The 288358-nt window shown below is 39.1% G+C and overlaps 3 protein-coding genes and 2 long non-coding RNA genes across 9 annotated transcripts; 3 read left to right on the forward strand and 2 right to left on the reverse strand.

Annotated features, from left to right (window-relative positions):
* Positions 1-520: 520 nt before the first annotated feature.
* PPP1R3G (protein phosphatase 1 regulatory subunit 3G) lies at positions 521-3502 on the reverse strand. Its single transcript, XM_085051977.1, has one exon. It carries the CDS (start codon positions 2749-2751, stop codon positions 1900-1902), a length of 852 nt encoding a protein of 283 aa, XP_084908103.1. The 5' UTR covers positions 2752-3502; the 3' UTR covers positions 521-1899.
* A 14192-nt stretch (positions 3503-17694) lies between these two features.
* On the forward strand, positions 17695-30225 carry RPP40 (ribonuclease P/MRP subunit p40). 2 transcript variants are annotated; one of them, XM_085051976.1, is made up of 8 exons: positions 17748-17911; positions 19963-20107; positions 21341-21409; positions 23405-23500; positions 24645-24770; positions 27994-28192; positions 29105-29239; positions 29952-30225. In XM_085051976.1, exons 1-8 carry the CDS (start codon positions 17792-17794, stop codon positions 30148-30150), a joined length of 1089 nt encoding a protein of 362 aa, XP_084908102.1. In that variant the 5' UTR covers positions 17748-17791; the 3' UTR covers positions 30151-30225. The 2 variants fall into 2 exon arrangements, with proteins under 2 accessions (XP_084908101.1, XP_084908102.1); XM_085051975.1 differs by lacking the exon at positions 24645-24770 and having other exon boundaries at positions 17695-17911.
* A 14254-nt stretch (positions 30226-44479) lies between these two features.
* On the forward strand, positions 44480-56689 carry LOC146441560 (uncharacterized). Of its 3 annotated transcripts, none has more exons than XR_014849961.1 (3): positions 44480-46863; positions 47213-47301; positions 53137-56689. It is a non-coding gene; the product is annotated as an uncharacterized LOC146441560 (long non-coding RNA). The 3 variants fall into 3 exon arrangements; XR_014849962.1 differs by having other exon boundaries at positions 53140-56689; XR_014849960.1 differs by having other exon boundaries at positions 47213-56689.
* Positions 50227-155883, reverse strand: CDYL (chromodomain Y like). Of its 2 annotated transcripts, XM_085051979.1 has the most exons (8): positions 155316-155883; positions 108994-109660; positions 73234-73278; positions 61441-61697; positions 60674-60846; positions 57457-57667; positions 53223-53366; positions 50227-52160 (listed from the first exon to the last, which is right to left on the reverse strand). In XM_085051979.1, exons 1-8 carry the CDS (start codon positions 155337-155339, stop codon positions 52002-52004), a joined length of 1680 nt encoding a protein of 559 aa, XP_084908105.1. In that variant the 5' UTR covers positions 155340-155883; the 3' UTR covers positions 50227-52001. The 2 variants fall into 2 exon arrangements, with proteins under 2 accessions (XP_084908105.1, XP_084908106.1); XM_085051980.1 differs by lacking the exon at positions 73234-73278 and having other exon boundaries at positions 155316-155881.
* Positions 155884-165850: 9967 nt separating this feature from the next.
* On the forward strand, positions 165851-172387 carry LOC146441562 (uncharacterized). Its single transcript, XR_014850456.1, has 3 exons — positions 165851-166018; positions 171487-171527; positions 172235-172387. It is a non-coding gene; the product is annotated as an uncharacterized LOC146441562 (long non-coding RNA).
* Positions 172388-288358: the final 115971 nt, after the last annotated feature.

The following is a 288358-nucleotide window of genomic DNA, read 5'->3' on the forward strand; positions in this document are numbered from 1 at the left end:
TCAGAGGAAATGAAGACCTGAGAAATCCCACAGTATGCTCTATTTTAAAAAAGGAAAATTGCATTCCAAGGTCTTACTGAAGAACAGACATTCATGTCAGGGAGTTTTCTGCATTCTGGCAATGTCTTATCCTTTCATTAACAAAAACTAACCCACATTTTGAGATAGTGTATCAACAGAAAACAAGCAGAGTCAAAGAGAAGAACAGAACAAAACTCTTCTCTCTTGCAGAAGAGCCTGAACAAAACTTGACCAAAACCCACCTATTTTCCACCCATTCTAAGTAAAGCTTCCTCACACCACAGCTCAGCTCAAGATGCCTGTCATAAGGGGCTGTCATGGACTTAGAAGGTGGTTTGCCTCATGGCTCTGGCAGGATGACAGCCCTAAATGCTGTGGGATCATCCCTCATCTGGACAAGCACACAACAGGGTCGGGACACAACCAGGTTGCAAAACCACGTCAGGTTTCCTGTTATGTTTTACTAAATAGAAAAAAAAATGTGTAATATTGAGCTTCATGGCTTTTTTTAAAACTTTTTTTTATTCTTACAAACCCATTTGCATTGGTAGTTTTTGCTTAATTTCAAGGCTTGGGACACCAGTAGTAGTCAACCTCTAGGCTTGTGGTGCAAGAGTGAAGACTGTAAAATCAATTCAAGTGTCCAGCGCCATAAAGTCCAGCTGTGTGCACAACAAAGTCCTTTCCCAGCAACATAGAAATACAGAAAAATATGTAGCAAAAAAGCTGAATAAATTATAAATACTTGAGAAATGTGGTGCAAAATGTAATGTAAGGAGAGCTGAACTAAGGCACTTGTTTCCATTTGTTTCTGAGGACACCCTCTCTGTATCACATCGTCACTCCTCAGTGAGAAGGGTCATCCAAACCAGCAACTGCTCCCCAAATCTGAAAATATGGAACCGTGTACGAGATGGACACCATCTTTTACTTCACAGTGCATGACTCAAAGGTGTTACCAAAGTCCTCCTGATAAACACAGATTCAGCAAGTATTTTAACTCCTCCTTCGTCCCGGTTTTAGACTTGTCAGTTGTGTGAAAAGAAGTCACCAGTTTATTTTAAGCAAAAACATTTCTGCAGAAGTCCCTGTTGGCTGCTATTAGCCAGACGGGCTCTGCACACGATCCTGGGGAGTGGGGAGCGGTATCAAAATGTGTTGAATGACAAAAAGCAGAGCAGCCCAGTCCAGCCCCAGATGCAGCCCCAAAACAGAGCGCCTGCTGTTCAGAGCCGCCGCAGCCATGGCAAAGGTGGGACGGGCACGCCACCCTGTCACGAGTTTGACAGGTGCTCACAACAGTGAATCGTATTGTTACAGAGTCCATTGAGACTAAAAGAAAATAATAAAAAAAGGACAAAGCACACCGTTGCTGTCGCAGTGCTATGTGTTTCAAATGGATCTGAGTACGAGAAAACTGGGATCCTAGGTTCAATCTGCAGCGAACACACCACCAAGTTCTCACACGAGTGCTCTTGACTAATTGGGTAAGTGGAGTCAAGCCCAAATCAAGACCTCAAAAATTCACTTCAAGAGGGGAAAAGCAAAGCCCACGCTACTCAGTGTCCTCACTCTCTCCCAAAAAATAAAGGGGGAAAAAAAAAAAAGACAAAAAGCCGAAAAGGAGAACAATTCCACAAGTCACAGCAATGCGAGCCTACGCACATCCACGTTTCGCTGGCAGGAACCGAAGCGCCTGCTTAAAAACCACCAGACTTGGGGCACTCAGTCTCCGGGACGGGGCTCTCGGCGCGCCGGCCTTCTCCCTCCCGAGCCGGGCCTCCCTCCGGGCGCGGCGTGCGGCCGCCTGTCCCTGTCCCTGTCCCTGCCTCTGCCCTGCCCGGCCGGGTCCGCTGGGCTCCCCTCGCCCGGCCGGCGTCAGTACCGGGGGGCGGCGGGGGCCGGCGGGGCGGCGGCGGGCGGCGCGGGGCCGCTCCCGGGGCAGCCGCAGCACCGCAGCGTGTAGTTGCGGCCGCCGTTGTTGTCCCAGAACTCGCCCTGCGGGCTGCGGTAGCGGATGGCGAAGTGCAGGGCCGAGCCCTCCCGCAGGCTCGGCGGGACGCACAGGGTGAAGCCGTAGCGCTCGGCCGGCGGGTCGGGGGGCAGGGGCGCGGCCGGCACGTCCACGAAGGAGAGCCACTCGTTGAAGGTGTAGCGCACCGTCACCTCCTTGGGGCCGGGGCCGCCCAGCACTCGCACCGTGCCCCGCACGTCGGTGGGCGCCGCGGGCCGCCCCAGGCGCTCCAGGCAGACGCGCTGCCGCCGCAGCCGCTCGGCGCCGAGCTCCCCGCCGTCGGGGAAGTCGGGCACCAGGAGCAGCGCGGGCGGCGGCGGCTCGGCGCCGGGCGGCGGCGGGTCGCGCTCCTCGCCGGGCGGGCTCTGCAGGTGGGACAGCGCGGCGGGCGGCACCTGCGGCTCCTCGGCGTCGCTGAAGTGCTTGACGCTGGCGAGGCTCAGCCCCAGCGAGTCGGCGAACTGCACCCGCTTCTTGCACTTGCCGCAACAATCTTCGCCCGCCGCCGCCTCCCCCTCCTCTTCCTCCTCCTCCCCCTCCTCCTGCCGCTCGCCGGGGCCGGGGGACGGCGGCCGCCCGCAGCGGCGCAGCTCCAGCAGCACCAGCCGCTCCCCCGCCGCCTCCCGCTTGGCGTCGCGGGACACCGTCGGGGCCGCGCCGCGGAGCCGCCGCTCCTCCGCCGCCAGCTCCTGCCGCGGCCGTGCGGGGCTCGCCATGGCGGGGCGCCCCGCTGGGCCCGTCCCGGCCGCCCCTGTGCCGGCAGGCGGACGGGCCGGCACCGCTTTATCCGGCGCCCCCGCCGCAGGCCCCGGGCGGGGGGCGCGCCCCCCCGCCGGCCCCGGAGCCTCCCCGCGGGGCTGGGGCTGGGGCTGGGGCTGGGGCGGGACCTCCCTGGACGGGCAACGCGGAAACAGCCGCGACGGGCGGCCCCGCACGTCCTCCGCCCCCGGGGGCCGCCGTTACCAGGGCGCGGAGCTGCGAGCAGCGAGCAACGCCGCGCTGTTTTACGGGCTTGGAGGAGACGGGGCGGCGGGGGGACACACCGGCCTCTGCCCGCCTCGCACACTCGGGCCGGGGGAAAACGAGCGGCCGTGGGCTGCTGGAGAAGGCTGCCTTATTGCCGTGATTAATTATTGTTATTATTACTATCACCGCCGTCGTTATTTAGGCTTCCACCCGTCGGAGATTCCCCGAAGAAAGAGCCCGGAGGGTCAGGATTAAGCGGGAGCACCCCCAGCCCCAGGCTGGCATCACCGAGGAGTTCCATCCGCTCGGGCAGCGGGAGCTGAGCAGCCCCTCGGTACCGGGCTGAGCCGCCGCCCTCCCGCCGGCCCGGCCGTGAGCAGCGCTGGGTGCTGCCGGGAGTCGCTGAGACCCCCGGCATCTGTGTCTAAATCAGTTTCCACCCATCCTAACTGAAGAGAAAATCTTTGAGACCAGAGCTCGAGGACAAAACCCCAAAGGTAAAACAAACTCCAAAGGCATTAACTTTTTTAAGTACTCTGTGTTTTGTAAGCAAGTCTCTATTTTTTACCCACAGCCGGTACTAACTCTACTTGTGTAAAATCAGGTCCAAAGGCTCAGGAGGCACACACGTGTGCACAAATGCCCTTTTAGAAGGTCAGGCTATCTCCAAAGTTTCAAATTAAAAACAAAAATCAAGAAGGGAAAACAAAATACAGGCACTGTGCCTTAAATAAATAATGAGAAGTAGAATCCCTCTCAGTTTTGTTTTGTAGGCACGACACATAGTAAACTGCATCCTTAAAACAACATGTTTTTATAAGTAGGATGAGGTCCATATCTGAGAAGTTTCCAAACTTGGTTCTATGCTTTGTGCGTACCACAGCTATTGTCTGGGGTGATTTGCACGGATGACTGCAAAAATACTACATTATTAAACTTCCCTCCATTCTTTTTCTCATGGAAAAGACACTAAGAGGCATGTGCAGACAACCCAGTGCTTTTTGAAGCAACATACTCCCACTGTGCATTTAGCAGGGAGGATTTTTATTTGTTTTGCATAGGTTGTTTTATTTTTAGCATCAGTCTGGTTGCCAAAAAGCAGCCTCCCAGTGTGAATGAATACACTGCAGTTCAACTGAGTGTGCAGTCTGGGTCTCACAGAGGAATGAATGTCAAAGCAGCAGAAACATCACCAAACATAGTTTTCTTAGCAGACACTGCTGTGAGGATGTTCTTGCTACACCTTGATGGAAGATGGAAGATGAAGAGCAGTTCCTTAGAAGTGCTGGACAATCTGAACTACTCGACATTTGTTTGTCGTTTGGTTTAGGGCATTGCAAGAAGAGGAACGAAGGGCAAACATCCTGACTGGCACCCGCTGTGCTAATGGAAAACATAATGGAAAACAGTTTGCCATCAGCTGCTCACCACCAGCTCTGCTGGGAGCTGCCACGTTCAGCAGGCTGCTGGCTAAACCCTTCATGGGAGCATTCCTTTGCCTTGTTCACCCCAAGGGAGCTGGTGTGCCAGCATTTCAGCTCTGGGAACCAACCAGCCTCAGCTTAAAGGTGCTAAAGCACAGACCGTGGTCCTGAGTTATTCAGCTGAGGCTGGTTGTGCAGCACAGCACGGAGGAACACAATTGTCTTCTTCCTGGCCATGGCAGCGAAGGTGCTGGTGTCACCTGCTTTCACTGTCACTCACAACCTGCTGGTGGCTCTAACAGAGCAGTGTACGGAAATTTTGGGTCTCTCCCAAACTCTCCTGTTAAGTAACATTCACTGTGATGAAAGCAGGTTGCAAACACTTTCTTATTTGTGCCTGAGGTGAGACCTCCTCACTCACCTATCTGAGGCTTGTGGCACCTCAAATCACCAAGCTGGAAAGAAGAAATATGAATAGATGACATGTAGGATAAAGGTGCTTAGTACTTAAAATATGTTCAAGAACCCTTACCTAAAAGACAACATTGCTACTTTACTTTCTTGAAGTGTTATCTATTTTATGGTGAGGAAAGCAGAAATGAAGAAACCAGCCCTTACTTCCTCATGTGGAAGCTATCCCAGCTTGCCAAATCATTAACAAATGTTTTAAGGGAAAAAAACTATGCCATTTGCTCATAAGGCAAAACCATTTGGACTACTAGAAATTTCAGAGTAATGTGAAAGGTTTAAGCAAAATAAGGGACAGCAAAAAAGAGAAAACAACTGTAAATATTGATAAAAGTTAAGTAATATGGTAGCAATTAATACACATTTCTTATATGTTCCATAACTCTGGGAGACAGGCCTGCAAAAAGAAATACCATTCATAGAAAATAAGCAAAAGCAGTTAAGGCAACATGAATCCATATTGCAGGAAAATAATTAAAATCAGGCAATTAACAGCATACAAAGCCATATTTTTAGTGGGAATCAATTGCTACCATTTTGAAAGGATTAATTTAAAATCAGATAAACCTTTAGAACAGATGTTCAACTACACAACAAACCCTGCCAGAGACCATTAGTTAAGGAGGCATTTAGTGTTCTCTTACGTGTTTTAAAATGGCTTCTTGTAAAAGAATGGTGCAACCTGGGTCTCAGGCTTCTGAGTACTATTTACCACATTTGCTATTAAAGAAAATGTTGAGATAAAAGCAGAGGGATATCCTAGTAAAAGAGAGATAGTATTATTTGCAGCCATGAGGTTTTTTGCATTCCCTGAGCTTGGACCAGGTATGTTTAATGTTATAAACTACACACAGGATCAACACAGCACCTTTCATTTCCCTCCTTGTTTCACAAGGGCCCACCTTGACCCCATCCTGCAATCAGCACACACATTTTGCAGAAGCATTTGCATCCTAAGATGATTGCTGAAAATTACATTCAAATATAGAATGTGACAAACACTGCTAAGCAATGCACTGTATTGCTTTTCAATTCTCACTATGATTGCATGGGACTGTATTTCTCAGGACTCATTAAATCAGGGATTTTGGCTTGGGGCTCTCTTTGATACCGAGCTTGATAAATTGGTCAAGCTGCTGATAGTTGTCATCACTTGAACAGAAAACAAACATGAACATATTTATTTGCAGACACCCAGAGTAAAGTAACTGGAGGATTCTGTGGATTCAACTCAACCACACAATGCAAAACAGAAACCCATTCAAATACTGTTCATCATTTCCTCTAATGCATTTTCAGTATTACCTTCAACTTTCAAATCCAAACCTAGCAGATTTTCCAGTTAGTCCAAGGGGAAAGTATTCAATTTTCGGATGTACCTAGTTCAAATATGCCAGATCTCTCCAATTTCCTACTTATGTGTTTTCTAAGAAAATCTCCCATGACAATAGCTTGTCAGAAAATGTGAATGAGTCATAACTCCTAAACCCTATGAAACAATTCACAGGGATTTAGAAATAGGCAGGGATTATCACAGTGCACACACAAAATTAATACCACCTTTTTCAAATGCTATCAGTATTCATTCAAACAATATTCTTGCTTTGCTTTTCAAATTATGTAGTTCTTCATCCCAGTTTTTACAGTCATGTTTCTTGTACAAAAATGCAATCAAGGATATTAATAGCCTCCTCAATTATTAAAAAAATAATAAGATGCTCCCTATCCCATATGAAATTCTGGCATCTCTGTGTTTCTAATAAAGAGGGGTTATCAGTTTACTATGTTTATGAGGATGGTCAAATACTGATTGAAAAACTCAGTGGGTCTGTACAATTTGAATAGAAATTATTCAGAAGTAAGATTTTTAGACCTAATTTTCTTCTTTATGCAGGAAACCCAAGCAGCTGTACTTCAAAAAGACATGCATTAGATCCACAATGGGAAAAGTACTGAAATGGAAAGAAATAGATGGAAGTGATTACTTTAATTTCCAAATCTTATATACAAAGATTTAAATGTCATTTCTGCAGGATGTCCAGCAAGAAAAACCCTTTAGAGAATGAGCAGAGCACTGATTGATGTTCCTAATGAGATTAAAACATGAAAATACACTTATTCAGTTTTCCTGAACTACAGCAATGACTGTATTTCCTATAATTATATTGAACAATACCAAGAATTTGGAGGTGGAGTTCTGTCATCGATCTCAGTGGGTCCAAGATTTCCCTACATCTGGTATAAAATCAAGGTCATTTTTCATGACAAGTAAATGTATAGTAATGGCACAAAGGATTCCAAATTCAGAATGGAATTTGCGTTAACTGTGACAAAACCATGTTGCACAAAAGCTTTCCATTCACTAAGATTCCTGAAGTATTGCTTCAATCTCATGGTTCATAAAGGTGTCAAGATTGGTTTAATACCTTTGGTATTTAAAAGGTATTTATCTAAACTTTTTATATTCATGTCGTACACTGAAAATCTTAAGCCATTTGTCAGTCTTTTAATCAGTAGATTTTAGGATGATAAAAACCCCCTCCCATGTACAAGTTGTCATCCTGCCTTCCTTATAGACTGTTGCTGTATTTCAACAGTTTAACTCAAATAAACAGTCTCTGAAAAGGCAAAGTTCAGATTACCAGTGAGAAAAAATGGTTTCAGCTTCCAAAGTGTATTCACAGCATAGGAGTTGAAAAGGGTTTTGTTTTATGGGTTTTGTTTGTTTTAATGTGGATCTCCAGAAAGTTGCAGAACCGCATCTCTTTCAAAAGTTTCTGATGAACACTAGGATCTGGGTTCTCACATGTAAAACCTCTATGTTTATGTGGGGTTTTGTTTGTTTGGAGGTTTGGGGTTTTTTTGCAATCTACGATAATTAGGACCAAATTCTTGCCCTGTGTTATGCTAGCGTATTGCTTTGGACTTCAGTGAGAAAGAAGCTCCATCTTATCCAGAGTAGGTTGATATAAAGGGCATTCCACCACAAAACTATTGCTAAGGTATTAAAATAATTAATTGTTTTTCTTGCCTTCTCTCTAAAATAGCTGGATTTTGCTCCTGCCCTGCCACCTAGCAGCCTGCCTCTCGACAACAAAGCCCAGTGTCTTCTTAAAATTCTGTAAGGAAACTTATTCCAACAGAGGATGTTTACCTCTTGTCTAAGGACACTCAGAAACTCCAAATGCTTGACATACCCTCCAAAATTAACTACTGGAAAGGATATAAAAAATTACAAAACAACACATCTCTAGACCACCTTTTTGAGTGGTTAGCACATGAACATTAGATGTTCAAGTCACTAGACATTAGATTCCCCTCAACTTTTTCCCCCTCTAATACATAATATTTTTTTGCTCATTGGAAATGCAACATGAAAATGGAAAACAACATGAACTTGTACCCACATTAATTCTGTTTTGTCTTTTTGTGTTTGCCTTTGTTACAAGCAGCAAGGCGGGTAGCTCACTCAAAATCAATAGTGGCATGAACTTGTCTGGTCTCTCCCAGGACAACAGAATTTGCCAGCTGGTCAGAAGGACCTTCGTGACGTCGGCTGGCAAAACCTTGCTGGTCTTTAGAGTTGTGTTTGACGTGGCACAATGGAACACTAACCTGACCTCATCAGCTCAGATACCTCCCTGTCCTTTGGGAAAACAGAGTTGTGCAATATAGCCTGTTCTACTCACTCCTGGCAAATGCAGGCCAGCCTTTTCCATCCAGCAGTGACAGCTGGGTAAGTTGTACATCAGTCCCATTTCTTGGGTCAAAACGGGAATAGGCTTCCAAGTGATTGTGCAGTATAAACCCTACATTAAAATTTGTTGGCTTGAACGTGTGTTTTTTTCATACGGTCAAAAATGGAATAAATTCAACCCTGTCTGTCTGCATTTTCCAAGACTGCCTCATTTACAGTCTGTTCTCAATTGCTCAGCTGTGATACCAGATAGCAAAACAGGTATCTCATAGAGTATATCCTGTAAAAGAGACAGAATGTTTATCACAGTCATTTATATCGATTCTCATGACTTATGAACATCATAACTTCACTTGATGTTTATATAAACCAGCAACTAGGAATCTATAACACAATACGGTACTGCAAAAAGCACAAAAGGAGACTTCAGAGTTGAATTTCAGAGAATAAAATAGATTGTGTTGTGGGCTGAATAAAGAAAGATTTGCTTTTCTAAAGAATGGTAATAATTTTTACAGTAGGAAAGCAAAAAGAGCAGAAATACATGCTGCTTTAATATTAGTGTGCCATTCTAATAAGTGAGCCTGTACTTGAAAACTCTCAAGTGCGTGAACAAGAAACAGAACTGCATGATAGAGCCTAAGCCTGTAAAAGCAAAGGACTGGCACAATAGCCGTCGTTTACATATACAAATAAAAATTGCTGAAATAGCCATCTATGAATGGAAGCTTAGTCCTGCATCACCAGAAATAAAAATGAAAAGAGAGTTTTCTCTTTTATTGATTGTAAAAACTGTTAAAGTCCCACAGACCCAGTGAGTTCAGTTCCACAGCTTCAGCACCTTTAGCAGGAAAGGCAGAAAAGAAGCTCCATCTGGTGGTGTGGTTGATTGTCATTGCTTTTCAATTTCATCTAATTGCAAATACATTCCTCTTTAGCAACAAGATGAAAAATTGAAATAACATGTAAAAGATCACCTGTCCTGCAAATGGAACCAATGTTATTTAACACTTTAAAATCAGAAAACATTCAAAAACCAGGACCTTCTATTTGAAGAAAATAAAAAATCGAAGCCTTTGAATACAAAGCACGCATGATCCTGTCAGGATAGTATCTAACAAACATGAAAGGGTGCTTTAGCACATTTCAGGAAGTGAACTGCTGCAACCTGGGGTGGGGAGAAGAGAAGAGAGAAATCACTGGTTAAAGGATGAAGGAGGAGGAGGTGTGTGAACGTGACGTCAGGGTTGCTTCTGCATCTGTCATACAAAAGATATTATGATTATTATTTTATTATTGTTACTACTACTACTACTATTTGCAAAGAATTGCTGAACAAACTGCGGCAATGCTGGTGGTCAGGTAAAATAATTTGACCTAAGCTTACAAATAATTTTAGCAAGTATTTAGTTCTAAATATTTGTGTACATGATTTCATCAGAGTCACTACTTGGAAGCATTGGGAGATATGTTCCCCCAAGCCGATGTTTTAAAATGTTATAAGCATTGTAAGATATGAACCTAATTGGGTAGATGATCCTAGGTGGAGCCACTGAAGTTCTGTGCTTATTTTCATGCACAAATTCATGTGTGCTACTGCTCCTTCAAGAAGCCATGGCAGTTTTTCTCAAGACATGATCCTTGTTCAAGTTTATGCTAAACAACAACAATATTAAACACAGATACAGATAAACCTCATCCTGCAAACTCAGGTAAATAAAATACACTTTGTCTACTCTTTTTGAGTGCCCACATTTCAATGGGTAATATGCTGCGTTTCATCAAATTGATGCATCATTACTTTTTTCTAAAGAGTAGAGCAGAGCCTAGTATTAATTACCCACCAAAAAAATCCATGTTAAAAGAATGATGGGAATACAGATTCAAGCATCAATACACTAAAAATTGCCTGAAGCCATATTGCCTTTATAACCTTAATGCAGCCCTTTTTTATTTTTTTGAGACCATCATTTAGGTTACAGCCTTTAATTATGCATTTTTAGGCCATTTTTCTTTCAGGACTGTCTCGTTAAGCACACAAGATAGACAGTTACTCAATGGTGGTGTCACTGCTTTTCTCTACATTGCTCAAAGTACAGCTGTAGGCCTGACTTATTGAACAGTATTCCAGTCCTGCTCTGGAAATGTGGTCAGATTTCCTCACGGGATCCTCCATTGTGTGCAGCACCACAGGATCTTCAAGTGCTTCAGAAACAGTAGACTACTGTGAGATGAAATATTCCTGAGTTTTAGCATTAGAGGGCTGAGCTGTGGACAGGTCAGGGTAAAAAGTGTCCTTTTATTCTAACTGCTCATTTTGCTAGTGTGCAGTTGGACTTTTGGAATTGCTTATGAGAATAGAAGTTTTTCCATGGACTCAGTGCATCACTCCTTTTGGTTTCAGCTAGAGCTCAGTAGCTCTGAAGTCTGACTGCTTGGGTTATTGGGGTAGAAAGTTATCAATATGCATTGGGTAGCCAAGTTACTTAGAGCAATTTGCATTGCACTGCCAGGTGCTCAATGTCAGGACCAGCAACAGAATTTAGTCCCTTTAGGCTAGAAAATCACTTGCTTCCATGGCAGGACCATCCTTCCTCTTCATGCATTCATTGTAATTTGAAGAAAATGAAGTCCAAGTCCTCCAGCCATTAAGTAGTATGGCATCATGGCATTAAAACCTTATCAAAGAATGTTATCATGATTCATATCATCATGAATTGGAATTGCAACCTTAATAAAGTTCTTTTAGAATCTTTGCTCCTACTGGCTTGGCACAATTCAGGGCAGTTCGTTTTACAAGCCATCTGCAGATAATACATAGTTCAATACATTTTCATACAGTATTTAAGAGTAAGTTTAGCAAAATATGTTTTCCTTTGCTTGTATCTGGACTAGTAATCTGCTGTAACTCTGCTTCTGTCTCCATTTTCCTATCCAACTAAAACAAAACGACAAATCCCACATGTCTCCTATATCTTTTCACTCCCAAACTGAGGAGACATTTAAAGGCTGCTACTTCTGTGATTCAGTACATCTTTTCTAATGTCTCTGTAATATGATAGACTGTGAATGCAACCTAATGGTGCCAAAACTTGAGTTGTTTGTCTTTTTACTCAGTGAAGCAGAAGGACTCAACTCACTTCAGTTTGAAAATACTTCAAGGAGAAGTCACACTGTAAGGAGTTGAAAAACAATTCAGTTGAAAGAAGACATTTTGTTTTCAAAATAGAGATGTTCTTGAAGAAGAAGTGGTGCCATGCACACTCTGCTCTGCCTCCCATCCAAGAAACAGAAGTGCATGAGCACAGTTAAAGTGAACAGAATATTTTCAGTGCTCTACATTACCCTCTTCCCAACAGCAGTAAGTAGATCACTGTCCACTCATCCCATTGTTGCTTTGATTTCTGGTAGTTAATGTCCCTCTCCCCTTCATGCCACTATATCCTACCTCCATGCCACTATATCCTAATCAGATAAGCAGAGCTCCCCAGACCCTTTCCATCCAAGCATCTAACTTGCAAATCTAAGGGCAACTCAACAAGATCAAGATTAGCCACGCCAGTCTTAGGGAAACAATATTTTGAGCCCTTAGTTATCTTGTGAATCGTTAATCAGGAGACACGAGGAGGAGCAACTTAACAGCCAAGGGGGATTAATGAACTGATGAACTGAGCAAGAGTTTTAAGAGCAATGGATTAATTTTCATTGTGAATATTGAATGGATTCAGTGATTAAAAAAAGCTAAATTACCTCAAAGACCTATTTCAAGAGTAATTTTATCTCCTTTACACATTTCCTTTTTTACCCATTATCCTTGAAGATTGCATTTAATTCCACGTAATTTTATACGCTGTTTTCTAGTTATCCTGCCAAATGAAGAAAAAAATGCATTTCTTATTTCTCCCACAAGAAGGATGCATTGATTCCCCAACAGAAGTCACCTCCTTCTCACTACAAGAACATAAAGTTTATCTGGGTCAAATGCAGAGTGTTTTTATTTAAATGTGAAGGCTGTCTTACTTTCAAATTTGAAGATTAATGACTCCGTGTAAAATTCTATGTCTCTTTCCTGCCATATGTTCAGGGGGTTGTCTTATCACCATGGTTTAAAACCAAATCCATGTAGTCATCATTTCTTGATTCATATTACAGAACAGGAAGACCATTATAGTTTTGGCACTCAGCTGCAACAAGATGCAAATCGCCTTCTTTATTTTTCACATTTAAGTGCAGTGGATAAAAGCAGTGAGGTGGTCATGTTTCAGTATGTTCTACAGAGAACTCTAAACCTCCAGGCAACTAGTGAGGTCTAAAAGTTTATTTGAGATGCCATGTCTTCACACTGATCCAATTTTTGCTGTTTGCTCGATTTAATGGATAATTGCAGTTTCTTTACTGAATTTTTTGCCTGAAACAAAAATCCAGGCATGTACAAAGGTTTGCCTGTTCCCTAACAAAGCAGCAACTTTAGGAAGAAGTTAATCTGAGGCAATATGCTAGCAGGCAGAATACAAAGACACAAGTTCTAAAGATGATAATTTTCCTTCCCATCATTGCAATCAGCAGCTGATTTTGTGTGAATGAGTTGTACAGGTAAAGAGCCAACTTCCAGTGGCAGAGCTTTTATTCAAAATCTCTTTTCAAATGCTTAGGCGTGAAAAAATAATGGAGGAAATTTCACATTTTCCCCAGCTGTTGGATAAAATTGCATTTATAGAAAATAGAGTTGTTTTAAATTCACCAAAATTAGATTTAAACCAAAATTCACAGATTGCTGGTTTTTCAAAGTAGCATTTTTGATATTTCATTTGAAAATGCTACTCTTACCGGGGAATGTGGGTTGCATTTGTTTGTGGGTTTGGGTCACTTTTTTAAAATCTTGGGTTATGTTAAATTACCCAGTTTCTGTTGCTTGATTTCATAGATAATATTGAGGGAGAAATCATGAATCCAGGCACTCCAGTAACTGCTTTTTGAGAAGCTGTGTGCAGGCAGGGTGGCTGAGGCCAGCTCACCACCCAGCCATAGAGAAACAGGCTTCCAGCTGGCTGAGAGAACAGGCTCCTCTCCCTGGGGCTTTCTTCCTCTCCTGGCACCATCTCTGCCTTCTCTGTGCTTGAAACCAGCAACCACATAGCTCTGGTGCTGAACTACAAAAGGATGATTGAAATTTTACTGTGATAAACTCGCAAGGCCAAGCTTTGGTAGCTACCTACAGCCAGCCCCACACAAGATGAGTGTGAAGTGCAGCACAGGACCTTTTATGATTTGGGGGATCAGAGAAACAGTTTAGTGGGGGGAAAATGCCAGTGGCCTTGCAATCCCAATACTTACTAACAATATGCAGTAACATGCAAAGGAATGCACAATAACAGGTATAGGAAATATTACTGATTTATTGGTGGGAATGGCAAATCCTCTCCTTGAAGCAGTCTGAACAGTGTGAGCTGCCGCAATCCCAGGAGCAGCCTAATGTTACTAGAAATAAAATGTTCTAAGGATATTATCAAGACAATTTCTGCAGGGACAATTAATATCCTTTAGCACACCAACCCACATAACTGGAAAAATTATGTACAGATTGAGAACAAAACTGCTACAACAAGTTTAATATGATCATGTTAATTGGTTAGTCAGTTTGAGGGGAAATGGTGCCTCTGTCATGCCAGGAGAGGAGACCTTAGCAATGGAAAATGCAGCATTTTCCCCATTTATTATGGGACAAGGAGAAGGATACATTTACTGCCCATGGAAGATCGAGGTGGGTGTGGATGTGTTCCCTAGGATGTTTCCCAGAAAATGAAGTGGCAGCCAGGGAATCATGGCCACAGTTTGTTACCTACTGCAAGGAAGTGTGAATAGAAAACAGAGTACATGTGCCTCAAATTAGCCATAATGTGAAGGACAATTGAGTTGTTCAGGAGGAGAGAGAAAGTGCATGAAAATTCCCCAGTACCATGCAGGGCCCTGACTGGGGGCCTGGGATCTGATCCCTGGGAGGCAAGTGGAGGTGATGACCCTGCTTGAATATAGATGAAACACACTCCTGCTCCCCAGAACCTTGTTGGAGGAATTATCCCTCTCATTTCTTCTACCACTTGAATACCACAAAACTGAGTGAGCATGAGGTTTCCCAGATTACAGGGGTGTTTAACTCTAAGAAAAACTGATCAGATGGTTGGTTGTGTGGGGTTTTTTTAATGGTGTTTTAAACTAAATCAAACAACGTGGTCCATGGTTAGCATTCACTAATCTTCCTGGCTTGAATGGCTGCTTTGGGGAGTAGCTTGGCAGAGCTTTGTCTGAAATCCCCTGGAACAACAAGTCTGAGTGGGACCTTTTACACAGTCCATCACTGCTCTGAATATATGGACTCAGGTGTGTAAAAAACAGGGTATAAAGCTAATACACACCTTCACCATTTTTCCACTTTCCTCAATGAAAAAACAGCTGACACTGATCATGTAAATTGCTGGGTTTCAGTCTTATGCATTTTATTCATTTAGAAGAACACAGCACCAGAAGTACTTATTTATTTCTGTTTTGCCAAATATTAATGACAATACCCAAAGTTAAAAGATTTAGAGAACTTCTTCCTTCTCTTTTGCAGTCAACACTATTTAAGAAAGAAAAAACAGTGAAAATAAAAATACTTTGATTCATCCTAAAGATACAAACCAATTTCAAAAGACTGTGACAAATACTTTAGATTTGATTATATGAAACTCTAACTATTTTAATAATTTGGTTTTTAAGTCAGAATATCCAGCAGTTAATATTATTCTTCCAGAGCGGAAAAAAAGTACATGCAGGAAGCAGCTGGGCTTCACAAAAAAGGGGTCTGTACATAAATGTGATGATCAGACTTTTCTTTCCAAACAAAGTAATTTTATACAAAATCAGAATCAAATTTCACCAGTCCCACAAACTATTTGAGAGATCCTTCCATATCCCAAGCTATTACCACAGGTTGCCTCGAGGCAATCCTTTCCTCCTTACTATATCCTGTAACTGTCTTTAGTCATGCAGAAACTGAATTGTTGTAAAACTACATTAACCTGTCACAGATTTGAAATCCTTGGGAAAATCGTGATAGCTTTACACCTTAAATTATTTAAAGTTTAAAAGGTTGGGTATTTGGTTTTGGGGTTTTTTTACAACATAAAGAAATCCCATACCAAATTACTCATAAAACTTAACAACCACTATAAAAATGTCAGCATTAACTGACAATTACCATACACACACACGCAAACACACACACTTATATATCTCATTTAAAGATAGGGAAATTCTGTATGTTACAGCACAGACTACTGGACTTCTAAGTGGTTTCTTTAATGTAGTTCGGTATCTTCAGGGAGTTCTCTAAAACACACATACTCTATAATAGGACAGCCAATATCTGTGACTAAGGGTTTGTTAAAATTAATTGCCTGACATATGAACCAAACTGATTCACACAGTGGTGTGAATCCTTCAGTGCCCCACTGTGATGCAGTGAACTACACTCCTGCCAGAATCCATAAAATACTGACTGAACACTGAATATGCAACCATGAATCTTGACTCTCTTGACCCTTCCCCAACATATTTTTCCTCATTTCTCTTCCCAACCATTCATATCCCCAGCAGAAAGCATAAATTGTATTAGCATGGAGAAGCTCATAAAAAAGCCCCAACACAACCCACAAAAGCAGCCCTCCCCCTGCCCAAAAATCAAATCAAACAAACAATAAAAAACCCTCCACATGCTGCTTTGAGTATAGCTGAATTTCCTGCCTGACTCTCTGGACTTATTGATCAGAGGCTTGAACTTTTCACCCCTTTAGTAGCACAGGCTTTCTGATCGTCACAGTGCGAGGCTCATCTGCCCACAGAGGCTTCTGCTTGCGGGTGAGATAATAACTGACACTAATCATGCAGCTCCTTCCCCATTAACGTTCACATGCCTTAAATTAGAAGGCTACTGTGATTACATAGCCTTTTTTGATTCATAATAATCCAATCAATGTGATTTATACAGGCGATGGGAGTGCAGAATTCAGCCCTTCTCCTCAGCGTTAACGAGGCAGTGACCTGCTGAGGTGCAGCTTCATCTCGGCCTCACGCCATGCAGGACACAAAGCACCGAGCTCAGAGCAGCAGCAGCAGTGTCCCAGTGTCACTCCAGCACAGGGATACTGGGAAAGCACATGCCCTGAAACAAGGGGGGCCGAGTCAGCCTAACGAGCCAGAACCGCTGGACCAGTAACTGCTGGGTGCAGAAAAAACAACTAGCCAGAAAGTTGCTTGGTGCCATTTTAAATTAAATTGGAAGCCACGAAGCCGGGGGACCAGGAAAAGAAACACTGCAGGATGGCGGAAAAGACACAATTTTCGTGCACATTTTGTATGAAATATACAATGTACCAAACTAGTAGTGAGACAACCCAACACATCAGAGCCAGGGTCCTTCTCCATGGCTCTTGTGCAGGGCCTGCTTAACTGAGCAGACATGTGCTGGGGCCCTGCAGTGCATCCCCTCAGTACCTGCGGGGCCTGTCTCAGCTTGCAGAGCGACTCGGCAATCACAACGTGGTTTGCGCTGGAAGGGGCAGTAAAGATCATCCAGTTCCATGCCCTCTGCCGTGGGCACGGACACCTTCCATTAGACCAGGCTGCTCAGAGATCCATCCAACCTGGCCTTGAACACTTCCAGGGATGGGGCAGCCCCAGCTTCTCTGGGCAACCCGTGCCAGTGCCTCACCACGCTCACAGCAAACCATTTCTTTTTAATAGCTTATCTAATCCTGCTCTCTTTCAGCCTGAAGCCATTCCCCCTCGCCCTGTCACTCCAGGCTCTTGTAACAAGGTCCCTCTCCATGCTGTGTGTTCCCTCCGGGCACCGAAGCCCCCCGTGCTTTAACCGCCGCACACTCGGCAGCTGCACGCCCAGCCCCGCGGGCTCGGTGCCACATTCGTGCTGGGGCTGCTCGGAGCCCGCGGCGACCGAGAGCCCCGAGGGGCCACCAGCGCCGGGCAGGGCTCGCTGAACAGCGGCCACCGCGGCCCCGCCGCCGCCACAGCGGAAGCAGCTGCGCCGCCGGAACGGGCGGACGTGACCTCACGGCACGGCCCCTTCCCGGCCCTCCTCGCCGCGTCTGGGCGCTCCGGGTCGGCGGGAGAGGAGGAGGAGGAGGAAGGCCGGCGGGATCCGGGATGCTCCCGGCGCAGCTCGGGCGCGCGCCGCGGCACCTGCTGGTGTGCGAGCGCGGCCACGCGCGCCACCCGCGCTCGCGGCACGCGGCGCACGTGCGGGACCACGCCTACAGCTGCCGCGTGAGTGCCGCGAGAGCGGGGCGGGGGGGCGGCGGGATCGCCTGAGGGAGGGGAGGGGAGGGAAGGGAAGGGAAGGGGTTGCCTGAGGCTCCCACGCCGCTGTCCGCCGCCCCAGGGGCGCGTTGCCCCACTCGCGCTGGGCTCGGTGTTCTGGGGAGCTTCTCCGTCCTTGTCAGAGGTGTCCCGCGCGCCTCGTTTTTGCGGAGGGAAGAAAAAGGCAAATCAGCCCCTCTCGTGTTTGTGGTCTCGCTCAGCGTGGGAAACGTCCAAACTCTTTCCTTCCTGCAGGAGTGCAAGGCCGGGCGGGCAGGAGCAGCAGAGGGCTGAGCCCGGGGGGAAGGTGATGTGCTGGTTTGAGGAGCTCTCCAAACACGGGCACAGGGCCTTGTTTGGAAAGGAAATATTGTTTATTTCGCGCAGGGCGCGAGGCGCAGATTTCCGCAAATCTGGCACACCAATTTAGCAAAACTTTTCACTATTTACACATTTTAGCAAATAAAGGAATTAGTGTTTATTGGCTACAAGTTACATAGTTCTCTTATTAATTAGTATTCTTTCTTCTGTTGGTTAATTAGTCTGTCATGCTATTGAACCGTCATGCTCAGTCTTTCTCTGCTCTGGAGTCAGGGGGTTTCTGTGGTTGGTGGCAATCATCTTCACCTGCCGGAATTACCTTTTAGCCAGTCAGAGCTGATTCAGCACAGTTGCTAGATTGGCTTTGTTAGTTTCTTTCTGCCAAATGTCTTTGTGGCCCATAAATTTTGCATTCTTTCTGCCCACTCTCAGTGGTACATCATCCTCCCCAAGGTTTGTTAACTTCGCCCTGGGTCTGAGATCACTGAAGCGTGTCCAGCCCTGAACTTACATCTGGACTTCACTTAAAGCTTGTTAGCTGTGCTCTGTTTCATGGATTAAATCTCCAGTTGATTAGGCTGGAAAGTGTGCGAAGATCAAACATGAGAGAACATCCTTCCTTAAGAAAATTTTTAGGTATTCTACATTTTGCAGCAATCAGGCAGGACCCTGTTTCATAACCCCCTTCTCATGCCATGTAATTCTCTGGGCTAATTGCTAACTATTTCTGACTTCTGAGACATTTTTAGCAGCTACTCAGGAAACTTTGTGCTGGTGTGGCAGGCAGCTCGTTTGTCAGTCCTTACTTCTCTTGAACACGTGTGTCAAGGGAGATGCAAGCCTGTTCTCCAAGATCTTTGGGAAAGTTTTTTGAGGGATGGAGGGAGGAGCAAGGGGCAGAAGTTTATGCTGCCTGGGAAGCTTCGTACTTGCCCATGCATTAGTTGCCATATATTACCTTGTTTTTTCTGGTCTGCTGGACTTAAGGATTCTCTTGATCTATGGAACACGTACAGGAAAGATTTTAAGCAAAAGGTGAATTAAAGATAGGCAGTTGGACCAAAGGACTGAATGCTGAGTTTAGTAAGAAAAGCTGACTGCTGATCCCTGTCGAAATTTAGTTTCCTATGTTAAATTGTAAGCCTGTCTTCAAGTATTGTTCTGATGGTCTCTTCACCCTTCTGACCTCTAGAGGATTCTACAGAGGAGAATGTGTTTATTCAAAAACTAGTTCTGCTTTGGTCTATGCTTTTCCACTAAGATTACATAAATGCTTAGCTTACGTTTTTAGTTACAACTTTTTCAACAAATATTCCAGCAAGGGCTGAAGGACGTGTTCCTGTGCAATATCAAGCTAAATGTAGAATGATATGAAACCATATTTTCTGTTAACTCATGCTCTCTAAGATCATGCCTTTACGTAACACATCAAATGCTATTGCGTAGCAAAAAAAAACCAACCAACCAAACAACCAAACCACCAAATAATGTATTTGTTATACCTGGAGACTATGAAAATTGATACATTTTGAGCACATTAGCCTGATACTACTTTTTTCGTCTCATTTTTATATAATATACCAATGTCATTGAAAAGTAGAGGTTTTCTTTTGTATTTCTTGTTGGTTTTTTTGGCTGGGTTTTTTTTCAGAACAGATTTTAGGATAGGATTTACATTACAAATATGTTCCTAATAGGTATCCTTTTTGATCCCGGAATGTGGCATACTGCCTGAAGTGCTGAAAAGCACAATTGCAGATATTGGCGAATACTACCTGGTGAGGAATTTATCCGTTCATGAATTGATCACTCAGGAATTCATTGATGCTTTCGTAAAGAAAGGTAAGGAGGAAATCAGAACAGAACAAATGCAGTAGTAATGTACTTTTTTATAGCACAGTAATATTTGTAATTGTCATTATTTGTTCTGAAAAGTATTTTGAAAGAAGGGAAGGAAAAGTACTAAGGAAATTCTGCATTAATTTGTTTATATGCTTTTTTCTGCTTTGTCATGTGTGACAGTGTTTGTTTACACTCACTGTTTCAAAAACTCCTGTGTTGGTTCCTTTTAAATTTCTCCCTATTCCATCTCAATTCTGAAAGCCAGTTATCAAGAGGGCTTCCATGTATCCTCAGACCTATTTCTTCTACACCTCACATTTATGCAGGTTTCTCTAGAAATCTTCTTTCTCTCTTTCTCATTCCTTCATACTTCAATACAGAGCTGTGTTGAGCTGTGTTCCACAGCAGGCAAGAGAAAAAATGCTTCCTTATTTTTTATTTTTCACTAACAGAACTGTGACAGCTCGTCCTTACCCAGTAAGAACGAAGTGGATGTGAAGAAAGATACAACCTCTGCCCAGCCACCTTGCTGGTGTATAATCACACCATCCTGTTTTCATCTAGCAGGGCCCACTCCTTTGACTTATGATAGTTATTATACCCTTCAGCTGATAGCCAGAGAGACAAAAAGAAATTTACAGGGAGAAAAGGAAAGAACAGAGAACATGTAGATGAAACAGGAGAGAATAAGAGATCCATTACTTGCTAAATGTGGAATTCTTTTCTTATTTCCCTTAATCTCATGAATTTTTTTATGCCAGTAGTGTTATGGAAGCAATACATTTTTACACAGAGTTCACAGGATCTGACACCTGTATTTTAAAAAACAAAATTGGTTAGTGGCAGATAATGCAACAAAATATATTTAGTAATGTGAGTGTCTTCCACCTTGTCTTTGTGTGGTAATAGAAATATGTCTGGGAAAAAAATGGGTTTTCCATTTGCTGACTGGAGAGAGTCGCAGGTAGAAGGAAAGAAAATGTTGTCATATTGGGGCATATTGTTGATTTTATCCCTATTATAGGTACTTTAAAATATTGCCAGAACAGGGTTTATAAAAATAACAACAATGCTGTTTTGTTTGAGAAGGTGGAAGAAAGTTAGTTGATGAAAACATGGGAGTGATTTAGATGGTATTTGCCATGCTTGGTTATCTTGAAGTGAATTGTTTATATTGTAATGTCTGTCTTTACAGACTCTGTAATCTCATGTTTTTCTGCTTTACTGTTAAAGGTTCATGCTACGCACTTACCCATAAGACAAAAATTGATCAAGATAATACTGCAGCTCTGCTACCAAATGGTATGGGGGATTTTTTCTCCATTTTAGTAATACGTGTCATTTGTGGTCTGGTTATTTCTGGTTTTTTATTTTTTTAATTTGGAATTATGTAAACAGGAAATAATACTTGCCAACTTTGCCAACTGTACTTGCCAACTTTGTTAGAAATATGTGTGAATTGGAAAAAATATTAACTTTTTTCATTCATGCTGTTAAATTATTTATTTTATCTAAAGGAAATTTAAAAACAATAAAAATCAGCTTTACTTATGTAAAATCAGATTGTCAGTTCTTCAACCATAATTGCAATTGCTTCAGGGGGTTATTTTTGTAAAAACATTGCATTCCAACTTCTTGTTTCCAGCTGGTTTTTAGGACAAAATTTGAACCAAGAAAAACATTATCAGCACTGCTTAGGAGCAGTTTTAAAATACTAAGTGTTTCTTCTCATGAGACTCTACCTTGGGTACTTCATCCAGCTCTGGGTCCCCAGCACAGGAAGGACATGGACCTGCTGGAACAAGTCCAGAGGAGGCTGGAAAGATGCTCACAGGGCTGGATCACCTCTCCTGTGCAGACAGGCTGAGAGCTGAGGTTGCTTGGCCTGGAGAAGAGAAGGCTCTGGGGAGAATTAGAGCACCTTCCAGTACCTAAAGGGGGCCTGAAATAGAACCATAAAGGAAATTTTTTAAAAGGCATGTAGTAACAGGACATGGGGGAATGGATTCAAACTGAAGAGGGTAGGTTTAGATTGGATATTAGGAAAAAAGTCTTTACTGTTAGGGGGGTGAGGTCCAGGAGGAAGTTGCCCAGAGAAGTTATGGATGCCCTGTCCCCAGAAATGTTCACGGCCAGGTTGGATGGGGCTTTGAACAACCTGGTCTAGTGGAAGGTGTCCCTGCCCATGGTAGGGTGGTTAGAACTGGATGATCTTTTAAGTCCTTTCCAACCCAAACCATTTGATGATTCTAAGAGGATTCTGTGATTCCCTGAGGACTACATAACATGTTAAAGGTCTGTTTCAATTGCATCACAGTTTTATGACAAAACATCATAAAACGTCCCACGTCTCAGGTGAGAAAATGAACCTATTTTGAGCTTCGATTACATTGTCTTATTTCTGTTTAATAGTATGTAAGATACAATAGAAATACAAACTGGTCTCTCTGCCCTCTAGCCTAAGAGGCTGTAGTATGACAGGTACCCATGAGGGCACGGGTAAATTCAGATTCTTCAGCATTCTTTTACGTGTCTGTTATTACAGTCCTGGCAAAATGGATAGTTGATAGCGACTGAATTTGTGTGATACAGGTGTTACAAGCTGTGCAAAATTATTGTGGAGACAGTTGTTACAGTTCGTGGTGATGTCACTGTCTGAACTCCTCAGCAGCAGCGTTGTTTGTGTTCTGTGCTGTGCTGTTACTTGTGCAGTAGAACCCAAAGACTGTGGTAGAGCTGCTGTATGAAGTTCTGTACCATGCAGCAGCAGCCAGATCTGGTTTATGAGCACAGAAGCAGAGTTTTTCCAGTACATATCAGCTCATCACTAACAAACATAGCTTACTCGATGTGAGTGGTCCCACTGGACTTGGAGGAACTGCTTTTGTTTATTTAGTTGAGCAGTGCATGTTGAGCATCAATGTTTACTAAATCAGGCCCTTGTGTAATGTAGTGCTCAGCTAATGACACAGTAAGTGCTGGGGGATGAGTGGGGGAAAGATAGAGACAATAAACTGAGCAGTGCAGTAAAAAAGCTATGATCATCTCAGGAATAATATTATACTTTTCTTACTCTAGTTTACAAGACCTCTTTGATAAAAAAAAAGGTTATAACTCAATTATTCTTTTTTTTTAAGGATTAATCTGGTAATCCATTTAACTGGAACTAAGGAGTCTGCATTACATTAGTAATGCCATTGATCCAAAGCTAATGTTGTGAAAGGTATATGGTTCTCAAAAGACTTCAAAGGGAAACAAGTAGAAGATTATTTCTATTAAAATTTGTTCTGTTTATAGGAAAACTAATTCTGTCAGTGGATAAGGATACTTATGAGGAACTTGGACTGCAAGGTCGCCCTTCTCGGTATTCAGGCAAAAAAGTAATGAGATATAGTAAGTATGATTTATGTTAACAGGGCTGATTTAAGAAGCACCTTGTTAGGATGTTGAGACTTTCCTTTCACTAAAATTAGTTATTGTCTAGGTTATATTTTTTCAGATGCAAATACGAGGAATACCTGAAGAGAAAAAATACTTTTTTTCCAAGTAGTAAAGGAGCTTTAAGGACACAAATACATGATCTTTTCAGTAGAGTACAAAATTTTTAATTTCAGGTGTTCTCATTGTGTTGTTTATACTGTAGTAATGTAGGACACAAGAATTTTTGCATACTCTACATGCACAGTGTCTATACCTTCTGATTTAAGTCAGAAAATAATAAACTGATTAAGGAGGTGTTTAAAATGTGTGCATTATGCAATATCAGTGAAGAGACTCACCCAAGACTGCTTGCTTGAAAGAGAGAATTGTGCTGTTTCACACATTTAAATTGGTAATCTCCATACACCAAGTACTTGGAAAACAATTTTTTAACATCTGCGGAGGAGACATCTTGAGTGTGATTTTTTGTTAATTTGTCTTTTTAGTAAATAAAAACACCCAAATGTGAACTATGCCGTCTCAAATGCTTTGGAACTTGCAGCAGTTGATAGGTATAGTTACCTAAAACCTTTAGATGGGGAAACTTGTTATGTCTAATAAGTATTTTGGCAAAATGGGACATTATTTTACCATTCTGATTGTCAAAATGTATAACGAAATTTCCATTTGAAAAATAAATATAACTTATCAGTGAAACAATTCACCTAAAAAAACCCCAGCCTGCTGAAAAAGTGTCACTTCTGTATACATGACTTTAGTTTTTAGAAATTCTAGGGTGTTTTTTTACTGCTAATAGCTTGCCTGATTACCAAGACATTTTTAAGGCACTTTAAGGGACTTCTGTCAGTACCATTTCAAGAGGAATCTGTCCCTCCAGTCACTAGGAGGCAGTTCCAGATTATATCAAAATAAGGACAGCAGGAGGTGAATATTTATTTACATAATGGGGAGTCATGTTTGCATTATCAAATACTTTGTAAAGATGCTGTATATGTAAAAATGAAGCTTAATGTTCTTTGGTTTCTTTGTGCTCTTCTAATTTAATAACAAAATTTATTTCAATTGAGTACCAATAGCTATTGTGCATTTTCTGCAGTTATCACTATTGACTTGACTGATGCTGGCTTTCACCCTGAGAGCAAGAAACATAACAGAGTGCTTTGGGCCTTGAAAGAAAAGAAACCTTTAGAATTTGACTTCCTGCTGGCTTGGTATAATACAGGTAATAAGAACTAAATGTAAAACTAAAATGCAGCTGACATGAAGTCGAAATATTTTTATTTACTGTTCTTTTCTAGTGGTTATCCAAATGCATTTTCAGTGGAGGGAAAAGTTAGATTAAAATGTGTATGTGTGGGATTTTCTGTTTGTTTTGTTAATTTGTTTGGGGTGGGGAGGGTGTTACTTCCTATGCACGGAACATCTCAGTTAAGGAACACAACAGTTATTCATAGGAGAATACATTAGTTGCTTCATTTCCTTTCTCTATGTTGCCCAGGCTTTCTGGCAAAACTTTGCCTATTTGATGGTGCTGCCCCTTCTTTATAAGTTTGTGACATACATAACCATCACCAATACACTTTTTTTTTAGATTTAGTACACATAAGTTATGTATCTGGTTACATGCTTAAAATGGAGAGCTCTGGTTTCCTTAATAGTTGCAGGACAGGTACAGGGTCTGTTTCCATGGTGTGCCATGTGCACTGACACACAGTGTGCTGTTAGATTCCTTTATTCTCAAGCACTTGTTTGAGGTTGGAGCCAAGTAAGAGGTATAAGAAATTGTATTGTTTCAAATAATCTAGTAGTTGTTTATCTACTATTTTCTAATTACACTATTTTTTCTTCTGGGACTCAACTATTGTTCTGCTTCTGAGGGTCATTTTTCAAAGTCCCCAGTAGTTTGTATTACTTCAGAACAGGCTGTATGTAGGGATATGTAGTGTTTGCATAGAGCTCATGAAAACTGCAAGTGTCTGTACTGAAAAACATGGTTTTCTTCATCACAGATGTGTAGTTTTTGGTGTTGTTCTGCTTTGAGTCTCCACACTAGGGAGAAGGGATATTAGAAAGGTCTGAGAATGCTTTCCCATCCCTTTCTTTGATTGTTCTTTTTTTTTGGCTCTTCAAGACCAAGTCTGAGAAGGAGTTAACCCATCTGAGAAATGGAAGCTGCTTACAAGCTTCTTTAGGAGTGTCCCATGTTTCACTTCAGTCCTTCATGTTTCCCCTCCCCCTTTCTAAGTACTAATCATATGACAAGGATGCTTCCTTGTTTGTCATACAGAAATTGTTTAAAGGCTTGCAATTCCCATCCTTGTAATCTTCAGGAAAGAGTCACAGTGAAGGCTGTTGCTACCATAAATGGTGACATAAATCCAACTGAGGTAGCAGATCTTCACGCTCAGCTTGCTTGGATTTATTGACTCTGGGCAGACAGCAAAATGCCTCTAGGGCCACTATTTTTCTTATGTTTGCTGCTGCCCATTTTAACAGCATTCAGGAAGAATAGCATTTTTTTTCTCACTCTCTAATATCCCAAAAACAGGTCAGGTCAATAATTTCCTGAATGTGGAGTTAAATCTGAATGCCTTTCTGTGGAAGAATCTTGTGCTCATAACACACAAAAGACTATTAGTTCCTTAGTACTGACAAAAATAAAACTTTTATAGGTTTTTATTAATAGATATGAGACATTGTGTAGATTCTGCTGGAAGGGAAAAAGTGGGCTGTGTTTTGTCAAGAGAATCTGTGTCCTCTGTGAACATTCGGCTTTCAGCCTTTCTGCTGATACCTGGTGTTTCTTGCTATGGCCAACACTGCAGGATTTTTGGTTTTCATACCAAATTTTTCCACATTGTGGTTTTGGCACCAAGAAGAACAGGAGAAGGGAATATGGAGTGTCTCATGTCTTTAGTGACAGAGGCAATACAATATTTTTTCTGTTGCTGTAATTTCTGTCTCAATTTTACATGCTTTTTGGATGAAATTCAGTGGCCTCGGAAAAGCTTTGACAATGTGCCTGGTTGCTGTTAACATGGAAAACTATGCTGTAGCTAGAGGAATTGTTCTGTCAGAGTCTTGACTGTAGTATTTGAGATTTCCTGCATTTAGGGCTATAGCTGAGGCTCCCATATGCAGAAGACATGTAAAATGTATGATTTTCTATATTTTTCTAGGAATTCTAGGGCAATGTATTATATTGAACCTTTTAGTCTAACAAATGAATATGGAAAGTAAGGAAGTTCATCTCTTCTGGCACTCTTCTGACTTAAATATATCTATTTAAAAATACTAAATTAAGAAGAATTCAGTGACTGCCTCTCTTTGTCACTATGCCCTTTGGAATTTGGACTGCCTTTTTTTGAAGAATGACTAAAAAAGATCAGCTTAATCCTCCTCTTTCTACTCCTCCAAATGATTGTCCTTGATGACACAAATATGGCTGATTGAGCTTAGGCAGTCCATATTTTCTAATAGCAAGTTTTAGATATAGTATTGCACAGTGAACTCTAACCTATTCTTGAATTTCTGCTGTTTATACATGCCTTTTCTGTGGTATTTAAATGTTGCTCTGCACTTCAGACTTTTCATGAGTAAGGTATTATTTCTTGGTCTCCTACACACCCATTGTTACTTTATGAAAATAGCACACATTATCTGGAATTTGAAATATAGGAGAATTGATTCCATGTCAATTATTTTCCTGCTTCAAAAGCAAGGTGTTTAATATCTCTGAATTTAAAATATGCCTGCTTAGGTTAGTTTCTTTGTCTTGGTTGAGATTGTAGAATTTTACCTGATGTTTTGGATCTCTGACTAGTACTTTCCCACAGGTCCATCAAGTTACATTTAACTCTTACAGTCATACTGCGTTTGAAGAGATATCAGTGTGTGTATGGGGGGGGTGCTTATTCTTCTGGTAAAGTGACATTTGTATGTTTTTTGATTTCTTTATGCTCTCCCCTTTCTTTTCAGTCCTTGTGCTCCAGATTATCCTAGAATTCCTCTTGATATCATTGATGAATCTGTTCTTAAACCTGTAGTCACGTGCACAGTTTTCCATTATTCAGGGAAAACGCTGTTCTGGGATGACATTGTGGCTCCATTTCATCTGTTCCTTTTCAGGAATACTCTGAGTTCCTCTTTTTAATGAGCTTATTTTATAACTTACCCAGTTAATTCTGCTTAAATTTTCCATTGGCAAATCTACACTTTGTAGTTAGCATATTTACTGAGCTGTACTAAGTTGTTGAATCTTGCACAAACTTTTATTTCCAACAAGATAAGGAAGCTGAAGATTCTAAAGCTTTTGCCATAGATTAACAGCACATAAGCAGTTTCATGCTACATTTTTTTGCATTTGTATACAAATGTTTCATGTATTCACTGATTCTTTTGTTTAGTAGTTTTGTAACAGCTGTTTGTGGTACTGTGTTGTCAAGGTGCAGAGGGATCAACATTGATGTCATACTTTTCAAAAAACCAAATACAGGCCCTGAAGCCAAAAATAACATTCAGCACCTTAAGGGACTTGCCGTGTCCAGTGTTACAAAGTAATGATCTACAAGGAAAGCCAGAGGAGTCCTGCAGTACAGAGGAACTGTTTGAATGGCTGGGTGCTGTCTTGAATCAAGTCAGCTTGTAAGGATTTGAATTTCTTTGATCTCTAAAAATGTTTTAAGTAAGGAAAGCCACAGTTTATTTTAAGAAATAGTTGAATAGTAATTAAGACAGACACTGTTGTGTAAGTGGGAAGTCTGTTATGCATGTTTGTTAGAAGTCTTGAATGACTTTATCTATGTTTTTAGGGGTACCCATGTGTACTGGTGTGGGCTGGGATAGAGTTAATTTTCATCACAGTAACTGGTGTGGTGCTGTGTTTTGGATTTGTGACCAAGAGTGTTGATAACAGAGCATGTTTCAGCTATTGATGAGCAGGGCTTGCCCAGTGTCAGAGCCTTATTCTGTCTCTTGTGCAGCCCTGCCAGTGAGGAGTCTGGGCAGGAGGCTGGCAGGGAACCCAGCCAGGACAGCAGACCCCAGCTGAGCAGAGGGATGTCCCACACCGTGGGATATGGTGACATGCTCAGCAGTAAAGGCTGGGGGAAGAGTGGATGGGAAGTGTTCACAGTCCCAGCATTTGTCTTCCCAAGTCACTTAGAAGCCCTGCCTTCCTGGAGATGGCTGCACATCTGCCTGCCCATGGGAAGTAGTAAATTAATTCCTTTGCGTGCTTTGCTTTCGCATGCAACTTTTCCTCTGGTTATTAAATTGTCTTTAGCTCAACCCATGCATTTTCTTCCATTACCCTTTCAGTTCTAGGTGGGAGTGAGTGAGGGGAGCAGCTGTGTGGTGTTTGGGTGCTTACTAGGGTTAACCTAGGGCACCATGAGGTCTTTTGTATTGACTGTTTGGTCATTAGTTATTTGGCATTAATTTAGATGATATACATAGATCCTCCTTGTTTGGTACAAGTTTTGATTATTAAGACATCTTGTAGAATATTTAAAGTATATTTATTTTAGTTGCTTTATTGTTTATTTCTTCTTCCAGAGACAACAAATCATCTAGCTTCTTATCAACCTATTGCTGCCCTGAGCCAAACACAGTGGTGGAAAAAGCTTTTTTGTGCACAATCACAGGCTTTATAATTCCTGAGAAGATTATTCAGTTGTTGGAGCAGCTGTGGTAAGGGCTGACAAGAGCACATTACTAAAACACTTGTGCTCAAATACTCCTTAATATTTGAAATCACTTTTAAATTGTTTTCAGTTGGAGGTAAATAGCAAAATACATAAATGAAGACTTTTTTTTTAATTAGGAAATGAGCTGGAAGCTTGACATCAGTATAAAAAAAGTAATAAAGAATTTTGGATGCCTCCAATTTGAAAAAGCCTGCCCTGTATTCTAGTCATTGCTTTGGTTTATATCTGAATTTTAAGAATTTTTTTAAAAGTGGAGTGGGTAATATCTGGTTTTGATTATTTATAATCTGTTTCCTCTCTGGTGATAGAAGTATTTGTGTCAAGCATAGCCCAACTACATTACTTCCTCCAATGTCTTTTTTCTTCCCTGATAACAATTGTTCTCATTAAGTGTTCAGTTTTCTGAAAGACAATGCATGCTGTAGGAAATTCAGAACTGCTACTTTACAACTTAGAACTTTTTCTAGTTGCTAAACTTTCAGGTTTGCCATGTCTAAAAGTATGCTAGGAATAATGGTCAATCTTACCTTTTTCCCTAATGTATTCTGATAGAATATTTTATTTTGTTTATTATGTACTAAAGAGAGTTTTTAAATTGTTAATATATTTTCACTGAAGTTTTACTTTATACTGTAGACTTGAATGTGCTGCCAATTCCATTATAATCACTAATTATGTTGTCTTCTTGCTTGCAGTTGCTATTTTGGTGAACCAAAACTGGCGTATTGGCTGACCTTAACTGTGCATGGCTTTGCAGACAGCCCTGTTTCCTGGAGAGAAAGTGAGCATGGTTTCCACAAAGGAGGAGAGAACTTGTACAATTTTGTCATTTTTAGAAATCTGGACTACTGGCTTCAGATGGCTGTAGGAGCTCATGATGATTGTCCTCCATAAAGCTACATCCACAGAAGAAGTTCTCTAATAATCACTTGTTACTGACAGAAAAGTAATAAAATAGTTTTTATAGAAGTAGTTATGTAACAGATTAAGTACTAAGAATTTGTACATGTTTTTGTTATTTGCAGTCAATGGAAGGAATGGATTTTTGTTTCTTCACTGTCATGCAGTACCTTCTGAAAAACGTCACAGTTCTGGCTTTTAGGTAAAGTTAAGTTTTTGAGAGTTTTTCTCAGAAATTGGCTGTAGGTAGTCCTCTTTTCCAGGAGCAAATTTGGAATGTGAAAGTTAGCTTTACAGATTGCTAGCTAAAATATTTGACAGGAAAGCTCATTTTGGGATTACGTGTTTTATTTCTTTACATTAAAGATCTGTTAAACCTTCATATTCCTGTTTAAGATGTTTCAGCCTACATGCTAGCAAAAGAAATAAAGGCAGAGATGTGTTCTCCCTGATTTGGTAGGGGTTAGGAGAATTAAAGTGAGGGGAAGGTGTGTGGCAGTGAAAGGAGCAACCATTATGCATGGAAAAAGTGAAAGCATAGTGACCTGAGCCCCTGATTTTGCAGATCACAGTTGGTTATCAGAAGTGTATTTCTCACACTGATGAAAGGTCTGCTGCTTGCTTTCTTAATTGACCTTTCTTAATTGACCACACACACTCTCTACTTTCACAAGTAGTGTGCAGTTCTTGCTTACAGGTAAACTCGTGGAGCTGAGATCTCACTGTGAGTTATTGCAGACATATTTCTGGGAAGAAAGCTGTAGATATGACCTCACACAGTGCACTTGATGTGAAACAGGTTTCATTAACAATGAGCAGCAATACTGAGAGCATAGGCAGCTATAAAAAATCCAGCTTACTCCTGTTGAAATCCATGGAAAGGTGGATGATGGTTTGGGGAAGGCAGGATTTGGGTTTTGTTTTGAGGAGTGGGTACATATCATTAAAGTACCAATGCAGAGCTAAAATTGAAGTTGTTCACTTGATGGAGTGAGAGATTGGTACTGGAAATTGGGCAAAAGCTGTAATGGAAATGTAAGGGTGAGTGGCACAGAAAAGCAGAAAGACCATGGGAAGCGACTGAGCTCTACTTTTATCTCTTTATTGTCTCCCTTCAGTGAGGAGAATCAACCTGGGTGGTTTGCGGGGTGGTATTTGTCTATCACACACCTCCACTAGCTATAACCCCCTTTTGCACATGTTTTGCTTCATGTCTTACAAACAACTCTGCTTAATCAGCCAACATTTTTCTAAATAATTGTGTGGTTTCTCAAAATTGTGCTACCATGAGATGTTTCTAGTAGGCTCCCAGGAGCAGAAGTTGCATGTACTGACATAGACTCACACAATCACAAACTCTGGGAAGGTTTCTTGCCTTGGCACATAACTAGTCAATACTTAACAGGGTTGATTGAAACATTGTTTCATCACTCCATTGGTGTGAATGACTTGAGCTGTTGGCTAAAGTCTGCTTATGAATGTGACTGTTGAGGCATTATGGACATTCAGAAAGGAAACTAGTAACAAGGAGTATCTTCCTTTTTCCTCTTGATCAGAAGGCTGAGTTTTTACTTGAGCTTTCCTGGAAGCTACACCTGTGGGAAAAGTTCTAATGAAGTTAAAAATCCTAAATTTTCATGAAAAATTGAAGTTTGTAGCTTCAGAGCTGCTAAGTGTAGGTCCAGTGAATATTACCATCTTTCTACCTGATTCTAGTAAAACCTTTTCCTCAGCAATGTGTAGGCAGGTATACTAACAAATGTAATATGTACTGCTTGGGGCAAAATTAGCCACCCAGAAGTAAGACTCCTATATGGGTGGGTTTGCTTTCCATAGTGGTTCCAGAAGCAGCTGTGGGACTTGACTCTGAAGTGGCAGCAGTAGGACCAGGTGAAGTGATTTTCCTAATGAGTACTTGGTTGCAAGAGCAGGTTGGGCTCCTTGGTGGAGTAGGGGCTGCAGGAGTGCTGGTGGGTACAGAGTGATTGCCTCAGTGAGACTGTTCTGGAAGGCAAGCTGAGAAGAAGGATTTTAGCTATCAGTTCTCCCTAGCATGTGAGCATTAAGGTTAATTTTCTGGGGTTTTTTTTCATGGATGTCCAGGGAAATCTCTAGCAAATGTCTAGGGAAATGTCTAGCAAACTGGTCAGTAAGTCAGTAGTTATCTTTGCCTCCTGACTACATAGGCAATGGAGTGCAAGCATTTCTCGAAGCTCAGTGTTGTGGGCAGACCTGTTGGGATGTGCTGCTTCCTACAGTCCATAGTTGTCTGCTGCTGGTGGCTTCAAATGGCTTTTCCAGCTAAGGAAGGGATTAAAATACTGTCTGAATGCTGTAACTTGAGATGCTAGGTTGGTTCCTAGCTTTTCCTTGTTTTCTTCAAACATGTATAAAGTACAGTTGAAAAACCTTGTGTTGTTAATAGGCACTGCAGTTGGGTCTGCCCTTAGGCTCTGTGAGGTGATACTGTGAGGCAGATCCATGCCTTCTAGCAAGGTCCAGTGGTGCACTTACCTTTAAGGAGAGACTTTCCTGTGCTTGCTGGATTTTGTAGTTGCAGAGAAGAAAAACTGGGGTGGAATTTACTCCTATCTTAGCTCCTGCAAAAAAACCAAGCCCGAGGGAATGCTTTTTGTCCTGGGATGAGGTACAGCAGCCTGTTCTTTACCATCTGTCAGGTCAGATGGAGTATTGTGTCTCCCCAGGAGACTCCCAAGCATGGGGGAGACCCTTGCTGAGAAGAGGAATAGGAAGGCATTTCTCACATGTTTGGGGATCCCGTTAGGAGGGAAGATCTGAGACTGAGCCAATGGGCTCAAGGAAGAATTGGGCAGGGCACGTGAGATGGACATAAAAGTTTTTGCCTGTGTATGAAAGATGATTGCTGGTGGATGTTCCTGCCCTTTGTGCCTGCCTGTGAGGGAGGACAGGAAAAGCAAAAGGTTCCTGAGAGCTGCAAAAGTAATGGGGAGCAGCTGTGCACCAGCTGCTTCGGAGATCAAAGGCAACTAAGTGCTTACTAAAAAATTTTGCCTCCGGGGAGTGTTTTATCTAGCATGGGGAAGGAGAGCCAAATATCTGAATGCAGAGACAAGCCTGAGGCAAGCTGGTTGTGTGAGAAGTAGAGGTTTTGTTGTCCTGGAATGTGGACAGACAGCGATAAGCCACTCCTTGAGAGCTAGGGAATTTCTCTGCTTTAACCTCAGTCCTCCTACTGAGCTGTGCAGTCCTGCCTCTCTGCTGGTGGATGGAGAGGTTACTGGGGGTAGCAGAACCATCGGGAAATTGGCCACAAAGACCATGTGCTTTTCCAGGCACACGTTTGACTAAGTGTTTATGTGCATTTAGAGATTGGTGGGTGTGGAACAAATAGAGAACAAACTTTCATGCTGACAAAGGGAGATGAAAGCTGAGGTAGTTGGGTAGCATGTGGTACACAAAATCACTCCAAATAGAACATATCTGCCTTTTTGGTTTGTGAATGCTGACTGAATCAGAAACCTGTGTGGAGAAATAAAGGTATGAATTCCATAAATGTGTGCATCCCATTAGCAAGAGTAGGAGACTAATGGTGGTGGTATGGTGTGTGAGGAAGGGAATATTAGCATGAGGGGACTGAGAAAGCTAAGAATGTGAAAGAAATTTTATATTATTGGATTATCAGAATATTATCGCATTCCAGAGATGCTGTCATTACAGAGGGAAAACAGCAAGATTTGGCACAGGTGGGGTTTGGGGAATGCAGGAGAGACAAGAATGTGTGCTCATCTAAGGCAGCTTGAACAGGAAGTGACAGAGCTTAATGAAAGAGAAGCATAAGCTCTGTTGTGGCTGCATCGTGCTGTCATTCACTGGGAAATATCCCTTTTGCAGAGGCTAGTCAATATTTAAGTTGGATTACTGGAAAAAAGGCCAAGTTTGTATGTCACCAGCCAAGAGTTTACATAGCAATTATGGGAGTAAGGAAAGTTTCACAAAGATGGCCCATAATGTTCTTGTTGCAAGTAATTTGTGTGCTTTTATTATTCCTTGCTACAGGCTGCCTCTCTTTACTTTATAGAGAAGTTATTGGGTGTTACAGAAATCCCAAAAATTTAGAACTGTCTTGAGATAGGTTGGATTCTGTTGATGTCACTGTTAATTGCAATTAGCAGCTGGGCTGCTCACCCAATGCTGCAGAGCCACAGTGGAGTTTTGCCCATGCAGAGAGAGCCCCTGCTACAGCTACTGCAAAAAGAAATGGTAAGGCAGAGAAAAGGTAAAAAGAAAAAGGAGAGCTTAGAGGGGTGTTTCTCTTCCCCCTCTCATGGGAGATGCATAGCAAATGAGTGGCTGATCTGGGATTAGAATGAAGACTTTTTGTAGCTAGTCCAGTACTAGTAATCTAGCTACTAGATTATAGTTCCTCTGATGCTGCTAATTAAAGATTAATGCATGCAATCGACTGTCTTAATGTGACAGCTATACTGGAACATGCTTGAGCTGTTTATCATTTTTATTCACAGAGTGCAGCTTAAAGACCAAAATTGGAAACTAATTCAATTAGTGGGCTATTAAATAACCACTACTTTCTGAATAATAACAAGAACTTCTGAAATATCTGCTACAAACTAAGGCAACTTTTTATAAAGCAGTGGCCTCTGTTTCACCCTTGGAAGTAGCTTTGAGTACTACTGAACAATACTCATCTTAATGCAGCTGAGCAAAGAGCAAAAACAGGGAGCTAAAGTGACTTGAGCAGTTTTCAGATTCCCAGAAAGCAAGGTGCAGGGTGCCTTGACTAAGTTTCTTTTAGTTGGCTTTCTTAGAACAATTAGTTATTAGAATATGGACGTGTTTTACTTGGGTAATTGAAGAATTTCCTAAGCAGTGGTATATGCTCTTCTGCACCCTCCACACCCCACTGTAAAATGTAGATAAATGTTATTAATATTATTGCTGTTAATGCCTAAGGCAGATGTCCAGGTTCAACAGATACCAAAAAACTTTCTGCATCATATGTCAGTAGGGTTACAGAGAGTGCAAAGGGACTAAGTTTTATCACATGGTTACTATTGAACAACAGAACATTTATTGATTTATCATGAAGAGAAGTATTTCTGATTTTGTCACCGTTGAAGGTTTTAACCTTATTCAGTGCTGCCAGAAGGAGTATGCATTTTTAAAAGGTTTTATCTTGAGACTCTACAGGAAGCTAGTGCTATTACATGGCAATTTTCAAAAGTTTTTTTAGTTTGGCATGGGATAAAAGCCTTAATGAGCTGGGTACTACACTGCCATTTGGACGACACCAATTATTATTTATGAAGAGAGTTTTCTTCGTTGGTATAGAAGAAAATGAAGAATTTAAATGGTCAGCTTTTGCAGGGCAAAACACAAAACCAAGTGGTACATTGGTACTTGTGTTGGTTTTTTTGTCAGCTTTAGCTCTCCTGGTATCAAAACAAAATGATGTAGCCTGATAAAATTATTTAAATGTGCTCACATTTTTATAAGCTTTGTGGTAGTTGGGTATAATTTGTTTTCCCATAATTGGCTTAAATGCAATATTGTGTACCTGTGACTGATTTGGCAGGAAGGTGGTGGTGTGTTCCTGGTGTCACTGATGTCTGTACTGCTGTACAGGATGGCATGTTAAATACTCCAGAATCAGTCTGAGACACATGGAACCTCTGTGCCTGCACTGATCTTAAAGGTCAGTAGGAATAGCTGGCATTTAGCAATTCAGAGTATGGATTTGCAAGTTCCGTGAATTCAGTTTTTAAAATGATGTAAGCACCCTTGGATTATACTTGTAAAAAGCAGCAGTTCCTACAGAGTTTTGAAGACTTTAAAAAAGCAGACCACTGATTTGTTGTGCTTATTTGTAGGCAATTAATTCCCCAATGGCATTGACAGCCTTCATGCTGGATACCCAGCCCAGCAAAGTGCATTTGGTCTGTTGCTCAGAAGGGAGGTGTGGAAAAGTGAGCTGGCTGAGTAGTGAGCTACCTGCACTACCTGGGAGACAGTGAAGCACTACAGTGCTCTTCTGGATTCTAGTGCAGCCTGCTCTGCTGGAAGTGGAAAATTGGTCGAGGTTTTTGGGTGGTGTTTTTGGGGTTTGTTTTGGGAGGCGTGGTGGGACAGGACATGAGGACAGACAGTTTGAGATAGAAGGGTGCCTGAAGAGCTGTGGTAGAGACCTCTGGGTTTTCTTTGTAGCCCTGGCAACAAATTTCTGGGTGACCTTATGCAAATAGCTCGGCAGTTCTGTACTGCCCTGACACTTTCCCATTCAATGCAACAGCCTCAGAGATGCTTCTTGCTTTGCAAAACACTCTGAGAGAGGCATAGATTACCATTTAGTGTTCACAGAATTTACCTTAGGACCTGGAATCAGCACTTGCCACATCCATTTTCTTCTGAAGGCTGCTAATCAGAGCAGGGTGGTTTTGGCCAGGGCTTCAGGGCAAAACAAGTCCTGTCTTTACTCTACCTGCCTGGAGGGTGATGCAAGAGAAAGAAGTGGGATGGGGTTTGCTCTGCTTAAGGCAAGACTGTAATGTGCTGGAAAAACGTGGCTCCATTTAGTCAGCAGCACTGCAGAGAGCAGAGGGATGAAGGGTAACTAAGGGTAACATGAAGCATTTGGGATATTTATAAAAATGTGAAATGCCTTTTCTTATTAAAAGAATGGCTGTGCATCATTAAAGGCATCAAAACCGAAGTGGGAACATGCTTTGTGAATCAGGAGGAAGAGCAGTCCTTAGCAGTTGCTAATCTATTTATGTTCCAGTCATGCTCAGAGTGTGGCTTTGAGGTCTGAAGCTCTTGTAATTGCCTGGAATATGTCACTCTGCAGCAAGATTCATTGTTCTGTTCTCCCTGAGAGGAAGGCTGGGATTTTTAGCTGTAGGACTTTTCTTTCAGTTGAGCAGAGAGACATTGCTAAATTCCCATGCATTGTTTTGCTGAAACACTATTAATTATGGCTCCCATTATAAGCATGTCAGTTCTATGTGATCTAGGCAAAAATTTATGCATTTGGTGGGAAGCAGCCAGACCTTTATTTTGGGGATTATACATGAGGTTTAGGAGCCAAGTGTTGATCCCTGTTGATAGAAGTCCCTTAAACTTTGCAGAATCAGTAGGATGCTTTTTTGGTTCCCTGATTTCTCAAAGGGTCAGAGACCTAATTTTTTTCTTTCCTTTTTCTCTACTTCTTGCTGCCAGGCTTTCTTTGCTATTCCCCAAGCAACGCTCAAAACATTTAGACACTAAGCCTCTCATTAAATCAGAGTGAAATCAGAGCTCCGTGCCTCGCAACGAAGATTTAGAGGGGCAAGACTCAGCAAGGATTGAACACGTTTTCAGGAAGCTATATAAGATGTGGCTTCAAAAGGGCTTCCAGCCCAACCTCACCCCTGTTACTTTGCATGGGAACCTTCCTCATTTCTGCCTTTCCTTGAAGAGAAGTGAGTGCATTTTTAAATAATGAAGAATTCTTGTAGATTTCTTTCAAGTCCCCAAGGTATTGTTGACCGTGGGAACCTCTCATATAGCTCCTGTGGAAGTGGGAGCTTGGAGCATAGCCATGACACTTCCATGTAAGAAAGCACACCAGCTCTAAGCAAAACTCTTCACTGGTGTTGGTAGGCTGGGTGGAAAAGCCAATTTTTGTTCTATAGATTTGTTTCTTTTGTGAATGGCACTCTATGCTGACTTTTTCTCCCTGGGGGCTAAGAGTGGAGTTGCTGCTAAGTTTCAACAAACATGAGACTTTTTTAGATCCAGGTGCTGTTGTCTCTGCTTCTTCTCTAATTCATGGCTTGATCAAATGAATTATATGCTGAAGGACCTCTAGGGTGGGGAGCTGTAAAGAAAATGTCTTTAACATGACTGTCAGAGAGTAGGCCTGCCCCATCCAGGGCAGCTTTTGTGCTTCATAATCTGGATCAGCTCTTTCTTGTTTTACTCCAGTATGCATCACTGAGTTGGTTCAGGAACTTCTAGTGCTCCTGGATTCACTGGCATCTGTTTCTAAACCATTCATTGTGCTGAAGCTGAGAAATCAGCCAGGGAAATGGGCTTTGCTGTAGGCAGGGACCCACTCGGTGTCCTGCTAGCCCAACCAGGCCCTTGGCCAGCAGTTGCCACAGCCAGCGTAGATGAGCAAGCAGGATTTCTTTCCAGGGAGTATAAACTGTGGAGTTCCTGCCCTCTCTTCTGGAGGGGTAGTCTGACAACCATCCTCTGGACAGAAAACCCTCAGCACTGAGACCTCACTCTCCTGTCTAGCTCATGGATTCTATGGCATCCAAGATGGTGCTTGTTAGGTTTTTTAATTTTCAGTCAGAGATCAGTCATTTCCCTCAGAGACCTGCCATTTTCTCAAAGACACAAAATAGGGGGTTGGAAACAAAGTTAAGGGGTTGAAAACTGCAGTGGTAACATTTGATGGATGTTTGGCTGAAGCTTTTTCAATAGCGTAGAAATGGCTTCATGAATCAGATTTGTCCAAAATGTCATAGATGCTTGTCCCTGTCGCTTGTGAGGACACAGCAGAAGTACCTCAGGTTCTTAAGGTGTGTCAGATGATACAGCTACTACTCTAAAAGTGTTCTGGTGGCCCCCTTCTTACACGTGAATTCAATTCCAGCAAAAAACATCTAAATGGATAAAGAAAATTAATTGAGAAATTGGTCTTGGACATCAACTAAACATGAAAAATTTTGCCTTGAATCTTTTAGGTAATCTAGAAATATAGGCAGTATTTTCCAGACATAAGATAAGGCTCTGATGTCTTTCTCTCCAAACTTGTCTCCAAACAATCTGAGAATCTCATGGTCACAGGAGAACAGTGTGTTAAAATGGTTGACTGCTGAGCATAAAGAACTCCAAGGTTCTTCCACAGTGTCCTGAAGTTGGTAAGAACATTGTGGTTTTTTCTTCCTAATGAGCAAATAAGTTACAATGGCAAGTATCTCTGAGCATGTTTGAGTTTATTCCATTCACAATCAAGTGAGATGAGATACTGCCCTGTTCTACGAAAAATTCTACAAATACAAGAATCTGAGTAAAAAAAATCAAGAAGCTGATCAGTGTTGTATAAACCCTCTTGGTTCCTTGCCCCTGCACAACTATGTCAATAAAAAAAGCCTCTTGATAATTGCCCATGAAAGGTATTTAAATGTTTTTGTTAATCCACCTGCAAGCATGCAGGCTTGTAAGTAAGTACTGCTGTGGATGGCATCACCTGGTGACAGTGACCCCTAGAGCTGTGTTAACTCTCCTCAGCTCTGAGTTCTTCTGTGTGACCCTGAGTTAGGGCATATTTTTCTGGAATCAGATTCTTCAGAGAATCTTGTTTCCATTTAGAAGTGGAAATAAGTAGCAGCTTCTTGTGGACTTCACTTTCTCTTGACATCACTAATCTTCAGTTTGCCTCTTTTTTTGGCTTTTTGACCTCCACAGATGTTTCCCTGTGTCTGTAATTCAAAATTACTACGGTCAGTTTTATTGCAGAAGATATAAACTTTGTTGCTGCTGTCTAAACCCTTCCTGAATGAGCTTTCTGGATGGTCTCAGTGAAGGATTCACTATGGGCAGTAGCACATTAAGAGCAAACTGGTGCAACTTCTGAGCACTTTGCTTCTTTTCTAACCAGTTCTCATCCTGAACTTGAAATGCTGTAGCCTGCCAGCAGCATCATGTCAAGTGCTGTACTAATCTGTAAAAACAGACAATCTTTGCCTTCCAACACTTCCTTTAAAATAACAAAAAGTCCTGGAGAAGAGTAGCAAAGCTGCACAAAAGATTTTGCTGTTGCTAGAAAAGGGAGGCTGGAGAAGAGGGAAATGCACTGCAAAGTGTTTCACCCAAACCAATGCTTTTAAACTCGATTGGCCTTTTTAAAGAAGGATGTTGTCCTTGCCCCATGGTACTGCAGTGGAGCAAGCAGCTTGTTGGGTTGTGTCCCTGTAGATGTCCTGAGGGTGTTGCTGCCAGCAGGATAATGCCCTCTTTACCAGGTTCTGGAGGTATTGGGAATTACCAAGGGGATCCATCACTCCTTGTTTTTCTTCTTCTTTCCCAAGAGTATCTGGCTTGCCTTGGTGATGGAAAAGCTTGGTACATGGGAAAATCCTGAAACAGACTGTCAAGAACAGTAACAGTGTGAGATAGTGAAAACCATATTCAAGATATTGCCAAGAGCCAGGGAAAGCTTTCTGGGAAGGGAATTGAAGCTGACCCAAGAGAAGTCTGGACTATTAAGTTAATTATCCTGTCATGAGGTTTTTGAAAGCAAAGATGGAGCTCTATTAGCATGTTGGCTTCATGGCAAGTGAGAGCTGGCTGGAGCCTGTTCATCTGCATGTATTTTTGGGATGAATTAGAGTCTAAAAGCCTGTGGGTTTTGTTGAAAAATGACATTTTGAAAGAGGCGAGTTGGCTGCTAGGATTCAGAATCACAACAGAGCCAAAATAAGCTTCATATTTCTTAACCCCCATGTCACTCTGAGGTCCAGATTATCCCAGGTGATATGCAAATCCACAAGGATGGAGCATTGTGAGCTGCCAGGTTGTCATGGGAAGGGGGCAAAGGAAAATAAACCACAGTTGTCCATTATGTAAATATATGGCAGGTATGAAAAAGACTGAGCTATTCAAACCTGATAATGTTTGTGAGGAAAGGCAATAAGAATAGGAAAAAGAGCTTGGGATATGAGTTAACTGAAAACTCAGACTGTGACTTCAGCATTTGGCACAAGTCAGCAGAATAAATAAAGCACGGAGCTGCTGGGGGGGCAGGGAAAGAGACGTGTCCAGAGCAGCGTAAACAGCGAGTCCTGAGCCAGGGCACTGTGCTTTGTGTGAGCAGGCATCAAGTTGGGTTTGTGGGAAAGATGGATAACAGCAAAACAGACTAAAGGATTTCAATAAAGGCAACCAAAGGATTGTGCTCCAGTCATTTTTATACTCTGCTATGAACCAGATGCAGCTCCAGGGGACTTCAAAGATGAATACTGACATAATGCTAGGAGAGAAATGGGCTTTCTTTTTATTAGAAAAGATGCAGATTAGATAAAATTGTGATTTATGTCATTCTGAGCATTTGGGGAGCTGGCAACAAGGACTGAGGAACCAGCATATTACAAAGGCCCAAGGAAAAGGGAACAGGATCCTGAGGGACTGCTTATTCTCTCCTGATACAAAATTATCAGTAGGAAAGACAAACTTATTAAAATTAGGCAGTAAATATGATTTGGGGCAGATTGTAGCCAACAGTGCTCAAGGCCTACTTTATGTCAGTGTGAGTGGGAAATTAGGTGCCTAAATGTCTTAGTTTCTCTGATGTTGTATAGTAGCAGCTCTGGGTAGGTCAAACAGGAAGAGTGCCAGGCTTCCTCCAGCACCCATATTGATTTTCCAGATTTTGCTGGCCTCTTCAGCTGGGAAAGGTTTTACATGTCCTTGTCAAAAGCTGCTCTGAGTGTTGGTGAAGTTCTGCTTCAAGGCTGGTTGGACAAAGGCAACACAGCAGAGAGGGATGAAGGGTGTGGAATATGTGGGCAGACACTGCACTGATCTGAAAGATGGGGAAGAATAGAGTGCCCAGCCTCACAGGGTTCCTGATTCATGTGACTCCTGCCTCTTCCCTCAGTAAACCTGAGGGACACCATTTCTTATAATTCTGTATTTTGTATGATTCAGTCAGGGGATGGGTAGTCACTGCTAAAGAAAGAAAAGTTCTGTTTGGATTAACCCTTTCAAGGCAGGAAAAGCCTGTGCAGATCAAATAACTGTCCAAAATAATTTCACTGTTCTGCCTTCTGTTTAAAAAAAAAAAAAGCTTTTGGTTTACCACAGAGGATATCAAGGTTGTTTCCTGATGTCTACCTCTAGAGTTCCTGAAATTTCTCCTGAAAGTTTCCCCATCATATATAATATTGCACCAAGAATCTTTAAAGTGAAGCTTCTGAAGCTGTTCCAGGAGGCCTTGGTCTGCAGTTTGTGAACATTTCTTATTTTCACAAGTGTTGAATTCAGCAATGGTACTGAGACAGTGGCAGGTCATTGTGGCACAGGGATGACACTGAGTAAAGTTGTCATGGTGCAAAGGTAGTTGGGTGACTTGTTAGTGAAACCATTAAAAAAAGAACATTAGAGACAAAAATGTGGCTACAGTTCTTACGATGGGCAAAACCCTGTAAACTCATTGGGTAAGTTATCCATGCAGAATATATGTTTGACTACTGAATGTTATGCATTGTGTGTGTGTGTAGTTGGATTGTGTACCATAAACATATTTTAAATAAGGGATTTTAAAAATTTAAGCAAGATTTATTTCCTGTTTGCTTTTACTGACAGTTATGTGTCTAAATCTCATGGTTACTGTCAGAAATATCAAACTTCACTACTGTCTTAAACTCTAGGTCCATTAATTCACTCAAATGAAAAAAGTAGGTGTGAGGGAAAATCTATAGCAAAGATTTTTGAAAAGTTGGAGGTCATTTTGTTTTGCTGCAGGGCTGTGCAAATGGCTATATGCTTGTCAGTTAAGCTGGTTTGGGGATTTTTTACCCACTCTGGGCACCCAGCCAGCCTAACTTACAAAACTGCAATTATCGTGATTGTTAGGAATAGTTCCACTTCTTCCCTCGGATTTCTTCTGCTTTGCTTCTTTTCTTCTCTGAGGAAGTCTTAAATTTTCCTGTCAGTTCTGAGGAGACCCTGATTTGCCCCTTAGGTGTTCCCACAGAGACACAGAGTCTCAGAGGCTCTCCAGCTCCCTGATAAATGTAATCCTATCAGAGGCAGCAACAAGCCAGAGTGTCACTCCACAGGATCAAATCCCCCAACCTACAAAGCCAGGTCTTGCTGCCAGGAGACCCACAGTGCTCTGGGCTTTTAATTTTATAATTTAGCACAGGATTTCTAGATATATTTTGAATTTGAAGACTGAGAGGCTTTGGCATTTGCATTATTGCTAATTTATGACCTCACTGTTCCTGTGGCAATTGGTCAGTGAGCACTTTCAAAGTATTTTGATGCCCCTCCACAAAACATAAATCAAAAAATAAAGAGCTGGCACCAGATGCTGGCCTCCCAGCAGCCTTTGGGCTGCTAGTGCTGTGGTCTGAGGGTGCCTTGGGTAGGACACTGTTTACTGTGCTCTTGCCTCTGGCTCCACAGTGTCCAGAAGGAATAAGCCACTTCTTCAGTCAGGCTCCTGGATAACGCCTTTCCAAGTCTGGGGTGTAAGTGTGGATGGCTTTAGCTATCAGGGAGAGCACACTGCAAGGTGCAGTTTTGTGTTGCTGGGATCAAGCCTGTGAGGTGTTGATAGTGCCTTGATCTGGTGGGGAAAGCAGGCAAGGCTGTGACTCGAGCAGTGCTGCACTCTGCTCTTTTATCATCAGTGATTCACAGGGTCAAGTGTGGCAGCAGCCTTTGCAGCTCCTCAAACAGAGCTCCTGCTGTACACGACAGGAAAAACAGCTGTAGAAGATCCTTAATCTCAGCTGTCATCCCTGTGGAGGAGCCATGCCTCTGTCCTGCTTTAGGTGTGGATTCAGGGTGGGATGCTCTGATTCCCCTTTGTCCATGCAAGTGGTTTCAGTTTGAGGTGGGGCTCTGAGAGGGGAAATCCAGCGCTTATCTCCCTGGTGCTTTGTGCTGCTGGGCTGCTGTGCCTCGGTGATAACACACCTCTGGCTCCTCGCTGTTGGTGCTGCAGCTCTTGGGTTACAGCTGCTCTTCTGCATCGGGATGAACCTATGGGAGCTCTAGGAAAGTCGGAGATGGGGAAATAATGGTGGTGCATCAGGTTATTGTGTATTGCTGGCCAGCTATTGTCCATCAGGGAACTTCCTGTGTTCAAACCAACTTCTTAGGATACAAAACTCTGCTGAGGATTTCTGAAGTCTCACTTATTTTCAGCTGATCAATCCCTCTCTGGAACTTCTGGACAATTTTTATATGACTCATTAGTTTAATTATTTTATATACATTAGCACTACACACTGCTGTATTGCTTAGAGTCATAGAATCACAGACTATGCTGAGTTGGAAGGGACCCAAAGGATCACAAAGTTCAACTCCTAGCCCTGCACAGCACCATTCAAGAATGACCCTTTTGCCTGAGAGCATTGTCCAAACACTCCCTGAGCTCTGTCAGGCTGGTGCTGTGACCACTGCCCTGGGAACCCTGTTCCAGTGCGAAACCACCCCCCAGGTGAAGGACTTTTTTCTACTAAATTCTTGTGAATTTACAACTTTTTCTCATTGAAAACTATGTTTTTAACCAATTATGTTTAAACTGTTCAATGTCTGAAAATCTGTTTGCTGAGCTATGATGTCTAAACCTGTAGCAGAATGTAAAAGAATTGAGTAAATGTAAAAACGTACATTTGCCTTCATCTGAATGGTTGGTGTGACCATGGGGGTATCCATTGTAGGGGAACCTGAACTGTAGACCCTGTAGCTGTACTTTTTTGTAAGTATTAAATGCAGTAACCTATCTTCTTGTGCCAGGACCTTTCAGAATGATCAGGGATCTGAATTATTTTTTAAGAGTTTATTCTGAGAGAGGGCTGTTAAGAGATCTCCCAATTTCCTGCTTTACATCATTAAGATTACCAATTTGCAAAGCTCTTCTGTTGAAGGCATTGGAACCAATTCTGCTGCCTCGTGGACTAATAACAATTACTTCAGATGTATATGATTCTAGGGGAAAATAAACCAGTTCTTATGAGTGGAAAGAGATTATCCAAAACATCCAAGATTATGGAATTGAATTGTTGCCCCTGGTTCCTCCATCAGACTGGCTGTTATGGTTTATTTTTCCTCAAGAAAATTGATGTCAAGACCTGACCTTTTCCTTTCTCTTCCCTTGGATGCAGGGACTTGTTTCATCTCCATCCAGAATGCAATTTTCTGCCAACACATAATTCCTTCAGAAACATTAACAAATGAAAGTGTGACTTCAATTATTCTTAGACACAGCATAATACTGTGTTCAGAAATACTTCTGTGGGTATTACAGCCCAGCTCTTGAGATAACAAAGTTAAATCTGCAGACTAACTTACACACGATTGGTTCTGAGAAGCCTAACAAGAGCCAAGCAGAAACCTTCTAGTGGCCACGGTGGCTTCCCTTTGTTTTCTTATCCCTTTGATTCAGGGGGTTATTCAGTTTAGGAACTCCCAGCTTTGCACTGTTTTAATTTTGTTAACCGTTATTTAGCATCCAAAGTAATGCTTCCAGCATGTAAGTTCTGGGTTCACCAAGTTTCCAGCTTAAATCCCCACCAATCTTTCTGAGCATAAAGCCAGAGAGGTGGGTATGTGTGCACATAAGAGAGAAGGAAACAAATATGGGCATATTACATCTTTTAACATTTGAACACGGAAAGAAAACTATTTTTTGTCTTTTTTACTTTACATCGCATAGTGCAAGCATGATTCCTGTAGAAGTGTTTGCTTTGGTTATTCCTGGCACAGCAGGTGGTTTTAGGCTTGTTTGGGTTTTTTAAGTAATAGTTTGGTTAAAGACCTCAGCCCAACATGGCAAGCTCAGTGAATTCCAGAAACTTTGTATTTGTAGGGAGCAGCATCTGCATTTCACAAAAGTTGCTATTGTCAGCAGCTGGTTTACTCAGCACATGGCTTTGGGGGTGGCTTCAGTGAGTGCCTTTCCCTACTGAGACAAGTGGTACAGTTTTGTCTGGCAGTCAGAATATGTAGCTGGAGAGGGTTATGACTCTTGGAAAGCAGCATCTAGGAAATACTGGTTGATTAGAGCATTATGAGTTGACTTCTCACCCTGCAGAATTACACAGTTGCTCTGTCATGTGTGTTTAGTAAGTTATACCCAGACAACATGGTACAGATGTGTTGCAGTGGCCCTAAATGCTCACACTGCCTGCTGTCCTCTTGGGTAGTCTGTGTGGATCTCCTTCAGCATGACTGCCATGGCTGGGTAACTGTTCAGCTTCATTGACTGAGGCAGAACTTGGAAGAAAAAGCAAAATTTTAAGGAGCTGCTGAGGCCAAAGCAATGTTTCAGGTGTAAGGAATGGATTTGTTTTTGTTAAGTATTGCAATCCTGTTTATCCTAGAAGAAGTTAGTTTTTTTTTCTTTGAATTAATAAGTTTTCTTTATGCTTTTTCAAGGCAGGGTAAAAGATGACCCATTTTATCTGAAATGTGTTGAGCTCACTCCCATGAGCTGAGCTGTACTTATGCCTGTTCAGGGTAGTTTGGTTTCATCCAGCAGATGTTGGGTTCTCAAAGACTAAAGCCTGCAGTGTTGCAGAGCTTGAGGACCTTGATGACCCTGCAGTCCAAGCCAGAGAGGGAGTTTGTGATGATGCCTGGAGAGTTGGAAAATTAATGCAAGTTGATGTTTGGTTCTTTCACAAAATGGCAGAAGTTGGAAAGTACCTCTGGCAATCATCTGGTGCCACCCATCCCTGCTCAAGCAGGACCACCCTGAGCTGTCTGCCCAGGACCACATTCAGAAGTCTGAGTACCTCCAGAAGCTTGAGTTACCAGGATGGAGACTCCACAGCCCCTCTAGGCAACCTGTGCCAGTGGCTCAATCAGCTTGACATTCAGAAAGTGCTTCCTGCTGTTCAGAGGGAGCCTCCTGTGTTTCAGTGTGCCTGCTGTCACAGGGCACCACTGGAAAGAGTCTGGCTCCATCCTTTGCACTGCCTGGTGGGTGGTTATTGACATTGATGAGATCCTGCCTGAGCCTTTCCTTGTCTCTGCTGTCCTTCCAGATGGAATCAGGGTAGTTGAAGTCTCCTATGAGGACCAGGGCCTGGGACTCAAAATCTGAATTTAGACGTAGGTCCTGGTAATGTCCTCCAGACTGTGTGGAATGTCCACCTGGTGCTCTTGCCAATTGTAGCTCTTCCAGAATTGAGCACAATAAGAATGAGAACCTAAGGGGGAATAGCTGCCACTCCTTTGCTTCTTCCTGTAGCTCCTTTTACTTCCTATGTTTTTGGGTTTTTTTTGTGGTTTTTAATTCCGCTTACCTGTTGTATTTTTCCCTGTGCAGGAAGGATGAGGAGGACTGGAATTTCATCACCATCTTCTCGTTTTGCATTACACTTCAATATCTTCGCCCATCAAACCACTTTTCATCCTGTGAGCACCTAGAAAGATAATTTTATTTGGGGTTTGTTTGTTAGGAAGCTTGGTGCAGGACTTTGTCAGTCATATCCCTCCCAAGTAGGGAAAGAAAACAGAGACCTGTGAGCAAAGTATTTTCTGGAGAAATCTGAGGGGCACTACAAGGCAGGACCATGGTGATCTTGTGCTATACAGGTACTCTCCTTCTAGAAACTTCTTTCCTTGGAAAGGCAAATTTAGCATGTGCCATCTCCAGTAGAGCTGAGCTCCTGTGCTGCATGGCTGAAGGCTGCGAACTCCAACTCTGCTGCGAGCTCTCTAACAGTCTGTTGACAGCTACCGGCAGTTCCTTAGGATGGAAAATCATGTGGCAAACTGTAATTGGGTTGAGGCATTTCCTCCCTCCCACTCTCTCCTCATACTCTCAGAAGCACATTTGTCATGCCCCAGATGAATGTGAAAGTGCCTTAACTTCCATCACCAAACCTAGGTGGAGTACTGTCTCCATTTATTGAAGGCAGGTTTTCCTGTCCATTTGGCCAGAAATGTTTTGCTTGCTGCCTCATTCCCTAGCTGGTTGAAGTCTTACTTTATCCACTGTTTGGGTAAAGGATGAACTGTATCAGTGTAAAGTTAAACAATTTATAGCTCAGTATTATGTGTTTTTTCTATTTCTTTCAAGCATCCCTGATTTTAAGAAATTAATCTCACCTAAACAGATAATTTAATTCCCCTGAACCTTTATTCCAGAACGATAATGGTGCAGCTTCTGACGTACAGAGAAGTGCCTTTTAGCAATATTGTCAATCCAGCAGAGGACTTGCTCAGGCAAACTGCTTCAAATCCTGGATTCATGCAAATTAGGAAGCTGGAACAAATTAAAAATCTACAGGCAGGTCTAAATCTTCAGAATACCCCAAAATACTTTTTGTTGTAGATTAGCTTACCCAGAGTTACGACCCTGCTCTGCTTTCTATTTTTGCTCAAAGTAATGCACCAGCAGAAGGTGGGACTGAGTGCACACAGGTGGCTTTCAAATGGCTGAGTACATTCAGATCATGGGTCTCTGCTGCTATTTCCTCATCAGGAGGAAAGTTCTGTTATTTACTTCCAAAAATAAACTTGAATGTAATAGAACTTCCATGGGGAAAGCTTTAGAGTTTAGTGCAGTCCAGTGGCCAATGCTTGTCAGTTTGGGTAGTGCCTGGGCTGTTCCTATTTCAGAAAGAAAACATGAGTGTCATGGAGAGAGACTCCTACCCTGCATTTTCAAGGCTCCTGTGCTACTTTTAAATTTCAGCACCAACATAGCCAGTTGCCCCACAGATTCTCTCTGTGCTCCATAAGGAATTAAGCAAATTGTGTAGCAGTGGTGCAGTCAGGGTAACACATAGTCTTGACAGGAAATGCAGGGATCAGGAATGAGCAAGGCGAAAACTACTTGCATTTTATATTCCAATACATTAGTCCTAATTCTACTAGCCCTTGACTAGACACACAGCACCCAACCAGATTTGCCTTCATGCCTGAAGAAGGAAAAACCAGGAAACTTTTGGTTTAAAAAAACCTAAAACCCTATAGAAGTTCTCTCAGGTGTCATTTAGAAAGCTACTGTTTCTCTATTCTTGCATTGCACCTGGGTTTAACAATTTGTGCTGCTCCAAAATCCTCCAGATTCACACTAAAATTAACATAGAAGAGCCATTTTGAGGTACCACTACTTCTGGGAGAGAACCTTTGTGACTATGGTTGCATTCAGTCATCAGAGACTAAATCTGATGCTTCCGGTTAGTTAAGCTATGCAACACTGCAAATTTATGTAGAACAGTGCAAGCATCAGCAATGAACCAGGCTTGACAAAGACCTGTCTCTTTGGTGAAGAAAAGCCTTGAAAACATTCATTTAAAAATGTCTTAAGTCAGCTTTTATGATCTCTCAGGTTTTCTTCCTTATTATTAGAGGTTTATAATGTTTCTGTTGTTGTTCTATTATGGCTTTGCAGAGACTGAACTAGACTTGCCTGTGATCTTCACACACATCAGAAGAGATTTACTGACCCATACTGAAAAGAATGGGACAATATTTTCCTCAAAAAAACAGTATTCCTGTAGTCCTGTGTATGGACAAAAGATGTCCATTATTCATACATGAGAACATCATTTGTTAATAGTGTCAAATTAGTTACTGACTGTGCATAGGAAGAGGCCTGAATTAAGGACTTTTTCCAGGACTTCTTCCAGTCAGAAAGGAATTTGAACAGTCACCAAATTATTCACATGCAAACTGTAGGCAGCACAACAGCCTGACTGATAGCTACACAAAAAAAATTAATGAAGTAGAATTATTTTTTCAATTGAATTGCCTGTACCTTCAACTGCTTTAATTCTAAATATCTTCACTGTAACAGTTCTTTCATGTTTAAGGAAAGCATAAATAATCCCCCAGCTGATATATACACATGTGTATATATGAACATTGTGCCCTTAGAGGTGCCAGAAAAGGGATTTTTATAGAAATTGGAGTTGAACTCCACAAGTTAACATTACAGAACTTGTATATTTTCTTCTCCTTTTCATTAAAATCAAATTCAACCTCAGAATTCCAACTTAACCCCCACCACTGTAGGGAGAATAACCTATTTTTGAGAGATTGCAAAGAAACATTTACTGAACATTTGTTTAAACTCTAACAAAATAATTAAAAGTAGAATGACTCCCTCTGTCTTCTTTCTTCATCCTACCTCCTGTAAGAGAAAACTTCTATAAAATTTGCATCACTAAATTAATACTCAGATTTTAATTTGAAGGAAATTAAGAGCTTTTTAAACAAATAAAACATAAATATTAAAGCCCCTAATTTACAAGATCTGTTTCAGCAACTTTTACTTTAAAATTAGAATGGATATGTCTTTGAAAAAGACAACTCTACAAGAGAACCACATTTAAAATGTGTTAAGAAATATTAGTTTTATTTAACCAGTTTTCACAGCTGAATATTTATTCTATAAAAACTTTACAGATTGTACAGTTTATATATAGTTCAAACTACTAGAACAAAGAAGTAGGTCCCACAGATGCAAAAATACTGTACCAATCCAAGGTAAAGGCAGATTTACACACTGTACAGCTCTCCACTGGGAAGGGGAGGTGGGTCAGTTCCAAGTAAAAAGTTCAAAACTGTACAAAAATAAGGTTTGATTTCTTTTTCATTCTTCATAATACATTCAATAAGATTGCAAGCACAGATACCCAAGTAATAATAGATATCTGCAGTCAGGAATCAATAACCACTCCTGAAAGGAATGCAAAATAGGTCTATTTACACAGGGCACTCTTTTACACCATACTGCATATAGTGTATATTTCAAATAATAAAAAAGCATAGACAAAGAACATTAAACATCTAATATAAGGTAGTTTTTTTTTAAGAGGTTTTTTTTTTTTACTTAATAGTGTGCCAAAAGAATTTTAACTTATTAAATAATATATTCTAAGTGAACCTAAAATTTATGAACATAAAATGCATTTTTGGTGTAATACATCAATTAAACCAGCAAATAGGAAAAAAGAACCAAAAACAAAACCCAAACTGTATATAAAGTAGTATTTTCACCCAGCAACAGAAGCACTTATGTAGTTATTTAAAAAAAAAAAAACAAAAAACCGAAACAAAACAAAAAAAAAGAACAAAAAAATCCCACCAAAAAAAAAAAAAAAAAAAAAAGAGAACCAAACAAACAAGAACAACCAACCGAGAGAGGCTTTTTAAAAACCCACTAAAACTAACTTATAACTTAGGATATTCATACATAAGATATTCAGTGATTCACTAATACTGCAAAACAAGCTTTTTTGTGTTGGTTTTTTTTTTTATTCCTTCCCCCTTCCATTTCCCTCTGGCTCTCCCTCATTCCCTTTCCCTAAGAGACAGTGGTTTCTTCATGCTATCTGGGTAAGAATCAGACATCTTCCTGCCCCTTCCTCCCACCCCTCTATACCTCCCCCCCAAAAAATAACAGAGTGTTTTCCTTAGCATTAATCCTGAGCACACTCTCTTTTTGGGGATATGTGTGATTTAAGCATAGTAGGGTTTAGTTGCCCCAAAATTTTAGAATGTTCCGTTATGTGAGGTATTTCAACCTTCTTCTGAGACAATGCCTTTTCTCTAAGCTGACTCGTTGGGCAGAGAAAGCAAGGGCTGGCTAATACCCGTTTCAATTCTGTATTCCCATGAAAAAGAAAAGCATTATTCCAGACTTCCCTGCCACACAGAAAATAATGCAACACCATTCACTTTTTAATTCGTTCTCTATTTGATACAGTACTAGCCGAAGATAACAAAAACTAGAGCTTTTAAAGAGATGTTTGGTAGTGCACTCTATCATTTTTTAGCTTGTGTGTGTGTGTCTACATACACACTTGCACACATATTACATTTATATATATATATAAAAGACATATATAGATATATGCACACACATACACTTGTGTATGTATATATCTGCATGTAACAATCAGGGAGAAAGGAGTTTTGTTCAAATTTAAGTGATACAGTACTTTTAAACCCCTTGACAATAAAAGGGGAGGGGGTGTGTGTGTCCACTCCTGTTCCCAAGCTGAGCAAGGGGTTAGTTTATATAAGGTTTTTTTTAAATGGGCATCTTTTGCTTGCCCTGATGTCCAAGAAATACAATTCCAGTGTCAATGGGCATCTCATCAGAATTCATCAATTCTGTTCTGCAGGTATTTTAACATTGAGTCCATCCCTTGTGCTGAGCCCCAGATTTTCTTCAGAACTTCACACTCCTTTTCATTTGCTTGTTCCAAGTCCACCTTCATGATGTTACGTACTAAAGCTTTGGATTCTTCAAGTACCTAGGCCAAAAATAAAAAAGGGGGAGCTGAGTTAGCATTGCCAGAGAACTGAGCACAACATGCACTTATATTGGTATACAACTGGTTTATATGGACAAATCCTGGAGCTGATTATGAACTCAAGCTTATCAAGTCATGGACATACTATGACTGTAAGAAATGTTTTTCAAAATCATATTTCTTGTAGCATCACACCAAGTTTCCTTTACCTTATACCAGCACAATTTAGAAGTGCACGAAAGTGTGAAAATAATGAAAATCATAAAATAAGTGTGACTATATATATGTGTGTGTGTGTGTGTGTGTGTGCATATATGCTATTATAATTACAGAAAAGCGCGAGTCCATATTGGTGAAGGCTAATAATAACTCTATTATCCAGAACTCATCTAATAACTGGGCAGATTTTGACTTCTTGAGCACTTAAAATACACTGAAAAATCTCATTTGCTTTTTCTGTTTAGAAAAAAGAGTAATTTGCTTTTAAAATCCAAAATTTCTAATGCACAGAGCATTTAATTTGCACTGCACTTTTTCTTGTTAAGAAAGCTGAAATTACCACTACTTAATGCTATCTTGTGCAACTGAAAGGAGTGCACACAACCACTAGGTGTTACTCAGAAAACTAGGTCCAGCATAATGTCAAAGACTGTATTTGTTTCCCTGGTAATTCAAATTACAACTCAAGCTAACTCAAGATTCCTGTGTTTCTGTGCAGATGGTAGGGCAACTGTTTATATTGTTGATTAGAATAAGTTGGACTTCAGCAACTATGTTAATAACAAATTATATTACAAAAATCCAATGCTTGTTTGTCCCTTATCATATGCAACAGTACATGGTAGTTGAGTCAGATAGAAACTTTAAAAAGAATACTAAAATACCCCAAACCAGAAAGACACATAAAAATCTGTCAAAAAACATTGCTGTACTATAATGCAGTTCTTGTTCATGAAAAAGCCCTTTCTTTTCCTAGAAGGACAAAAAGATGCAGTCTAATACTACTTAGATTAATTCTTATTCATCTAATCATAAAAATACAAGAAGATAAAAGAAACTTACAACTGAATTACATGTGACAAGTTCTTTAATTCGAACCATTACTTCCTGTGTGAATGTTCCTGGCCAGAACACCTGGGAGACGAGTCCTTTGGCACAAGCTTCCTGCGCCGTCAACTTCCTTCCACTGAACAACATTTCATTGGCCTGAAGGGATAAAAAGTTACTTCTGGTATGAAATGTAATGAGACAAAACTCATCAAAGGAAAAATGTTCAAAACAAATAAGAAAAATGCCTGCACTGATTGAAATAGTTTTATTATAGCTCTTCCAAGTTTCAATTGAAAAAAGAAAAATACTGGCCTACAGCTGGTTGATCCATGTTGTTTACCAGTACTAGCTCAGTGGTTATTGAACTATGGAGGTCTATGGTTAAGGGTTAAATGTGAAAAGGTCTTTCGTCATTTCCTAGCCATGAATGTTTGTTAGCTCTGTCTTTCTTGCAGTACTTCTGACTTGGTTATCTGTATACGTGGGAATAAGTTACAATGCCTCCAAATCTGTAAAACAATGAATACATCGGCTTGTCCTTTATAATAATGTATTCCAATTTCTGACCAAATTCATAGAAAATAAACATTTACATTTTCTTCAAGAGTCCAATATTGAACTGATAAATCCATTCAGAATTTGATATAGCAGTCTTATTACAAAATAACAGCATTTAAAAGATTTTGCACATAGTTTAAAGGTACAGAATCAAGTACGACACTCTATGTAACAAAATGCTCTCTCTAGTTCTCTGTTTTTGATTTGTAATTACCATGCACTTCACTATTTACCAATTTCCCCATTAAAGCTTTGTCCTACAACCACTTTAATTCTATCTTTAGTGAAGTTTCTTATGTAGTTAAACTTTGTTTGCAGTGACAACTGCATAGAAACAGCCAGTGGAAATAGAAGAGTAACAGTCAACTTAAAAAAAAAAAAATCTTAAAAAAATCAGTTTTATTGTTTCTTAATAACTTATTTCCACTGAAAAATATGACAAGCCCATTACTGGACTCTTGAAATATAGGAAATAAAGCTGTTCTAAAACACAGGTGTAACATTTCTGAGGGCACAATTCTGAGTTTTTAAATGTTTTCCAATAATGGAAATTTTGGTAATTATTTCAGCAACTTTCAGTTAAGGATCTCAAATAATTAATTATTAACGTAATAAATAATTAATTATTTACTGTGGATACTTTGTTCCTGGTATTGCCATTTTACACACGAAGCCATTTGAAAACTCTGCAGTCTCTTATTTGTTCTTTGTAATGAAATACAAAGTTTGAGTTCCACTGGCAGTTTGCTTCCTCACTGCCAGTCCATTGGGAATATGAGAAAAAAAGCCCAAACAGTTTCCTACCATACCTTACTTTGATTTTACCATCAGCACATCTCTCAGTTACTATGGAAAGCTGTGATTCACATATACTAATTTATAAAAACCCAAATCTCTTGCACTATGATCAAATTCTATACCCTACAATTCTACCTTCTGTGAATGCAAAATCAATACTAGGTTCATTAACCATTCATTCTTGTTTTCCAGAATGTATGTGAATAAAAATAACCTGAAATACTAGCTAAAAATGAGTGATGTACACACAGTTGTCTGAAACAGGAATCCTTTTTCCTGTGCAGAAGGGGAAAAACATTCTTCCAAAATAATTTAAAAAACACTTAACATTTCTATGAAAGATCAAAATGTGAAGTCCATCTAACTAGCAGTTAGAAAAGGTAAACATTTAAGCCAGGTGGTCAGGTCTACATATTATTCACATGTTTTTTTGCAAAGAGAAAAATAAATTCTAGAAATGCCTTTTTTTTTCCTAAAACTTAATGGCAACTGCTGAGTTCTCCCAAACACGAAACACCAGAAGTGAGAATGGTGCAGTTATCTTACTTCTGCCAGCTGTAACACAGTATTAGCAGAAAATCTCACATGAAATGAGCATTCCCAATAAAGTTCTCACTTGACAGGTTTTTGAAGGGAAATGTCTTTCTCTGCCATCTTTGCTTTTGATCTATACACAACATGTGCTGGAGACCAACTGCTAAACAAGCTTTAATCATAATCATGCCTTGTACCTGCTGCAAAAATTAACACACCTGGAGGTTACTTTTCAAGAAATATACTACAGCAATAGAAATAAGGATGATAAAAATATTTCAGTAATATTTCAGTAAGAATCTCATTAGCAACCTTCATTTTCTACTCTGTCTCCTTCCACAGAGGAACTTCACTGGGACCTCAGGACTCTCTTAGAGGCTCACCAGGTTCCTTTTGTGCAAGTCCACAGGCACCAGGGGCCATGGAGCATCTCAGCTTGCTTGCACTGTGATCAGGAGGCAGCTGGCCTGTGAACCACCCCAGACCCTGGCTGTGATGGGGGCTACAGGCACTATGGAAACGTGGATCCCTCATGACTGACAGAAAAGCCTAGGAAATACTGCCAAGCATGCTGGGGACTGGCAGGGAAACCCAGTGTGTGATGTTTGATCACACAGCCTCCTGCGCTTTATATCTAGGACCAGAGAACCAGAGCAAGAACTCCACAGCAAACACACAGTACCATCTCCCCATACAGACATCACCTTAATGTCTGTTACAGGTTATTTTCAAAATTCAAAAGCCAAGTTTAAGAACAGTTCTAAACAACTTGGTATTTCCAAGATGGTATAAGTTTTGAATCCTAAGGTTTGGGCTTTAAATTTCCTGTAATAAGCCCACAGTTGAAAATGTTTGTGGGGAAAAAAAACTGTCCAGTGACAGACCTGCTCACCCACAGAAGGTGACTGATCCCACATGGAAGATGTTGCCAGCAACCTTGCAATGGAAGATTTTTACTCAGCTGCAGCTAACAACATTGCATTTTAAGTCTGACTTATGAGGGTGGGACTACTACTGCTGAATTGATACATTTGTAGAAAATGTTATGATGCACACAGGGGCTTAAATTCTTTGTTCTGTACATTTTTCCCCCCTGGATGTTTAGCATTTCATTAATAACATCTTCCTGCTGACTTCTCTCTCTCTTTTTACAGGCAAAACCATGCTTTTTTATCAAAGCCTTCAGTATGGATTCTGAACATATTTAATGAAATCTGCTGAGTGAAGTTCAGCTTCATCCCACAGAGACACTGCTATGCTGCAGAGAGTCAAGGATAGTACGAAAACAGTGGATTTTTTCCCCCTTTTGCACTGATCATTATGGAATTGTTACCACTGGAAGTTTTCAATTTAAATATATTAAAGAATGAGAGCATTCACAAACACACATGAAAGAGTACACTAGGGAAGAGCTTCTTGTGTTTTTTGTACAACTTCTAAAGAAATGAAAAGTAACAACCACAAGTCTTTAAAGGACAAGGATGGATGGAATGGATGGATGAATGGATGGATGGCCAAATAAAAAGGGAAAGGAACAATCAGTAGTTTGAAACATGCTAAGATATTAAAGATACTCTTATAACCGTTAATCTATTTCAGTTACTTTTTCTGTTCTCTTCTAATAACTAAATCCAGCTACGACACAATTAGCTATTAGACCTTTTAAAACTGGTGTTAGAATATACTGAAATGTATACTTTTAAATCAGTAAGTACCCACAGGGGAAAAAAATGGCTTTTGTAATAAACAGCAATTTTAGAAAAACAGGTGTAGCTAGAAGCACTTGTTTCATACTCTCCAAATCAGAATGGTACATAGGTTTAAGTTTTCAAGGAACACAGCATGAAAAAACACTAAGCAACATGAAAATAAGATAGGTAAGGGATTCTTAAACAGCTTTTTCTTAGGAGTGCATGGAAGCCAAAAATATTTATTTTGCATCCTGGCATAAGACTGCTACTGGCTGCTGCCACAGCGCTCTGCTGTGTGGTGACACTGAGCATCACACTCTGGTGCTGTGCTGAATGCAAGACACCTGTGGCTGATCCTCACAAGGCAGCAGCAGGGCAGAAGTGTCTTGGTACACAGGACATCACCCTTCTGACACCATCAGGGTCAAAGGTGGGTTTAAATCCCGTGCCTGCTTTCTGTTCCGTGCATGCAGGTGAAAAATAAGTTTTAAGAGCATGGAGCAGAAAAGCTATAAAGGGTGGTTTCTCATGAAAGGCTTTCATGAGAGGAAAAAAAAAATTAAGAAAAAGACAACACAGCAAAGCAAAAAGTCTTGAAATCACATTGGGTAAATTATCACAACTGAATTGTGAAGCTGTCAGCCCCTACCCTGCAAGCTACTTACAGAAGCCAGGCCCATTATCCGAGGGAATGTAAGGGATGAACATCCATCTGGACTTTGTCCAAAAGTAGTGTATGGTGTCTGAAACCAAGCCTTCTCGTTAGCCCAAACCACGTCACACAGAGGCAATATAGATGCTCCAAGTCCAATGGCTGGGCCATTTACTGCTACAATGATAGGCTTCTTAAACTGAATAAAAGTATTCACAAAATTCCTGAAGAGAAACAGAAACACGCACTCACTACATATATCAAGAGTGTAAAATAGACCAGCCCTTGAAAACTCCAAAATAATTCATCTCCACAGTAACATCACTTTCGAACCCAACCTGATAAACTTCCACAATGAGGTGGTTATTTGGTGGATGAGGGGAGAGAGTTGGATATTGTCTACACGGAGTTCAGTGAGGCACTGTCTCTCATGTGAGTTGCATACTCAAGTTGTTGATGTATGAGCTGGATGAGCAGACAGTGAGGTGGACTGAAAAATGTCTGAATGGCTGGCCCAGAGGGTGGTCACTCATGGCAAAGGCCAGTAATTTAAGTGCTGCACCCCACAGGGTCAGTGATGGGTCCAGCACTGCTCATCAGCTTTACTGATGATCTGGATGATGGGGCAGAGCATATCCTCAGCAAGTTTGCTCATGATACAAAACCAGTCTGATACACCAGAGGATTGTGCTGCCATCCAGAGGGACCTCGACAGGCTGGAGAAATGAGCTGACAGGAACCTCCTAAAGCTCAACAACGGGAAGTGCAAAGCACTGTGCCTGCAGAGGAACAATGCCAGGCACCAATATATGCTGGAAGCCAAACAGCTGGAAAGCACCTTGGCAGAAAATGAGCCAAGTTGAACTTGAGCCAGCAGTGTGCCTTTGCGGCAAAGCAGGCCAGTGGCATCCTGCATTGCTTTAGGAGGAATGTTGCCTGGAGGTTGCAGGAGTTGATCCTACCCCTCTGCTCAGCCCTGGTGTCCAGTTATGGGCTCTGCAGGGGAAGAGAGACCCCAGATGGTCTAGCAAAGGGCCATCAAGGTGACCCAAGAACTGAGTGAGATGGGCCTGTTCAGCCTGGAGAAGAGAAGGCTCAGGGGATGTTGTCAATATGTGTAAGTACCTGAAGGGGATGCAAAGAGCACAGAGCCAGGCTCTTTTCAGTGGTGCCCATTGAGGCAGTGGGCACAAACTAATACATGGGAGGTTCCCTCTGAACAGTAGGAAACACTTTCTTACTGTGAGGGTGACCAAACAGGCAGCCAACAAGGTCGTGGACTCTCAGTCTTGGGAGATACTAAAAAAACCCCAGGAAATGGTCCTAGCCAGCCTGCCCTATGTGACCTTGCTTGAGCAGGTTGAACAAGATGACCTGCACATGCCCCTTCCAACCTCAACCCTTTTCTGATTCTGTAAAAGCCTAGCACTGCTCCCAGCCCAACACATCACAGTAGTTGAGCAGGTACAGATTTAACAGCCCCCTGCAAATATCACTGATATGGCACTTTTGGTACATTCATGTGCCTCACAGCTCTCTCAGAGAAGGCTGCAGCCTTTCCTCAGCTCTGGGCACCACAACTGTGGTACAGTCCTGCTTGGTCTTCACTGTATTTACATGCAGCATTGGTGTAAGGTATTTGCCCGTGTTTTTAAGTGAAAGTAGTAAGGTATAAATGAAGATGGGCAAAGCATCAATGATTTTCCTTGAGGAACATTTCTGGACTGCTGGGAGACAGCTTTTCTTAACAAATAAATCTGATTTTTAAAATTATGAACAAACCTATATAGCAGAGCTCTATTATCACATATCACACACCTGTAAACTTCCCCTCCTCATCTCCCTTCTCTTGGTAATAATGCTCTGGGTACTATGCTATTAAGTGACATATGCATATTCTCATCCTCATTGTCAACAAAAAATGACAATTCATTCCAGTGCCCACCAAATATGAATGCTTCACTGTTCTCAAAAAGTAGTGCTTTCAAGAGCTTCTTAGGAAAAAGAATAGTCTTATGTGTATGAATACATACACAGGTAATTTTAAAGTTTGCTCCTTATCTGTGTTACATATTTTTGTATTTCTGCAAAACAGGACAATATTACTATATTGCATTCAGCACTAAGGTTATCACACTGCTTCTTAACTCATTCTAGTGAACTGAAATAGCTACATGCAAAAAAACCAAATCCAAACCTGGAACCATGTCATGCAAGTCATCAAACATCTTGTCCGGAGATCTAAGATAATTTTATTCACGATTTTAATAATGTCTGAATATCCCATAGAGGACCATCTCTAGCACATATATGAAAATACCTTATTTGAAAGAGAGGATGTGTGTTCATAAGTCTTTTAAGTTACCTTTACCCATTTTATTAACAATGAATATTGGGTGAAAAATCAGGTTTGTGGAAGGGCACAAATTAAAATAGTGATGGAAGCTCAGTGCCAAAAGCCTCTGGCCACATCTGAAGTCACTGCATGACCAACTGTTACATGGAATGACTGAAAAATTTCCTTCGATAAAAATAACTATAATAATCTTTATGAACTAACTGTGCCTCCAATGAAACAGGCTTTACATGTCTATGGCCTTTTTTTAGAAACATGACCACTGATAACAACAACAGAAGACAGGGCTCTGAAAGAATATGGATACTCTGGAAGCATGCAAGAGACCATGATCTCAAAACCAGTGCTCAAATGAAAGGTACTTGCTTGTACTGTTAAAACATATCTCCAAGATCCATACTTTTTTCCCATATATGGTGAACTACTTATTAGTAGTTCAGCTTATTTTCTTTAAATGTTAGATTTGGTACCTAGCATTGGGATGATGATCAACAGCATTAATCTCCTGTAAAATATCCATCATTCCACTGCTCTGAACATACTATATCAATTTACTCAATATATATCTTGAATTTTGGTGTATTAAATTTGATTTCCTGAAACCCTATGGCTATTAAAGTATTTTAGTATTGGTTTTAACTGGAGGAGTAGTACAATACTCCCAGTTTCCACAGCTAAATTTTAAAAGTAAAAATGCATGAAATGACAACCCAAATAGAAATGAACAGGGAGCATAAAGAAGTGCTGCACACCATAATGTAAGAGGTGAATGTCTGAGGTATTTTTGAAGAAGAGGCTTTTGAAATAAAGATAAAACAAGCCAGGACACATGATGAAGAATATCCATAAGATGACTGAAGATAATCATACATACCTAATAGCTTCTGCCATTTTAGTGCTTTCTTTTTTTCTATCATCCGTTAAACGTCGTATAAAATAAATAAAGTCAAGACCACAGCAGAAAATGCTACCAACTGCACTGAACAGCACAAGTTTACTGTCATCTGCAGCTGCTGTGTTCAGTGCACTTTGGACTTCCTTCATTACCTGAAAAATAAAAAAAATTTAAGCATAATTTTAATCCATTATTAAAAAGTAGCAGATTGTTCTCTTCCCTTCCTCCCCATGAGACCCTTCAAAATCTTTAATTTTTCCTTAGGATCCACTCAACCATCATATTAGAAAAGTTAACTTTCTTCATTATCCAGAAAAAAGAAAGCTAAAGTATTAGTAGCTTTGCATTTCAAAAATGTAATTAGACTAAGATAATTAAATCATTAAGGAAAGATCTATTAGATGTTATCTGTAACTAAAACACTCATTCAGCATTTCTGTAATTTGGACAGCAGATGGCATATGCAACCAGTACTGAAAAAAAAGAACCTTAATTGAGGCCAAAGCTTTTTTCAAGTTGCACTTTCTAAATCACTGCACGTCCTGTATAAGAAAGTACACATCCACATGTTCAGATAACAGAGTTTTTAAATGCAAGTGAATTACACATAAAGTCAATTGTACTTATAACATCTTGCAGGTAAGAACCTGTATCGTGTTTTTTGCACATTTGCGCCTGAATAACAGGCAGAAATGAGGCAAGGACTTCAAATTCCCTTCCCCTCCCAAAATCAGAATTGTTCTGACCTCTGGATTTAATGAATTATTTTCAGATGATTTTGTTGATAGCAAAATGTGTGTGAATCCATCTTGTTTCCTGACAACAATGTCTCTGTACCGGTACGCGCTCTCCGTTTGTCTCACGCTGAAACGTAGCCTTTTATCAAAGGGTTGATCTCTCCTGTCATCAATAAACCTTCGTTTGCTGCCTGTCACTCCTGTTACAGATGTCTGGATGTTGGTTGTACCATTGGCTGCTAATGCTTCCATAAAGGTGGGTGTACCTGGAAATAGTTTAAACAAGAACAATTACATTTGATTAGCTCGCACGTCTCAAAATCCCTATTAGCATGAAAACATGCAACTCATATTAAGAACACACAGTGAATATGAAACTCAGTCCCCTGGAAGTTACTGAAATAGACACTGTGCACAGAGCAAAATTAAAGTGACAAAGGGATTCAAGTAATTAACATTACCATTTTGAGAATATACATGTAGAATAAGCCAAACAGACCAAATGTCATATACTTATTTTTAGGAGAGAAAGGTGTATTTAACGTTCCTAATACCAATGCACTTCAGTAGGTTAACGGTCTGCTTTCTCCTTTTCCAGCATTTTAAAGTCATTTAACAGCATCAACATCACTAAGAGAAAGCAAAAGCCTTTTGTTTCAAACATCAGAAGTTATTATAAAGAAAAATACACTTAGAATAAATCAAATAAAGAACTTGATTGACAAGATCATAAAAAGCCTAATACTCTTTAAAGAAAAATGGAAATTAAGAAATACAGACTACACTTCTTTGAGAGGAGCACAAGACCCATGCAGTGATGGATATTTTAATAGATTCATATACAATGAGATCTTTATCATGTTAAAACATTTTTTGCTATTGGAATTGGCAAATAGACAATTATCTTGTGCTGGTCTTGTTCCCAGTTCCTTAGACAGAGCAAGTTTGAAGGCATGCAAGTAAAGAGGCCATTCCTCATGTCACAGAAGGGACAGGTTTTTCTGTAAGTCCACATTAGAAACATAATACCAAAAAATTACCATTCATTAGAAAAAATAAGAGAACATATTGGATCTATAATGCATCTGTATGTTTAGGTCTCCATGCAAAATCTCCACAGAATTTGTCATACTAGAGTAATGGAGTGTGCATAGGATAGGAGGGTTTAAAATATTGGGAAAGTCTGTCAGAGTTCAAGACAGCAAAGTTTTGAAAGACTTTTCCTCAAAATTGAGCTCAGAGACTAAAATTTACTGGAAAGCCACAGCCTTATCTCGCTAACAGGTACTTCAGAACATCATGCATACAATGTCCTAAGTAGAGTAAAACCATGTATAAGTAAGTTTATCAATTAAATGTCATTGATGGATCCTGCTTAATGTGTCATTAATTTAATTTAAAAATATAACTTCTTCAGAAAGATATTTAATTTTTTTGTCTTAATTACAATATACTTCAAATACTTGTGGGTCCAATGAAGACAATAAAGAGGCTCGCTTAAGTAACTGGAATATCCCATATCTCAATATTTTCACTGTATTGAAGTGCTGCTTACTTTGACTCATATAAAGTATTTGAGAGACAGTAAAAAAGAGACTAAATTTAATTAAAATTTAGAACATTATGCATGTTCCTATTTATACTGTAGAAAGTCTCTGGATATAAATGAAATTTTCATATCAAATATTTTGAAATAAATATTTTATTATACATACTTTACGATTAATTAGGCAAGTTGTCTGTTTAAGGATCTATACAATAGTAAGATTTTATTCTACTTTTCTTGGATTTCTTGTTGTATTAGTGATTTAAACCTCTTACCATCTTACTTTTTGTTAAGAAGTTAAAGACAACTCAGTTAAAAACAACTCTTGTTTAAAGTGAAGAGTAAGAAACTGGATTCAGTTTGGGATCAGTTTTAGAGACAGATGAACAAAATGAAAGAGAAAATTGATATTCCATATTGTCACAAAAAATTCACATTTATTTCCAAATTTCCTATGGCTTATGATTTTTTTTTTCATTTCAGCAGAATGAATAAAAACTTGATGTATACAAAATATGAAGATAATGACGAATGCTTTCAATTTTTTTCCCTTGTAAACCACATTATGGCAATTACATTCCTTTAAAAGAATTCTCTTGAAAGGGAGTTTGCAGGAACATTCATGTTGCCACCATATTTCATTAAGAGCACAAGATGAAACAGTATCACTGGCTTAGTTTTCCACAGGAAATATAAATTAAAACTAAAATCACCTCTGATTTTTAAACCCCAATTAAAGATTTTTATGCCTTTTGTCATAGCCATAGTGAAAAATGTGGAAAGTTGGGAGAGTATGATAGACTAGACTAAGCCAAAACAAGGAGTCAGTAAACTTGTGCAAGACCTTTGAGTCTGTATTTTCCCACGACTCATACTTCCAAAGACATACTCAAATACCAGAAAATTACTTTTGAGATGCAAGATACAATGATTATATACTTTGAGAGACAAAGCTTCTGGCAAGAGAGATCAAGATGTAAACACCACAGGCCAATTTTCATGCTTTTGAACTGGCAAGAGACATTCTGAATTTTTATATAAACCCTGTCTACACTTATCAATAGTTGGAGTTTCAAACTGTAAGCAAGGGAGAGCTGAAGCTCAGAGGAAGAAGTCTCCTCTTGCCAATCATGTAAACACACTTCTAGGATGCTTAGGCTGGAATAAAAAAATCTGTCAGTTTTAGAAATCATAACTCTGTGCAAGGAGACTTGGCCAGGCAGTACAGATCAGAAAACGGCACCAAAGGAGTTAAAGCATGTTTATGTTTGTCATTATCAATGTAATTTTGGGACCCTGTATGTTTGGGACAGCACAGGGGGTGTCTTTCTCTTGGCATTTGGTCCTTGGAAGCAAAGGGACAGCTCAGAGACATATGCAGTATGCAGACATATACAGTACAATGCAGTACTTCATTTTATATACACACAGGCAAAAGTGGTTTTGCCACTCAGTCTTGAGCATGTTGCAGCAAATAGGGACAAAAAAATAAAGTGCAATTGAGAGTTACCTGTATTTCCATAGATTTCCTCATATGAAAACTTTGCATTAAGGCTACTTACCTGCAGGATAATTAGAACTATATTTTAATAGTTTGAAATAGAGTTTTGTAACAAACCAGAAGCAGTTCTACATTTCAATACATCAATGAAGATAGCATATCACAGATAAAACACCACAGCCCTCTTCTTTCAAACTGTGCTTCCAGAAATAAGTAAGAATTTCGGAAAAAGGCATTTTACCCTGGATATTGTCAGCTAATGCAGAACTGTTTGTTGAAGAGGTAAACAAAGAGCTTATAGTTATTAAAAAACCCTTCCATCTGCAAATTATTAGCAATGTGATCTCAGAGGTGAAGACAGTACTACTACTGGACAAAGCCAAAGCTTCACTATATAGATGCAAAGGGAAGTTAAGAGAAGTACTTTGTTTTGCAGCTGCTGACCAAAACTTGGTAACAGTCAGCAATTTCATGCACCTACCCTTGGAGGGTAAAAACCTAAAGCTATGAGCAACACATAAGAAAGAAACTGGTCTTACTCAAAGACAGAAAATACCAGTTTTGAAAAAGGGGGAGAACAAAGGTGTTTTTGTTAAAAACAAAACAAGTTACACTCAACTTCACAACAATCCAAAATTAAAATCCCAAGCACCTCCCAAAGATATTCAGGTCTCGCTGTTACTTAGAAATTCAGTTTAGCTTACATAGAAAACCTTGTATACAAATACTCCCCTCCCTGCAATAATACTGGGGACACATCCAAAGAGATGCTCTAAAACCAGCCAAGCTTCTTTTGCATGCTTCTTTTTGGGTACATATGTGCTGGTGTTCTTAATTCAAAGGTCTGACTGACAGAGTATGCTGTTCCTGAGAGGCTTAGCAGAGATGCCTAAGGAACAAGCACAAGAACATGGGAGGTGTGAACAATACTGAGTATTTTCTTTAACTCCAGCCATCAGAAACTTAGCAATTACTAAAGTTGGCATGCCCAGAATCATAGGCTGCACCAAACCCCATGTAATTAAATTCTTCTTCCCCGTGGGATTGTCCAATTTATTTTTGAAACCACTATGGGTTTGTCTTCCAAAGTATCTCTTGGCAGAAAGTTCTGGAACATACATGTTGACTTCCTTCATCCCTTTCATCACAGCCCTTCTCCAGATTGACTAGCCCCAGTCTTATTTCCCCTTTCTTCTTCCAAAAGCCAGTCCAAGTCTGCCATTCTCCTCCATGCTTCTTCCCCTTCTACTAAATCTTGGAATAGGGCCCAAAATGGGACACAATATTCAATATGGGTTTTGTTTTTTTAAAAAACTTCCACCAAACAGATGCTTGCAGAAAACTACCCAAAACAAACCCAAAGGCCTTTTCCTGAGCAGCAACACATAGCCAGGAACCAGTCACTGTTTTATGTTTTGCTATAGGCACAGTTTGGCATGTAATTCTGTTTTGTCCCCTCTTCAATGCCTGGCATTCATCTGCACTGAAAGTCAGCTCTCATTTTAATCATGAAATCACTCAGTATTTTCAGAGAAGCCTTCAGTGTTCACACAGAGCTTCAGGAACTCTCATGTCTTTCCTGTATCAGCCTGCACCACTTATGTCCTCTCCTACACTAAGTGATGAAGGGGTTAAAAACAAGCATCCCACTTGAATAAGAAAATGAACAAACACCACCAGCAGCAATGTCTTGAAGTGTTAACTGCAAAAATAAAACTGCAGCTGTAACTGATTACAACTCAAGTACCAGACAGGGAACAGTATTATCTGGAAAACTGATTGGAAAAACAACCTGAATTTTCAATGAAAAACAAAATTACTAAAATCCGGTGCTAGAAGCTAATTTTTTTTTTCCGCAAGTCCTTCCTATACTTTCACTTTTCATTGTATCCTGTATATTCAATCCACAAGAGTTCAGCATCAGTTGTCCAGTGCAGAGTGCCTCACATTTAATTTTTTGCCTACAGAGGTGATTTGCTACATGTTCATATGTACTAGCAATCTCTAACTGTAAACACTGTTAAGCTTTTCCAGTCTTAGCTCTGCACTACATCAACTATTTCACATGAGACAGGAATTCCAGACAGTGATACCACAATGCAAACATAATACAGAAGAGTTTTCAGTATTTTTTCCACTTCTTCTTCAGTGATTACACAGAAAATATCTTAGAATTGTAATTTATTGGCACAGACTAGAGAAACTAAAAATGAGGGTTCTAAACCTCCTATATATGTGCCCATTTTTTGTCTGAGTATGCATATCAATAACACATTTTCGAATCAAACAGAAGTTCCACTTCCTTTGAAACATTACTATAAATATTTGCAAGAAAAAAAGACCTCAACTTATTGTACATTTTATCTAAAATGCTGATTTGCTCCACGTTTCCAAAAGAGCATTCAGAATGTGCTGGTCAGTTATGTAAGAAAGATGCACTTCAGTTAATTCCTTCCAGAATAAGATGTTCCATTGACACAGAGCACAAACCAACAGTGTAACCAGCAATACGTTGTGCACACGTTAGAACCAGCATTAGAATGAACATCTCCAAAGATGCCTTGGAGGACAGAAGGTGGGCAAAAACTGGTATTTCTTCAAATTACATGATCACTACAATGATACCTGCTGCTGATACCCCTCTCAAACCTACTACAGTTGGGAGGGTGGGAGTGCTGTAACATTATCCTTTCTAAACAAAGTTAACCACTTTTGATTCTGTATCAAGGAAATAGTTACACAGGGAACCAACAATTAGATGTTCTTCAGCCACCTTCCGTTGTTTTTGCAAATATGTCACATTTCAATAAAACAAGGACTGTAGGTTTTAAGCACAGATTAACTGACAAACTATTATGTTAGAACTTGGTGGAACATCAGCAATGGGAAACTTCAACTCAGCAACAAGCAGTCATGCAGCGGCTGGCAGGCTTTATTGTCAATGTCTACCTATCTTCAACTTGTAAAAAGTCCTTTTCTCATGCTGCTTAACTCCTACTTTTTTCCATATATTTTGTATAGATGTTAATTGTAAACGTCACTTTGAAACATTGCTCCTATTAAACTTACATTGAAATCAGGACGCTGTTGTTGTGAACAAAATTAACATGAGAAGAGAAACACGTACCCCAGCAATACTTCTCTACTAAATTGTTTTCAAGTTTTTCCATCTTACACTAGCTTTTAATCTTGACTGCCATGTCACATTTAGAGTAATATAGTCTACAACAGTCTTTTTCTCCCCTTGTGTAGATAGTTTTCTCTGTTTCTTTGATTACCTACAGCATCAAATATCTTTATATGCTATTTTAATATTGTTAGGAATAGGGCAGCATTATTGGTCATATTGAACTTTAGTAGGTTACAACCTATGTAATTATTTTTGCTTTTAAATGTCTTTTCTTCTCAGAGCATTAGCATCCATGTGAAGATAAACTCATAATGCCAACCAAAAATGCAACTAATCAGAACATAAAATTCTATTACTGGAAGTGGGCAACCAATACAAGAGAAAATGGTGTTTCTTCACCCTGAAGTTAAATAGGCTTACCTTAGCCTAGCTGTTTTATATAGTATAAGTGGAATTAAAAAATTAAAATAAAAAAAAAAGGGAATAACAAAACACTAGACCTAAGGTTTGTTAACACCATGGTCATAAAACCAACAAGGATAACATTAATAATACATAAATTGGTAACATATCTTTTAAGGAGTATGATTAAGTTTTACTGTCTTTGAAGAGGAATTGTGCATTTTTATGCATAACATATTAACTTTCCACAGTCTCACAGTGGAAAGAAAATGTCCCCCTCCAAACAACTCCAAAAGATTTTCCAAATACACCTCCACTCTTATTATTTCACCAAAAATAGAGAAAAACACTCCTCAGGTAAGCAAACTCTTTTTCTCCTTTATAATGGCATCAAGATAAATTAGAACTGTTTTCCCTTCCCCTTCCACTGCAGTTTTAGCCTCATTTTGGAGTGGTTTGTCTTCCACTGAATCTATAGTCAAGATGCTACTGACAAATAGAAAACAGTGCACATGACTGTTCTCACCATTTTAGATGGCTGTAAGGAAAAAAAATATATATAAAAATTCCCAAGTGCCTCCAATATTAATCCAGTCAAGAAATCCCAGCCATATTTCACAGTAGCGTGCACTAAAGTATTTGATGTGGGAAGCAGGAGTTAGTTTCATTTCTTTTTTTCACTAGTGAGTACAAATAAGAAAAACCTTTCCCAGGTTACAGACTCCTTTTTAAGGTCCTTTAATGCTGGGAATACTTCATAAGGGAAAACTCTCTATCTTGATATTTTTAGAGCTGCAGGTTATGATACCACAGCATTCATTCAAAATGCTATAAAATTTGAGAGTTAAGCAAGGACATCTCTCGAGGCTCATCTACAGAGGAAAGCTATTGCAAAATAGGCTAAGGTTTAAACTTGAAGTATGCCCAGCTATTTCACGCTAACTCCTAAGGTGAACACATTCTATATTAAGAGCACTTCACTGCAATTTAATCCAATCCCCAGAGTGATGTGGAAAATGGCTCTCTTTCTATGGGATATCAGTGTCCTAATGCAAGGCTCATCTAGAACACATACTGACAAAAAACATCCTTAAAGTTTCACCTATAGCTACAAACATATACGTGCCATGGTACACATTATATAATGCTTGTAAGGATATTAAAACATTCTAAAACATCTTAGCTAGATTGTGAATGAAATTTAAATAGATGGTATGACACTATACTGACAGAACACTTTCATTTACCTTCTTTTTGAAAACAAATGTGAATACTAATTGGCAGGTCATTCTTATCACATAGGCAAGGCTTTCAACACCAGAGTTTGCAAGAGTTCCATTTACAACTGCCCCCACAAACACTTGGCATTTCAATGTAGAAAAGTAGTAGACAGAGAAGGCTCACAACTTGCAGAGGTTCAAGACACTGATGTGCATGTGTTAAACTTTTCAGGAATGCTGGGATCAGAGTGCTAGAATGAGCATCCCTGCTGGAAAAAAGCACCTCTGTTTTGATGTATCCACCTCAAGAAGGTACACGTGTCTTTCCAGCCACTATCTGATATCTACTATTCATAGAAGCTGACTCAGCCTCCTATGGGATATGCAACAAGAGGTTCATTAAGAGATGGCAAATGAACCTGAAGCCATCTGCCAGTCCACAAGGGCACAGAGCTGTGTGCCATAACACTGGGCACTGTACCTGTGTGCCACCAACTACACTTTGTATTTGAGAAACTTGAAATACATAATGTTGCTGGCTGTTACTGACACAGGCAAACTGTTCTGCAGCAACACCCTCTTATCAGAAATTACTGACCTTGGAAAAAATAACTGGCTGGGGAGGGAAGGCAAAGAGCAAAAGAGGAGTCTGATTTTTCTAAGAGGTTCCCAAAAACCTCAAGTGAAACTAAACATTGCAGTGCTGGGTATTTAGTCCTGAGCCTTGCACTGACCACTTCTACTGCCTGAAGGGGTGTGGAGCAAAAATCAAGATCTGGGCATTGGCACCAGTGGGAGAAAATAGGGTGAAAAGAAGATTAGAGGTCTTGGGAAAATGTAAACACAGCTTTAGGGTCCTCTGAAAAATGGGACATTCAGAAATGCACATGCCAAGTAGGTTCTTACTTTTGATTCAGAGGTACTCAATGGAAAGTAGTCTCCACTAAAGAGTCAAGGATTTGAGCTAAAAAGATTTCCAAAAGACCCTACTTTTTGGCAAAACACACAACTGGTACTTACACCACATCTAAAGAGGCATTCAAAAATTGCTCTAGAAGCAATCTCTCCAACAGTTTCCCCAACATTTTGGAAAAACAAGCCCACATTAAAAGTGAGAGGATGAAAAGTATCTTTGGGTACCCCATGCAACAGGTACAGGATAGTCAGATGCTCTGAACTGAAAAAGTAATTCAGAACAGTCTATCACCTTGCCAAATTTGCCCTTTTATACAGTTGCAGAGGAATAAATTCTAAATATGATCTACTGGCAACAGCTGAAAGGAGGCAGTGACAACCTGTGCTTTCAAACTGAATCTGGTCTCTCCTGTGTGTGTTTTTGCTATACTAGCTATGATCAGCACATATATGAGGACATGCCTCAACTGGAGAACTTGTGGAGCACATCCAAAATTAATCATCATAATCATCATCATCAAGCAAAAAAATGCTCCGCCAAACAAAACAAACAAACAAACCAAACAAACAAACAAACAAACAAAAACCCTCAGAGAAAGTCCTAAAGTCAACACTAGGAGACTACCAAGAGTGAAAGAGTCAGATCAGATATTTTGCATGAGGTAAAAATACGACATCCTTCCCCAATTAGACTTTGTCCTGTATCACTGCCAGCAATTACTAGAAAACACAGGAAGCATTTGTCTTCACATCATTTTGTCCCACATCTTGACCACAGAACAAATGGTATAGTTCTCAATGTGTGGGATTTGCAGAGACAGCAAAGATCTTGAACACAGCCCTCATAATGAGGACAGAGATTTGCTGGAACAAGTCTAGACGCCCTGGAATAGATTGCCCAGAGAAGTTGTGGATGCCCCATCCCTGGAAGTGGTCAAGACCAGGCTAGATGGGGCTTTGAACAACCTGGTCTAATGGAAGGTGTCCCTCCCTGCCAGTGGCAGAGGGGATGGAATTGGGTGATCTTTAAGGTCCTTTCCACCCCTAACCATTCCACGATGATGGCCACAAGTCTTGGGAGAATGTCCATAAGAACAAGTTTTCATCAAATTTTGCAATAAAGTGGTAAATAAACAAATAAATAACACACCACCACACCATCCCCCGCAAATGCCCGTGATAAATCACAAGGAAATAATCACAGCTGAAAGCAGTGAACAGAGAAGGCATCTCAGCCAGCCAGCAGCTGGAAGGACTGGAGGCAGTGAGCTGCCCTTACACAGCAGGATGGATCACATGCATGGGTCCTATTTGGGTGTGTGCTCTTAATATTGCTGAGGAAAGCAACAAGCATCTACGTAAAACCTTAGACTTTCTATTCATTGACTGTTGTCATATTTATGAACAAATTATCAAAGGAAAAATCTCACAGACAAAAAGCCTGAACTGGTAAGTCCATAAACCACTAATTAAGTAGTTAACACATGCTGCCATACATAGAAAATGGTTCAGAGCTGCCAAAGTGGCTTCCCTCAGGCTACAAAGCAAAGAATATAGAAGCCGGGATTATTAGTTACAGGTGGTCCCAATCCCCAAAAGCTATTTTTCCTGTAAAAATCTGCTTTTATGAAGTACTGGATTTTTTTCTTTACAGAAGCTGTAAGTTAAAATACAAGTACCAATAATGATACTATTGAGAGACAGAAGAGACAGCAAAAGAAGCAACAGAATTAGCATTATGATATTTGAGACATATTGTTTCAGCAGCACCAATGCATAAATATGAAACCACAGCCTCCAAACTATTACAAAGACCGATACTAGGAGGCTGAAATTTTGAAGTGGGGGGGGAATCAAGAAATTAGGAAGTTACATCTGTGGTAGAGAAAACAACCAACCAACAGAAAAGCATGTGGTTTAAGGCAAATTTCCAAACAAGTTTCATAAAAGACAAACCAGTTCAGGTCTGCCTCAGAGAGCAGGACTTAGCAACTTCTATCAACCCTACCAAAAGCAAGGGAGGTTTAGTTAGGTACCATAATGCCTGTTGCTACACAAATACCAAGAACAAAGTGTATAATGTCAGACACTTTAAATCAAGGTGGGCAGCGGCTTTGGAGAGAATTTTATAGTTTGTGTAGCTGACAATAGGAAAGTAAGGTTTATTTGACTATTTGGTGATGCAGGCAGGAGAACATCTTTTCACGGGAGTCATACATACATACATACATGTGATGTGCTCACAGTTCAAGCGCAAATTCACAGATTTTTAAATACATTATCACTGCAAATTCATGGAAGGACTTAGAGCCACAACCTCTTATTTTGAAAAAGCAAGGAAAAGGAAAAGAAAGAAATCCACATTTGAATTATGGGCTTGCAGGTTGTTACAACTCCCATTGCTGCAATTCTTAAGTCCAGCACTAAAGCCTCACATGTACAGTGGGAAGCTCATAAAGCTGTGCTTAGACTTGTATTTACTAAGAGGTGGTTCATGTGTGACAGGCTCCGAACATTTTTAAGTACAGTAGATGCCTACAATGCTGACTCTTGCCTTAGGAAACAATCCATTAAAAACTTACAGGGACACAAAAAATATCAAGGGGAGTCACTACACAAAAGACAGAAGAATTACTATAGAGTAATGCAAAGATTGTGTACACAAAAATAATGGGAATAGTACACAACCAGCCACAACTGTGAGCTCAATTTTAACTTGGAAACCACTTAAACATGTCATAGATAAGACAGAATGATAGATGAATTACATGACTGGTTGTTTCCTGAAACCTGCCAGGGACCCACCTGCTCATGTCAGATTCCAAACACTAAACAAACAGAATGGAATTCAAATTTAATTTCTACCAAGACGAATGCTGTGCAATTTTGGATAGTTGTGTTATGTAAAAAGATATTCCATTAAATACTTTTCAGACAAATAGCAAGATACCCCAGGCACGAGGGTCTTAAAATGAAACTGAACTTATACAGTAATTTTCTTCAGGAGTGAGATGTAGCTTCAATTAACTCCACATGGTTAAACAGGTCAATAGAAACTGAGGGGAAAAAGAGAATATGCTATACTTACAAGAAAATAGGAAGTAAAGAACACTGGGAAGAATACAGGGAGATGCTAAAACAGATAAAGAACGGGTATTAGAAACGCAAAGTAAAACTCTGAAGTTCTCATAGTTACAGATGCTAAACACAAATTATTTTTCCAGTGATAAAGAAAAAAAGAGAGAGGATAATTAGACCAAAACCAAAAGTGAAATGTAGTGTAAGCTACAAAGTTAATTAAAATACTAGTGGTGAAACCAGCATGCTATAAGAAACCAGAAAAATATTTATAATGGGTATGAATATATTGAACGTAAAACAAATGACAGACTAAAAGGATTGACCATGGCAAGACTGCTGACTGATAGTAAAAAATGAGAAACAGACAAATGTGATAGTCTATATGGGAAATGTATCATACCACGTGAAATACCTCCAAGACTTGCTTGCTTAAGGACTAGAAAATTTGGAAGGTACCTAGGGTAACAAAATTTGTAGTGATGTAGTTTCAGATATAGGTGGAAGTAACACCTTTTAAACAAGGCAGCCTTAAACCTCTTCAGTTTATTTTTGTTTATAAACAAGACTCCTTTCACAGTCATGTTTCAAAAGTGTCCTTCCAGTTAAAAGCTACTGGAGATCCAAAGCAATACTCAGGAGAGCCATACTGGGTACCACAGAGAAATTTAATCTTTTTACAAGAGGTCACTCATTACTTGGAATATATTTTACCAATACTTTGCAGTTTCATACCATTACAAATGATGAATCAGAAGCTTCCCTATCATATATACTTACATGTAAATTTCAAGATTTAAAAATAATAACCTCATCACAGCAGCAACCGTATTTTGCTCAGCATCAAAACTGTATACATGGATTATTTATCCTTAGTTCAGTCAAGTAGAAAATACGTTTAAAACTAAAAATATTCTATCCAAAATTAATTTTACTTTCTAAAAATCTTAAAACATACTGACACTCTGAAGTGGAAATTTGTAGCAACAAAGATTTCAGGGTTATTGTATAAGGATGGTCTGTGGACATTCTCTGTCATTGGCAGTTTGAGATACAGAGTTAGTAGAAACTGCATCTCCATTTGATCTCAGAATATGTTGCCATATCATTAATGTGTTATCCTAAGATCAACAGTTAACTGGAACAAAAGTTATTGCTTATGGTTTTCCATTCTGTTCTTATCTATACATCAACATATTGGTGTTTTGCAATCATAAACACCTTGTCTTTTTTTAGTTACAATAGTTCATGACTTTTCCACTCCAGCCACATCACAAAAGACACCACACCATCAGATATTTCCCCCTACAGCTCAGTTAAAATGCTATCAATCTCAAGTTTATTTTCAAGCTGTTCTTTTATATCATCACAATTAAGAAAAATGTTGCAGTGGAATCATACTTTTCAATAATTTTTAAACAAAATTATACACTTACTGAAATTTCTAAAAGAATTAATGTGGGTTTTGTTTTTCAAAGGGGGATTACTCCTTTCCTGACCTCACCTCTCACCCCACAAAACCAGGTAAGAGACTACAACCAAGAAGCAGCACAATCCTATCCTGGCTCATATCAGACCAACACTGCAAATAAAGTAACCAAGTTCATTCTTGCTACAAGGAGGAAGTCTGCTGCATGTCTGTCCTTGGCTTAATTGCTCTTGCCAGCAGACTGGCACTCTGTTTAGTTGGTAAATTCAGGAAGACCACTTCTTCCATAAGCCTCAGCATACTCCTGTGACCTGGGCAATCAGCGCACACCGAATTCCTTTGAGGTACTTTAGTATCAATCTAGTTTACATAATATCAAAATTAAGATTTGTTTCCTTTCACTGCTCTGTTCCTTCCTTGTATAACCTGCCACGAGAAACAAGGCACTCATAGCAGGTATTTCTGCCTAACCCAGACACAAGGCAGCTGGGTTCCCTTTAGTACCCTCCCTCCATCCACTGGTGCATCTGCTGAACCATTCCAGAGGTCAACCAAATTCCAGTTTAAAACCATCACCCGTGGTTTTACCTCCTTTGTTTTTCCTTTCCCAGTCTCAAGTAAGACAAATGGAATTCTAAACCAAATTTACAAAAACCATTAAATACCGTTCAACCACTGCTGAGTACCTGAGCAGATGTATTAGTGCTTTCCTACTCTAACCTCATTATTTGGACAGAAATATCAACTTCTGACTAAGTGTCAAGAAATGAGTAATAAACTGACATAAACAAATGAAGACATGCCAAACCCCCCAAAAAACTGACAAAAATAATGTAACAGCAGGAACAAGTCAAACATTTTTGTGGGGTGCATTGGGTTAACTTTCAGCCTGATCATCTCCCATATGCTGCGGCTGACCAGGAGCTCATGGGGAAAAGGTAAGGGAAAGAGGACAGGATAACATGAAAAGCACCATGTCTAAAGATAACAGCAACATATTTTTGTCCATTTTACTGACTAGCAAATAACAATTAGCATTTTATAACCTGCTTCCTTCTGCAAATCTATCTTCTAATATTTCAGTTCCATGGCTACAAAATACAGAGATTGGGAACTACTTTTGCAAACATAATGTGACTTGTACTTTAGAACACATCTATGGACTAGCTTATTTTTACTGTAGAAAACAGCCTGTGATGTAAACTCCTTAAACACTCCCAAAAAAATCACGAGAAAAACTGTTGCAGGTGTCTGCAAGAGAAATACAGCGCCATTTCATTGCTGCCATCAATTTGTAGTCTATGAATGCTTAGCTAGAGAAAAAATGGAATGAAAAAAGTTGTCACAGGAAAGCAAATGTGAACAGGATGTCCCGCTGAGACATGAGCTACAGTGGGAGGTGGGAGGTAAAGCCACGCATCCGCTGAGGCTGCCACAGCCTGCAGTGGGATGAAGCACGAACAGGGACAGTCACAGAAGTGTGACTATTCATCACCTCCTCTTCACAAGCAGGGTCTTCCCTGCCTGCTAGGTCCAGGCAGCAGCAGTTTTGAGTACAATAAATGCTAGAGTAGACTACAAGGGATAGGAAAAGGGTCTAAAGTTCAAGCTGAGGCTTCACAAATCAGTCTAACAAATGCTCCAGCAAGCCCCCAGAAATGTTGTTAGAGAGTGCCCTGACGTCTCTGAGAATTATATTGGTGCAACATGTACTCAAAAAGCCGATTTAGGATTATTTAGTTGCCAACTTTGTCTGTCTTCTGAAGGACACAGAAAACAGTGCAAAGAACAAAGACTCTAAAGCTGTTAGGAAAGGTTTTATTCCTAACCTCTGATAAATAGTAGATTTCACTGCAAAACACATTCCTTCCACTTGTCATGACACGTTGCCCGTATAGATGCAGTACTAGGGACACAGCCTAATGGCAGTGCTGGGTTAAGATGAATTTAAAGGTCCTTTCCAACCTAAATGACTCCATGATTAGCAGCCCATGAAACAGTTTTGTTTCCAGAGACTCACACTGTTGCACCTTGGATGGTTCTCTCACAACCCCAAGACAAGTCTTTTCACTGTGCATACCAGCCAGAAACCAGAAGCCTTTCCCTTCCTTTCAGGATGGTTGAGGTTTAAAGTTCAAAATTTCCCCTTCTTTTTCATCTAGCTTGTATATGTTCCCTTAACATATGAAAACCCAGTGTGATGACCATGAAGTAGGAGTTAATCAAATGCAGAAGTGGGCAGGCAAATAATGGATTTTGCCACAGAGGGTAAATGGGAAATACAACATCAAACTTGCAGAGGTGGTTCTTTTGAGATTTACTTCTTTTGTTTTGAGATTTACTCCTTCTATGTAAGTTTTCAAACTGCTCTGAAGTAAAAATACTGCTTCAGAACAAGGTCAGATATATATTTAATAAATTGTAGTAATTTGTAAGTAGAATTCTATTCTTCCCTGTTCAAAGCTTAATTTTGTTGCCATTTCTATTGTTAAAAGGAATGTTGCCTGTATTCATTCAGGAATAATAAAATTTTAGCATTTACTACTAGAGTAATGTAGTAGTTTTAATTCTTTTGGTGTATGAACATGAAGCCATAGTCTTCATGTTACTTGTTCCGAAGATAAGTAAGAAACATAATAAAATTTGCAAACACTAATACAGCAGTTAAATCACTGGATTCTCCTTGAGGAAGGTTAAAATTGAAGCAGAACAAATCCAGCACTATATGCTACAGGTCGATTTAAAATTGATCATAACTTTAGTCCCACATGTGTTTAGCTGAAAGAGAGAAATTATTTAATTGATGGTATGGTTTCTTTATGTGGTAAAGGGAAATCAGTGGCTTGAATTCAGGCCTGTCCTGTTTCAAGATCACCCTTTGAAAGGGTCTGTAAGTGATTTCACTGTGCTTTGGTAACTTAAATTAAATGTCAGTGGTCATAAAGCAACTGGAAACAACAACTTATTACAATTATTCTCCTTCCAAAAATACCTCCTCTCCCAGTCAGGATTCCACTACAAAAGCCAAAGCATCTGTCCCACACAGGCTCTGTAGTAAGCTAGCACTGATGTCTCTGTACAGTCACACTACACAATGAAGCAAATAACCAGGACTCACAAGCAAAAAAAGTGAAATACAGTCCATTTAAAATAATGTAAATCCACTGCTGTGTGTGGCAAGTTGACCTTATTATATTCCCAAGAGGTGCCTCATAATGTTCTGATACAACCAAACACTTCAACAAGTAAACTCAAGCCAGATTGAAAGCAAAAATTCCTCCCATTTTGTAGTTCTCACAGACAAAAAAAGGTTCTACAGCAAACTAAGCATCTCCAGACATGCACATTATTTTCAATGAAAAATATCCTCATAAAACTCTGTCCCCCTACATCCCTGACCAGCTAGAGTTATCAACACTTCTGATGTCCCGAGGGCATTTACAAAAGCAGATGGCATTCTGACTCTATCACATTGCCTAAAACACCTTCTGTTCCACCAGATGACCCTCAGAGAAAAATGTACCTCCATTTTGCAGTTCCTTGCTTTTATTCCTGCACACTGACACAACGGTTACTAGCTGGCACATTCTTTAACCCCAAAGCTACAGGTGTTTCTCAGTGACCCTGATGGATTCTTCTGCATGTGAAAAGTTAGAATCAACAACAGCATCTACAGAGCAGTCTGAGGGGAAGGAGGCTGGATTAGATGACAAAGGTCTTTTCCAGCCCTATTTCCTAGTATTCTGTGATGCATATATGATCACACTATGTAGCACTTTTGCCTTTTTTTCCATTTGACCTACAGACAGTTGCTTTTCAACAAGCTGGAATACAAAAACTAGGTACCTGGAATCATGGTATTCAGGTGCAGATTAGCAAACTGTAGACCATGACAACAGGATTCTCAGCTAACTGCTGCTTTCAGTCCTAATGGGGAGAGCTCTGCCTGTGTCCTTGAATCAACCCTGGAGGGAAAGTATCCTCCTCTGTGGAGAAGCCTGAATATTTGTCTGGGAAGCCACAACCACAGCTCCAACATATGTATCTGCACCTCTGCCATAAAGCTTAGGATCTCATTCTATGTAAGGTCTTTATAAGAACATTCCTATGGATTGCAGTCTCCACTCTGAAATGATCATTTCTGCAATGATCTCAGTGATGTAAAAATTACTCTTGTTTTACACATTATTTGTAACATACTTCCAAATCAGAAGACTGGACTCTATGACTGGGTACAAGAAATGATAGCCTTCTAACAGTTTCAAAATAATGATGAGAAAGCTAGCCTGGGGTAAGAGGAAACTTCCAGATGATCAGATTAAAAATGACAATTCCATTATTCTTCAAGGGTAAGGAACAAGAACAGCCATTCATCAGGGGGAACTACTAATCTCCTTAGTTTCAGCACAACCAAAATACTATCTAAATTAAATATGGGTGCTGTTATTGGATAAACTTTGTGCAATACCTTTTGGACTGCCCAAGGGAGTTTATGGCTAACTCTTGGAATCATTCTCTGTGATGATCTTCTGCAATGCTTGGTGTCAAACTAAAATTTGACAGGGTTACAGCTAGAGAAGTAAAGCCAATCTGATTCCCCAAATATATTGGCATTCAAGTGAGGACCATAATAAAATCACTTTTCCCCTGACATGGGGGACTCTGGACTATCTGATATCAATATCAAGAGTGGACATAAACAGTTCAAGAATGCCATGCTTCTCTGGCTTACTGCATTTATCAAGGTGTGATGATGACAGTTGATTTTTGAGGGTATTTCTTCCCTTTCTTGGACTTTCAGGGGTTCTGCAACTGCCTGTTTTGTCCAGCATTGCCTGATGTTACTAGCTACTCATGAATGCTGAAAATTAACTGATACACAAAGCATATGGGGGAGAGAAGGGGAAATTAGGTTTTCCATGAGTCTCAGCCAGAGCAGAGCCAGTTCTCTCTTGAGATGCCTTCTTCAGGTTCCTCCTTTCCACTCCCACCCCCAAATCAAGGAATACTTTGTCGGGGAAACATCATCATGAGGCACAAGAGTGTTCAGTAGCTGAAGAAGAGTTGCAGGAGGGTGCTCCCCCTGCCCATTTGCAGCTGCTCTCCCAGGCTGGCAGGCAGGAGGTGCTGGGCTCCCAGCAGGACAGGCATGGAAAGAACACAGCAAGGGCACAGAGACACCCCTGTACAGCAAAGCACAGGGTTACATTAGAGATAGAAAAGGCTGATGAAACTCATCAAGGACGAAGGAGGTGGAGGGGAAAGGAGTTGAAGCAGACAGAGCACGTAGCTGTCTGCCAGCAGAGGCAGCCACAGCTGGCTGCAATTTGGTTAGCAGCCCCTTCCCCGACTGGTCTGCCCAGAGGGAGCCTCAGCTGCCCCAGGTCCAGCCATCCCATAGCAAAGGGAGCTGGTTACAGAACTCAGTCACTTCAAAACCAAACAAAACACACCCACAAAACAAACAAACAAAAGCATCTTTTTAAGCACATCTATTTCTATGCTGAGGAGATCTGTTCACTAAAAAGGAGACTGCTTCCTCTGCTGTTAGCATCATGTTAGTAGGAAACATCTGCAGGCATCGTTACATTCATTTCCAAGCCAGACTGTGTTCAGTGTAGGCGATCTGCAGGCAACGTAATGGATAAAAAACGAAGAGGGTTTTGCTGAGTGTGCACACAGCCAAACATTTTTAGAAAGACTTAAAGGGTGGCCAAGTCTGAACAGATTATAACATGATAGCAAAAGCACATCTCTGACACACAGGCCAAAGCTCTGTTAAATTGCAAATCATTGCACAAAGGCTTGTGTGAGGAGCAGATTATCAGCCCCACCGTCTTTGACAGCAAAGATATTCAGACAGCAAACTGCAGAGCAACATATGACATTCTCAGGATATGGGAATTCCTGACATCCCATACATTTCTACCATATAATTCCCTCTGATGCAAACCCAATACTAACTGCAGAACTTTCTGCTATTGACATTTACCTCTCCTTTTTCTTTCCTTTATTCTCTAGGAATTTAAGTTTGGATAACAGGCAAAGAGCCTGAGGTTTTTGCCCCGCCTCTTCTCAAAATGCTGAAATCTCAAGCCAATAAAGTTTCACCACTTTCACAAAGTTTAAATACTGCAAGTAAGATGGCTAAAAACAGATTCAGCCCCAACAAATGTGATGCATAACAATGACTCCCTATTACACTTTAAATGAAAAACTAGTCATTAGACATTGCATTGAAAGTTAGCCTGTGTGAACATACACTCAACAAAAAGTTGTTGTAAATAGTTTTTTGTTTTAAAAAATTTCTTTCTGGAAAAGATATTCCTTCATCTACCATACTAAGAGATGTTAATTTGCACTGAAAAGTGTTCCTTCTCATCTGCTTAGCAAAGTGGCATTTATGATCCAAAAGAATCAATTATTGTTAAATTCAGTTTCTGTACAGTTTTTTTTGCCAGTGTAATTGATTCTTTTACTATGTGGATTTTAGTATTAAGCTTCATTAAAGTAATCTAACATTGTCTCATCTAATTTACATCTATAACCTATATTTCAAAAATAGTTCTTGTTATCTCTTAGTAAAGACTCATTTCTTGGTTGATTTAACAATGTGACCATTTAAAGATGTATTTTCTTTCACAAAATATGACAAAGTACATATTTGTAAGTATTACTATAAAACAGCAAAAGTGGCATATAATCAAATGTAAACAATCAGAAGCACAGATATTTTTCAGTACATACATACATTCACCCCAAACATGATATTTTGAAAATTAGTCACTCAAATCTAGTATTCACATCCCTATTGAAAGTTCCAAGTGCTGAAGTTTCATAAATAAATAAAACAAAAAAACCTCAAACAAATAAAACATTTAAGAGTAGTCCACGAACACATAAATGAGATTTAGAGCAAAAAAGGCCAGTGCAACTTGAAACACACTTGCCAGACCACAATCTCATGAGAGGGTAAGAACAGCAACATTATGGCAGCACTAAAGTTAGCAAAGTCCTAACCACTACAGCAGTGGAGAGTAGATAGAATATTATTTCTGTTGTGCTGGTAACAACTGCAATAAAATGAATGTAACAGAATCCGGGGTATTTCAGGCAAACCCATCTGGTAAAACAGAGTGTTTGTCTATGCAATTCCTTTGGTTTGTAACAATGTACAATGTTTTGAGAGAAAGATACACAGACAAAGAAAATAAATACACTCTAAACGTTAAAATATTTGTGTTTTAGCTGTTCATCTGTTTCACAATTTAAAATGTCTAACAATGGTTGAAAGAGGAAAAAAACAAATATAAACCAACCACAAATACTGACATCCTACAGAAATCTAAATATTTTAAAGATGGAACCAGGACAAAACAAAGAACATGCTTCTGTAGGCCTTCACGATTAAACTGAAGGGCAGAAAAGGGGGGCTGTGGAAGAGCAATCATCAGATGAAGCACAATGTCTTCTGCTCCGGAAACGTAGGCAAGTTTGAGGGAATAAGCTTTCAAAGTAGGAAATGTTTTACAGAAATTTACACTCAGTGAAGCCTGTGCACTCTTATATACTGTTCCTTGCTGTCTTACAGATTGTTACTGCTTAAATCCTATCAAATAATCTGGAAATCAAAGATTAACATTGTCTGCGAGTTTCGTTTCTATCCCACTATGGTTCCCTACGACTTTTCAGCTCAGAGCAAGTGAAAAACTGTTATACAGTGAGGGCCAAAAACATGGACCAAACAAAAAAAACTAAGAAACCTGTTAGTATCAAAACCCATACCCATGCTACAGGGATTATACTGAAAATCTAAAACAGGAGGGCAGAAAAAGGGAAGATAACATAGAGAGAAATAAAAAGCATAAATCTGAACTTGGTTCTGAGATATCAGATGAATTTTTTGTTTGGGTAGCGACAAGCATAGAACAGCATCATAGTGTTTGCCTCTACTGTAAGAGAATAAGCTCCTTTAAAGAAAAAAAGAGACAGAGGTGGTCCAAAAGCCCCCTAAAACACAGCCACATCTTCACAAGTAAAATTCAACTTTTTGTTAAAAACATAAAATAGAGCTTTGAATAAATATTGGCTCTTTTATGGAAAGATCAGAGTATGGTAAACTATCTGCATTATAAAGCAATTAGCTATAAGGAGTATACAACTGTAATTATGAGAAAAATCACACGTCAGTGACCTTAACGAAAGATCATACTGGCAATGAGCAAAAAATTTCTGTAAGAAAGAACATACTCATATGCTCCATAACATAAGACAGGCTATGTGATACTGACAGAGTGCTATTTCCTTGGCATTTGCTTATTTCTAGCCAAAAACTGAAATCTCAGGAACACTACAAATAATTATCCATTACGGCAGGTTACAGGAAGAAGTTTATAAAATTGTTAACTTTCTACTCTGTAAGGTAAACAAGACAGCTCTACCTCCCTGCTGGAGCCATCTATTTTTATTCATATTATATACTTAAAAAAAGCCCAGAAAAGTAATTTCAGAAGTGTAATGGGAAAGCACTGACGAGATGGTCTCTAAAAACAGTGGACAAAATCTCTTTTTTTTCCTAACACTCTTAGTTTTTTAGGCCACAAATCATTCAATGATTTGCTACTGAGCCTTTCTCCCACTGGACTGAATTTTTCAATAATCACCTGAGAAAAATCATGAGAAGACTAAAAGAAACAGAAGAGGCAGCAAATGCCCTTAATGTCCATGAATGAAATTACTCTTCACAGCATATAACTGTCTTCATAAAACTTAGGGATTTAGATCCGCCTGATACTTTTGTAGCAATTACAACCAATCTAAAGAGCTTTCTTAATGACTTCATGCTGATCTTAGATCCCTGGCATGACCAGACAACAGAACAGCTGAGAAGTAGGGATTTTCTATATATTTGACAGATACAGTCTTAGGATAGCTTATTACTCCAGCCTTTAGCAACGTGCCAAAAAAAAACCCCAAACAAAAAAAAGTCCCAACCAAATAATAAAATACCTCACCAAATTGGTCCAATTATGTAGGGTATTAAATTTACAGTAGAGAGATGGAGATTACTACCTCTTAGATTTACTCATGTTATTAATTCAGAGCAGCAGACTCAGGCAATGAAACTTGAATTCTTCCTAAGTTAGGAAAAAAACCCCAAACACTTGATTCTATAGTCTGTCCAGTAAATTTTGTAGACAAAAGCCTATTACACTGACAATTAAAAACCAAGCAATGTTGCTTAAAGCGTATTTCATTTAACTGAGATACAACAGCACACATCCCGTTATTATTTATTCACAGAATCATTAGGGTTGGAAGTAACCTCCGGAGATCATCAAGTCCAATACCCCTGCCAAGGCAGGCTCACCTTGAGTGAGTTACAAAGGAACACACCAGGTGGGTTTGGAATGTTTCCAGAGAGGGAGACTCCATGACCTTCCTGGGCAGTCTTTTCCAGTGCTCTGCCACTCTTAATGTAAAGAAGTTTTTCCTCATGTTGAGGTGGAACTTCTTGTGTTTTAGTTTATGGCTATTACAAAAACAGTCTGGCATCATCCCACTGACAACCACCCACATTTAAGATATTTATTTGCATTACTGAGATCTCTCAGTCTTCCCTTCTTCAGACTAACAGGCCCAGCTTCCTCAGTCTCTCCTTGTAAGAGAAATGCTCCAGACTCCAAATCACCTTTGTGATCCTCCGCTGGACCCCCTCCAGTAGTTCCTTGTCTGTCCTGTGCTGAGGAGCCCCAGAACTGGACACAGCACTCCAGATGTGGCCTCACCATGGCCAAACAGAGGGGCAGGTTCACCTCCCTCACCCTGCTGGACACACTCTTCCCAATGCACCCCAGGATACAATTGACCCTCTTGGCTGCAAGGGTGCCGCTGGCTTATGATCAACTTGTCACCCACCAGGACTCCCAGGTCCTTCTCCACAGAGCTGCCCTCTAGCTGCTCAGCCCCCAGCCTGTGCTGGTACTCGATGTTACTCCTCTCCAGGTGGACCACTCTGCACTTACACTTGTTGAACCTCATTAGGTTTCTCTCCTCCCAACTCTCCACCCTATCAAGATCCTGCTGAACAGCAGAACAGCCTTCAGGTGTGTCAGCCACTCCTCCCCAGTTTAGTCAGGAAAGTTACTGAGGATACATTCCATCCCTTCATCCAGGTCATTCACAAACAAGTTAAGTAAGACTGCACCCAGTACTGCTCCCTGGGGAACACCACTGACTACAGGCCTCCAGCTGGATTCTACCTACATTATTATTACCTCTACACCACAAAAGCTCTCAATTAGCTTGGATATGTATTACATCAGTAGCCATCCTGTTCTGTGAATTTGCAAGGCAGGAGTCTCTGAAGCTGTCATTCCAGAACTGGGCATCAGTTTTTGGAATTTTATGGGGCAGGTAGCATTAGACACACTGAATGTTACACAAAATTAAAAGCTCATTCTCCATGTAATTTCAAATATATTTCTACTGGTATGTGTACACATCACCACAAATTGCACTATCAAATAAATATACAAATATTTCACCTTAGAAAATCCACATTTAAGAATTCTATTATGCCACTTCCCACTTAGGTGCACTAGAAGGAAGTTATCCCACTGCAATTGGCACATAGCAGTAGTTAAGATTTGCCACTGACAAAAGCAAAAACACACTTGCAATTGCATGAACCATGAGAGGCCCTAAATTAAGTATTTGCGGTTGGCCTGGAAACAAAGACAATTTTCTCATTCCCACAGTGAGCCACAATATCTTTTCTGTCACTGTCCAGTGTCAAAAGTATCACTCCCCACTCCAAATTTTCCAGACTACTACCACTTAGAAAAGTATATTGCTCTTGAAGGTATTTTGCCTCTTTCTTCTAGCAAACTGTTGTCTCTTACAGAACTATAAAGATCCTTGTAGACATCCTGTGATAGCCCATGAACTGCAGATTGTATTTAAATTTTGAGACGTGCGTTTTTATTTGTCAAACTGTTGCACAAACATTTGAAATCAGGTAGTCTTTACTGCTATCTTAAGCACAGAGAATTTTCCTCTAAATTTACCAATGAAGAATTCTAATCCATCTCAGTGGTGACCTGTGAAGTTGGTTCTTAAAAAGCCTGAGGTCGTATTTACCTTGCAAACAAGAAAAACCCAACACAGGCTAGATTTGTCAAATGTCTAGAATATGTTCAAAACCAGAGATAGTCAAAGGCTTTCAGGAAAGTCTCAGGGAATGCTTCACTGGTTATTGCATTAAGTAGGTCTAAAAAAAAAAAAAAATTAAACAGTCTTAAAGTGAAAAGCATGCATGGCACAAGGACAAGTGGGCTGTTAGAATACATATGCTGTTTCTTTAAGCCTGAGACAGGAAGCCAGAGCCTGGACAGGAAAAGCTCTTAGCAGAATTCACTTAACTGAAGCTCTGCCAGTTTATAATTAGTGACCTCACTCATAATGTTTTGTTTTTTCTTTTTAGATCTTAAGCAGGCATTTGTTTGAGCAAAAAAAAAAAAAAATCCGTAATTCTGTGCAGCTAGCAAGCAAAATGGAACTAGAAGATGACTTTCTTGTATTATGTCATGCTAGGAGTGATAAAATTAATGTGAAAAGTCATTATGTCAGTACATATTATAGTATTATATAAATTTGTGAGATATTCTGAGGATACCCTTTGAATAACAGCCTTAATTTAAAGGAGCTGAAGCCCAGTAACAAGGCTACGAGTTCACATACTTAGAGTCCAAGTAATCTAGAAATCATTTACCTTCACAGGGAAAAAGAGATTAAAATAACTATGGCACCATTTTAAAAGAAAGGATGAGGAAATATGTGGGGAAAGAAAGGATTGTGACTGTGGTATGAGGAGGAGCAAGCATAAAACTTAGATTATTCAAACATGTAGCACATAATTTTTTGGAATTCTGGAGATAAAAACAAAACAGAAAGTGTAACTGATTCAGCAGTGTCAACTACTGAAACTGCAGGTCACTGTGCAATAGACGAGTCAGTGCACTAAAAACACTGGGAATTGTATGTGTGGTGAAAAAAAACTGTAAAAGTAAGAAAGAAGTGAATTTGCTGTGTGCTGTAAATATCTGCAAACAACATCACCTGACCAGACTGAGCAAGCAATGCATAGCAAAGACAACATCTACAGATCTTGGGCTGCTAATCTTTAAAACTGGAGTGATCTTTAAAATCAGACAGGCAAATCATTTAGGATTTTTAACTGATTCAGGAATAGCACGCACTTTGATTTAAACTTGATCAAAATTTGGGCACTCATAAATTAAAGCAGCCCAAGTTTGTGCTTGACAGTGGGATGGACAAACCTCTCGTGGGGCAGTTCAGGGGGCTGCCACCACCCAGAGGCCATGCAGAGGGAGGGGGAGAGTGAGTCACAACTTCAAAGTACATCACAAGGCTACTCCTTTCTACAGAGGAGGAAGGTAGCCCAGTCTTGCATGGAGACAGCAAAATTCTGGGCCTTTTTAGTGCCAGTCAAGGAAATATAACCATAACCTAGGAAACTCACTGAGGGAAAAGAATAAAGGGGGAAAACAAAAAGAAAAAAGAAATAAATTTTCTTACCATAGTGGAATATATATGGGTGCAGTGGAAGTGAATAAGGTATTAAGTTGAGCTGCAAACCGTGTGAGTTGTCTTTAGCACCTTTTTGGCTTTACAAGGATAAAATTAGGAAGTCTTCAGACTCCAGAAAATCTCACAGATGCTAATGTCACCGCTAAGCTTGAGAATCAGCAATACAAGGTTAGGAAATCTCAGAAGGTCCTAGCTGCTGGATTAGACAAGCCTCACCAAAAAGCTGTGCTGTGACAGATCAGTAGGGTCACTGGGGCACCGGTTATAGGAATTGGTGGGGGAGTGTCACTGATGTAACCCCTCCACAATGGAAGTATTGTTTCCCCCATAAATGTACTTGGACCACTGCTGGTTTTTTTTCAATAAAATTTTGGCTCCTACTCTTCACCACCCAATTTTGAATAGATACAACCTCCACCCCCCAAATAAACCACAACACAAAACCACCACCAGCACTACCACCCCACACACCTGCAACCAACCTCTACAGGTTGGTAGAGGTTGCAATGACATAAAAAACCTAATGATAAGGGGTAAAGAGGAAAGGAAAGAGAATACATGTTCTTGAGACTGGTGTCAAAACAAGGAATTATTCTTCAAGGGTAAAAACCACTGGAAGATGAGAGAAGAAAGGTATACAAATAATTGAAAAATATATGGAGAAAAACTATTCACACACTATCAAACTAAAATTATAATTCTAGTCAAAGGTCTGCCTCGGGCCTAATTCTAGTCAGTACTTTTGAATCAAGACTTGGATAATGGAAGAGAAACTATACTCATGAAACAAACAGATTAATTACATCAAATTGGAAGGACTGCAAATGTTTAGAAGGGGAATATCACATTTCTAAATTATAATGCTGAATTTGGAAGACAGCTTGAAAAGAGAATTTTTACTTTTGTGGAAGAAAAATAAAACATACATTAAAAATATGGGGTAACAGACTACAGGGCAGAACATAGGAAAGCTTATTGGGTTATGTAATCATGAAGTCTACATGAAGTCTACACTCATGAAGTCTACACTCATTAACAATGTTAATGTATAAAAAAAGGCAACAACCAATTCACAGGTGCATTAGTAAGGAAACTTTAGATGTGCAAATGATAATACATTCTACCAAATATCTGCTGAAACAATCCAGTTTTGAGAAATGTACGTAAAAAGATACTTTGGGCTGTTTATGGTTGATCAACAAAGTCAAGAGATTTAAAAACAATACTTAAGAGGAAAGATTAACAGAATAGGATCTTTTTAGTCCATAAAAAGTAAGTATGGAGATCTGACAGCTGTTCTACCACATGTGCTAGTCAGATATTAATTATTTGTTGGAAGAATCACTACAGAATATCATTGGCTGGATCTGTACCTATTGAATATACTGGGGAAAGAAAAGAAGTGGACTTTTCTAACAAAAGCAGTATGAAAGGAGAGTTAGAGACTGTTTAATTCCCACTGTGCATGTATTTTAAGAACACATCATGCAACCTCTGTCAAGGAAAACAAACACTCAATTCTGCCTTAGCACAAGAATGGACTAAGGTGATCAGCATCTCCTTTAGTCCAAGCTATAGCCCTAAAAACATCCCTGAGGTTTAAAAATAAATTCTGCTTTCCACATGCATAGTTCCAGTTTCAATGCTATCATATTTTGAACGAAGGCCAATATTTATTGCTTCAGTGACATGTTGTTCTACACAGCTCTTAAACGTAAGATGTTTGGTATTTCTAACTGGAGAAAACGTGTTAGAGTAACAGCCTTACTATAAACAGATACCATCTTGCTAGTTTGAAGCTATTGGTAGAAATCAGCACCACTAAAGACAGAGACAATATGGGCATTAACTCACTAAGAGATTTAAACCTACTCTAGAACATACATCACAGAACTCCCACCTGGCAACAACATGTACTTGAAAAGTCCTAACTGATCTCTCAAATTCTCCAAATCTGTAACAAAGACTGGAAGGCTACATGTCCAAATAATCAAATGATTCAAGCATGACTAATACTTAACAATACAGTTTACAAGCTCAGTTTGACTATTTGCTGAGGTAGACGGGAGATTCTCAGAACTAAGTCCCTCTTTTCCCTCCAAAATCAGACTTCCCATGCTGAAAGTTAACAAGTAAAAACTATTCCAGTTTTGGTTCCTGCAGTTTCTGTAGGATGGCATGACACATTAGAAAAAAAGCACTTAATAAGAGCTGATGATCATGTTGTATTTAGCTACCTAACACACGGGACTGCAGAAGCACAACCAGATTATTCTTGGAGATTATTCATTTGGGTATGTGGGGCAATGAAAAGTTGTAACCAGTGAAATTCTGACATTAGGTTTAAAAAAGAGCTCACAAAGAGGTAATTCAAGCACTGGAACAAATGTTCACAAATGGTCATGGGATTTCCATCCTTGCAAATATTTTAAACAAGCCCTGAGCAAACTTCACAAGGATATCAACATGTATGATGAAAAGCAAAATAAAAAACCCCAGAACTTTGGGTACAAGACTGAATTACATAATGTTTTTCAATAACTAAATACAACCTAATATATCTTGTTCATTGGATTGACTGCTAGATCTTGGTAATGATTCTGATTATAGAGCTGAGTAAAGAATAGAGACATATTTACCTGCTAAATATTGCCTTTTAAAATTTGTTTAGCCTCTATCTCCCTATGACCTCCTATCACGTTATTCTAAATGAAATCAAAAGGCAACTAACTTCATCAGTTCCAAAAAGTCATGCAGACTAATAGCCCAGGCTACATTTTGCTGGGTCTGAATTACAAACTTCTCATCTGAGGCAAAGGTTTGAGTCAGGTACCTTCATTCTTATAATCCACAGACACACAGCTGCCAACGCAAAGAAAGGAAACGGCTTAAGGAAATCGTCATTAAAAAGGCTCTGTATTAGCTTAGTTGAGATATAAAGCAATCATTCCACTGCTGTAAGAGTTCAGAGATTTTTATGTTCATATATTACATATTGCCTGTATTTGAAGAAGCTGCTTAGTGACACTGATTCCATCAATGAAGGGGTAGCAAAATGGTCTGTTGCATCAGGGTTATGGGAAACTCAAGAGATTATTAATTAGGGGCCTCTGAGTTATCTCTCTATCTCTACTCATTGTAATAAGGCCTTCTGCTGAGAGAAGAAATTGTTGCTGTTGAGCAGCTAGCAGAGTAATGAATGCATCAGTTCTGAGTGGCAAGAAGGAATGACCTTTATTGTTTTGATTTCATCACATATATAGAGTTCTCAAAGGTCACCTAGATTGGTCAGTCAGAAGCCTTCCCCCAGGCCTGATTGGCCAGGCCTGCACTGTCCAAGTTCTGGGACACTGTTCCAACAACATCCAAACTTTATCTTTATTTATAAAACACAAGAAAATTTCTCATGGGAAAAACCTGTGCTAGCCACAAGAAATCAGCTTTGGTAACTCTCCCCACCACTTGACCTGCTATTTTTAGGAGGAAAAAAAGAAAAAAAGTAAACCTTTTCAAAATATACCTAGGGTATGCTTCAGTCAGCCGCAGTGCCAGTTTCAGGATCCTGCTTTGCCCAGTTGCCTGCTTGTTTCAGCCCGTGCTCAGGCTTTAAGTAGACTGTCACAAATTAAAGGATATGGACAAGAATGAGCAGCCAAAACCATGGAGTGATAAGCAGGACAGACAGAAGGAAAAAAGAAATTGTGCAAGCAGGTGTAGGCAAGCAGTTCTACTTAATGTTTAACCACAGTATGTAATAGGCAGGAAAGTATAGCTGGCTTGGGCTAGGTTGCCTAATAGAAATCTGTGGCTGTATTTCTCCTTCCCTTCAAGAAAGCAGTACAGAATGATGATTTCAAAGAGGCTGCATACAACAGACTAAATGAAACTGAAGAAGACACTTAAAATTTTCTTTACTTTTGCAGGACCTCACAGCCTAGACAATGCAAGAAAAAAAAATGCAGTGTTTGTGAGACCTTCTATCTTGAAATCTGTTCGCGCTGGATCTCCCTGCAGGTATCTTTCCAGACTACAGCTCAGCCTGACACATTTAAAATTAAAAAGTCTCTCTGGTGATATACTAGTCCATAGACAATTGCAACAAAAACCAAACCCCACAAAATGATCACAACAAAACAAAACAAAACAAGCCCAACGCTTTTTTATTAAAGGGGGAAACAGCAATTTAAAAAATCCTCATACTTCTCCTGCATTCAGCAAGTCCCTTATGCCAACTGAGCTTTCACATGCAAGAGAAAGTCCAGAGTTTATGCTGCAGAGATCTACTTAGGAATCTACATGTAAAGTCCACCTCTATTCTCTTCCTCAGCTGAGATGGAGGCTAAAGGAAGAAATTGCAAATGGCAAAAGCAAACCCCTTATTAGGATGACCTCAGCTGAAGTTTTAATAACCAGCCTACACAGTTTTCATCGTCAGCACACTCAGGCATTCAGGGAGGCGTAACAATCTGCGCGGGTCTTGGTGGGAAGAGCAGAGGTTGCCAGAAGGAAGTGTTTGGAGGGCACATTACCAGAGCTAGGCTATGTGTACATGACTGAAACATAAGCTGCTTTTCTGCAAGCAAGCTCTTTTAATAGGAATCCAGTTTATTTATTTATTCAGAAGCAGATGGCATCCTCTCAAGATGTTATGCAGAACATGACACACAAAACAAGTATTTTCATCGGAGCATATTTTTTCTAATCAACTCCCTGCTATTCATCATTAAATGACAAACAAAAATTTAGTCTCCAGAGTCTGATAATACGCTAGGCTAACTGAAGCTAACTCAGGATATAGCAGTAAGTGATGAAATGTAATGACTTGTAATGCACTGGAGTGCAGACTAGATGACCTCAGTGTCTTTTGACTTAAATGTTATATAAAAGACGCATTCCAACTGCGGAAAAAAAAAATTACAAATTGCAGCCTCTGAGCTGATGAGCACATTTGATAGACAAGCCGCATGACCTACAGTTACTCAGAAGTGCCTAACACGATTTTTTTTATTTATACAAAGGAAAACAAAAGGCAAGAAATCTTGTCAGAAAGTGTTAGTAATACTGCCATGCAATCACTGTATTGTAGAAGTCTGTGTGACATTGCTGATAGCTTTCATACTATGTTTTTATGTAATTCCTGCTGAATCATGACCTTTAATCTCCATTCATTCATTGCAAAGCCTAAGCAACCAATACAAAGACTTGTAGAAAGATATGTTAAAGAAAATGTTATCACTTCATGCAGACAAAATGCAATTCAGAAGGAAGTCAAGTACTATCAAATACTCCCCCCTCTCCTGACCCGTCCTACTCCACACCTCAACTCCAAGACCACAGTGTGCCGTCTTTAATAGATACTATATGGTTTCCTTTTAACAGGGAAGTCGTATATATCCAAATGTATTGATGTATTGAGGTTCATTTGCCACACAATAGTACAACGCAGCACACCAAAAGTGAGTCATCCTCTCATTATGGCCTCAATACAACACATAATTAAAATATAAGGGACTCCCACAAATTAATTTTAGAATTTTCTGCATGAAGAATGCGCACAGTCCTAATATTTTCTAATAATTTAACAATTTACTGGTTTTATTTTTAAATAAGAGCACACTGAAAGAATACTAATAGCAACTCAAGGAATTTGTATGTTATGCACTTTACCAAGGTGGTTCAAATTCAGCAGTCACTGAAATCACATTAAACTTTTAAGGTCCCTTTCCCTTCCTGCCTGTGTTTCCAGCTTCTTTTCAACACCTCCCCTGCACCCCTACCCGAGATCATCAGCTTCCACTCTCTGTGAAAGGAGGTCCTTCCCACTCCTCTCCCCTATGCCTTTCATTTCTTCCACTGGCAAGGCAGGGGAAGGGAAGCACTTGAGGATTTGGACTGCACTTAGTCCCATCTCTTTGGGAAAGGGCAGAAGACTCCAACACAGCCTGTGAGCTGATGGCTGGGAGGAACTACTATATGGAGTTAGAGATGATAAGAAAACAAAGGAAGTTGTATCTTTTCTCAAATTTATGGCATCACAAGGTAACTTGTACCCAAAATTCTCATGACTGAGAATGATAAAATCTGCAAAACTGTAGTTGTATTAAGAAGAAATTTTTACACCCTCTTTCTCTTCTTATATTTATAAGGGTAAATTGAGTAGGTAAATATAAACTATTTTCAGTGTGAACATTCCATTTCTTACCAATACTTACTCTCACTTTACTTTGTCGTGCCTGAACACAAGTAAAAAAATAAAAGCTAGGTTTTATTTAAACGTGTGTAAATCTTATTTCTAAGAGTTTGGGCCATTATTATTTGGACGATTTTGTGCAACTCAAGTGCCCTTGAGAAGATTAGGCTGCATCATTACCTCTGCTATATCCAGAATGGTGAAGACTTAGCAGGTACCTAAATATCATTGGAGGATGCTAAGGAACACTGAAACTTCAACTTTTTCATATTTGTACAGCTTTTCTTCTACAGTTGTTCATACTGAAGGCAATTTCCAAGCATTGCCAGCCAGTCTGATTTTGTGTTCTCTGTCCCCTTTTGGTGAAGAGACAACAGCTGAGATGATGACTGAGAACCCTAAGCTCCAACAGCTCCATAAGAAGAGGCTTCCAAGCTTCAATCTCCCTCCCTAGCCTGGCTCTCCCACAACTAATCCCATGGAAATCCAGCCAACTAGCAGCTCAACACTAGTGAAAACCTAGCAAATCAGCTGGTAAGGCCTATTCAACCTCTCTGCACTTCTTAACTTTTTCCTAAGAAAAAAAAAATTACAACCAAAACAAATTCTGAATGTGCATCTCATGAGATACTAAGATTAAAAAAAAAAAAAAAAAGAAAAAGAAAAAAAAAAAGAAGAGTTTGGGGTCTGGGCATCCAGCCTTTAAGTTAGTAATAAAACCTCCTTGCTTGGCCAGAGATTTCCTATGTTTTCAGAGATTAACCTGCTACTGTTTGTGAGTGTAAAAAATGATACAGTTGGATAAATGAATGGTTACAGCAAATTATGTAACATATTAAAAAATGTAATGAATAAGAAAATAACTCCTTCAGGGAAACGAAATTATGCTTCTGTCCTTTCCAGTACTGTAATTGAAAAAGACAAACCCAACAATAACAAAAAGCATTTCCCCCCTCATCTACTAAAACTGAAATACTGAAATCAAGGTAGTTACTTTTTGGCTTTAGTCTTTTATTTGACCCCTGATGAAAATAAAAACTAGTTGAGATCCCTGTGCTAATTAGGGGTATCACAATTTACTGTGGTTATGAAACTTCAGAAGTGAAAGAGGGCATTACATTCTCCATGAAGGGAAGACTAGAGTACGATCCCATTTTCATCCTTTACTCTAAGGGGCTTTACCCTAACTTTAGGGATTTTTTCCATTAATGTAGATACTCTGTCAACAAAATTTCAATTGCATATTTTTCTTCATAAATCTTCAGCTTCCTACACCACATTTTAAAATATATAAATTATCTTTAAACAATTTAACTAAACGCTTAAGTATTAGAAACTTCATCACTGAAACAGTACCAGAGATTCACAGAATACCAGGTTGGAAGGGACCTTGACGATGTTCTGGTCCAACCTTTCTTGCAAAAGCATAGTCTAGACAAGATGATTCAGCACCCTGTCCAGCTGAATCTTGAAAACATGCAGTGCTGCGGAATCTACCGATTCCTTGGGGAGATTATTCCAGTGGCTGATTGCTCACATTGTGAAAAATTTTCCTCTTGTGACCCCTCTCCCAGGAGCAATTTGTATCCACCCATTATGCCTTATCTTTTTCATATGAGTCCTTGTTAAATGGGAGTCTCCATCTTCTTTGTAGCCACCCTGTAAATACTGGGGCATGGTGGCAGGGTCTTCTCTGAGCCTCCTTTTCCCAAGGCTGAACAAACCCATTTCTCTCTCAGTCTTTCCTCACATGTCAGGCTGCCCAGGCCTTTGATCATCTTTGCTGCCCTTCTCTGTTGCCCTTCCCAGCCTGTCCACAGCTTTCTTTGCATCATGGGGACCAAAACTGAACTCAGTATTCAAGGTGCAGCCTGGCAAGGTGCTGATTAGAGTGGGACAATGACTTCTCCATCTCTGCTGGTGATGTCCTTGTTGATGCAGCCCAGCATCCTGTCGGCTTTCTTTGCTGCAGCAGCAGCACACTGCTCACTCAGATTAAGCTGCTTGTCACCAGGATTCCCAGATCCCTTTCCACAGAGCTGCCCCTCAGCTGGGTAGATCCCAGCCTATGACACACTCCTGGATTATATTTTCCTTGCACGGGACACCAGGCCAGACTGTCATGCATCAGTTTCTCTAGCAGGAGGATGTAGGAAACCATTTTGGAAGCCCTGGAGAGATCCAGGTACACAAGGTCACTGCTCTTCCCCCACATCCACCAAGGAGGTTACTTTGTCTTAGAAGGTGGTCAGGTTTGTCAAGCACGATTTGTCCTTGGTGAATCTGTGCTGGCTCTTCCAAATGACATGATTCCTCTGAGCTGTGATGGCTCCCAGCAGGACTCATTCCATCCCTTCCCAAGGACTGAAGTAAGACTGGTGGGCCTATAATTTCCTGGATTCTCCTCTAAACCCTTCTTGTAGATGGGGGTGACATCAGCCTCCTTCCAGTTTTCTGCAACATCCCTGATCTCCATGACTTCCCTAAAATTATGGAGAGTGGCCTTGCAGTGATGTCAGTAGCCTCCTAACACCTCTAGTGGGCAGTGACAGGGCCCATCAGTGTGTATGGGTAAAATTCCTGCGATAGGTTGCACACTAACTGCTCCTTCACTGATGGAGGGTCTATGTATCCACCTGGATCTTTGCTCCCAAGGCCAGGGGCCCAGCAGTGTTGGTAAACACAGAGGTGAAGAAAGTATTGAGAACCTCTCTGCCTTTCCAGCACTGTTGGTGATTGCTCACTTCTCCTGTTTAACACTGGGCCAGTATTTTCCTTCTGTTTCTACTTGTTGTTTTTGTACCTAAAGAACTCTTTCTTGTAGTTTTTGACATCTCTGGCCAATTTCAATTTGAGCTGAGCTTTTACTTGTCAAACTGCATCTCTGCACAGCCTGGCACTGTTCTTGTAGCTCTCACTGGGTGTTCATCTGCTTTTCCATCTATGGTGCACTTCTCTTCTGGCTTTGAGCAGACTCAAAAGCTTACAGTTAAACCAAGGGGGTCTCTCCCTACTTCCCTCACCTTTAAAGGGCATGAATGGTTTTTGTGCTTCCAGGAGAGTGTTCTTGAAAAACCTCCTAGCACTTGCTGTCTCCTTTATCCTCCATGGAAGCTTCCCACAGAATTCCTCCCAACCGAGCTCTGAGCAAGCTGAAGTTTCCTGTTCTAAAATTTTAAACATTCCCCTTAATACTAACCTTCAGTATGTTCAGCAGGATCCTGAACTCCACAACATTGTGACCAGTGCAGCCAAGGCTATCAGCAGCAGAGATATTACAAAGCAGTACTGCATTAATTTGTTGATTTGTTCAAAATAGTCATTTCACACTATCTAACAGATGTAAACAAGACCGATCTGAGGCACAACTAACACTGGGCAGAGCAGTTCTAGGATTTCACAGCAATTTCTGCAAAATCTAAATTAAAATATACTTGAATAATACCAAACTGATTTACTATCTATCTTTACCCTCTACAAAAACATTTTACTCCTAAATGAAGTCACAGTACAATTAGAGCAGGATAACAAGAGTATCTGTGAAAACTGGACACATACCAAGGAAATTACTGACCTTTAAACAAGGTCTGTAAAAGCACATAACGATCACATAACAGTTCATATCACCCTGCAACAACAGAAATCCTCCTGAACTGCTGAGGATTGCCAGGGATGCTGGAGTATCTCCCTTTTCATCCAAAGGTTTCAACAGCCTCCCCAAGGGCCTTCCCTAAACCTGACACAGTGCTGCCCACCCAACTCACTTCTGTGCAGAAGGAGAATCTAAAATTGCCTCAGTATAATGGATTTTTTTTCTCTTCAAGGTGTAGGAGGCCTATCCTAAGAGTATATGTAGTTACAAGAGGAAGACAGGACAATATTTAAGTATATTAAAAAAACCCCAACACATAAAAGAATGAAACATTTGAAAATGTGATCACTGAATTTGACTAAGTTGTTAGAAGATCATAATATAGCTAATGCTGGCACTGGCTAAGTAATAAAACATTAGACAAAATTACAAAAAGAAAAGTATAGGGATGGTAATATCAGGTCAGCTATAGACCCATTGACTTTTATACAGGTTTATCCTGAAATAAATGCTATTTATTATCATTCCCACCCTTTTTAACCTGAATATATATGAGTATTTGTCCTACTTGTACTACAGTAGCCTATTAGGTTTGTAATTTATAATACGTAATAGTGTGGTGAAAATTTCTTTAAAGTGTAAAATTACACTTTAACTGAAAAGACTCTAGTTTATCACTGTTTTTTAAAATTGTGTATTATTACTGTAATTACTGACATGACTAAAATATCTAATAGAGAACAGACAATTCTTTAACATGTCATGCACCAATCACTACTCTACTAATATACCTTATTAAACTATAAAATGACATTTCAAACTGGACTATGCCAACAAAACATTAGCAGGGACCCCTTAACTATTACAAGATATAAAAGAGGAACAATATCTTGCAGATGATCACTGTGCCAGAATGAAATTTAATACTAGAAAAAAGAAAGGAATTAAGAGCAAAATATCTTAACATATTGTAAAAAGTCCATTTTCTTCCTCAAAGTTTCATAGCCAGCTGAAAAACCAGGATCAGTGGGCAATACTGATTGTTTTGGCTTGTATTACTTTATCAGAAGATTTAGTGCTCAATCTTTAATGTTAGCTAGCAATATCTCTATTTGGAAATGCTAAAAGAAATCTGAATGCAAACCATCAGCACTTTTCCATGAGGGTCAATAAACCTAACAGGTACCTGAACCCACCAATTTGAGGAAGGAAAAAAAGCATTGCATTGATTTGTTATGTGTCTTAGAGTAGTTATACTTGAATAATTTTACCCATTGCTTTCAAAGCTGATTAAAAATAACACACTTATTACTTTAGAGCATCTAAAGGGTTGTTGAATCTAGCATTCCAGAAAGAGAAAGAAATTCCTTGAAATAAACATTTCCTCTGATTCTCATGAGGAGAAACTAAATCAAGTTCAGAAACCCCAAATTTCAGAGTATTTCTTCCAGAACAGGTCCTGGCTCCTGACCCAAGGTTTGGGCAAGCCCCCCACTATCATTACTGTCTTGCACTATATGATCCTTTGAGAAGACACATTCTCTTACTGTACAGTTATTACATAATACATATTTCTTATTAATGGTAAGATTTCTAATTTGTTGACTTTTCACTATTTTTCTAATTGAAAACTTTCCACTTCCTACAAGATCATGGAATAAGAAAAGTTTAAATTTCCTTTTTTCTTCCTCTCAACTATTTAAAAAAGTTTTTTCACTGCTCCATTGTCTGTGCTCAGAAAGATCATTTGTAAAAACACCTCCTGAACCTGACAATACAGAACTCAATAAAGCTAATGGAACAAAAAGCACTATCGGTGTAAAAAGAAACAAGAAAACAAAATGCCCCACTAGCTTTCAATAATACCAAAGATGTAACTTGTGTTTTGTATAAACTTTTAAATATTTAAAACAGGTTTTCAAGCTAATTGCCTACCCATGCATAAAAATAGATGATTCTCTAAAGAACACAGAATAATCTGTCGTGCTTTCTATTCAGAAATTGAAACAGAAAATCACAAACCACATCATCATAAGTTGTTTGAAATACCCATTATGACCATATTGAGTTTGCCTGCTTGTACTAATATAAGAAAAAAACCATTATCTTTGAATTTCTTGGTGAAAGGGTGTTACCCTGCACAGACACAAATACAGCCTCACACACTCACTAACTTCAAGAGAAGCCCTGGTGGAATATTCTTTCCATTCGCTGAAAGTTGTTTTCAAATTAGCTATGTCAGTAAAATGTTATGTCTGGTAAAATAAGCATTAGCTTTTGCATTTACTGTTGCTTTCAACTCAGTCCTGTATCTCTCGAAAGTGCCCATGGAATTTGAAATCCATCCAGAAAACCAATGGATAAGGGGAGTATACAATGAAATAATTTTGTTTACACTGGACGAGGTTTTGAGCTGACTATACCAAACCAAAAGAGCATGAATGACAATCAGTGTTCTTTACTTAAAGCATCTGAATTTTGTAGTATTTTTTTTCTAAAATGATTGTTTTATACTTTTCTATAAGCAATTTTTTAAAAGGAAGACTGCTTCACACCAGGACCTCAGTAGGAACCAGACCACAGCTCTATCTTCTCACTGCTTTTCCAGTGCCTATCCTGATATCCTAAGAGGGTAATGATTAGAATATTTGAATATCTGCACAGTATAAAGGTATTGCTATAAATAATAGTTAAAAGAATTATTCCATAAATAATACTGGCTAACAATGTAGAAAAACATATAAAAATGACTGAATTACAATTTTCAGGTATGTCACAAAACATTTCCTTACTTCTGAGGAACTAGAATTTACATTGTTTGTAAAACAATACCATTCCTATAAATACTGTATATTCCCATTATCCTCATAAATGCCTAATTTTTTTTTAAAGGCCATTACCTCCTTCTCTTGGACTCAAATATATTCTAGCAAACAGCTCTCAGGACTAAATGGAAGCTATAACTAAAGCTATACCTGAATCTTCCTCTCTTTATTCAATTTGACACTGCTTTCTCTAGATGTACCCTTGTCTTATTAATTCAATTCCAGAATAGAAATTTTCAACTATATCAGTCATTATTTCATCACGTCTATAATTTGTTTCTTCTCCAAAATATTTTCTGTATTCCCTTTAGATACAAGATTTTCGAACAAATGTTTTAATATCCTCTTTGTTCCTATTGTACCAGCTTTCATCAATGGCTTGGCCTAGATTCTCCAACTGTGTATGCACTGGAAGTACACTTGGACACTTCTTATAGGCACCTTGCCAGCCAGTTACTCTGTTCCCTCTCATTCTAGCCCACCTTACAAACAACACAGGAATCCAAGCTGAAATCCAAAGGACAGCAGTGCTAAGGCATGGAAGACACTGTGCCAGCCCATGTGCTATCTACAGATTCTTTACACACCAGGAGTGACTGAAGACTAATAACAAATGTGTGCGACTAACAGAGACACCTTGAGAGCTTCTTTAGTCCAATATTAGGCCAAGTCTTCTTGGAATTGCCCTTAGCAGTATTTAGGTATTCCAATCTGCATCCCAGACTAAAAATTCTGTTTAGGAAATTGAAAGAAAAATTATCAGTTATCTTCCTGCTGTTCATCACTTCACTTAGCCTCCTGCTTTAGGTATGTCCCTCTGAAATTTCTGATATCTTGTATCTTAAGTAATAAAATGTTTCTTTGCAAGTTTTGTTCCTTTGCTGCTCACTGCAATACTTTTTAAAAAAGAGATCACTAAATACAAATAAGCACAGATCCCACTGTCGACCTTGTGATAGAACTACAATGAACCACTAAGCCTACTCTATTTTCCATCTTTCCAGTCAGTTTCAGAGCAGTCTTTTGAAGCACAACTACTCTACTTTCTTTAGTTGCCTCTTTCAAGGAATATTGTCAAAGAAAATAGATGACAGTCTGTATTTCTTTATCCATGTTTCACTGAGATGTTCAAAGAACTCTTAATACAATAGCACAATGTTGTCTCTCCCCCTCTTCTTCCACATTAAATTTTAGGATTTTCCAGTTTTCAGATGTGTCTAAATTTGGAATATTATAGTTCAAAGCACCAATGTTTATGATTTGCCTTTGTTTCTTAAAGGCATCAAAACCACAACAAACTTTAAAGCATTTTAAATTATAAATACTTACTAAAAAACAAAAGCTTTTTTATGAATTCTAAGATTGTAAAATTAAGAGAACAGTTACTGGAGAAGAATTAACTGTTTGATAATTTGTGACCTAATGCATTTCAATGTGTGCTCTTAAATAAGTTTACAATATAAATGGTATGTAGAGCAGATAATTTAGATATTTTTGTTTTGAAAAAAAAGCATTCAGTATTACAAACGTATGGCTTCTAGATTTGTTTTCTTTTAAATAACAGTACTTCATTGTGTTATTATCAGTAACTCACACCAGCAGTTTTGGATGATGGTTATGCCAGTTTGAATACTGAAGTTTCTCTGGTTGGGTAGGAAGTAGACTTATTCCAGGGCAATATATACATATATATGTATATATGTATCCATTAAAAAAAAAAAAAAAGATATTTTTACAAACACTTGTAACATTCAAGACTGTATCCAGCTGTTTTCCCAACAGCTAGCCTTAAGAAATTTTGGTTTTGAATCTTAATTTTGCATCTTCTTAAATTTAACCATCTTCTCTCTTTCACAAGCACTGGTGTAGTATAAACAAACTATTTCAGTTTTTTTCTTAACTGTATGGTATTTTATTCCACCTGTAACAGTCTCCCCCTCTGAGAGTGTTTTGTTGACCTTATTTTATGTAGAAAATATGATCTAGGCAAATCTTCCACAAACCACATTACAGTTATTTTAGTCCAGTTTTTTTAATTGATTTTTGCATCAAACTATTAAGATTAATCTTCTTTTCAAGAGAACACAGATTCATAATGACAGTTGCCTTAGCAAACATGCATACCATCCACTTCACAGCTTTAACAGAGATGGGGGTGAAACTTCTTCAAAAATTGAAACAGCACGAGACAAAAAAAGTGCCTGGTTACTCTACCAGGCACAACTGCAAAAGGCATCACATGAGTATTTCAGACTGTGCTTCACATTTCAAAGGCTCCTCTGAAGTTCTACAATTTTGACAATGTTGGATTTTTGAAAAAATAGTATCCAGCTCAACATTTTTATTCTATCATTCAGTCTGATCTCCAACACACTTTCTCTGCACAGACATATGCAAAGTAGGTTGAATGTGTGCCTTGTAAACAGAGCCTCTGCTTCATTTTGTGCCCCACTGTTCCTAAGCTTTGGCACAGCAGGTGTGACAAACCTGTCCTCAGAATTTATTTTGTCTCATGTTGGCACATGTGCTGTAGGAGCACACAATGGCTGATCATTACTGACCCAATCTGAGCAGTCAGCCAAGAGAGATTTAGACTCCAGACCCTCAGTCCGTGTTAACTGATGGAACACCAGAGGAACTACACAACTACAAGCTTTATGTTTACCAGTGGGCTACAGGTGTAATACAACCCTAGTGAAAACAACAGGAGTTTTTTTAGCATCTTAGGCCGAGGTTTTTATGTCCAAACTGAGAATTTATTGGGAAATGACTTACCCTTTTCTTTTTAAAAAAAATGTTTGATCCAGATTTTCTTTTAAAATTTTCTTTTCAGGGACAGAATTAAGACAGGAAAAAAGTATGTGTATGTCTTCCTCCCCAGGGACACATCCTCTCCCTCACTGTCACTTCCAGAAGGCTGATAAAAACAAGCCTGCCCTTAAAAGAGCAGTTGGTTAGGCCATATATATTTGGTTAACCATATATAGGTGTGTATATGTATATATATATATCTTCCATAACTGGGACTGAGGAAAGGAATGGGGCAACTCTTTTCAAAAGTAACTACATTTCACACTGGCTTAGCTGTATTAAAAGTCTACACCAATGTAGCATCCAACTGAACCATCTTCAGTCTGAGTACTGGAGGATGGCAGAAGGCAGAAAAGAAAGAAACCAGTCAGTTATGCTTTATGTTTTTCAGGAAAACAGCCTTAAAACTGAAGCAAACCCTGCACTTAGATCCTGATGATGATGATCTGTTGACATAAACCAATACAGTCCTGAAGATGAGAGATTTTCACAGTAAATTCTCAACCCTGGAGCTGCATGTAAAGCAACAATAATGTGTACTGTAAACTGCACAAGCAATAGGGCAGAGGGGAGACAAAAAAACAGAACAGTAACAGATCAGTGTTACACATGACATAGACCATTCACTCTACCATATTGCTTAAAACTTTTGCATTTATACTAAGGCAGAAAATACACATTAATGAGAAACTAGCAACAATACAAATTATTTTTAGTTAAGAGTAAAGAAGCTGAAGGACTTGAAAACGACTTTGTAAGACAGAAGGAAAAATTGATGTTAGGGTAAAGTGTTGCAATACAGTGCATAAGGGACATAATAATGTGAATTCTTAAGATATAAAATCAAAATGAAGTTCAACTTCTGGAGGAAAAAAACAAGCCAAAGGTGTCTTTAAGCTAGATTAAATGAAAACTGTTTTATTCTTTACTGATTTGCTAAATCTAAGCAAAGATATAAAATTTCACACTGCTGAATTTGAAAAATAAGTTTAACCAGTAGTTTTAGAAGAGAGCTTTTCAAAGGACTTTAACCCATTACATAGTCTTTTGTTTGCCCTAATAAAAATACTTGGTTGCTTTCCAGATCACTCAGCAGAGATCAAGCCACCATCCAAGTGCAACATACAAACACACTGAAAAAGGAAGTTCTTCTCTTTGGGCTTTTTTTTTTTAATCACATTTTACTACTAAACAAAAAAAAAAAAAATCCCTAAAAAAACAAAAGAAGGGGTAAAGCTGCTTCTGGCTTCTGTCCTTTCAGGATGCTAAAATGAAATCCAAAAAACCTGTAATACATCATCCCAACTTTCCTTTTGTTTTACTGGCCACTCTAAATTCATAACAATGAACTTCAACCCCCCTCTGAATTCCGCTTTCTGAGAGGGTTTACATGCATGGCTTGTGGTCCATCTGGACAATTCTATGGTTCACAGCTTTGTCAGCTGCTGTGCTCTTCCCATGGGACTCTTGAGCTTGGCCAGTTATGCTGGTGACAGTGGACTGCTCCTCATGTTAAGTCCAACACCCAGGCACATACAGGAGAGGTAAAAAAGTAACAGGAAGAATTTGGGAGGGAAGTGTGTGAGCTCCCCTCACTGTAAGGAACCAGGAGGGACTGAACTCCTTTCAACTGGGCTTGCTATTGCATAGAGAACTGATGTTTCTCCTCACTTCCAGTGGCCTCCATAATCCCTTCCATGCTTGCTTGATTCCTGTTGAGACTAAAGCTATCAGATACTTAATCAAACAGACAGTATTTTCCTTTGGTGTTTGAGTGGATTTTTGGTTTTCCAAATCTATGGGTTTTAATCCCATAAGCTGCTTTGGGGAAAGGAGAGAACAGGTAGCAAACAGAACTTAAGTTCAGTCTTCTTTTTTTTTTTTTTCCCTGATATCTGGCTTTTCTTTTGCTCACAATACCATTGTTTTGAGATAAAAACAGCACCATTATCCAACAAAAAAATCAGCAGATACCCTTGTTCCTTGTAGGGTGATACACTGCAAGCATCTTTGTACTGTCAGCCTGCTGCTCCTGCAAGTTATTCATCTGAACTAATACGTGCAAGGAGGGAGATGCTAATGCCACCATGCACACTGGTGGGGCTTGTCTGACTAACAAGTGATGTAATTCATTGCATTTCTTGTATTTCTTCTCTTCCTGTATGCCAATCTGCCTTATTCTAATTAAAACAACATATGCAGCTAGATGTGCTTTTCTTGCTCATTTTATACTTCAAGCTTTGCATCTTTCCGCCCAAAATTTCCCTTCTTGTGGCATTTATTCTCAATTACGTCCACATCTTGGACATTGCTAGCTGAATAAAAACTGCAGCAACTATAGGGTTCACCAGAATAAAAAATACTAGACTTTGGCAAGAAATGGTATTGCCCTGGCTTAAGATCCTTTCTAACACTGCAAGACAACTCTCTAGACCTGTGTGACTGACAGATCAGATTCCCTTCACAGTTTCTCTTCTTGTGTACTCTATTAACTAGAACTTGCTGGATATTATGGCTGTACTATGCTGAAACCACTTGCAATAAGATTTCAAAGCTATATTTTAATATCACTTTGATGAAGGAAACTTTCACAAACTTTTAAGGTATCAGAACCTGTTGTTAGACATGAGGCCCCTTTTTGTCTTGCTAAGTTTCGAGTAATATGCTTTACTTGTAGGTGCCACTACTATCTTTTCCACAGCATTTCATTTCTTTGGTGTTGTTTTTCTGTTTTGTTCATCCATTTCATGATTGCCTTTATTAGCTTTTAGTAACAGTTGATGATCACCACATATTTCAAAATACCAGAACCACAGCGATGTTCAATTCAATGATCTGTTCTCACTGTTTCCACACATCACCCTGATTCTTAGCCTTGTATATATTATATTATTCCATTGACTCAGTTTTCAAGGCCAAGCCTTTAAAATATGAACATTCAACACAATGCTATGCTTTTTGATAGCAGCTTGATTTCAGTGTGCTGAGACCACCAACTCCCAGAGTAAACATTACTGTTATTTTATTCCCCAGTATCCCTGTATATTTATACAGATATTTGCTGATTGCCTTTTCTGAGACTTGAAGATCTCTGGAACATGAACTGCATCACTGAAGTTTGTCTCAGGAAAAGCAGGATTAGGTGCTACAATAACACTAATATTTCCTAGTAATTGCTGTCATGGGATTTTCATGCATACAATTTTAAAAAAGAAAAAACAAGGCTGGGGAAAACAAACAAGCAACAGACTAAACAGTGAGGAGTTTCACCATCCTGAGCTAGGACTTAAAAATCAACCTGAGTCACACTATTCAAAACAATCATAGCAACAATCTCAAAATCAGGAACACTGCTTTAATATAAAAACTTTGAACTATTTTTCTAATATTTCTTTTTAAAAATCTAATTCAGTTTTAATTTTAAAAGTTGTCTTAATTTTTTTCGAAGTGTAATATGCATTTTTCTAGGATCTTTCAAAATTATGCTTTACAGCTTGTGACTTCTGTTTTGACTAACTCAGTTTACCACCAAAAACATCTCGATGAAAAATTCCTAAACCAGCTCAAGTAAGAAGTTATTTTTCAAAACATGCTTTTGTCTTTCTGACAGCATCCTCAAAGTGGTAGTAGGAATTCTTAAAATTAACAGAAGGTGTATGTGGAGGAGGTGGGAAGCTTGGAAAGAGTGCTCCAAATGCCAGATCTATCATCTGTATTATTAGTGTGTCAGATCTGGTGCATATGAACATGCATTCCTGTGCAATGAATACCCCTCATGATACATGATTCCCGAGGTAGTGTTGAAAATGTGATGAGGTGTCCATTTAAGACTGAAGGAATGCCCTGAGTAAGGAGCAAAACAGGATCCTGAACTGCTACAGCCCCATGCAGGGGAGGGAAGCACCTATTTACTACATTTTAAATGAGTTGCAGTGTGAAGTTAAAAATAAAAACAGCAAAGGGAAGAGTGCATCTTTGATGAAGAGACAGTGTCAGCTCAGGAAGCTCAAAGGCCAGGCAAGCTCTACAAGACAGGGTTGTCTCTCTTGGCTTCTCCCTAAGTAAGTCCACTCAGGCCATGCATAATGGCTGAGTTGCAGCCTGGGCTTCCGTGAGGAAGATATATCAAAGAAATCCTGAGAAGTTAGGAAGAGAGACTGATGTCATATATAAATGCAAAGTATTTTTCTTTTGCAACTTTTTCCCCAAGTTTTATAATCACAGAAATACTGCATGGTTGCAAGGTTACCCCCAAAATTGTTGCAGGTGAGCAAAACAAAACACTAATAAATATGGATATTTAGCATCCATTTCCCTGCAGATTGCACAGCTCAGCTTTGGGATTGGCAGGGGTGTATCAGGGCAGAGAGGGAAAGCCTCAGTTAATGCACTGATACGCCTCCAGCAGCAGACAGAAGGTGGAACATATTGTGTATGTTTCATCAACCACGTATTGTGACTATCTCCTTGGCTTTGCTGTTTTGATCTACACCTTAGGATCTTGTGAACACGTAACTGTGAGAAAACTCTTGTATTGCCATCATCCCTAGAGTCAGTCAATAGCTTTCATTGATAGTTGCGCAGACAAATGCTTAGGAAGACCTGAAGGAAGTGGTGGCTGGTGAGGAAATTTTACCACCTCAGTGAAAGAGTATCTCAGCTAACACCTTCTGTGCCACCACCTCTCCTCTGCAGGTCATTCCGCTTCCATTTGATGCCTCGTAATTGGGCCCTTGCCATACTACTGTTACCAGAGCGAAGGGCTGGTGGGAATGATTTCATCTGATCTACCCAAAAAGGTCCCTCATGTCCCAGGTATTTTTCCTGGATGCCATGAGGCAAAAAAACAAGATGCCAAAGGCAGAATTTATCAATCACTCCATTAGGAACCCCACCATATTCCAAAATGCCTATTAATTATCATAAAACCATCCCATGCAAAAACACACTCCTCTACCTCACCTACTCAGAGAACTCACATCCTGGCATCTCTTGCATCTTCCCCTTCAGCTTTGTTTACATCCTCTGAGATTTCCATTCCTTCTTCAGCCCATGCAAAGCAAGAGATATTCCTGGCATCCATGTGTGCATTGCCATGGTTACCTAGTTCATCTGCAGCAAAATGGGTTGGTCCATGACCTGACACTGCAGCTCCAGGAATACACTCCTCCCTTGTCCACCGCTTCTCAACCTCTCCGGCTGCAGCTGTTCTTTGGGAAAATCTCAACGCAAGCAACAGTGGGGTGTAAATCTCAACCCAACGCAAACTCTCCCAAAGCCTTTAGTGCATTTTTTTCCCCTATACAGCGTCTCTGAGCATGGTTTTCGGCAGGCCCAGTCCTCAAAAAATTCCAAAAAATTTTTCCAGCAAGCCGTCATCACTAGGACACCTGCAGACTTGTCCTGCTGCAATTTATTTGAGGGCACACTCTTTGCCTGAAAATTTTAACTTAGAAATTTAGCCTCAAAAGCACACTTACAAGAACAGTTGCAACCACACAACTACCTGAGTTTGTCTGGGAAAAACAAAGGTTTGGGGCATGAGAATGAGGACCAAGAAGTCTTAAACAAGGGTCTCAGCAGGATGGGGGGGAAAACAGCTCCCTCGCAGAAAAGCAGCTTGTGTTTCTTTGGTCACAAATTTTACAGTACAATTTGAATTAACTGTCATCCACTGAGATTTCAGCAAGCCAGACATCACTCCTAAATAAGTGCTCAATATCAAACGAGGTATAAACAACAAAATATTGATAAAATATAATGAAGACAAATTTCAATGCAGGCAGAAGGCACATGTATCTCCACAACTGGCTCAAATTTTTGCAGAAACAAAGCTTATTAACTTTGTTTTTTAAGCAACATCACCCTCACAGCTTTTTTTCTCCAGGCAATATTTATAACAAAATAGATGTGTAAACTGTTATGAAGAATCCCTGCTCACACCATTCATCTGTTTCCATAATTAATGTTTCTAATATTCATACCAAATTTGACCTATTTAAATAAAGCAATGATGTAATAACTGGAAATAGTACACTACATATGTGTACCACACAATGTCAAGGCAAACACAGATGTATCTTATGGTGATTCTGAAAACACAAATACCAATGAATCTCTGCAAGGAAACCAAAAGCTGGTAAAATTTGAAATGGCTTTGTAGTCATATAGTTATGTAAAATAAAGTGAAGTTCTCCAGACTTGATTTATCATGGCTAAAACAGAGTGGGTAATTTTTCTGCATCTCAACAGCAAAAAAAAACCCCAGTCAAATGAAAAATCAACACAAAAATGACAACTCATACACCTACCTTTTCCATTTATCGTTAATGCTGATGCAATTGTGGCTGTTACTGGCACTGGCAATTGTGGCACTAATGGATGTATCCTTGGTCGGCTCCCCATCCTAGCACGCTCTGCACCAGGTCCTAATAAAGCTCCCACAGGTTTTTCTGCTGCTACTTCTGGTGCTACAGAGTCATCTTGATCTTGCTCTATATGGTCCATTTTATCTGGGCTTTCATTCTGGAAGCCATCAACTGTTGTCCGGCTCTTAATTGGACTTTTGGGCACTAGGATTTTAATACCTGATTTTGCAAGGTCCATATTTTTACGTCCAGAAAGAGATGGTGAATTGTTTTTCCGGAACTTCTGCGTGGCAGAAAAAAGTTGGTTATTTTTTGACTCATGTTCTTTATTCATAACTAAAGATTTAGAAGATGTCTTTGAAAAAGAACTATTGGTAGATCTAGAAATTTGTTTTCTGGCGTTATTTGGAGAGGTCCTGTTTGTCCTGGTTAATGTGCTTTCTTTCTGCTTTTCATTGTGGCGTCTGTTAAATTCATGTATATATTCCTCACAATTAACAAGGTGCTGTTCTGGCTCCCAAGTATCATCTTCACTGTCATATCCTTTCCATCGCACCAAATACTCTGTTTTTCCCTTCTTGTTTTTCCTCTTGTCAACAATTCTCTCTACCTGTTAAAAAGGAAAAATAAGGATTAGACATGGGCAGATACACAACCCAAGAGAGCGACATGCGTGTGAAAAATTTCTAAAGTGTAAACAGACCTTAAAATATTCTCGTGGTTTTGTAATTCTGCATTGTAGCTCTAGAGCTTATAGTCTTTCACTACTGACTGGAAATCCCTCTCTTTAAACTTTAAATTATTACTTTTATCTCAAAAACATGTTCTAGAATACCAAAATTGTTGTTCACTAAGTATTTTGCAAGCACAAGAATCTAAATATGACATATTAAAATTGACCATCAGCACTGGCCTCAGCAAAGCTCTTGCACCAACTTCAATGTGGACAGGGTTTTCCCTCTCTGAATATAGAAGTCATGTTTAAATATGCTGTACAAATACAGTGTGTTTACCTTACCAAACTTATCAATTTGATATTGTTTGAATAATTTGCTTGCTTAGCATAAGGCATGTGTGAGAATCTCTTACTTACAGTGAACTAATCTTTAGCTACCAGGGACACTATGGAACACCTTAGGAACAGGGGCAAATTCAGCCAGTTTTTTTTTAGAGCCTTTTGTGAAAACAGAGAATTTGTTTTTGCCAAAGCCATTGATACACATACTTGAACAAATTACCATGCCTCACTTATCTGCAAATAGAGATGATATTTATGTCACAAGTATTAAGCAGGCACATGCTACAACTGCATGTGGGACCCACAGGCTGGAGGAATTCAGGCACTGGGGTAAAGCAGACAGGGCAGACAGCAGCAGCTGCAGGGACAGAGGCTCATGCCTCAGACCAGAACCCATGCCAATCATGTTAATCCTGTGGAAAGGGAATTCTTTTATGGAAAAAGATATATAAGTGCAAAGCTAGTCTTAGGATTTCCCCTTCTTATTTCATTTTTCCTACCCAGGCTGATTATTCTGGTAAATCCCCCATGCCACTTCATTTCAGTCACAGGACTGATACACCTTTTCTTACTCATCTCCCTCTTCTTTTTGATATTGAAAAAAAAAAAAAAGGGCAGGGGGGTTTGGGGCTATTATTTATTAATTTAACTCCCAGCCCTCCACGAACAAAGACCATGCATAGAAGCCAAAATCACACCTACCTAGAAGAACCTCTGAAGAAAGAGTGACATTTACTGGAGTGGCATTAACCAAATGGAATGTCTACAGAACAGTTTAGCAGGAGGGGAGGAAAATACAAGTATGTGTGGGGCACATATAAATCATGTACATATATGGTATATGATTAATTACCAAATCACATGACTGCTGACAACAGATTCTCTTAAGAGTGCATCTCAATTTTACACATGGCACGCTATCATAATGTACTCCCTGGTTTTCAACAGTGAGGTTAAATGCTTACTATTATTATAATCTCAGCAGCAATATAAGGACATACCCTACAACTGCATGTGATACCCTGCAGGTGCTGTACTATGCAGTCCTGTCATCAGGATGTTGCACAGTTCTGTCTACCAGGTCTTAGAAAAGCACAACCAAATCAACAACACAAAAATAAAAACCAAATACGAACAACCTCCACCTTTACTTTGTTAATGAGTTCAATGCATTCTACAGAGAGACGTGCAATATAAATTGTCCATATTTTATTTAAAATCTTAAAATACACTAAAATGCATTAAAACTATTATTATTCTGATTATGTAACTTTTTAGTAGTTACTGGGCTTAAAAAAAACCATGCAGCTAGCAAAATGAAACTTGTTTTTCCATGAAACTATTTAAGGACATCTTAAAAGAAAATACAACTCCAAATAAGAAAGTCACTGTGGAGAAACATGCCTGCAATTTTTTTTAGTAGAGACTGAGTAAAAAGACCTTCAAATATTTAGTCAGAAATGTTAAATTAAAAACTAAGACTAAACTCATGAATCAAACTTCCTATCTTGTCAAAAAAGCAGTTTCTGCTAGTCTCGCTTATCCTCTCTGCCTCTCTTGACCTTCCAAAATAGATTTTAAAAGCACGATTCTCAGAGAAAGATCTCTACTACTAGCAAGGTATTTTTATTCTCTAGGAGGAAATCTTTGTAATGAACAGCACCAATTACTGGGCACAAAGTTTTACTACTGTCTTTCAATACTGAAAGGCCACCCATTAAGGACATGCCCTTTTCAAATAGGAAACCATCCCTCTCATTGAAAAAAAGAGACACCTTGCAGAGATAACAGATGAACTCTAGAACAGGAGACACAAAAATCCATTCTTAACCCGATGATTTATGGAGCAAGCAGAAATGCATAAAGAAAACAGTTATATTTAGCTGTATTGTCAAAGCCTGCAACAAAACCTATTTTTGACATTTCTCCTTTTGATTAAAAGGACTTTTTTTCCTAACCCTTTATTGTTTCTTGAATACATTTTTTTATTTACAACACAAAAATTATAGCAATGAACCTGTGATACACAGTTTATGATGCAGCTTCAGAGCTTTAGTGAGGCACTTATTTTTTTGGATCGACTCAGTTTGGTTAGTTTGACTCCCCTAAAAGCATTTGAAAAACTGCTCAGGAATATTCTGCCTCAATACTATTGCTGATGATAACAGCTATATAAATGTTTCTCAGCCAGAATTGGGAGCAAGACTACATCCTTTGCCATTATCACACTAGAAATGCTGACAAGGAGTACTTTGTGACAACTACCATGTCTACAGTGTCCCTCCCATGCCCTGTGCCATGGGGTAGTACTTATTTTTAGAGATTAAAAGGTTCTGTACTGCAGAATTTGCCATTAATGGTTAGTTTTCAAGTATTGTAGAAGAATCACCACAAAACAGAAAATAATATTAAAAAAAGATAAAACAGATGTGAGTGAAAAGTTATCAGGCAAACTACCTGGGTGGCAAAAAAATAACATCTCCCTGTTTATTTTAGCAGGCTAAGTTATCACTTTCCCCACCTGGAGGGTGTACTGATCAATGACACTCAAAAATTCAGCCAGCAGAAGAACTGACAGAAAACCAATGAGCTGCTCAGAGGTATAATCCAACACTGAAATGCACGAAGTATAACCCCACACACCATAACTATACCTGAGATTTGCCATCTGTAAAATTGGAAATTCCCCTTCTTTCCATGAATGTGGTAAAATTGGTTCTTGCTTGCTTTCTCTCCCTGGGGAGTTTAATTGCTTTTATTAGCAATATATACAGAACTTACCCTCAAAAAACAAAAAAAGCCCCAAACAGACAGACAAGAACAATGTAAGGTTGTAAGCAGGCTAAAGTGCTGTCTGGCTACAGCTGCACCAGGTGAAAATGGCAACACTGCAACTCCTCCTCCCTGTCCTGTGCTCAGAGACAACAGCTCCTCCCCACCTGTCAGCAAACTTCTTCCGTAATTATTCCATAATGTAGTTCTGTCAAAGTGACCTGGTTTAGATATTAAGAATACCTGAGCTAATGTAGGTATCCTGAAATAACTGGTTTGGAGAGCAGCCACATATGCGGTATTTTCTGACACATCTAAGAGGACTGCAACTTTTCAGCAGAGAACAACAAACACCTATGGGCTGGACTGGTCCAGTAACCTCACTGTCAAACAAGGGACATGCATTCTTAATCCCTGATGAGAGATCTTTAGTTTAGGTCAACATAAGTAAGTGTGAAATTCAAAAGAACATTCTCAATCTAAAGCATTGTAATTTGGGCACATTTGTAAACTCGATATAAGGCATACTCTGTCATTGTATATGTGTGTACATATATATATTTAAAAGATCATACTTTTACTTAACAGAACATTTGAACAAATTAAACTAAAGGTATATCTATCAGTGGGTGGGGAAGCAACAAAAACCATAAATATCAAAATAAACACATGTAAATATTCAATGTAAATATTCAATGAGTATTGCCTTGTTTATAATAAATAGTTTGTGCACTCCCATCATGTTCTTTACTGTCCTCACATTCATGTCAGGCTAAATTAATTTAAAGTTAACAGAATAGAATCTACTTGACTTCATACTCTATCTGTTGTCTGTAAAATATAGGAGAACGCATTGTTCTGTTAGCTGGAGGCTATCTTTACATTACTGTTTTGGTTCAGAGCAGTAGTGCAATTTGGAAAAAAATCCTTCTCTCCTCTGCATTACTGCTGCTTACTGTGGAATGGTTTTGTTCACAGACCACTTTTGGTACACATGATGTGGATTCTTTATGGATAAATATAAACTGGAAATGGAAATGTATCAATGCAATGGTGTTATCTGTCATGCTTTAACCCCTAAGGGTGCACACAGATCCAAGCAAGTAACACCTCAGAACAGTTTCAATACATGGAGTGGCATGGATATTTGATCCTGAGAGGCTCCACTAAATCTAGTCCAAAATAAAAGTGCTGCACAGCAGAATATGTAGAGGTGGGGGTCACAGCACCAACTGCTTCACTCCACTGATTTTCTCCACTTGAGCCAAATTACTACTGTAGATATTCCCCAAGTCAGAGACAGAAAGCTGGAATAAACGCAAGTCTTACATGACACAGATGTATGTGCTACAAGTGAGCAGTCACCTTCCCTTAAATTGGAAACTGTTTCAGACACCAATGGGACCTAAATGATCCCCCATAAGCAATCAGCAATGTTTACAAGTGATTATAGCTTCCATTTATTAAAATTTTGCAGAAGTCAATGTTAAACAGTATTCAAATACTTCTTACTGTAAATAAAATAAATGCATTCTACATTAAAAAAATCAACTAATAAATAGCAGCATACAACACAAAAACCAGTAAGTGCCATGTTTGCCTGAAGTAGTTTTGGGAAAACAGTTATTCAAAAAGACATTTGACAGGATGTCAAAACACACCTGAAGGTCTGTAAAATGTGCACTAAAATCTTAAATGTACACACTTTTTATTAGAAAATACATAATTTCCCATAGGATGACTTAAGGCCAGTTCAGAGTATCACTCACTGCAGTTAGCACCAGCAGGGAAATTTTTAAAACAGCTTAACACAGATACTTAGAATATCAAAATCATAGTATTGTATGCTTCAAGTTCCAATAGCATAATTAAAATTCACACTAGGATATCATATAAATCCAAGAGTTCACCTTCACTGCAGCTCCATGTTGCTCTGTTCACGCAAGCCTGGGAGCTGCACACATCATCCTGCTGCCACATGCTCCTGGAGCTGACTGATTTGATTAGCAGAACAGACTGATTGGATTAACAGTCGATGAATTGCTGTAAACTGAGCTGCTGCATCCTTATGGTATGACTGACCAGAGTGTCTGTACAGTACCGGACTGGCCATGGTTAGGGCTGTATTAACATATATATTGTTCTGGAAGCCAGAGCTGCACAAAATAAATGTAGATCAGATGTGGGCAGATTATTGCCTTTCTGTTAAATTAGCTACAGCAGATAATATAGCTTTAGTGTTGCTTTTGTGACAGTTCTGAGATGAGGGATCATACCTGATCTGGCTCAAGGCCTGCCAATGCAGAGTTCACTAACTCGACTGTCTTCAGGCAATCAGGACCAGCAGGAGGAGCTCATACAGGATCATCACTTTCCAACCCACAGCCAATCCAACCTCCTCTGGAGGAAGCAGTGTGTGCAGTGATGTTGGAACACACTCATGTCTATGAGGAGTCCCACAAGGGGCTAATACATTTGCTGTGGTGCTTCACGCTAGCAGTGCAATAAAGAGAACTGCATAGCTCAACCCTCCTTTCAAAAATTAAATAGCTGCGCTAAAACAAATATTAAGATTTCTCTTCTTCCCAAGCTCTATATCAATCAAATCCATTTCTTTAGGATTCCTGGACACAAGTCATGCAAGAGCTAACTTTGTGGCTATCAGCAAGATTAAATTAATACAGTGTCCTGCAGGTTATAATTCACATTTTAATTCACCCTCTATATGAATTTCTAATAAAGTTGCCTAAAAAATGACAATTGTCTCTGTCAAGTTCATTATTTATCATCAACTTTAAGTTTCACATCCTCTCATGGTCTTAACAAAGACAATAGACAAAATAGTTTAATTACTGCATTCTCATCAATGCTAGTGATTCCAGGGAATCACAGCTGTGGTGTATGCCATGCCTGGCTGCACAGCCACCTCCTGAAAAGGCATTTCAGAAGGTTTTATACCTTGTACCTACATTAAACAAACTAATCACTGTATGTGCAACTCCTTTATGATGTATTAAAACGTCCAGATCACAATCAGAAAAAAGATCTTTGTAACAACCCTTTTCCATACAGGACAGCAGGGAAACAGGTATGGAGGGAGGACCTGTGACAAAGTCACTTTGCTTTAGAGAATTAACTCCCTGGATAAACATTTTGCCTGAGATTTACTTCCTCACAAGTCACCACTGATGACTGATGCTAAACTGTCAGCATCACAGATCTTACGAGATGTAATTTACATAGAAATAATTACAACAGTTGTGATGCAAGTTACAGCCTACTATAGAATTTGTCAACTGCTTTACCCTAACTATAGTTACCTAGCTATTGCAAAAATGGTTAGAAAATCTTATTCTCATCAACTCACTGTTCACAGAAGTTCTAACCTTTTATTTACACTAAGGTAAGACAGACATACACTTTCAATTTTGAAAAAAAGAATTAAAATCCATGCAAAGCTGTTAATATCTGTACAAATATAATATAAACACCTGCAACAATAGATTCTTACGAAAGGTTTTTGTCCTTTTGAAATAAGAACAAGTAGCATCAAATGGGCTTATCATCTTAAATGGAAAAGGTCCTCACCAGAAGAAACTGTTACAAACCACTACCATTGGATTTAGGAAATGCATTTTTGTCAGTCAAAGCTATTACATAAGTATTACTATGTTATTAAGTTATCAAAAATTCTATTATTGCTAGTTGCTAGAAGATTCCAGCATCACCCACATATGGAATGCCAAAGGAAATTCTTCTCATTTTCAATTCATTTGTAAAAGCTACATGTCAGGAGGTAAATCCTGGACATTTTTTTCCCAGAGGTAAATATTCTGTCTGCACTTGCCAAATTCTCTTGCTCATATCTCTCCACTGCAATCATAAAAAGTGAAGGTCCAAAACTTGGTGCTACCAATGTTTTGACAAATAAAAAATATAGAAAACTGAAATGTATATTCATTATTGACAACTCTGGAAACATGAAAGGATAAACTCTCACCCAAAGATGCCCATTTTGTAAAAGTAGGGGAAATGTAGAAATAATCTAAAGCTACCTCACAGCTTCAACAGCTTGACAGCTATTTGCTTAAAGGATAAGACAGACAGAAATATTGTCTCTTTGTCCTTCAGCTACAATAATACAGAGTAGCAGATAAAGAATTTGTCAATATTAAGTATCAGGACTGAAAACTTGCTTTCAAAGCAGGAGAAACTGGACCTTCAACAGTGCTGAAGTACAAATCACTGATAAAGATTCAAAATATTTTATCTAAAAAGAGTGTCTTGAGAGTAGGTCACAGCAAAACTGCACTCCAAATGTTAGAGAACACTTTGTCACAGCTAACCAAACTTCAGAAATGGGAATGGTAACAAGAAAAAGGAGCAGAAAAAAGAAAATCATAGGACAGTTGCAGAGTGAACTTGGTATACAGTAGTCAGTTTATCACATTTCACTTAATTCTACAGCAGTTTCATCTACCCACACCAAACAAGACTTTTCAGCAATCTATTGCTTGCAGAAGCTGTAGTAACAAGCCTGCTACTGTAGATCATGTGACCAAACCTCAGTAAGAAGGGACACAAACCTCTGCTCTTAGAAGCTTATTCAGTAGCAGTCTCTTCTTCCTTTTTCCTCTTAGAGGTCCAGGGATGCTAGTTCTAAATACAGTACCAAGAGCTTTCTCTGGAATCATTCCATCCAAGAAGGCACAATACGTACTTACAGCCTCCTACCTGGCTCCTCTCACCCTTGCATAAAAGCTTATTTCAGTAAGAAATAAAGCTCCTGGATACAAGACCATAACAATTCTTGTTTTCAAATACAAAGGTGCTGAACAATTCTAGATCATAGTTAAGAACAACATTATTTGCTGGCTCCTTCTGTATTCCTTACCTCAAAGCCAATATGTTCTAGAGGAATGTGCATCCTTGGTCACTCTGCCTGCAATATGACTTCTCTCAATCCTTGATCTAGAAAAGCCAGTGATATGGATATTTCCACTAATTAATCAACCTCAATGCTTGCACAGCTGCCTCTTAGTTCTGACATTCTACTTCTTTAAGAGATTTATTAGTAGATGAACTATTTTTTCCAGATGGAAAAAGGTATTTTTCTGGTTTGGGTCTCAAGACCCTCCATCTCTCCATCTTTAGTCTGAACCTAAACTCATTTCTTATTTAATACCACTGCAGCTTCCATGCCTACACTCTCCCCTTTGCTTTTGTAACCAGGTTGTGGGTACAAATAAAGCTCTGGGATTGCTGGTAACTCTGCTTGGCAAATATACTTTCAAGGTTTCAAAGTTTATTAGTAAAAACAGGTTCTACAATGTTCATCCAGCGTGTACCTTCCTAACAACAACCAAAAAAACTTTAGAGTACACAGAAGTAAGTTCGTGATCTTCACACTTAATTAGCTTTTTACTAGGCCTGCACACTGCACATGAGTAGTACAAGTTTTGCAGTAAGGTATGTATTCAAATGACTTTCTTGTTTCACCAGTATTTGTAACTTTCAGGGCTTCCTAACTTTCATTCTTCAAACATGCCAATCAGAAATAAAACTAGCTTACACTTCATCACTGGATTTAACACACATACCTCCTGCTGGTGTAATTTGCATGAAGATATATTCCCAATAATTACCATTTTCCCGAAATGCATCTAAAGCTTGCATACATTTTAACATCAAATCACTAATTACTCAACCTAACATATTACGTTGATATTAGAACTCCTGAATCAAAGGGATTGATGACTAAGATTGGGTTTTGTTGCCTTTTGAAAATATGCACTGTCTTAAGCTCTGTTATTTACTGATCCTATCCACCATCAGTTTATATATGCATACTAAAAGTAACAGACACTAGGCATTGGTCTTATTACACTGATGTTGGTTAATAAAACACATCCCCTTTCAAAATCCCTCATGCTTTGGCAAGAACAAAGCAGAAAAAGCAAAGTATTTTAGGCTTGCAAAATGGCAAGTTCATTAACAGCAGCTTTTGTTGAGATAAATAAACTAATATTCCAATAATTCTTTTTTTTTTTTTTTACAAGCTGGGTAGCAGCAACTTCTCTATTGCGTGGTTAACATTAATTTCTGAAGTAATATAGATACAAAAACCTTCCTCATAAGCATCTTCTATTTCCTGTAATCTGGAGTGAAGTGGGATAAGGAAAAATAGATGCAGTTTCTAGAACTGGGTAATAAAATATTTTCAAAAGGTTATTCTTTACTCAAACCACTTCTTCCTGAACAGTATTTTTCTCCAGAAAGTATCACCTCAACACTGGCTGTAGCATGAAGTAGCCATTGAACTCTTGAAAAAACACTTAAAAATTGCACCCTTTAAGGTCGCAACACAGATATTAAAGCAACCTGAACTATTTGTACTGCAGATTTTGCCACTGCTCTTTAAAGTCTGTGAATAGCCAGAGCTCTTTCCCAAAAAAGAGCCACAACTGAAATTTCCACTTAGGTAGAAATGACACAGCACTACAACTTGCTAAAGTCCCCCCCTTAAGAGCAAAGGAACCAAGAGTTACCTTCTACAAGCACAAATGTCCTTCTCTATGTGCATTCCAGTCTTTCCCTCTGCACAGATGTCATATAAAATAATCTGCCAACTTTCTATAACTACCACAAAAAAAAGTAAGTAAAGTATCACATGCTTTTTGCAAAGGAAGAACATATTTTTCTGTATTCTCCACCAGATATGGATACTGTATTGGCTTTTGGTGTATCCTTACCCACATACTGGACTTAATTATTTTGTTCTTTGGAAAACAACTAAGTAATCTCTCATGCTATCTCCTTCACTTTCAGTTGCTTTTTATTCCTTTCCCTCTGTCCGTGTGAATCTGATATTGCTATTTGCAGTGCTTTTCCTAATCCCACATCATAGTTTGCTCTCCAAATAATGCCTTGAAGATTATTTTCCGCATAATTTATACTGTAATGGTGTATTAAACCCTTACTCAATTCTCTAGATTCAACGCTGAAGTAATTTGTAAAATACTCTGCAAAGTAACACTTTTTAATTTTAAAAAAATTAAAAATCATCATGTTCAATTCAATCTATGCAGCTGTTTGTGGTACAGCAACTGTTCACAGACAGATTTTATTATGTAGAAAGCATTTCAACTTAGACCCAAACCTTTCTTTTTGCCTTAGTTTCTTCAGTGATAAATCTCAAATTATTTCTATAGTGTAGGGAACAAATGACTGTCTCACATCTTGGTTTATGAAATAGATGAATAGATGAATCCGCTAATTTGTGTGTATGGAAAATCCAGACTTCAGCATGTAATGCACTGGCACCTATTTTCCCCTCCACTGTGTCTTTTCATATCTAAAATCAGTTTAAATATGCACTGTAACTGTGAACACGTTTTTTAAGCTCTGTTTTTTATATATAACACCTTAGACTTATTGCTCTTTCTCCATCAAAGAAAACAAGATATCCAAAGTAATACTACAACAATAATGTAAAAAATCACATAACATTATCTTACATTGCAATATAAGCATTATTGACTGTTTCTCAGTGCAGGCAACTGTAATCACAGGCCAGTGTCGCCATCAGGGAGCTACTCTTCAGAAACAGCTATTGCCTCACAAAACAAAACAATCTTTCCTACACAAGTAATGCCAGTCAGTTTCTTTGCATAAACAATTCCTCAAATTCAGGGTATGGTCAGCCAAGGTCTAACATGTTGGCCTTCCAAACTTTTAACCTTGGTAGTCCCTGCCTCCATAAAATAGAAATAATTTATTTAGAAGCAACTTTTCAAATTCCAAGAATATGGCATCATAGTTATTTTATCATAACCCAGTTACAGTAATATTGAAATATAAAAGTATGTTTTGCTTTCTTTAAAATTTGGCTGGAATGACAGGTGAGAGTTCCTTTTTCTCTATACATTTGTCTTTATGCCTAGCATTATTACTGCATAACCATAGTGTATCCAAAGAATGTATGCTGTAAATTCCTTTTTAAGTGCCCACCTGTTTATAGAAATAGTCACATTTTAAAAATATTTGGAATTCAGAATCTTCATTTAAAACACTTTCCCTTTCATCAGGTGCTGCTAATTAATCTAGTCATTTCTTGACAATGCCCAGTACCACCTGTAAACTCAAAATAGCCCATCATTAACTTGCATATATTTTAAAGCATACTTTTAAAAAAGAGGATTGCATATAAAAGGTCTTTGTGATAATTTTGGATAGCATTTTTAATACTTTAGCACCATAGTATACTCAGCACAGGATTTCAACTTATCTCTGTAGTTACTAAAAATTAAACTAAATGAATTCATATTGTTACCATTATAACAGTGCTACAGAGAACAGAATTTAATCTCTAAAACAAATGCACAAATTCAGATACAATCCAAAGCATTAAAGTGTGTGTAAAGGGATTTCCTGTAAACTGTGTCCAGACTGCTGTACATAATCATGTAGCTCATGAGACTGCATCTTCCACACCTTGCTACTTCAGTAACACAAATATTCAGCGTTTTCCTTGCTATTTTTATAATTACTAATCAGTCACCAAGACATGGATATATGGATGGAGCATTCAGTGGATAAAGAATTGGCAGGATGGTTGCCTGCAAAGAATTGCAGTCAATGGCTTGATGCCCACGTGGAGACCAGTGATGAGTGGTATCCCCCTGGGAGTCAGTCCTGGGGCCAATGCTGTTCAATATCTTTGTCAGCAACATGGACAGTGGGACTGAATGCACCCTCAGCATGTTTGCCAGTGACACCGAGCTTTGTGGGGCAGTCAGCATGCTGGAGGGAAGGGATGGCATCCAGAGGGACCTGGACAGGCTGGAGAGGTAGGACTGTGCAAACCTCATGAAGTTCAACAAAGCCAAGTGCAAGGTCCTGCACATGGGTCAGGGCAATCCCAGGAACACCAACAGGTTGGGTGAAGTGACTGAGAGCAGCCCTGTGGAGAAGAAGTTGCTGGGAGGTGGCTGACAGAAAACTCAATATGAGCCAGCAGTGTGTGCTCACAGCCCAGAAAGCCAATGGAACCCTGGGCTGCATCCAAAGGAGGCTGCCTAAATGGTTAATGGAGGTGATTCTCCCACTCTACTCTGCTCTCATGAGACCCCACCTGCACTACTGCACACCATTCTGGGGCCCTCAACATAAGGAGATGGAACTGCTAGAGCAAGTCCAGAGGAAGACCACAAAGTTGAGGACTGAAGCACCTCCCCTACAAAGACAGGCCAGTAAGGTTATCATGGAATCATAGAATATCCAGAGTTGGAAGGGCCATCAAGTCCAACCCCTGGCCCTGCACAGCACCATCCCCAAGAGTCACACCCTGTCCCCAAGAGCATTGTCCAAAAGTTTCTTAAACTCTGTCAGGCTTGGTGCTGTGACCACTTCCCTGGGGAGCCTGTTCCAGTGCTCAACCACCCTCTGGGTAAAGAAAGTTTCTGTAATACCCAAACTAAACCACTCCTGAAACAACTCCAGTCCATTCCCTCAGGTCCTGTCACTGGACACCACAGAGAAGAGATCAGTGTCTGCCTCTCTGTTCCTCTCATAACGAAGCTATAGACTGCCATAAGAACTCCCTTCAGTCTCCTCTCCTCCAGGTTGAAAAGACCAAGTGGCCTCAGCCACTCTTCATATGGCTTCCCCTCTAGATCCTTTAAAATCTTGATTGAGGAGAGTTCAGCCTAGAGAAGAGAAGGTTGCATGGCGACCTTGTAGCAGCTTTTCAGTACCTGAAAAGGCACTACAGGGAAGCCAGAGTGGGACTCTGCATCAGGAAGTGGATGCCCCATCCCTGGAAGTGTTCAAGACCAGGCTGGATAGTGCTTTGAGCAACCTGGTCTAGAGGGAGGGAGGGAAGAAAGGAGGCAGGAAGGAATGAAGGCAGGAAGGAAGCCACAAAGGATTGCTTTTAAGGCTCCTTCGAACAAAACCCATTATATATAGCACTGTTTAGTTTAGATTTTTATTTTAAAGCTATGCTTTTCATAATATTGAGTGAGATTAGTCATGCCATCAATGGAAAATAATTTTTTTAAAACTGAAATAAAACAGTTAAGTGTATTAGGTAAAGTTAAATATCCTTTAATAACTCTTTCAACTTTTTTCTTTAAAAAAGTGTTTTTCTCTTAATTTTTCTTTCTTTTAAGACATGATAGTAATGTGTGAACATAATTTCTGGGGGAATGCAAGATTTATTTAGGGTGTTTTTCCTTCAACAGATGAGGTCTTAAAAACCCCACCTTCCTAGTTTTCGTAATTACAATCCATGATAACAAACACCTTTGTTTGAAAACGGAACAACTTGGCTTGGAAGAACATAGCTGATTCCTTGCTTCCTTCCAAAAAGTAGCAATGTTACAAATTAAACTGGTGAATGGATCTCCCTAAACTTAAATACATCCAAATTGTTTTGGCTTTCAGCTGGATTATTGTGTAATCATCCCCTTATGTGATGCAAGCGAGACAGAGCAGAGTAAAAAGGAAGTGGAGATACAGCAGTGATAAGTTTTTTTTTCAATAATAAAAATGTAGAATTATGGCAAAAACTGCTGCAGTCCCATAACAGCATGGTTTCTATGGCTTTGTCATGAGCACAAAGGAAATACAACCACAAGTGCCTTAACCTGGAAAAAAACCCCAGAGGTGAGGAAGTTACCTGAAGGAATGCATTATTTTTGAAGATTGCTTTAAAGACCGAATACTAAGTTTATATGCATGAAAATAATTACAAATTGCATATAAATATCAAATATAATTAAATAATAATCAGGAATTCTTAAAGAATAATTAATTACATTTTAAAAATACCAGGAAGTGTACGAATTAAAATCCTTCCAATTTCTTGCCTCCATGTGTGCCTTTTACTCCTAGGTTTTAAAATGTCTTCAATTACATGAGGATATCAGAATTTTGAAAAAGTCAGTCACCTTCAAAAGCTTTCCTACCCAAAGTCTTTAATTGTTTGTTCTATAACATGAATCTTTTCACAGTAATCAAGTACAATGTGGTGTCAAAACAAAGGATTAGGACTGTATTTCTTTTTCTATGTGTTCCTTACTTTGATTGCTTGTTTAAAGAAGACTTGCTTTCTAACAGCTAAAGCAGAGAATAAAAAATGAAACCATTCCAATCCAGACAAACATACAGCAAACACAACAAATACATACAACAAATATAAAGAAATTTGCTAGGAACTTAAGTTAGTTTTTGCCATATACACAAGAAGGGTTAAGTAACAGGTTTTATTTTTGGTCTGCAGACTCAATGTCATTTTAACTTGTCATCTCACATTTAGAAATAATTATTCAAGGGCCAGACTGGAATTTTCATTCAGAGTTCTGTTTCACAGAGAAAATGCATGACTGCTTCCAAACTAGGAAAGCATTTAAGTCAAGCTTTTAAAAAAATTTTAAATCTAGATATTCAGATGACAATTTCTGAAAGAAATTATTCTTCTGACAGTTCCATAACTCTGTGACATCTCACAGAACAGAGGAAAAGGGGAAGTGAAACAGACAACTCCATAATTCCAAAGAATAAAGTTACTGATGGATGTGAAATTTCATTTCAGTTTCCAGTATACACAAACACCCAATGTCACTTTGAAAAAGAAAGCTGGGGGGAAATGGTTTATTTCGTCTAAAGTATTCTGTATGCATTGGTGTGCACATACCTTAGAGACATCCTGCTACCAGCACCTGAAGTTAGAATGGACTGCTTTCTTTCATACCTACCAGTCTATGACAGGATATGAAAGAGATACACTGTTGCAGACCAGCGACTGCTAAAGCGCATTTATTTTGCTTTTTTTCCTTTTTTAGCTTGGCATTATGAGAGAAACAGCCCTTTTGCTGAGTAATGTGTGTACTAAGCAGTCTAAGCTTTCTTCTGCTGCCAGCCACGAAGTTACTGTTTCAATCTGTCTCCTTACACCCAAAATCGCTGCTGCGCAAGTCATGCCGGTTCTCTCTTATATCTTCACAGCTTTCTACATTAAAGTGCGACGATTCTCTCAGTCAAAGCGTTTGGAGCTAGTTCTGAAGAATGAAAGTGGTAACACCCAGAATCAAAGTGAAAACCTTCAAGACTTTGCTAAACTGACAGCTGAAATTAAGGTTCTGCTGACAGTATTTAAAATTTACATGTGTATGGGATGGAAATGCTGGTGTTTTACATGGGTGGGACTGGACAGACAATTTACAGTCTAAATTCCTAAAACAAAGGGTGCTCTGAGGGGCTTCTTTTTGAAACTCCTGACACTTGCAAGGATTGGCAAGATGAGCTAGACTACCCTATGTGTGAAACTGAATCCTCTGCTGAAACAGCTTGAGATCTCAACGCCTCTAAACAGATCTTTATGAGGACCACTGGCCTTCTGAGTGTGCTTTTCTCTTATGCTTTGTCCAAACTTACTTTAGTTCACCCCATCTTCCCTTCAAATAAACCTAAAGCATTATTGTTTTTAGTACTATCCACCTGCCATGGGGTTCTTCTTGTTTAAACAACTCATCACAAATATAAAAATGCTGAACTCTGGTGGATCAGACCCTTTTCCAACCTAGAAAACCCCAAAACAAACTAAACTAATTTTTGAAGTTTGCCTCAGTTTCTCAAGAACTGCATGGTATAAACTCAAATACCATCCACATTGCATGTACAGTTGTCTTTCCATCTTTTTGTGAGAACAGATGATCTCAGGTAGCAAGAACTATCAGTTTTCAAAGAAGGGAAACCAAAACTGACTCTTCAGTTAAGAGGAGTATGATATGACGAATAAAGAAAATGAATAGGAAATGTTTCCTATACTTCCCATAACAACAACAAAAAACAGGGAATACTTAGTGGGAAAAAAAATACTATTAAAAACAAAGCCAAGTTGCAGAATTTATTGCCTCATTGCACCGTGGAGCGAGTAGACAAATTCAGAATCTATAGATCCATTACAGATTACTAAATACAAAGTGCAAACCATAGCTCAGGAAGCTCTTAAATTACTGTTTCCCAGTGACAAGAATGGTATGCCAAAGGAAGAATTACTCTGTGCTGTCTTTTGATTCTTTATCCCTTCATTTACTACCTAGGTGGATTTTTGGGCTAGTCCAGTAGAGCATCTCTTATATCAAAAGCTACTTGGCATTTTTAAAAAGTATAAAGATAAGGATTAACACTTCACTGACAGCAGAGTAAAGAAGCTTTATGGAAAAGCTAAGGCCACCAGCAGATCAATCAAGTGCTTGAACTGGAGTACAGCCCTTATTTTCTGTTTCATTCAGACCACTGTCACTTCAAAGTCTGGGTTTGAGGCAGTTCGGAAAGTGTAGGCAACATAAAGACAACTACTTCTAAAATTTAACTGTTGTCAGAAATTTTTCTAATGAAATTTTTTTTTATCAGTGAGGCCGTTTTCATTAAATCGATGTTGTCACTGGGAATTTCAATTCTTCTGCAAGTTTTATTTTCGCCAATCAAAAAAATCATAAGACACTCTTTCATTTGTCTGATACAAGTTGTAATATCTAGACATGATACTTAAAGAAACTTAATACACTCTGCCTCAATGTATTTCAAAACCAATGTAACTTCCTTTTCCTAGAAAAGTTGACAGGACGGCCTCTTCTTGGATCTCCTAAAGCCCCTACTCTTCAGAGGATCACAAGTCCTTCCTCAGAAAATGATGCCTTTCCTCACATTATGAGGGCAAGCCTCCCACCTGCCCATCTAGGAAGCACAAAAGAGAAAAAACTCTGCACATTCTGGGAGAAAAAACTAGGCCAAAGCTCTCAGTTGTTTTGGGTAAATAATACACTGAGGTTCCTAAACAACAGCACCCTGAACATATGCCACAGAGGCAAAATGCAGGTTGAAGGATCAAAAGTCATCTCAACTTCAACATTCCCAAAAAAGATGAGAATTTCTACTGTTAAGAAGTTAATTTCGACTGACTTCCACCACGAAAAATGTCCCCACTGACCTCCATGGCTTCTCCTAAACACTTCAAACCAAAACAAATAGTCTTTGTCAGAAGTTCCATGTTGAAAATTCTTAAGTTTTAGTTAGCTCTTTACAGAATCGGTTTCAGGGAGGACCCTGATGTTTGAAGGTGAATTAGCTGTCAAACAGGCTAAGCAGAGGACCCTGAAAACATGTAACACTTTTAGGAGCAGAAAGCCACCACACAATCCAAATTACCCCAAACACCAAAGGTGAGGTGCTGCACCCAGTCTCAGCACTTAACACCCTCAGTGGAATTCAATCATACCCTAGCACAAGGTGATTTTCAGGCAATCACATACCTGGGATACCAATGCCAGGGGCCTGTGGTAAGGCAAATGCCTTGCCTTCTAAATTAAAACACAACCCCCACACACATTTCCACAAGAATATGTTAAAAGTACCAGGATAACTGAGACAATGGTCTCTAATACAACTTTCCTTTTGGTGTGGGTGCTGGTACTCTGTAGACCATTCCCCCAACATTAGCACAGGGTTTTTTTAGCTACGCAACGAACTAGCTGGGGAAAGATCCAGCTTTAAAATGTCACAATAAACAAAAAAATGTTAAGTTTAACACTGTTTCCATTATCATGTTGTGCCACTATTGCTGAATATCTTTGCCATGCAGAGGGGCAGGAAGGAGCAGCCAGGCGTAGGAAAAGTGCTTTCTGTGCTAACTTATGCCAACATAACATTCATTTTAGCTGTTCCATTTAGGTCTGATGGAACTGAATGAAGGTCTAAGGATGCTTACAGGTAAGTTATTATGCTGCAGGTAAATGATAAACAATAACTAAAACAGGCAGTCATAATTTCACTATTACTTTTCCTCACCACTTACATCAATTACAAAGATATTACAGCTCCTGAAGAATCTTTTAATTACTTAAATCAGTGGCAAGCTAATAATTCCAGGGGATAACTGGGTTATTTCCCTTTAATTATTTTTTGTTTTCTGACAGCTAAGGGACATCAGAAAGTTTTCTGTATTACTGTGAAACGAAGAACTTTGATAGTGACTACTAGATAAAACCAAAACAGAGAAAAAGGTCTTTCAAAAGGACAGCCGGGTGCAGCTCAGAAACCTTACTGTTGGGTTTGATGGCCTTTGCAGGCATCAGATATAGTTCCCACTGAAGAAAGCTCTTCCGTGGAATTGCAATTTCTCCCCTTTCCTTGATGTCATTTCACAATTCTTATCACCCGTGAGAAACGGCACCACTCAGTGATCAATCACAACGGTTCTTGTGTAAATACCTTTGGAACAGTTTGTCCCACTGTCCCAATATGTCTTCCAGTCTGGTTTTATCTTCCCTCTTTTCCTCATTTTCTCCCCACAATCAACTGCCTCCTAATAACTGAGCCCATAGAATATTAAATACATTTTTAGGTATGGCAATGTCCCTACCGATTCCGCAAATCAAAAAGCCTTAGAGAAGGTAATTTCACCACATCACATCACATCACATCACCATTTCTCTGGCTCTCCTATAAGGGAAGTTTCCTCACACTTAAAGTATTTCTCAGTCCCATTCTTCCCACCCCGAGGGTGTCCCAGACCCTTTCCTTAGGACTAGCGCTGGAGTTCATCTGATCTCAGAGGGAGGACTTAGGAAATTTTTATCCCCCCATACTCGCGGCTGATACAAAACTCACCGGCTCTCCGAAGTGCCTCATCTCTTCACCAGCAGCTCTCACACAAGCCAGGAAACTGGAATTTGGGATGGCTCGAAAGGGAAACCTCAAGAAGTTCCCGTCCAGATCAGATTAAAAGCTGCAATTGAAATGCACCTGGAAGCCACTCAGCTCCATCTCCTTTTGTTTGGACACCCCGGTCCAGCCCCCTGTAATTGAGGACATTTTCAATCCAAGAGTCTCTTGACTCATGACTCATCCTATGGTGAGTAGTTAACTCCACATTTGCTTTCTCAAATAAGTTTGAATTCAGTTTGGTGTTTTTTTTTTTTTTATTTTCTGATAACCAGCACTAAAAAACCCCCACAAACTAACAACTGCAGACAAAGAATAAGAAATAAACCAAACCACACCAAATAGAAAGCCAAACTTAAAGCAGAAAATAAAGTGTAACTCAGGTACTGCAAATGGGCCAGAACAAAGTTCAGCTAGCTCTTGCTCAACCTGCTTTTTAAATTTACTTTTCCCACTCTATCCTTCTCTTCATCTAGCCACTAATCAAATTTACTTTAACTCAATTTTGTTCCCACCTTCTTTCCTACTCTTTTTAACTCCCCAGAACACACACACACAATGGGAATGAATCAAATCAATTTACTGAGAGCTGCTTTCTCTGATTCAGTTCAATAGTCTTTTTACTCCTCTTCAACTATATCTGCAGCTTCCAAAGATTCAAGATCCAGTTTTATTTCTCTTTCATTACATTTTGGGAACAAATCCTTTGTGATTCACTTTGTTCAGTTCTTCTTTACAGGTATACCCTTCCCTGTTGCACCAGATAGGTGCTTTAATAAGAATGAATAAACTCAGAAGCATGGGACCAGCAGAATGGATTCACTGGAATTAAAAAAAAACCAAAACCACAAACAACCAATCTATGACCGCTACAGATTTAATCCTGGTTTCAATCAAGGTTTTCTGCTTGCTTGAATCTTACATTTTAACAGCAGTGGTATCCTACATTTTAAAGAAAGGCCCACTTTTGCTGGTTGGTATTGTTTCATCAAAATGATAAACACCATCTTTTAAGAATAGTTGGCAGGTTTTTCTGAACAGGACAACACATCACTCACACTTATTAGTGAAATGTTAAAGGTGTGAAAAGATTTAACTGCTTTTTTTATTCAGCCAAGAAATGCATCATTCTTAATCTTACAAGAATTAAGGAAACTCAGGGTTTTATTTGTATTTTATTTTTAATACAATGTAAACTAAAACTTAGCTACAAAGAATGGAGCTTACATTTCTGATTGTTTATTTTAATATAATTTAGCTAAAAATAGATTATGCACTTAAATACTTGGGGTTTTTTTCCTTTACTTAACATTATTTTACTACAAATAATTAAAAAAATACCTATTCTTTTATTTAGACAGGAATATATGACACTATTTTCTGAAATCCAAAATGTTTTCCCAGCTTTTAGTAAGTTACTCTATTGACTAAGACAGCTGAATTAGCTGGAATGAAGAAGATGTACATCTACAAAAGGTTTGCCACTACTGCTAAGAATGGATTAGGTACTTAAAACTCAAATTTACCTGCCCATCACTGATTCAGTGATGTAGCCTCTATGGCAGAAAAATACATAGTGTTTTACACTTTTCTGCAGTTTCCTGTAAGTTATAGAGAGGTCAGCCTTTAATGGATGTATCATATTTTAAGTAAGTTTTTCAATGAAGCTAAATACTTCTTTAAAATACACCTAATCATATCATCACATATTCAGATTTATATATTAATCTGCACCTTTTTTGCTTCTTTAGAATAATATCATTATTTTAATGTTCTGTCAAGAATAATTCTTTTTAATTCCTCAAATTCTGTTTCCTTACAGCTACCCGAGAGTTATTGTATCTGTTAAACGTCATTACTCCACTGCCTGAGCCTCTCTCTCCAGAGAATGAGAAGTTATAATGGTAAACATTGCCTAAATTAAACTCAGACCAAATTCTAAATTTAAAGAACAGTTTCAGCCAATTTTTTAGACTAGCAGTGAGGATCTGCTAATGCTCAACAGCTGGGAACAGCTATTTAAACCTAGGAAATGAACAGGGAAGTATATTAAGGAACATGAGGAGCCCCAAGCAGAGCATATGAGGATTTGTCCAGATAACCATCTTCAGATCTGTTAATCAACATACACTTATTTTACATATTATTATGAAATATATCCAATACATGCACACCTCTGCAATTTCTTCTGGCCTAAATATCACATATATGTTTCAGAAACCAGAAAATAAACAATTTTTTGTTTAAAAAATTGCTTTAACTTGTTTGGGAAAAAATAAATATTCAGTCTAAACAATGGTTGGTTTGCTTGAGTATGCATTTTCCACACAAGTAAAAGTTGCAGGATTGCCTTTGTGTTATTTTAGAAAACAGAAATGGACATCCTACTACTTAGCAAGACACCAGCATTTACTTTATTCTGAATTGTTTCAATTTCAAATACCTAGTTTTACACTTAGTGTTGTGGCTCAATCACACCAGTGAAGTTTGAGAGATATTTTGCTGACTACCAGCAACGCTAATGCATCAAATGCAGAAGAACCAGATCATACTGTGACACCAGAGGGAATCTAGAAAAAATGCTCAGCTTGGCACCTGACAAACAACTTGAAATCCTGCTGGTAAGCACTTAGTTATATCATTAATCCAAAAAGATTGAAAATACAGTAAGAGAAAGAAAAGAGTAAAGAGGACAAGAGGGTCAACAGAAAGGAACAATACAGTACACTCTGAAAAAGAGCATTAAAGACAACTCCAAATCCCTTGCTGTGTTCAATTCTCAAGGTGGAAGAATAGATGGTATGGTTTTTTAATTAGGGTTTAAGGAAATATTGTTTGAGAATAAGGATTCAAGCAGAAGAGGGAACAGTGTCTATGAAAGAAGCCACACAAAAAGAAAGTGAGGATTAAGATAGAACAAAGGTATGAAGGTTGCACGCAGAAAGTACTGTACAGCAGTAGTGTCATCAAAGAGACAAGCAGGTGATTTTTAAGCACTGCTTGCAATAACAGATTTGAAAGTGACTTGGAGTAGCAGGTGGGAGTAAAATGGCCAAAGGGAAACGCTGGAAAAACACTGCAGATGAAGCAGTGGGCTACAGCACTGCAAGCATTGCAGTTGCCTGGCTGATGCTCCACAGTGCAGTGGTTTGAGACAGGAGCTCCTGGCTACAGTCGGTCAGAACTCACAAAGGATCAAATATGTACTTAAGTTCCAGTGAAGATTGTGGTCTAGCAGATAAACTCAGACTGTAAGTAACACTCAAATTTCACTGAAGTCTACACAAAACTCAACTGCTCATGATGTTTGTAAAATAATTTAAGCAATTTATTTATGAAAAAAATAAATTAGGAAAAGGGCCATTTTGAGAAACAGAACCACTTAGTTTTTCTCTCAGGCTAAACAAGATTTATTTCTACACAGTGAAATTGGACAGCATTGAAATCATCATCTTCTTTAAGAACTGCCTTTCAGAAAGGTGTTGTTTCTTTCCCAGGAAAAGCTTTTGGATATTTTGAAGTATTTTTACAGTTATGCTATATATTCTGAACACCTCCTTCCCCCAAGACCCATTTTAAGGTCTGAATTTGAATTCTCAACATAAAAGAATGGTTTTTATTATTCGTCTTGCAGTGCAATCCTTACCATGATTCCCAGTTTAAGGATCTAGTGCAGGTATAAATAGGTAGCTAGACAACTACATTTCATCAAACTTTCCCATAATCTGGCACTGATCTGACAGAGATTTGGGTACTTTCCATCAGTCTTGTGCGCCTTCTTTATTTTATTGTGAAGCTTTTTTGAGCAATATTCCTTCACAGCACTGAGTGCATTTTTTGAACACAGTATTCTAGAGAGAGTTTCTCTGACTCCAAGACACTTTGGAAGCTTACAAACAAACAAATTCTTAAAGACAAAGCAATTACTTGAAGAAATGACGTTTTCCTGCGAAGGAGATGGAGGAGTAAGGTTCAAAAGCCCTATAAAATTGTCTGAGCTGCCTGGACAAAACAATTATTTATATCACTGAAAAACTGAGAGCCTTCCAAGCAATCTTTTGCCACCTCTCCATGTACATCTGCTACCACTGGGACACAGATAGCATTTCTTTCAGAGGATGTTTAAATTCAAGGGCAGAATTTAAGGAGGTACTAAGTGCTAGCAGTGAAGATGTAATCTAGTACTTTGATTTGCTCTTAGAGGAGGTCACTGACCTGCCTTGGAGAACAACACAATTACAAAGCATTTTGAGGCCAATTTATTCCTTTTGAAAGCAGATGAGGAAAGGGTGGAAGAGTTTCTTCAACACTTTGTTTTGTTTCCTATGAAAAGCTTTGAAAAATGTGTGACAAGAGGACAACACAAGGACCAGTTACAGCCAGATGCTCAAGCTGAGAATTCATTCTACTGGGACTGAACAGAGGCTCTTTAATGGCAAGTTGCAGAAAAGTGTTACCCACAGGGTGACCTGCTACCTGCTCATTCTTTTGTCCCTCATTTTAAGACCTTTTTTTGAACTAATTCTGCTGAGAATTATAATATTTATATTTTCGCTGAATTTCTGGACCTGGTTCATATCCAGCCATAAAAACAGGTTAGCCAGCACAGTAGAAGCAGCACTTGAATAAAATCCCAAAAAACAAATGTTGCAGTATTGACTTAATACACATGAAAACTATGGCCTAACAGCCAGCAGAAACACTAGTTTTACATGAAGGCAGTAGAGGAATACAGGGAGACTAAAGGCTGACATCACCCCAGTCCCTATACAAACCCTCAAAGAACCTGATCATAGTCATCCTCTGCAGATCTCCAAAGAGCAGTAAAGCACAAAGCAAGTCAAAAGGTCACCTGGCTTCTTTCCAAGGCTACCAGCTTGTCCCCCACATAGACAGCAATGAACGTCCTGAGAAGACTGGACTCCCCACAATGAACTCCTGTTCCACAAGGCTCCTTGTCCTTCCGCTTTAGAACTAAGCATCCTAAGCCACAGCCAAGCAGGTTGTTGTGCTGGACATTGTCCCCAGAGATACACCCAGGCCAGGACACACTCAAATGCAGGATTAGACTGCTGTGCTGTAAGACTGTATCAGACAGGTGACCTGATGGGGGGCTGCCTTCAGCTTACCATTTCTGAGCATCAACCTGACCTTGCTCATGCTAGGTGGTCCAAACTAGCTCTTTTATGTTGCTTTGTTTCTCACACCAGGGAAGAGTTTAGACACATGCTGGTTCACAACAAAGGATAAAAAAAAGGTGCCTGAAACATTAACCAACATTCTTTTAGAACTGTATTCCTAAAAAATAGTTTGGGGCATTTTTAGAGAAGGCTTACATCAGGAAATAGCAACTTGCTGGACTGAGTCATACACATCACTTCTGTTTGTTTGAGAACCCCCTGCTGATAGCATGATAGCAGGTGTTGGCAAAGTGTCCTCCATGCCAGCAAGGTACAACTAAAAGGCATGGAATTCTTTTGATGTATGGCATAACCAGGATATTTCAGAGAAACATTTGTGTTGTGTGTTCTTGGGCATATGAATGGGAAAATTTACACATAGATAGCCATGAGTGGTAGGACTGATTATACAAAATGTGGTTGTCTAAAAAGGGCAGAGGCCCTGAAGTGGAAGGTGATGTAAATGAAAAATTCCTCCCACAGTGACAACATCAGTTTTTAGTATTTTGCTGGGGATGTGTGGTGGCGTGCTCCTCTCAATGTACTGATGTCCAAGCCTTTCCAACAGTGGGGTAAGAGCTTTAAATTAGATTAAAATCCATCAGAGCAAAAAACTCTGGTTGTATTAGAGAGATCAATGTTTGTATGGTCAACTAATTTCCAAAAATGAACAGCTAAAAGGAATTGGGAAAAAGGGAAAAAGGTTAGAAACTGATGAAAGTTTTCTGGTTTTCTTTCCATATATCCATATACATCCAGATATCCTTTACCCATATATCCACATACTAACAAACACACCTCCCAAAAAGAAGATTTTGCTGTTAAAAAAGGTGCAGAGGATGAGCACTGCTGCAGCTGACAGTGACTACACAGTACTGAATGTATGTGCAGATTAGCACTATGTACCACAAGAAAAAAACTAGTCTACTGTCTAATGTTACTGTCAGTGCTCTCAGAACTGTTATTACCAGGACAACAAAGAGACCTTTCTCTTTTCATACAGTTGGTTTTCAGTTGCTCAGCCCAATTATAAAATCTTGTGCTTTTACAAAGTAGGCACCAGAGGGAGACCTGCACTTTAGTTCAACTATGAAATAATGCTGGCAGGAGTCATTCAGAAGTGGACAATCAAAGCCTCTTGGCCAATATGCTCTAGGTGGTTCTAGGTGAAATTGTGGCTAATGGGAGCACTCAGAGAGGAACTGGCGTAGGCAGACTTCTCCTTTTTAATGGCCAAAAAAACTTCAGAGTGCTCCATGAAGAAAAGCCAGGTTCCTACATTTCAGGCTGTAGATGAGTACACATCAACCAGTTTGAATATAGGTGGGAAAGATCTGCTCTTTGCCACCCATTGCCCCCAGCTTATCATCACATCCCGCTAACAGTTACCACTTCTCAAATCTTCTGGCTGAGCTGCATATATAAGAACTCCCTAAACATGTCAGTCAAAATAAGCTAGATCAGCTTAAGTAATTTAAATAACAAATCTTTCCTAACATGGCTCAATTTGACTGAATTGGATTAGGGAGAGCTCCCATGAGCAGCTCAGCCAGCAGACCGGAGAGGGCACTAACCCCAGGTAGAGCACAGTGATGAATTCTCCAGAGTGGACTTGCTCTTCCATTGACAAAGCTATTGCTGAAGAAGGAAGTAAATATATATATATATTGTAGGCAGGTTGCTTCTGTTTTGTAAGCCTGAAAAGTGACATCAAGAGAAGCTATATGGACAGGAAATGTATTACTCTCTTAAAACAGGTACTCTTAAGTTCAGGTGGGGAAAGGGAAGGGGCAATAGTTTCTAGGAAGCAGGTAAGAGCCCACAAAATTAAATGAACATGAAATTGAGAACACTAACTGGGATCCATATAGACAGAGAAAAAATAAAATCATTATTATGAATTACAGGTCTGTCAGTATGGAAAAAATTCCCAACTCCTTACCAATACAGCTGGATCAAAACATCTATTGTTTGGAACACAGCAATGCTTATTAGAAGTAGTTGCCCTACTCCATAATTTTTCTCACTATGCAAAGGGAAAAAAAAAATTAACACAATAATCAGATACTCATATGCATTCCAAGTTAAGAAAAAGATACTCATATGCATTTCAAGTTAAGAAAATTATTGAAAATCAAAGAGTAAAGAGCAAATCCTAGAAGAAAAGCAAACCTTGATGCTGCTGTCTTGTGATAAAACAACAGGCAGTCTTAAGTCAATAAATTTCTAGGAAGTTTTTTTCTAACTTCAAAATTGAGAACCTGGGCTTTGCATTTTTGTTTCAAGTAGATACAACTCAAGTTTTTAATTAATAAATTCACTCTAGATGCTTGCAGCCAATACAAAAATGTTGGTATTTCTACCACAACTTTAAAATACTTTTAATGTAATTTTCATGCCACTTTAAAGATATTTCATTGTAAGGGAGGTGATTGTGAAATAATGCCAAATTCAAATTTCTTTATAATGGCAGTCTTATTCAGAAGTTATACCACCTCTAAAATTGCCAACAGCTTCTGAAACTCAGCAGATTATGAGTCCAAGGATGCTTTTGCACACCTGCTTAAAGCCATACTCATGGGGTTGCCAAAATTTAAACTGAATCTCCTGGTGGGACAAAATCTGGCCTCAAACTAACCCTATTAAGCAAAACAGGAGGGGAAAAAAATGGGGGTTATGAGGAAGACTTTTCAGCTGGATAAACTCCCTAAGCTGTCTGTGTATGGAATCCTGACTATCCATGTTGGTAGAGGGAACACCCAAGCGAGGACATGAGGAGAGGGCAGGATATCAACATACACTGTCTTGGAAATATGTGGGAATCTCTAGTCCTTGAGAATAAGGACAAACAGGAGAACTTAAACATGGCAGGTTTTTGCTCATGGCTTACGCTTCTCTCCTGGGAGCACCGAAGGGGAAGAACCCCTTCCCATTAAATTCATCTGAAAGGGTAGGTTAGCTGTGCACCTTCCAGTTCTCTTTCAGTTATGACTGCAAATAGTTTTCTTCCCTAACCACAAGACCCATGATCCAGTCTGTGCATAAATTAGATACAAAGAGAATTAAGAACACACAGGCAACCATTAATCTGGCATTTCCTCAATCCAAAGTGTTTCAATTTGTGATGTAAATAACAGTATTTTTACAATGTGGTACAAAATCTATAAAGAAAAAAATGCTTAGGAATATTCTGAGTTTTATCAGATTTATGAAGTATATATGAACAAGGGGCTGAGCTAAATGTGGTTTGTTTATGTTATCCTTATCAGGCAAACACAAGTAATCATCTCATAATTTGGCGGAAGCTGAAGTTTCTTTCTTTTTTGGTGTTTTTTTTTTGTGGTAACACTAATGCATTGCAGATTAACTGTATCACAGGGCAGACTCAGTATAATTTCACTTCGATTGTATCACTTTTTTTTGGTCACTCAAATGGTGTTTCCCAAAGTAGGTTATGTGCCCTAACGTAAGGAACATTTTTGTGTGTGATTACACTTTCTAGTTAATTTCCATGAACAATATTCAAAGGTAGTCTGGTCTATTCTCAGCCTGCCACCCAATCATCAAGTTATCCCAAAATCATACCTGCCTTCTACTGTCCCACAAACATTAGCATTGGAGCAGGGAAGTCGAAAGAAGGAAAAGATTAAGCCTGACCCAATTTCACCATTTAGATAGATATGGTGAGTAAACTCACAAACTGAAAAAGTGAAAAGAAACAAAATTCATAGGGCTTTGCACTCTGCAATTCAGTTGTTTCTCCTATTTGGGTCACATTTTCTTGCATGTTTTCCATGTTGCAAGGAATGATAATTAAGGAGGTTAACTGCATCCTTTGTGAAGCAAAGTACACGCCCATGGACATACACAGAGTGAGCACAAAATCTACAGCATGTCCCAAAGAAATCATACCGAATCTAGATACACAATACACAATCTCAAGAGTCACATCACAAAATAACATTCAGAGATTGCCACAAAGAACTACCTAGATAGATACATGAGCTGGTCAGTGATGCTCATTTTTAAAGTTAAAATATATTTTACTTGATGTATCATTTTCCAGTGTAATGTATTTGAAAAACAAGGTATTTTAAATCTACAATACATGTAGGTCTTGAAAACAGAATTTCATTCCTATAAATATTTTTCAATAAGATATCAATAGCATATCTTGTGAAGAACTTTAACTTGAAGACATAATTTAGGTAACAATTTTACTGTTGGAAAGTACTGAAGTAATTCAGAGACCTTTATGATAGTAAAAAAAAAATTTAAAAAAATTTAAAAAAAAATTTAAAAATCACCATTTAAACTAGAAAAACCCAGAATTCAAGAAATCAAAGATTTTCTGGTAAAGACTTTAGATGCTCAACTCAAGCACCCAAAAGAGTCCAGGCAAGCTCAGAAGTTACATACTGAACTCAAATTCTACTCTACAACTGCCACAAAACAAAACTGGAATTAAACTTCTTAAACCACAGAAGTGTTCAAGAACAAATTTTTGAAAAACTGTATCTGTGTCATTTGGAAAGAAGTAGGATTTTATAAAGAGCCTTCTCTTATTTTCTCCCCTTGATCATAACAACCTTCATTTCGCATGCAACTCCATCTTTTGCCCAGTTACTCCATTGCAATGGTGTTTCTGGAGTTTAACAAAACATAATCTGGCAGATAGTGACCAGTGACAAAAATCTACATCTCAACAGTTAAAACCAATGCAGAAATTGCACAAAACAAACAAAAACTGAAAAACAAGGGGATTCTGGTATAGTCACCTCTACATTCATCAAAAAGAAAGACCTACTTAGTATTTTTTACACTGTTTATGAACTAATTTGAAGACTAAGCTCAATAGCTGTGACATGGTTAAAAATAGCTGTACAGCTTTAGCACGGCAACTCATACTGCTCCACAGGAAGAATTATTCTCCTGGTCAAAATATTTGCCTTTTCAATGAGCTGAACTTTCAGGTCATCTGTTAACAATGTAGATTCTTTCCTGTCTAGAAGAACTTTATTGTCTCTCCTTTAACAAATAGCAGGGTATTGTTCCCAGCTGGTTGCTAATTCACACAAGTAGCATGCAAAAATCTTTCAAAATGCTATATGGACTATGTATGTGTTGCCTGGATGATCACATAGTTTGATTTAATAAACCTCATACTTAATTCTTCTGTATGTGTAAAATAAAATTTAAACTCATCTTTATTATATCCTCTCATTACATCCACAACCTTCCCTTTCCCCCTCTGTTCTCAGCCTTCCCATCAAAAACACAGGGGCAGATTACAACTGAGTACAGGGCACTACATAGCAAGGTAACAGTAGACCTAATTCCCCTTGAGATCCCCAATACCATACCGAGAGATAGCAATATGCATTTTAGCTACTGTATTGTATCACCAAATTACTCGTTGCCAAAGCACCACTCTCCACTCTGCATGTATGATCCTACTGTCTAGACAGAGATCTCTAGCTATATTAACATATGTTCAAATGATCCCCATTAACTACAAACACACCATCCCTCACACTTATGGATCCATCCATTTTTGCACATGTGCATTTTACCAGAGATTACATTCTATTTTCCTCCAGATCATTATCCAAATCCTCAAAGCAATGGGCTGTGAACGACTTCTGTAAAATCCAACATGAATGTCCCTAATCTATTACTGCTTTATGATCTGTCAGTCAACCAGTTTGAAATGCATTTGATATGAACCATGTTGACTTAACAAATAGACAGATTTCAGAAATCAGAATACCATGCAGTGGTATTCTTTTGGTGCTTTACAAAAGCTTACTATACCTCCATGAGTATCTTTGTTAATGAGAACTTTCAGCATCAGAATAAAAAAATAAGTACAGATCAGTTCTAATTGTCATGAACACTTGGGCAAGCACTGACTCTGCTTTCTTTAATTTTCTGCCAAGCAGTTCCCATTTCAACCTTTTACAGTTTTTTATTAAATCAACATCAACTTGTCCAGTGTAGTATTGATGTTACATCCTGGCCTATCCTATCTCATTTACACTTCTACACATTTAAAATTAACACAAAATAAAATACAAACCACAATACCTTAGATATCTTCAGTTGGTTGGGGTTTTTGTTTGTTTGTTTGTTTTAAACCATGTCTCCTGCAGACTAAAGAAAAACTTAAATTTGTTCGCTTCTATCAGAATAAAGAAATATTTATTTGTAAGTCACTGTAAATTGTGAACAGAACATCCAGATTTTGGCCAGAAAGCAACAGTAGTCTGACTCACAGCATGTTTTCTAAAGAATCATAGAATAATATTTTTTTCAGGATTTCTGTCTCTTCTCAACTATTAATGTTCCTATTTTAGTAGACACATGTTGTTACTGGTATTTTTTTTCTCTCAAAAGATAAGATAATTTTCATATTGTTCTTAACCCCATGGATAGAAGGTTTATTATTATTGATATAATATACTATGAATGGTCTTTTTGTTGTGACAGCTCATAGCCACTACTTCTCATGGCATTTTCTCTGAATCTTCATTTATTTGAATATTCACCTCTGCCTCATTACAGTGACAGTTTCATACCTATCCCTAATGACTTTTCATTGTAAGAATTACAAAACACCCAAGTAACTTTTATTTATAAGTAATATAACTTTGAGACAAAACTGCTTTCTTTATATTTTCAGTAAAATCTGTATTACATTATTTTTAGGAAATCATGCCTTCAGAAAAAGTTATTATATATTATTGACAAAGCCAGTACTGGTAGAACATTGAAACAAGCAATGGTAACTATCAATGCTGATTGTTTTCATGGAAGTGCTCTTATATATCATTTCATTTTTGTCAGAAGAGTAAAACTGAGGAGAACAGAATTGCTTTTTCTCAGAAAAGTATGATGAATGACCTGCACATATTAGTAATTCCAAGAAAATGTTAATAATCATCAGCTAATGTAATCACTCTGAAATAACAGTGCGTGGTTTCTCTGCATTTAGACATTTAAAGAAAGATTCCCCTGTCACATAAATCTAAGGAAAATGTGTCTTACTGCAAAAGAAGAAAATGTAGACCTTAAAGAATTTTCTGAGGCAACTTTCTATCCTTAATTGTGTACTTTATTTATTTACTTTTATCTTATGAAAAATCAAAACCAGAATGTTTTATTCCTCATTTTCTGGGTGTAAAGAACCCAGTGTCTAGGTCATGCTGGCTGTTAAAACAGTGTTGGAATTGAGGAAAAGTGGAAGGGGCAATAATAATGGATGATTTTATAATTTGATTCTTTTCTTACTAAAATGTGGCACTCAGTAAAAATTGGCACAGTGAAAGTTTATTTGACTTAGTAATTTTCACATAAGTAGCCTAAAGTGTTTGTTGTTTGGTTTTGGGTTTATTTTAGATACTGTGTTGGCAAGTAAATAAATTTTAATATATTGGACTGAGTTTCTAGACAATGATCAACATGTTTTTTTAAACTACTGTGATCTTGTTTTGCACTTTTAAATTATTTAATAATTTGATAGTTTGGGGTTTTTTTAACTAAATGAAGGATCAATGTCAATGGCTGGCAATACCATTAAATTGTACTGGTTTAGAAGCTACACATAGCTTTGAAACTTATTGCTACATGCACCTGTTAAAACAATGAGTCATCTGAATGTACATTCAGGCAATTTTAATTTTTGTGTGCTACACCCCTGGATAACCAATACTGTAAGCTATTTTATGTTTTCAAACTGCATACAAATGCAGAATTTGTAATAAGTATATTAAATATTTTTAATAAAATTGTCTTTAAAATGCTGAATACATAGTCTAGTGTTTTATATTCTGTATTTACCATACAGAAATAATAAATTTCTTAATTATTAGCTATACCTAAGTAATTGACAGAATATTTTACTTAATATAAGCAAAACAAGGGGCTTAGACACACACAAGGAACTGAGAACATTGGATTTGGGGCACTTAAAGCACTCAGCTGCTTTCTAAACTCTCACTCAATTACTATCTCTATGTTCCCAAATCCTTGCATAACACAGTACTAGCCTTGTAGTCTTTAGTATTAATAGGCATTTTTCTTTCCCAACCATTTTTTATTTATATATTGGAAGGACTTAGAGTGCAACGCAGTTGCTTTCCTTATCAGTTTTCCCACCTTCACATAAACACTCAAAACGAAAATAATTTGCTCCTGCTTGCGAAACTGAAACCAAAAGTAATTAAGGCGTAAGTTTTTCTACCCAAAAGATATTGACGGCATTTATACTGTGAACTTTAATTCCATTGGAGGGACTAAAAATAATCTTTATGAATATCCGCGTTTTAAATGAAATGCAGCTTAAAGCAAGCTCAACTACAAGGAGATATCCTGTCTCATCCCACTTCCTGCCCACTGCCCACTGAGTGAATAACCAGAATCCTTAGAAATATACTTTTTGACTACGCTTGTATGTCACCTGCATCTTCAAACTGGGTTTGCGCAACAGCCTCAGAGCAACCTAATCGAGGTGGACAAGAGAAAAAACCTAACTCTGCTGCAGAATTTCCATTACTTGCATGGCACACGAAAGGTAATAAAAAGTTTCAGCAAGCTTTGCAACTGCTATGGTGAAAGTAAAATTCAGAGAACTGTAAAAGTTTTGCAACACTGAGAAGTAACTGGAATCCCCAATTGTCGCAAGCACGAGTTTGCCATTTCCACACGAAACGCGAGTGTAACCAGCCGCCAACCCATCCAGCACAGCGCCTTCTGCTGTGATCTCCTTTCCCCGGAGCGCTGCTCCTCAGCCCATCCCGCACGGTGCACACTGCGGACACAGCCTCTGAGTCAGCTCAGCCAAGGGCAACAAGCTGGGCAGTGGCACTGCAAGTCTGTCCAGCCAGTTGATTCAGCTGAAAATTAAGCTTGCAGTTTGTCAGATTCTTTTTTTTTAAACAGAGCCAAGTCATTGCTGCAACCATCCCCCCCATCTAACCCATTTTCTCCTGTCTCCCTTAAACGTGCCATATATTCCAGCTCCTTCCCTTGAAATGGCATCTCTTGGATTTCAACCTTGGCCAGTCAATAAATTGCAAGAAAACTATTTCTATAAAAGCAGTGGGCAAACTTCAGCTAGGCAAGCTTCCTTAATGAGCATTCACCTGACCCAGGGACAGAAACTGGTGTGGGTGCAAAGGAAGGAGGAAGAATGAGTGGTTTGCTGGAGGAGGTAGTGGTGGCAAGCAAGGCTTGAAGCAAACACTTAAATTTGTTTAAGCTGTAGAGAAGAGAGCCCTAATACTCAGAGGTGAAAGTGGACAAGGAATAGACATCTCCTCAATGTTAAAAATCATACAATTCAAAGAAATATTAAGAGGAAAACCGACACAAACAGTGTCAGGAGGATACACAAAGTGTTTCCCCTGGTCTCAGGGTGTGCTCACTAAGGCTGGCTTTTTGTGGCCGTCACTCACTCAGAGGCTCAACAGCTCCCATGACCTTCCACACCTGCTTTGTCATCCCGGCATACACATGTATGGCCCTGCACAGAAACAGGCTGAGGAACTGCTTCACCCAACCAAACATTTCTGAGCCAGAGTTTTTTGTTTGGTTGTTTTTAATTACGCCAGATCGATTTTCCAATCCTCTTAAAACATGGCCAAGCTGCCGTTGTGGCTCAAACAGAAGGAACAGCTGAGCGACCCGAACAATGACTGCTGAAGCCAATCATAAAGCATAGCCACCCAAACACCTTCCAAGATTTAATGTAAAAGGAAGTAAAATACAAGAACTATTTTAAAAAGCACCTTGATCAGTTATTGTCACTCAGATAACAAACCTTAGCTTACATCATAGCAGCTCAGTGCTGTGCCTAAACTCTTTATACTTCAGCAGTACAATCCCTCAGCAACATTCACCTACTAACACAGTTTACAGTCCCAAGGGAAGGCCTATAATGAATGAAAAGTTGGGTATTATCCTGCATTAGGATCAGAAGACTGTAGAAAAAGGAAACAAAACCTTACTGCTTACGAGGGCACATTTAAGTATATTTAACTTAACTGACTAAATTAACCCAATTAGCCTCTCTATATTTTTTTGCAGAGGAAGGGGATGAAGTCTATAACCTTTTAGAGAAATTTCCCTCAAATGGCCTAAAGGGCCTTCTGGCCTAAAGTCCTCACTGACTTCAGAGGACATCAAGGGTAACACTTTGAGTTATGTGAGTTGAATACCTCTCTGTAGGTAGCCTCATGAAAACCAAACCAAACACCAACATAAAAGGGGACAGGTTTGTCTGTAGCTTGTACTTGCAGCATAGCTTCTTTTTATAAGACCCAATTAGCCTGCTCTACTTTATTCTAAGATGTTCTGACAATATTTACTTGGGGGAAAAAAGAAAACCAAAAGAGAAAAATGCTTTATTCTGCTTGTGCTTTGGCTCAGGGATTCAAACTTTGTCAGGGAGATGAGCAAATGATTAGCAATCATCCTTGAAATACCGAGTCTGAGTGATACACTCAATGCTAGACTGTGACAGAGAAAAGAGAGAATTACATTTTTTGAGACAGCACTCAGGTGTCCTAATGAGAGCCTCCATTTTTACTCAACAATCCCTGCCTACCCATCATTCTACAAAAGATAAAGTAGTTTTAACACATAGGCCTTTTATCCACTACATAACCAAATTCCAGATTCTTGCAGAAAACCAGAAAACATCCTTATCTTACAATCAATAGACAACAAATTCCACACTGAAAGTGCCCTTTTCTGAACAAGTTGGATGTAAAAAAGAATTTTCTAGTAGTTTGACTGAAAATGAGAGAGGCAGGTATTGAGAAGACATTGGGAAGGTAGAACTCAAATATTTGACAAAAGGAACAAATGAACAGGAAGAGAGCATTCATTTAGTGAAAAGCACAAGATAAAATTCCAGTGGTTCTACAGTCAAGCACTACTTTATTCTTCCCCTTCTCATAATGTACTGTCTCAGTATACTCTAAGATTTTATTTAGCATATAAAGATATAAAATCCCTTTCTCCAAATTAATCCCTTTTAGTCACACACTTTTAGTTCAAGCTTCATAAATATAAACAAGTGTACATAAGAAAAAATAAAGAGCCAAAGAAAGTGTTATTTTACTAACAGAAATAATAAACCCACATATATGCATAGGCTAGAATAATGACTCTCATTAATTCCCATTATTTTTGCTTGACAATAAGAATGTCATAATAAAGAAATTACTTTGTGTGCAAGCAAGGAACAAGTTTTGTTACATTTCATAGCTCTGATTAGAGATATATATATACGTCCAGGTGTGAAGGATTACATGTTTTAGAATAAACTAGTTTGTAATTACCTGAGTAAGAACCTTAGCATTGAATAATTCAATTAATACTTAATATATTCAAATAACATACACCAATAAAGAACTTCCCATTTTACAGACCACTACCAGCATTATGTATAACTAAGATCTTCACTTGTACTGAAAAAATATATCTCACACTCTTTAAGTATAACTTAACTGATAGCTGTCCATCATTGCTTTATTTTTGTCAGTATCCAAAGGTATGAAGAAAAGAGCACAGCAAGTGATTTTATCTGGATAAATGTAGGAAAATAACATGGGGATAGAATAACTGTAAAGTTTCATCTGTCACTATGAGTGGCTCAAAACCTAACATTCATGGGGACAAAAACCATATCACGTTCCAGTGCTCATTCTATCTCCCCACTAAATCCATGTTTTATGGCATGCCTCGATAACCTCCAAAACACCATCTTATTCAATATACTTGTTCTGCATCACACCAGTTTCAGGGCCAAACTGAACTTAAAATCTAAATTGATCCTTGTAAAGAACTGGTTTTAAAGATAAGGTGTTTTAATGATTTTCCTCAATAACCATTTAAAATAAAAATCCAATAAAAGACAAGCAACCATGTCATTAAATCTTTAGTGATAAGAAGGTAGAGAAGCACGGTACAGTTTGCATACAGCTATGACATGTGTATCCTGCTGATGAAAAAATTAAGAAGATTCCATCTTTGTATGGTTTTTAAGATTTGTGAAGTAGTAACCCTTTATATCCATTGGGTTTCTGTAGTCGCAGGCAGAAGCTGTCAAACAACTGCTTGATGCACCAGCTTCCATGTTTTAACTGTCCTACAATGTTATATCGCAAAGAAGCATCCTTAAATACAGTGATTTCCATCTTCTCATTCAGAAATTAATATTTTATTCTTGGGTGGTTTAAATAAATAAGTACAAACCTCAGGAGAACTGATGAGTATAATGTGGGAGAGAGGAAAAACAAATCAATTAAGGAGCTGCCTGATAGAAGAGAGATGCCTCTAACATGAGTGAAATAGAATCTGAAACACTGATGGATCTTTTGAAACAGGAAGCTAACTTACTTGCCTTTGGCATCTGGAAAAAATTCTTTGTTGTTATTGATCATCATTCCTTGATGACCTGGGTAAAAATACAGCTTATTCCAATGTTAATTCTCTGGAAGCCAATGCCTTCAAAAGTCATATGATGATAAACTTGTCCTAGACTTCCATATTCTAGTGTCTTATGGAAGTTTTTTTCAGAATAAAACCAAATAGAGATCAAGCGTCCTTAATTCTCCCACTCAACACATATCCTTTTTTACCATCAAATCAAAACACAAAGTACATAACACTAAGCATATGAACCAGACAAAGAAAAGAACAAATTTCAAAGCTGGCCTTTAACCTTCTCTAGCCACATGCATATACTAAAAAAACCTGATGTGCACTGACAGTTTAAATTTGATCTTTGAAACTTCTGACCTTGCTATATCACAAATGAAAATTGATTGACTGCTCTAAAACTGCTCTAAAACTCCTTTAAATCTTCAGTTGCAGTTGGGAATGCTGGGACATCTAGTTAATCCTTCAGCTGCAAAAGAGAATGGCAAACTGGGGAAAAAGCATCATTTTCAGGAAACATTAGAAATTGTTCCTCTGGAAAAGCCCACTCAACTGGTAAGTACCTTTGAATATATCTGTTTAGAACAACTATATTTACAAACTTATTCCACAGAAAAGTACACTAAGAACAAAAGCTCAAGATCCTCAGTCTGATGTAAACGTCATTGCTTTTACTTTGTTCTTAGAAAGCACTGCTAATCCAAGACCAAGTTTGGTCCTTGTCTGTGACCTAAATAAGAGAGAAAAAATACACCAGTCTTGAAAACGTGAGTGGACACCTAAGGGTTATGGTAAAAAGTTACTATATAGCAAAAAGCCTACAGAGGAGAAAAAAACCTGTTTTTTCCTGTTTATACAGAAGTTTTTAATCAATATTCCAAATTTTATATATTATATTCCAGTGCAATCTACTATGGTTTACACTTGCACTCACAAAGTAGTAGTAATTTCAAATAATGAGATTAATTCCTAGAGTTATTATTGCTAAACTTTATTTTGCGATCCAGTCCTTAAGCACATCAAATCTGCACTGAAGACTCTGCAGATATCTAGAGCATAGACTGCTGATGACTTGAGGTTTCACAGAGTTAGTATTTATTTTGTTTGTTTGATCACCTACTCTTCTTGAAAAATCTGAGTGCTAGTTAATACAGAGTTCAGCAGCGCCAATGTATGTGTGGCCTGCAGCCACAACCCCCTTGCAGATGTGCACAGGTAATGAAAGTGGGCTCTGAACATCTGGGCAGCTCAGGTCATGCTGCTGGTATTTTGTAACCAAGGCTGAAGTCTGCCTTGTCCCAACAGAGACAGCCATGGAAGTTCCCAATGACTATTGCTGTGCCATGTTTCCCATTTTTTTCCCCTCTACAGTAAGACATTATGGACTTGTGATAGAATCAGGGTGCTGAACTGGATGGATCTCTTGTGTCAGTACATAGAGTCTTACATTGTCATTATTTCTTACAGACACAATCCCAGGTCTGTTGGTTTTAACCTTGTAAGTGACCTCCCCACTGGAGTGAAATGGAATAGTCACACTGTGCTAGCATGAGCCATGTTTTATCCATACATAGAATATCAGGTGCTGAAATCCAAACATAACAAATGTGCAGGATTTAGCAACTAGCCAAACTATGCTCCAGCTAACTCTCACAAATTTACTTTGAATTGTTTTGTACCCCTCATGTGTCTAGTTATTGGTAACAAAAATGTTATCAATATCCTGATGATGCTTCATTGAAGAACTGCATTTAATGGAAAGAACTTCATAAATGACAGACTTCTGAATATCCACTGAATACACCATTCAACACATCATGGTCTTGAAAGTATTCTGGAGTTAAGATATATCCATTTCAATACTCTTAAGAATGCACCCAATGGTTCCCCTACATACGTATTTACAAAATGTACATCTAAACTTTTTCTGTGGTAAATACATCACAATATACTTCCCACAACGTGCTTTAAACTCTGGCATCTCCAAAGTAAAGTCAAATTTTTTTCTTATTCCCTAAACTCAGCAAATTTCCATAATCCACTGTTTTACCAGAAGTGGAGATGCTTGGAGAAGTATTTAAATGTCTCTGCAAAATGAAAGTTACAAAGTCACTTCAACAACAACAACAGAAAAAAAAAAAAAATATGTATCTCCTTCCTTTCCTGTCAATACAAAATATGAGAAATACGACTGGGTTTTGATTTTTCATGTGCTACTGTGACAATAAGCAAAGAATGAGCGTTAACACTTCATTCCCATAAAAGGTGTAAACTTTCAGAAACTGTGGGGGCAGAAGAGTTAGAGAGGCACAACTACAAATGTGGTTAGGCCACTTAAAATACATACCTTATCTTTCCCCACAAAAGAAATGAAACAAACCCTCAGACTTAACAAGGCCAAGAAGAAAGATTTGAGCTTTAGTAATTTATTGTATGTACTGTGATTATAAAATAAGAAGCCTTGCTGAAGAATTACAGCAAAACTGAGTTACAGCAGTTTAATTATTCAATACAATTAATATATAGTTAAAAGACACTTAGAAAATAGTTGCTTTATTTTGCAATTAATGCTACCAAACTGGCTTTAGAGTAATTTAAAAATGTAAATCTATGATTTTAAAATGTTTTTTAATACATATCCATTCTATGTATTCATACATATTCATGGATGCCTTGAAAAAATATCTGCCACAGGTCACCATTAAGAGACACATGTAAATCTTCTGAGGATGTTTGTGAAAACAGTAAATATTTTTGCCTTTATAGTGTACTGAGCCAGTAACATGCCAGTTTTCTTCTCCTCTAACTAATGTGGAGATAAGTTCAAAGAAATAATTTCAAAGAGCACAAAATTCTTGTGTGTATATATTAAAAGCTCATCAGAAATTAGAAAAATAAAAGCTCTTCTTGGAGAGATACGACAGCTTTGGAAAATACAATTGATAATATAAAATACCAAACTTTTAAGGTAGTTTCTGGACTAACAACATACTGTCAGAGAAACCACATGGTATGTTTAATATGTGAATTATAAATATTTTATTCTAAGATTAAAAAGATAATCAACCCTGTATTTATTGACCCATAATATCTATCACATGGCACCCAGCCATTCAAAACCTCAAAGGCACAGAAGAGAACAACAGGGAGAGACTTGTGCATCCCTTTTTACCCAGCAAACACATTTTGTGGGGCTCATGCTTCTAACAGGTACACAAAAATAGTACACTGCCCAGTAACAGCATATTTGGAATTTATTACAGAAGAGTAAGAGTGGCATTATAGGCCTGCATATCTGTTATATCCAACAGATCTGCACATCCAGTTATCACATATTCTGGCTGAATAAGATGAAAGCATAACTGTTAGTAACTTGTTTTTTCTACTGCTCTGGCACAGATCAGAAATGCTGCGGCAGTCAGGAAGAAATGAAGCTGCACCTACTGAGAGGTCTAAAAGGGACACAGCATCACTGATGCTGTTCCAGCTACGCCAACCTTCCTGAAGAACAAGGGGCTGTGGCATGTCTCATTAAGCTCTTTGTGTCTGATAATTTATCCTCATTCAAGAGGTACTGAACATCAGCATAGTGGAAGCAACCTTCTGTGATAGTACAGTCTTGCAACTTCGAAGTAATTGTTCTGTAACTCTAAATGTGACTGGCACTGCAGTAGTAAATCTCTGATTGATCACAAAAATCAAGAAATTAAACCACAGTAAAAGACAGACTGTGAAAGTTAAGAATTATCAGAACCTCACATGCTTTATGGATGAGGCATCTCTCCCCCTTTCCCACTTTCTCTCCCTTCCATCTTCTTTTTTTTCTGTGATGGACATGAGCAATTCAAAATAAGTGATACAGAAAAAATAAAAACATTTTCTTTACTATACTGATTTTGTACACGTAGATACAAAGTACCTTAGTGCATAAAACCTGCTAAGACATCTCCTTATCTGTGAAGCATTTGTGTTCTACACAGGACACAGACAGAGGTTCATTCCTTTGCTCGTATGTGTCTGAGCTGACCCTGGGAGCAGCCCAGAGCTTTGCCAGGCCAGAGGCACCACGGAGAGCAGGTCACACTGGAGGAAACCCCAGGGGCAGCTCAGCCACTTCCCCTGCAGCAGCACCACAAGACGACGCACTAGTTCTCAATTTCCTCCACAGTTCTGGGCTAACTCAAGCTGGTAAAAAGCAGCTTGGCAAGAGATCTGGAAAAGTCAAGTTTCTTGCACTAAATGTGATGACTCCATTCCTGCAGTGCTCTTACATTCGTGCTCTGGTTTAAAGAAGTGAAAGTCAGCCATGGAGGATGAGCAGTTAATCCTCAACCCTATTTTAAGTCAGATGTATAGTTCCTAAGGAGTGGAAGCAACACAAACACATCTGATGTAAATTCTTACTCCTACTTAGTTGGGTAGGATCAGTCACGCAAATCTTTTACCTCTCCTGAAACAAGCAGGAACATTTCCACCAATTGTCAAAACAAAATCATAAAAACTCAGGCATTACACCTCAATGACTGTAAGACCCTCCTTATGAACAAGATCTTTAACCAAGATCTCAGAATCAGCTCATCAGAAACAAGCAGCAGAAGATAGATCCCAAGACAATTGGGACTTCCTGCAAGACAGGTTGAATTAAAATAAACTATTTCAATGAGGAAAAAATTTGCTATTGCCTGAACAACCAATTCTAATTTGTTGTTAATAGCAGTTTTTCAACAAATAGTCATAAGAAATTACAACAAACTCCAAGCTGCGTACTGTAGATAATGGATCTACCCTTTCAGTTAACTTAAGCAAAACAAATTTTTAAACTTTCCAGTAAGTGCACATAAAACATGATGAAGATTTGATTGCTGCAGTGTTACTTCGGTTGTGAGAGAAACTTTGGGTTTAAGTGGGTAATTCCTATGCAGTATCAAATTTTTAACAAAATGACAGCATTTCTCCACCGTTTTCTACAATCTATCATTTAAAAAACTAGCACAGTAGATGAAGAACAGCCCACAGGATCACTTTTTTTCATTTGCGGCCACTACTGTATATACAAAGTTTAAATTTTCTTGGAATACGGAATACGTGTCTTTGGGCTTACTTATTAGGTGATTAAACCTGACACATAGCTTAATGCAAGGCCACAGAACTTCGGCCAGTTGCTCCTGAAATTTGTTTCAGTTTGTAATTTCACCGTATCTGTATAATTTAATGTCAAAGGCTTTCATTCTAAAAATAAAACCAAAAGTACTGAATCATCATTGGAAGTGAAGTATCACCTTGAGAATACTAGACACCAGTATGAAAAAATGCATATGTTTTTTGCAAGACACTGGAAGAATTTAAAAAAAAATACATATATATATATAAAACATACAAAAATGTGTAATTTGGAAGTACAGAACTTTCAATATATTAACCTGTAATATTTTAATGGAAATCGGCTAAGTCACCTTCAAACACTACGTTAATGAGCAATGTCAAGGTGAAATACAGAGTGAAGAAAACGCATCAAGGCATCGGTATACTAGCAAAGTTCACACAAACTGTTTTGCTTACTTCTTAGTAAAACCCAGTATAAATATTTTGACATGACCAGCAATCGTGACCCAAGCCTAGCCACAGTTACACAAATGGATTCAACGGGCCATCTACACCATCACCTGTACCACTAATTCGCTGGGGAAGGACAGAAATACTCGGTAGTTTGACTAGATACAATGTCCAATGGCAGAGAACTTCAATACATTTGCACCTCACTTAACACAAAAACAAGTTATTAAATTTCACGAGAAAGAGACTCTTCCAAACTCAGCACAGATTAGTAGCTGTCTACTGATCGCCACTTGGTACGTCTGACCTGCTGGCTAGCATACAGTTGTCCCAGGGAGCACTTGTATGGAATAATTTCCACATCTCATCAAACAAACTTGTCATGCCAACCACAGCTCAGGATGACTTCAGTCCCAGACATCACTGCAAGAGTTTGCCAAAGGAGGTCAAGGGATTTGACTGCAGAGAGAGCAACGCAGTTTGCTTCCAAAAGAATCTAGGAAATGAATGGGATACCCTACTGCTAATTACTGCGTTGAAGATGATGAAAATAAGTAACAATGTTTCAGTTGGTGGGAAACAGGTCAGTAAGCCAAAGGAAAGTGGTCACACTCAAAAAGAAGGTAACCCTACTATTTGCCCAAAGGGCTGTGCAAAGGATTTTCCAAAAACCACACTAACAGATCGCAGCAGGCACATATGAAGAGTGGTGCCATAAGATGTCAATGCATATTGAAATAAACCAGGGCATATAAAAACCCGATGGCACCTTCTCTTGTGTCTTCCTTTACCTGTCTTGCTCACCCATTTCTCCACATCTGTCCACCTCACTAACAAATACACTGTGCCTTGAAGAATCAAACTTGCAAACAGAAAAACTGTTATTCTCCTCATCCATAGAGGGCTGGCAACACTACTGATTGTTTCATTTTCCATCTAGAAAAAAAGTCTCTTCAACATTTTTCAACAAAAGTTTCTACCCCATTAAAACAAAAAAAAAAAAAGGAAAAAAAGGGAAAAAAAAAAAAAGAAAAAAACAGGTAGTCATAACCACAACCTCTAAAATGCATGGGAACAAATGACATTGAGAATACACAGTCAGCCCAACAGTCACACGGCCAGTCCATTAGTACATTTCAAGGTCTTGATCTCTGAATTCCAAATCACTGGCCTACATAGAGATTGACTCCCTCTCCTCAGGGATGACATCCAGAATAAAAAGAATCCCACAAACAAGTGAATCCATTAAGATTTCCTTTTTCTTTTTAAAGAAAAATGAACTTACCTTCCTTTTTTTCATAAGAGGATTTTTCATTTGTATTTTGGAAGAACCATGACACATATCAGCAGAAATAGTTGGCATTCATACTTAAGCTAACAATTGCAAATAGATTACACAACTTTTTTTTTTTTATCAAGACATCAGATCAAGATCCAGAAGGAAAAATGGAAGTATAACAAATGGCTGGATTTCAAATACCAGATTCAAAAAATATTGTATGGCACGAGTTATAAAAAAGACAAGCACAAAACATAAGTTAACCCACAGTCAATAACACATGCAGTTCACATAAGAGTTTAAATTACTTAATACTCAACATTTCAGGTCAACTTGCAGCTATGTCCTTCCCAAATTGGTGCTAACAATTTTTAAATTATTTATTATTTTATTATTTTTCAGACATGGCTAGAAAATTCATTATAAGACAAAACTTGTCAAAAATGAACAACCATTTAGAAAAAAGAGACAACTTGACCACATCTGAGTCCAAAAGCATTAACAATTTTGGCATCTTAAATAAACGTTGCACTTGCACAGTTAAAGAATGTGTCTGATTTTTAAAATGTAAAAAGTATCTCTTCAGGTGTTTTTCAAAAGCAGCTTTTTGCAATGGCCATCACATGCCACCTGCCCAGAGGACCACTGTGTGCCACAGACTACTGAGCCAACAAGTCAACATACTGAATGCAATTTAAGACAACCAAGAAGAGTCATGTGCAATCAGCACTCTTAGTCTCAGTCCAATGCCCAGCAAACATTGCTTTTCTGGTCATTTCTTCGCACCCATCGAAACGGACATCTCATTGTCCATCTTTGATCAAACACAGCAACACACCAAGAGCAAGCATTGGCCACAGCACAGTCTATGGGCCCAACTCCACATGACCAACTGAAATTTCTCCAAAGACAAAGCAAGTTTTTGGCAATCCCTCGAGACGCAGAGTGGTCCCTAAATTTCTCTCCTACTTTGAGAGATGATTCCTTCAAGATTGGCTGAAGCCACATTATGAAGATGGGGAAAATTGCCGAAGCAATTAACCATGATTTATCTGTCTCGGGAATACGGGCCTTCGGTCTTCTTTCTAGTCTATCAGTTCAGCACCTCTGCTTGACAATCAACTTGCTTAAAATACAAGCCCACCTGGGGCACCTTCCACTGACTTCTAGAGGGTCTGTTCACCGATGGCATCACAGATGTAACTCCATTAAGGAGAGATATATGTGCACCAGCTGTGGAGTAAGACATCTTCTGTCAAGTGTCCTGAAGGCTTTCTGTCTCCCTTTAACCTTAAGAGTTCCAGCCTCTGGATACTTTTTTTTTTAATAGATCGCTGTCTGGATGCATATTAACTACGAGATAAGAGAATTTTTGGTTTTGGGAGGCCACTTCTTTACCCAAAAGGCAAGAACAGCTCCTAAACAACAACAGCTTTTCACTTCCAGGGATGACTTCTTGTAGAAATAAAAACAAGGAAGTTCAATCCAAGAGAACCATGATGCTTTTCAGTTTAAGGGCAAGGATGTGAAATTGCCACACATAAGACAGGATATTCAAAGTTCGGCTGTCACCTTGCTCCCTTCCTCACCCCAAGACCTCCCTCTCCCGTCAGCACAAGCTCTGACCACCTCCCGAGTGACGAGTGAAGGATGGCGTGCCAGACCCATAACTTTCAATCTTTTTGGCTTCCCTCGCAACCTCAACCCTATCGTTAGAGCACGAAGAGCCGAGGAGTTTAAATTTTAATATTTTGCATCGCCGCAGCCCGCTGCACGGCCAAGGCACACGATGGTGGCACAGGACTTTGGCATGGACACAAACCCAAGAGGAAAGCCCCTCAGCCCTGCCCCCCCGGCCCGGACAGAGGCTTTGCACACATTTTTGCACAGCGCCGGGCTCGCACTTCGGCGTGCTCACTGCGGGGCTGTCAGCGCCGCTCGCCTCATCCAGCACCCCCCTTCTCCTCCCGGAGTCAAAGTGTGGTGCGAACGTGGGGAAACGACCGGGGGGAGCGCAGGCCACGGTGAGACTTTGCCGTCTCCTCCGTTCAGTCACATTTCCGTCCTCCTCCAGCAAAACTGGGGAGGGCAGGGGGGGGCGGGGGGCCAGGCTGGGCACACACGCAGGCGCTGGGCCCAGCGGGAAGGGGCAGCAGCCGCGGCAAGTGTGGGTGACAAGCCGGGCGGCTCTCCCGGGGAGCAACAAAAACGCTCTCGGGTGCGGTGCGCTGGGGTGGGGTGGCCGGCGGGGCCGGGGGCAGGGCCGGCGGGGCTCGGGGGCTCTTACCTCGTAGAGTTCCTCGGAAGCCATGCTGGGGGAGCCTCACAAGGTGGAGTTGGGTGCTGGTTTGGAAATACTTTTGTTTCAGTTGGTGTCCGTTTGGCCTCCTCCTCCTCCTCCTCCTCCTCTTCTTCTCTCTCCTCGTCTTCTTCTTCTTCTTTTTCTTCTTCTCCTCCTCCTCTTCCCCTCCTCCTTGTCCTCTTCCCGTCCTCCTCCTCCTCCTCCTCCTCCTCCTCCTCTTCTTCTTCTTCCTCCTCCTCCCCGCGCGTCTCTCTCCAGCGCAACTACCAGCTCCGCTCGTTAAATGCCAGTGAGGTGCTCCTGTTCCTGCCCCTGCTGCTGCTGCTGCTGCTGGCGCTGGCGGCGGCGGCGCGGGGGGGGTGCGCGCACGGCAGCTGCGCAACTCGCTCGCTTCTCCCCGCTCGCCCTCGCACACCCCGCCGCGCACGCACCCGCGCGCGCGCCCGAGCGCGCGCACCCGCGGGAGCACGCAGCGCGCGCACCCGCGCACACAGAACTCACACGCGTGCTCGCCCCGCCGCCCCCCCGCACCCCTCCGTCCGCCGCCGGCTACGCTCGCTCGCTCCCTCCCCAGGAACACTAATCGAGCGCAGAGAGGCAGCGCCACACGCGAACCGCCGCTCTCCGCCCCGCCGGCTCCACCGGCCGCCCCCACCGCCCGGCACCATCCTCCTCCTCCTCCCGCTCCTTCTCCTCCTCCCCCCACCCCATCCCGGCTTTGATCTCCCATTGTCTGCTCAGCTGAGCCCCGGCGGCGCGCGGGGGGTGGCGGGGGCGCGCGCGCGGGGCCGCGCCCGGGAAACCGCGGGTGATGGGAGCGGGAGGCGGGGGGGTGCGGGGTGTGGGATGTGCCCGCGGGACGGACGCGGAGTTTGGAGCGGGGCGGTGGCGGGAGGACACGGGGCCCCACGCACGTGCGGGGCCCTCGTCCCGCCCCCGAGCCCCTCCTCCCGGTCCGCAGACCCCCGTGCTCGACCCTCCGCGACCCTCGGAGCTCCGCTCCCCCGCGGGCTCCACCATCGCCCGGTCCATCGCACCGCGGCGGTGACATGTATAACGCGTCTGCACGCGCTTCCTCGCCGTCCAACTTCCTCGGTTGGATGCCTTTGCCGTAAAAGAAACTAAGCAGCCCTCGACGGTGCCTGCCAGCACCGGATATGTGCCTTCCATCCCCCGGCTGACCGCGTTTGCCAAGCTGGGAAGGCCCCGCCAAGGCCTCCCTGGTATGATGGGCCAACACAAAGTAGCTGAGCTGTTGACTTGCTTATGAATCCAGCATTGGTTACACCCCACAACCTGTTCTTGCCGTCTTGTGTGTCATCTGGGGGTGCCTCACATGAGGTGCTGTGTAGCAAGCCATTAACTTGATGAATGGAAGGCATCGTTATGCAAAAGTAAATGTGAAGAGTTACTTCTTTGAGAGAAAATTCTTCAAGGCATAGTTTCTGATCTCAAAAGGGCTGAAGGGTGGGACAAAACCGGTATCAGGACAGGAATGCCAAACCCTATGTTCTGTCTTACCACAGCATTTGTTCCAGCAAGTGTTTCCTATTCCATGCCACGTCAGGGAGCCATACTCTGCCACACAACAGTGTAGGTTGAAGCGGAGTTCATCACATTTGTGTAATCAACCAACACATTAGGTCAACTTCTTTTTGATTAAAGTTTTTATTTTTTTTTCCAAAGTCTTTCAAAGGTGTTTCTGAAAAACCAAGAAATTCCTCAATGTTCTACTTGGGTAGACACGTTTTGAACCATTGTCCAGCAGATACCCATTTGGAAAATGATCCATTTGTGGGTTTTGGGTGATTTATGTGGAAAGAGCTGGAGATTCCTTTCTCTGACTTGATTAATCTGCCCATTCTTTATGAGAAATATGTCAGTGTCTCTCAGGTCAACATCCTTCATCTGGATAACTGAAATTCTGTACTGGACTTCAAGATGGACATCATTTGTGCAGATAAAACATCTCAGAGATTTCATACTTTTCATACTTTCCTAATCTTCTAACTAGTCTACAAAAAGGTTTTTAATCCACTTCTTGATATCTTCAAGGACTAGGCTTAATCTAAGTAGTGAAAGAGGGGGTCATTCAGTGACAGTAGCAGGATCATTGGTGGAAGGATGAGGCTACATACGAAATAAAGATGGTTAAGATTTAGTGACTCTGTGACTGCCTTCTGGAGATGAGCATTTAATCTCCATTCCTAAGGGGTGGGCTGAATCATTTTTGAGCTGTACACAGCGTAATGTCACTGTTGTAGCTACCTTTTGAATGACAGTCTTTAAAGGTAATCGGTATTCACACATTAGCAAAGAGAAGGCAGCAGTGGTTGCTGAAGATGTTACTTTGCTTTGCAAAGGCATAAAATTAGAACATCTTGATCTGTATTAAGGGTCTCACCATTGCAGTAAACCAAGTTGTAGCGTTTTGATTTTCTGGACAATTCAAAGGAAATACTGTTCATCAGTACTGCTCCACTTTCAGTATTTCAAGGAAAGAGACAAAGCTCAGAGTCATCACTAGTTTTTAGTGTTCTGACTACACTCCACAATTCATCTTCAGCAAAATAATTTCTTCTTTTACACACTCATTGCTTGCATTGCTATTAATTCTTCTTTGTCTTCCATTCTAACCTTTTGTCCTTGTTGCCTGATAAAACTTTTCAGGAGAACCAGTCACACTATTCAAAAATACCATGTGATAGTGCTATAGTTCTGTCTTGGGGTGATTTTATGTTGATTCCTGATTGTCTGCTTTATGCCCAGAAATGGGTCCTGTCACTTTACATGGGGTCCAACGGAGGGGCAGGAGCTGGGGGAAGCACTCTGGTGCTGGCTTTGTTCAAGCTCTCACTCCGGTGTGCTCGGCTTGTGGAGCAGACAGGTGTTACCTTGTTGCTTTTAGCTAGCTGGCTTTTTGTGAGCTGATGCAAGACTTTTTTCCCTGGACTGCAGTAGCAAATCTTCGGTAGGTTTCGTTGTTTCTTCTTGCACTGTTCGGCTTGCTTTTTGGTCTGAAATCAGACCATTCCTGGGGAGACTGTAGGCGGAACCTGTGGGGTACCCCCGGAGCAACTCTGCCCAGCTCTGGACCTTGGGAGAAGCTGAGCCAGCGAAAGAAAGGACTCTAAATCCACCAGCTTTCGTTTGCAGCAAGGAGACCAACATCAGCGTTCATCAGGTTCCCATCTGGTGGTTTTTTTCCGCCCAGCTGCTGTGTGGACTTTTTTTCTTCCTTCCCCAAGACAAAGCCATCCACCATTTTGTTTTTCCCTAGCACGTGGCCAGTAGAGTTTCTTTCCCTTTCCCTGGCATTTTTGGTTTGTTTGTTCTGCTGTGTGTGGGGGTGTGGGGGGTGTGTGTGGGGGGGGGCAGTAAAGTTCTGGTGGTTCTGGTGGTTCTAACAGTTATTCATTTTCTCCTGTGACATGCAGGCACCTTGTTTGTCAAATAAACAGGTTTTTTCACTTTCATCCACTAAAATTTATTTCACATCATTGGGAAGAGATTGCTGAAACCCTTTTTTTTAGAGGAAATGTTCATTCCAGGACGTTTTCTCCTGAAACTTGTCTCTAGACTGAGACAGGTTCAGGCATCTGAGAGGTACCAGGCTTTGTGACTGGTTTTTGCAGTTGTATTTTGCTATATTAGGTTCCATGTTAGCTTGCTCTCATCTTGCTTTCTCTAGAAAAAAGTCAAGTTGTACAAAGCCTGCCTAAAGAATTGTCTAAATCACTGTTTCTTTCTTATTTCTTAAGATGTTTCATACTTTCCTCACTGGAGGCAGGGTGCATCAAATTTCAACAATATTTTGTTTGTTGAAAACAACCTTACTGCCAGCTTCATAAATGGCTTTCCGAACATTGCATATAAATATTTCCAGTAGAGAAGTTGTGTGGAATGCAGTAATGGAGCAGTCTAGGAAGACTGGAGAGCCAGGCCAGTTTGAGTTCTGACAGTGGTAGCAAATGTTTTCAGAGCTGGTTGAACAGCCTCGGTTAATCCAGCTTGGGAAAGAACCAGACAACGTCAGCCAGGCAGGAGGTTTTATGGTATGCATACAGAGCTTTCAGTTTGAAGTGGACAATTGCCTTAGTTGCACTCCTGGTGAAGTCAGAATGACAATTGTTCTTCTGTTTAGCAAAATAAAGAATGTTCTAATTTATGGGCAAAGTACAGATCATGGAATCAAGTTCATTTGAAAGGTCAACTCCATTTTGCTCTTGTTGTGTGCCAAAGTAATGTCTATAAAGATCTTCATAGATGGTGGGACAGTTGAATTTGAAATATTTATGGTGGTAGGTCACAGCTAGCTGAAAATTTACAGGATTGAAAATATCCTAGAGATCTGTATTGGATGGGAATAGGTCTACATCTCTAGGATTTGCTCTAACTGAGGCATCACAGCCGTATTTGATATGCAGAGATTTATTCACAAGATCATAATTCTTGGTAATAAAGTGACTATCAGTAACTTATGTTTGGTTATATTAAGGTGATTATCTGCCTTTTAGTATTTGGGAGTAAGGCTTGGAAATGAAGCATTTAGTCATTGAGATACAGCCAGTGATTACCTAAAGGAGTTCAAAAGACAGGATTGATATGGCTAAATGGGATGGTCTGTGCTGTAGGCATTAACATCTGATCCAATCATCCTGTGCTACTTTTCAGTTAAAGAAAAGTAATGGTCAGCATCACTGGTGGAATTCCCAGCATGCTTTATCTCATCCTAAAGCAGATGCCTATGTCTGGTCAGACGAACCAAAGTCTAAATTTTATGTATTTTGCTGACATTTTTTTTACTGATCAGAATTGTGTCACCTATTCTGCACCTATTCTGCTTAGAGAAAGTTGAGATTAATCCTACTCATGTATCTATAACCCAGGTTTTCTTGATCTAAGGCAATTGGATGGTTTAAAACTCCATAATGGCCAAAAAAATGTTGACAGCTTAGGTGTGAAATACATAATATCCCTTTGCACCTCGTATTTTTCCCTCCTGTTTTGATCCTATGCTCATTTGCCCTCAACTTCTGTGATGTGGCTCATCCTTGCAATATGTCATTCTCTCTTAGTTTCCTCGCCTCTTCCTGATTTCCATCTCAGTCTTCTAAGTGGTGTAAGATGTTTAAGTTAAAATGGAGAAACAGAAATGCTAGAAAGAAGTATTTCTTGCGATCTGTACTTCCAACACAGAGCTGGGAGTTATGTTCCCCATTTTTTAGTGGGTGCAGTTTCAAGACAGGTCATTTTAGGCAGATAAAAGGGGATAGTTCTGCAACACATGGAGGAAAATGGGATCACTTGAAGGAACAACTGTTGAACAAGGTTCTTCACATGAAAGTCTAGGAGAGAGGCCCTCCTATTTCTCTAAACTACTGAGACATTACTTTCATTGATCTGAAAAACATTGATTCTAGATTAGATTAAGATAGTAACACAATCAAGTTGCAATAACTGAAGCAAGGAATGGCAATGTTTAGAATAATAGATTCTTGGTAATTTTTTGGACTGATATAATGATATTTAGTTCTTTAGTGATAAAGACAGTTTCTTTCCCCAAATTTTTGCTTTCAAAGAATGTGATTGATACATTACTTTTTCCTTGTGAACTTCAATGATGGACTCAATGTAGCAATTTTTTAAGAACCGATCATTTTTCTTTATAATATGCTTATAAAATAAGGGTTTTTTTGTTATCCATTCTCTACCTATGTAGAACTAAGACATGAAATTACAAATACTGACAGCAAATACTGTCAGTGTTGTTCACTGACTTCTGCTGTTCAATTGAAGAGGCCTAGATATAAAAACCTAAGAAAATGTAGTACCTTTTCTTTTTAAAGTAGCATTCTTATTGATATTTATTACACATGTAAATACGAGGTGCTTTTGGACCTCTAGCTGGATACCCAATATCTTGAATTGGCTTTCCAAAGTTAAATTTAGAATCCACCCTTGATTATGTTTTAATGGCTTGCTTGGTATCAAATGGAAGTTTGACAGCAGTATTGGGACTAAATTACAATGTCATGGGACAGAATGTAAGTTTCATCTACAGGACATGCTTTTCTCTTTGAGCATTCTCCTGACACATTCACCACCTTTCTCGTTCTGCAACACTTGAAACTGGAATCTTACATGCAGCAACTTTCATCAGTAACATGCATAGATAGCCCTAAGTATGTGTGCCGTGAAGCCAATGCTAACAGAGATGAGATCTATATCTCTTTACATCCCTTGTAAGTCTACATATTCTGCACATTTCTGATTTATACCTAGAAGTGCGTTTCTGCCTTGCATGAGGCAAAAGCTCCACAGAAAAGGCAATTTGAACAGATGACTGGAGAATGCACATAGGCAGTGAAGATGTACAAGTATTACTTAAAATAAGTTTATGTTTAAAAGCCTCAAACTGAAAATCTAAAATAAAAATAATCTTGTGCAATCACATTGCTTGCCCTTTCAGCTCACCCTATTGGTCACCAGCAGAGTTTAGATGTTTACATCAACATCAGAGATAAAAAGTTTTACCTACCTCCTTGAGCTCCTTGGCTCTGCTCAAACTATTGCTGTCTTACCACTGGAATGTAGCTTTCCTTGCCTTGGTGAGGATGAGAACAGGTTTATAAAACAACTAGGAAAAAAATCCTAGCTTAACAGTTGGGTTGGGATGGGAGCACGGAGTGAAGCTGGAGGATAATTTTATCCTTATAGAACACTTTAAATGTCTGATCAGCCATAACAGTTTGCTCATTCTCATAGTCAATGTAATGATCATTATGAAGAGTGCATTATCTGAAGATTAAATTAGGGAATGTCCTCTTCAGTTTTTGAAAGGAGGTGTCATAAGCTAAGAAAGTAGTAGGTTGAGGACTGATGCAAATGAAAGACAGACATTCTTTGCTTTTCTCTTTGAATTTGTAATTTGAGTTCTCATGACTAAGTACACTTTTAGAATGAGTAAGTGGAGAGCAGAAACATCTGAAATTCTGTGTTTTTACAGAGATTACAGAGAACCCTACAGATCTTTAGTGAATTACATATTCTATTAGAACTCATTCGGGGTATCTTTTCATAGAGAACTTTGGGAGATTTTCTGGTCATGTGTATGGTATTTACAGTTTGATTTTCAAGAGTGTAAATATCACCAGCATTTTTTTTCCTCAACATGATATATCAAGTCTTTTCCAAATCCTATAAACAGTGTTGTCCAGTGAAGAGAATGTTAGTTTGGGTGGTAAAGTGTTAGTTGTTTTCCTTGGCAAGGACATTTGTAAACACTGAGAAAAAGCAGTGTATTTCTTCCTGATGTTTGAAGAAAGTCTAAAACCCATCATTTTTCTCCATTCAGATAAGAAAAATGAAAAAGCTTAATTATCTTTTCTTAAGTAACTGAAAAATGGAAAACTGAACAATGTAGAGGGAAGTTATCTTCTAAAGCAATAGAACTGCATTTTTATGAATAAACAATATGAACTTAAGATCTATGAGGTTTTTTCAGTTTGAAGATTCAAGACCAATTTACTGGAAACAGCAATGAGATAGAAAAATGAACAACAAAAGCAACAGTACTAATGACAGAGGGTACAAAAACCAAATTATTCACGTGGAAACCCCCTGAAAAAAGACAATACCCAACCGCTCCCTCCACCATGCTATGCAAACCTGGAATGGAGCCCTTCCTCATTTCTGGAAAATGAGGTGAGGTGGTACAGAATAACCTCAGAGTCCTAGCCATGCTCCTCCTGGCTACTGCAAAAATTATCCTTATCTTGGCCAGAACCAGGACAATTTAGTCTTCCTATAATCATCATAATGTAGATTTATTCAGTATGCTGTAGTGCAGCCTAGTTCTACCAGTACCTCTTACCAGAAGTTTGAGTCATATAAGAATATTATGCTAATGTAAGGCTTAGTGCTTGAAAAACTTTTCACAAAACTGTGCAAGCTGTCTTTCAGCATGGAGAAGGGAAAGTAAAATGTCTATTTGATTCATCATCAGCCTGCAGATTTCACTGTGGATTCAATATAGCCTGAACAAAAGTAATATTATATTCTGTAAAGGAGAGGGTGCAAAAGGTAAGGAATCTTTCGTGTGTCTTCTTGGAGCTGATTCACGAACAGTTCCTTTCTGGGGAAGCGAGTTCATGTCACTGTATAGCTTAGTAAAAGTGTGACAAAGTGGAAGAGGAAGTGGTCTGAATGCCTTTCGTTTTGTTTCCTTATCTTTCTGTGAAGTTGTCTAAAGGACTTACTGATTTGACTCATCATAGATGAGTCCATCATAGATGAGTCCAATCTATGGACTCACCCTCTGTGAGTCCATAGATGAATTAATGACCTTTTGCAATAATTGTGGCAATATGAATGATAAAAACTATGCTACAGCTTCCAGAGACTTATTTGGCACTGGCACTGGAAATTAATTTATTTCCTAGGGATAGACTAAGACAGTATGACCCTTTAACATAGAAGCTTAAGTCAACAGCCTACACCCCTTGGGTGAGTTTACAGATGGAGGTTTTGCAGCTGAGAATTGATGGATCTGAAATTGCAGATTCATGCAATTTTAATCTTTTCAGGTAGCCCACAGTAACAAAGGCTGGCACATGCAGTCAATAGCCTTGTTGTTTAGACTGGCGGCACTGGAACAAAAGGCCTTGTTCCAGAAGTTTGCCTGAATTCTACTGGATTTGCTCTGTTATATTTTAGCAGCTGCTCACTGGCGATCATTTGGTATCATAAGACAAGTTTTGCTATCATTATACAAGGGTAATTCACTAGTAAACACTTTACTAGGTTTTGCCATCAAGCCTCTATATAGTCTTGGACAGTGTTCATTGTCCTCATACAAGGAGATCGTGTTTTAGAAGGGCATGGAAATGTTTCTATCAGTCTTTCTACAGGAACGCAATGGGGAATTGCATTTCTCCCTCTAGAAAGTCAAACACTAACAAAGATACAATAGATGTCTTTTATTTTGATATTAATTATTTTGTATTGCAGCATAATATTCATTATTTTTAAAGGCAACAAAATAGTTAATATATCAAAATTATCTCAACTCACGCCTAATCAAACAGAGAAATAAACTAAATGCCAATCATGTTGCTGTATTTATGTCATCTTGGCTCACTGAAGTTGCAAAAACATGGTTTGTAAGGAACTCCTGCCCCTAAAAGTTTCCTACATCTACCTTTTGCAATCTTACCCTAAAACCACTAGGAAGCAGTGAGGAGGAGACGTGAGCAAAGGAGATATGAGGATACTCCAGCAAGTACTTTCTCAAGGAGTCAATCCACTGTCAAGTTGTATTGTTGGCATATCCCAATAATGAGAAACTACAAAAGCTATGCAAAGAGCACAATATTTTTTTTGCGCATTGTTCTGGGAAAGAAAGAAAGAGAGAAAGAAAGAGAGAAAGAAAGAAAGAGAGAAAGAAAGAAAGAAAGAGAGAGAGAGAGAGAGAGAGAGAGAAAGAAAGAAAGAAAGAAAGAAGGAAAGAAAGAAAGAAAGAAAGAAAAGAAAGAAAAGAAGGAAGGAAGGAAGGAAGGAAGGAAGGAAGGAAGGAAGGAAGGAAGGAAGGAAGGAAGGAAGGAAGGAAGGAAGGAAGGAAGGAAGGAAGGAAGGAAGGAAGGAAGGAAGGAAGGAAGGAAGGAAGGAAGGAAGGAAAGAAAGAAAGAAACCCCCAAACCCCATCCCAAACTGAATATTTTCACGTGAAGTGTTCTTTCAAAGAATTTGTCAAGAGTCATATATTGAAAAGTTACAGTCCAAGTGGTTTAAACTCAGCAAAGAAAGCAATGTAAAATTTCTTATACTAGACAGCGTCAAGAAGCATTAACTGTAGGCACTACTATGTATATTGGCTATAACAAAACCATGTAACACTCCCCAAAGATACAAGATTAGATCATCACAGGCATGCATAAGCATTACATATTATAAACTTCTTGAAAATAAATATGGGATGATGCCATTACTCACAAATAGCATAGTTACGAATTAGTCATGCAGGTCAGCCCAAATGAGTGCAGAAGACAGTATCTTTATATATAACATCATAGTGTTGCATTTTTTCCATATAATACATATATCAGAGAGAAACTATTTGAAAAGTATTTGAAAATTTGTAAAAACACTATTGTGATTGTTGTCTGAATCTTTTGAACCTGTAAACGCTGCTCTAATTAACTTGACTGCAACAGTTCAAGGTTCAGACAAGGTGAAGGCTTGAAAGCAATCTCTGCAAAAGACCTCAGAACTGCTTGAAATTGTTTCTGTATATGGAAGTGCAGCAAAGGATTTTCTACACCTACAAAGTCTGGAACACTGAGATTTCCCAAAGGAATTGACTTTTTACTAAAAGCTCTGCAGAATGGCAAGGAAAAAAAGCCCTGTCAACCATCAAAAATGTATCACAAATCATTTATTTCTTTTGAAACTACCTAAGACCAGAACAGAGAACAGTGACTGTTCATCTTCTTGGCTCTATTCAGAGACTTTGTCATGTGGAACACGTCAAGGAAACTGGAGACGGTGTCACAGAAGAAACTTCTCTCTTCTGCAGGAAACAGGAGAAGCCAAGGGCTCCAGGCCTACTTCAAATTCTATTCTTTACATTAGTTGTTCTTGAGCATACTTGAAACCAGCCAAAGAAAATCATCAGCAAGTGGCATATAGTAAGACAAAATAGATTTTTATGCTTTATGGACATAGTCCATTAGTCAGGTGATAATGCTCTCATCGACTTCAAAGGTCAAAGTTTTATAAAGCAGCTTCTAGAGTCAGCAAATATAATTTTGCTGAAGATAGGTATTCATTCATAGGCAGAGAATGTATATGAATTCAAGGGGTAATAAAAGGGTTCTGGGGTTTTTTTTGGAAAGGGTTGTAACTGTAAGAATAGACAGTGGAATCAGTATCTGCCTTTTCCAGAATCCTAACATGTCATTTCCAGTGTTGCAGGAGTCACTTCACCTCTGGCTCCTTTCTGACTTGTCTGATCCTCAGTTTGTTTTTGTGTGCAATCTTGCTTTTCTTTTATTTTCAGTCAGGAGGCAAGCACTATCCTGTATATACTAATGTCTATCGTGCTGCAGATCTGACTGGTTTCAGGCACCTGTTTTTCTTTTGATATTGACAAACAGCTCCCTTGAAAGAAGATGTCTTTATTTAGCAGTTGGAATAAAACATGAGAGAAAAGGAGATTTTAGAAACACCAAAGAGCCTAAGCACATATTTAGTTCAATTTTGGTTAAGGTCCAGCTGGAACCAATCCACTTCATAGGGATATGCAGAAATAACATAGTCATGCTGATAGTCATCAAATGGCTTCTCACAATTCCCCCACCACCAAGGACAGGCAACCTATAACAACTGACACAATCAGCTCTGAAAAGGTATCTTGGCTCAAATAGCCTGACTTACAGGAGTGAGTTTAAAAACCAGTGGGGTTTTTAATGATAGTACTGCTCCATTGTGGGAATACTCTCATCCACAGAAGGTTAGCCCAGGTGTTCACATGTCTGTGTCTGTCACCTGGCTGGAAGTGAAAATTCACATCAAGATCTGACAGTCACATGTCCAGTGCCTTACGTACCGTACAGAAACTTCATATTAAAGACAGATCCATGAAAAATTATTCAAAGACACACCCGCATTTGTCACCGTCACATTCCTATTACATTGTGTAAGCAGAAAACAATATCTGACAAAAATAAAATAAACACAGACACATGAATGAAAGAACAGACTACAGTACTTTTGCATTTATTTGATATTCTAAGGTCAGTTAAAATATGTGTTCAGTGTTATCATGGAAATGTCACGTAAGAAAATATATTACTAGTTTTCTTACAGAAAGTTGAAGAGAAGAACAGCTGTGGGTATGTTCTCAACAGAGCTGAAACAATGCAGCAGTTACTGAAGATAAACATATGTATTTTCTAAGTCCACTTTCCACCCCACAGAAGTCCTTGCCATCTTCCAGAGTGGGTATCTTCTCAGTAAAAAAAAAATTACATTCCTGATGATGAAAATGTAGCAGTGAACAAGGTATGTAGGTTCATTTTCTGTCCAACTGGTTAAGGAGAATTTTCGACCCTGTCAGCTAATTTGGAATCCCAGGGTGTGTGGGGAATTTATGAAGCTGAAGATTAATAACCATTCTCTATGCAATTCTTGACACACTGAAAAATATTTAAAACAGTGTTTGCATGACTGTTAGGATCTTGGGGTTTTGAAGGGCAGTCCAAGGTAAAAATCTGTTTTGCATTCTATGATATAAAGAAAAGCATTTTTGTTTTTAGCAGAATATAAATCTTAAAGCAAGACACCTGTGCACATACATAGATTTTCCCCTTCATTATAAATAGTCTTCAGCATGTACACTAATGTCCTGCTGATCCAGGCTTGCTGAAATAATGTGATTTCTATTTAAATCTTGTTAGGGAATTATAAATATTTTTGGGAAATAATTGGCAGAAATTAAAACATAATAAGAAATATTAAAGTAACATTAAAGTAATATCCCACATGGATATTTTTTTAATCACCTTGTCTTCTGTGGTCATAATCGTGAAACAAATCCTGTAATGTAGACTCATGTTGGCTTTCTTTAAATTAGTTCTCTTTTCTCCTGCATGCAGCGGAATGAAGTGAATGGTTCCCTACAGTTTTTCCATCAGTGACAGTAGTAATTAGAGATATGGAATCACAGAATCATAGAGTATCCAGAGGATCATGGGAGTCCAGCTCCTGGCGCTGCACAGCACCATCCCCAAGAGTCACACCCTGTTCCTGCGAACATCATCCGAATGCTTCTTGAACATGGTCAGGCTGGTGCAGTGACCACTTCCCTGGGGATCCTGTTCCAGTGCCCAGCCTCCCTCTGGGGGAAGAGCCTTTCCCTGATATCGAGCCTAAACCTCCCCAGACAACTCCAGGCCAGTCCCTTGGGTTCTCTCACTGGTCACCATAGAGAAGAGATTGGTGGCTTCTCCTCCTCTTCCCCCCATGTGGAAGCTGTAGACTGCACTGAGGTTTCCTCTCAGTCTCCTCTTCTCCAGGCTGAACACACCAAGTGACCTCAGTCACTCCTCATAGGGCTTCCCCTCGAGGCCCTTCACCATCACTGTAGCACCCCTTCAGACACTTTCTAATAGCTTCATATATTTCTTATGTTGCGCTGCCCAAAACAGCCCCCAGCACTCAAGGTGAGGCTGCCCCAGTGCAGAGCAGAGCAGAGCAGAGCAGGACAATCCCCTCCCTTGCCTGGCTGTGATGCTGTGCCTGATGACCCCCAGGACACTCCTGGCTGCCAGGGCACTGCTGACTCATGTTCAGGTTGCCATTGATGAGACCTCCAGGTCCCTTTCCATAGGGCTGCTCTCCAGGCTCTCATTCCCCAGTCTGTACATCCAGGGTTGCCCCATCCCAGCTGCAGAATGTTTCACTTGTTAAACTTCATATACCTGGCAATTGCCCAGCCCTCTAATTTATCAAGTTCCCTCTGCAGGGCCTCTCTGCCTTCAAAGGAGTCAACAGCTCCTCCCAATTTATTGTCATCAGCAAACTTATTTAGTATTCCTTTGAGTCTTGCGCTCAAGTAGTTTATGAAGATATTGATGAGCACTAAAAAGGAGCCCTAAGAGGAGCCTTAGTCTAAAAGACTAAGATTGGTCATCTTTGACTTTCATTCAGAGGTGAACATTCTCAATCAGATTTCATCGTGAATAGAGTTTTCAGGCACTTCTAAGTTTTGGGGACCTCATTGACTCTTTAAGACCCCAGTTTTGTTTCTTGGTTTTTGCAACAGGCTGTTATTCTTTTTTAAATGGCATGAAAGTCATTCTGTTCAAGATCTTTTCAATCTGAAGAGAAAAAATATTATAATTTATGATCATGATTATAATTATTATTATACACAGAAAAAAAGTTAGTTTTTTTTCAAAATGTGATTTGAGGAATAAAGTGCCATACACTTTTTTCCTATTCTGCTTAGACTGGCATCTTAAACAGTAGGTGATAGATCTTCTGATCTCCAGAACTTAGTCCATTAAATTCTAGAGCAGTACAGTTGCACTTTGGTATTCACTAACAATATTGTGGAAGCCCACACTGCCACCACTTTATATGATTCTGCTCAGAAAACATATTTTAATTTAGTTTAATTTATATATGCACTTGAGTTAGAGTACGTAAGTGTTAGTTTTTTAACCACCATAACCAAATAATTAATTGTGAAAAGAAAGTTTCAAATTCAGTCTGATATAATTTTTTACTAAACTCTTTTCACATTGGCTTTTTTTTATACTTTTGCTATGTATAAAGTGGATCGAGAAAAATATAATAGAGATTTCTATCACTGTCCAAGCTGCTATACACTTGTGCCAAATAGCTTTGACATTTCTGGTTTTCAAAGTGTGAATAATGTGAAATTTGCTCTTTAGAGATTTTCTGTTGATCTTTTCAGACATAATCTCCAAGTGCAGGTGGGCATGACATACCTGGTGACACATTCAAAGTATTTGACCAGATAATGCAATGCACTCATAGAAAATAATGACACTTGGCAAAAAAAACTGTACAGTTTGTTCTGACACGTTCCCTGCAGCCTTTTCTAACTCATTCTATGATACAGTAGTGTCCACAGAATGTGCTTTCAAGCTACAGCTTAACAAGCCTTTCAAATGTGTCAGTGTTGAGTTTTTTAATTCTAATTAAGTGGGCATTTACTCACTTGGAGCAACTACTTTAGTGGTGGAACCATTTTCTAAAACTTACTAATATTCACAGGTCTATCAGAGAGCCTGCAGTATTGCTGACAACCCATGAAAATTGGTGTAAATATTTTCCTTCTTGTCCATAGGTGAGTCTACCTTTTGCTAAACAAATTTATGACTTCCACAAAATCATTTTGGCTGTGTTTTTGTTGTGAGTTTCTATAATGGTGATTTAGAGAGGATTCTTTTGATCAATACACATTCAGTTGCAGTTATCCTCCTATGTGTCATCTGCTGCAAGCATATTAAGTGTGTATCATATAAATCATATTTATAACGTGTAACAGTTTCAAACCCAGAAAAATGAGCGTGTTCCACAATTAAATCACTTGCACAAGTCTCTGATGAAAAGAGCTGCTAACTCACAGTCTTGCCAAGTCCTACAATATCTTTCTTCTGCTATGTGCCAGAGCTAGCAACAGAGGCTGAAGTGAATTAATCCCATTGCTCTGCCTTAAAATCAAAATAACTAAAGACTAGAACCTTCCACCTCCATTTCTTGCAGTTAATTTTTGGCTCTGAGAGTCGAAACTAAACCTTGTCAGTTATCACTATAAATTACTTTTTTCCATCTACAGTATCTTCTGAGAACATGAATACAACTGTCTTTTATTTGGAGAAAAGTTGGACTAATAAATTGTACAAACAGCACAAAAAACTTTCCATCGTGCATATGCTCAGCCTCACAAGTCCAAATAGAAGTCATCCTACTCATCAATCTGCTTGGCTTCGGTGATATCAAGAGTAGCAAATGGAGAGCCTCTTGTTTTCTGGTCCAGTCTAAAGAAAATCACTTCTGTAGAGACCAACTAATTTGTGCAACTAGTTAGTTCAGTATTCTGCTCTGAGCCAGGCTGTGACCAATGTGACAGTATGACTATTGTGTATCATCCTCTTGGTGACAAGCCTGATAATTCTCAGAAGTCCACTCTGCAAATACAGCTCCAGTCAAACTCACTTTATGTAGGTACACAATCTCCAAGTAGAAATGCCCATACAAAGGAAATGTTTCCTCCACAAGTTTGTTGGTCATGAATTTAGTTACCCAACCAAAATCCACCTCCTATAAAGGCAGAGTGATTCTGTTGACTTAGGGCCATCTTTTGCAAACTTCATACACTTTCCCTTATCAGCTATTAACATTTTATTAAAATTTGTACAATTCAATCAAATTCTGAGCAGAGCAACACAAATTCTGTAAATGGAATTTCGAGTAATTAATATAATAATTATTTTTAAAAGCTCACTGGTACTGACTATTCCCCTTCTCCCTCAGACTGAAAAAGCAAGTACTTTTGCATTACTTGTAGTGGGACAGAGACATCATAATTAATACAATACAAAGAGTTCTTTTTTCTTTGCAGGTGCCAATAAGCAACCTCAAGGGAGTATTCCAGAACCCTTGGTGAGTTTGGAGTTTTATTGCAGAAAAGCTGTATGATGTAAGTGCCTTTCATTTCACCCTCTTTCAGCTGTAGTCCCTTTCGTTGCTTGCTTATACCTATAAAACACACATGCCTCTTTCTCCTTTTTTCTCAGCCTTTCTAAAACACTTAATCCGAGATGCAAAAGAGCTTGTATTCTACTACATGTGCATGGGAAACCTTAAAAGAACATCGTGAAAGTTGCAAAATCAAAAACACTGGACCTGCTTTAAGGGAGCTCTATTTTATAGGTGTTATGATTCTCGCTTTAGTTATACAATTACATTTTGGTTTTCCACAAGGCAACTTCAGTTCCTTATCTCAGAATCCTTATTTTACAAGTTTCATAACCTGCTAGCACAGATTTTTTTTAATTTAAATTTTTTCCTAGACAATTAAAGAAGCAAACCAAATTCCAAGATCTCATTGTGTGACACCATGCAGATTGCAGTATTACCCTTCTTTAGCAGGGTTAAAATTTTTAGTCACGGAAAGGAGGTTCCTACAATTTAATTAGTAAGTTCTCCTCCTCCATAAAATCCATCATAGCAGGGAAAGAGGGTATTGTTTCAGGGTTGGCATAAGTGAATGTAGGATCAGAGAGCCCAAAAAAATTGAGAGTGGAGCTATTCCCTGCATTCCCATCTGTCTCTCCTGCAGCTTCTGCCATTTTAACTTTTGCCAACAGGAGTACCTGAGTGGCAACCCAGTAAATCAGATCAGCTATTGACCTTATTGAAGCTATCTCTGCAATGTAGTATCCAGAGTATGATTAGCTCTGTGAGCTGCATCACCTCTTCTTATGGGTACATACTCGTTACAGAAGCAAGGAAGGGGCAGCCAGAGGCAAGAGAGACTGCATGTTCATTCTTTTCTGTGGGACTGTGATCTCAAATTCACTGAAGACTACATACTGAGTTACTCAAACCTTAGTGACTTTCACAAGAGTTTGCTGACAGCAGAAGAATGTGAACAGTCAAGAAATCTGGGTTCAGGCCTAAGTGCTGCCAGGGTGTGATCTAGTAGGCAGAGAGGCAGAGGACTTTGTCTACCACAGATAGATTTTTACTGTCCCCATCCACTCAAATCTGTCTTGATGGACCTAATATTTTGGTTGTGGGGTTTTTTTTGTTGTTGTTGTGGTTGGTTGGTTGGTTGGTTTTTGTTGTTTGTTTGTGGAGTTTTGTGTGTGGATTTTTTGTTTGGGGGATTTCTTGTTTTTTTGTTGTTGTTGTTTTGGTTTTTGTAGGTTTTTTTGTGGGTTGTTTGGTTTGTTTGGTTTTTTCTTTTTTTTTCCATTTAGAATCTGAATATGGTCTCTCTGTCATTCACTTACTGCCAAAGTGCTATGACTGCAGTTGGAGGATTCTTCTTGCAGCTCCAGACCCCCAGCGCCTATTCTGTGTTTTGGCTGTGGCTCACCACCACTTTCCTGCTCTGGTCAGAATGCTTAGCCATTTTCAGGATTAGGAGCCCTGTCTCCCTGCTGCCTGTTCTGTATAATTCGCTTCAAATACACACACACATGATCACAGCCTATTATCTCAGTCCTGCTACAAATCTCCAGAAGCATTGTTGTTTTTGCCACTTCCCACCTCTCTGTTTTTCATTCCTTCAACTTGGACTTCTTGCTCTAGTTTCTTTATTTAGTCTCAGGATTCCCTTCCATTTCCCATTCTGTTTCAGCCTTCTCATCTCCTAGCTGTCTTAGTCTCAAACTCTCTTTCCTGAACCCTTTCCTTAATTTGACAACAACAACCACCAGTTGTCATGTCCCCAAAGTCCATCCAAACTCCCCAAGACCAAGCTTTTGCTACATTTTGGCATTTCAGACAGATTGACTTTCCTTTTATTTTTTTAATTTATTTCATTCAGGTTCTTTCTCTGGTACTGACTCGTATGTGTATCAAGAATACCAAGACCACAGAGGAGAGTCTTCCTGTTTCCAGCTCTGATGCTAGTTCCTGCAGTGCTCTACAACAACCGGGAGCAGCAGCAACAGGGATTGTCCAGCTCAGCACTTCAGAGCAGAGAGACTCTCAAGAGACTGTAGCTGTCAAATTGTGGTGAGGCACTGCTGGGCATGAGCAAAGAGTGGTTCTCATAAAAGGCTTATCATTGTGCCGGTTCATCAGACAGATTACAAAAGGCTCATCCCTGAAACAAAAGCTATTTTGCTGCCAAATTTTGAGTGCCTCACCCACATAAGAAATATATAGGAGCATCTTGTAGAAATAATTTTAGTATTTTAAGCAGGTCACGACAATTTAAAATAAATGCATTGAAAAGAAGGCATCACTTATCAACTGGTAATCTATTTATCCCTCAGAGGAAAGTTAAGAAAAGATTACACAATATATTATATTCCAGTGAGGTTTAGGAAAAAGCTGCTCAGTAATCATCTAACATTTTTCACTATAATGGTGAGAGGGAGACATTCCATTAGTCACTAATGAATAGTAATTTTACAGTGGCAATATTGTATAAGTTTTTGTCACAACAGTTTTATTTCTATTTTAAGAGTTACATGCTATTTTATTTGTATTTGCATAGCAGAGAATACACAGACTATCAGCTACTGCATATTGTCTGAGAACTGGTTTCTTAAGAAGCATCCTGGCTTTGTCCAGATCTTTTCCACTGGACTCTTGCTACCTGATTGAATCCTAACCGTTTGTCAACATGGAAGAAAATTGCTCTTTATATTAATTATATAGCTGTGTGTTATAAGCCAGTCTCTTATAAGGAAATTCTTCATTTTGGAAATGAAAGAGTGTTTATATTTGGTAGCTTGATAAATTACAGCTTATGTGATATATTTTTATTAGAATCTCTCTAACGACCTATAAATCTGTTGAATAAATTCAAACAAAATTATTAGAAGGCTAAGGATCTCAGAGTTCCCTAAAATGTAGTGAAAATCAGCAGCCAGGTAGCTAATCCCATCCCATGTTGCCTCTGGGGAAAAGACTGTGGTGTGGATGTTTAGGGACAAAGGACTGAAGCCAATAGAAAAGCAGGCTTTCTGAGTACTCCCCCTACTCACTAAAGAATTTATTTCTACATAGCTTAAACCTCATCTCAAGCTATGCAAACTATGAAGTAATTTTTTGTTACAGACAGACTCAGTAGTTACTCAATATGTTCAATTATGTGTTTATTTTGACTTTCCTGTTATTTTTTAAAAAAAATTTAAAAGACATCTGGACTCAAATTTGGACTAACCCTTTTCCAGAAGGTTTGCTTCAGTATGAGATACTGGGGGAAGTTTCTTCTGAAACAAAATATAGAACCATTGTGGATTTTTCTCCCTCGGTTAGAATAAAACTAACTAACTAGATATTACATTCCATTAATTTTGGACAAAGAATTGAATTTGGCAGGGTTATGGCCCGTTCTTGAAAACTTTGCTTAGTAATTATTAGGCAAAATGGCTTTCTTTGGAAAAACCTAGAAAGAATTGCTAGCTAAGTTTGATAACACTTTGTTCCACATACTTCTATTTTGTACGACTTCCTCTCCAAAGCACCTCGACGCATTTTAGAAAAATCTAAATACTAAATGAAGCTACTGCTCCTTGCTGTGGCATTTATTATATGTGTCTACCATAGAAACACTGATAGCAGGAAAGCAATCACTCCTTTGCTGTCAGTGTTTCCTTAGGATTACTTCAATACTGTATTTTTTGATCCCTTAAAATTCAAGGGCTTTATTAGTATTATAGATTTTCAGTGATTTTCAGTATAAGTGCAGCTCACATTCGGGAATAATGTAAAGATCCACTGTTTGGGCTGATTTTTAGTAGATAAGTTTTGTGGCCATCAGTTTCCCTTCTTTCCAGTCAAGTGCTGCCAATGAGGATGCACACCTGGGACTTAAATGTGGGATGCCACATGAAAGCTTCATGATAGGCAGTGGATAGTTAGTTGAGTAAACTGACTGAGTAAACTTTTTGTATGTGATGACTTTTCCTTCTGGGCAATTCCTGGAAAGTTGGCCTGATAACAATTGCTCCAGTGAAACTTGGATGTCACAACTGCTGTCATTTATACTGTTATTTATGCTGCTATACTGCTGTTATTGACATGACATCACTCAGCTTTCCTACAATTTAAAATGTATACTTATTTTATCCCAATTTCAAAACAAAACTGTAGTAACCATGGGGAGGAGGAGTGAAGAAGAAGAAGCATACAGAGATGCATCTCTTTGAGGAAAGGTAAAATGTATCACTCCTGAGGTTCAGAAGATGTATGTGCCAGCACAGCATTACTTCAGAACATAAATTCAGGTTCTGCTACTCAGATCTCCAATCATAATTCAGTTCTGTTTATTGGCAGAAACTTGGATTAGGGTAAAAAACCACATTGATTTTTAACCTCAGATTATATTGCTGGTCCATGTTATAACACAGCTTCACAGTCTTATTAGCACAACAAAACTGGGCAATGAACTGCAGCGACACGGTCCCAAAGGCAAGCCCCCCATGCTGCAAAGTGGGGTAAGCTGCTCCGAGCCAAAAACACTCCTGGAACGCACGCAGCAGCGGCAGGCTGCGGGGCTGCCAGAGACGCAGTTCGCTGGGCAGGCACGGCAGGTCAAGAAGTGCAGGATCTCGATTTGAGCTTTCCAGGGGGTTTATTAAGGTCCAAAAGGGGAAGGTTGGGGGATGGTGGAGAGGGGTGGAGAAGCCGGGGGAGGTGTGGGGTCCTGGGAAACCCATATCGCGAACCCCAGGTCCGGCTTCTGCAGGGGTTCATCCGGAGGGGTGGATTTAACTCATATGAGCCAACCAGGGAAAGCCAGAGGGGAGGGGTTAAGGAGGGGAAGAATCATACACAAAAATCCTGTAATACACTGCAACAGTGAGCTCCTATGAAAAATGCAGAGACGGATGGCCCAGGGTAGGGGAGGATAAAAACTCTTCCAGCTGGTTTTGCCACCATGAGAAAGGTTTGTATACTAAAGTCTAAGATGGGCTACAGCAAAGACTGTAGGTAATAAACTGACAGGCCATGAGAAAAACTTCTCCTGATCATTAGAGTAAGAGAACTGTATGGGGGAGGCCTAGATCCTTTACTGGATTTTGAATTAATAATATTTAATGAATAATATTTAGGAAAGGGACCTTAGCCCCCCTGGAGCTAATATATGGAATAGCTCATACATACCAGTAGGAGATGTATTGGGAAGGGTCAATGGAAATGAACAGAGATTTTCACATCAGTTCTTGGGGGTTAAGACAACCTGTCAGCCTAATGTGTTCACCTACCTTTATTCAAAGTCTGACAGTTTTCCAAACAACTGCACTGTCAACATGGAATTTAAAGCACTCTTGATAATAAAACCAGCTATTTCCTGAGGAGAGCTACATCTGTGGAATGCTTGGACTAAATGTCTCAAGATTTTACAGCAGAAGAAAATGATTCAGTGTCAGTACATGTCAGGATCCACTTATTTATACAGACTTCAGAACACATTTAAAGTTGAAAGGTGTTGTACTGTGGGCATTGCATATTGGAAGTGCCTTAGTCAAATGATCCTAAGTTTCTACCAGTAATTCTGCTTCAGCTGCTACTATTGCAGTTTTCAAGACAATGCATTTATACATGTAAATCAAACATCTTTTTTATGAAAATTAGTTCCTTTGAGCAGAAAGGCAACTGAAGCAAATTACCTGGAACTTGCACTTTTAATTCTTACCAAGGCACATAAATTTTCAGAATAATCTGGATATGCACATTGATTAGAAAGCATTTTGAAAAATTGGCTCTTAAACCTGAATTATTGTTTTCAGGACAAATGTTTCTGAAAGAGCTCTTTCAGAATGCAAACAACACGTATAAAAATTCTTAGCAGTTGCAAGAGTTGAATTCATACTATCTGAGTGCTCTTTGGGTTTGATGACTTCAGCATGTTCCCATAAGTCACCTATTCATTCTGTATTAGTCTGTCTTGCAAACAGGCTTGTAACTGGACTCCTACTCCTGTTGTACAAATTATTTGTCTCATTACCTAGACTTGACTCCCTTCTTATCTCTTCTCAGGATCTTTTAACATGCTGCTTTTCCTGTGGAATTTGATCAGGTTTGAAACATATAATTATTCTGAGAAGGATCAGCATTAAAATTTGGGCCAAAATGTATGAGAATATTAAAATATCTATGTCAGTTTGATGTTACATGAGTGTTTTAGTAGCATTGTGTTTTTCGAGAGCCTTGTTCAGTCTCAGGTTTTTATCATAAACTTTAGCTGGATCCTTTGTAGGTTAGAACTGTAGTACTGCAACACAGAACACAACAGATACATAATCACCAACATCCAGCTTTGTTATGCCCAGTGAATCCAACCACATTAGGTACTTATGTAATTTGTGATATTACATTATATATGTAACATAAAACTTGATGTGTCATCAGAATAAGGGTAGGGAGAACATTGTCATCTGTTGTCTGATAGGACAGTTCCACTGACATGCTCCTTCACACTCTTCCTGAGGAATAATGTAGTGGTCTACACTGTTTGTGATATGATGATGAGGTGCAAGCTCAGGTCTGTCAGTGCAGTGCTGTTTTATTGCAGCATTCCTTTAATACTAAATATCTTTCAGTTAATAGGAAAAGTATCTAACTTTGGGTGTATTCTGGGTCTTAGCAGCCTTTAGCAGAATCTCTTTCCTTCAGTTTCTCAGCCTATTTCCTGATGCTGTGTTATGTCCGGAAAATATCCCCAAAAATCAGCAGCACCTTTGCAGTGTCTCACCCCTCCAAGCAATGGGCTTCCATTGCAGAAGCAGTGAAATGCTTCTGTCTCTAAATATACAGATAGAGGTTTCTGCAAGTCCCTTGGATCCAGAACAATTGTGGATAAGATAGATCAAGAGCCAATGAGGAAAAAAATACCTTACAGGCTTGAGTTTCCCAGCAGACTATCAAGGAGTGTGCATCTGGAAAGGGAACATACATAAGAGCTCACAAACTGGCTAGACCCTGCATATGACTCTTCAAGTATGAGTTACATCCAGCTGAGTGGGATGAATGGCTGTTTTTGCCTGTTTATGTCTCTGATCAGATGAGCACAAACACTGGTGCTAATGATTAGCCTTTTGCCCTCGTCTAGCAATTTTCCCAGAGTGGCATCATAACACATGCAGCCTCTAGACCAGACACACATGATTTTTTTTGGATGATTAGATTTCCATTCTCTCTTGAATAATATGTGACTAAAGCCAAGCACAAAGATAGCTACGTTCTGTACACCACACACAGTTTTGGCAAAGCAGTTATCTGTTTCCGAACCATATAACGTTTCTTTTCTGGTATTTCTTCAGTGCCACAACTTCTAACTCATGTTTACATCTTCATCTCTTTTGCTCAAAACATAAAGGTCCTTGAAAAGAGCCTGACATGGAATGATCTGTGTTTGCAGTCAAACAGGATTATTTTGAAATAATATATAATTCATTTTAGTAAGCAGAGCTCTGTAAATTTCACCATGATGACACATCTGGGAAGACAAAGCAGAAGTTAAGGCATAAGCCTGGGATAGTCGCCAACATATGCATGAGTATCAGGTATGTATCATAGATAGTTTCCATATTCACTAAGTCAGCTTCTATACCCTTTGATGTAGGTTCCTACAACTTTTAGGTAAGTCATCCACAGATTCCAGGGCTATGGATAGCATGTAACTTAATGCGAAACTTCCTTATTCTTATACTAAAAACATTTAAGATTGGAATATTGATAAAATTCATTGCATGTCACAGGGAGGCCTTGGAAAAAAATAGATAGCATAGCAAGCTGAAGTGCACTGGCTCTTCTAAGTGCAGTCATAGCTCTAGAGGCACTGAGAAAGTATGGGTTCTTTATGTCATGGTCGTGATGTCATCATGCATAAAAAACCCCAAACAAACAAAAAAACCCAAGAAAAAAAATTAGAAGAAAAGGGTTGAAGTCAAGCCAGGACTGGCTCAAAGCCAGTCAAGCTTTGAGCCCTGTGTTCAAATTTGCTGTTACACACTTAAAAATCTACTGCAGAACTACATATGTAACCTTTGAGTTATATCTCTGACTGCTTTTTCTTCCTGTCTCCTCCTATTTTGTAATCCCCTCTATCTTTTTCACCTTTTGAATCACAAACAGAATCTGTTTGTCTTCTCCTTCCCCAGTCTCTTCACTTCCTTAGCTACCAATAAATATACTCCTCCCCAACCTATCCTAACTACTTTACTTCCTCTGCCTCACAGGTTTGTTATCCACACTTTTCTAATACTCTAGTCTTAGAAGAATAATTGTTTAATTAGCACAGTCACTTTTCCTCAGCAAGTTAACCTAATGACTAACTTGTATATCTATGTGTTTTTTCCTACCTGTGAGTTACTTTAAGGCTTAGTGGAGTTTCTGGTCAAAGAAAATACTTTTTCTGAAAGCCAATGAGGAAACGACAATAAACACCCTCTGACTGCAACAGCAATTTCCTGATTTTATTTGGCAATGATGTATGAAATTTAAAATGGGAGTAGAAGTCCTCTGACTTGTCAATATAGATGACCCAATTATGTAGCTCCAATTATTTGGCACCTAGTTTACCTAAGCAAAAACAATTTATTTTTCCTTCTTTCCCTTCTTCAGAAAAAAAAGAAATCAGAAGTGGAAAGGGAGGATAAAGAACTGCATAAAAGTGAAGTGCTAACTCTAGGGGGGATCCTCCCTGTTTCTTTAGCCCACAGGGCTCTTGGGTAGAGTTTAGGCAGTCCCTAACATGTACAGTAGGGACTGAGTCTAGAAATTAATTAAGAGGATATTCTTGGTAGTGGTCAATATTCTATTCACTGCAGGGGGAAAAGGAAAGAAGCAGGGTGAGAACTTGGCAGTAAGTAGGCTTCATTGATTAAACAGAGCTCGTTTCTTATGATCTACTTCTTCGGCAGTCTGCTTGAGGTCACAGCTTTAAAAATGACTGCTTTAAAGGTCTAATTTTGCAGGCTCATCTGGTGGGTCAATTCTTGACAACACATGAAGCCCCATTAACATCAATGGGATATTGTGCAGGTGTAAGAATAATCTCTAGAGAACCTGCCCAGTATTCATTGTTGAAATAAATTATTTTTTAGTAACCAAGTATATAATTTTCCTACACATAATAACATTTTCTGCAACCTTTGGAGAATTCCAGTCTATCCACTGGAACATGTTGATTCCTAATGCCAGTTTTAAAAGCTAAACCACTGATACCACAAACAATTATAGAGACAAACTGAAATACAGTTGTAAAAAAGCTAACGGGTCATGGGTGTGCCATTTCAGTAGTGCTGGGAGATAAAATGTGCTTGTACTATTTCAATCTTTAATTAGGAGGAATATGGCTTACCTGAGAGCCAGATTCATTGTTAGGATTAAATTCTATTCTCAGTCTTTGCACTTTCCAGATGGAGGCTGTGCTTTTGAAAGTGGATAGGAGCCTCCTCCCCTCCCCCTGGCTTAATCATTTTCTCTGACTTTGCAGAATTGTGACTTGTGCAATGTCACAGAGAGCCAATGTCAGAGCTGCAAATAGTTCTTCCATCCCCCGTCCTGACTATTAGATCACTGTTCCAACAGAGTGCTGGATCAAAGGTAGGAGTGTTTTGAGGACCCTCCCTTATCACACCTTTCATTTCATGTTGCAGCTGAATTGGCATGCTCATAGAATAAGACTCCTTTGAGAAGGCTCTATACAAGCCAAGGGAAAGTTGCTTATTAAAAATGTGCTAAATGGCTCACAAGTGTTTCTCTTATAATTCCCTAACATTTTAGATAAAGTATCTCTAGCTAAAGATAGCAGGATATATTTCAAAAAGTTTTTCTCTACTGAAAATAAGATTTAAGATTCGTGCATGATGATTATACTCTATTTTCTGCCTCAAGCAAATTAACTCAAGATGCTTCATAGGTTACTCAATGAAATTTGAAATTACTGTCTACAATACGCATGGTGAAATGAAAGGTCTCTGGAGTTTTCCCTAATATCCAGATGGCTGTTGTAATTTGACTTTTTAAAATAGTACCAAATACTACCAAAATGTTTTAATCATATTTATCTTTGGCCAAAGGCTGGTAGCCTTTACAAGTTAACAGTTACTACATGAGTAAGATAGAATTTGATCCAACTTAATTTCTTCTTCAGACAGATCTCCCTTAATAAATAGAGTTAGGAACTTCAAAAAGGACTCAGCTAATGCCCTTTAGACATTTATTCTACATTTTGATTAATCATAGTTGGGAAGTGCCAGTCTCTCTCTGTGTTGACTATAGAGGGAGCCTTGACAACTCACTTAGGTAGGAAGAGTCTAGATTCTATATGATTAATATTAGTGAGCTGAATCCCACCCTTAGTGCAATCAGAAAAACACCAGTCTGATGCTTTTTAATGCTTTCTCTTCTAATCCTTTGATCAAAGTCACATGAGCATATTAGAACCATAGAATCACCAAACGTGAAGGGCTGGAAAGGACATTAAGAGTCATTTAGTTCCAACCTCCCTGCCATGGGCAGGGTCACCTTCCACTAGACCAGGTTGCTCAAGGCTTTGAACATTGCCAGGGTTGGGGCATCCACAGCCTCCCCTGGGAAACCTGCTGCAGTGTCTCATCACCCTCACAGAAAAGAAATTCTTCCTAATATCCAACCTAAATTTCCCCTCTTTCTGTTTGTATCCATTACTCCTTGTCCTATCACTACAGTTCCTGATGAAGAGTCCCTCTCCAGCTTTCTGGTAGGTCCTCTTCAGATCCTGGAAGTTTGCTATGAGATCTCCATGCAACCTTCTCTTCTCCAGGCTGAACAGCCCCAACATTCTCAGGCTGTCTTTACAGGGGGAGTGCTCCAGTCCTCTATCAATTTTGTGGCCCTTCTCTGAGCTTGCTCCAACAGTTCCATGTCCTTCTTATGCATTCCAAGTGTGTAACTTTAAAAAATAAAAATAGCATAAAAATATATATAACCAGAAATGTTTCTGCTTAAACAGATGCGTTTTATCAGACAAATAACCAAAATTTTTAGCTTATTTGGTTTAGTACTCAATATTATAATAATCTCCAGTTAATTTTGAAGTCCTTCAAAAGAGATTTGGTAAGGATATAAAATGACAGACATGATTCCAGTTTTGCCTTCAAGAGTTGTGTTGGAAGAATATTAACTGTATATGTGAACAATATATAGAACAGACCACTTCAAGTCTCTCTGGATGTTAACTGTAGTATCTATTTTTCTTAACTATTCTGTACATCTGAAAGCTATCAAGCACAGCTGATCCAGTCATTTCAAAAAATGGTGACTCAGAGATGCTTAAACTTTGGTTTATGAAGATGTGAACACTTCAGTTTATGAACCCTATGATGGGTTAATTATTATTAAATATATTTATATATATAAAACATCTCAGAATGAGACTGTATAAAAGGTCCACCATACCAATAAATTCTGCTTGGGTCTAATGTGTTCAAGAAACATTTGATTTTTATCACTGATGTCTCTGTAGAAGTGTAAATGGAAGAAGAGGCAGGGTTTCTCTGACCAGCAGTAGATGTCAACAGTGTCTGTCTTTGAACTTTTTGTCAAGACTTCTTTTATAATCAATGAGAGAGAAAATTATACTCCTAGACATGATTTGCTTAAGCATAAGGTAGATATCTAAAATAGGTCAAATGAATAATTCCCTATAAATTCTTCCTTTTTTGACTTGAGTGAGCCCAATATGAGTAACTCAGATAGAAAGGCTTATAAGGTAGAATTAGGTGAGATTGATCATAAGCCTTGCTGAAGCATTACGGTTTCATTATTAAAGGTGAGATTTTGAGAGAAGCTGATCTGTGTTAAAGCAATGGGAGAAACATTAAGTCTTGTTAGTCCCTGACAAGCTAAATCAATCACTCAGCACTGAGGTGGCAGCCCTCTGGAGCAGACAACTTATGTCAGAAGCTTTTGTTGATGAGCTGACATGCAGAAAGGAAAGATTTCTGAACGGCAAAACACCTACCGAATTGTTTGCTCTATTCAGCTTATGAGCAGACATTTTCATTTTGTATGGCTTTCATATTATCTACAGACCCCTCCATACACCTCAAAAGAACTGTTGGTTATGGGCAAAGGAGGAGCCTGTCTCAGACTGGATGATAATGGTGAGTCATAAAACAGAGATTAGTATGTGAGTGAACAGATTTTCTTGTGTTTAAACACAGACATGGAAGCATTGGTCAGTAGAAACAGCTTCAACATTATTTTACTCTGTGTCATTTTGTTTTAACATGCCAAAGAATTTGTGAAGAGGATGAATTGGGTCCATTTTGAAGAGGAGAATTGATAGAGCAGCTTGGTGGGCACCTGGCATCCAGCCAAGGTTAACCCACCACAAGAAGTTAATGAAGATTATGGCTTTGTCTTCTTTTCTCATTCGCCTTCTTTACTAAGAAACTCTAATTTTCTAAATGTTCCTTTAAAAATTGTGTGGCAGTACCACTGTTTTAGAGCTGAAGAACACTTCATATGAATTACCTGAAATTATATCTTATGTATGATATGGACTGAACAGTTCTACTGTTGTAAAATCAGATGCCTGGAGCAGGAATATTAAGGGATCATCTGTAGCATTGTACATTTAGAAAAGTCTGTTGGCTTCAAGTCACCTCCTTTTTCTTTCAGATGTTAATGGGCAAATGTTATAAGAGAAGAAATGAGCATTTCAATGACCTAACGTTTGATTTTGCATAATGCAAATCAAAAGATCTCATCTTGTAATTTCTTCACCAAGACTTTAATATTTCTTTGAGACTCATAGAGAAAGACATCTCACTTTAACCTAGGTCACAAGTTACAAAGATCAAACAAATGCTTCTAACTTGTTAATTTCTAATCAGTTAAAATAAGAAAGAACATACCCTTTCCTACCTGAGTGTATCTTGTAGTGACTCCGAACTATAGACTTCTATTTACTCATTCAGCCTACAGTTTTATTTGTGAAAAGAGAAATTTGAACACCTTTCTGCTGTTTACAGATACCTGACTGGGAGTCATACAAAAGAGGAATCTGTGCTCTTGGAGGGACACTGTAAAAGGGCAAGATACTATGAAATTGATTAGACATTGGAGCAGATGTCCAGAGGGGACAAGGTGGTCCATCCTCCCACCTTGGAGGGATGCAACACCCATCCAGACACAGTCTGGGAATCCTACTCCACCTCGGTTTGCTTTGGGCTGGACTAGAGATTGTTGGTGGTCTATTCCAGCCGATGTGATGTGCTGATTCAGTGACACTTATATATCTGATCTGGATTTAGCAATTAAATATTCATGTTGTGCACATTAATCATTACTATTTCCACTGTGGGAGCACCCAGGACTCCTATACTTAGTACATCCACTGGGGCAGGAGGGGTGGTGATTAGCAGGGCTGTCCGTTCAACCCTATGAAGCAGTAAAGGAAAACTCAAGAACACTCTTATAGGTAATCAGTTGCAGACAAAAACTGATGTACTGAGAATGAGCCAAACAGCTTGAAAAGTGGAAATATGCCTGGAAGGCATTCTTTAAAAAAACAAAAACACAACAAAACCCACCTAACTCTTTATGTGATAGCAAAAAGAGAAGCTAGAGGAGAGTGTCAAAAAAGGAAGCCTAGAAAAATGGTCTTTGTAGCAATAATGTGAATATTGTTTCTGTTAAGAGCAGCAGAAAAAGGTTGCAGGCTTTGAAAGCAAAGATTATAAAAATTCAGTAAAGACTTAGAAATTTTTAGCTCCAGAAACAAGATGCAAAATGGAAATTTGATCTGATTTTTGGACCTAAGAAGTTGTTTGCATCACCTGCCTGTCTGACAAGTCTGGCGATCACATTATTCACAGCAGTTGTAAATGAGGGAAGTTTCAAGGACTGACTAGGGAAGAGAGGTGTGTGTGACACATTTTAGTCATACTGCATTTGAGCTGATAACTATCAGAAGATGTTTAAGTTGAGAGACAAGCCAAGATATTGTGGACAAAGCAGAGGTACAAATTTGTGTCTCTCTGTGGAAATGATAGCTGTGCTAGTGAATGAGACTACTGAGACACAAAAGAGAGAAAGGAGCCAAAATCAGAACCCCATACAATCATGTATGAACAGAGAGGGTCCTTGAAAGTATAGGCTAACAGAGTGATTGGCAAGAGAAACCTGAAAGGACAAAGCTGCTGAAGTCACTGAACCTATGAAAAGAAAATAATTCAAAACAAGAGTGATTGTGATAAGGGCAAGAGACCAGTGAGGATGAGGAGAGGGCACTGATTCTGAGCCTCAAGCAGATGTGGGTCTATACAGTAATCCTGACTGTAGGTTCAATTGAATAGAAAGGTGAACAGAAAGGTTCTGAAATCTCAGATGAACTGAAAAGAGGTTGGAATCAGGGCATGAGACACCTGGCAGCAATTGCAAGGTGATCTTTGGGAGTGGAAATAGGGGGGAAAGACTGGATTTTTTTTGTTTTAATGGGAGAAAACAGAACATAATCTTTATTGTGAAAGGAAGGATGAAGAAGCACAAGTGATGAAAAAAGCAGAGGGATAATAGAAATGGAAAAGAATGCATCCTGATCTGCAAGGAGTCATTAATTGGGTCAGATGAGGTCATCAGATGAGAAATCTGATTATGAAGAAGATATAACTGAAGCAGAGGAAGAACAGACTAGCCAAAATGAGGGAAAGAGTTCCCCATTGTTTGTCAATTTTCTCTTGGATTAAACCAGTGACTTCTATCTCAGAGAAACAAGGAAAAACATCAGAAGAAAGGCTTAAGAACCAAGCTATAGGTAAAAAGACATCTAGAATATGGGAGTGGAAGTCTGTTGAACTGGACAAATTGAGTTGTTCCAGTTGAAGAGAGCAAAACTGAAAGGGGGAAAATACATTTGTAGTACAGGAAGTCAAACTGTTCACAGACCTTCCCCCCAAAGCAGATAAATACTCTAGCCAAGGAGCTGGCACACTGGCAGTTAGTGCCTTCTGTGACACTACCAGAAAGATTTCATATTTCCTTCAGATCTTTATAAAAATAGTGGCTATTTTGGGACTTAGCATAGTTCATTGATGAATACACAAATTTACCTCCACAGTAGGGTGACAGCTCACCATTTACAACTACATGCTCTTATAATAATTGGAAGGGACCTTAAAAATAATCCATGTTTTTAATCTACTTATTGTTGATTCTTTGATTCTTTTGATTATTTGATTCTTTGAGGGTTTTTTTGTTTTGAGCACCAATTGCTTCAATGAGAGTGCTATGCATGACTAAGTTAAATTCCGTGCAGAAATCTCAATATATATTACCACCGTACCATCGACAGCAAAGTTTGTAATCCCTAAAGACGTTACTTATTTAAAGAAGATGCACATTCTACAAGTTGTATTCACTTTGTATTAGTAACTGTAGTGACTTTAAAAAATCATTTGAACAGACTCTTCTGTCAGCTTTTGTGGCTAGCACAGGCTTTTCCCATGAGAATTTTCTTGTGTTTTGTAAATAAAGATAAAGTTTGGATGTTGTTGGAACAGTGTCCCAGTACTTGGACGGTGCAGGCCTGGCCAATCAGGCCTGGGGGAAGGCTTCTGACTGACCAATCTGTGTGACTTTTGACTACTCTATATATATGATGAAATCAAAACAATAAAGGTCATTCCTTCTTGCCACTGAGAACTGGTGCCTTCATTACTCTGCTAGCTGCTCAACAGCGACAAGCTTTGTTTCCCCTGACTTGCCTATTGACCACAGGATTCTGAAGTGTTTTCTGAAGACTGATAGGTCAAACTCTTGATCTCCTCTGGAGTGTGGGTGTGGAACTGCAGGTATCTGTATATGATACTCCCTCTGGCTTTGTTGCAATGTGAAGAGGCTGGGTTTCTAATATGGGGGGTTTTCCTGCCTTTTTGTTAATCCACTGTTACCTCCTATATTAGGAACAGAATAGCACAGCAGGAGGAAGCATTATGTGGAATGTGCCTGCCATTTTGCTGGGAAACCGGGCACTACCTAACCCCTTTGAAGGCAAAACCAATGCAAATGCTTTACATTTATATTAAAATAAGTAATCAGATCCAATTAATAATCAGAATTTTTTTTCAGGACAACAAGTAGACAGTGTCTTAATTACAGGTGCAGTTATGAGGGAGGCACATAATTTTCTCCTATTAACTGTCTTTTCCATTTTTATATACGTAAGCAGCCAATTGTGTTTATAACTCTACTTCAACTATGAGTGCTGACTGTTAGCCAATAGCAAGTCAAGGAAGGACACCTAATATGTTAATTGACAACCATCAACATTTTTTTATAGCTGGAGAAACCACGGTGGCTGATTCTGCTCATTCAAAACCCTATTTTAAGATTTGCCTCTTCCATGAAAACTGCAGGAATTGAATCAATATATTTTTTAAAAACCCACAGCTGTTGAGTTATCAAGTTCTCTAAACAGAGTAACCATGTGGCATCATTGTTATAAATCTTGAACTGCATTCTCTTTGTTCCACTTTTTACATTTCCTTGATGTAGCTGGATTTTAACACATGCAAGCACAGCAGACTACCATTTGCAAATGGCCATGAGACTGTCTAGTCATGACAAAATGTAAACAGGTAGTTTCACTGACTGCCATTTATGTTGCCTTCCTATCACAGTACTGCATGCTGTGTCATCAGCCAGATTTTGAAACCTTCCTGCAAAATTAGAAATCACTAAATGTTCACAAAATCATAATCAAGTGTTCTTTGTTGATCTTTGTATGTAGACAGTGCTGTCAAGTACCATACATTTTCCATCACTGAGTAATATTTGTAGGATTTTTTCATTTAGACTCTTGTGTTTGTTCCTTCATCTTCTCACTGCAGTGACAAGGTTATGTGCTGTGGCCTCATTCTTAGCCTGTGCTCTAAATATTTCTGTTTTCCTTTCTGGATGACTTTGGAAAGGTGGGTCTGCCAAACTTTTTGATAAGTATGGGCATGTAGTACCTAGCACTCTACTCAGGAATATGATTTTGAAGAGGCCTAGATGTTTGGTTTTATCCCTTTTGGCTTTCTAGCTTTCATGTGCACATATTATAGTGGAACTAATTTTCAACTGGAAATTATTAGGTAGCTCCTTAAGCTCTAGGTTCTTGATAACCAAATCTTGTTTAAGCTTGTAAATATAAATGATAACATTTCAAAACATCCTTTTGGATGTTCTCTTGTCTTGCATGGATAAATTATCTCAGTGTTAAATAAGAATAAAGAAAGTAAATTGAATATTATGAATTGTTAGGGAAACACCAGAGAATACAACAGAAAACATTGTATGCCTCCATGATGCATACAATGTTTCCAGGATACTGCATGAAGACCTGCTGACCCCTTTGGCCAAAATCTCTCCCCCAAAAAAGTGGAGAGTAAAATTGGAAAAGGTTTAGAGAAAGGCTAAAAGAACATGGGAATAGCATTTACAGAAGCAGCAAATAGGTAGATTAGTGCTCTTCAACCTGGAAAATATGTTTGAGGAGGAAATGTCAGAGTCTGATAAAATCCTGAGTGGTATGGACAAGATAGGAAATTATTAATTATTCAGTATCTCTTCAGATGTAAGAATTAAAAGGCAACAAGAGAAGGTAGCAGATTCAGTCTAAGGAAGAAGTGATTCTTCAACTGAGCATGTCGTTACTCTGCAGCATTGTGAAACAGTGAGATTTACTGTTTACATTGAAACTGCCCCAGGCTCAGGGTGTCCCTAAGCTGCAAATTAGAAATACAGAAATATCACATAGGTTGGAAGCAGCTCCTTCTAGTCCAACACCCTGCAGGCCCAGATAGAGGAGTTGTCCAGCACTGTGTCCAGATGGGTCTCACACGTCTCCAAGGTGGAGATTCCACAGCTGCTGCTCCAGTGTGTGTCCACCTTCTTAGCAACCTGTACTGAGTGAGAATTTCTCAGGTTTCATGCTGTGTCTTCCACTGTGCACCTCCAAGAAGAAAGTCCCAGCCTGAGCTATCTTGAAGGTGAGCTCATCTCCAACTGTTAATCAGTTTGCTCCCTGTAGTGCTGCATGGGGATATTCCATTCTTGGCACAGGACTTTGCCTTTGTCTTTATTGAACTTCATGAGGTTCCTCTCAGTCCATTTTTCTAGCTTGTATACCAATAAAATTATACAGGAGGCAGGCATCTTATTCATGATCCCTAATTTCCACCATCTGCAAAATTGCTGAGACTACACTCTAGACCATCATCCAGCTTGTTAAAAAAGGTGTTGAATGTTCTTGCTACTGGTATTTGCCTCTGAGGGATAATCACTAGTAAGTAACAGTCTGTTGAGACTTCTTACTGCTGATCATTGTGCTTCAAGCCCCATGGTCCAGCTAAATTTTTACCCACCTTATCCAGTCCATATTTTACCCACTTGTCTAAAGGTTACAAGGTTACAATCCATGTCAAGGATCTGCTGAAGTCAAGGTGAAGGGCATTTCCTGCTGTCCCATTATGCAGACAGCCTGCCATCTCACTGTAGCAAATGAGTTGGTCAGACATGAATTGCTCTTGGTAAAGTCATTCTGGCTGGTCCAGTCACAGCATTCTCCTTCTTGTGGCTGGAAATAGTTCTCAAGAGGATTTGCTCCTTTACCTTCCCAGGGACTGAGGTGAGGCTGACCAGTCTGTACTTTCCTGTACTTCTTGCCCTTCTCAAAGTTGGGTATGTTTGCCTTTTCTCAATATCCCTAGGTACAGCTGATCTGGTCCCATAGACTTGTATGTGCCCAATTAGCTTGAGAGCTCCATAATTCTACCTCCCTCTACATTCCCACTGTCTGCTATTAGACAGTGGGAACTGGGCTGTCAGAGGGAAGATCTAAGTAGTGAAAACAATAGCAAAAGAACATTGAATATCTCAGTCTGTTCCATATTCTTTTTCACTAAATATCCTCCCTCATTAAGCACCAGGCTTCCATTTTCTTTGGCCTTGCTTTTACTGCCAGCATGGCTGTGGAAGTTCTTATTCCTTGCCCTTCACATCCCTTGCTATTTTCCACTCCAGTTGAGCTTTGATTTTCCTAATTATTTTCTTTCTATTCGAGAAATGTCTCTCTAATCTTTCTCGGTAGCCTTCCTTTCTTTGTCCTTTCTTGTTTGCATTTGAGCTCAGTCACGTGTTCTCTAATCACCCAGCTACCTTCTGTCATACTTGTTCAACTTTCTGCCCATTAGAACAGACCTTTCTTGCATTTGAGGAAGTTCTGCTAAACGGTGAACCATTGACTTGGGTCCATCTGCCCTCTAAGGAATATTTTGGGATTTTACAGATCCTTGAATAACCCAAAACTTGCTCTTCTGAAGTCCAGGGTTGTGATCCTTCTATTTATCTATCTCCTCTCAGGATTTTTAGCTAAATCAGTCCATCTTTACACGAATGACTTGACAGTTAGTATGAGGTCCAGGAGAACACCTTCTCTCAGCAGCTCCATTATAACCTGTGTCAAAAAATTGTCATTGATGTGTTCCAGAAACCTCCTGGGTTGCTTGCCACAGCCTGTCGTTCTCCCATCAGGCATTAGGGGGGTTGAGTGCCTAGATGTGCAATCATGAGGTTTCTGGATGTCTAAAGAAAGCTTGGTTTATTTCCTCTTCTTGATCAGGCAGTCTCCAGCATGTTTACTACAGCATCACCTATGTTGGTGTGTCTTCTGGTGCTTAGTCATAAGGTCTCAGCTGGTTGTTCACCTAGTCCAAGGCAAAGCTCCATTCACTTTAGCCACTTCTTTATATAGAGTATAATCCCTCCTACTTGCCTTCTCAGCCTGTCTTTCCTGAAAAGCCTGTATCCATTTACTGCAGCATTCACAACCCGTGAGCCATGCCACCATGTCTCTGTAATCCCAATGAGGTCACAGGTCTACAACTGCTAACTCTTCTTGTTTGTTCCTAGGCTGTGTGCATTTATGTACAGGCACTGAGATGGACCTCTAGTCATGTTGCTTTCCCAGAGGGAGTGTGATAGCCTCCCCACTCATGTAGTCTCCCAGATGCTTCCTCAAATTGCTGGCTGCTGGGAGAGTATTTGGTAAAGTATCATCATATGCTTGTTCCATTTTTGTACTCTTCCCCAGACATCTGCTTTTGATCACTGACCTTGGTGTGTACCTAAAGAATCGCCACCAGTAGGAGGGATTACGTCTGCTAAATTCAAATGTCAAGAGTAGGACATGAACCCAAGTCTCCACAAGAAAGGCAGAAAACATGCTGCAGAAAAGCTATCTTTGAGCCTCATACCTCCACCCGCTCTTGGCAGCCATCTGAAACTGGATACTGGGCTACACAGACCCAGTACTACCATGCTCATACTCTTGGGTTGGTGCCCAGAGCAGATATGCAAACTGAATTACTTCTTTTGTTCCTTTGCCTTTTAAGATAATACTAGATTTGGAACTGCTAAAATTATTGCTAGGTGTTTTCCATAATTGTTTTATAACTCAATCTTTTTGATGCTGAATAGTCCTACTGTGTTTGCTTGTGTGGTAATTGAGCTGTCCTTTCGAAAGACTATGTTGCCAGCAAAACCCAAGTCACATAATGTACTGTTGTTGAGCTAGCCAATGTATTTGCAGCAAATTCTCTTTTTTTTTTTTAATAATGGATGAATAACAAAACCAACAGAAAATGTGAAACAAGTTTCCTATGTGACAAAGTCTATGTTGCACCTATTAACATGTGCTCACCTTGGTTCTACCTTAAGCTGAACATATAATTATTTATTTTTTGCATACAGAGAAATATTTTTAATCTCCATGCTCAGTTTGATAACTGCTTTTAGGCTGAAAAAGTCTGGTTAACTCCTGACTTTCTGAATCAAGCCTTGACTGACCATCCTTTTGCTTTATTTCTTCCATTCAAGATGATATTGTTGGAGATTTGTTGTATACATAATATGCATCAAATGCTGCAAAGTCATAGGTAATTTTTTTGGTATTATTTTGATGGTGATGTTGTTTCCTTGTTGTTCTGCAAACAAAATAAGATTGATGAGGCAAACCAAAAGCAAGTGTCAGAACCTCTCCAAACAAGTGCTGATTAAGAAATTACGTGATGAAGGTGCTAACAATATGTCATAAAGCACAGACTTGTAAATGTTTACTAGGGCTAGTAAAAAAATAACAGATAGTATCACATGTATATTTAAATACATTTACAGTTTAAAATTTATGGACTCTGGTTGTCAAAGTAATGACTTTTGGAGACAGTCCAAATGTCTACATTATTAATAGAAGATGTCCTCAGATCTGTCTCACTAGATCTTACTCTTTCTTGTATTATTTTGAGCAATGAAACTGGACTTCAAACCCATCCAGTTCATCAGTTTTTGATCCTCCCAAAACTTCTGCTCAGAACTTCAAAACAAAGGGTCTTTTTGTTCCTAAATTTCACACTGTTGTACATATTCTAAGCACTCTACAGCAAGGGTGGTGGAAGCACCTCATCTGATAATGAAGAAGCTGCCCTCAGCACCTCTTGCACAGCATGCCTGGGCAGGCCTTTCTCACAGGTGTACCTAATAAACAATGAGTGGAATGAAGAAGACTGCAGAAATGGGCACAGAAATACCAGAGCTGTGCTGCCCTGCTTACACCATAATCTATAAGCCCTGAAACCTGTACAAAGTGGTTACTGGCTTTTCAGCTTCAGCTCTTCCACTCTGCATGTCTACACTACTTGCCCATGTAGATGTAGCATCAGTAGGCATCCTTTTACAGGTACCTTTCTCTCTTTAAACTTGCAGCTTAAATCTCCCACCTCTTTAAACTTTCAGCTCCATCAAGTCTTCTGTACTCTCTGCACAAAAAACATACACTGTATACCTGAGTAGACATTCTGTCACCTTCATTTGATCTGACACTGTCTTAAAACTCAAGCTTTGTATTTAGAATCATTTAAAGACAGTTAAAAACATTTGAGTCTTACATGAACACGATACTTTTTGGAAAAGGAGAAAAAGGCCAGGGCATAAAAGATAGAACAATATGAAACCAAAATAGTTTTAATTAATAGAGAAAATTCAAGCTACCATTGTGAAAATTCAGATGTCATATGTTTTTGGAAGATATATAAATCAACACAAATTACCTAAATAAAAAGGTCATAGAACCAGTGGGTAATTTGTGCACAAAGTAGATAAGGAATACCTTGACTTAATAATTTTGGGGCTCAATAGCAGATGGAGCCTCCTCCAGAGCATCTTCCTCTGCTGCAGACTGCTTGTGCAACAAGAACAATGTCTGAAAGGAGGTATTTCAGTTTCAGTTCTTCCTCCACAGTTTCCAGACTTTTGACAAATAAAAATTACATACTTTTTTCTGACAGGGGGAATATTATATAAGGTATCACAATCTGATTGTTTATCTGCTACTTATTTAACTTCTAATATTTTCATCTCTGGGAATCATTGGTATTCCTCAGAGTCTAGGAAATGGATTTTTAATTAGATACCCAGAAAATTACTGCAGATGATGGATGTGAAGGTGATTTTAGTATTTTGTGTGACTCCTGGTCAATGATTTTTGCACTGTATTTAAAGCCGGGGTTTAAACTCAGATACAGTCACTCTGGGCAGTCACTGCTCTGTCTAATCTGGCTTTGGTCACAGGAGAGAAGACAAGGAATAGTGAGGTGAGTGGGGACAGTAAAATTTCCATCATCCCACTAAAATGCTATGGGAGCTTGCTTTGGAAATTCTATTTTTTCTTTCTGGGAGACCAGCAGGACTGAAATAACTAGATGTTGCTACCCAACTAGCATTGGGAAATTTCTTCACAATGGAGAGAGATGGAGGATTCTAGAGTTAAATAAAGTTTTCCTTTATTCAGTTCCTATTACCAGGATGACACTGAGAAGAAGAATGGTGATAGGGAGAATTGTATGTGGGTCTCAAGAGCTGTTTCTCCACACCTTGCCTGGGGACTCAGAGCCCTGGAATCAGCAGGCAATTTTGCCTCTCAGCTTGGAGAAGAAGCTGGTATGGAGGCAAGAGAAGTTCCTTTAGTTGCAATGACCTTTTACTTTCATCCATTCCCAAAAGACACATACTTGTCACAGATAAGCCCAAACCCTAACTTGTCTTAAAGAATTGAGCTTTATGGGTTGGCAGGTTTGGGGGAGAGAGCTAGGGGACAGTCAAGCTGAGATTTAATAATGTGAATGTAAACTGAGTAACATTTGGGTTAGAGAACTGAATCAAAAGTAAAACGTTGTGAAAATATGACAAAGTTAATTGATACCTAGGCTCAATGAAGAGACTCCTCTTAATCCTGTTCAGATAAGTCTGCAAATGTCTTGCTTACAGCCTGAGTTAGCCAGCTCGAGGTTGGCATGTTCAGTAGCTGTGTTCATGTGTTCATGTGTTTATGTGTTCATGTGTTTGTGTTCATGTGTTCATGTGTTTATGTGTTCATGTGTTTATGTGTTTGTGTTCATGTGTTCATGTGTTTATGTGTTCATGTGTTTATGTGTTTGTGTTCATGTGTTCATGTGTTCATGTGTTCATGTGTTCATGTTCATGCTGCCGTTCTGTGCTGGATGTTAACATGCTCTGCTGAACAGCAGCATATGGCACACTGGGTTTAGCACCAGGGTTACAACACTACATAGTAACTCTGGCATAAAGGATAGACACATTAGGCATGTGCGTCTGAAAAGTATTGTGTGGTTATGCCATTAGTTGAACATCCTTAAGGAGGTCAAAAGCAGCAACATTCAGGAGCTCAAACAGATTAGAACTTGGGTGACACAAGCCCCAGAAAACCAAGGCAGATGAAATCTATGTTTACAAAAATAAAGGCTAGGACTATTGCCTCTCTTACTTCATTTAATGTCTAGTGCTGTTTAGAAGAAAAAAATATATAGTGCTAAAGTGCAAATGATGATGTGGAAGATGATCTAAATAAAGGAAAGGGCAAATAAATATTATAAATTAGCCATGAGGGAAGGAGTAAGGAAGAGGAAAGGAATCAGAAACATTTATTCCTTCATGTGCTTATATAAGAGGACACTTAATTGAAGAGTGGAGAGTAAATTAGTGAAGAGGTTGGGAAATACAGTCCTGTGATAAAGTTACCATAGAAGAAATATTGACACAAACTCAAAGTCTTTCTATTACTGCATGTTAACTGCCAGGGTGCACACTTGCATTATTTGTAAATGTGAGGTAGTCTATGCTTCAGTGAAAGAGGTAAATTACATTGCTTAATGCTACACAATGGATAAATGCAGTAATGACATATAAATTTGCTATTTTCACTGTCATGAAGTAAGTTATCACCCTTGCTTACCTTGTGGTAACTTACTGTTGTAACAAAACTCTGAAAAGGATTGAAGTAAACTGTTAGGATTTGGGTTATAATTATTAAGATGCTACAAAAATTGGAAATAGTGCTTTTCCTGTAAAAGTCTGGCTGCTCTCAAAGTACTTCATTCTGGGCTTTTCATTGTCACAAAGGTGAAGATAGATGGAATCCTTAACTGTTGCTCAGTACTTTAATGCTTATATGGAGATTTTTTTCCTTACTTTTTAAAATCCAATCACCTGGAAAGGCAAGGACCTTGTTACCATTACCATCTGCCAGACTGTACAGAGAGCAAAGAGAAATAAACATTTTCATGACTGGGAAATTTTTTTATATATACAGGTAGAGTAATCCTACTGATTTCAGTGGTATTTATTTCTGTATTACACCAGCAAAAGCAAGATGAACTTCTATGACTGCACATCTCTATACCACTAAAAATGACCTTACCTCCACTGTTTTGTAAAACCTGTATGTTACAGTCCTTAAGAGATACCTGTCTTTACAGTTGACATTAGAGTGTCTTTTATTTTCAGTCTGAGTTGTCTATTCCTCCACAAGCTAGCTGGAAATATTTCTTTTCCAATGAAGCATATGGTCTGGCTCTGAGAATGATAAACCTCATGGGGTAGCTCCTTTCTGGTTAAAAGGTTTTTAGAATATTCATCCTGAGAATCTGCATGTAAGGGAGACATATGGGAACTATAAACTGAACTCTCATTCACTTTTTGAAGTTTCTATGTTCTACCGGCTTGAGGGAGCCATGATTTTAGAAAGCAGGAGGCATTGGCCCTTTGAAAATTGAAACTGTTTTAATGCATCACAAACACAATATTAAACTCACTGGTCATTAAAATGATCCAAACAAACTGTAGCCAGGTATGCTTAAAAATATTTCTGAACATCAGATGCATTTCAGCTAACATATCGACCTTATTTTTAAAAACTGAGTTTAACACTGCACGTTTTATTCCTGTACCATTGAACTATAAACACATAATTTTCAAACATTAACATATTATGTCAGTTTATCTCTTTTTAGAGGTAGGAAGGACAGAAGACATAATAAATAATTTTGTGAAACTTGACCTACTTATTATATCTTTCTATTTAAAGATTATGAATGTTTGTTCTAAGAGATTCTAGCTTGTTCTACCAATACAAAGTTACAATTTTCCTCTGAATTGTGTGGCACATCCTGCATTCTAAATACCTTGCAAAATACCTTACACTGTCACAAAAGTATGGTAAAATATCTGTTCCCTGTGCTCTGACAAGAGAAAATAATTGGGGGCAGAACACTGTGGGTTTGGATTTTTTAGCTTGCAGTTTTGTACATGTTGCCCACTTTGATCTGAAGTGCCCTTCATGTCTAACAGTGCTACAGTGAGCACAGTTGCATTTAGGGCTTAATCCAGTTCAAATTAAATCTGTTTTAAAACTCAGAAAATTCCCTAAGCATAGGATAAAACTTAGACAGGAATGGTTTGAATTTGAGACTAGTCTTAATCAAAGGAGTATAGAATAACTGGTATTGGTTTAAGTAACTTGAGTGTTTAAAAATACACTGAAAATCATCTGTGTCTCATCTGTCCTTTTAAAGGACAACATACTGTTAAGTAGAACACATACACAGATGTTTCTGTATATTTGAATTTACATAAGAAATTCAGGCACAGTCCTGTGTCTTATGACTGTGAGATTAAAAAGTATTTGCAATGCTGGCAAAGGAAAACAGACCCCAGGTATGACTAACCACTGTGCTGCTTACTTTGATTTCTGTCTCAAACATTTATCCACTTGTTTTGTTAGTCTTCATTCAAAGCTTTATCTCAAGGCCCTTGCTTATTTTTTTCCCCATAACCCCAAATGCAAAAATGCACACCTTCTGTTGCAGGGTTGCATCTTCTGCTTTGTGACACCTGAGGTGTACAAGGACATAACATCCTCCTTTCTGCAAAAGCAGCTATGTTAGCAGAGTCTTATCTGGCTATTGAAGGCCAATATGCACCTGAAAAATAGTCTTGGGATTTTCAATAGTAATAATTAAAACAACAACAATATTAATAACAACAATAATACATAATTAGGAACTCCTTGTTATTTGGCATCACTTTCAGATCAATGCTATTGCTATCAAAGCAATCCATAGAGTGAGTGCTGCCATAATATAAATGTTGTCACTGAAAAAAAGCAGAAGCATCACTTCTTGTTACTCTTTATGTTTTATCCTGAAATCTGGTTCACTTTGCTGAACTCTGCTCACTTTGTAAGGTCTGATGAGATCTCATACCTAAGTGGTGTGGCCACAGGCAAATAAAAGAAAATACAAATATAAATCTGGGAGATTCTCTTTGCAAGGGTAATGCTTTAAGCAGAAGCACTAAGCTGCACTTATCCCATTTGAATTTTTCTTTTCCAGTCTCTCCTAATAAGGATCACTCATATGAGCTAAGTATTTCCCTCAGTAACCATCCTTGCATTATTAATAACCAACTCAATTTTGCTTGCTAGAACAAGAGTCCTACTTTAATATGTAAGGTTAAGTTCAAGTAACAATCCTCCATGAATGCATATATTACCAGTCTTTTCCTCTAATTGGTCTCAAAGTATGGAATCAATTTGATCACCAAATCCACACTATTTGGAGGCTATTCTCCTACTCACATGCTAAAATTTAGCTAAAGGCCTGGACAGACAAGCAGGACAAAAAGCTGAGACAACAGAATTTTGAGTTAGCCATGGTACACATCCCAAAGAGCAAGAATGAGGACACATAAAGCAATCTGATTCTCTTAGAAGAATAAGGACACTATGGAGAATCATAGAATTGTTAAGGCTGGAAAAGACCTCAAAGATCACCGAGTTGCACTGTTAACCTGGCACCACTGTATTCACATGCATGTAAAAAAAATCAGAAGCTGAAATCAGTGATGGAGACCCATGACTCTGGACCTCCATAATCCTTTAGCTCTCAATCCATTTTGCTGCAAACAGGTCTATCATGGGAGCTGATCTCTGAAAGATGTGTGTTTACCTTAAATCTTTCTGCTAATTTTTAGATTATCAAAAAGTAAACACATGGGTTACAGAAATAGGTATTTCTGATTATAAGAGGATAATTTTGGTAGTCAGGACTGTAGTAAGTCTACGTTTTTTTTATTTAATAGACCTAGATAAATAGTCACAGTCTCTGAAGAGAAACTCTATATAGTCAATGATAGAAAGAGCAGGTTGCAGAAAGTCTGTGCTTACTTCAGACTGATTTGTTTATGTCAGCTCTGAATCATTCTCAGTTTTATTATATCTGTGGAAGATGTGACTCTAAATAAAAGTATTTTATTCTGCACAATGATTTTTTTTCTGATATCAAAGTTGATTTCAGTTCTGATGGACAGTGTAACTGGAGCCATGTGTCTGCCAAATTACCGTCACCCACTTGTGCCGGAGAAATTTCCTTCTCATGAAATCCATTTCCCTCACTGCACAGAGCTAATGTTCCATGTGTCACAGAGAGATGGTGTATTGACACACTCTTGGGACAAGGTTTTCTTTCAATGGTACATATATTCTGTCAAAGGCTTTGGCAGCTGTAATGTATGAGTATTTCCTCCAGGTGACACACTTATTGGCTACCACAAATCCATCGACAAGAGAAAGGGCTTCTAGGGCTTTAAAGCAAGAGGAAGCAAGATTTAACACCTACATCAAGCACTGCTTCCTGCTCCATGGACACCATTCGGATTTTGGACATCTCTGGCATTACCAGAGTGAGAGGCAGCAGTTAGATCTCCTCCTGCAGAGCTGAGCTGGGCTACTGACTTGTGATCTTTGCACCTCCAGATCCTTCAGGGACCAGATCCCAACCTCTCTGGCAGAGAGCTGGGCCCTATAGGACAGATCCAGGTGCCCCATTCCTTAGGCATGTTGACTCTTCTGGGCAGTTGAACATAGCATAACACATTGCAGCTGAAGCATGTGAGGCTGAAAACTTTGGGTCAGACTGATCCTTCCTCTCCCAGCCATAAGGAGGACAATTTACTTGCCCAGCCACTTGTGACCCCAGCCTGCCACGGCAGGGGAGGCAGGCAGGGTGCCTGCAGGGTGAGTGAGAGTGGGACTGCTGGGTGCAGCCGTGGAGGGGGTGGCCAAGGGCCACTTCCCTCCCGAAGCCTCTGGCAGCTGGGACTGCAGGTGCTTGGGCTGCACAAGCAGAAACATGTGAGGGCACAGCCTGGAGAGCTTCATTTTCAGCTGACTAACCTCTTTCCTTGGCAAGAAATGACGTTTCCTTGTATTTTTTTAAAAAAAGAGAATGAGAGAGAGTGCATGAGAGAGCAAACTATTTTCCTCCTCAGCATCTATTCTGAAGCCTGTAGAAGGCTCTAAAACCTGTCTGCATGTGTAACAGCCTGTTAGGATGAGACTATTTTTTTGTGGTGGAAACAAAGAGCTTGAGGCTTTTGATCAGGCATTTAAGCAGTGGGGTTTCACCTTTTCTGGAGTAAATGCATGGCAAGAATGCCCAGTCTACTTCTTCCTCCCTGCTCCTCCCAGCTCATCTTTGGTCTCTGGAAAACACTTGAATCAGCAGTGCCAGCAACTCCCCTGCTGTCTTTGCCTACCTAGAATGATCAGTGACAGCTTTTGTTTAAAATTTCAGGATTTAAGATCCTTTTTTTTTCTTCAGCAAAAGAGAAGTATTTTGTAATTTGTATCCTAACAAATCCTCAATCCTCCAAGTCTTTTCTCCTAGTGTGAGAAGGATTTTCCTGGTTTCCCGCTTTCTCACTTAACCAAGCGCATAAAATAAATTTAACACTCCATCTCAGAGAGTTAAATTGGATTTGTCCAGATGGACACTGTTACAGGCCTCCTTTATAGGTGGGATTAATTTTATTAAAATATAATCCTCCCATGCTCATATTATCCCCTTCAGACATTCTCTTTTAATCTTTTGCAAAGTAGCATTAAAACAGTTTTTGGGATTCAATAAGAATTATATTAAAATACAGACACACCTTTTTAGGCTACAACTGCTTAGAAAAAGCAAAACCAGGATTTTGTTTACTTGGAGACCCTCTCCAAGGCAATTAGACGGGAATGGGCAAGATGCATTTGCCCCAGTCCCGTCAACATGACAATTAGAGGAGCACAAAGTAGCCCTGTGATCACTCAACTGCTTTCCTTCTGGGACAGGGGTGCAGTTTATTTTCTGCTCCTCAGTCCTGGAAATCAACACTTGTTGCTCCACTGCCTTGCTGTGAAGGAAGGTCTACAGAGGCTTCTGTGATTTTCCATTTCACCCCCATGCAGAACAAGGCCTATGCACCACTTAAATCCTCATCAAAATAGGGCTTAGGTAATACCCTTGGCAGGAGGGCAAGTTCCACCCACATTCCTCTGTGCTCATCTGGGCTGGAGAACCAGAACTGGAAAGCTGCATGTGTGTGGTTTTTTACCACTTGGAACTAAATACTAACTGTGCACCTATTTCAGCTTTGTTTCTGGCTCGGGTCTTTCTGCAAAGCCGAAAACTACACCAGTGAAATCTGTTTGTGTTATAAATTTAGAATTCCAAGTTTGATTTGAAAGAATAAAAATGAGAAATCCTTGCCATTCATTAGTCCTTTACTGAGAGTAAGCAGAGAGAATTCTCAATTACATTATTCACCCCAAAAGAGATTCTCAAGTTTCCCAAACCCTGTCAGTCAGTTATGAAACATACATATATTGCAAAAAGGTAAGTAAACCTCTTTTGTCTGGCTTCATGATTTTTGGTAAAGCCCTACAATATATCTGCTTCATAATTAATGGCAGCATATTAGAGCCCATCTGTAAGTGAGAAATAAAGGAGAATTAAATGCATATAGTAAAGTAAAAGGCAAAGGCCTGCAAAAGATCAAAATAGAGAAGAACATAAGTGCAAAGAGAAAAGCAGTGTGTTTGGCATTATTTAATCTTTTTACTAAAACATAAAACCTTGGCAATAATATTATACATTTCAACATATATTAAGCCTTGAAGAAAATAAGATACTTGATCTGGTTTTGCAAAAGTCATATTGCCTAATGTTGTAGTACCTCTGATACTGATACACCTCAGATGATTTGCGGAAAACATAACATTTTTAGTACAAAAAGAAAGGTAGCCACAGGTATCTAGGTGATCTGAGGAAAATCTGAACAAACAGACACTGTAAAGAGGAAATGTTGAATAAGAGAGGGTGTAGCAGCCGTATCTGAACACAGAGATAGAAGAGTTCATGTCCCCTGTTCTCTTTTTTATCTTCTGCCCCTGATAAAGGCAGATTTTCAAAACACTTGTAATGTTGCATTATCAAAGCAATTAAATCATAGTAAGTTCTCACTTAGTAAAATTACTTTATACTTTGTAGTGGTTGCTTAAGAGATCAGTTCTAAAACTGGAAAGCTCTTCAGTTACTTTCTTCAATCTGTCATTTTGATGGGAGTGAATTTATAAAGGTCTCTGAAATTATCCTATCTACCAGTATTTGCTTACCTAAGTTTTCAGCCATCCCATGTGAGCTCAGACTCATGCCTTAACATGCTATAAGCAGTGTGTTAACAGTTCTGGTCTTGGATGGGCCCATGGTATAAATGGGAAATTAATAATTGCTCCATCTTTCTCCCATAATAAATACCACGTTTGTAAAACAAGAGCAGGAATCTCTGACAATCTTCTTGATTGAAACATAAACCTACTCCTTGTTTCTAGTATCAGCTGTGGATCTGAAGAAATCTGTTGAGTGCCCTGCTCATTATTCTTCACCAAGGAGATCATCCAGACGGAAACCGCTGTGGCATTGGATCAGCCCATCCTGCTGTCCCTGGCATCATGTAACACAGTTGCAGTCATGTAGCTACTCAGCCTTGCTCAGATGAGGGCCACAGCTATCTGGTTGGCGCATTACATGATAGTATCTTGGCAGGATGAAGCTGAAATTCCCCAGTATGCCCAGCTTCTGGCATCTTTAGCCAAGAGTTTCTTGGGTTGCCACAGCTACGCTCTTACTAGAATCTCAGCTAACTAATTTAAAATCAGTCAAAGAGATTCTCGGCTCTTTTGCTGCACCACTTCACATTCTAGAAATAATTGCATATCTGTAACACAGCATAAAAGATATTTTAGCTGCCTTCCAAGTGTTCTCTCTGCTGGTTGGGTTATATTTACATCGTTACCCTGAATTCCCTGTGCACTGTTATCATTAAAGCACACTGTCACCATGGACATCTTTCTGTGGCCCTGTATTATGCCCTGGATATACAGTCACAATTCCACACCACTGGTCTGGCTACTGAAGGGCAAGTGTTTCCAGGTCAGATAGTATGGCAAAGTTCTTGCAGGTAGGCTTTGTAAAATCTTCCAGCAGAGTTTGAAAAGTTACAGTTTTTATTTGTCTACTCCCACCCTTCTCTTTAATGTTACTACACCTGTGCAAGCAGAAGCAGAATGGGACTGGGCAGACCAACTACATTTCAGAATGCAGGCACAAATTTAACTTGGTATTCTTTTGTATACTTATGTTCTGCCTTGTTTTTGATGAATCAAGAATGCTAAACAAATTTCTTATAATGCATGCTAGTCCCTATCATCAAAGCCTGCCAAAGAGGCTGCCTTTTTTCCCCAACAGCTGCTACTGCTAAAAAAACTGTTTCATCCTGAGATCAAAAAGTCTACCTTACCTTATTGTCTACTGCAAAGATTTACCAGCTGGCTTTGTCATCTGCTTGCACTGGGAAATTACTGTCATTATATGGAAAATGCATTTCCATTGTGATTTATACGTATTATAGATACACTTTTCTCCCAATGGTGAGATATATGTGTATATATATGTCTATATTAATACCTTTACTGCAAAATATGTATCTAAATAATCCAATAACCGACAAGAAAATTCTGCTGTATCTTTCTTTACACTCTAACTGCAAAACCACTGCCTCCCACAACAGCCAGCAGTAACAACATCCCTTTGTCTTGCACAGTTCCTTACACATAGCACTTCAAGGAGAACTAACCCATCAGCTTGGCAAGGAGATGAACACACTGTGGTGAGCTCTAAGCTCTGCACATGCAGACTGTAAAAAATTATTGACTGTGGACAAGTTCTAAAGTTACTGCAGGGAGAAAGGGATAAAGAAAATAAGGATTGATAGATGGTCTAATTGCATATGGGTAGAAAATCTTAGAAAACAGGGCTAAATACAAGACATGGGGAATGAAATATAAACTGTTCAGTGAAAGCTGTAGGAGAGAGCTGAGAGAAGCTCCAACAGGCAAGAGATATCAAGGTAAATGATAAGATGTTAAACATTATCATAAATGGAGAACTTGTACTGCAGGTTAATCTGCTGGTGTTTAACTCTCAGCTATTAAGAGGATAAGGGATGAACAGATAAGGCTTTAGAAATAAAAACTGTGTTTTCACATCTCTGCTGGTGAGGACATCAGTGATATTTCTGGGTTGCTGTTATGCTTTTAAAGGTAATGAAGTCATGATATTAAAGGTAGTGATTTCTAGCAAACCTATTCATCAGCACAACCAAAAAAAGTTGGAAAACACGAACTACCCAGAAGCAATGCTGTTCATATTGCAGTTGAAAAGAAGTTAAAGAAAAAAGCATGTTAAATAATTAGATCTAAATACCAAATCTTACAAAACAACTTTAAACAAAAATGAACTTTAAAACTCTCTCTCCCTCTCCCTCTCCCTCTCCCTCTCCCTCTCCCTCTCCCTCTCCCTCATGTGAAGTGTGTAACATTTACTCCAAGTCAATGACAGGCAGCCATATGCTGTGGCTTTAGCTCCAGTGTATTGTGGATGGATGGGTGAGGGTTTCACTCCACACTTCCCAGTCCCTTGATAATGATGGTGATAGAACCTCCAGGAAGAGAGATGTGTTTCCTGTGGGAGCAGAGATTGACTGGCTAGAGGCAGCTAAAAGGATTGGCTCTTAATAGCTGTGAGACAAAAATTCATCTTTTTCAGAGCTTCCCGATTGAGTTGGAGGACCAGGCAGCAATCCTGATGGGACACATCAGGAAATACATGATTTTTCATTGGGCTCAACTAAGAGTGTAGAAAACTGTCTAAGAGTAGGGGAATGATAGGATGTTTCACTGGAAGCTTAGGTGCAGGATTTGAAGAAAAGATTTGCACTGGGGCATCTGTTTTACTTAGGCTGAGGTGCAAACAATTTTTAAGAACAGGGAGTGGGTAGCATGGTGAAATCTTTCAAGACTTGACTTCAACAAAAGACAGTTCTGATCTGAAAAGATTGAGCGCTTCTGTTTTGAAGAGCCATTTTCTTGGTGGTTTTAAGTATTTTGGTTTTAATTTAGGGAAGTGGCAACTGAACTACTGTAGAGGAATATCATCTCATTTGGCAAATAAAGAAACAGGTTCAGGGAAACACAAAAGTGGTTTGGTTGATTCATCCTTGACATCAGAATCTGACTGCAGACAAGAAGAGTTTCTGAGGTAAGGGACTAGCCTACAATGAGAATTGTTTGGATTCAGTTCTTCGGCCTTCAGTTCACTGGTTTCAGCGATTCACCCTGCTCTCTCACAGTCTGTGGGTGACTCAAAGTGTTCAATTTCTCTGTGTTCATTACTGATGGAACATAGCAATGAGATTCAGCATAATTTCTCAAGATCTTCAATCCCAATGCAACATAAGGAGACTACTGTGGAAATAACTGCTTTGCCCATGTTGTGAGGTGATGAGAGAAAACAATAAAAAATGAAGTGTAAATTCCGAGGGAAAAGATGACTGATTAACTTGAAACCACATAATCCTCTAAACAGCTTCATTTATGACTGGCCTGGTGCTGAATATACACTAGCTCACAAAAAAAATTTATAAAAACCTAATGCAATAGTTTTCCCAGAATTTCTAAATTTAATTACTGTTACGTTGTGTCAGAACTTGGAAGCCCTATGTCAGATAATGTAATTGAGACATTATTTCACTGTCATCAGACAAAGAGCCTTCTCTTCTGTGGGCTAAACAACCCCAATTGTTTCAGTCCATCTTCACAGGAGAGGTGCTCCAGCCCCTTGACCATCTTTGTGGCCCTGCTTTGGACTTGTTCCACCAGGTCTGTGTCATTCCTGTGCTTGGACCGCAGAGCTGGATGCAGCACTCCTGGTGGGGTTTCACCACGGCAGAGGGGGAGAATCACCTCCTTTACCCTGCTGGCCACTCTGCTTTGGATGCAGTCTAGGATAGGATTGGCTTTCTGGGCTGCGAATGCACGTTGCTGCTTCATGTTGAGCTTCTCGTTAATCAACACCCCCAATAATAATCTCCAACAGCCAAAGAGGACTTGTAAAATAAAGAAATAAAGGCAACAAAGAACATCAGGGGTATTGTTACTAAAATAATGTCCCTCCCCTGGAATTAACAAACAAGCTAAGCTATGTTTTTTAAGCATTGTAGCTCTTTTATACTCCATCTCCTGTTTAAAGTCTAGAAAATACCTTTTTTCCAGTTCGTTAGCTTTCCATTTTCAAGGAGGGCAAATTTAGACAAGGTACTTTGTCCTTCTAGTTTAAATGCTAGAAAATATTCAGTATCTGTGTACATTACCAAGCTTCACTGCTTAGATGAAGTCAGTTTAAAACCAATTTAACTGAGTACAAACTACTACAGGGACATTTTATTTCAGTCAGGTAAATGCAAGATCCAACTGGTTTAAAATAAACTGAAACAACAGGAGATTAATCTAGCTTTAACACAAATGTTGCATTACCTTAATTTAAATTGGAGTCACTTTCTTGGCAGGTTCTCCCCAAAACATTGCTTTTTTTCTTAGGGTAAGCCTGACTATATTAAGTAATAGAACTATGTAATGTAATGAACTGCCACCCTGCAATTGGAGGTTACTCCCTGTTTAGTTAAAATGTGATAACTAGAGTGAAAGGCCTACCATAAACATAAAATAGAGAAGATTAAATGAAAACACATCATTGATGAGGACATGGCTTCTACCTGAAGGCTTACACCTAGTCCTACTAATAGGAAGGAGTGAAAGAGTGAGGGAAAGAGGAAGAAATTGATTTTCTGTTTGAAGCTATTGATAGTTCATGGGCAATTACTGATAATAAACTACTCCATAAGCAGAGGAACTAACAAATCCAGCTTTCTTACGCAACTGTGTCCTATGTGCCCTTTAATAAGGAAAGAAATCCCAGCTGCCTTACTGAGTTCTGACTCTCCTGAGCTCTCCCTCTACATCCCACAGTATCCCTAGCTTTCTCCTATATGAGAAGAAACAGCACATGCAATGGCTGAGATGCAGCTCCATATGTGTAGGTAGGTCAGATATGATGTATACACGACAGCTGCAGGATCAGAAAGACAAACAAAGGTTGTAACTGTTGGGATCACACTGCACCACTTCCCTGAAAAGGCAGTGAGGAGAGAGTGGGAGTGCCCATTTGGTCCTCTTTCTGCTTATTTGACAATTTTCAGGAAATTTTGGTAAACTTAAAAACTACAAATGCTCTTAGTCTCCTTCTAATTTAGTTTAAAGTTGCTGGTTGAGTAAAAAAATAATTGTGAAATTAAAGACATGTCAGCTGTAGGCAAAGGAATACTTTGCACCAGTTTCACATATATATTCAGGTGTTCCAATAATTTTGGCATATATATGGTTATCATGAAGTTTTACAGTTGGGCACATTTAGGAATGGACACATTTTGTTTCTTGCCAAATACAGCATAGCTAAGACAGGCCTGTGAGGATAAAATGTAGTTTGTCTTCCAGTCTTATACCCTAACCACTGGATAATGTTGGTCTTTGGCATTCACTTCCATGGAGAGATCAATGAACTCACTTTCACTGGGGAGATGGAAAGACTGGTAGCTTGCTTGTATTTTTATTCTAGAAAGCAACCTAACATGACAAATGGGTTTCCAATTTCCAGTTGTCTTAGCTGCAGCAACAATGGAAGCACTGACCCAAGGATAAAATGTCAACAAAATTCCCAGTTACAGAACAAGGCCCTTCTGGGAGACCAAACTTTAAATCAATATTTCAATTTATCAGAAGATGAAAACCCATTTTTATAAAAAATTTCAAAACATTTCTGTTCTCAGTTTAGAAATATTTGAAAATTAGTTATTTTGCAGTTTTCTAAGCATTTTAAATTAAAAATCATGGAAATACTCATCCAAAGTTTTCAGGTTTGTGAACTCAAATTATTATGTTTCCAAAATGGTTTGGGAACTAAATTAAAAAAGGTCTTTGTGTGAAAATTATTCATTTACAAGTACTGATAAGCAGAGTTTGCAAAGGCAAAATTTTTGACAAATCTTTCCATTATTCCATGCAGGGCTCTAATGAGCGCTTGATGTAATGGAAGTCGCACCAGAAATTTCCTACTCTTGGCATTAATTTCATCACCCATGCCCAAGATCTTTGCTGCTTTCAATGCCATTGATTGGGGAGGAGGTTTTGCAGACCTGGCAGTGGTGTGCAAAACCTCACTGGGATGAAGGGTTATACTTTGAGATGGTTTTGATCATTCTTGGCAGAACGGCAGCTACTCCTTTGACTCATGACCTTTCACCATTCCTATTGAAGAGCATTTCAGCAAAACTTCTGGGAAAGAATGTGCAATGCCCTGATCTACAATGCCAGCAATACACTGACAGCACCCAGCTCTGAGCCTCAAGGCTGGCTTGCTCCCAGCTGTTCTACTGTCTGTAGGAAATGAGAAGCCTGCTGAATGAAAGGCAGATGGTGTGATGGACAACCTCTGATCCCTATCGGCAAGTTACACAATGTAGACTGGTAGATCTTTTCAGTACTTGATAAAATGAATTGTGCTTTCACTGTCACCAGATTAATTCTTGGTCTTAGTGCTTGCAGAACTTTGGAACTGAAGATGCTTTGCTAGTCCCATCTAAAAAACTGGAAAGTAGTCATGCTGTTAGAGTGATTCAACACCCTCTTGCTTCATTTTTGCAAGACAAAATTGTCAGCCAAAGTAAAAAAGGCTCTGATAAGTATGGTGAATAATCTACAGACATTTATTTTCATAGTCTAACATTAGGTTAAAGATATATATATATATATATATATATATATATATATATATATATATATACAAAAAATAGCAAAGGAAAATGGAAAGTGACTTTGAAAATAAAGCCTAAAAAATAAATTTCCTGAAAGCAAGAACATGGGAGTTTATTAATCAGTAAAATAAATAAAAATAAATAGTTTCTGAAATAAAAGAAAACCTGAACCTCTGTCCATTAAATGGGTGGAATTGTAGGCTACAATACTAGGTATTCTGAATAGTTTAATTGAAATCTATTCCTATATATATAAAGTAGTTTATCTTCTCTTCATAATACCAGTCTTGATGAAGTGAGGAACCCTTAGTATCAAATCCACTGACTTACATTCAGTCTGGAAAAATACAGCTGCATCTTTAATCTGTACTTTAGTATAATCTCTAGATGAGCCCAAGACTTTGCTTTTATTATCTGAAAAAAAAGTCTTCGCCTTATATTTTCTCTGTGAGAATTTCTAGAAGATCCATCCTCCCAGTTTGCACATTTTAAGAAAAAATAAAGTCCTGCATGACTAGATGTCATACTTGACGATACACTTGAGTGAACTCAAGTATTTTTAACAAGGTGTTGGGAGGCAACAAATTTCTTGTCTTCCACCAAAACTGCCTAATGGAATGCCTTTTGCCTCATGTTCAATTAAAAGTGTCAGAGTTTCATACAACCTCAATGTTTGACCCACCCACCCACCACCAGTGGTGTGCATTTGTACAGACATGTGCTTGTAGTGAGCCAAGGTTGTAGCTACCAGGCTTGTCTGGTGCTGTACAGCAGGACACAGAGACAGACTGTGTTTCTTGTCAGCAGGGAGAGTTTTTGTCGTTTTTCAGAGCTGCAGGGGATGTGATGACATTTTTTAAACTCATTGTTTCCTACGTCAGATAGAGTGTGGCAAGTAAGAACCAGGGCTCAGGTGGGAAGAATCTCTCTCAACTTTTTAATCAGGGTCTAGTGCTGGGAGTCTCTAGTTTCTGAATGGTGCATGTCTTCAGTTACTGTTTCTTTTGTTGCCAAGAGAGGGTCAGAGAAGATAAACAAAATGGAAGAGCATTCCAAGCCTTGGTTCAGGCTATGGTTGCTAGGTGGCTTTGGTTCTCAGACTGGGTATCTCCCTTGTTGCTGTGGCTCCCAGAAGGGACAATGAAGATGAATGACATGGCAAAGTGCTTTATAGCTTTCATTCAGGCTTTAGTGTTTTCCCCGTTCTGGTGCAAGATTCCTCCTCATCTGAGGAAAAGGAGGAAAGCGCACAGTATGTCAAACTGTGTACTAAAGAAGATATGAGGGTAAGATTTCTTCTGAGTGTTGGGCTCTTTCCATACACAGAGACATGCTCGCATGTAATCAGCATCCAAGACTTTGTCCCAAAATGCTGTTATTTAGATTAATGGTTTCAGGATCTATGGTCATGTCCTTTCTTGGACTGAAGAAGAAGGGAATTATCTTGGAAAGGAATGCTTTAGAGGTGAAGAACATTCAGCTCTGCTACAGCCAGATGAGGAGGGAATCAGGGGAGGCAGTCTGGGGTATGAGGAAGAAATCCTACTGAGAGGTGTCAAAGGGAGCAGAATGTTCTTTGTTCTCATTCCTGGTATAAGATATCCAAGGTCACTGGAAACTATAGAACATGGTTGTGAAGCTTTCTGGTATTTCAAGACCTTCAAAGTAATCAGTAGAGAACAGCTCATGGCTAAAAATCAGACTACTGCCTGTTCCAAGGAGAAAAGAATTTCTTCATGTGTGTGTGTTTGCAAGTAGACTTACACACATGCACACACTCTGGTGTTACTCCTGGATTGTTTCATCACAGCTTTATTCTTTATTTCTATTATACTTTTATAAGAGAAATAAACTTTTGTCTGTAAAAAATTGCCACCTTTAAATTGCCAGTTTTAAATGAAGACATGGCCTGTGGACTAGATATTCTGCTTTAAGTATCAGATAAATAGGTTTTGGGGATAATATCAGAGGACTTGACTTTTCTTCAGCCACAGCAGTAGCCTAAGCATCCCCTGCTTCTGCCTGCTACCTTGCACGGCACACTTACTTCTGTTAATACCTCTTTTGATGGAGAAACGTGATGCCACTTGGCAAAAACAAACCAAAAAAGCATTGAAAAAATAAGAACGCTGTTTTAAATTGGAATAAATTTCAAATTCACCTTGCAAATCACCTTGTAGCCCCAGGAACAGTTATAGTGGCACAGCTGAGAAGAGAACAAGGACTGCTCAGGATGGCTCCAATGGCCCAAAGAAACACTTCGCTGTGCTGAAATAGATATGTACACTCAATTTGTTTGACTTTGGCATCTTAGTTTACAAGCATTTATATGTCAATGATGGGCCCAAAAGAAGACAAATGAATATCCAGGAAGGAGAACCCCAATTTTGGCATTAGTAGTCACTGTACCAGTTCAAGATGTACTGTGAAATTCACCCTTGAGTGTTAAAGAGTTGGCAAAAGCAATTTTTCTGCCAGGGCAGGGATTATCTTTTTAATGCGTTTGTAAAGTACCTGACACAGGAAGGGTGGGGTCTTCCTCTGATAGAAATGGGAAGAAGAATAGAGCACTTCAGGAAATCTCGCACTCAGCAAGAGGAGCTTAATCTCATTAAAGGGACATGAGGATGATACACTGTATAAGCTGATTAACATTTACGCAGAGAACACTACTACTTGTATGAGATTTTGAAAAAGGATGCCTATTTATAGTAGGAGGAAACTGAAAAGAAAAAGCTTCTATTAAAAAAAACCCAACAAACCAAATCCAAACCAGACAATAAAAGGTGCAAGAAAACCCATGTTTACACTACTGCAGAAAGGTTCTCCAGTAATGCAAAATAGACCTTCTTCTTTGCCTTCACATACTGAATTTTTCTTTCTGGGTATTTTTTATAGATTGAGTGGTTTAATAGAATAGAACACAAAAAGATAAACAGTCAAATTACTTCAGACATACTTAATTGAACCTTAATTTAATGCTTCTGAAAGGCACTGGATTAGCAACATCAGAAATTAAATTATTCATCCACAGAACAAGAACTTTCTGTGCAGTACTGATGACATCTTTTCATCTAATCCTATGAACAGGCCTCCACAAGGAACAGTAGAAAATGTTTAGATGAGCAATACAGTTTTTTACTTCTCTGATATAACAGCAGCTGGCACTTGTCTTTTCATTTGGTCTGGTAATATTTGCTTACTAGGATCTGAACTGAAATGACTAGCTTATTTCTTTTTTGGTTCTAGAATATCCTCAGATCAACTGAAGTTCTTAAGGGCTCCAGTTGCTGAGTTATGCTGGGTTTCAGCTGGTGACCTACAGTGCAAAAGACCTAGTTCCCATTACTGACTCTCTTAGCAGTTTGCAAGCTATTGTTTTGCCACATTAGCATTTACTTCTGATATAGAAAACTATCCACAGTTGAGATATCCGTATAATTTTAGAGATGAGATCAGATATAATCTCACAGAAATGTGTAATTGTACAATCAACCTGGTTTAGTTTTTAAAGGTACCTTCAAAGACTTTATATTGGGCAGTGTGTCTTCTTATGCTAGTTGTGCACTTCAAAAGGGGAAGTTAGGGCATGGTCAGACAAGCTCTGTCAAATCTTTTGCTTTTGCAGTTTGAGAAATTACTGCCCCCAGCTCTCTGCTCAGGCTCTCTCCTCGAAGTTGCCATCCCTACAGTAGGTTTTGCAGGAAATTACCTGAGACATGAAAATCTGTTGCTGACTTAATAATGTGTTAATAACATCCAGGAGAGACCTGGTGCAGCTTCAGTCAAATCTGCCATTGTGAAAACAGAGAAATGCGAGGCTTATGTGCCTCAGCTTGGTTACTGTGTGCAGTGGGGCATCTGGAGAAAGCCAAATCAATTATGAAACAGCAGAAGCCAGGGAGACTCCTGCCAGCATGAGTGGAGGTCATGTCTCTATTGGCTTCTGTGTGACAATCCTTTTTGCCATAAAGATCTATGCTTACGGTCTGTATTTCATTTTTTCCCCCTACATGATTCTCTGGTATAAAATAGCCTCTATTTCCCACACTTTGGCTATTTCCACCAAGTGGAGGAAGTCCCTGCTGCTCTCACCCACATCCTTTCTAAGTCTGGTTGGTAAATGCAATTAATCTCTGACAGTATCCTACTTTGACTAAACCAAATGGCCAGAGATGGTGTCACCCTTATGACTGTGCTACAAGCTCCCCATGAAAACATCCAAGCAAGAAGAATCCTAATTTATGGACATGGATAATTTGCACATAAATGGCTGTTCATAACAAATTCTAAGCATAGCACAAGATTTAGGCAAGGTGGACAGGTAAAATAGTCTGTTAGGAGTGAGAACTGTCACTCAGCCTACTGAAGCACACAAACAGTTTAGATAGGTAATTAAATTGTTTACCTTAATCAGGAAAAGGCTTGTGAGGCTTTGAGAATGTCCTATTTCGTAGTCAAGACATAAAATGTTTCCTAATGGGAGTGAAGTTTATGAGGGGAAAAATACTTCCTCTGAGAAAGGATATTTGTGAGAGGAATTTCAATTGAGAGCAATGCATTAACAACAAGATGTCTAAGCATCCCCTCCTGTAGTGGTTTACTATGTGTGAAGGTGTTCTAAATAAAAATACCAGAAAAATGCCAGAAAAAATGCCAGAAAAATCAATAGGAATATATGATCAATTCACTGAATATGTAAGTGAAACCTGAAACGTGCTTAGTGCTCATGCTTCAAGCTTGTCTGCTTTCAAATGTTCCGTAGGGTCAAATTAACTACTGTGGTTTGCTGTCAGTGGCTGGCAGCAGGCACATTGCTCTGTTGATCCAAATATGACATTTCAAATTGTTATTTAATCCATACAGAAAGGAGTGATTGTCACATCTGCATATGTTTAGTCTGGGGAGATTGATAAAGGTTCACTCTGATGCTTTTACAAATAATAGAATGTTACTGAATCAAGTGAGGCTCATGCAGGGTGCGCTATTGCTGCTGTAAATTAGAATTACAACCCATATGGTGACAGGTCCACCGTGGAACTGTCTCTCTAATTTCATGTTGTCTTTACAAAGCTGCCTTCCAGGAAAGGTATGCATGTTATGAAATATTTCTGCTCCTTGCACTTAATGTATGAGTAAAGTGCATGCTAGTACTGTCTGGGAGGCTCTAGAATCCATAAAGACATAAAATAGATGTTGGATTGTAGTTTTATTAGACTGCCCAACACCTGTTGAATAACAATTTATAAAATGGTAGTAATTTTTTCTTTTCCCATGCTGGCATTTTAGTTCTTTTTTTAAATTCCAAATTTTAAAAAAGGAAAAAAAAAAGGGAAAATTAATGTTGTGACACTTTTGCCTCCTTCTTTTTGTAAGAGTATATACTCTATGGTATTGCACTTTCTGTCTCAGTCTGTACAAGTGGTTTTTGTCCTAGAATAATTTAGATCCTCTTGACCAATTTCATTTGAGGTTGTTTTGGTTTTCTTTTTGCAAGGGGTGGGCATTTCACAGATATTAAGTTGCTACAAAGACTTGACCAAGTAGAATAGACAGATCCTTGTGACAGAGAACTTACAAATCCCCCTCTAGCAGGAAAGCTGCAATGTGAGCTCAAACCTTGTCAGACTAGACAGGATTCACATCCAAGATAAATCTTGAGATTCAAATGCAAAGAAACTCTCATTTGTATCTGCTGATTACAGAACTACCTGCTGGTTGATGAGTCTTTGCTCTCCTTCTTCCCACTAAATGTCTCCCTTTTTGTGGTGCCTCAAATCAAATAGTCCAATAATACATCTGGGCAAATCTGATGATTCACTGCTATAGAAAGGGGAAGTCTGACTCCTTCCTTGCTCCTCCTCTCACATGCCTGTGCTTCTGCCATCCTGTCATGTCCCCTCCTGTGTGCTGCAAGTTCAGCTCTCTGATCCTAGAAAAAAATCATTTGCTTCTCTGGAGTTTTTTCTGGGTTACTGAGTGGAATTAGTTCAGCACATGTCTTATGAGTGCCAGGGTTCTCACAAGGGAGGGATGGGTGTTAACAGCAGCAGTGAGATGATAGATTGACTCCATTTGATGGTGAATTTTATTAAAGGCTACTCTGCTTCTTCCAGAGCTCATCCACGCATGAGGTTTTGAATTTCTGTTAATTGATACTGTATCTTCTGTTATTTGACTTGGTTTTTCTAAGAATATCTGCTTCAACATCCTCTGCAGCGGATAAAAAAGCAGGCCACAGATAAGGCGTAGAAAACACAGGCTTTGTCTAAAAAAGAGAGAATACTGGAAATTCAGGAGGTGAAAAATTATGCCACAACAACTTACTACATTCTTTGATGGAGAGGGCAATCTAGTGCATGTAGCTATGCCAGAGAGGCAGCCAATGTCCCAGTTATCCACATCCTTTGCCTGCTGGAAATCTTTGCACCCAAAGATGTCAGAGGGAGAAGGCAGTACAGCTGCCATTTGTTACTCATGGCTATGACTCTGGCAGGCAAGTAGCTCTGGGCCTGTTCTGAGAGAGTGTCATTACCCTGGAGATGCATCCCTTTAGATTCTCGAAATGATCCTATTGTGGACAAAAAGCTGAAAATCCTATTATTGGAAAGACATTTCTTAGAAATTGAAAGAAAATAAAAGAATGAGGATGGGAGACTTCCCACAATTAAATATGAAGCAATCACAATTGTAAAGGCATTATTAAAAAGCCACAGAGTTCTAGCTAATATTTAAACTGATTACAACAGCTGAAAATGATAATGATTCTTCTACAGGAAAACGAAATATTTCCAGTATTGGTAAAAATATTTCTATGTGAAACATTTCAGGAATTAGACACTCAGAGATTATGCTGTATATTTAATTAATGCTTGGCTTTGACCTGTATAAAATAAGGATGGCAATCTTTGCTGTCTTGAACAAACTGGACTTTAGGGAGTTGAGAGTTCTTTACTGTTTTTAGCCTTCTTTAATGAGACATCTTCCCATATCCTACATGTGTGCATGTATATGTGCCCCTCTCTTCCTCTCAATGTACATCTCATATATGTTGATTGATTTCAGCCAAAGATACTGGAAGGGTGAGCTCACAGAAATTAAGACCTTTTCATGAAAACAGGCAAATATAAAAATCCGTTGTTAAATGCAAGTATAGAAAATTATTTCAGCTGTTACTACATCCCTATTCAGAATCCACATATCCAAGAGAAACAGGTTTACTTCATCCTTAGGTAATTAGAGGTCACACTGTGGCTAGCACAGTTTTTCCCATGAGAGGTTTTCTTGTGTTTTGTAAATAAAGATAAAGTTTGGATGTTTTGGAACAGTGTCCCAGAACTTGGACAGTGCAGCCCTGGCCAATCAGGCCTGGGGAAAGGCTTCTGACTGACCAATCTGGGTGACTTTTGAGAACTCTATAAATGTGATGAAATCAAAACAATAAAGGTCATTCCTTCTTGCCACCGAGAACCGATGCATTCATTACTCTGCTAGCTGCTCAACAGCGACATCACACCTTTTCAGACACGAGAAAATCCAATCATGATGCACAAATCTGTAGAAAACAAAGCTTCAGCTTTTCACCTAATGAGTTGCTATATTACCTTAAAGACATAAACCCATATATTTTGCTTTTCATGCAGCATCTTCTGCAATATTTGCATACACCTGTGTGTTGGGCATTAACCCTGGTATACAGCTAAGCCAGAGCCAGTGCAGTCCATCGAGAATACTTTGTTTTCAATTTGGTAATGAAAATGACCATTCCTGTCATAGCCATTTTTATAGCTGAAGGCTATGACTAAGTGAAGCAGAATGCAAGTCAGCCACACCACACAGCAGAAGAACATGTGAATGTGAGTGCCCTATAAAAACATAATTTATACAGAACAAAGAAGCCTTTAGAGTCTACAAAGCATGATATGAAAATTGGAGCTGCACTGGCTGCCTTTGGATTCCAGCACTGCAAATTGTTTAAGCTGCACTTTGTAATTAAGCACCATTATCAAACCACTGTTAAAGAAGATACATTGAAGGTCAAAAGCAAACAAACTGTAGCAGCATGAAGCTCCTGAAAGCTACATTTCCTTGCTAAGGAGCAATGTGAATTGACCTGCACTGCTATGATCAAAGTTATTACCATATTCAAATTTGCTAATTTAACTCTATTTTAGGTATCTCTGTGCTACACCATCATTTGTCACATTAACACTCTTGAGTCCTGGTAAATAAATTTAATAGGGTGGTACAGCCTATTTCAGATATCAATTCAGTACCTTAACCTTCCTGGATATACTGTGGATTAGAAAGGCTGGAACAGAAAACTAGTAAAGACTTCTTATCTCCTGCAAATCAAGAACTGTCAACATGTTGTGGTGCTCTGGACAAAGGAGATGATTACATTCTTCTTAATCTATAAGGATACTCTCTTCACTGAGGTAAAATTTTCCTGCAGGAAGCTTATAAAATTTTCACATTGTGTAGAACCACTGATTTATTTTTTACATTTAGAAAAAGTAGAATCAGATAAAAAAGGTCTCCTTTTTATTTGTTGTTAACAACTAGTTTCAGTTTAATGCTTTTTAATTTAAAACTTACCAACTGCAGACTTACCAACATACATATATTGATGATGTCTACTATAAAGAGCTTATATTTAGTTTAATATTAGCTCAATTAAGTATTTGCATTTCCTCCATAACTTTTCATTTATAGAGCATTTATTGATAAAAGTATTTCGCTGGGGATAATCAAAGCAATTTAAAGCATCTTGTTGTGGTGAAACCAAACCAAAATGTATTTAGCACCAGTCAAGATTTAGAGAACAGGACAGTATAACAGAGCCAAAAATATAACAAGTTTCATGTTGTGGAAACATTTCCTAGTACCTAAGGCTTGCCTGAAGCCCCAGCCCCTCCTGACATCTGACAGAGGAATCACATATAATTTCTGACCAAGGAGAAAAAGTGGCTAGTCCTCCTAGTCAGGTGTCTGGTCAAATTCTGAGTTTGCATCAATTTACCTAATTATAACAAGTCTTTATTCACACAGAAGAATATCCCAGTGGTTAACATGGTAGCCACAGGCTACTTCTGTGATCTTGAGCAGTTACTTAGAGGCAGAATTTTTAAAAGACGTAGTAAGCAGTCAGTAGGATTTCCAGGGCCTGTTTGTGGTAGAGAGCAATAGAAATTAGGCACCTGGTGCTTTCCAAACTCCCATCTATGTGTCCGTGGCCAAGTCTAAACTGCAGAGCCGCTGCACTCCAGGATTCTCTGTCTTGTGTGCACAGATTTTCTTCCCATGGAAACCAAGGCATAGGTGGGGAGAGGGGGATGCTCCACTCAGAGATTGCACTGGGATACAGCTGGTGCACTGGGAAGCACTCCTGCAGCCCTTGATGCAGCTTCACATACCTGCACAGTTTTAAGCTTCTAAACAAAGAGTCAAAGTATGTTAAAAATCAAGCTTCTTATTGCTCTGGGACTTGTTTCCCCATCAGTAAGATAGAGAGGATAATTCTTTTCTGACATGGCCATTATAAAGAAAAATACATAAACAACCTTGCAGAAGTCAGAAGCCATACAAACACCAACCAAAAAACATGTGAGTCTGTGCAGGGGTTGTATTACCAACAGAGGAAGAGAAGCTAAGGTACTATTAGTCCTCCCATTAAAGCAGCTTTGTGCATTAATAAGGCATGTAAGTCACCATTCACAGGGCAGTAATATTCCTCCCTGGGATCTGAGCAATAGGTAGAATCCTATTCTGGTGTCAATAACAGGCTGCCTCTGACATATTTTCTATCCCAATGGTTATATAAATTCTCACCCATAACTGCACACAAACATTTGATCTACTTTGGACTTCTATTTTTCCAAAATAATGTCCAATTTACGCCCAGTAAGTACAATGGCTAAACTCCACTTTTTCACTGAACTGTGGGAGTTATTTATAGTGATAAATGAGGAGGATTTTTAAGAATACAGTCTCTATAGAAACTGGTGGTGAACTAGACCAAAGAGGTTTCTAAGAGGAAATTCCCTGCACTTCTGTCTTCATAGATGGTGCCAGAAAGAGCTTGAACTCCTTGTTGGCTGGGAGGGCAGGATGCATTTGGCATATTTGGTATTATTGATTTCTCTTCCATGAGTCAAAATGTAAACATTCACAACTGACAGTATTTACTTACATAAAAAATAGTTTTTCAATTTTATTTCAGTTGATTCTATGTGTTCACATTACTTACATTCCAAAAACACAAGAGAAGTTCCAGCACATACACACACAAAATTGCACTAAGATGGTGTAAAGGTTGCTGACTCTCATGCCTAAATAACACAAAAACTAAAAGTACAGGAAATCCTGAGTTAGGGCTCTTTTACAAACTTTAGACATAATTTCCTTTTTCATACATAATACTTCCTTCAGTGCTGGTGGAATCAATTTGTGGCTGGCTGTTCTGGCATTGGGACAATGATGTGGCAGCAGAATACTGCAAATCTGTGCAGACCCATTTCATTTCCACTTATATGTGTGGTATTACCATAAGACCAAAGCTTTTAAAAGCAAGTAGGGTTTTCAAGTACTTAAAGCTGAGATGTCTGAAGTGCCTTCATTTTTGGAGATTGCTGCCAGAAGGAAAACTGAAAGTCGTTTTAAAAAATTGGAAAATCCTACATGGAGTAGGAATCCTGATAAGAGATGCACTCTCAGGTATTGCCAGTCATGGTCAAATTGCTTGCTGTATAGAGATTTTAACAACTTTCCAATCCCTAATAATTTACTTTTCTCAAGGCACCTCGTGAAATCCGTGTCTTATAATAAATATCAGTCTTTCCCTGAAGGGAACTCCTGCTGTGAAAGATAATAGTAAATTGCATTACCACATTTCCTGTAGCCAAAAGGGTCTACACTATGGGTGCAATCATTAAAAGCCCCTCACCTACTGAGGTGCTATCAGTTTGAGAGGCAGGTTCCATACTTTAAGACCTGCCAGTGAATTGAGCTTGCTTCTGGGAAAGGAAGCAATAAATGTTTAGATGCTGATAGCAACATTCCTCACTATTTTAGAACAGGAAGTTAACAAGCAACTTGTAGCTAGAACAGCAAGGAGTGTCCCAGTAGTCATTCTGGATTTGGTTGCTGCTTGGAACGTGCCCAGCAAAGCAAGGACAGTGCTGAAACACATGAGAACCACCATCTTGTGTTTTTTCATTCTCACTTGCCAAAAATAAAACCCCAAACCGAGCCTCTTTTGGCACTGCTCTAGTGCCAAATAACCGGATAGCTGAGCTATAAAAGACACCCATTATTTTGGTACCTTGAGATGCTTTAAAATATATTTAACTGTATCTTCTAGTCTCAAATAGCACAAAGTTTTCAAGGTTTTCATTTCCTTAAAAATAAAACCTCATTTATAGAATGGCAAAACCAAACCTGATTAACCAGATAACAATAAAAATTATATATACATTGAAAGTGTTCTGTTCACACAGAGTAATAACTTCCTTGATGAATGGACCATAGTGAAGTTATTTTCATTTCATATTGCAGCTCAGGTGATGCAGCACTGCAGCTGAAGGGGTGGAACAAATCATGTGCCCCAGTCAGTCACTGGCATGTACTTACCCTGGTTCCTGCATATCATACCTAACAAAAACATAACTGTAAGGTGAATCAGTTCAACTGGCTGATCCAGTGGAAAACTAACTCTGAGAAAAAAAGGAATAGCTCCTGACTGGATCAGAATGCTGCCTCAGGTCCCTCTGAAGCTGCATGACTTAAATCTGGTAACAATAATTGAGGGAGAAAAGGGCAAAGCAGGGTCATGTTTTCCACCAGCTGTCATCAATAGAGTCCCCTAGTTACGGCATGAAAGCTCACCCTCAGACTAACTGGGGAGGATGGTGCAGTTTGGTGTAGGGACAGCTGGCATCCTCCTTTCTATGAAAAGGGAAAGGAGTGGACCACAAGGCAAACAGAACAGAGTGCCACCATGCCCTTACCTGTCATGCTGAAAGCAGGCTGTGGCAGACTGCTGAGAAAAGCTGGTCTCAGGCTGGCAGGCCTTAATTAAGTCAGCAGCAGGAAACATCTACAACAAGGCCTAAACACCTGAGGGATTTAAAAATAGGCATTGTCACTTCACATTGTCACAAGAAGCATATTTCAAATTAGGATGGAATTCAGAAAAGCAGTGTCGGGAGCCATCCTGTCCCATCCTGCTCAGGAGCTGAGCAACTACATTTTGCAGAAGCACTGAAATGCCTGTTGTGTGTAGTTCTATTCATCATAGACCTTTTCAGCAGTTCGGCTTACATGTGAAAAAGAAACTTGTACTGATTTTCACCCTTGACAAAAAATGAGGAAGCTATTTCACCTATGCCATCACAGGTTGGCTACTTGTCCTGCACAGTCATTACAGACCACACCAAGAAATAGTTCAGATGTCATTCTTTTTCCTTGCTTTGCACATCTACATTAGATGAAATGGATTGTGCTCCACAAGTCACTTACTTCTTCCTTTTGACAGTAAAAGGAACTTAGGGTGATTAGCTCAGCTGCAGGTGTCAGTTTCTGACAGCAGAAGTTAAGTGAGATGCATCTCATCTGAGGAGCTGTCATCTTCTGTCCAGCTGCAAATGATGACATAACATGGTACTATGATCCAAATATTCAGAAGTAAATGTAGTGTGACTCAGAATTACTTGGTTATTCTACCTCTGTCACCCCATTCCCTTAGAGGCTTTCCCTACCTAGTTAACCTCATATCAATCTCAATGTTTCAAGACAAAGCTACACAAGATTCATATCTGCCTTAACTCAGCCCTTAAAAGGAAAAGAAGGATGACATTTTCTGGATTTCAGTAACAAAATTTTGGTAATAAAGGATCAGAGCAATTAATTTCAGTAACCTTTCTGTAACTGCGTTGTATGTTGCTTTGTTCAGTTTAGTTCTAGAAGTTTAAAGAAGCTGAATGTCTACTGTTTTCCTAGGCATCTTGGTGAATCTTATCATCAGGGAAATGTTACCCTAACATTTACATGGAATGGTCTCTCATTTAATTAAATCTGTTCATTCTTTATATACCTTCCTTTACAGCAGTAAACAACCTTCCCCTCTCTTGGTACTTAGATACTCCAAAGATTTTATGCCATTACTATATGATGCTTGGTACTTGGTGATTCAGGTGTATCTGTGTGGATCTCTTTGCAAGACAAGTGAATATTCCACAAAAATACTCCTTTGAAAAACCTCCCCTAAAAAGAAACCAGCTTATATTAGTCCAGTTTAAAAAATAAATACGTTTTTAATTTGCAATCATAAATGCTTTGACATGTGTGAAATTTACCAGTAAGTCCTGGAGCTTTTACAGTCAGTCTGGGTTTAGAATCCTGTCTTCCTACCAGCCACTGGTAAAGGAGAACAGCTCAGGTGCTTCTTCAGATTTGCCCTGTGCTGAGCCTTCAACATGCTTCCCCTATTTTCAGGTGTATACAATATGCTCTCTAACTGTCTTAAATTATTTTTTAAAGCAGTATGAAAAAATACAGAAGTTAAACACAACTGATAAGTCAATGGAAACAAAACAAAAAAAAAGGCTCAAATACACAAGAGACTTGCTTCATCTTGACAAGCAGAAGCTGCACATCAGCTGAGCACTCAATATCCACAGTCTTAGACCTTAATAAATGCAATGCAAAAGGCATTGGCAATGGCTGGGGGCTCTGAGTCTGAGGTCTTGACAACTGACAGTATATTTGGTATTTGTCTTAAAGTCTCTGCTGCTGGTTTAAATTCGGAATATAACTTAGATAACATGTAAGTGAAATGAACTGGCTTTACAGTTACAGAAAAGGACTTGAATATATTGCAAAATACATCCAAAGCTCAGAAACTGGAAGAGAAACCACCACTTTACCCCAACTGTCTTTCAATCTCACAAATTTTGCACCACTTCATTTTGTGAGACCAAATTTAAGATCTCTGAATGGCTGGAGTTATCCATATGGCAATAATTGAGGCTATTTTACCATAAATAATGTCATTTTAAATGAAAACAATGCTTTCAAAGTAGCTTCAGTGCACCCTTTTACAATAACTCTGGTATGAAACTTGACACTGCAATGACAGCAAACCCATGAGTTTTTCTCTGATGACTATATAAAGAATTTTTGCTCCAAATTTTAATGGACATTATATTATAGACAGGCCTGGACACACATGTGTCCAGTGAGGTTGTCCAACATTTCCCATTATCAGTTATTTGTAACTTTGCCAAGGTTTAATTATTTGCACTGAAATTTTCCACACTGAGCATCTGCAAAAGGCTGAATTTGTTTGTTTGGCTTTTTTTTTGGAGACAAATAACTCAGTCATTTCTGAGATTCAGACTAAGGGAAAATGTGTTTGTTTGGTTTTATTTGTAAAAAAATACAACAGCATTCTGGTGAACCTTTTTAGGGATACTACCACTTGTAGAGTGGCTTAAAATTGGGTGAAGGTTTGCCTTTGCATGTACTTCTCTCCATCTCTTAATAGAATTTGTTAAATTTGGCTAAGTCCTAATCCTTCAGGAAAAAAAAAGCAGTTCACTCATGCTCAGTACAGAAGTCTCAGGTGTCAGCAGTTGCATTTCTCAAAGATTCTGTAATTATAGAACATGTTCCAGACTGAGGCTGAGCAGGATTTTCCTTTCAACTACAGCTCCACGTCATGCTGGGCTGCAGTCCAAATCGGAGCGCAGAAGCTCTGTTTCTTCCACCTACTCCAAACAGGAAGTGAGAAGGAGGAAGCTGCACTATTTAAAAGCAGAGCTTGCAAAAAACTCATCTGCCTGGAGATGAGGAGCAGACAAGAACCAGGATACCAGAACACAGAGACAGAGTGAAGAGGATGGAACTAAGACATTGATGGTGATAGAGACAGTAAACTGCACAGGGAAAAGAGATTCAGAGCCAGCAAGAATGAAAAAAGAAGAGCAAAAACGTTGCTAAAACATTGGCAGCTGTGAGAATGACTGAAGGATCCACTGGGTGAAGGACTGGTGCTGGACATTCTACAGAGAAATTTGTGGTTGAGAAGGAAAATGGGTCAGGAGAGACAGAATAGATTAAAAGTTAGAAAGGAAAGGAACTAGTGGAAGGAACCAAAATGTGCTGAGAAAGAAATGGAGCTGGAATGAGGACTGAGGTTAACAAGAAAATAATACTGAGGCAGCGACTGGTAAAGGCAGAAGTGGTTAGGCTTTGAAGGAATGAATTCAAGCATCTATGTCCTGTGGACGAGTATTCAATCTGGACTTTGTAGTGGAGCCCAAGAACCTTGACTTCAACAATTCAGTCATTGTTCAAAATTCGGTTAGAAACTGTCCATTAAAATGTTCTTTTTTTCTTTTTTGGCACCCAGATAGGACAGAAAATATTCCTAGTTATAATGTTTAAATGTCAGGAGACTATGCAGGGCATCTGCATTTTCCTAACCAATTGATAAAATCTGCACATTTGTGCATGACAGCTGGAAAATGTGGGAGATTTTTTTCTAGCATGAAATAAAAAAGAGAAACTTATCTACACATGGAAAAGCAATAACATTTTTAAGACTCCAAACCAAGTGTTTACAATTTAGGAAATGGAAAAACTAAAGCTATATAGTCATGGAGATTGTATGTTTGCTCTTTTGTGTGTAGGTGGACACAATTGCATAATCATTTATCTGTTTAATTTATTTTACCATGTCATTATACACCTTGTTCCTCAAAACCCCTGTGTATTTCTTAGCAAGCTGTCTACACCAAAAACTTTTTGTATGTGGTGCCTCTTTTTCTGGGTGCCTCATTCACTTGAGTTACAATGATCTGGCTTACAGAAGTGTTGTGCAATTGAGGAGTCAATAGGAATTACAACTTGAACAAATAAATTGTGTTACAGTTCAAGATTGCACACCTTGAAGAAAACACCCTAAACTACAGAACAATTTTATCCTCACCTCTGCAGAAGTTAGGAGTAGCAATGTCACTTTAACTCGTAGAAGTGTACCATAAAATTATACATACTCATATTTGTGAGCCATTCAGACAGGACAGTGACAAGAACGACTGGAAAGATCAGGAGGAGATTAATCATTCTGTTGTTATGTAAGATTTTAATACTGTGAAATTAACAAGGCAAAGAGTCTTGTACTCAACAAGGTCAAAAACCCCAAAAAATCAAATATATTTTTAAAAGTACCTGCCACCCCTGAATGCTGAGTGATGCTTGTATTGTGAAGACAAAAGCCCTATTTGAATATGTAACTAAAGAGAGAAGAGTAAAGTTTGCATACAACCTGACTTCTGGCATATCCTACATTTTGATTACTTGACTTTGCATCTTTAATTTAATTCTTAAAGTCTGTAAATCAGTAAGTCGTATGCAAACATACATATCTTAAGGAATCCTGCAGATTATAATTGCCAGTATCACCAAAACCCCAAGATGGCATTATAGTTTTGTTTTACGAAGCTGTTTGAAAACAAACATATTTTTTCCTTAAATGCTATATGTAGTTAAAATGCTTCAAAACCTTTCTCTTCCCTCCTTTCTGTTTCCACCTCTCTCCTTCATTTTTTTACAAATGCCTTCTTTCTTCAAAAACTGCAGGACTAGCTCTGGCTCAAACAGCTGCAGAAACAGCTTGGCTTCAGACATTTACCACAGCAGATTTGCTTAATCAAACAACCATCAGAGCAGCTTTGTTCCAAGCAGTTGCCAAAAGCCTGTCATGCTACAACTTCAAAAAGCTGCTCCAGCAGCTTTGCTGCTCACCAGAGATGCTCATCATGCATGGAGGTGGCATCATATATTTCTAAGTAGGAAATCCAGTGATATTAATGTTCAGTATATTTCTGTGGTACAGTTTTATCCATCTAATTAAGGTATTTGCAGTAATGGATGCATTACTTTATAGTCCATAGCCACTTTATCTAGTTTATATCTTTTGCAATAAAGGTGTTTGTCCTAGATGCTTTCCATGGTTGGCCTCTGTCCAAACATGAATTATTTCAGAATTTGAAGAAAACTCTTCCAACAGCTTTAAAAAGGCAATTGCAACCACAAGCCCATCAGAATCAAAGACTAGGAAGCCTGCTGTTTGGTCATTAGACTCTGGCCATCACCAACAACTGCCACATTTTTGCAGTTTCAATAGATTTTTTTGTTTCACCTGTATTAAAGCTTTCAGTGAGACTGATTTTATGATTTCCTGAGGCAAACCTACTCCAGAGGGTCAGTAGCCCTACCTTCAGCAAGTTTTTCCCAACGACTAACCCAATACATTCTTCCCGCCGTTCAAGTCTACTCCTTCTCACACAAGAAATCTTGTCCCCATGGACAGGTAAAACAATGAACATTTCTCTTGAAAACACTTCTCTCTAGAAGTCTTCTTTTTCAGGTGGCACAACAGCAGTTCTTTCAGTCTAGGCTCACTGAATTTTTTGCCTTGCAATTATTGTCACTGCTGTTCTCTGCACTGCCTTGAGTGGTCCACTTTTGTCTTGGAGAGCAATGCCCAGAGATGGGCACTGTAGTCCATCAGAGACTTGCCAGCTGTGAGAAGAGTGGAAGGATTACCCTCTGTCATTTGCAGGCTGTGGTCTTGTTAAAAGGACTCTGCACACAGTTAGAGCCAGAGAGGATAAGTACTGTACCTTTAATGTCACAGGCTCTTAGATCTCACTTGGGAATACTCAGTAAGTACTCAGAAATATATCAAGTCAGCTAATCAGATAAAATTCTGAATATACAAAAAGTTCTGGTAAGTAAAAATATTTGTAGCTTTAAAAAAAATGTATACACCAGTTTCTCTGAAAGGCATAGCTATCTGAGAAATGAAGTACTGATCTGTTCTTGTGAACCTAAATGTTTTGGAAGTTTAGAAATAACAGTTAAACCCATAGCAGTTAAATCTTCAGGTTTAATTCAAAGAGATCTGTGTTAACTTTGTTAAAACTCCCATTAGTTCTCATTTCTCTGTCATGCATTTTGCAAATAATATACATTAGATGCCTTATCTTTCATGGAAGTTGTCATGTTTGGGCAAATCTGTCATGCTGGACTTTTTCCATCATGCTTCTTTCCTCTAGACAGTCTTCATCAGATAATCTTAGCTGTTTCTACTCATGCTTTGAGGATAGGATAGGATAGAATAAGATAGTATAGGATAGGATAGAGTATTACTGTTTAGTTATTATATCCACTGGAAGATGAAATTTTATGTTTATAAGACTGGTAAACTATCCCTTGAACTCTGTGGAACTTTTTCTAATGGCCATTCACCAAGACCAAATCATCAAATCTGTTTCGGTAGTACCACTTGAGTGCAAAATACCATCCAGAAATGGATAGCACTTCTGCTCATTTCAAAGTTTCCTTCTGCTTGCTCCTTCCTTTCATTATTGCTCCTTCCCTTCATTTAGAATACAGTCTTGGCAGAAAATTCTCTTCTAGTGTCTAATTTTCACTTAATGTATGGATGACCACATGTGTTTCTATGTGTTTTGTGTTTCCCTTGGGAACTTTAATCACTTTGGAATGAGAGATGATAGAACCATAGAATCATCAAGGTTGGAAGAGACTCTCAAGATCATCCCACCCAGCTGTCCACCCAGCACTGCCACTGTAACCCGTAAACCCCTAAACCACCTCACCCTGCTCCACAGCCAGACACTTCTTAAACACCTCCAGGGATGGTGACTCCACCACCTCCCTAGGCAACATGGATTGACCCCACTAACAGCGAAAATCTAATCTGAATCTCCCCTGTCTCAGCTTAAGGCCATTTCCTCTGGTCCTCTCACTGTAGGCACAGGAGAGAACAGTCCCCACTTTACTAGAACCTCCTTTCAGGCAGCTGTAGAGTGATGAGGTCCCCCTTTGAGCCTCCTCTTCTTCAGCCTAAACACCCCCTCAGATTCTCCTCACTTTTTCTAGACCCTTCATGACCACTGTTGCTCTTCTCTGGACAATGTAAGGTGTTGGTACAGTATTACTATAGTTAAGTGCTGCAATTAGAACTTACATGCAAGTCTATTCCTCACTTTTTGCTGAGTATTTGTAACATTATAAAATTGTAGCATGAAGTTTTCGCTGGTCTCTAATTACTGTGCTCTTCATATAAGTAGTATAAGAATAAACAGTAGGATTTAAGTAAGATCTTACGGTGAATCATGTAGATGGTGGAAAATATTAAAACTACAGCTTATAATTTATGTACTACAGTAGTGACCAGGACCCCATATTCTGAAGAATAACAGCATAGCTGGATACACTCTTTTTTCTTCTTTCTATCATCATCATTTCCATTTTAACAGAAGAGGAAGTCGCAGCATGAAAGCAAGTTACTTGCAGATCAGAGAAATGTGCAAGAAGCAGAGTTTGAATCCTGAGCCACTGAGTGAAGTCCAGCTCTTTAACTGCAATTCACCTGCACAATGTACAGCATCAACAAAACAGGATTTAAAAATCTCAGACCTGCCATTTTAATAATTCTATAACTGCCCTGTCAAAGACCATCCCCAAACTAACATGAAGAGTAAAGGGCAAAGACAGAGGAAGAGTACAATGGAATATATTCCAATTATACTAAAGTCTCTCCAGTCCATCTAAGCCTGGGAAAATACTTATCGCAGAACAATGAGTTATAAACCAAGTATTAGACTGATGGATAAATTAATCTTTCTATGGGATTAAATCTGCAGGAATCACCATGACTGTGTGTGTGTCTGCTAACCTTCGTGTCAGCTGTGCTGATTCATTTGAACAGAAATAAATCAAATGGAATTTAACTGAGAAATAATTATGGAAATTGGATTGTATGGCAACAGAATAGGATCCGAAACTTGATAACGCACATTGAAGTACAGCTACTACAGAACAGTTAGTGGCTAGGAGTCTGCCCAAACTGCAGTTCATGGTTCATGGGCTCTAACCCATGTTGTTAGCCAAAGTCATTGTTTTGATCTTCTGCAGTTTTTCCACACCAACTGGTTCCCGGAAGATGTATTCTTTGCCAAAATATCACATCTGTGGAGTTCAGCCAGTTGTGAAAGAACTGTGTCAAGTTGACATCTGAGAATACTGAAAAATGGTGGTTATCCTCCAGGTAAAGTGCCTTCTTTTGACAAGCTGCTTTTTACCTGTCTTTTGGTCCCTAAGAATTTGAAAATTACTGTTTATACTCAGGTAAAAATATTGTCAGGTTTTTCCTGAGAAAAACTCAAGTCTGATCCCTTTTCCCACAGCATGCTTCTCCCCTTTAAGGAGATAGCGTCTGATTTCAAAATCCCCGCAATCCATCTCTCCCAAAGGAGCAGGTAATCCAAAGATCAAAGGACCATCAGCTGGGGGCTACAAGAGACCAGTAAGCACTGGACAGAGGGGAAGGTGATGGGAGTGTGTCTGCCTTACAAGCAAACACCTCTCTTGGAAAAATTACTGTTTTACTGAGAAAATACTGTGGATTTTCAGGTGCTGAGGGACAGAGGCAAGAAAACTAACCCAAGTAAATGGCCCAAAGGTTCTGTTCCCTCTCAGTTTTATTTTTCCCATTTAACTCTGCCTACTCTGTATGCATATGACCCTATTATATCCTCTGTGGTTTTTTTAAGGAGTGTGGATACTATGAGCTAGATCCCTGAGGAATAGGCAGTCTCACATCGCATGTTTTAGAATTTGACTTTTAAGTGTCATATACCAGCCCTGAGACAGATGTCTACAATGCTCAAGGACTCAGAGCACTCAGAGCAGAAAGCCAGCAAGGTCAACAAAAAATAGTAAGACTATGGAGACCAATCTCTCTGAAGGATTAAATACTTAATCTCAGGCTATAGCAAGAAACTTCCTTCTCTTGGTATTAACTAACTACCTTGAATGCATGGTTGGGCTCACACTTTTCAAAGAGGGGCCAAGCCAGGATCTCAGCTTTATCCAATAGCTCAGTGGTTAGTTTGAGGACAGATAAAGAGCCATAATTCCTCTTGTTGAAGCTGCTTTACTTCACTGAGAATAATTAAATATTCATTAGGTAAAAGAGAGAGCAATATTTTATTGCCTAACGTTTGAGGCACTCAGCTACAAGAAAAGAGGCCTCAGTGCCTGGGTCGATGAAATTTTAAGTATCCCATATTAAGTAATCATGAGGGCAGGGACTGGGATTCAGTCCTCTCTTTACTTAGGTGAGAGAGCTAACCACTGAGCAATATTATAACACTGGTTTTTATATTCCTTTGGTTTCTTCCTTGCACTTTCTCTGTTCCAGCAAATATTTTGCTACACTGTGCACATTGGAAAAGTATAGAAAGAATGGATGCTGAATGCCTTTGCTCTGAAAAGCAGACTACACCTTCAGCTGAAACGATCTTGGAAGGTGGGAAATACCTATTAAGACAGAAGCATGAACAAAAGAGATAGCTTCTTCCATGTCTCAGTTCAACTCTTTTGCTGATAAGTAAAAAGACAGGAAGAGTGATGAAGAATACCTGGCCATATTTCCTTTTTTGCCCAATCCAATATGCCTGTACTCAGAGTGTTTTCTGGATCAGATCTTGGAGGCAAGCTAAGGATGAAGTATCTTCCTTGAGAAATACAATGCTCGGACATCAACCCTCCCCATTTCATTAATTTAGCCACTTGGCAAATATTATCTATTAAAACCTGTAGACTTAGAGATTTTGTATGCCTCCAGGCAAAGAAGCATCCAAATGAGGACTTTGAGTGCCTCTATTTGGGATTCAAACATCTAAATATTCCTAGGGATCCACTACATACACAATATATGATCATAAATGTCTAGTAGGTACACTTTTGCTTGCTTGACTTCAATATATTTCGCTTTGCTTGACTTCAGTATACTTTATCTTTTAAAGCTGTCTATTTTTTGTCAGATCATTTCTGGAAACCAAAGACTGTATAGCTGTTTTTAATTCAGTGACTAGGTAAAAAAATAGCTTGAGGAAAATGATAGGTTGTACTGCTTAGTACTTGGAGTGTTGACTTAGCAATATTATTTCACTTGCTATTATTTTGAGATTCCTTGCTAAGCTCCAGTAGCATGTGTATATCACCTTCTGTAATGGTCTCCCAGCCTAAAAATTTTGAGTTGCTGTGATACTATATTTCACAAAGGAAGGGACATATTCAACCTGAATGGGGTGATTGTACAAGTTTGGAAGCACTGTAGAAAATCAGTGTACTTCTAATTTCATCAGAGCTATTTTCATTGGGCTTTGAAAAAATGGATGCTTTATTTTAAGGATGAGCTAGTACACATCTAGCGAGTCCATACCCTAACTCTGTTTTGATTAGAAATAGATTTGGACAGTGCATTGGACTATCATTCAACTGTCCTTGGGTTTGCACCAATCAGCTCAGCTCATGTACAAAGAACCCATCATCTAAGTGAGAAAATAGGGCATCAGGGAAATTCACAGATACAAAATAAGCTGAAATAACTGGTTTTATGTAAATATAAGGATCTGCCTACATGGTTAAGTGGAACCAAAATAACAAAATGGCTCACATATTACACTCAGTTACGGTAGTTCAGATCTTCATGAGTGCTACAATTTTAGAACAACCGTGCTCAATTGTGAGATAACATAGATTCTTAAAGTGCATTTTTTAGAAAGAGGGCAATCTTTTTCTAAATAAAAGCACTTACAGACAGTCAAAGTCCTGCATTTAAACAAGGCCAAATTAATTTCTCATCTATTTGGCATTAGCTGTTTATAGGAAGTTTAACAGACACATGGAGTACAGTAATCAAAAAAGGCTGCTCCTGAAAGATCTCCAGCAGTCCTCTGCCTTTGGACTGACAGTGTCTATACTCTAAGGTCTAAAGTGTTCCTCTAACTGGAATGTTTGGAAAGTGAAATGGACCTAAGAAAGTTCAGATAACACTAAAATCCCACTGATAGAAAAGTGGGAAGTTGCATGCAGGTCTTTAATAGCAGAATATGATCTATTGATGGGTAGGTTGAAAACCCCAAAATATTTGAGCAATTTTTCATTTGCTGATGAAATAGAAGCTTTACAAATATCTGTATTTTAAAACCACTTTATTTCTGCTTGCTGTGTACTTAGAGATTTCAAATAAATCTTTTTTGGTTTTGGAAAATGTCTTGGGTGGCTGAGATGAGTGGGTGTGCATTTTGGCCATTAATCATAGGGTTCAATTTTTAACCAGAGCATCTTTTCTTACAAATATTTGAACTGAATAAGCATGTGAAGCAAAAGAAATTTGAAACATTTCTTTTGCCTGGTTGCTCATACTACAAATGAATCACCTTTTTTTTTTTTTACAGCAATTGGGATCAGACTCTCTCCTTTAAATATAAAAAAAAATAAATGTCCCAAATATTCTCCTGTAAAATGTCTCTTTTTTTTTGGGGGGGGGGGGGGGGAGGGGAAGGAAACCCACATCCCATATGTGCCACAGAGCAGCAATAGACATACAACCCATCCACCTAGTTGAGGTTCACTAACCTCAGCAAACACTGTCTTGCCTGAGCTTGCACCTGCAGCCATATCAAGTTACTCTCAGGAAAATTCTTGCTTAACTTTAAGAATGTGCATATTTTTCACTGTCTGCTGCAGAGCTTGAGTGTATGTTAATGAGCTTCTTTGCACAGGGATGGTTTCCTGAAATTGGACCAAAGTCTGTTATCAGGTGTTACAAGTTCCACAAGTTCCAGCTCTGCACAACCTTGAAAATGTTGCAAGAGGCACTTGTGACGATCCCCAGGCTGCACCTTCTTTAATTAATCAAATAGACCCTACAGCCCAGAAAAGTGAGGAAACTCTACAGTTGGAGGAACTACCTTCTGGGGGCGGAGGGAAGAGGCTGAATAGTTCATATAATTCAAGGTATGACAGCAATTGTTGTAAAAATGGTGTGCGTGGTTAACCCAATACTATTTGTAAAATTCCAGTGTAGTCAAGTACAAGTATTACTGCATAGTCAAGGCTCAACTAGTAATTTGCAATGTTTCCTTGGCCTTAGATGCATTTGTGTCATTCTCTATTATAAGTGGGGACAGCCCTACTTAAAGAAATGAATGTTTTTAATGATTTAGAACCAAGTGCTTTTGTAGCAAACTGTGTTAGGAATATCTCCAAGGAAACAATGGGTTTGGTTCTTATTTTCACAGCATAATTTAGAGCTGAGTGTGTTTGGTGACTGATAATAGTTATCACAACTATCAGCTGTAGAAAGGGATTGGGACATCCTTCCTGCTCCATTTAACATCTCAACAGAATATGATGCTCCTGGGCTGTGCTGCCAGCCATGGGGAGAACCATGGACATTGAGTTCACTACTTTATAAGAAGCTTTGTTCATATACCTGCTGGAAGTCCTGTGTGCTGAAAAGTCAGAGTGACCACATGACATTTAGTGCAATGAATAAATAAAGGCTCTGCCATAATCTGCATGTTCTGCCTGGAAACAAGGAGAGGAGGAAGCCCTTGGTGCTACTGTCCCTTTCCTAACAAAGGGTGCAACAACTATATAGAAGCACCTACATGGGCTGTGCAAGCAAAGGTGTAACTTGCTGGTGTATGAGGGAGCTGTGTCACTGAGTTAGGACTTCACTTGACAAAGTATTTTGTCACAGACAAGATCCCTACACAGACCCTGGTATATAAGGGAGCATGTAGAGTTACTACTGAACTTACGTGGCTGCTTCCATATCAAGCATATCCTTTTTGAATTGTGTTTATGTTCACCTATGAATATTTACCTTTGTGCATTTTAAAACTATTTTAAAATTTTAAAACTATGCATAGACAAGCTTTAGATACAACACCAACAATACTAATAAGCTACGTTTGGGGTTGGTTTTTTTTGGAAGCTATTTATATTTGCTACCTTAAAATTTTCTCTCCTTTTAGTGGATGTTGAGGTAACTCTTTATACTGCCATGCTAATTTCCATTTTGGAGAACTGAAAGTTGTGGTTCATAGTAATGTTTTGACACTTTCAATTAGATTTTCAGATAAATAACTAAGCCTAGGGGTAAACTTGGGAGAAGGTATGTTTAAAAGTCCTTCTCACCCCAGGATTACAATGCTTTGTGATAATTCAGGTTTTTAAAAACTGAAACAAACCCAACAAAATAGACTTAAATGTATCTAATAGACTAGAGAACTAAGTAGCATTAAGTGCTGCCAGCTGAGAGACTCAAGTATAAAAGTGCTTGGAGACTGCAGGCCCCAAGCCAGTGAAAGCTGAAAAGCTTTGCAGATGTGATGTGGTCATTCTCTGTTGACGTTGGTGGTCATGCTGTTATCGCAGCATTGCTCCCACAGCTGTCATTGGAGTGATGTTGGCAAAGCCTCTGCTGGGAGACATCTGCCTTGCTCTTCTAAATGGAGTTGAAATGTTGCGATGACAGCTGCACAGAAAGTGAAGAAAAAGGGAAGACAATTGAAATCTGAAAGAAATATTGAGGATATAAATGGAAGCAACTATGCTAACTACTGTCAAGATTCAGACCAGAATTTCAGAGGAGTTAGAAACTGCAGCTACAGAGATGTTTTGGGATTTTTTTGTTTTCAGTAACAGTGCTGTAAACCTGGGATTAGGTTAAGTGTCTCTATATTTATACCAATACAATCAGTATCTGCCTTGGATCCCTAAAGCAAATTCAATTCACCTTCCCAGTCTATTTGTGCTGCCATTGCTCTTCACAGCAGCATGCCACGATCACACAACATACACAAGACATTTTATGTCAATACTACAGAAGAAGTTGACTGCAGAACATAGCAGCTTATAGTCAACTTCTATGAATGTCGAGAGAAGAGAGGATGTGTTCAGTGTACTTTGATTTCAGTGTACTATTTTTCATTGACAGGATAGCAATGATGCATCAATTTTTGTCTCTTACAAAGCTACACTGTTCTGGCAGTAAAAAAAATTATTACAACAAACAAAAAATGGTGGGTTTTTTTTTTGAGAACACCAGGTCTATTTTTTCCCCATTGTTCTGTATGTTAAGCCTTACTTACATGTAACTTAGTCCCAGTGGGAAAGATGTTTTAACTGGTATGTATTTGTTATAATGACTTGGAACATAAGAAATACTTTAAGAGCACATACATAAGCTAGATGAACTCAGAAAAAGACCAACCCTTCTTCTAGACTGCCAAAATAATGAACAGACTGAAGCATTGTTCAAATATGACAACTGACAACACCTCACATACCAAATTGAACAATCACCCTCCACACACACACTTTCCAGGTGCAAAAGATGAAGCTGCTGCCACAAGTTTGGCTCTCTGCTGCAAGTGAATCAAGGCCTAATGCAACAAAAGCCATCCCCATCTCCACTGCCCTTACAGCTCTTCTATTAAAGAATCCCTTGCCCCTGTGCTTGCTACAGACTGGATGGTGCTGGAAAAGTGGACTTTTGAGGGACACACAACTTGAATTTTCATGATTTAGAACAGATGGAGGATAAGAACAGCCTGCTGTGCATGCGACATTACCTTACCTAGCAGAATGTGGCAACGCGCCAAATGTGTGGGTGTCCTGGCCCTCAAATATAGGAGGAGAATGATTGCTACCTTTACAGGCATAATACCTTGTTGTATTTTCAAGTAAGGAAGGCATTTGGTTTACTTCCTTTTTTGGGGGTGGGGCTTGGAAATACACACGGTGGTACATGTGCCATGAGATATAACAGTCTCTCTCCTTCACAAAAAAATATTTTTTCTAGGATGCTGTAATACTGTGGCTGAATACTTGCACAAAACAAACTATGTCATCACAAAGTGGACATATGTGAAAGTATGCAAAAACACAGGGGAGACAATGAGAGAGTTTGCACAGACTTCCCTCTGTGTTAAAAAAGAATTCAGAGTTTCTTGCAACAAACTAATAATTAATAAATACCATTTTGAAATAAAATTTAAAAACTGTCATAATCATAATCACAGTACCAAATTATGCAATAGTCAGTTCTTATGGTTATCCTGTCTTGTAGGCAAACATCTGTTAATGGCTCTTTTATTCTGTTTCTGAGTATCCACATCTTCCTACTGAGATCCGGTTTGGATTATTTCCAGAAACTCCTTTAAGTTTCTCTTCCTACAACACAGTGGTTTTGTTGAGGGGTTGTTCCTCTGTTTCTTGAGGGTTCAGAGGGCCATGCTTGTGTTTTCTCTCCTCACATCCAGGAGTTCACTCTGAAGAGCCATGACAACCAAACTCAGGCAATAGAAGAGCAAGATCCTGTTCCCTCGACATGAAAGTTCTTGCTGTTCTCTGGCTGCTCTTGACAGAGAGCCCTAATTGTGTCAAAAAATGTAATAATGAAGTTGCTGTTATTTTATCAGGATGATATTTTGGTGCCTTAAATGTGGATAATTATTTGTGAACAGCTTCCCACAACCAGAGACAGGACCCTTGGGCTTCAGGTCAAGCCATCATGAACAAGCTCATGTTCACCTTCTGTTTGTTTCTCAACAGGGAACAGCAACAACAACAGCAATGTCAAGCAGGAAGAAAAGCAGAAGTCCTCAGCATAGGTGAGAAGTCTTGACAGTATTAACTGGGAAATGGAAAACTGAGTAAGATACACTACACTATAGCAATGACTAAACATGAGAGAATAATTCAAGACCCCTGAACACCATACCAGAGGCATTATTGAAATGCTCAGATGCAGGGTCAGACTTACATAGAAAAGAAGAAACAGAGGAGTTAACTTGAGAGCAAAAAGCTTGTGAGCAATGAGACCTTTTCTGTTTGAAAGGAAAATTCCATGGTTTTTTTTTTCCTTCTGGTTGGCCTGCTGTAGTGGATATGCTTTTGGAGTACAGCATGTACAGTGCATAAGCAACTATTGCCATTCATGGTTGACTTCCAGATAAGCAGCACTTAAAAATATGAAGTGTAAACTTGGCCCTCTCTTCTATCCTGGGTTTTGTTATTGTTGTTTTTTGGTTTTTGTTTTTTGTTGTTGTTGCTCTGAAATAATATTTGCTCACTTTTTTTAAAAAGGGAAAGGCATAATTTCGACTAAGTGGATGTATTTCTCCTTTGTTCAATCAAAATGCTCTTCCTTTCTTTCTGATGTCAGTGGCAGACAGTTGGCAGTTTCCTGTAAAGAAACAGTGCTGTAGCTGACTGTATCTTCTCCTGAACACATTAAATATCAGCTCAGACCACCCCTGGAGCAATACTTGAAGAAACAGATCCACTAGCACAAATAGAGTAACTATTCTGCTCAGGCTCTGTATGAAACCTGCTCTAGAAAATGTAATTAAACTGAGTGACAAGCAAGGATCAGCCTGAGAACTTCACAATTATCATGAGCAATCATCAATCCTAATTAGCAAAATATTCTCCACACTCTCTTCTCAAAACAAAATAGCTTGTTGGAATTAAAAGGCATGGCTGTAGATATTGTTTATGTTATTTCAGTATCTACATGTGCTGGTGGCAGAATGAGATACTCAAGAGGGATAGCAGTAAAAACTTTCAGTGTGAATGAAGATGATCATTACTCAGAGCCAAGCAGCAGGTCAGTATGCCCTTGGACATAGATAATGTTAACAATGTGGAAATATTCAAGAATGGTCAGAACAGCTGTGAAAGTGTGAGGAAATTGCTCTCAGAAAACACAGGGACAGGATGACAGCAGGGAGGCTCAAGGGAGGGACTTCTTCACATTCAAATCCAGCCTCTCTCTGTAGCTGTAGTCTCCTGTGCCAACAGATTCACACATACTGTGGCTGCAGTTTAGGTGAGTCATACATACCAAACAAGGAGGACAGACCAAGGTTTTTTAACTTTTATGCCTATGTATAATTATAAATGTTTGTCTGTACAGCAAAATTTTGGCTTATTTTAGTTATTCAGTATTCATAAAGAAGTATAGAACTGAAACAGGTATAAAAACCCAAGGCAATCCATCAGAAGAAAACGTGTGTAGCAAGCTCACTTCATGAGCACATAAAAGCCCATACAGTCTCCTATTAGCAACAAAGACAAAAAGCCCACAGCCCCAGTTATTTCTTCAGACCTACCTTCATTTGACTTCTGGGCACCCAACCAATGACCCTATCCCTCAATCACTCATTCTTGCACACATGACCTTTTGCTAGTAAAAATGGTCACACCATGAAAACAACACCTTTCCTAGTATCTTACCCTATGTAATTCAGAAGGGTGGACAACCAGTATTCTCTGCTTTGTCAAAAGGCTTTAGAAAAAAAGAGAAAACATATAGGACATATCAGAACAAGTCACCGACAAAAACCTTGCCAATGAAAGCCCTCTTGCCACCTTAGGTTTGGGAAAATGCATTGCAATAGGAAACATGTCAACTAGCACAATGCTAAATACAGTTTTGCTCATACAGCAGGGAAGAACAGTAATGTTTAAAACTGTGTCTGCTGTGTCAGAATTACCCTGTGAACTGGTTGAAGATATACATGAAGTACTGTTGCACTTTCTGTTCCTACTTGAAATTTGACCATAGCATGGCTAAAAACACATATGTTCTTTCTCACAGCAGGGAAAATGCCTCATGTCTAAAATGTTCAGACAACAGTCTCTTGTCTGTTCCGTACTTATTAGTTTCTTGACTCTAATAAGGTTGTTATTAAAACAACTCAGTTTAATGTCTTTCATGTTGTATTGACTTCATGTCAAATAATGTTTATATAAATAATCTTTGAGGCATGGGAAACTTGCAGGATGTTTTCACAAAGTCCTTGTAGTGTTTGTCTCAGGAATTGTGAAGATACATGATGACTCAAGAAATTCTAAATAAAATGCAAATTCATTGAAAGGAAAGTTTGGGGTTCTTTTCTTCAGAAATGTTTTGCATTTTATTTGTAACAGGATTTAAACACACTTTATCCATTCCCACCTTTCATCAGAAAACCTGTGCTCTTAGATACCACAGTTTCCTCAATTTTCATTATTATCAATTCAACCCACCAGAGATTTTCCAATTTTCTTCAGAATTTCTCAGTTTTCTTACTTTCCAAAGTTCTTGTTGAAAGCCTTCAACAAATCAAATACTTGTCAGCAACTTCTTTTATCTTCATTTTAAAAACCTGTCACCTCTGTTTCTGTAGAATGATATTTTAAACTAGTCTAGAAGAGTGATTTATAAGCTTAGAGACTGCTTTATTTGACCTTCTTCACCTTGAAAGGACATGTAAAAGGAAACAGAGATTCATCTTCTGCCATTTCATGGGCTCTCAAGCTCCTTTTCATTGAGAACAAGACATGATCATTTATCCTGAGTAAATTATTGCAGGTTGCACATGTGCTACTACCTCTATAATATATTGTGTTTTAACTTACGTTTTTCTCAAAATGTATTAATGTTAGATGCAGTATCTGGTAAAAACCTTCATTTTTTCCTTCTTTGGTGACTTTCCAAAGCATCAATACTTGCTTCTGCCTTCATGGTATTTTACTTTGTCACTCACATGGCTAAATAAGCTAAAATAAAGTTTTTTCTTTGAATCTGACAATCTAGATGGAAATTTTGCATCTAGATTTCCTTCAGTGGAAGAGCAGTTCAGAAGTTTTGAACAAATATATCTCTAATAAAGAGTGTCATCAGTAGCAACTGCAGTCAGATGTAATGAGTCATGTTGTGTTAGTTTCAATGGAATAAGTGAGACTTCAGTCATAGGTGTTAACGTGTTAATGTAAAATGTTAAACCATTTAACATGGTCTGTGGTTTTAAGTACAGAGAGCTTAGCCTGCTCAGCCACATTTCAGCCTCACTAGAAATTCATGCCAAATCTGGGAAGTATATTGATTAGTATGTACAAAACAAAAAAACAAAGCTTTGGAAATTGAAATCAAGTGCTTAAACAAGACCAGCTTAATCAAAATCTGTCAGAGTACCTTTCCTAGACACAGGTTATTAATTTAGAATCCATTATGCTATCCAGAAGTCCTTAGCACAGCCAGAAAGGCTTAATTTTCTTATTCATCTTTTGGATCATGACTGTAGAAGTAAAACTTGATTTGCTGCTTTTGATAATAAAAATAGACAAGAAAAGGAGAAAGGATAGGAGAGTGGAAACCAAGAGAGGTGTAGCTGTTGCTGAGCTTTCAAGGTTACAAAACAACTATGTAGTCTTGGAAAACAGATTGGAGTAGCCAGTCACTGCTGGTAACTGCTGGCCAGAGGCACAATTCCTGCCCGCATGGGATATCCCCTGCCTGGCCAAGTCAGGTCTTCTTCCTTTCACTCATCATCCTGTGTTGGTAGAGCAGCACAGGCCAACTGAAAGTCTGATTAAAAGCTGAGTGGCAAAACTTGAGATCAAAAAATATAACTGAGGGGAAGAAAGAGACCTCAAGAACATGGAAAGTCAAGGCAGGACATTCTTTTTTTTAACCAGTTTGTTGGGAACAGCCAACAGTCTTGACTGCCTGGGTCTGGTGGAAATTGCCCAGGGGGAGAAAAAATTAACTAGTGTCCTTTCCTCAGGAAGTTCTTCAGAAACATCTTCCACCATAATGGTTCCTGCTGTTTTGCTTTTAGGTGATGTGATAGGTGGTATGATGATGTGGCAGGTAAGAAAAGGGCAAAGAGTTGACCTTTGGGTCCACTAATTTGTCCCTTTGCCCTTTTCTTACCTGTCACATCATCATACCGCCCTTGATCCATAGAGGAAGACATCTCTGAATGAGTGATTGGTGTCCCAGTTTCTTAACCCCTCTGCCACCTTTAACTCATAGAGCTAATTGCAGCTCTTTGTGAACTCCTATTGGTGCCTCAGAGATGATTTCACAAATACAGTATGCATGCAGTCTCCAATTATCACAAAGGTAGGGAGAAGCCAACAAGTAAGTAACAAATTGTGCTTCATTTCAGCCAGGGATTCTTACTGGAATGTGAGGTTCCACTAGAGAAATTAAATCCCCTAATAATGCAGGGAGGAAACAAAGGATTTTATTCTAGCAGTCATGGCTAAATCTGGTTTACATTCCAAGTACAGACTTCAAAATTTTCACCAACCACTATAAAGTTCAAAACAATCCAGCCAGCCTTTTAGGATGGTGAGCCTTTCTCCATGGTAAATGTGTCCAGTGTTTCACAACACATTCTCTCAGAGATAGCAGTTAGCCACCTGGAAGTCAGTGTTATGAAAGGTTTTCTTCCCTTTAATTATAAAAATAACCACACAAATTCATCCCTTGCCTATCATGTGGTTTCCACAATCCAGTTCAAACTGATTTATGAAGGAGTAAATGAACACATTTTTACTACAGTGACTATAGCTATAGTTGATTGTGAAGTATCAAGTGCTGCATTTTTGCAGTTTAGGTACCAGAATCATTAATTTGATTTGATTTACACTGATGACATTCAGTGCTGTCACTCTTATAATATAGAAACTTGTCATTGCCAGCTATTTAATTTTGTAAAGACATTACTTCAAATTTATTAGTAATGGGTCTTAAATGGCAATTCAGTATTAAATTATGGGGGCAGCGAACACCCTTGAAACAGGCTTACATTTATGTCTTGGATCTTGCAATTGGACAGACTAGGAACACTCACAGGGAGAGCTGTAGCGGTTCAGCTGAGCTTTGCAGCTGCTTCCTTCAGCTACAACCAGCAGAAGGAAATACTCAAATTTCCATAATGCAAGAAAATGAAAAGGACTGGATCTAGAAATAAGGTTAGGTTTTCCTCTTGCTTTAATGCATAGCTTTACACAGACACAAATCACTGCTTGCTGCTGCCTGCATGAATTTTGCTATTGACTTCAGTAGCTGTATGGCAGGTCTTCTCTACACTAGGGGGTGATTGACTAGTTATTTAATTAACTAGTTTAAGCAGCATTAACAATAATCTCAGCAGTACCCAATGGATTTTCTGCTTTAAATATACTGTGCACTTCTCTATTTATAGTAAACACCAGCAGTGGGATTCATCTGTCCAAATATAGATTCTGCATTGTAGGTGTCTGTCTCTGAGTTAACTGTCTAGGCTCCCTTTATAGTCAAGGGAACAGGCCTTCTGAGGGCAGAGCTCCTCTCATCCCATTTCCGATGTCTAAAATAGATTAAATGAATCACCTCCATTTGGGAGATAGAGTAGGAAGGCCTATTTCTGTTCATTCACTATGGAGCAAGTCTTGACTACTGGCAATGGTATAGATGCCTACCCTGTAGAGGCTCCAGCATAGAAAGATAATCCTGCTCTAAAGTGATACCAAGAAGACTGTGGCCATCAAGCAGCCCCTGTGTTTCCTCAGGTGAATAATTTATCCCTTCGCTGCCTTTCCATTATGTTAGCTTCTACCTCCTACATGATTCATTGGCAAGCAGGGTATGTTCAAGATTGATATTTCAGACCCACCCTTCTTGCTGGCTTTCACTCTTCTTCCCATAGTTTCAAGTCCAAGGCCTCATTTTACTGACAAGGAGGTAATGAGCTATTGAAATGAAACAGTGCTGCTGTGTAGCTGGTTGAGGAGATCATTGTTGAGCAATGTAACATGCTCTTATCCTTTGTCCCAGAGGACTGAGCAAACGTTTTGTGAGGCAATCCCATTTACTGCTGATGCCAATGCCAGGAAATGAACAATCTGTGTTAGCTTTTGACTTTTAAAAACAATGGGCTGGATGCAATGCCCACTGAAGTTACCAGGAGTCTTGTTCTTCCTTTGTTTTCAAAGGGCATGGGGTCAGGCTCAACACTAGGAGTTTATTTTGCTTTGTTTTTACACTTAATGAGAAATAAAAGTTAAAAGCAGGTGTAGTTGTGATTATGAACAGTTGGTCTGTACCGTGAAATGAGAACATGATTTTTAAACAAATGACAATCAACTTTCCTATTTGAAATGTTTTGTACTAATTACATATGGAATTTTTTATCACACATGCCATAGTTTAAGGTTATATAGGCTATTGGCCTCTACATTATAAAATTTAGACACACTACAGGTTTTTTATTAACTTCTTGTTATTCTTTTATAGAGGAATTTCCAAAATTCATACATGCATTGCTGATCATTCATTTGTGTAGCAGCTCTTTACAATCTTTCATGTAAATGCTGATAAAGGCTTTTAACACTTGTGTTCCCCTTTTCTCCATTTTCCATGTCCCCATGTGAAACCTTCTTCTGAGGACCATGTATGAGCCACAGTATATCTATGTATGGGGTATAAAGCTCTCAGAGTCTGAAGAAACTAATGCTACCCAAATCCAATCACCAATATTTCTAAAACATTAGTTGCAGTCTAAAGATATTTATGTAGTACTGCAATGTTATTTAGTTTAGAGACAAGAAACTGAACCATAAAAGAAAATAATTGACTTGTTCATGGCTGCATGGGCCCAAGAACTGTCTTACTGAGGTTATGTCCCATCCCCTCAGGCAGAGAACTATACACCCTCTACACTATGCATATGTATATCAATTTATGGTTATGTTCATTGATGACACTCCCTACCCGTGATATGGCTGACTAGCGGGAAGGACTGGTTTGCAGGGGCTCTGATCCATAGGGACAAGAACCTCTTCAGCCATTTAGATGACCATGGCAGCACTGAGGCTGAGCACAGAGCTGCAGCTGTGCACTTTTTATGCAGATGGCACAAATGCCTGCTAGGACTTGGGCTGTGCCTGCCACACAACTCACGCATTTGTTCACCAAACACAATGTCCTGAGGTTACAGGAATTGGATGGGTCCAACTGGCAGTAAGCTCTCCTTCAAATTGCTTTCTTATGTATGAAAACATATATAACATTTTCATAATCTAACATCATTCTCAGTATCTTTCAACACCTTTATTGTAACCCAGAGGGGTGATGGAGCGAACTCTCATCAAGTTTGCAGATGACACTGAACAGGGGGAACCAGTTGCTGCACTTCAGGGCAGGGCTGCCAACCAGACTGACCTAGATAGGCTGGAGGAACAGGTCAGCCACAACCTTATGAAATTTAGCAGGGGGGAAAGGAAACTCCTGCACCTGAGAAGGAATAAGCCTGGCAATGATACAGGCTGAGTACTGACTAAGAAGGACCTGGGAATCATGGGGGGCAGTCAGGATGAGCCAGCAATCTGCCTGGCAGCAGGGAAAGCCAACAGCATCCTGAGCTGTTTCAGCAGAAGCACAGCCAGGAAAGTGATTATCTCCCTTTAATCAGTACTTGTTAGACAACATCTAAAATACTCTCTACAGATTTGGATTCCCCAATGCAAGAAATCCACTAACACATTGGAGCACACTCAGAAAAGGGTTACCAAGGTGCTCTAGGCTTTGGAGCACTTGTCCTGCAGGGAGAGGCTGGGGAAATGGTGATTGTTCAGCCTGGAGAAGAAATGGCTTTTGATACATCTAACTAGCAGCCTGCCAGTGTGTACAAGGAGGTGGCTCCAGGCTCTTCACTGCAGCACATGGTGAGAGGATGACAGACAATGGGCATAAACTGGGACAAGATATGTTCAGAGCAGATACAAGGAAAAACATTTCCCTGTGCCAGCCAGAAAAAGGGGTTAGCAAAGAGGCACTGCAGTCCCCATTCTTGGAACTTTTCAAGACTTAACTGGACAAATTCCAGAGCAACCTTGGTCTTACACATAGCCTACAAGACAGCGAGGTAGGACTAGAGACATGAGATTACTTTCAACTTGAATTATCCTACAATCTTATGAAACAGAGTTGTCAGCAAAAGATTTTGTCTGTGAAGAACCAAATATTTCCAAGTTGTGAACCTCAGAAAGGAGAATAAATGCATACTAAAATCTTACAGCAGGCATATTATACATCCTGCACAGAGCAGTTACTTCCTTTATATAACAGTCTTTGAATTGTTCCTATTTTTAATTCCTTTGTTATCACCAGTCAGCACTAATGCAAGGAGTGAGACAGAAGGAGTATGGACTGCCATACTGCTTATAATGGCTTTTGGATGCACTGCAGAGCACACAAAATTACTTATGTTTGTGGAGAGACATTCTGGCCTCTTTCTCACTACAAAAACATGTGCTTCGCTTATGCAAAATCCTCACATCTAAAGTAATTAAGGTTGCTGTATTTCTATCTAGTATTTCACAGTCAGAAGCGTGTGAGCATGCACAAGGTGACACACCACAGTGAATCTGACACACTGAGAGGTATCTGAGATGCAACTGAGTTATCGTGCAAGCACATACCATGTGAGCAATAAAAGGGAAGACCTGCATACGGATATTTATCCATGTTCTACTATCCAGGCCAGAGGCCTGGAAATCTTGGCCAAATTGCCATATTCATATTTTTCCATTTGGGCAATAAAATGGAAAAATGGGCACAAAGAAAAAGAGGATTGAGCAATGCAGGTATATCCCTAGAACAAACGTGTGAGGTCATCTCCTTCTGTCATAGCCCTCACAATTTTAACTCTTTTGCTTCCTATACTGAATAAGTGTAACCGCCATCTTCCAGAGATAAAAGCAAGTCACAGAACTACAGCTTTCATTTTCTGTTCTTTTCAGTCCTGGAATGGAACAACAGTGGAGACGAATTGAACCCATGTTGGTGGGATGTCCCAATTTGAAACACAGTCTCAGTACTATTTCCTGCCCTGGCTTTCCTGCATCAGCTTCTGCCACCAGTTGCCAGGTGTCTTCTTCTGTTTGAGGGTAGCTGCTGTTTTCCAGGGCTGGTGGGAAGCCTCACTGTAGAGCAGATTGATTTCAAGGTCCCAGAGCAGACCTAGTGTCTTATGTTTAACAAGGCTTTCTTGGGCTTTCAGCACAGCATTTTTCCACAGGGTCAATATTCTGTTCAAAAAGTGAAAAGGGCAGTGATAAAGCTGATGAGTGATTTGCAGCTTGTTTGCTTTACTCAGGTCTTGTTTACACTCTGGCTCTCAGAATCTTCTATGACAGTCGTGCACCACTAGCCTCATCCCACCAGAAGAACCAATGAAATAAAACAGGAGCAAAATGTGAAAGCAAGGAGGTTCTCACTGAGTTCTCTAAAATGCTTTGGGCTTGTCTATGCATGGGTTTTTGTGCTGATCTAACAAAACTGAATTGGGGTTTCATCAATTTAATTAAATCACTGCAAAAGCTGTGTAATCTAATCCTTTGTTTTGGTTAACACCTATGCAACTCAAACATCTGAGCAATAGTTACATAAAGAGCTCAAAGGCATAAAAAAAGGCTCAACCTCAAGTCCACTAATTTCAGTTTCAATTAGAGCCTATGAAAGTGATAACTTCATGACCTCTACTTCTCTGTAAAGCAAAAAGAAACAGAGAAAGTAGTAGATGTTCATAAATTAAACAAGCTATTGCCTGGTAGGGAAAGTCTAAACCAAATCAAGTTACTTTCAGGTCTTCTTCCTTCATAAAATAGCACTAAATGACAAAAGCTTTATATATATATACATGTATTGCAAGCCACCTTTAAGAACAGAAGGAAAGAGTCTCCTTGACAATATTGTATGAGTCCCTCGAGGCTTTTCCAACACTTCATTTTAGTCATCTGGAACAATTTATTGATACATAGTCATCCCTTTCAGAAATTTCCAGAGAAATTAACTAACTATTACCCACATTGTAAATCCCTAGGGAGCAGTTTGGTTGATGCTTCTGTGTATAGTGACTCCTGCCATGCTCAACAGAAGACCATCAAAGCTTTCTGAATAATCAGCAAAAATGGATTGTTTTCTGATTTTGCCAGTTGGCAGCTGACAGTGGCTCTAATGGTAAGTTGGCCACTCCTCCCCCTTTCATTTGCCTGTGAGGATCCTGAAAGGGAAAGCTCAAAGAACCCATGTGCACTAAATTAGCTGAGGTGGAGGCTATCTGTTGATTTCTGATTGCAGTAAAAGAGACTGAAAATCAGACTGCTTAACTCACTAAAAATCAACAAATGATGGCTTCTGTCGATCTGCTGTGTAAATGAGGAGGGGGATCAGGAGCCTTTCTCCCTTACCCTCTTAAATACAGACTAACCAGAAACCCTCTTTGTGCTCCCCTGAGACTAAAAGTGGAACTAGGAATTAGAGCATCTGGGACTGGCTCCAGCAAGAATATATTTTGCCCTCCTTCACATGTCTGTAGCTGTTGCTTTGTCTGCACAAGCCCCAGCTGGTTTCCCTGGAAGCAGGCTGACCATCTCATCTCATTGAAAGCTGATTATATTGCTGTGGTGGGGGGCATCCCTCCTTAGCTTGCCACTGCCTTCTGCTGCTGCAGCCCAGGTTGGAGGAAATCAGCAGCCTGAAGAGCTTTGCTGCGCACTCACTAAGTACTCAGTTGGTCAGCTAGCTGAGCTGTGGATGAATAATTCCCTCCTGGCTCAGTTGTGCTCCCACTGCAAACAGTGGCACCAGCTACAGCAGTAAAGGACTCCTCCACAACATGCAGTGCTTTCTCTGTTAATCCAGCCGTTTGGAAGACAACATGGAATTCTTCAAAGCCTTATTTAATAATCTTTATTGCCATCAATTCCACAGCTTCCAAGTTCACAAAGTATTTTTTTTCTCTTTCCTTATGTCCAAACTTTTTGCTTGGTCACATCTGTGATATCCTTTTAGGTATGATGGAGTTATTGAGGAATAAGTGAAGTGAGAACTGGCCTCTGTTCCCGTTATTTTGTTCTGACACACATCAGTTAACAAAGTTTTGTACAGTTTGCTGGCCCAGATCTCTTCTTCTGGCCCTGTTTTCATTATTGCTGTGAGACATGATGTATGTATCTAAGTACCCTTGTTTCCACCAGAACCTTTATACTTTTTCTTTTGCCAAATAAGCATGTCTATATTGGTGTACAACACCAATAATCCTTCTGCAACTTTAATTACTTGCACATTGCAAGCATAAGCATTTTTTGTTCTCTGGTGAACACATACACTCCCCTTAAAGCCTTTGCACATACGTGCAAGCAGGCACACATGCAGACCTACACTGCCCTTCCAGTGGAGAGAAATTATCTCTGTTTAGAGAAATTTTATGTGTTTACTGAACAGACATCTTTAGGCTCAATTATTACTACGCTCCATTATTTCTTTTGTTGCAGAATGGTAGGGCTGGCAGAGACTTAGGTAAGCCTCATTAAGCAACACTTGCAGTATGCATAATCATTGTGATGGAAGTTATAGGAGTGTTTATGATATTATTACATGAATCAATTAAATATGTGACTTAAAATGACTCACCATGGTTCTGCAGCATTCACTTCCCATCTGTCTGACCTTTGTTCCCTGCACAGGCATGCTGGGTCTCCTTCCCACAAAATTCTGAACCTGGTATATGAGTGACAAGAATTCTGTATGACTTAGATCCATCACAAAGTGAGAGCATGCCTCAAGGTGCAAGGTGTGTTACTGTGCTTTCAAAAACACACTCACAAATCATCTCTCCAAACCGTACAGAATATCATCCCTGGAAGTACTAGCATTAGATATTCATCAACACAGCTACCACTGAAAGGTTATGTGTCTTCACAGCTCACTGGCTTTATCTACTCATAGAGAAATATGTCATACAAAGCTCCACTGCCACCCTGCCCATCGGTGTATGTACCATTGCACACAATGACGTGACAAACCCTCCTCACTCTATGGAGTCATCAGCTTTGTCTCTGACGAGCAATGTCATGCTCTTAGTCACAACTAGAGCCAGTAGGAGGGGCAATGCTGCCAGTTCATTATTAATACCTTCCCCCAGTGACCATCAAGGAAACCATGACTCATGGCCTATGCAAGCAGTGTGGCACATTCTGTCTTCATAGCACTCAGCTGCAGGAGCATTAATTCATCCCCTTTTCCTTCACTATCCAGAATATGAAGAGTGGTGATCCACTGCGGAGACAAATAAAGCCAGATTCAGCTGAGCAAGGTCAAATCAAGTTATTTGGGCTATGACTAAGGGCTTGAAGAACAAGAAGAAACGAGTCGCTGACTATACTTGCACAACACAGCAGGAACATGGCAGGAAGCTCTAAAGAGAATCTGTGTGCTGCCAATGTAACAATTAATTCCCAAAACTGCACTGTAATTCTGAGACAGTTGAGTAAGCATCTTAATATTTCCTATTCAGAGGAGAACAAATTTCCCAAGAACATCTATGAGAAGTTTTCCCATTTTCAGCACTTTTAAGTTACAAAAAAAATAAATATCATCATTTTTGTGGTAGAAAAACAAAACAAAACACATGGGAACATTTTATACCTCCATAGCATTGGTAATAATTATTACTTAATTGATAATCCACAGTCCTACATTCAATAACACCACTTGCCTTATATATTAGGTAAAAAATCATAGAGAATAACCCACCACCACTATAAAAAACTCTACTTTTAAATGAAAGGGCCTGCTAACTTAAGTAACAACTATGAGCACTCCATAATTATCATCACTTTGAGAGTGCATGAGCTTAGCATTTTTAATATCACCCTTTCACATTCCAAAACTCACACTCTCTATATGCAGCAGTAATGATGAGGACTTTACAGTCCTACCTCCCACTTCAGGAGAAACAGAAGATACTTAGATTCTACACTGCCAAGAGCCAAGTGCCACATTTGGAAACAATATTGGCTAAAAAAAACTAAAACAAAAAACCCTCAGAAAAAACAAGAACACTTTTCCAGTTGCATGAATTTCTTAATTTGTTTTTTAGCACAGACCCCATATGCAGTTGTTTCAGCATAAATGAGGGATTATCCAGGTGATGGAAAAGATGCCAGTGACAGAGATACCCGGAGTTGTTTATACAAGAACTGCTGCTGGGAAAATGTATGTGCAACTACAAATAAATTCAGTTTGTGTTATTTATATGTGACCTGGAGTTCTTGAAATGAAGTGGCTCCAGAACACATATTGCCCATCTCTTCTCTCACCAGCATAACACCAATGCTTATTTCACAGACAGCAATTCCACTTTATGGCAGGCAGCACCTTGGGCTTTGCTCACAAAACAAAGGAGAAAACAAGTTGACTTGAAGGTCATACACTTTTGTCTGCACCAAACCTTGCATGAGAAAATCAGTAGTAATACAACGTATCTCCTGTAGACTGAACACTTCATGGCTCGCTGAGAAAGATGCACTCTGGAAACATGCACAGTACTTTCACTGCTGGTATGTGTTGTAGCTATCAACCAAGGAAGAAACTGCCTGCATGCATGGTGTGTTATCAGTATATGTCGGTATAGCTGCGCAGCTTCCTTATTGCTGCTCCTGCAGAATTTGTCATTGCTTTCAAGTGTATGATTAAAAATGCATTATATTGGGGCTGCAAATTCATCATTAAGTTTGAACTGCAGTCAGACAACCCTTCCTAGTTTACAGTTGCCTACCAGTTCATTCTGCCAGGTATTTATTTTTTATATTGTTGAAGCTGTCTTTCAGTGTCATCTACAAACGCCTTCGAAGAAAAGATAAATATGCAGAGCCACTTGGAACTGTAGTGCTGTGAAGACATTATGAATGACTGTTTTGGCAGACATGAATCCAAGACTACTTTTCCCAAAGGAAGCAAACATTAAAAACATGCACTTTGCCTGGCCCCCCTATGTATAAGTCAACAACTTCCTATGATGATTCACAGACTTACATCATCATCACTGTTGTTATTTATACTGAGAGCTCTTCAGAGGAAGAATTATCTCTTGCTGTACATGTGCGCAGCATCTGCCATGGCTGCCCCATCAGAACATGAAACTGCATTAATTCTTAGTTAATGTGCCTTTCATATGGCACATTTCTGTGCTTATGTGGGAAAAAAAGGGATGAGAGAGCAGGTACTCTCATACATCCCAGAGCATGAATTCTATCAACAGCTCTTGAGAAACACATGAAACTATTTTGAATGTTTCTCCAACATGCTACAATTTCTGCACATATTTGCACATGAGCAGGTCAGTAGTTGCCCAATGCTGAAGTAGTCCCCAGCTGAGCACCTTCATTGGGCCTGGCCAATGTATATTGGGAATCTGCCACTGATTAGTGCTTTCATCTTGGAGGTCTGCCCTTATAATAAAAATGTCTCCTTGCTATACCCAGGGAAAACCTTCCCCATGTAACTTATGACTTGAAAACATGCCTGTCTGACCAGTCAGTGCTTTGAATCAGGCCAAAAAGCCACAGATGTCACCATCCCCATACTGATTGGGCTATTTCTGAACTGAGCTCACATGGATCTGAGTGAGTGCTTCCAGAATGCCCTACATTAGTTTGATGTTCCAGCTGACAGTACAGAAACTCCAGCAGATACCACTTTTTGTTCCTCACCACGCACAGGGTAAAAGCTGAGCATTTTCCCTGGCCTCCATTTTAAGAAAAGAAGTTGGCAATGATGATGAAAATTTTCCTAGCAACTCAGCAGGAAATAATCTTTCCTCTCGGAGTTCCACAAGGCTCTGAAGAACCCTTCAAAATTTTCTATAGCTTCAGAGATAAGTGCCCAGGGAGCAAAATTCTGCAGTTGTGCAGAGCAGAAGGGCAGGCTGAGAACAGCAGTGAAGTGAGACAGTTAGAATGGACATAGTGCATCATTAGCACTCATGCACGTGCTTTCCTGATCAGCCGATTCCACAGAGTACAGAGAGCAAGTGAACCATTAATTCTTCACAGTAGAATTAGAGGTCACCTGCATTTTAAAGCACCATTTTAGAGAGAGATATCTAACAACACAAGAGCAAAATAAATACTGTATTATTAGTGGTTGCAGTCTGCATTAGATTCAGCAATTTAGTAATTCACTGAAGTATTCTCCCATCCTTTTGTATTCTACATGGGAAAGAGTTGCAAACATAAATACTGGGACAGAGAAATATTGCACATAAAATATAACTTACTGTCGCTGTACTTAGAGAATAATAGCATACAATAAATATAGCTTAATGTACATTATCACTGGCAAAAGGAATTTGCCACTGTGGAAAATGTCCTGATTTCACAAATTTATGACTCTTGTGTACCATAAAGTCAACTGCACCACATTCTACCATTTATAGATTTCCTTTTTTCTTTCTGTTAAGATAATCTTATCTTATACAGCTTTCCTTCTACAGCTAGTTGCATAAATCAGATTTCCAACCTCCTAGCGAGTTCACTGCAGAGACACTTCCATGGTACCAAAGGGAATCAGAATTGCTCTATTCATCTTAATGGTGTGTTAACTTGCCCAAGTTTGTCCATTATAATGCTTAATTTGCTGTCCTTTTTTGTTATAGTAAGACAAAGAAGCATGTACGCATAAAGAAAACAGACATAAAATACAATGCTCTGCTGAGTGTGAAATAACTTGAAATACATGTGAAAATTACAATTAAGAAAGCCAAAGTCAAGCAGAGAAAATATGCAATCCTCACAGCAAACCAAGATCCCCTTTTCATTTAGTTCAGGCATTTACACATATTAACACTTTTTTGTGCCTGAGATTCTAAGTTCCTTAAGACAGGAGGAAGTTTAATGATTCATTTATTTCTATGAAGGAAAATAAGCTTTGTTCTGTTATTTATAACTATTCTAGTCATTCCCAATATGCTTTGGATAAGGCTGTATGAGGTGTTCAGTGCTCCACTCTCATCTGAGATCAGATTCTCACACTGGGTCTAATTCACCTCAGACCAACAGCCACCCTTGATTTTTGGATAGTTTCCTCTCAAATTTGAAAGAGAAAAAGATCATAGAAAATTTGGAAAGAAGGGATTATAGAGTCATGGAATCATAGAGTGGTTTTGGTTGGAAGGGATCTTAAGCACCCTGCACCTAACCCATGGAGGACCCCACATCAGAGCAGGTGGATATGTCCTGAGGGAAGCTGCATGGATAGCCCATGTTGAAGCAGGGTCCTGGCATGGCCTGCAGCCTGTGAAGAGCAGATATACCCTGAAGAACTGCAGCATGTGGAGATGCCACACTGGAGCAGGGGACCAAGTGCGAGGAGGAAGGGGCAGCAGAGAGGATCTCTTATGGACTGACTGCAGCCCACCATTGCCCATGCCCCTGCACTTCTCAGGGGGCAGGAGGCAGAGGAGCTGGGACTGAGGGAGTGAAGTTGAACTTGGGAAGAAGAGGGGTGAGGGTAAAGTATCTGAGTTTTTATCTTTGTTCCTCACCATTTTACTCTAGTGTAACCATCAGCAAATTAAATCAATCTTCCCCAAGTCAAGTCTGTTTTGTCTGATGGTAATTGGTAAGTGATCTCCCTGTCTTTTCCATCCTATTTCCTTATTTCCGTCTTGTTTCCTCCCCCTGATCCATTCAGGAGAGGACAGAACAAGCAGCTGGGTAGACAATTGGTGCTGGTCCTGGTAAATGCAGCACAATGAACAAGGACTTTACAGTCCTGGAAGATACAACATAGACAAAGTTAAAAAAAGATGTGGAAAAATATGTAAGTATGTTAAACTCTGTGTTAAGTAATAAAGAGCTGACCTTCCCTCTGCCCATAATATATGAGGAGCTTGTCTCTTCACAACAGACTTGTCATTATTCTGTACAGTAGGAATACATTAAAAAAGCATCTACTGAGCATTTCCAAGAGTAAATTTCTGCCAGCTTTACTTCTGCTGAGTATTGCAGCTACTGGTCATAAAGCTGGGGGAATCTGGCTTGGTTCTAAAAGCTACTGCTCCTTGGGGTTAGCCATTAAGACTAGTAAATAACTGAATATTTTCCAGTGAAGCTTCTTGTATTGAATGCAAAAAGTCAACACAATACATAGCAAAGTAACATTTGCAGTTGTTCTACAGAATACTCCTGGTAGCAAATGCAGCATTGGACTTCTCAGTTTCACATGATTTGATCTTGGTTGAAGAGCCAGCCTGCAGCATGAAGCTGAGGAATATGAATACAAGTGAAGTTTAAGTTTGTGGTAGAATACACTTACTATGATTGAAGATAGCACGTAATTCGTTCCAAAAATCAACTTCTGGTGTAGTTTCCACAGCCTACATGTTGATTAGACATAGCCAAAGGCTTAAGATTTATAATAATTCTGACCTGTAATACCTCAAGGACTATTAAAAAATGACAGATCATTGTTGCAAAAAGCAAAGCAACGTTTATCTATTTTTAAATTTAAACTCAATGTATTTTTGCTAGTCTCATGACCTTTTGCTGGCATAAATGTTCACAAGAAACCAGACTGAAAATGCTGAGTCCAGTGTGATCCTGGGAGGAAAATTTTAAACTCAGGCACAGTATTACTGCTCATATACTTCCATATTTGCAAACCAGAAGAATGGAAACAATGGTATGGGACTTTTTAAATCAGTTTATACTCAGATATGAAAAATATCCCTGGAAGACTGTTTGCATTCCAGCCTCAGAGTTAAAGACATCAGCACAAATATTTGTCAAATAGAATAATGGGAACAAGCCGTGAAATCACAGTCTATTCACTCTCAGCCACCAAGAAGAAAGAAACGCTAAATTTCTTGTAATTGTTCATGAGTACCAGCAAAACACATTTGGATAGCAGGGAAAAATGTCTCATGATGCAATTGATCATGGACATTAAACCAAAAAAGACCTAGTTAAAGGTTTGAGGATTAATGGCAGCTGTCACAGCCCCAGCTTCAGCACCGTAGCTTGCAACATGTCGGTATGACATTTATAGTAATGACTGAGAGTAAGTGTAGCATGACCTTTACTCATCGGCCAAGAGTAGAATAATGAACACTGTTCAGGACTGCAGAGTTATAAATGAATTATGCCCAGATCAAAAGTAAGATAGTCATAATATAAAAGGTCATTTTTTTTCAAAGGAGGAGTTCTGAATTTTTTTATTTCTATTATTTTCCATCCTTAACATGTATTTTGAAATTGTCATTACATGATAAAAGCACTACATTTCTCCTACATAAAAAAGAAAGGCAATTCAGCCAGAAATAATTTTCTGCTATGCAGTGGCCCTTTCTATTAATTGTCGGTGGTTGATTTTATTATTAATGTGAGGATTACAAAAATATGGAGGAAATGTAAGGCCATGTCATCATTACTTTTATAATCTCTATTTCTATTACTTCTTTCTGTGGATATCTTGTGAAAAGCCTGTATTTTCCAATGGATCTGCAAACACTGGAAGTCAGTGTCATTGGAAAAATCAAATAATCAACACTCCTGTGATTTTGGTAGAGGTGCAATATGTAAAACTGGGAGCAAAAAAATGATGAATAAGCATTTCCACTTTATTTAGGAGAATTGTAAACGGCTTTTCAAAGTCCCTGCTGCTATCACTAAAGTAGAGTTCAGGGGAGGCAGGAGACAAATAGGCAGTCAAATTATGCCAGAAGCCCACTGGATTACGGATGTTTCCTTCCAAGTCCATATACATATGCAGCCTATAGGCCTTTATTTTTTATCTCCAGAAATGACCATCGAGTTTCCCTTGCAGTATGACTGGAGTGCCAAACACAGCCTTTTCCCTGCTCGTGGTTTCTGACTTATTCTTTCACTCCCAGCATTACTGCCAGCACTTGCCTTAGGTTAATAAGAGTGCCATGCAAGTGTACGAAAGGATTCTAAAGGAACTAGCAGGAGACAACTGTCACCATGGCATCAAACTGCACCTTCTTTTTCTTGAAGAAAAACATTAATAAGATTGCACAGAATAGGTGGGAGGGGTAGAGTTACCAGCAGGAGTAATACATCGTCTGACATTCTGAACTTAAATGAAGGAAATTTTTTGAGAATCCAAGACTTAAAGAAGCACCTAACAACTCATTCCCACTTGTGTTCACGTATTATCCACATTCTTAAACACATCTACTGAAAAGAAAACAAGTGAACTGCTCGTATAAGCTATTCAGCTGTGACCTGTAGTTAAAAACTAAGGAACAAATACGCTTAATTCATACAGTCATATATTTTCCCTGTTCTATTATATGTCTCCATGCTCTCTTTTGGAACTTAAATGAGTTTATCCGGCTGTGTGCTAGACCTAAAAACATATACTTTTCTTTCAGATAAGATACTAATTTGGCCAGAGAATCAGACTCCTACCTTCAGCCTCTTGCTGAACAACAGGCTCTGAACAAGTGAACTTCTAAGCCTGATGTGGAAACACTTGATAACTTTCTCAGAACGAATACCCAGACTCTGAGGGCAACATCCAATTAACTTCCTTTATTAACAGGTATTGACTAAAAGCAAGCCCCTAACATTAAATGTTCTTTAGCTGTAAGACATTTAAAACAAGAAATTGCATCTAGATTAATATACTCAATTTTTTCTTTCTATTTTAACATATACAGAATATCATCCTTTATGAGAGTGGTGAATATCATATGAATATACAAGTAGCTTTTTAAGGTCTTCTCATGGTGTCTATCACTGTGGTGTGTCATGCAGCAATCCTGTCTAGAGAGTAAGGCAGGGACTTCTGCAGAGCTGAGTCCATAAGTGAAGAGGAAAAATTTCAAAAATAGACAAAAGTGGATAATTCTGTAAATATTATCTACTCAGCATTTTCAGCCTTGCAAAATTTGAAGAACAGCTGGAGATATACTGCAAGTTGTAACAATCCAGTAGCTTTTACTCTATGAATTAATGAACTGAGAGCACTTTTGTATCTGACCTTTAGAACTGACTTTATTCTGTGACTTCTCACACTACATTTTTCATGTGGATTGATGGGAAAAACATGGACTTTAAAATCAGTTAGGGATAACTGAAGCTTTCATAAGTTAACATGGCAAAGTTGTGAGATAAATGGAGAAAGGAGCACTTCTCAGAATGAGGCAACAAAAAGTCTTGTCTTGAAAGTATTTATAATAGAAATTTACTTCACCCCCTTTGAAATTGATGCTAAAGATATAAGTATTCACGGGGAAAACTAATAATTTCAAAAGGCAAAGAAGTTCAAACATTCAAAATTTCTGATTTTATTTTCAATGATGCTTAGGACAGATTTATCAGAACGTGCAAGAAGAAGTTCCAGAGTGCTTCTGAGTGACCAGAGATGATGCTCTCAGTTCAGTCAATGCTGGCTTTTCATGCCCCCACCTATGGCTGGTAGTAGGAAATAGGTACAAAACCTATCTCAAACTATTATACTAGAGTGGGTCAGGTTGAACTTGGAAGATGCTGAAGGAAGTTTAAATGAGTAAGACAGACTAGACTCCTAGCTTCTTAACTCCTAAAATTGAAGAAAATAGATTTCATGCTAAGAATGCTTCAGCAGCTCTGCTGGTGAACAGCACTCAGAGAATATCCAATCTCTAAGAAACAACTCTTGTGCTTAAAATAAAAATGTTGCTCTGATGATTTGATCACAGTGATTTAAAGAAGTGATGTGTGATATCATGATCGTTTTTTTAGGTCTTTCATGTCTTTAGGTCTTTAGGTCATTCATGTATTTTTAAACAAAATAGTTTGGTGAGAGCAAATATAAGTACATAAAGCCAAAACCAAACTAAGTGTTCTGAAAAAGCAATGTCTCATCTTGGCCATTCAATCTTTCTAGAATAATTCCTACTGTTAATTTTTAAATCATATTTATATTAATTGCATTAGACTGTTTAATAAAACATTTTTTTCTTTTTTTTTTTAATCCCCAGATTATTTTCTTTTGCTTCAATACTCTGGAAGTGCTGCTGGTGCTTTAAAGATCTTTGTACATCTTGCTTCCACAAATGGTTGATTTTAATCATGGTTGCTCTTTGACAGTAAATTTAAATTATTTTATCTTGTTCAAAAAGGACAATTTTGAAAACCATATCAGTTCTTACCAGTGCCATTGTTGTAATATTTAGCATTTGAAGTGCCTCACTCTCAGTACAACTTAACATCTGCCTTCATAGGCCTCTTATTTCAATGGTCCTTCACATCACTGGAAGATAGTAAGGCTCCCACGTTTGCTAAATGGTATTTCAAGAGGAACGTGTGTCATTTCAAGCTGAAGTACTGGGCGTCCTACAGAATTTCTCTTTAGTGCAAGGAATTTTAGAGTTTTCCTTTGAATTTAGGTCAAATTAGGTCTATATAAAAGTCCTATTGGTCTTTTCACTTAGTGGACAACAGAGCTCCTTGTATTGTTACACAGTATCAGGATTTTACATTAGTCCACAGCCACTGGGAATACACTCCTGCAAAGGGAAGACCTCCCTCTATCCGCAGTTTACAAATTAATTTCCTGATCAGATCACCCAGACAACTGTCTAAAAGAGTAATGGACCCAGCTGGTGTACAGAAAGTTTTACCAAACAACCTGTTAGAAGATTCTATAACAGGACCACCCACATGACAGGGATGCTATGAACAAGCATCTGGAATGCATTGTATTTTAAAAATATTCATGAGGAAAGAATGTGTCTCCAATCCAAACAATTACAGAGATAAAACATTGTCAGTACCAGGAAAAGGCACTGGTTCTGTAAATGTTCCTGAATCTAGATCTCAGGGACTTGATGTCTCCAGCATTCCTGTATTTCTCAGTCTTCCTATCATTGCTTGAGAAGCAGGTGCACAGCACTTCTGCAGGCTTCCTGACTACACAGTGCTGGAACTGGATTCCCAGACCTCAGACCCATGGATTCTGTGTGAGGACATGGAATAGATCAGAATCATTCTGATTCTGAAAGAACAGCCATTTGCTCATTCTTGGATAAAGGGTCTTTGGGGAAGGAGGTCTTTGCAATCAGTTGACAAATGGTGACAGATGTTCATTTTCTCCCAAATTCTGACTTTGGGTCTAGGTAGTGCAGCTCACTCCAAACACCCTGTTTTTATCCTGTGTGGAGTTCTGTCAATCTCTGTGCAGTTTTTGTGGCTGAAGAATATGCTCTGTGAACCTCATCCTTGGTAATCAACACTCAGCAAGGTCTTCAGGTGTGTGTAGAAGATACTGATATATTAGATTACCCCTTCTCCATTTCAACACTTTATGTATTTTTTTTTCTTTCTCTAGGTACAACCATTTAATCTTCAAGGCATTTATTGGGAATCCAAGTCCAATTATAGCAATTTTCTAAGAGAGCCAGGAACCTCTTATCAATTCAAATATGCCTGCCAATTATATGATATCATCTACACAAGCTTGGATGCTTAACTCTCTATCTCAGGACCTCAAACAACAGGACGTTTGTGGACTGAATCCAGCCTGTCAGAACAATTTTAATCTGTCGGGTTGTTGCCTGCTATCCACTCATGATAGGCCCTTCAGACACAATTTGGGAGAAGAATAGAGGCTGGATATCCTGAGTTTGTTATTCTCTAACCTCTTCTCTCAAATTCTTTTGAGACTGAAGTGACTGGATTGTCCTTGCCACAAGGCAACAGTCCAAGTTCTTTTGCATCACATAAATTGCATAACCTGTGACAAAAGCACACATAAATGTTAGGGAAAAGAATAGGGACTACCTATATGAACTCCAGCCATGCAGCTGGAGACTCCTAGGGATCAGGCCCACAGTGAAGTCTCCATTTTTGTCATATCACAGACCTGCCTGCAGGTGCAGGACAGGGGAAGCATTGAGGTGTGCAGTCCTCATAAAATGAAATAGAGTCTTTTCCAGCAGAATGTTTGAGGAGCACTGATCATCCAGTGTTGCAGACTGGACTTCATCATGGCTATGTAAAGAGAGTGATGAAGAGGAACAGCAGCTCTATGGACCCTTCTGTTCTATCAGCCTTTGGAATGAATCTTTTGCTCATTTGCCCATCAGTTCTAATGAGACTGCAAGAGTCATTATACACATCTTTTAGCTTTGTTGTTACCTTATCTAGGGCCCCAATTAATCTGATTTAATCTCCTTTCATAGTGCTCCCTTTTGAGCTGTACCTAATGTCATTATAAATTGTACACAAAAAAGAATTGGATTTTTTTTTGTAATAAGGCTTTAAGCCCTATTTTTACCTTTTATTCCTCAATTAAAGGCCTCAATTAAAACACAAACATTCAATCAATACCGTTTTAGCTAGGCCATACTATGTTGTTTTTTATGTCCGCTTTCTTTTAAAAGTGGCCATAATCTGTTCATAAGTACTTTTAAAATTATTTTTCTAATACCCGTAGATAAATTATATTTCTATAATTATTTGGATTGGCAAAACGTTCTTTCCTCTGGATGCCTTCTAAATACTTTGAATTCCAGGAGTTCGTTCCAGATGCTTCTGCTGCCTTAGTGGTAATGTCATGTGTTGAGGTGGCTTTTACACTTTTATTTGCCTCAGTCTTGGCTCTGTTTTTTCTATGGATGAAGGAAGATTCAGTGCTGAGATACTTTGCTGTGCTGAGAGCAATACTATCTTGCCTTGCAAGCTGTCTTCTCTTTACTACATGCCCAGAATGCATGTGTCATCAGCTACAGAGAATATATGTTTTCAAAACATCCCTCTACCTGTAGCAGCTCTTTGTGACTTGTCAGGTTGCTGTGAGCCATCCTAGCATAAGAAGCGTTGGCTCAGTTTCTTTTCCCGTTTAATTCAACCACCATGCAGAATGCTTTTCTAGATAGTCTGAGGTATTTTCAAGTTGCTGAGCTTCTCTCTCCCAAATCTTTGCTTGTGCTGTCTTTGTGATCTCTTCACTACTTGGCTCTTGCCTTGCCAGCAGACTTGGCTTGTATATACTTTTCTTGTAACATTATATTTTGTTGCTTGTCCAGCTTATCTTTGTTTATGACTTCCAATAACTTCCTCCTAAGTGTTTAGTATCACTTTCTCAAATATTTCCCATACAAGCTATAGTGAGATTTCTTCATCAGCCCAAAGCAATAGCCTGAAATGCACTCTCAGCTTCACCTTGCATGACTCCTTTGCCAAGCAATCTTGCACTTATTAAGGATCAGAGAGATGGCAACACCCAATCATCTTTCTGGGCTGTATCTTACTTTTTCCCAGAACAGAACAGAACAGTTCATGCTCACAACCACACTGTACTTCTATAGACTCTAGCATTCCACTATGACAGTCCATATCTTTGACTTAAAATAATATATTTAATGTGGTTTTTGGTCTGACAGCTTCATGCAGATGTATGTGAGAGAGCCAAAGTGATACTGTGTGACATTCATAACCTGGCTATTTTCTATTTCTGATTTTCTATTTTTTAATTCAGCCCTCACATTTATACCATCAGCTAACAGATTATGGAAGCTTGTCTAGACTGTGGTTTCATCCACCCTTCTTCTCTGAGTCTTCTGCTGCGTTGGTTGGTGTCTGCACCAGGATATCACACCTATGCGTAGTCCAGTGCATCAGCTGGAAACTTGCTGTACCAATTTGCCTAAGTATCAGTTTCCAATGGCTCACTGAGGAAATTGTAATGCTCCCTACTGCTGTAGCAATGCTGTTGACATGTTTTTCTTGCCCGCTTGTCTATCTGAAGTTGGAAAAGTGTAATTTCTTTTTGTTACCTCTCCTATGTTCTGTTTTGATAATTCCTGCATTCTCTAAATCCTGTTGCATATTGGCATGTTATTGTAATATAAAGCAATGATGCAAAACTGATTGCAAATGTTTCCAGCTTTAACTTTAAGCCAAATATTTTGACCCTCTTAAGTGCTGGATTTTTTTGGTTCTAAATTTCATTTTGCAAAGACTGTTCTGTTTCCACTCTGAGTCACACCAGAGCAAATCAGGAAATGTTAGAATCTCCCAAAAGAAATAAAATGCAGGGTTTTGACCAGATCTACTAAGTCACTGACACAGACAAAAGTGTATCCTTGCAGTTCATAAATTTATATGCAACTTTACCTTGATGAGTAGCAAAGTTGAGATAGTGCTGCTGTCTCACTGCGATGCTAAAGTTTATGGTCAAGAAGCCAGTGATGTAGCAACTTCCTGCAATGCCAATCTGGTCACAGCAGGTTCAGTGACGCCAGATTTACTATAAAAAATCCAATGGACTTCTATGGGCTCTCTCCCAAGTGAGTGTCTGAGGAATAATGAAGATATGCAGAAACTTTGCCTTTTGAGGATCCGCTATGTGGTCTCTCTGACAAGGTAATTCTGCTTACTCTAATTTTCCTTCCTCTTCTAGAAGAGACAAGGGGGATATCATACTCTTGCATCCAATGAAGTGCAAACTGAATCTTACAATTTTTTCAACAGAAGCACTGCTTTCCTGTGCTAGGGAAATAAAGACACTTTCCTGCATGTACACTAAGCAACAGAAGTGTGACAGAACATGTACTGGAGTCCTGATCCTCTCATTTTCCACAGTGGAGACTTGGCTGGGTTGGAATGCTCCATTCTGGCCTTTTACAGTCACACCCACTTCCCACTGTCATTGGGAAATCAACAGTTGGGAAGGATGGTGTCTAGATTAATAGGTTACATACACTCTAAAATAAGGCCGGGATGCAGCCAACACACATACCTGGACTTGAGATTTATCACTCAGACTTTTCCAAAAAAAAAAAAAAAGGAGTGTCTGAAGCATTTTTGTCATTCTGAAAATGTGGAAAGACTTCTATTTCTATTGATCTCTCAGCATTCCCTGGAGGGCAATGGGAAGACTGAGCTGTTTGTGCGAGATACCATCAACCATGTAAGACTCTTTGGGGAATGAGGTAGAGAGCAGAATCAACCCGACAGCAAGCAGTGTTCAAAGAGTTGTCACTTACTTATATATCAGAGAGTAGAGAGTTATATATGAACCAGCAGAAGTTTGTATTCAGTCTAAGGATTTGATTCTCCTCTCACTTCAGTGACAGTGTAGAGAAACCACTAAGAAGCCAATAGTGTATAAACAGTATAAAGACGAAAAACAGAGCAGGAGGTATTCTGTAATTTGTGAACCCTGATTATCAAATCCACAGTATTATAGCATGACAATTTCATTCAATTTGACAGATCAGAATGAACGAAACCACAGAGAACCAGGTCTAATAATGAGCAGACAGTGACCCTAAAAACATTCAGGCCAAACTGTGTTGTCATTGACAGCTGTAAAAAGCCAAGCAGAATGCCATGGATTTCAGAACCTGGCCATAAGTTCCAGAACCAGGAGGCAGTGAGTCATTCACACATGCCAGGTGCCATTTGCCATGTACAGAAACAGACCATGTGCTGGAGCTCTTTTTGCTGAAAAAGGACACTGTAGCTCCAGGTGCTGAGATACAACAGAAGTGTCTGCATCTGACACATGCAGCAGCATCAATATAAAGAGGAACTGCAGGTATTTTCCTCCAGGATTGATCAAACTCTTTATATTTAAATCCAGGTAAAATGGTTAAAAAGTCTGGTTTTTAAAAAATCAGAGTGAGTTTGGCTACTGACACTCTTCAAAACTGAAGGTGTTTCATGTCCTTTGCATCCCAGATTTGAATTCTGCAGGGCTGTTTTTATACTGGGCCAACAATGTTGGAGGGAAATCACTTTAAATAAACTTGCCAGAATCCAAGGCAATGCACTCTGGCCAGGGCTTTAAGGATTCTACTGCTGATTAGTTTGCTGCTAGAAAATTGGTGGGCAGAAACATTGATTAGAAAAATGTTCACACTCTGTCTGAAAGGAAATTCAAAGAGTAAAATAGTCTGTCCTCAAAACATTGCTGCTGTAAAGTTTGACCATAAGTAGGTTTGCCCTAGAGAATCCTTTATTTTTTAAGTCTGTAATTGCAGGTCAGTACTATGCACAGCTTATCATCAAGGCAGACTTGAAATAAATTTCTTGGTGAAGAATTGGCCTGGAAATCCAAATCATTTAGCACTAATTACTTAGCTTGGAAAATAATACTACTTAGGAACTTATTTCTGGTTATTGATGTCTCTGTACTGCCTACTTCTGTAACCGCCTGTTAATACTAGACTATCTGCCAACAGACAGAAGTAACAACTGACACTCCAAAATGCAGGTTTAGTCTCCTCTCCACATGAGGGGGAAGCACATCTTACAAACAAGCATATGAATGGCAACATTACAGCAGGGTTTGCCAAGAGGTAATATCATGCAGCCTTGTGGTAATGGCATCTCCATGACAGGGAAAAAACAGGGCAGGTATGTATCATGATTCTTGAGAGTAACATCAGCTCTGCTTCTGCACTTAGCTGGTGTATCTCCCACCACGAGTATTTCCACTTAGGAAGAGTGAGATCGAGCTGTAACCTCGTTTTGTTTATAACTGGTAAGACCACAGTGGTGAGCAAACTAGAAGTGCGGTGCAAGACCAGTCCATCAGGTAACAAGTTCTTGCTCACTGAGCATAGGCTGGAAAGCAAGAAGCAGTGCTGGAGGAGAAAGCCCAGGACTTGATCTGCACCATCCTCAAAGAGAAATCTCAGTAACTGGTGTTTTGGACAAAGTCCTAGCTTGTCTGTTTTCTTGCTTTCTTTAGAATTATGTCTGTAACTTGAACCAAGCCAGTTCATTATTTTTTAATTTTACATTTCTATTTCAGTATATGATAGGAACCCATCTTCCATCCCATAATTTACAACTGCCACTGGAAGTCTCCCTCACTTCCCTTTTCTTCATCAATAAACAACAGTTTGTCTTTAGATCCAGGACAGTGTTATTATATAATAGAACTATGCAAGGAAAAAGCCAGCTTCCATCCTTTTTCCAGGCATCCTTCCTGTGATGTCTGTTTGAACCAAAGATTGAAAACAGGCTCTGAATTCAGGCTATTCTCCCTAAGTACCACATGTAGGTGAAATTATTACAACTTAATCGATTTATCATGACAGCTAAGGGACTGGAAAAGAATAATACTATTTTGTGACCCTGCTGTTAGAAAATACATGTAATAACAGAACCTGAGAGCACTGGAAGATATTTTGCTTTATTCAGAAGCCTTGACCAGAGCAGCCTCAGATAATATGCTCACAATAGAGACTTCCATCATCAGGATAACTTATTTGTGAAAATATTTGTGAATTTTGAAAAAAATTTCACCTGATACTTTTCACAAAATCACCTTACTCTGGTTTTACAACTATTTACAATGGCAACTTTAATAAATGAAAGACATCCTCTGAGATTATGTTTCACCATAAATAATTGTCCAGAACTTTTCCTGCCTTCCATGACCTTGGCAATTAATACAACGACAGGAGAATTCCTCCATGACAGTTTTATATCTTAGGATTCATAAGGCAGATGTTTGTGGTTAAATCACCTGAAAAGCAATGAATTGCACAGACTGTAAATCCAAACTATTTGTTGAAAGTCAGAACAAGGATCAATGATCCTTGCACCTAAAGATAACTGCTGTTTCAAGGGAAGGCAATGCTCTTGACAACTGTGAGAAGACTGTCAGCTGGCTCTAGATGGATCTAGATTCAAGCTTTCCTCTCCCTTCCTTACTTTTTTTCTCTGAGTACTATGATACATTTTTCCTACGGTAATTGTTTATGAAGTATTTTTTGACCAAAAACTAATTCTGATTTTGACTGACTTATCCAACAGGTCTAATTTCTATAACAAGAACAATGAATATTCCTAATGGGCTGTGGCAACAAATGAATAACTTCAGAAAGGATGCATCATTCTTCTAAATGGATCAGTAAGTGCCATTTACTTGATCTCACATTTATATTTCCAGATTCCAAAACTTAAGTAGCAGGAACATTTCAGTGTCAAGAGACTTATAACTCAGTAGCAGTTCCAATCTTTATTTTCCAGGTATTTGCAAAGTTAATTTTCAGCAATGCTATGACATATATATTATAGAGACTAAGTACATATGTTCTTAGGGGAGCTCTGTCACCAGGTCTGTGGGAAATGATGCTGGACATCACCATGGCTAAGCAAAAAATAGTGACCTAAAATATTGGAACTCAGACTTGATCCTTGGCTAAAACAGCTGGCTTTTTACATCTCATATGCTCTGCTACGCTCTTGAATTAGGATTATGCATATGATCTATGAATGTTTATATAAAACACTGTAAAGAATTGGCATATTTAAGTATATTTGTGATATATGGAGCACTGAAGGCTTATATGTCAATTTCACATTGATGTAAAATCCTGTTCCACCTTACTGAAATCAACTGGGATTACAGAGCTGTAAATTCTTACAGAATTTTTTCTGGTGAGTACATCACGTCTAATTATCCTGCCTTATCCTAATTATCTTTAATCTGTCCTGTTTGGAGCAGCAGTTAAGAGGCACTACAAGTGGATTCCAAAGGCATTAAGTAAGAATTTACACTGATAATTATATGGCTTAAGGCCCAATTACAGTTTTTGTTTAAGAATTTACACTGCTTTACTAGTAATGTTCAGTAATAATGTTCTACCCCACACTTTTTAAAACTTCCAGTGGGGAAAACTGTTTTCAAGGACTAGGCACGTCGCATTTGTAGGCTCACCCTGGTTGGGACAGGTTTGCACACCTGAAATAAAGCAGTCATGAAGTGGGAAGAAAAGGAGCTTAGCAGACAGGCTTGTCCATGGAAGAGTGGAAGGGAGAGTGTGCAGTTAGTTACAGATGTCCATGTTGGCCCTGGCTGGAGGGCACCTGGCCTCTTGGGGGGTAGGAGGAATGTTTGGTTTCCTCCTTTCTCTGCCTGTCAGATCCCCTGTGTTTGTAGTGGGTGCTCTCTCTCCAGCAGTGCTGCTGGCTGAGGTCAGGTCATTGCTGCAGAGCATCCTGTGATTGCCAAACCTGTGCTCCTTCCCTTCCTGTTCTGTCTCCTGTTCACCAGTAGCTGCTTGCCTGGCACCTGGGGAGGAAATGCTCAGGCTACAGGAGGGAAGGGTTTCCAGGAGGGACAAAAATTGAGCCCTCAGATGTGGTGAATGGTAGCAAAAAGCAATGTGCTTATTTCTTGGTATGGTGGAGGTGACAGAATTAGGTGTTTGCTGACTATTAGAAAGATACACACTTTTTACCTGCCAAAAGCGTTGAATTTCAGTGTTAAGAGGCTTATTCACATTTTCCCTCCAAAGCATTAAATAATCCATTAATATGGGACACAAGTCAAGTTCACCTAAAAAATTGCTTCAAGGGAGTAATCAACAACAGCTGCCAGCTCAAGCCAAAGGAACAGAGGCAGCAAAATAAACCATCAGGAAGAGAGACAACAATCCAGTAGACTTCTTATGGAGAGAGGTACAGAAAGAAGACTGAAACATGCCTGGAGACAAGGATGTTATGGATGTTGAAAATAAGATTAATTTCATATCCCACTGCAGTAGCTGTCAAAAAGAAAAGGAAGAGAAAAGAATATAGGTAGCTGTTCACACCCCAAGTAGGAATATCCAGACTTGCTATGAAACAGAGACTTTATGTAGCACAAGTTTACAGCACATTTTTGTACTGCAAATGGCATGTACTGGGCTGCTTTGCAAGCAACTGTAAGGTGAGATTAGTGACCCCTTTGACTGTAGCAGAGTTGTGGGGGCAGCTGGAACATGCTGTAATGCCATGCATAAGCTGTCCCCTCAACCTGTAGCCGCTTTACTGGGTGTTGGTGATGTGATACAGGCACAAGGAAAAGTCTCCCTGGAGCCTTCTCTTCTCCAGGCTGCACAACTTCAACTTTCTCAGCCTGTCTTCATAGGAGAGGTTCTCCAGCCTTCTGACTGTCTTCCTGTCCCTCCTGTGGAATTGCTCCAGCAAATTCATGTCATTCTTGTGCTGGGGACCCCAGAGCAGGATACAGTACTCCAGGTACAGTCTCATGAGAGTGGTGTAGAGGGGGAGAATCACTTCCCTCACTCTGCTGGTCATTCTTCTTTGCAGCAAGCAATGCTGAAGAATAGAAAAATGTAGCAAAAAAAAAAAAACTATTGAAAGTAAAAAGAAAATATAAAAGACACACTGTTTCTGAAGACTGATATCCCTGAAAAGCTCTCAGGTGTCCCAGGAAATCGCAGGTCACATTACGCAAAAATAGTGCCCAAATAAATTTCTAGTTTAACAAAGCTCTGCCATGGAAAGGGGAGCAGCCACTGTCACCTAATTGTGGAAATCTAAGAAAAAGAAGATTACAAGGATGTAAGTAAAGTATATAGTAAAGAGTGATCTTCCCCTCATGGCAATCCTCTGCCTTCTGACTATACACCTTTTAGAAGCTTTCTGTTATCCACATTCAGATAACATGTTCCTTGCCCTATGAACGTGTCTGATGCTTTTTTAATCCAGTTTCACATTTTCAATGGTTATGCTCTTTGGAGTGAGATGATTTCATCATTTTACCTTATGATGCTGACATATAATGCAATCGCAAGCAATTAGAAAGCATCAGGAACTGATTTCAGCTACAACTCAAGATACTGAAACTACAGGATGGTGATGTGAGGCTGTTTTACCATTTGTCATCTGTGGCTGGAGATGATGGCAGCCAGCAATTCAGTCATTCAAGATGAAGGAAAGTCCATAATCAAAATTAGCGACAAGTTTTCCTCAGGAAGTTTTTGGTTTTGTTTTGTTGCATTTGTTCTCTTTTCTTTTCTTTTTCTGTAAGCAACAACAAATGAGCCCTGTATAGAAAATTACTGCATGTATCAGATGAGATGAGCAGGAGATATTTTTCAGAGTAGGACAACAGTGGTTCTAGACAGACAATGGTAGACTTTGTCTCCACACCACCGTGTGTTCATATTTACAACAGAAAGCTCCAGCCAGTTCAGTGAAGCACTGCCAAAGGTGGGGTCCCATGTGGCAGAAAATCGCTTCAGAATTTTTTGCGAGAAATGAATGATGGAGAAGGCCTTCTGTTAACAGAGAGAACAACATATTTCATGTTGAGGTTTTGTTTAAAGGAAATCAAGCCCTGATCCTTGTTAATCAAAGAATAGACTACTCTTAAGGACAGATTTAGAAGGGTATTTAGCCGTTTAGTAGTAAAAATAGGCATCTAATGTATTGTGCAGAAGAGCTTAAGCACTTAAAGACCAATGGCTTTAAGTATTTCTGAGAGATCTGGTCCAAAAGGATAGTTACATCACTCTACTGGCAAACAGAAATCCTCTACAGCAAATATCAGTAAGTTGGTTGCTCAGGCATAATAAATATCTGACTACAATACTAAATTTATTACAAAGAGGAAGTAAAATTTCAGTTGACCACAGATAACCCAAGAGGAAGCCTTACTCCTATATACATAGTTATAACTGCATTATATACAAAATTTCTAACTTTAAAATTATGACTGTTCATGTAAGTAACATTTTTTTAACTTTTGGCTTCTAGTGCAGTACCATTTTTAACCTTGGCTGTTACTTTGAGAAGGGCTTTCTGGATGGTGCCATCTGTCTGTCATCAGCTACTGCTCAGTCATATGCAGTTGTGAGAATATATCCTAGGACAGCAGAATATTCTATTCCATCTAGTTTTAAGTTCATACTTCATAATACTATAATACCTGATAATTTCTTCCTGTTTTCTCTGGTAGCTTATAGTTATTTTGATTAACTGTTTGATTTAAAACTACACTTGTAATTCTTTACCTGTAAATTATGTCTTTTTGCCCATGTTTTACCTTTTCATCTGCTACAAACAACAAAATGATACATTTTAGGTGACTGCAGTTTTGGTTGTCATGAGTGGTACAGACTCAAAAGATACCGAATAATAGTATACATAAATCACTTTAATATGCCAACAGTCTGTTTCTAGCATTATCCATGGTTGAATATAAGTAGTTCATAAACCCTGAGTAGCTTTTTTTCCTAGCAGAATGTGTATCATAGTACAAAGATAACAATTTATGAAGATTATATGGTTTTGCCTGTATATTGCTTTTTGTCTAGATGAACCCCAGTTAATACAAATTTATTAGCACTATAATTTGTGAAAATCCTGCAGTCAGATTTGTTAGCCTGGTCTCCCTGCAATGTACAACACCCCATTAATTTAAATGGCGTGGCTGTACATGCACTTTGCATATGTACTTTCAGACTCATTACACAATATTATAGTATTTGTTTAAACTACAATTACCCATAGATTTGGTCTGAGCTGAATCACATTTTTAACCTAGGGAGTTTGCAAAAAATGCACAGGAGAGCTTAGCAGAGGGAATGACTTCATTAATTTTTACAGAAGTACCTAGGCCTGGACCAGTATTTCAGCATACCCACATTTTTACTCAGGCTTGGATTTGGATCTACAATTGGCAGTTCAGGGTGATCAATAAAATGAGAGCTTTCCCATACATAAGTGTTGCACCAACTGAACCACAATCAATGGTTTAATTTAGTGACAGTGGTGCAAATTCCTGTGTGCATATGGCTGAAAACCTCAAACCCTGCAAGGAACTGACTTAATTCTTATTAATTAAGTTTTTTTTAATTATTCTAGATTAAAACCTAATCAAGAATATACACATGAGATTTTTGTAAGAATTTAATTAAGTTTTAAGACATATATCTAAATAAACAGATGCCATTTTGTGAACAAATGGGTCTAATACTACAAAATTATACTGGAGTAATTTTTCAAGTCTTTCACCCTATTTTCAAGAACTGCAATTTTATCCTTACATACACTATAATTCTGGTGAAATAGTTTTTGCTGCATGGTGATCAGCTGTTTGCATCAGACAGAGGAAGAAGAAGAAGAAGCACGAGTAAGATTTATAATAATTTTGGATCTATTAGCCATTATGCTTTCAGTTTCTCATAAGTTTTAATAATTAATGTCCTGACAATAGCAGATGGTCCCAATTATTTTTAAAATACTGTAGTAAAAATATATATTTTTTTTTGTCTTCCAATATGACACCAAATATTAGTGCTTCTGGCTCCAGCACTTTCCTTCTTTCTGACTTACATTCTCTGGTTCATTTCTATGCCTCTGTTTTAGCTGAGAGACAAGTTGAAAGCAATTGCCACTCTAGACAGAAGCACAAATATGGAATTTCTGTTTAGTTTTAAACGTGCAGACAAAAGGACTATCGACTTCATTTGAATCAATATACGCCCCATAATTTGGAAATTGCACTGATTCAAATTCCAGTGAGGAAGACTTACTAGCATGTTATTTCTTGCCAGTATAGCAGTTCCTCTAGTTTTTTCTCCATGTAAGCATCCTTGTTCCCAAATCAGAAAATCACCCATGAACAAGTATTTCAGAGTCACACAGTCACCTTTAACTGTAGTAGTCATAGAGTGCATGTATATTTTAAAAAACTCCACAGCAGTAGCACTCTGTAAATACAACACTCCACTTCTCAAAACCTTCTGACAAACGTAGGACTTGGGGTAATTCACAGCTACAGTGTACTGCAGGAAAAAAAGTCAACATTTTCATCACTGGGCTATGATCCTGCAATAGCAGAGTAGTTTCTAAACAAGACTTATAAAATGTCTTGGAATGCAGGGAATGGCCCTCACAAAAGAGAATGGGAAGAAACTCAAGTTAATGGTCCCTGCCAATCTCTCCTAAATGAAATGTTCTTCTTTCACTCTAAATCTGTCAGGTTTATTGCTGAGAACATGAGAACAACACACAACTTTCTGACCTCTACAGGCAACCAGGGGAAGCCAAACCTGAGATTTTTACTGTCTAGGGATAGAGTAAACAGTGAGACAGTCTCTCTCAAATCAGTGATTTTTGGAGATACAAATATGTTGGGTACTCAAGGGATCTTAATTTCCCAGAAATTTATTCATCCCATCATATAGTCTTTATAAACTGATGCTTACTATGTTCAGTTTTTAAGACTTCATTGGCTTCTCACTCTCACTACTGGTGTTTGCAAGATCACTTCATGTTATGCCCTAGAAACACGTTAGGACTTTTTCTTCATTTTTGACCCGAAGTCCTTTGATTTTATAACAATGTTGTTATTCAGTTTTCCTCCTTTCTTATTATGTACTACTATCTTTTAACAGTCTTTTGGTCTTCCATCCTCTGCAACTATTCAATTTCAATCTGTTCTTGAAGACATGAAAATTTGCATACAATACAGCAGAAAAGGTCCTATTGGTGGTTCATACAATGCAACCCCTGCATCTCTAGCTCTGTTAGAAACACTGGAGTCAATGTGTCCTAATACTGCATTTCAAAGCTGCTTCAAAATGGTGGTCAACCGCCACCCTCCAAGAACCAATACACTCAGATCTTTTTCTTCCACTTGATTCCCTATGATGGATGGTATTTTTAAGCAGTTTGTGCTGCTCTGTTATATTCCCTTAAGAAAGAAAGAATTGAGTCACACTGGCCTTGTAGAGAGTGGGAGACTACTCTTTGCCTCAAGCAAATACCTGGAGGAGAGACACTTCAATGGAGGCAGGGTGTGGCGGCAGAAGAAAAGGCAAAAAAATTCCTGCAGAGCAGCAGAGGGGTTAAGAGACTGCTTTCTAAGGAGCAGGGAGCAGAGCCAAGGCTAGAGCTTTATACCTTCTTCTTATGCTCCAAGAGAAGACCACACAGAAGTCTGTCAATCCAGAAAGCCACTCAGTGGACTGAATTCACAACTAGAAGGAAGGATACAGACAACAAAGTTTCTGTGGGCAGGAAGCAAGTTGTTTGTCAATTAATTCTTAATTCTGTGCCAGCTCACCAAGCCAGCTCACCTAGCCATGTTCTAGTGTACGTGCAAGTTAAACCTAGTCTTTTGAGAATGAAAGTCTCTGTTTTTTTCCACCTTGGAGAGCTCATTATAAGAAGGATGTTCAGGCAGACACACTGCAAAGTTCTGGCTGGGTTAAAAGCCCATGCACACATGGCTTCGTGCTGCTCAGCTCCTACCATTTCTGCCTCTTGTCCTTAAGTCAAAAATTATTAAGGAGGGTAGGACAAGTCTCAAGATTGTTCTGTGAGGAAGTGTCAACAGATTGCCATCTTTGTCTGGAGAACTTCTCTTTTCATACATTGAAGTCTCATGCTAGTGAGTACCTTAGCAACCTAATCAGCTCTTGCAGTGATCCTTGTAATTTCCCCTTCAATAATAATTTGTCTTGGCACTACAAGAGCTGCTCTAACTTGTATGAAAATTCAGGCTATCACATTGTCCCTGAGTAAAAAGCATATTATCTTACCCCAAAAGATTTCAGTCTGACACCATCTTCATTTGATAAAGCCAGGATAATCCCACTTTCCATTTGCCTTCAAGGCTATAATTATTTTTTATTTTAAATATTTTCTAACACTTTATACAATGTTGCATTCAAACTAAAAGACTCAGAGTAATTCATATGATTTCTCTTTTCCCATTTTTGTAGAATGCAAAAATGAAGGCAGATAGTATACTGACATGAATACATTTATTCTGATGATAAGGCCTGAATTCGTATTCAGTTAAGAGTCATCTTTTATCAAATTTGTGGCTTCTTTTATAGGTATAATACACTGTGATCAAGGCTTCCAAGGTTGCCAGATCTTCATTTTTGCAGGAACTGCCTGCCTGTATGCCAGGTTCATAACAAATATAAAAGATTTCACAAAGATCTCCATTTCAGCAAAGCCTCATTTTTCAACAGAACACTGTGTCAAAAATATTAATCAGACCTAGCCATAGATTTCTTTTACTATATAGTATTTTCCATCATCTCTGTAGTCTTTATGACAAGCTTAACTGGCTGAATTTATGTTGTTTGGGTTCTCATACTGTGACCATAACCTTGCCATCTAAGCTATTGCTTAATCTTTTAAGTTTTGGGTAAACATAGGTTAATGTCTGGTGCATCATTCAAGTGCTTTTATGGGGTAGTATTTAATTAGAAGACAAATGTTTAAGAATGTTTCCATGTATGAATTTTCTTCATTTCAGTAATATTCACAATGATTGATGAGTAATTTAAGATGCATTGTCATAATTTTAAAAACATGTTTTCAAAGCCCTTTTCAATATGCTCAAGTTCAAAGAGAATTAATGGTGAGTGCAGAAAAGTGGTTGGAGACCTCTTACTTTTTATTTCAATGAATATTTGGTGATGTATTTATCACACTATTCAAAATGTTTATCACCTTGTGAGTAGATCCATCTACAAACAACGTAACTTCACAGATTTTAAACACAGGAGAGAATATTGTAAAACACAACATTGCACTACTGATTCCCTGTGCCACAAAAGGCTACGAGTCTCATAATTAATTCTTACTTCAAATCCAAGAGCATACCTGCTTTGAAAATTTCCAGTGACATAACTCTTACAATTCTTGCTTGATGTTCTGGTACTGATTTTTCTTATCCCAAGACATTATAATTTGATTTCTAGCTGTGACTCTCAACATCAGATCATCTTACATTTTTCTTATCAGGTAAGAGCTGCCTTCTAGTGTATGTTTTTCACAGGCAATAATCAAATCATCCATGTATGTCTGGATCAGGTTTTTTTCTTCTCTCACTGTAAGTCATGATTCTCTTTCTTTAATCATCTGCATCTCTTCCAAAGTGACTCTTTAACGTTTTTCTCAAGAGTGTCTTTTGGCTAGAAAGCATTTTGGTAGACAGTGTACCAATGATTACATCAGTGCTAACTCCATTAGCCACTGCATCATGCTACAGAGATTTTTTCAGCTTAGTATTACTCTCAACACACAATTTTCTCAGTCATTAGTTTCCATACTATGATCCCACCTTCTGTAGGGGTGACATATGTCCTTTAAGATGTCTGTGCTGAAACACATTTTGTTTGCTTGAAGCTGGCTACCAAATAATTCATGTCACTCTCTTGATGTTCTCTCTTTATTATAATTCAGACTCCCCCTCAGTTTCTGATATGTGCAGATTTTATCAGTAACTGCTTGATGATGATTTGCCTTTTATAGTAAATATTTTTAAACAGTTTATAACCTATCATATTGAATCTTACTTGGGTTATATATGCAATTGGTGAGCAATGAAAGTCCATACAATGAATCAACAAGACTGATCAAGAAACCAGCCTGTATGAAAATGTGTTTTAAAGGAATTTGTACCTTGTGTAACAAAATTTGGCAGGCTGTGACCAAATCCTTCAGTGCACTGCTTCTGCTCAGTGACTCAATACTGAATTTTTAAATTTGAGATTAATATTATGCTTTTAAAATGTATCCATATTATCAGGGAAAGCAATCACTGCACTAAAAAAAGAGGTCATTTTGAGAATGTGAACACTTCGGCAGATAGCAATAGCTGTCCAAATAATCTTACTTTTCCAGGAGTATTGACCAGTGATTTGACGGACCAAAATCCGACGTTTTTGAAAATATTTCAGCAGATAAAATCTCTGTTTGTATGTTTCAGAGGTGCGGAGAGCCTGGAATGGGTGTGGTGGAGCTGAGAGCACCAGCCACAGGAACCAGTAGAACCAGTTCTTCTCTGTATAGCCTGGGAAATCCTGCCTTCAAAGACATGAGTTGACTGCTTTTACTAAAATATCCCACTCACATTCAGGTAAAATTCAAACTATAAATCACTGTCTGCTGGGGCCCACCTGGATTTAGGCTATTTTCTTAAGAGCACACATATTCCTACCATATGAGAACAAAATTTGACTAGTAGGTTTTGTATATTTCTCCAAGTGTGAAGACAAAGTGAGCCACGGCAAACCTTTTATTTTTCTTCTTTTTATACTGTAGGGTTGTTTTTTAAACTGGGAATCAGCTCCTGCCAACATGTGTTTCATCCCAATCACAATTCCTTTGTAAATGCACTGCTTATAATGCACTGACCAGGTTTTCTACTAACTGCTGATGTTGGAACCTCCGGCATTTATCCTGCTATTTAGGTTCTCTCCATCTGTCCTTCAGAGGGAGAGTGATTTCACAGTGTGTATACTTCATATACACAACGCAAGAAACACTCTATTTCAAAAATTACATCTAGTTAAATGAGGCTTAAAAACAGTAGAGAGGAGCACCTAATTTTAAAGCTGTAGCATTTAAACATGTAGAATGATAAATAAAACCAAATATGTGTTCTTCTCATTTGGATGGAATATGCAAGCTGCACTTAGGTTCCTATATTCATTGCTAATGAAGGAAATATGAAAAGCAATTTTGTCCAGCTTTACAATCTGAATTTTAGCAACAAGTCTTTTCTCTATGTCACTTTAAGTGTGTAGATCAGTTTTATATTGATGACATAGTCAACATGTGCTTTATTTCATGTTTTATTTGGTTTACTATCTCTTCTCTGTGTAACTCATAAAAATAACTGCTGTGTTTAAAGAAGGTGCTTTAAAGGCAAAGAAACAGAGCCATTAAAGACCAGAGATGAAGTGTAAGAGTCCATAAGCCTTTACAGATGATACTCAGGTCAGGATAGACTAACCTGAGCAGCTAACCATATATTAATAATGTATTAATTTCCAGCAATCTCTGGATTGTTCATGGATTCTCTCTTCACCCTTAACTTTTTATGGTTACATCTTGTATTCATCCATGCTGATGAAATTCATTCAAGAATAAGATAAGGGGATCTATCCTACACAAATGTCCTCCACGGGGCTTCTTTAGAGTGCTGTGATATTTAAAAAGGCACGTTTTGTTTTAAATGACAGAGACAGTGTGTCAGGGAAATCCTTAAAGATTGGCTGTTAAGATAATTCAGAAAGCAACCAAATTAATCAGTCTGATCCTGCATTGTAAGAGGGGGGGAAAGTTACTGTAATGGTAAACCTCAGATGCAGGAAAAATTTGCTGTATTATTTAAGACCTAAACAAAAATTACTGAAAGAAAATATTCTCCACCCAAGACTGAAAAAGGAGAAATAGGTCAGCTATAGATGTAGGTTTGAAAGAGATGAGGTGCTAAAGAAATTTAGGACAAGAGGTTGCATCAGACAATTAGAGGAAGGAAAGAGCAGTTGATAAGCAGAGACTGCAGTAGGGCAGCAGAAATACTAAGGACCACGAAAAATCTCTTGTTCTTTTTTCATCAATTTGCTTCACACTTAGGTTAGCTTCTACTGGATGGCTGGGAAAGCATAAGGGTGAGCTTACTTTCCTCTAAATTGTCAACAGACAATTTAAATCAAGGGAGATTAAGGATGAATCTGAGTCCTTCTTTAAGGCACCTGAAAAACAGACCCATTATAGTTTGATTCATATGGAACAATTCACTAGGCTGACACCCACTCATTTCCTTTCAGTCACAATGCAGGGGAGTTTCCTGTTTAATTGTTTCCCAGATGGTCATAATTTTGGTAGGTTCATCCTTTCATCTTCTCGATTGCCATGAACTCAACCTCAGAAAACATCTACCAATTAGGAGTTGCTGTGCAGTGTGTACAGCAAAGAGTGTAGCTGGATCAACAAGAAGGTGGAAATGATAAACACATAGTGACAGAATATGGGGAAACTGCTCAGGTAAAAACAAAAAAGAAATCTCATCTTTACTGAATTAATGGAGAGGGAAGTAGCATATATACTGTAAGATATTCACACAGGAAATCTAAAGACAAAAGAAGATTTAGGGTAAAGAAACTCTATACAATCAACATCTTCTGTTTTTGATGAAATGAAGATATATAGCCAATTGGAAATCCTAAAACTAACCCCCAGAAATGTTGAAAATAACCAAAATTAGATGATAGAGTAACACTTAGCCTTCTCTATAATTCAGTAACAGTTCTGGTTCTCTATAAGGACATGGACATTTATTTATAAACAAAAGAGATAGAAAACAAATGTAAATTTAGAGACTTGTTTAAAATGATTGATGGCAATTATCACAAAATCACGGATGTGTCTAACACAGGTGGCAACATGTAGGATGACAGTTTTATCCATAATAAGGCACATCCTGTATAAGGCTCCTCACAGTAAAAAAATCATTTTTCCAGACAGCTTTCTATTCCACATAGAAAATATTTTCCATGAGTCATTTTTTAAAATGTAAAAGAGAATTAACTTTGATTGTTCTCGTGTCCTTTTATGTTTGCTGTCTAAGAACATTTAGGTGATATAATGTCTGCAAAAAGCGAATTTTAAACACAGTCTCCCTATGCTCTGTTCTTTGCTGTGCATAAAACTCTCCAGTATCCTCCATGCCCACCTAGTTACTGTGTTGAAGATTAACATGATGCTCAGAAAGTGCATAGTAATTTGATAGAAAGCAGACAGTAACTGCAGAGCTCAAGGCCTGCCTTTTCTGTGTCCTAAAATCCATACAAATCCCTACAGCTGTATCGTATATTCATCTTTCACCAATCAAATACTCTTCTGTTAAGAGTACTGAGGATGTTCCTTATTTGCTCAATCCAGCACAAAAAAGAGAGGCTGTTATGACCCTTGTAATTGAGATAGCTGAACAAGGAGCAACTGACCCTCTCTTATTACTTCATGACAAAAATGACTTTGACAAAATACTTGAACATGTCACTGAGGTAAAAAAGTGTTAAATAAACTGAGCATGCATGGCTGGTCATTGAGAACAAGGGAAGCTGAAAATAGAACCTCCTTGTGAAAAGAAGCATCACAGACATCAGAAACAGCACCAAAAAGAGTACAATTGAGACAAAATGAAACTGGGGGAAGATCAGGGAGAAACAGCTTGAGAATTGTGATCTTTCAGAAGCAATGCATAAAAAGCAGCACTTGGTGTTAGCTGGTGATTAGGGAGTGCAATGTAACAACAGAGGTGAATCTTTAACATAACATGTAGCCTGACAAACTCTAGGACAAGAAGCTAGTGAGGGAGGGCAGAAGATATTTTTGTCTTTTGTCAGGTTTCTCATTAGTTAATGCTACTGGCAACTAGCTTCAGTCAAAATATTCCAAAGGTTTTACATTTTGTCCAAGCTTATTAAAGGACCAGTTCCTCACACTGAGAGAGTCTTGAACTAGTTTTATCCACCAGCATTGTTTACAGTCTCTTTCCGCCAGAATTTGGCATGGAAGCTGGACAATATTTCTAGAGCAGATCTAATGGTTCATTGCATGACACTGCCCCATCTCTGGAGCTGAATCTGGCTGTCTTCTGACCTTGTGCTCAGCTCATCCACCTCATTAAAATGGGATAAAATGAAGCTAACAAAACCCAAAACAAAATTCTTACTTGTTTAGGGAGATGAATTGGCTCAGTCTGCATCTGGAGGAATGCCAGAGCCAGCGCAAAGGAGGGAATGAGACATGCAAGAAAGAGTGTGTTGGAGAGAAAGGGGCAAGCTGATACATTTTGTGATAGCTGTACTGTTAAAATTCACCTTTATGAAAGAGGACAGTCACTATTCCTATGCACCAAATATTTTGATTTGGTTTTAAGATTTTAAACAGAGATTATTTAATCCTTACAAAAACCTGGAAGATTCAATTATGATATATAAAAACAAGTGGTGGTAATTTTCCATTATGTGCTTTAAGAATATGATGGAAAAGAGGACAAAATTCAACACATGAAAACCATCACTGAAATCAGAAACTGATTTACACTGGTTTTGTTCTGGAAACTTTTAAACCTAAAAGGACAACAGTTTTTGTTCTATGAAAAGGTTTGAAAGAATTCCAATATAACTACAACAGACAACCCCTCCCTGCAAAGACAACGAAAACAAGATGACATGAAGTATTTTAAAAGATGGGTTACTAAAATTCAATTTTCAGTTCGCTGTCAAACTGTAAAGGGTAAGCCCACCATTTTGTCTTCCTTTCAAATTCTCGTTTTCCTTTCTTTAGGTCTTCTTTACTTTACCAGCAGAGGGAGCAGGTGGAAGAGCAAATGGAAAAGAAGCTGACTTCGATTAAACTTTGATCTTTGCTCTTTGTTGCAGACAGAGAAAACAAGGACCAGTTACAGCAGCTGCTGCTAGTGGGCCAGAGTATCCATAGCACGAATACCCTTGCTTTGCCTACGTTCTCTCTTCTTCCTCTTTCCGTTCCTGGCAGTAAAGTGGTATTAGAAAGCCTGACTGTTCCATCAGTCCTGTCTTATTTTCATCCCTGTGCACTGGCAATATTTAGCAGAAAATTGAGGCAGAATTCTAGCTGATGACATTTTAAATTCAGCTGCACACTACTTTCAGCCTGTTCTGTAGCCTGTAACAACTTCACTGAGTCTTAACCACTTTTCTAGAACTGGGCTCTACTGTAAATCTGGAAACATCCAGACTATTTGTGTAAAATGAAAACCCATAAGGAGATTTATGTCTGAATAATGCAGTCCTAGTTTTGATCTATTGGACAAGTTTTTCAGTTCACCTGCCTCTCACAAGGGGATTTTATAAGCTAATGTCTTGTTCAAAACAATATTTAAAAGCCATTAAATATTTTGTGTGAAAATGTCCATGTTCTCATTATAACACCTTGTTTTTTTCCCAGCTCTCATTTCTACCTATTCAGAGTTAGCTTTCTCTGCACCATTTCTGAATACAAAATGAACTTTATACCTAATAAAGAAATTAAGCCAAGTGCAATTTCTTATTGTGCATCAAAGATCCTGCAATTTTTTTTTCTTTTTTAGAAAAGCTCAGCATGTAGAAAGAGGGAGACTAACACTCTTTCTTTTTGAGAGATAAATCTTCTGGCAACATGAGCTTGTTTTTTTCTTTAAAATAAAAGTAAATTATAGGACACACAAAAGATGGTTTAGAAGGATCAGGCACTGTTCCTTCCACAATAAGGAGGAGAAGGTCCAGTGGGATCAGGTCAGAGATTTAGGGAAATGCTTCGTGCCAGACTTCTCAGAGAGATATTCCCAATAAAATCTTACAGAGGCAGATTTGCAGTATCATGGAGTATATAGGCTTCTCTCAGTCCAGCCTGAGGTTGCTGCTTCTTTGTTTGTTTGTTTGTTTGTTTGTTTTTTTAACTCAGTCCCAGGGGACTTTGAGCAAGAAAGAATTATTCCATGGAGACAAAAGATGAGACCAAATAAGTCTGAAAGTGATGCTGTTTTCATTAGATCAAAGGTTATTACTATAAAAAAAGCAATCACTGATCAGTTTCTGAAATTCTGACTAGCACTTTACAGAAATGATTCACCACATGGCATGGAGGAAATGGGTGGCTTTGTAACAACTGCAGACTCCCACAGCAGAGCTATAGGTGTGGCTTATCTATCCTTCTCAACCAGAAGAGATAAGGCTTTGAAGACAAAGAGCAGTGTCAAAGCCCTTACCTCTGTTGCTGTACCTCGAGAAGCCCACAAAATCGTCAAGAAAAGTCTCAGTTTTGAGCTGGTAAGCAGTTATTTAGAGAAAGTAGAGAAAGATTACAAACAACTGCAAGAGCCTTTAAATCTGTCGTTAAAGTGGAAGAAGCTGTGCAGAAGTACCACAGACATTTGCCTGTCTTCCTCATATAAAACTATTTCAGGCTAAGTTTGATAAGATGTTTGATGAATTTACAAGTAATAGAGCTTAGGCTAATCAGGTTAGATTTATTTTCTAAAAATTTCAGACAACCATCACTGATTAATATTAACATCCCATCTATGCTACCGAGTCTCTATGAGGCCATTTTTCTCTAAACAGAAGGTTTTGATTGACTGACCTAGCTGTACACTGAGAATATTACCTAGCCCAGTAGTTGACGAGTTTTGTACAGTTTTTGACTCATCAATATTTTCTCATGGTAGATCCCTGAAGAGTGAATTCAAACTGACTGACAACAGATTTTAGTTTTTAGTTGCCTTTGTTGGATCACTCAGAAGTACCTGACCATGGGCTGAAAATCCTTAAGATATATATGGTCATATATCGAGGTGTGAAATAGTTATAAATATAATCCTCCTCTACGTTTTTTTACCTTCTTTCAAGGAACTATCCAGGAGTGTCTCTTTTCCCTCAGTCTATCAGGACTATATCCTTGAGGAACAAGGGGACTCAAGAGCTCAAAAGATAATATTCCTTTTGCTTACAAATGGCATCCCCTTACCTGGTACAATCCCAGATCATTCTAATCTTCACTGCACTTTCTGTTTTTAAAATAAATTAGTATAAACTGAAAGGACTGATCATCTCATTAAGTTGGAAGCACTCCCTCCACAGGGCCATTCAGAAGGGAACAAAGGAACTTCAAACATATCGATATCCAGTTTCCAAAGGAAATTCATGTCAAGGTTAAACTAGTCCTATTACCTTTGCAGTTGGTTAGTGACTGAAATAGATGGTGAGTGCTACCTCATTCATATGGTGAAAAGTACATACAATTTAAATGAATCCTGGCCCTGGTATTTTGTTTACTTTCAGCTCTCTCCCTATCCATATTCCTGATATTTATTTTAATAAAACTAACATGTTGAGATTTTTCTTGTGGGGCAACAGTAACCAGAAATTCTCTAGAAGCCCTGTAGAGGGCTCTGAGTGGGTGGTTGCCAAGAGGCCATAGGCAAAGCTTGAATTACTCATGTCTCCTCTAAATCACTCTAAGATCCATGTAATTAGTCCATATGTTAATGGTGCATACATAGAATGTATCTTGATGAGTAAATTAGAGAACACATGCAAGAACTCAAAACCTGATACAGTTGCAGGGCAATTCCTCAAACATCTTGGTCCTTACACTCAGACCAGCCTGTAAAAACCAGGAAGCATCCCTGCCAGAGAGGTAATTACCATGCTGTGATATTGCATGTTGTTTGTTACAAAGCATAAGGATATCTTGTCCTTCAATGAATTTTGTCGACAATATTCATCTTTCTTATTGCAAGGGCAGGGGATTGTCACTGTGACTACTGTGTGTACAATCTTCCCTTGACAGCCCACAATGAAAATTAAGGAAAAATGTAAAATGTGATACTGTCCTGCAGCTGACTTCTACCTACAAATTTGGTGTAGCTCACTGGTTCTCTAGCGAAATGGCCTAAAATAGATCACTTAAATCTAGTTAAGTCTAGCTGATTTTTTAACCACTGCTCAGAAACCTTCATGAATGGTACTCAGCAATCCTTAAATTCAGAGAACTACCTCAGGCTATGAAATAGTGTAAACACTTTAAAATATGTACATCAATAATCTCCCTGAAACTTGAGTTTGTAAATAGTCTAGACATTAATTCTTTGGACTTTTCTGACCTTGAGCGTAACTTGAAACACGATGCAGCAGTAACACTGTCATAACTGGCATTTGCAGTTGAATGTTTTGCTACTGTAATTTCTGTCTCTGAAAATGCTGGTGTTTCATATGATGAGATTTCCATATACTAGTATCTCTAGAATATTATTTACATGACCACTCTATTACTGAGCATGTTAAACAACTAAAAGAAACTGGGGGAACAGATGCTTTCAAAGAGGGCCTAGCATATGTATTAGTAATAAGAAATTAGTGTGGTTCAAAGACGAAAATTACTGTCCAGTTGGTCAACATCTCAGTCTCATTTGACACTGGCATTCAGATCAAGCATCCCGATCTCTGACCAACAGGCTGGGCATTCCATTGGGTGGTCACCTTGTCTCTGTATTTTTAGTAGATTTTCAAATCACAGATATTGAGCATATCTACATCTTCAAAGAGCCACAGGAGTCCTATCTATATAAGGATGTTGCTGTAAAATACAGCTGAAGTTAGCACACTTCAATTTAGAGTGTGCTAACTGCTTCATACTATGTCCCCCATCAATGCTCATTCAAAAAATCTCACAGGCATCAATTGCAGAGGTGGAAAGTGGAAGAAAGAGGCCTTTGTGCTGATATTTAATGGTATGGTGAACTAAAACAAGCAACACACAAACCTTTTGGATAAATTATTTGCTTTCACATTACTGTAATACTATTTACGGTACAAGTGGAAAAATAACTACAAGTTATAATTTATCCTCAAAGAGCTACAACGGAGCTATATATGTGCTGAAAATTGCACACATCTTTAACCTCAGCTGGACTGAGGTCAGCAGTGCTATAAGGAAACAAGATAATGAATAAAGGCTTATCTTGACATTGCTAGACTCATCTGATCACATCAGGTATTTTTATTGATGCATTTGAAATATCCTAGAGGGAGTGTTCACTACAGAACCAGAAACTAAATGTCTTTGTATTTCTGCTGTTCATAACCTTTAATCATGTTACTCATATTTAGGAAGAATTTCTCTGGAGTAGTGTTTGGCTGATAACTTCTCCCACATGAATCATGATAATGGCTGTTGCTATTTGTATAGTACTGGAAATGATCAAGATGAATAGGAATGACCCTTTTACTCATCAGGATGTAGTTTGCTCTGTTATTTTTTCTGCAGGTAGTCATTAGTAATTTTTGAAGCAGATAACTATTCCAAAGGAAGCAGAAGTCTGAGGAATAGAGGTATTTCTTGAAGTAGGGAGATTTGATTAGTTCTTCACATTATTTAAAAAGTCATTATAAAAAATAAAGTGCAAACAAATCCCTGCACCACTTGTCGAAGCAACTATCAGTAACTGCTGAACCATTTTATTAACTAGTTTCTTTCAGATGGGGGATCAAGGGTTATTTTAATGTAACATGTAGTTTCCATCTCAAAAAAAACCTTTTCATAGACATTTTTTTCTTCATGTCTGCCAGAACACAATTTATTTATGCATAAGCTTGGTTTTTACTGTGCAAATCTTTTATACCTGAGATTTTTTTGGGGTTGGCAGCTACGAAAACAAATTTTAAATGCTTTGGACCAGATGCTTAGACTCTTATTATGTCTAAACAGCACCTTGTTCCTTAAGTGACTCCACTGGAGTGACATACAGTATAGTTTATCAGGATCTGGCAGTGAGTGGTTTACTTCATTATTAACATCAATATATTTCAGTTCTGCCACCAGATGCTAAGCAGTTACAGAGTTTTTTTAAAACCAATTACAACAAAATCAAAGCAGAATCCACTGATATGGTTTTGTTTACAAAAGCTGAAGTCTAATATCGTTATTCATGTGACAACTGGTTCATATTCAATTCACAAGCCTTTCCACACATAATTTATCCCACAAGCCCTGAAACAGACCTGAAAACATACTAATGGGGCTCACTTTTTCTCTGTTATCTCAATATTCATTTAAGAAAAGGCTATAGATGGCTTATTATGTGACATTAATTGCTAAGCTGGGAGTCGTGTGTGCAATTTCTCTAAGTCCACAGTGAATGATTTGTGGTAGGGCAAATCTTTATGTGAGGATATGGAAAAAGGGGAAAACCAAATATTCTTGACTGTAATTGACTATTAAAATGATTGAAAGTCAGTCGGCTTCTAGCCTGTAGGCGGGCATAGTTTTATTTCATTCTCCCCCTTTCCTAAAGACAGCAAGAAACAGCAAATGTGATAATAGTGAAGAGACTACAGCTCTCTGGAAAGCTTAGGAATGCATTATGTGTGGAATGATTTCAGTGAGCTCAGGATGTCAGCTCACATGCAATAGCAGATTAAATGAGAGTGCCTGAAGTGCTTACAGCTCCTGGCTGCCTGCTTGCTCTTTGCTAGGGACTGCTTCTTCACATGCAAGGAGAGCTACAAAGGCTGTGTAACATCTCCCGCACTCTCATATTTACCATGGTTTATAGGTGAAGGTTAGTGTAAATTGAAACCAGAGCTGCTTTGCTGCAAGATTGTCAGGCTCAGAGGTTCTTTTGCTGCCTATTTTCTGCACCTTTTTCTGCTGTTTCTCCTCAACAGGACCTGCTGAAGAAGGGCTGGTACTGACTTATGTGACCTAGTTGCTGCCTCCCAGTACCTGAAGAGAGCCTACAAGAAAGATGGGAAGAGAATTTTTGCAAGGGCATGTAGTGACAGGGCAAGAGGAATGGCTTCAAACTGAGAGAGTTTAGATTAGATTACACATTAGGAAGAAATTTTTTACTGTGAGCGTGGTGAGGCACTGGAACAGGCTGTCCAGAGAGGCTGTGGGTGCCCCATCCCTAGAAGTGTTCAAGGCCAGGTTAGATGGGGCTCTGAGAAACCTGGGATAGTAGAAGGTGTCCCTGCCTGTGGCAGGGGGTTGGAACTGGATGACCTTTAATGTCCCTTCCAACCCAAACCATTCTATGATTCTGTCATTCACAGGGAGGTGGCAACAGCTTCTGATCTTTCAGCTTAATTTGACTCCACTGGGTAGTCAACATGAGTAGTGGTCAAGTATCCCTCTTAGCAATTCCCCACGGCAGGCATTAGTGAATATCCTGTTCAGTCTAGATTTGGCTAATTGAACCTGAGAGCTTTGTGAAATTTCCATGCCCCAAAGGAGCAGAAGAAAATAACAGCCTTGTGACAGTAAAGGAATTCCCATCTGAAGTTTCTGGTCTAATATGCTGGAGAAAAGGTGGCTTACAATGCAACCAGCATGGCAGATGTGAACCATGGGCCCAGCACCATTTTATACATCCATGTTTGCACACACACACACATTTGCATTAGTCCTGTGTAACACTACTCTGTGTTAGTGTTTGAAAGGATCTATCAAACTCTCAGCAAGCAAAAATTTTCTTTTCCCTGTCATAGAAGATTGCTCTTTTCCCTCTTTCCCATTTAAATACTTATATTGCATTTTGGAATGGATAAAAACAGGTGGATGAAGGAAAATACTGCCCCATTAAGGAAGAGTATAAGAAACTGGTAATGGGAACAAGGTTAAGGAAAGTAAGGCAGCATAGCAAAATCTTCATTAAGAACTTTTAAGTGAAAGGGTTTGTACCTCAGGATCACAGTGAATCAAAAATGATCACCATACTCTACAAAGGACAAAAGCCACACATTTTTAAATTATCTGACTCATATGAATAGGACTGCAAAGTCAAAAGGCCGCTTGGTTCAATAGCTGTGACAGTAGCCAGCAGCAGATATTTCAGAAAGAATAAAAGAAACAGAGCAGACAAAGAATGATATTTTTGTTGATATTTCCCCCCAGCTGCTATAAACTGGCAATGTGATACTGCAAGGTTCTTCCAGAAGCATCTTGATATTATGCCCCTCTAGAAAAATTATTTACCTATGTATCCTATAGCATAAAGTCCATAAATTTGCATGGTATGGGGGTCAGAAGTACACATCCTTGAATCACAATGGGAGTCCTTCTTTCCTTCTCAATGAAGGTAGGTTAAATCAAAAGAAGTACAGAGAAGCCATAAAACATAGTGTGTAAATAGCTTTAAGTCATCTTAAGTACTTTAGGACGAGTCAAGCAATAGTATCAACCATGAGAAAACTTTGACACTGACAGGCAGATTGAGAATGTGTCATATCAGAAATCATTGTGAGTTTATTGAAGTCACATTTTTTCAGTGGAAAGCTTTTTTGTAGAGGAAATTTTTTCAGCAACACAAACTACAACCCTGCCAGGAATCCTACCGTACTGTGGCTCGGGGATGGTATCTCTTTTCCCCACCCCATCCCTACCTGGCCATTGCTCTCCTTTGGCCCTTGAAGGTCTTCTCCCTCACCCAGAGAGAAGGGCCTTTTCAAAAAAGCAAAGAGCAGAAAGGCCAAGTAAAGAGTTCACCCTTCTTTCAGTAAATTGGACATCCAAGGCCAGCATTTATTCTCAACCAGGAATGTTTTAAAGATCCAAAAACATCACTGACAAAAAGCTTTCTTAACATGCAGCCTAAATTTTCTTTTTTTAGCATGAGTCAGTTGCTTCTGGTTATACAATCATTTGCTCTGCAGTCCGGTGAAATTTCATTCCTTTTGTATCCTCAAAACCATTGATACTGTTCTTTAATTGCCTTTTATGATATATTTGAAAAAGTGTTATCCACATGGAGATGGCATTTCAAGTCATGCTATCATTTGATTTTGTTGCATAAGCACTTTAAGAGTGTAAGAAATCAGAGATATAGTCAGATGACAGGTCTGCACACTGGTAAGATTCAGGGGAGTTCCAGGGGGAGTGTGTATACTTGTGTGGATACTAGTGCAGGTGTATTTTTACTTTTTGTATTTTTACTTTTATCTCTCCAGTAGCCCAAAGATTCATAAAGGCCTGAGAAACTACTGCATGAGGCCCAGCCCAAGGCTTACAGAGGTAATCTTTTTCTAAAGGTCTCAGTCAATAGTTTAGGCAATACTAATTACATGATTATGCAGGTGAACAGTGCCACGAGAGGGCAAAGTCTGGCAAAAAGTGATTGCTCAATTTAATACTCACTATGGCAGCAGTGACACACATTCCAATCCTCAGGTCAGAAGCCTTGGTGGATGTTTTGGAACAACCCTAAAGGTACCTATGCATGCACGTGTACCTGTGCACAAATATGCTTCCAACTTTCTTCTTAACATGATTTTTCTTACTCCCCCATGCTAATAGCTGTCTTTTAAGCCTTCTTCTTGCTTTTCAATCGCGTGTTATGATGCTGTTCATGTATAAAGCTTGTTAGCTTGATCCAGTAAGGTGTGAAAACGTAGACCAAAAAACTCTAACATCTTCCCCTATCACTGTGCAAAGCAAGACCAACATTTCTTTTCCATAATTTTGAGAAGTTTATGTATAGACCCTGTATAGCTTTGACTTTTGCTCCTGGTGTATTTTGATGAGAAATAGTACACAGGAATTTTGTCCATTATCGCTCTCTTTTCTTTTCTTTTGGTGCTAGTGCTTCCCCCCTCTCCTTTTCTTTCTCTGACATACATTGAAGTCCCTTTCATACACATTTGGTGGCTTATTTTTCTCTGTATCTA

The sequence above is a fragment of the Lichenostomus cassidix genome, chromosome 2, assembly GCF_008360975.1.
Source record: "Lichenostomus cassidix isolate B80296 chromosome 2, HeHo_3.0, whole genome shotgun sequence".
Classification (NCBI taxonomy): domain Eukaryota; kingdom Metazoa; phylum Chordata; class Aves; order Passeriformes; family Meliphagidae; genus Lichenostomus; species Lichenostomus cassidix.

What these genes read in the sequence shown, in the direction of transcription:
- RPP40 (XM_085051976.1), top strand. Translation starts at nt 17,792, where the DNA reads ATGCTCCCGGCGCAGCTCGGGCGCGCGCCGCGGCACCTGCTGGTGTGC. An exon ending in ACCACGCCTACAGCTGCCGC is followed by an intron (nt 17,912 to 19,962) that starts GTGAGTGCCGCG and finishes TGTTCCTAATAG; the next exon opens with GTATCCTTTTTGATCCCGGA. An exon ending in GTCTTGAATCAAGTCAGCTT is followed by an intron (nt 28,193 to 29,104) that starts GTAAGGATTTGA and finishes TTCTTCTTCCAG; the next exon opens with AGACAACAAATCATCTAGCT.
- CDYL (XM_085051979.1), bottom strand. Translation starts at nt 155,339, where the DNA reads ATGGCTTCCGAGGAACTCTACGAG. An exon ending in AAAATGGCAGAAGCTATTAG is followed by an intron (nt 57,668 to 60,673) that starts GTATGTATGATT and finishes GTTTCTCTTCAG; the next exon opens with GAATTTTGTGAATACTTTTA. An exon ending in TTGTCACATGTAATTCAGTT is followed by an intron (nt 52,161 to 53,222) that starts GTAAGTTTCTTT and finishes TTTTTGGCCTAG; the next exon opens with GTACTTGAAGAATCCAAAGC.
- PPP1R3G (XM_085051977.1), bottom strand. Translation starts at nt 2,751, where the DNA reads ATGGCGAGCCCCGCACGGCCGCGGCAGGAGCTGGCGGCGGAGGAGCGG.